The sequence below is a fragment of the Ursus americanus genome, chromosome 34 (genome assembly GCF_024610735.1).
Source record: "Ursus americanus isolate L20-20 chromosome 34, mUrsAme1.1.p, whole genome shotgun sequence".
Taxonomy (NCBI): domain Eukaryota; kingdom Metazoa; phylum Chordata; class Mammalia; order Carnivora; family Ursidae; genus Ursus; species Ursus americanus.
The window spans coordinates 26119792-26408149 of record NC_142160.1 but is presented as its reverse complement, the minus strand read 5'-3'; the positions used below and the strand labels follow the sequence as shown (position 1 = coordinate 26408149).

At 47.5% G+C, this 288358-nt stretch overlaps 1 protein-coding gene and 1 pseudogene across 6 annotated transcripts; one reads left to right on the top strand and one right to left on the bottom strand.

The window, feature by feature from the left end:
- The first annotated feature begins 20984 nt into the window (after window positions 1–20984).
- Window positions 20985–26945, top strand: LOC123781446 (procathepsin L-like; annotated as a pseudogene).
- Window positions 26946–48856: 21911 nt separating this feature from the next.
- On the bottom strand, window positions 48857–225431 carry DAPK1 (death associated protein kinase 1). 6 transcript variants are annotated; one of them, XM_045780877.2, is made up of 26 exons: window positions 225242–225431; window positions 223773–223942; window positions 131558–131779; window positions 103486–103624; window positions 101363–101492; window positions 101134–101182; window positions 101019–101045; window positions 100368–100520; window positions 99955–100000; window positions 98735–98824; window positions 97273–97365; window positions 94707–94826; window positions 93992–94090; window positions 93091–93189; window positions 91732–91830; window positions 90645–90842; window positions 89049–89246; window positions 84160–84258; window positions 78018–78095; window positions 66123–66345; window positions 61104–61292; window positions 59760–59957; window positions 58670–58808; window positions 57363–57483; window positions 54315–54503; window positions 48857–51389 (listed from the first exon to the last, which is right to left on the bottom strand). In XM_045780877.2, exons 2-26 carry the CDS (start codon window positions 223832–223834, stop codon window positions 50157–50159), a joined length of 4293 nt encoding a protein of 1430 aa, XP_045636833.2. In that variant the 5' UTR covers window positions 223835–223942; window positions 225242–225431; the 3' UTR covers window positions 48857–50156. The 6 variants fall into 6 exon arrangements, with proteins under 6 accessions (XP_045636833.2, XP_045636835.2, XP_045636832.2 ...); XM_045780879.2 differs by lacking the exon at window positions 225242–225431 and adding an exon at window positions 225064–225166; XM_045780876.2 differs by lacking the exon at window positions 225242–225431 and adding an exon at window positions 224789–225050.
- Window positions 225432–288358: the final 62927 nt, after the last annotated feature.

The window sequence follows — 288358 nt, the reverse complement described above, 5'->3', positions numbered from 1 at the left end:
CTCTCACTCTGTTAAATAAATAAAACCTTTAAAAAATGTGTATTAAAAAAAATGAGTGTTCCAAAAATTGTATAAAGCCCACAGAGATCTGATGTCCTGGTATATTATTGTCTTGAAGTGTTGTGTGTCACAGAAATAACCAGATCTGTAATCATGGCCCTTTTCAGCCTTTTATCATTTACAGACATTTATACTTTTACTCAGATACTTTCATAAAAGCTTTCTGCCAATGTGCTTCGTCTTCTGTGAGGCTCATGAAAAACATAAGAACAAAACCAGAAGCAAACCTCTTAGCGTAGGTTTATGATAATCCTAAGATCCTGAAACCGAGCTATGTAAAAATACCCAGAACCAGGGGAAAAACTGGATTCAAGCAAACAAGACTTCATAGCATGGGACTGAATGAACCGAGGAGGACTGGTATCATTTTTATGACTCTATGCTCACTAAAAAAAAATGTTTTGTGTTTCCAGATTTAAGGAAACTTCTCTTTTAAGCAGACTGACTTATAGCAATTTGATGCATTATACTGTTGTAAGCAGGATGGAAACGTTTACCTTTCTCCCCACCTGAACCCTCCAAAATTCAGAAACTCAGTGAGTATTCTTATATTTTTCATGGCAATATATTTACTTACATAAGTTCAAAAGAATTTGTTTTCCTTGCAACAGGACACATTGGAAACATTGGTTATATTACCAAGGTTTTGACTGCACTGTCCTATCTGAGAAAGACACGCACAGACTCAGATATGACCAGACAGCTTTAAGCAACTAAGGTTGATTTTATGGGGCCTATAACAGGAATCCTTGAAGATATCAGCCTGGTACCTTGCCGACAGAGTTCCCAGCAGCCTTACTGGGTGAGTAAGGAAGGTCACTTCTTGACGAGTACAGGAACCTCAGGATATCTGGGGAACCGTGAGAAGAGAGGAATTCCCCAAATCCAGAGGTATTGCAGGAGAACTCTGACGACAAGTATTTAGCTTGGCTCCTGGCCTTGAGAGGCTATTAAACGTTCAATATAGAAATTCCTTATGAAAAGTTCCATCAAAGCAGGTTTTAAAGGGCCTCTATGATCAATCACTATTCTTGCTGCACTTACGTAAATAATCAGGCCCAGTTATTTTTTTTTAAACGTTTTATTTATTTATTTGACAGAGATAGAGACAGCTAGCGAGAGAGGGAACACAAGCAGGGGGAGTGGGAGAGGAAGAAGCAGGCTCCCAGCGGAGGAGTCTGATGTGGGGCTCGATCCCATAACGCCGGGATCACGCCCTGAGCCGAAGGCAGACGCTTAACAACTGCGCCACCCAGGCGCCCCCAGGCCCAGTTATTTTTTAAAACTAGACTTATTTTGCAAGTAAATTAATGTTAATTTGAAAATCGTTGGTAAAAATGAGAGTGATTATAGAAAATGTGTTTCGGTAACACGCCTTTGGGGACGGCAGATTCTAGTTCTGTTCATCATAAGCTGAACGAGACTCTGATTTCTACACGTGTCCCTCCGTGCCCGGCAACAGTTCTCCAAACTAATATTTTTAAATTTTGTTTTCACTTTTCAGACTTGGAATCATTTGAGAACAAAAACTGCCCTTTTCCCTGAGGCCTTGCAAACTGAACATAAATGACTTGAGGTACACGTCAGAGAAATCTCCACAACAGCTCACGTACGGACCATCCTCATGCCCGTTGCTCTGTGGGCCACTAAAAACGGTCACCAGAGACATTTGACCTGCAAACCAGGAACATCGGTCAGATGGTGACTGCCCGCTCTCACTCTGAGGATGCTTCCAGACTGACATCCAGAAATCTCGACTGGCTACCCTCAGCCCTCAAAACTGGTTTATAACTTGATCCTATCATTATTTTCCTTTTGTTTCCATAGAAATGCCTCTTATTTATACCTGATTGTTTGAACCACAGGCCTGACTTTGAGAGCACACCCACATCATCAGCTCTTGAAATGAGTTTAATAGAATGAACCGAATCTATTGTCGGGACTAAGAGATGGAATCATCGACCAGTTCAACTTTTAACATGTGAAACTTCAGGGAAGTTTCCGAGGAGGGAACCGTAGGGGCCAATGGCAGGCTACTCCAAGATGGGCCACTCTGACATGAAGACTATTTGGAGTTAAAACGCAATCCAACCCAGCCAATTCAGGGAAACCTCTTTACCTCTCCCTCAACCCCCTAAAAAGAATTTAGACAGAGGACCTGCTCCAGGAAGAGAGCCATCACTGTGGAGAACTGCATTAGGGCGTGAACTAGCTGTGATAGACAGGAGGAAGCTAGCAAGCCGCTTTGATCAGGGTCCTGTCTCTGTCCCATTGTTTCTGAGTGGCCCAGCCAATATTTGTTTACCAAACATTTACTCTTTTTCATTTTCCTGTAAATTGCACTCCTTTCCTCGGAATTTCAAGACCCCCACCTCCTTCTCCTTAGTTCAGGATGATATATGTGCCTCATTTTGCCTGACTCTCTTTGATTTCCATGTCTGTGTGGATTCCTCATACATCCGCTGTAAAATTTGATTTTTTCCTAGTAATCAGTCTTAACCCCCAATTGGATTCTTAATCTGGCTAGAAGGACCTTGGCGGGGACAGGAATTCTTGCCCCCAACAGGAATAACTTTCTCACTGTGGGATTCAGCATCATCAAATTCCATGGCCTGCTACCATTACAATGGTTTTGCCCTCAAGTTAAAAGAATCTCGAGTGTCAGAGTGGTACCTGCCTAACCCGCATCAGTCAGGGTCCAGGTGGGGACATCAATGGACAGGCAGAGTCATGGGCAAAATTCATAAGAATACCCAAGAGAATCATGGAGCAGCCCTGCATACAAAGTGGAGGAAGTGGTGGTGGAGTCTGTGATGGTCTGGCCCTGGGGATCCTGAGGGGAGGTTGGGGAAGTAGTCATTCTCTCCACGAAGTGAGTTCTGTTGACAATGGAAAGGGGCAGAGGGAGGATGCTGGGCAAAGAAAAGCAAAGGACTGCAAGAGTTTTTGTACTTCTTTTTTATGGCTATGCCAGGATGGACAACTATTCAAAAGGATGAGTTCCCACCTGGGCTCCTGAAATGTTGAAGCCATAGTAGGAATAGAATGACCCAAATCTGAAGAACGTAAGGACCACGCAGCTCCCTGCCCCATCCTGGGAAAGGCCAAGGGGGGCATCCAAGGGGGGCTTTGGGGTCTTGAGTACGTGAACTTGGGTGAGGCTGGAACTGTCAGACAAAGTCCCACTGATGAAGGATAGTTGGCAGGCAGGCAGGGACAAGCCCCCCCCCCCACCCCCTGCCCTAAGAGGAAACCATCCTTAAAAGGATTTTACACCACCCTGGAAGGAGCCCTCCACCCTTTCCCATGTGATAGATAGGTGACAGTAATCTGATTGGGTGACAAGCACATGGAGGGTTAATCAGAAAAAACAGCCCACCAACAAGCCCATAAAACCCCCGAGACTTAGAAACTCAACACAGCTTCCCTCCTGCGGCCACAGTGAGACTCAGATGGCACAAGGTCCTGGGAGCCACAAAGACGAGGCTCTTGGGATCTTTGTCTTGGTGTTGCAGGGAAGGGCACTGGGGAGCAGGCTCCTCATCCCCTCTGGGCAGCGCTGCCCTTGATACAAAGCCCGCCCCTGGGCTGCCCTGTGGTGCCTGACGTCTCCATGTGGACAGGAGCGTCCCAGGGCCCGAGGCCTCTGTGGGCTGAGCTGGAGGCCACTGTGGGGGTTCTGCTTGGTTCAGAAATCCGGATTTCCCACCTTGGAAAAGGAATCAGAGCCGTGGGTGGGAATCCGGGCGGACAGTTTGCAGAGCGGGGTAGAATTACAGCTGCAGGATTCCCCGAACTGATGGAATGGATCGTCCCCACCATGTCCTGAGTCCCCGCGGGTCTAACTGAACCCCGAGGGGAGGAAAAATTCCTCTCTACCCTCAAGGTCTTCCAGCTGGACTAAGAACTAAATTGACATGAGACAGATGAACAGGAGAGAAAACCAAAGTTCTCTTCTGTGCGCACCGAGGCCCAGTAATGAGAGGGAGCCTACGGAGGTGACCGAGGGGGCAGTTTTTATACTTTTTAGACAGAGACCCACTGGATCTGGGAGGAATTGACAGGACCAGGAAAACCTAACTCCGGGAGCTTCACTCAGGAAGGAATTCTGCAGAGTGTGGGCTGGGAGGGAATGAGGAGCAAGGAGCAGGGCTGTTCACCCAGCCTTCTGGGCTCGGATTCTCCTGTCTCTGGTGACGAGAGTGTCTCTGTCTCCGGGTCCAGGGAGGCCACCTTCCACAGGGACAGTTCTTTCCTGCTCTCGGGGGACGGGGGGAGGGCCTGAGGGTCTTAGTGTCTCTTGAGCAACTTTATTTATCACAATCAGTATGCCAAAGAGGCAGCTTTCGGGGCAGCCGCCCCTGGCCCCTGCGCCCTCCTGCCGTGCCCTGGACAAGCCACCCCAGAGGGAAGGGCCGGCCTGGTTGCTCCCCCGTAACCGGCCGCTGCTGGCAGCCAGGCTGTACCCAGGGGGACGTGAGGACATCCGCGTCTGAGAGTGGAAGGCCTTCATGAAGAGTGAAACGACAGTTCCAGTCTGGAAGATGGAAACGCCCTGGGGATGGATGGCGGTGACGGTGCCCAGCGCCGTGTGTGCTCGCTGCCCCCGCGCCCTGCAGGGAGACGCGGCTCCAGGGAGCGGTCTCGTGCTAGGCCTCTCTTGCCACAGTTTCTTCAAAAGGAGGTAAAAATCCATAAACCTGAAACCTAGGAATAGCCAGGTGACAGAAAGCTTGCGGAGGAAGGCCCAGGAGTACCCGCTGCGTGTAGAGGCTTCCAGAAAGCACGGAGAGAGGGAAACAATAGATGGCTGCTTGGAAGAATTTGGTATTTGTTATTTCAAAAGAAGAATCTTAAAGGGGCTATCACAGGGAAAGGAGTTCAGAATTTTGTGTGGCTCTTTTCTCTTTTGTATGCTGTCCAGGTTTGTGTCCCAGTTTGGGTCCACGTAGGGAATGGCGCCATAGTCTTGTCAGAGCTCTGGGTTCTCGAGGACGCCATCAGGCCACACCGTGTACTAGGAGTGCGGTTATCTGACTCAGCATCTTCAGACGCTTGCTGAGCACCTGTTGTGGACACCAGCCCCGGGCTCACGACAGGGACACGGAGACAGGTGACCATGCATCCACTCACCGGGCTGGTCACGGGGCTCAGGTCAGCAGCCGCCTGAAGAATCGGCTCCTGGGGGCTATTTCCAGAGACTGCGCTGTGCTTTGGGCGACCTCCTGAGGCGAGGTCAGACTTTATCTTTGCAACCAGAGGTCATGCGCTGCCTTGCGGCTGGAGCCTCTAACCCCTCAGGCCTGGGGCTCAGAAGCTTCCAGACATGGGCCAGGGACGGAGGGCAGGGTGGAGGGAGGGCCAGGGAGGAGCCCCTGAAAGGGGATTTTAAGGGGGCAGTCAGCCCCCTCCCATGGGCTCCCCTGGAAATGTGCGTGTGGCAGAGTGGGAGATGCCCCAGGGGACAGCCGCTAATCTTCCAGAACCCCAGCCTCAGAGACTGGCTGGTGGCAACTATCGTTCACAGGCCCCAGTCTCTGCTCTGAAATGATGAAGAAGACTGGGCGCGGGGAAGACGGGCAGGAAAGAAGTTCCACAAGGATCTACAGCAGAGGTCCCCCGGGATGGGGCTCTGATGTGCCCTCAGCCTCGGGGCTGATGTTTGGTGAGGGGGCCTGGCCGGAGGCCCAAGGCTGTGACTCCAGCCTGTGGGGTTCCTGTCAGGGGCACAGAGCAGGATCTGAATTCAGTTCTTGGTGGATAATGTGCCTCGTGCCCTGAAATCAGAATTTTCCACCTAAGAGATAGTTACAGATGGTTTCCTTCAACCTCACTCTTTGGGGTGTGGAAACAAAGGGTTTAAGAGATTTAGACAAAATCTTTCTATCACATTATTAACAATTCAGGATCAGGCCATCTGCCCACACCTGGGGGCCCGTTATTTTTCTGTGCTAAGTATTTACATGAGAATGTAGTGTGTGTGTACATGTGTGTCACGAGTGTACACGTATATGTGTGTATTGTGGAAGTGTGTATGCATACGTGTGCGTGTGTCTAAGTGCATACGTGTATGTGCGTAAGTGTACGCGTGTCATCTGTGTGCGTGTGCGTGTATGAACAGTGTATGTGTGCCTATGTGTAACTGTCTGTGTGTATATACACAGACGTTGCTGTTGTTGTGTGTATATGTGTGTGTTGTGTATAAATGTGTGTACGTATGTGTGTGTTTCCGGAGATAACGGATTCTCTGGCCCTGAAGACCTGTTCTCTTGGCCCAGAGCCCTGACCTGACCGATGCATGACTGGGACATGACTGTGTTTCCCGCAGAGTGGGGTGAGGACTGTCGTCTCCCTCACAGACAGGGACGCTGCGTCTGTGCTGGAGTCAGCAAACCCAGGGCATTCCGGGCCAGGCCTCACTGGGGCTCGGACAACCCCCTTGGCTTTCGCAGCAATTTGATGCAATGGAAGTTTTATCCCTTTGCCTTTTTTTCTAGACATATTTTAATGTAACTGAAATCATGCAAAATGTACAATTGCATACACTGCTTTTTAAAAAACCTAACACTATGACCACTGACTTTCAATGGTATTAGAAGCTCTTTGGAAACATCAGTGCTAACAGCCCATATTTCAGGGTGTAGCCATGTCCCGATGCCCGTCCCTGTTCCCGACCCTGAGACACTGAAGCGTATTTCCCCATCATGAGTAAAGTTGGCATGAACATTTTTATGCACATTTTCTGTTTTTGTATTTTTGACTGAACATCGAACTCCTTTTTCTTTGGCTTCTGTCACAAGACAATTAAAATGCAAGGAGACAAACCTTTATTGCTGAGCACATCACATGTGTGTTGCTCTGGGTCTGGTTTTCTTTTTTCCTGGAGAAAACATTATTTTATTAGCTGTCGGACCAGTCTGGTAATACTTTATTTACTACAGTTTTCGCTAATAACACAGCTTTGAGAATATCACTATTTGAGCACGAACAGAATGAAAATTCAATCTTTCCACCATCATGAGAGATGAAAATCATGAGTTAATATATAGTTTTTGATAGTTTTGAAAACTTCCCGCTTCAAAGCTCAGCATTGGTAATGCCGTATAATTATTAAAGATTATTTTTAAATCAGGAATGTCTATCCAGTTTTTTTTTAAATTTATAATCTTAACATACAATGTTATGTTGGTTTCAGGTGTGTAACATAGTAATTGGACAACTCTATACGTTATACAGTGTTCACCACCGTAAGCGTACTTCGTCTGTGACCGCACAATGCTATCACAGTATTATCGACTGTATTTCCCATGCTGTCCTTCTGTCCCTGTGATTTATTTATTTTATAACTGGAAGTTTGTCCCCCTCAATCTCCTTCATCTACTTCGCCCATCCCCACACCCCCCTGTTCAGTGGCAACAACTAGTTTGTTTTCTATTTTAGGAGTCTATTCCTGTTTTTTCTTTGTTCTTTTGTTTTGTTTTTGAGATTCCACGTAAACATGAAATCATGCGGTATTTACCTTTCTCTGTCTGACTTAATTTGTCTAGCATAATATCTGTAGGTCCATTGATCTTGTCACAAATGACAAGATCTTACTCCTGTTTATAGCTAAGTAACTAAGATTCCATTGCATATATACACCAAACCATTCATCTATCATTGGACTTTTGGGCTGCTTCCATATCCTGGCGATTGTAAATAATGCTGCAAGACACATAGGGTGCATATAACTTTTCAAATTGGTGTTTTCATTCTCGTTGGGTAAATACTCATGGTGGAATGACTGGATTGTACGGTATTTCTATTTTTAACTTTTTGAGGAACATCCATACTGTTTTCCAGAGTGGTTCCACCAATTTCAATTCCACCCATAATGCTTGAGGGTTCCTTTTCTCCACATCCTCGCCAACACTTGTTTTTTCTTGTCTTTTCGATACTAGCCCTCTTGACAGGTATGAGGTGATATCTCATTGTGGTTTTGATTTGCATTTCCCTGATGAGGAGGGATGTGGAGCATATTTTTATGTGTTTGTTGGCCATCGGTATGTTTTCTTTGCAAAAATGTCTATTCAGGTCCTGTGTCCTTTTTTTATTCTGATTTTTTTGATGTTGCGTTCTATTAGTTCATTATATATTTTGAGTATTAACTCCTTACCAGATATGCAATCTGCAAAGGTCTTCTCCCCATCAGTAGGTTGCCTTTTCATTTTGTTTATGGTTCCCTGAGCTGTGCAAAAGCTTTTTACTTTGGTGTGGTCCCAGCAACTTATTTTTGCTTTTGTTTTTCTTGCCTGAGGAGACATATCCAGAAAATTGTTGCTAAGGCTGATATTCAAGAGATTACTGCCCTTGTGTTCTTTTAGAAGTTTTATGGTTTCACATGTCACGTTTGGGTCTTTCATCTGGAGTGTATTTTTGTATATGGTATAAGAAAATGGTCCAGTTTTGTTCTTCTGCATGTAGCTGTCCAGTTTTCTTGACACAATTTATTGAAGAGACTGTCTTTTCTCCATTGTATATCTTGCCTTCTTTGCCCCACATTAATCGACTGTGTTAGTGTAAATTTATTTCTATGCTTTCTATCTGATTTCACCGATCTATGTGACTATTTTTGTGCCAGTAAAGTATTACTGTCATTACTATACATTTGTAGCGTATCTTGAAATCTGGGATTGTGATGCCTCCGGCTTTGTTCTTTCTCAAGATTGCTTTGGCTATGTAGGGTCTTTTGTGGTTCCATATAAATTTTACAATTGTTTCCTTTAGTTCTGTGAAAAATATCATTGGCATTTTGATAGGGATTGCATGTCCAGATTGCTTTGGGTACTATGAACATTTTAACAATATTAATTCTTCAATGCATGAACATGGTGTACCCTTCCACTAGATTGTGTTGTCTTCAACTTCTTTCATCAGTGTCTTAATAGTTTTCAGAGTACAGGTCTTTCACCTCCTTGGTTAAATTTATTCCTTGATATTTCATTTTCTTTTTTGGTACAATTGTAAGTGGGATTGTTTTCTTAATTTCTTTTCTACTACTTCATTATTAGTGCACAGAAATGTCACAGATTTGTGTATATTAATTTTGTATCCTGTGACTTTACTGAATTTGTTTATTAGTTCCAATAGTTTTTGGGTGGGTTTTCTATATATAGTATCATGTCATTTGCAAATAGTGCAGTTTTATTTCTTCCTTACTGATTTGAATGCCTTCTATTTCTTTTTCTTATCTGATTGCTATGCCTAGGACTGCCAGTACAATGTTGCATAAAGTGGCAAGATTGGACATTTTTGTCTTGTTCCGCATCTTAGAGGAAAATCTTTCAGTACTTAAACATTGAGTGTGATGTTAGCTGTGGGTGTGTCATCTACGGCCTTTACTATGATGGGGTATGTTCCCTCTAAACCTACTTTATTGAGTTTTTTTTTTTTTTTACAAGTACAAGCTGTAGAATTTTGTGACATGTCAAGTTTTTTCATCTACCGACTTACCTTAAATGCTCATTGAGAGGCGCTGGGGGGGCTCAGTCGGTTAAGCATCGGCCTTTGGCTCAGGTCATGATCCCAGGGTCCTGGGATGGAGCCCCACATGGGGCTCCCTGCTCAGTGGGGAGCCTGCTTCTCCCTCTCTCTCTGTCACTCCCCCTGCTTGTGCTCTCCTGCTCTCTCTCTCCAATAAATAAATAAATAAATAAATAAATAAATAAATAAATAAAGTCTTTTAAAAATGCTTATTGAATTAACAAACTCATTAATCAGTTTCTTGTGGTCAATGTTCTTCTTTGTCTGGTTTGAGGGTCTGATTTCTGTGCAGGCTCCCCTCACTGAAGACATTGCCTCACTACGGCTCTGGGCTCTTCTCTGTGTGAGGCTCCCCTGCATCCCAGCTCAGGTTCCCACTTGTCCAACCTCCTCGCATCCCTGCCCCTGGGAGCCCCCTGTCCAGCCTTGCCCACCTTGGCACTAGGAAACTACTGGGGGGCCTTATCAGTCAACACAGGCTGTAAATAGTGAGGACCTCACTAAAAACTCTTTCATGTTGAGAACACTCAGCCCCAGGGAAGACATGCAAAACAGGTTATCTTGTGGAATGTTCTGATTTGTGGCTTTATCTAATTGCTTTCTCCTGGTGGCATTTAATTTATTCCTCCACAAAGCAGAGAAACGTGGAATAAAAGCTTGATTAGATTTTCATTCATCATTTTGGCAAGAACATTATCCTGAAGATAAGAAATAAAAATAAATTTTACTGTCTCTGCCCCCAAAGGCTGTAGCTTAAAGCTGCAATCCAAAGAAAAGCAGCTTTTCATTTTACTGCTGCCTGAATCCTGAGAGTCCTACTGTGTGCCAGTGGTTCCCACACTTTGGGATGTTCATAGAATAGTAAGATTTCTTGAAGAACATGGGGGACTGACACTTTGTTTTGCAAAGTAAGGCCACTTAGAAACAGCAAAAACTGCCCAACACTATCACCAGTCATTACAAAAAAAAAAAATTTAAACAATTTTTTATAATGCCAAAAAAAAATCCCAAAAAGAGGGAAAAAAAAGAAAAAAGGACAGAAAGAAAGTTTAAAAAAAATTAAGAAAGTTTTGAGTCTCAGAACAATGGACATTATTTCAATTGAGTAATTTAATCTTAGAAAAAAATCATCCATTAATCCTTATTTCTCAATTTTTCTAGAGTAATAACTAGTTCATTGTGGGCAATATGGCTTTAAAGTTATTGCTATTTTGATTGTCCAGAAGCATTTGCTGTGTTCTGTGTATAGAATTGGGGGGCAAGCCCCACAGGCCCCTTCCCATGAAATCTTTCTTGGCCCTGTGGATTCCATCCTCTGACACTGTAAAACTCACCCATGTTCCACAGGCAGGGTGTCACTTTGGGAAGCACCGTGATTCTGGCTGCTCTGGAAACATGGTCACAGATCTCAGCGTTAGGAGGAAAGCTGGAGTCACACACATGTGACCATGGTTTTGTCGTGAAACACAGGGGGAAGTGGTCTCTGCTCCAACAGACCCAGGGACAGAGAATGGGAAGAGCAGGTTTTAATTCATACGTGTGCTAACACTTGGACCTGAACTTCCCATCCCTGTCCTGCCTCCAGGTCAATATATAGAAACCCGGATTCCTCGTCCACAGTCACCATGTAAACATGTGTTAACACAGTTATGATGCTGCTTGCGGATTCCTTCGACTCCTGAAAAAGAGCACAAGGAAGACAGATGAGCGTGAGTCGGGGCATCCTAGATGCCCACAGCTTCCCAGGAGTTTCTGGCATTTGGAAAGATACTATGTTTCCCTACAAAGCTTGAATTTCTATTGAAAGCCAGGAGCTCAAGAATCTGATTTTGCAAGTTAAATACTGAACATTTGACTCTTGTATTTTCATTTCTCCTTTACTACTCCTGACCTTCCCAAGGCAATGGATGCTTCTGGATGAATCAAGGGTGGGTTGCATATAAAAAGGTCAATAAAAAATGAACATAAACCCTCCAAAAATATCAACCTCATCATAGTTGAATTTGAGGGGCTGGGAGGAGAGGGGAGTGGGGAATTAGTGTTTCATGGGGACAGAGTTCAGTTTGAGATGAGGAACATTCTGGAGATGAATGGTGGTGACAGTTGCACAGCAATGTGAACGCACTAAATGAAAATGGTTAAAACGGTCAATATTGTTATGTGTAATTTGCCATGGTGAAATGAAATTCAGCTTGCTTGCCAGTGAGCAGATGAGTGTGGGAAGCTGTCTCACCCCTTCCTGGAAAAAGAACAAGTTGGGCAAAATGGCAGTAGGTAGTCTCAGGAGGTCAGTGCTGACCCCTGGGAGACTACTGGGAGAGCAAGGCGTGTCCGGCTCCCTGGCTGTCGTGTGAGTGTGACCAGCTAGCCGGGAGCTTCTGCCACCCGCCTGTCTGGATCATGGGCTCTGAGCCGGCAGGCATGGAGTGGGCTGTGTATCTTATCTGCAGTGGCATATTCCCTGTCTGCCCCCTGCAAACGCTTGTGCACTGTGTGCACTGCCCCAGGGTGCCTGGAGGAGGGGGCTGTGGGGTCATGTTTCACCTGCATTCAACCAAAGCCCTGTGCTCCTGGGGTCGGGCTCTCCTCCCGATCATTGACAGCAAGCCCTGACCGTTCTAGCAACAGTATTTGGCACAGCCTGGATCGGATTTCTGCGCAACTGCTTGGATTCCTCTGAGCTCACCGAGCACTCCACTATGCAATTATGGGGCATCAAATGAGAACAGTTCCCCTTTGCAACAGGAGTGCACAAAACTCGGGTGGAGGGGAGTGGGGCGTAGGGAAGGAGTTCCCCAGCGAGGACGCAGGAACCCGAAGCTGAGCACACATGGCTGATGTGGAAAAAATGTCCTAACCCATTTGAGAGACTGTGGTATTTTCTTTTTTGTGTGTCTCAACCTTCATCCATGTTAGTGGCTGAGTAGGGTTAAAAGTTAAGTGAGTCCCCTGGAACTGAAGGATGAGCCTAAGGAGAAACTGTAAACATCCATTCCCCAGTTTTCAGCAACCCTCTGCATTTCTTTCCAGTTCTGGGACCTAATTAGCCCCTTTCAGATTCAACAATGATTATGACCCTGCCCTTGGGAATAATTATTGTCCACACTGCCCAGAACTACCATATCCCTTTATTCTTCTTAAAATAAGTCTGACTGGGAGCCACCCTGCTGAATCTAGTCTCTTGCATTCTTCAGGGAGCCTCTCCCCATGGCTGTGCAAGGGTCCTGAGGTCTTATGAACAGTCTGTGTTTGTGGCCCTTGGTCATCCCAGAATCTGTGACCTGCTCCCCTCCTTACTAAAGCTGTGCCTGAGAATCTTCCAGAGCCCACCTTCTCTAGACCAGCCTTGCACAGCATGAGTGCTACTGCCCTCAGCTTTTGAGAAACCCTGCCCCTTTCCCAGGGTTGGGACATTCTTCTCCCCTTTTCCTCACACTCCATAGGCAATGGACACTTCATTCCTTGATGACAGCAACCTTATGGGAGGTTTTCAGATTGGACCCTGAGATTAGGAAACCCTATCTTTTCTCTTCAAAGCTTGGCCCTCAGGAACCTTGTGGACTCAGGAATTCAGTTTGCGATATCAAGCGCTGAATGGTAACTCTTTCCTCTTTGCATCTATTTAATTCTGATCTTCTTTAAGACAAGGAAGCCTCTGACTGTAGAGGGAACAAGTCCCTAGAAAAGGAACACAAAGGGGAAAAGAACACTAAGATTTTCATTAAGTATCAGTTCCCTTGTGTCACACATGACACAGGTCAGCAGGTGGCTACAGGACTCCCCTTGGCATCTGAAAGTCTCTCCTCCCTGAGCATCCCCCCAACCCCAGGACCTACCCTAGAAGAAACAAGTCAAGAGTGGTGGAGGGTGGACAGGGCCTTCTGCTGGGGAAGAGGGTGGTGGTTCCTGTAGAGAGAAGAAAGGACCTCCCCAGAAGTCAGTGCACAGTCGCAGATAAGGAAAAGCTTTCCAGAAACGTTTAAATAGACACAGAGGCAGAGGGTAGGGACTGTGCCTGGGGTATTGACCTTGGGGAGGACTTTGGGTGGGCCTGTAGTCCCTTGGACCGCAGTACAAAACATTAACTATTGTCCTGTGCAAGTCTCTTCCATTATCTTCACAGACAGCCAGTCTTCAACCCTGGGTCCAGCCCAACTCTGCAACTCGACGTGCTGCCTTGTCTGGAGTCACAGCTCCTGAGACCAGCTCCTGGCTCCCTGCTTACTGGCTAAGGAAGTTCCCAAACCTCTCTAAGCTTCAGTTCATTCATCAGTAAGATGAGATAAGGGCTATTATGGTGATCAAAGGCCATCAATCAAAGCGTAGTGTTCCTGAGTGAGCCAAAAATCCCAGTTGTCTATTGGTTTTAAGAAGGCACAAGGGAGCAGATTGGGATTTTGGATACTGTCTTTTTTTTTTTCCTCTAATTTTGCTTACCAGAACTTTGTAAAATCTTCATAATGATTAGTTTTTTTTAATTAAAAAGAAAAAGGAGTAACAGAAGAAATTGCTGAAAAACAATGGCCAAGATCCCTCTAAGAATCTTTAAAAACAGCCACTACCAAGTGGTTTCATGAAAGCTCTAATGGGAGGAGACCAGCCAGGGCAACGATGCATTACTGCCCCATCCCCAGGGACACAACATAAGGAACATGTGACATGATTGCTCACGAACCAGGTAACTGTTCCTCATGTTTGCTGGCAAGTCCCATTTGGCTGGACCAATTGGAGAGTGAATCCACTAGAAGTGGAGAAAGTTGTTTTTGACTTGCTCGTTATTTTTCTGAGAACATGCAAGAGAAGAGGGGGAAGAGCACCGGCTTCCCAGCTGGAATGCCCATGAGCAAGGCTCACTAAGGCGAGTCCAGGAGGCAACATTGCATTTTGCCTAAAAATCTCCCCACAGTGCATCACGCACATTTGGGGGTTCAACAATCAAGGAACCGCAGAGCAGAAAGCCATGATGATGGAAGCTGGTTTGGTTCAGAGACTCCAAGGTCACCTTTGTCCTTTACCCTCAACCCACACTGAGCACAGAGCCCCTGTGAGAGCATGTTGGAATGGCTCCAGCTGAGAGTCGTGGCCTTGTGACCCTAATCCTCTGTCCATCTCTGCTGACTGCTATGACCTCAGGTGCTCTTCCCTCACCAAACCTCAAGGGCTTGTCCTGTGTCCTATTATTTCTGGATTGTCTGACAGTTCTAAAATCTTCAATAACATATCTGAAGATAGGATCCCAACAAGGGTGTTTTGATGATAAGGGCCCTCTTAAATTCCAGAACGTCATTAAGAATAATAGTAGCAGCTTCATGCTAGAGATTATATGCTGACCACCATGTAATTTATCCTCTATAATCTTTGCAATACTTTCAGAAGTAATCATATTAAAGCCAAAATGTTACTTCAGCTGAGTACCCAGGCTGGTTAACACAGGACCTAATTGCAGTTTCAACCTACCCCACAAAGGTAATATTAACCTGTCAGCCAGGAAGTTTTCAATCTGGTCCAATGAGTCTGGCACTTGGGTCCTCTGATCGCTCAAAGAGGTGAAGTAGAAACCTTGCTATGTCCCCTAGAAAGAGGCATTGCCAAGAAGAATCTTTTTTTTTTAAGATTTTATTTATTTATTTATTCGACAAAGATAGAGACAGCCAGTGAGAGAGGGAACACAAGCAGGGGGAGTGGGAGAGGAAGAAGCAGGCTCCTAGCAGAAGAGCCTGATGTGGGACTCGATCCCATAACGCCGGGATCACGCCCTGAGCCGAAGGCAGATGCTTAACTGCTGTGCCACCCAGGCGCCCAGGAAGAATCTTTTGCTTTGGCTAATAACGCTCTGGTCTCCACCTTCTTCTATAAAAACCTCCCGTGTTGTACATCTCCTGGCAGCACCTCTCTACCTGCTCCATGGCCCCTGCCTGATTCATGAAACATTTCATAAAGCCACTTAGATCTCCAAATTTACTTGGTTGAATTTTGTTATTTACCAGGACGAAGGATTTCTCTGTCCTTTAAGATCCTTCAAGTTGAACTAAGAATCTAATAGATCCGAGGCAGTTTACAGGAGAAAATCAAATTTAGTTTCCTACGTACAGGGAATCCGTGTAGGCATGAAATTGTAAAGACAGGCAGGCAACACAGGGCTCACAGGACATCCAGAAGGGGATGGGCTGGGGATACAAAGAGGAGGGAGACTGTTAGCAGGCAGGGGAGAGGAGATGTTTGGAAAGCAAAGGTTGTCCTGTTGTGCAGGTTAGTTTCTCAGGTAAGGAGGAATTTGTGAATGCCCTCTTCCTGCTAAGGCAGGCAGGGGAGGGACAGGGAAAGAGTTTTTCCTGAATCAGCTGGGTTTTGGTTGCTTTTAACTCAAAAACAATCTTTATGCCAAAATGGCCCATCTTGGAACACCTGCCCTTGGCCCCTACACAGTTAAAAAATCTACTCCAAAATTTGATCTTTAATCTACTTGTATTAACAATTATGTGCAGTTCACTTACAAAAACTTTATTAAGCATTAGACAAAGTCAATTTTATCTTTAGCTATTATGTTTTTCTTATTGATGATAGAGCTTATAAGAGATAATTTATTTGGCTAGTAAACGCAGGTAGAATAAAAGTCTTTATACTTACCGTTGGTAACTCTAAAGACGTGTTTGTGTTAGTTAAGCCATCAGCCTTAACGTAGCGTTTATATCATATAATTTTCTAGATCATGTGAACTTGAAAAGCACTTGGGTTAGTTTCTCCCTTTTGGAGTTTTAGAATGCCCAATGCTTACAGTCACTCGCCTTCAAACCAACTAAATAGAGGTCTTCCACAAATTAATTTTGGCAATGTCATCCGAAGGTAGAAGCATTTACAACACATCTACAGATGCCCATGACCATACAGAGAGTTGCAGATGTTATAGCTTCTATTGTAAAATTACTGTCATGAATAGGCACAAAACTTCCTAGTTTGGGGGCACCTCCTGGCTCAGTTGGTAGAGCATGTGGCTCTCGATCTCGGGGTTGTTGGTTCCAGCCCCATGATGGGTATAGAGATTACTTAAAAAATAAAAGCTTAAAAAAACCAACTTTTAAGTTTGGATCTGTTTTTATTTCTCTGGTAGATGGAATAACTTAAGGTTATTGGTCTAGAGGGCTAAAGATATTTTTTTTAAAGATTTTATTTATTTATTCGACAGAGATAGAGACAGCCAGCGAGAGGGGACACAGCAGGGGGAGTGGGAGAGGAAGAAGCAGGCTCATAGCGGAGGAGCCTGATATGGGGCTTGATCCCATAACACCAGGATCACACCCTGAGCTGAAGGCAGGCGCTTAACCGCTGTGCCACCCAGGCGCCCCAAGATATTTTTGTTTTTAATATTTGTGGAGAAGACACTTAAAATTTGTATTTCTTGTTGACAAATCAAGTTTTATTTTTTTTAAGATTTTTTATTTATTTGACACAGAGAGAGAGAGAGGGAGAGAGCAAGCATAAGCAGGGGGAGCTGCAGGCAGGGGAGAATCAGGCTCCCCACGGAGCAAGGAGCCCAATGTGGGGCTCAATGCAGACTCTATCCCAGGATGCTGAGATCATGACCTGAGCCACAGGCAGCCGCTTAACCGACTGAGCCACCCAGGCACCCCAGCAAATCAAGTTTTAAGTGCCTTGCCTTCCATGTTTGGTTGGTACGAATAATCTCCCTGGAATTGTGAAGAGATGAGCAACATAAGGGGTTCCTGGGGAAGATGAGCAGAACACTGAATGTTTATATTTTAAAGGCACAGGAAAAAATACAAGCACTTATTAGAAAGACTTTTATAATACTTATAAGCCTATTGAGATAAATAATGGAGGTTTGGGGGTTGGTAAAAAGGATTGGTGTTCTTTGAATTGTTTTTGGAACCACACCTTGTGTGCTGTAAAGGCTAGATTTGTAAAACAAGGACACCGGTTTTTAGTTTATCAAAGAATGGACTTGTTTCTTTAATAATATCAAAGGACTGATGCGCCCATCCACCTGTGAGAAAGTCTTCCTCTGAGTAAATTTTGCTTAACAGAAAAGGCCTAAAAAGTAAAAAAAGAAAGAAAATTAAAAACTAAAAAATTCAATCAGGCTCTGATTATCAGCTTTTCATTTGGCCAAATTTTTTAGTATGAGTCATTAAAATTCTAAAACTATATTGTCAGATCTTAGCCAGGAAAAACAGTAACACTTTATGGCAATATTACACAACATCATGGTCCCAAAAGACATCCTTCAAGAGGGTGTAAACGGTATAACTTTTACAAGAGCAAGAGCGACTCCCAAAGATAGCCCAAGAGAGAGCCGAGGCAGCTGGAAAGCCAAGCCACGTTCTTACGATGTAAAACCAGAGAGACCAGAGGAAATAGTAATTCCAGGACAAAAGGATCCATAACCAATGGGTCTGGACTTGGAAAGGAAGATAATGTGAATTCTTATCTCCCTCTCTCACCTGGGCTCAGGAGGAATCGATTTAAAAATGAGACAATCAAACAAACTCTGGGGACCCTGCCCAGGTTGGAGAAATGTTTTCCTGTGGCCCTCAGTTCAGTCCTTGGTCAAGGATGCCAGGCATCTGGGGAGGATCCCTGTCCCCTCAGGTGGTTTCCTGTGAAAAGGTGAGTGTCTCTGCAGGTGGAAAGGCACGTGAGGTGGGAAAGTAGCAGACGGAGCGCTCCGGGAAGGGACGATGGAGGAGCCCTAGGAGACAAGTCACTCTTACAGTCTTGTGTCTCAGGTAACTCTCTTGTTTTTAATTGTTCAGTAGCCTTTTGTAATGAACCTTTCAATGTGACTATTCTGGAATCTTGAAGCCTTCTGGAGGCTTCTGCATTTGAATTAAAGTAGGCATCCCATTCTGTGTGTTTAGATTGGGAACCCTGACTGGGGTTCTTAAACGAACAATCCTGTCTAACTAGAATGTTCCCCTTAATGGCCACTGTAACTCTAGGTTGTTTTTTAATTATTCTTTTCCATCTTTCTAGATATGCTTACCTTCTGTGATTACAATTCTCAGACTTAAATAAGCACGTGTACAGTAGGTATTGCACTTGACTATATAGCCACCCAGCTAAGGCTTCGGGTTTCTAGGAGCCCGACTCATATTTAGAAGGGAGGGGCCACAGGGTTGGGGACTGGGTGCCAAGTCACAGGGTACCTAGTGGCAGGAAGATTTTCTTGACGCTGGTGGGGGACCTAGTTTCCATGTAACCTGCTCCGTGACCAACTTATCCTGTTATGGGAGACTCCTTGAGGTGGCAGGCCATCTAACAGCCTTTAAATGCTGGAATCGTGCCAGCCAACTTTTGTGGCTTTCTGGCCTCCGAGACCCTGCTAGCAATAGGCTCCATGTACACGAAACCAGACAAACCAGCATGTGCCTTCACGTGGCAGCAGAGCTGCGTCCTGCCCCTGGGAAGGCCCTGTGAGTGCCAACACCCCGTCTGGGGCCCGTGGATTTCTTCCTCACAGCCCTCACAAGGAAGCAGTATGACATGAGCCCTGCTCTGTGCTAATGCCTGACATGTGTTAGCGCATTCAGTCTCACAGAATCCTCTGAGGAAACTCTAATCACTGCCCACGTCCTCCATGAGGAAACTGAGGCTGAGGGCCCTGGGGAGCCTGCCAGGGGGCCCCCAGCCGAGAGCTGCAGAATGCCCCTCCCAGCCCTGCCCTCACTCCCAGCCCCTGCGCGGAATCCCTTGGACACCGCCCTCCCCGAGCGAGCAGAGAAGGGCTGGAGACGAGGTGTGAGCAGGATCACTGGGGGGGTCTCACAGGTGTAGGTCCGGAGAGGGAGCATGACCCACTGTCTAGAAGTGTGGAATCGTGTTTCAAAGGAGAGCAAAACTGTTCAGAGGGCAAATTCATGGTCTTGTGATGAACAATTTTTTTTTTGCTTGAAATACCTGTTTTTCTTAACTTTGTGAAATTAAATCTCAAGAAAAGCACATTGGATACTGAGGAACATAATAATCCATAATGCAGAGAGTAGGGAGGAAGAAGCAATTTCTACATTTCACCTTTCCTTGTTTTATTAAACCCTATTTTTCTGGAAATAAAACATTTCTGTTGGCTTTGAGAAAAGCTTGAGAGGGAGGAAGAATCCCTGTCTAATGGAGAGAGGAAAGGAGAATTACAGGGGCGCCTGGGTGGCGCAGGCATTAAGCATCTGCCTTTGGCTCAGGGCGTGATCCCGGCGTTCTGGGATCGAGCCCCACGTCAGGCTCCTCCGCTATGAGCCTGCCTCTTCCTCTCCCACTCCCCCTGCTTGTGTTCCCTCTCTCGCTGGCTGTCTCTCTCTCTGTCAAATAAATAAAATAAAATCTTTAAAAAAAAAAGGAGAATTGCAGAGCACCATGCCTTCCTCGCACACTCCTCCGTGTGTCCCCCTTCCTTCCAGGAATTTGGGCAAGTGCTGGGGATTGCCAGTCCATTCCAGATTTGCCCAAAACCCAGAGGTAACCCATCCTGAAACAGCGCTAATAAATCTGTGGGCTTGGTTTCCTCCACTTGCCCCCACCTTTACCTGGAATAATCAGGGACCACTAGACTAGATTATGGTGTTCTCAATCCTCAGAGAAATTTTAGCCCATAATTCTAGGACAGAAGGACATGCAGGCTGAGGCCGCAAACGCACTTGGGGCTCCCTGTGACTTCTATTCATGAACCACCTGCCAGCACATGAATTCAGGGTAATTAATTGATGTGGGTCCCCAGAGAAGCTATGGACCTCCCCTCAGCACTGTCCCTGGTCCCCCAGCTTCCCTTCTTCCAGGTCAACTGACTCACTCACCACTTGTCCAGGTGCCTTGTCACCTGCCAGTAGGCCCAGGGTCAGAAGTTCTGCACACAGACAGGGAGAGTCAATCATAGTGTAGGCACACGGGGGGCTGGGGCTGGCCCTGGAAAAACCTTCCATGCAAAGCCTGGGACCCTCACCCAACCTGGGAGACCCGTAGACCTGCACCTGTGACTAGGTCAGTGTAGCTGCAGCTGCCACAGGTGAGGCCAAGGCCGGTCCCGAGAGGCAGAGCCATTCCCCCAAACCAGCTTGGCCACCACCTTTTGGGTCGAGGTTCAGGGCTGGCTGGAAGTGCTGCCCTTGGGCCTGGCCCCATCATACACCCCACCTGCCAGGCTACAAGATGGTGGTGCCACGCGCTCCTGTTCACATGCCCCGGAAGCTGCAGGCGGGATGCAGGGCGGGGAACAAGGCTGCAAGTCCCCTGCACATCCCACACCCTCAGCCTTCCTCCACAGTCCCTGGAGGATAAATTCTATATTTGTATTCCACCTTAGTGGCTCTAACATCACGGAAGAAACAAGGATGGCTCTTTCATACAGTTTGGTTTAATCAGAAACTCATGTGTTTTCTTTTCCTAAGTTTTGTAACATGCATCCTTCTCTCTTCCTGGCTGCCCTTTGCCTGGGAATGGCCTCAGCGGCTTCACGACTCGATCAGAGCTTAGATGCGCACTGGTCCCACTGGAAGGCGGCACACGGGAAACTGTATGACAAGGTTGGTAACATCTGAGCTGTCCAGTGAGCCCCCCGGGGAATGTTTTATGCTGGTGGGAGTTCCCAGCAGAGAGTAGCTTCCTGAGGCTGCTCTGACCAAGGCAGTAAGCAGGGCACCGTGACCGCACATGATGTGGGCATATGTCCTGTGTGGTCGCTGGAGAACAGCTCCCAGAGCACCAGCCCATCCCTGGTCAAGTTTCTCCTCCTCTCTGTGAGCACATCCACTTGGTGCAGGTGAGTTGGCTTTACATAAAAGTAAACGATAGTTTGTTTTTCTGCAGAACAAAGGACAGAGGAGAGCAGTGCGGGAGAAGAATATGAAAATGATTGACCAGCACAATGAGGAATACAGCCAAGGGCAACACAGCTTCATGATGGCAATGAACGCCTTTGGTGACCTGGTGAGTGTGGCGTGGATTACTGAACCTTTGTGCTTCCTCTCCCCGTTACTTTACAAAAAAAATCTCCTGCTTGTCAGCATTCTATTTGCTTTTCTTTGAAGACCAGTGAAGAACTCAGGCAGGTGATGAATGTCTTCAAATGCAGAAGCATGAGGAGGGGAGCGTGATCCAAGCACCTCTCTTTGCTGAGACCCCCTCATCTGTGGACTGGAGGGAGAAAGACTACGTAACCCCTGTGAAGGATCAGGTGAGACAGGATTCAGCAGGTCACCCTCAGGAGTAAAGGTGAAAGGAATCCGTGTCTTTGCTATGGTCGGCTGAGAAACATGTATATGTTCTCTCTGTTTTAAAAAAGTTTTCAGATGTGTGCACTGTTGTCAAATCTTGCTATTGCTTTTGTAGACTGAGAGCTTTTTAATTTGGTTTCAGGGTTTTCGTGGCTTGTGTTGGTTGGGCTTTTCATGCAACGGGTGCCCTTGAAGGACAGATGTTCTGGAAAACTGGCAGACGTTGTTGCACGGAGTGAGCAGAACCTGGTGGACTGCTGTCTGTCTAAAGGCCATGAGGGCTGCCGTGGTGGCCTGATCAACTATGCCTTCCAGTATGGGAAGGACAGCAGAAGCCTGGACTCGGAGCAATCCGATCCGTACCATGCACTGGTCAACGGAGCTCCTTCTCTTATCAAAGTTGAACATTTTCAGGGGAACGACATAACATACTACTCACAGTTTAGATTGTAGTCTTTGTATCTGCAAACTTTGAGAACTGTCATTAAGAGGTATTAGCCTTGCACAGTTCTCTGCTTAGATCATTACCACGTGGCTGTTCCCACATCTACGATACGCGCTGATACGCGGACTGTCCTATATATGGTACCAATGTCTCCAGATGGAAACATTTCTCAGAGACAGGTAGACCAAGAATTTTTTATTTAAATAGAAGCCTGTGAGGGGAGGGGAGTTAAGGCGGCAGAGGAGTAGGGGGACTCTTTTGTCTCATCTCTCGAATACAACTAGTTAGTTATATTATTCTGAAGACCCAAGAACTCAATCGGAGATCTGAGAAGACAAATGATGCAGGTCTACAGGCAGAAAAGCGACCACTGTTTGCAAGGTAGGAGGCTCGGAGACACAGACACGAATCCAGGGTGGTATATATCAGAGAATATGGCGGAGGGGAGGGAGCCGGCTTAAGGAGGCTACCGCAAGGTATTATAAGTAGCAGAGCCCCAAATCGGAACTCAGGAGAGACCCATGTCAAGATGAAGACAGTAGCTAAGGGACCCAACGTTGCCCAAAGGTAGGGTAAGGAGGACTGGACAGTGTGCTCCCCCTTGATGGTAGATGGGGTCATATCTGGCAGCCTGCAGTGGGGGCAGGAGAAGAAAGATAGCTAGTGTACACAGACATTCTAGACACCAGGATCTAGATGAAGACGGAGATAGGGCAATGGCTAGAGGGAAGTCTTGTGATCTGGAAAGATTTTTTCTTATTTCTTTAGGCCAGAGAGTTCCACCTGTTATTAGAAGCCAGTGAAGCCAGTAGGGAAGGAGTGGTTCTCTTCAAGCCCCAGCGCAGAGCCCAGAGGCCACGGAGAGTGTGCTAGGCTGCGTGGGGGCTGCAGGACCACAGCTCAGAGGAAGGACAGCCTCTGGGCAGGGAGAAATCAGCAGGACAGAGCTCTGGTTTCATACACAGAAAATGTGGCCCTTTTGGTGACCGAATGAAGCTGTTTCAAAAGCTTCAATGGTGAAGACTAAAGATTTTAGTAAAAAACCTTCTACTTTTCTGAAGATTTTTAAGAACTCATGCTTTAGAGTTGTGGTTCCCAAACTAGCATGCCTCAGACTCATCTGGAAGCTTTCTGGAGGCCCAGAGTTTCCAACTCCATAGGCCTGGTTGGGGGAGCGGTGGGGGGACGAGTGTTTGTCCTTCTAACAAGGTCCCAGGGGATGCTGATGCTGCTGGTCCACTTTGAGAGTGTGCTCCAGGGCCTGGTTCTCAGAATCCATATGTGGCCAGGAATTAGAAATAAGCCCAATTTATTGAACCCATCCAAGTCAAATAAAAATGTAATTAGTTGCAAAAAAAAGCTATTAGAAACCATGCAAGACTGTGAAAATAAAGAAAAATCATTAGAGGGAACATGACACTTTTAAAGAAGGGTAACGTTTGGTTTTACAGCGAAGTTGCTAGGATATTACTCACAAAGGGCAGACTGGCCCCATATTCCGTGACAATGTTGAGAAGGACATTGATCTGAGCCCTCTTTACATAATCACAGTGTCTCTTCATAATTTTAATGGTATTTCCTTCACCTCCACCACTTTGCAATTCTCTGGAGTTTTCTGCTCAGCAGGGAATCTCCAGGTGATATTTCTGGACTGGCCTTTTAGCCAAAATCCACCGGCGTCTAGAGAGAACAGAGCATCTAATTAAACAGCAGAGGTATCAGTCCTAGAAAACAGAGAGTGGGGAATCGAATGGCTCTGAAGCAGCGAGGCCAACAGTTTGTATTTAACCCTTGCACACTGAGCTCCACGCTCCTTGGAAAGTGTGGAGCCGCAACTTGTCACATTCGTCATAGCTATTTGTCATGGTCTGTGGAGCTGAATCCACCTGGACCTTCTGATTTGAAAAGAGTTGATTGGAGTCTGCCCATTCACCTCCTTCCGAGCTCCTGTCCCATCTGCCGTCCACAGTGATGTTAGGGTCCAGAGCCAGCCCCAGGGTTGTCCGGAATTCTCCCTCATCCCTGAAGGCTTTGCTGTGAAGTCAGAACCCCAGATGAAGGTCGGGGAAAGAATGAAGAATGCCTCCTCTCCTCCCCCCGACCCCAACTCAGCTCCTCACAGCTGAGCCTAGAAGTTTGCTACTCGTTTTTTCCAAATCAATCAGATTTGATTCACTTTCCTTTTAGAGCACAGATCATTTCTGTCGCAGGGCTAAATTTCACACATGCGGGTGGGGGGCAGCCTGCTTCTGAGCCCTCTGTCCTGGTCTGTGCACTCTGGGTGAGGGGCTGGGGGGAGACGCGGTGACATGCAGAGCCCGTGCCCCTCTGGCTGGGGCAGCCACTCTCTCCCCCAACCAGCCTCAGGCAGCAACGTGACCCCAGTGTGGCCAGAGTCTCAATTTCAAACAAGAAGCCAAATATCCAACCATGTGGGGGAAAACTATTGAGTTTTGAATGTTGGCAGCCAATCCAATTTTCTTCCCCCCTCCCCCCCACACATGATATCTCTGAGCCCCGGGTTACTTCTCTCTGAAGTGGGTTATGACACAACCTCACAACATTGTAAGAATCCGGTGAGATGATACGTGTGCAGGACCCGAACCCTGGTCAGCCGCCTCCGCAGGAGACCCACTGCGTCTCTGTGCTGACTGCTGCTGGGGCGGCTCCTTTGGTCCAGAGCAGACGTCCTCCTGACAGAACCTTCTGTCACTGACCAAGTCTCTCTAAGCAAGGGCTGTAGTTCACTGCTACACACCGTCTCAGGTGTGGATAATCCCGCCCCCCACCCAGGCATGTTTTATCAAGAATCTGCTTCCAGAATCTTCAAGTTGGGGGAAATTGACCAGAAGGAAGATGAATGGAGACAAAACTTCTGAAGGGGGGTGAGGGTTGAGCGGCAAATAACATTTCTCCCTCCCGGGAGCCATGTGTCACTTGATGTGTGGCTGGTTCAGTATAACTCCTGAGTTCCTGGGGCATAGTCTTCTTCATATTCATGAGGACTTAGAAAAATTCCTATCACAGATCTAAACAGATTTCCTTGTTTCTCTTACTTTGTCAATCTGTCACATACACACGCGCGCGCGCGCGCGCGCGCGCACACACACACACACACACACACACACACACACACACACACACACACACACGTCTTATTCCCCGCCCCCCAGCCCCAGTGGTTCAGACTGGACAGACCTTAAAATACAGCAGGGGAGAGCTGGCTCCCTCTAGCGGGGATACCCTGAACTGCAGGGGAATTTCACTGAATTAGAAACACTGGCCTGGTCCATATGCAGAGGCTGAACCTAATCCTTAAATCTGGAAAACCACGGCCTTCAGAGAAGGTGCAGCCCATCGTACATCTCTAAACTGAGCCAGAATTACAGAAGACAATGGAACACGTGTGCGTGAAAATGCCTTTAGTCGGACGGAGTTCTAAGTGTCATCACTGAGCCCTGGCTGAAGAACCAGGCACGTCATGAATTCCCAGCTGTGTGACACTGGGCAGCCCATGGGTCCCTCAAGGCTTCAGTAAAATGGTGGAGAAAATACCCTATAGGCTGTCGTGTGGATTCAATGAGGCGTCACACATACCATATTTTGTCCTCTTCCTGGCACACTCCAGGGCTCAGTAAGTATTAGCAATATGTGTGAGCAACGCTATGGTCATAAATCCACTTCGGTTATTATTTCTTCCCCAAGGATCAATTCTTCTCCTGTGCTCAGAAAAAATAAGTGGAAAGGGGCATGTTAATCTCAGTCGACTGTCCCCCAACCCAGACAAATGTTTCCCAGACATCCTTCCTCACGGAGAGAGGGATCGCTTAGCAACACGAACTATAATACCATTGTTTTCAACGTGGGGGACAGATATGACAGGATTGTAAAATGAACAGAAGTGAATCTCACCCATAAAATTGAAACTGCTAAGGAAAATCTTTGACACGCGATATCCTTATTTTCCCAAAATGGAATTCTCTCACTCGGGGGGGATTCCGGAGAAACAACATCCCAGATGGCAGAATTTCCTCATGCTCACCGCACGTGGCTCTCCCTGGGGAGGGACAGGCACCCTCAGTTTTGGTTGTGAATTCATACATAACCCTGTCTGCAGAAGGAGGGGGAAAACAGCAAAGTCTCCCTCCCAAAGAGGCTCCATGTGAGTGGGCCGTCCCATCCTGAAACCTCATTTAGGAGCATTCCAAAACCACCAACCAACGCTGAGATGTGCAGGGACGGGGCAGGCGCGGGAACCCAGTTTGCTGCTCCCTGCTCTCAAGGTACTGCGTGTGCCCAGCTTCTTTCCAGCTTCTTTTTTCCAAGAAGAAACGCTAAGGGGAAGGGCCCATCCTGGGGCCAATACTGGATCCTTGCAACCTGGAACCTGCGCTCGTCCAAGCTCGTTGTGTCTCCAAGGGCTGAGTCCACCCCCTCCCCCCGCCCCCAGCTCCCTCAAGGAGAACACGGCACCATTCTGGGATTTGCACATTTGCAATTTGGACCTTTGTGACTGTGACCGTGATTTCAGTGAGGCCCTGTCCTTGCTACTGCTGGGCCATCTGCGAGTGCAGGCCAAGAAGAGGGTGGACACAGGGCCCACAGCTGGGCTGACTACACCGAAAGTCACCACGGCATCAGGATCCGGTCAACAGGAGCCAAGCAACCAACACAAAGCCACCAGTCACCCTAGACCTTGACACGAGACGCACAAAAGCAAGCACCGAGCGGAGAGCCGGGGGCCGGGGTGCAGGTGCCTACCTGCCGGCTTGGACGCCAGCGGCGAGGGCGGGAACCGGGTAGGGTTGGTGGAGGAGAGTCTGGGCCGGCGTCTCCTGCAGAAGCTTCTCAGCAGCCCACACTTGAAAGATGCCACCAGCGTGGTCTTCCCAGAGCCCAAAGGGCTGAACAGCTTCACTTGGATTCTGAATCGCAGGGTCTGCGTGGGTCACAGCTGCTGGAGGAGGCGTGTTCGCTGCGTATCCTGAACGCAGATGAAAGAGGGCGTGTTCCTCGCAGGGAGAGAGCAGGCCCTGAGCAAGCTGCCGATGCTCGTTCTCATGTTCGGGATCCTGGCTGCTTCCTTCCTGCTCTCCAATTCTTCATGCCTTTTTTTTTTTTTTTTTGGCGGTATAATTGACATAGAACATTATGTTAGTTTCAGGCACGCAGTGTAATGATTCCGTATTTGTATATATTGTGAAATGATCCCCTGGTAAGTGTAGTTCACGTCTGTCACCACACATACGACAAACTCTTCTTCTTTTGTGATAAGACCTTTTAAGGTCGATGCTCTGCAACCTTCAAACACACGGTACCGTATCATTAACAGTCGTCCCCACGCTGTACATCACATCTCCAGGATTGATTTGTTTTGTTTCTGGAAGTTTGTACCCAGGTCTGAGATTGTTATCCATGTTGCAGATATGTCCCATTGAATCAAAAAATAATTCATATGGGGGCGCCTGGGTGGCTCAGTGGGTTAAGTGTCTGCCTTCGGCTCGGGTCATGATCCCAGGGTCCTGGGATCAAGCTCTGCCTCAGGCTCCCTGCTCAGTGGAGAGTCTGCTTCTCCCCCTCCCTCTGCTGCTCCCCCTGCTTGTGCTCTCTCTCTGTCAAATAAGTGAGAAATAAAATCTTTTTAAAAATTCATATGAAGTGCACATATCATTAAATTCCCCATTTTAAACATTTCAAAGTGGACCGAAGCTCCGAGGCCTTACTACATGTACGATGCATGCACCCAGCCCTGCTCTGCGGTTCCAGAGCACTTCCATCCCCTAAGGAAGTTCCACAGCCATCAGCAGTCACACCCCTCCCTGCCAGCCCCTGACAACCCCCAGTCTGCTCTCCGTCGCCAAGGATGTGCCCATGCCCACAGCATTTGGTGCACAGGAATGGGGTGGAGAAACTCCCATGAGGCCATCAATTTAAAAGGGAAACAGGGTCAGCCTGTGAGAGCAGCCATGGGGCACCAGCTCCTCTGTGTGGAGGGGTCTGGTTCCCTCACGACTCCATGATGGTACCGGATGCCCAGAAACAGGGCCTCACCAGATACCAACACAAATGCTGTGACAGGGCCGGGGGGCCGATAGCCTTCCCACTGTCCTCCCTCTCGGCCCTGTAGGGAGAAGCAGGAGAATTCACAGACTCACACGCTCACTCATCAGCAGACATTCTGGAGCAGCCCATGGGCTAAACACAGTGCAGGGAACAAGAAGGTCTAGATCCGGGCAGACCCATGTCCTGGGGAGACACAGACGTGTGAACACTGACACTGAACATAACAAGAGCTCTCGGGACGGTGCGGGCAGGTGCTCTGTGCAGCCAGAGATCCCCCCGCAAGGCTGCATAGGGACGCATCGCTGCCGTGGCCCCTGGCTCCATCCGGCCCCACAGGCAGCCTCGTTATCCACCCCCAGCTTACTCCCAGCTCCAGAACAGGGGCCCCTTGGAGCTGTGGGGTTTCCTTCCCTGACACAGGATGGTCCCACTGCTCTAACCTATTGACTTCCACGCATCCAGGGGACCCCTCCTGCTCGGATCTCTCCAGGAACATTCCTCCCCAGGAGGCTCTGGCCCAGGTGGGGTTCCCCATTGTGCCCCCGCCAGACTGTAGAGTGATGTGGGACACTCTTCCCTCCCAACTGGGAGCCAACTTGAGGGGAGGGACGGTGTCCCCAGCACCTGGCAGGGAGGTGCTCAGTAAAGAAGTGCACTAGAAATGACAGGACTCGGGGGACCCCACAGGAGCCTCTTAGAGGGAACTGCCTGCTCTTAGTCTCCTGTGACCTCAGGCCTGGCGGACACTGCGTCCACTTCTAAACCCTGGGACGGGGGATTTGCTGCTGCTCTCTCCCCGCGCAGCCACTGTGGCTTCCTGCACTGACCACCCAGCAAGCTCACCTGTAGACAGCTCTGCTGAAACTCCCTGCCCTCCCCTTGTTTCTGTGTGGGACGCTGACCCTCCTTCTCCACGCGGCAACACTGCCCCCTAGCGGGTATGCTGGAAATGGGTAGCAGCTTTCTCCACCCATGGGGCATGTGCCCCTGTGTTCACACAATGTCCCAGCACTTGGAATCTCCTGGGGCTGCCTGTTTTCTGTCTGCTGAGCATTTATACAGGAGAAAAACTGTATGATTATCTGATTATTTGAGCTTGGGACAACGCATATTACAGAGAACTCAGCAGGTTTGGGGGAAAATATGGTTTAATACATACTCGTATTTACAAAAGCTAACTTTTTTATAAATTGGAAAAATTTATATGTATGTATATATATATATATATAGCTTTACTGAGCTCTGTCCCTTACTTTGGAAAGTCATGTCACCACGTTCCTGCCATGTTTGAGTCGCTATCCCAGCAACCAGTGTGATAAGGGGGCCCTAGGCAAGCTTCCTACCTACACCACAGCTGAGACCGGTGACATTCAAACAGACCAGTGAATTCCCCTCACGCCTTTCCTGCTGTACCCTACCTGATCTCCAATAAGATCCCATGACAGGAGTCCTCCCTGCTTTCCCCGCTTGGATGGAATCCCACCCTGTGAGCACCACTCTCTGAGCCTGTGAGGGTAAGAAACTCCGTGTGCGCCTCCCCTCGGCCGGCTCCTGGGGCCGCACCTGGCTGAGCAGCTCAGAGAAGAAGGCAAAGCAGTGGGTCCGGCAAAAAGCGGGCACCTTGGTGTTTCCTTTTAGCAATTTGCATCCACGGACCCACCTGCTCCTGACTCCACATCTCCACTTGTCCTTGCTGGGGTCCAAGCCGAGCTGATGGTATTTCCACTTCCTCTCTACCGAAGTCCCCTCCCAGGCAGTGCCAGGTCTCCAGGGCAGGGTGGCCACGGGGACATCTCCATGGAAAGTAAGCTTTCTGTCCCTGCTACCCAGAAGTCAAGCAGAAAGACAAGGACCCTCTCTACTCTGGATCCCTGCAGACAAAGGGCACATCTCACTATAGTACGAGGTTTCCTGAGGCAAATGCAGGGATCACTGGCCTGAGTTAGAAATCCCCAGGGTCCCTGGGGAGCTGCAGGGGGTTGGGGGGCTCAGTTCCTTATCAGAGACACAGTTTGTACCTTATCAGGAGGGGCTGTGTTCATCTCAGGACCAGTTACAAGCTCACCTGTCATTCCCCTAGTAATAACCGTCCTTAAGGAACCTGGTTTGTCCAAGAAAACACTGCTCTACTGGACATACCATTCAGCTCTTATGATGTCCTCAGGTCTGGGTGATCATAAAACACACACACACACACACACACATTCTCACCTTCCCAATGGGACAAAGGGAATCAGGGGCGAGAAGGAACTCCAGGCTAAAGGGGTAAAGGGGCTGCCATCCATCCACCCTCCCTCCTGCCCCTCTTCGCAGGGCCTCCCCACGTCCTCTGGGCTACCCTTCCTCTCCATCAGGAGCTGCTGGCCCAGCCTGGGGCAGACTCATCCACCCTTCCCCTTGTCTTTGGGAAGATAAGCGTGGAAAAGTCTCTCTCCATCAAGATGGACAGATCTGCCATAATGTTGAAGGCAAGAAAGCAAAACATGAGTATTCTTCATCGGAGGAGACCTAACCTGGTCCTGCAGGATGATCCCTCCTCCTGCTCACTGAGAGCCTCCAAGAATCTGAACACAGCCAATTTTGAAGCATGGGCGGCGTGTTTTCTCTCATTACCACTAGGTGGCGGCACAGGGACCGGTGGGGGCCCAGACCAGTGTCTGGGGAAGGGGCTGCCAGCAACCTGAGTGGGGTTTGATGCAGAGAAGGTCTGAGGAGGACAGTGAGTGGCTCCTGGCTTGCTCTGAAGGCGGTAGAATACCGATTTCTTAGGAGGGAGCACAGAAGTCCATCTGGGGTCTCTATCTACCAGGAGTTCCAAGAGCACCTGTGCCCTGGCTGGCCACAAAGCCCCACTGGTCAGACCCTCCTAGCAGTGAGGAGCTGGGACCATGGTGTTTCCTAAATTCCACCTCCTGCACTGAACCATCCTCCTGTGTGTCCCCTGCTCCCCAGGGAGGCCGGTGTGGCTGGCTGCAGAGTGAGGCCTGGAGAGTCCATGGCTGTGGGGCTCTTGCAGGCGGGGCTGCGGGCTTAGGAAGAGGACAGGAAAGCGGTAGTGAACCTGAGGAATCAGAATTCTAAACCAGTCCAGCCTTCCAGGGGGTCAGAAAGTGTATTTGTGTAAGTGGAGGCAGGATATGTACTATTTCCCTGTTTACTCCCTTTAATCTTGTACTTCTAAGTATTTACCCAGAGATGGGGGCCTCCGTTTGCCTCCTGCCCACCGCTCACAAAGTAACTGAGCCTGCACAGCCCGTCCAAGTGCTGTCAGATTTCACCTGGCCGCCAAGACCACCTTCGCCCTGGTCTCTCTGGGCAGTCAGAGGCAAAGTCGCAAAACAGGGGTCAGATCTTGCTCCCACCTGCCGAACACAGCTGGGCCAAACCCAGTCTCCTGACTTGGGTGTACAAAGCCCCTACCTCTCTGATCAGATCCCCTCAGGCACCGTTCTCCCCCAGACCACCGTGCGCAAGCCCTGGTGCCAGCCCCCATCAACCCTCCTTTTGGTTTGTTCCCTGGGACACACCCAACTCTCCAGTGCCCCAGGCTCTTTGCACTCACTATTCTGTCTTCCCAGCTCCCCCCCTGGCTGCATCTTCTCTTCTTTCTTATCCTTCACAAGTTGGTTTAAATGTCACCATTGGAGGGGCACCTGGGTGGTTCAGTCAGTTAAGCCTTCAACTCTTGATTTCATAAGATCAAACCCCATGTCTGGCTCTATGCTCAGCAGGGAGTCTGCTTGGGATTCTCTCTCTCCCTCTCCCTCTGCCCCTCCCCCCATGCTCATGTGTGTACTCCCTCGCTCACTCGCCCTTTCTTGCTCTAAAATAAATAAATCTTAAAAAAAATAAAATAAAAATAAATGTCACCATTGAAAAGGTGTCCCCTGAGTAGTCACTGGAAAGTAGTCCCCACCCCCGTTTCTCTCATTTCACCCTGTTTGAATCCCTGCACTTCCACTAGGGGCAGCAAAACAGTCTGTAAAGATACTGCTGGTCTCTATTGTGACTGCCATATACCCAGAAACCAGTCATAGACAGTAGTAAATGAAAGGGGTCATGTGTTCCAAAAAAGCTTTATTTATAAAAACAAGCTGTGGGCCAGCTTTGGCTTTTGTAGGCCATTGTCTGCCAATCCCTGATTTACCCTATCAGGTGTTTTTCCTATTTGGTTATAGCCTGAGTCTCACCTCTTTTGTTCACTGTGGTCTTTCCTGTGCCTGGAACAATTCTTGCCATATTGTAGACACACTGTACTTAAGGGAATATTATTTAGTAACTGCATTCGTCTTTGAAGCCTTGGTGAGTCTCGGTTTCTACTTTCCCTTTTTTTTCTTCAGTGCTTTTTGTCACCGGCAATTTAGCTCCACTTCCTCATTAGCAAAGGTGTCCACAGATGACAGGGAAGACCTTCAGCTCTGGGAAAGCCCGGCTAGAGCGCGGAGGGCTTACGCTGCTTTCCCCACCTGGCAGGATGCTCGGAGACTCAGCACAGGAGCAGCAACACGCAAACGCAGCTTCTTTGGGCTGAATTTTCAATTTGGGGCAAACTCTACACTTTGTCCTATTTTCCAAATATTCCTGGGCACCTTTCTTCACTGTGCTGCCTTAGGCTTAGAAAAAGCAAGTACTTTAATATCAGCTTACAAACAATCTGATTAGGAGGATAATCAAACAAAATAAAAATAAGCTAACATCCTACTCCCCCTCCCCAGCTAGGATGCTAAGGTCAGAGCAGAGGGGACCTGCAGTGAGAGTAAACACAGATGCAGAGGCGAAATCTCCCTGCGCCCCCTCCCCGCCGTCCTAACAAGCACCCCTCCTTTTCCTGGGGAAGCACAGTTCTTGGGCCGGTGTGGACAGCTGCACTGGGCCTGCTCCGTGGTGGGGTGAGCCAGGCAGAGTTGGAGGGGCTGCTCCTTGTTGTAAGAAGGCGGCTCCTACCACCCAAGCTGAGCCCCATGGGGCTCCCCCACACCCCAGAGCAATGTGTGCTGGTTACCCAGCTCGCTGGGGGTAAAAACAAAAACAAAAACCCACCCACCCCGATTTGCAGTGCCTGCTGACTCCTGTGGTGTAAATACTGCCGCCAGGGCTGATTTTGGGGCCAAAACCCAGGAACACTCCCACTGAAGGGTGAGTAATTTATTTTCTTTCCTGGGAGACGTTTCTCCCTTGGATAAAGTCTCCTTTTAATAAGCAACAAACCCGGCACCTGTTCGCTGGTTAAAGGCGAACAGCCTGGCCGCCGGTCTTCAGTCCCAGGGCACAGGCTTCTGGACAAAGGTTTGGTCAATCCCCCTTCCTCAAAAGAAGGGAATGTTGGCCCAGCCCTACCCAGTTCTGCCTTCTGTTCATTGCCATCTCTGAACTGGCTTTCTCCCACCTCAGGGACTTTGCCTACAGTAGGGCCCTTCCAACCCCCAGTGATCAGTGCGCCCTTCTAATCAGGGATTCATTTCAGGATTTTGAATCACTTTTTATTCTCAGCAATTCCTTCTCTAAGCACCTGGGAATATCATGTGTTCAACGGTTCCGAAAGTGGTCCCGCCGACTTTGTCGTCTGGGGGAAGGTGTTGCCTGTGTAGATATAAGACTTTCTCTCTTCAAGTGTCTCTCATGAGAACTCAGTTTAGGAAGAACAACCTTTCCCTCATTTTTGGCTGCACGGTAAGACATATGTTTTTCTGTTAGGTACAATTTAGGTTCAGTCACAGCCAGGAATTAAAACCCAAATTATCGGCAAGCAGGGTAAGAGCTATCTCTTTACGGGACAAGTTGGAGGCAGCCCGGTGTCTCCTGGGCGTTTACTCTCCTTGGAATTCTTTGGGCATTCAGGCGGGAATTACAACCCCCCGGCCAACTGCTCGATTGGTTGCATTAGTGGCTGGGGCTTTAATGGGTCATAGAGTTGAGACTTTCTTGTGACAACAACAAAGACTATGGAACTATGATGATGGCAGTCTCAGGGCCTGCACCCCTCAACAGGGCCACACTTGCAAATGAGACATCAGGTATACGGACAGAAAAAGTGCTCAAGGGGTCAGGTGAGGACACGTAATTGAAACTGGCTTATAATTAGCCTGACTGATCAGGCACCATTAGGCTGGGATGCAAGTGAATTTCTGTGACCAAACACCGAGAGCTCAATCAAGAGAGCTCTGAAGAATGAGGCCATTAAAAAGGATTCCTTACTTTGTTTAAGGTTCATCCAGGGAGCACACAACAGGATTGTTTAATCCAGTGCTCTGAACCTGACCTTTGGTCACCACTGGTGACCTTGGGGTTTCCATGACACATAAAAGGATGGAGACCGGCCCTGGGGGTCACACCCCAGGGAAGCTTCATCCATAAGCAGCACACACGTTCCATTAAGAGACCTCAGCTGTTTCGCCGGCATTCTTAGCCTTCTAAAAGAATATCAGAGTTTAAACTGTTGACCTTGTTAAACCCATCATGATTAGGCCAGACTTTTTGGGAAATCCAGAGGAGACCAGGGGGATCAGGTGACCGGAGCAGGTAAGGATGGCTGCTCCTGCTGGCCTGATCACTTCCTCAACCCAAGACGTTAGGCCGTCCTCTCACCTTGGGTAGGCAAGCTAAGGGGCGCCTTGGCTTTCAAGAGAGAGCTGCTATGCAGGGACACATTCACAGTCCCCTCTCTGTAACAGGTCCAGGGTGACACTCCTACCGGGATCGAGAGATGGGAAACACACCATCCTCCGCAGGGACTCCTCTGGAATGCATCCTGAAAGCCTGGGAAAGGTTTGATCCACAGACGCTTAAAAGGAAATGCATGAATTTTTTCTGTTCCCAGGCCTGGCCTCAATGTTGCCTGGAGCATGGTGAAATTTGGCCCCCAGGGGGAAGTATTAAATATAATACTATCTTACTGTTAAAAGAGAGGGTAAATGAGCAGAAGTTCCTCGCGTGAAGCCTTTTTTTGTTCTGGGAGAGCAGACAGATTTATGGAAGACCTATAAATTGGGCCCCACTCTCCTGGCCTCCATAAATGACCAAGAAAAGCAAATACCTAGTAACTCAGTCCCTGAGGTTCCTTCCCCGGTGTACCACCCTCTAAGCCTTCTTGCCCTCCTTACTCCGGGATGCTGGGGACCAAAATCTCCCCGATGAAAAAAGCTGCGCTCGTTATGTCCATTAACTGACGTGCCTAGTGAATTCGGCCCAATTAAGGTACATGTGCCATTCTCTGTCCAAGATTTTAAACAGATTAAAAGGGATTTAGGGAAATTTGCCCATAACCCTGACCAATATATTGAAGGCTTTCAAAATTTGACTCAAATGTTTGAATTAGACTGGAAAGATGAATGTCGATTTTTACAGAAAAGCAAGCTGCCCTACAGGCTGCTGGCCCCCTCGGGGATGAACCCATGTATGGGGAGGAACACAAGTAGGTGAAGAGACTTGCCCAACTAGTAAACAGGCGGTTTCTAGAACACCCCATGACTATGATCATTCCTTGGGAATCTGGAAACAAAAGGCATGTGTTTTAGAAGGTTTGGGCTAGAGCGAAGCCTTTAAACTATTCCAAGATGGCCCGTGTAGTTCAGGGGCCCTTCGAGCCCTCTTCTACCTTCTGAGACTGAGAGAGGCTCTGATACAACATACCTCTCTGGTCCCGGATACTCCAGAGGGAGAAATAATATTAAAACCTAAGTTTGTAACTCAATGGGCTCCTAATATTTGGAGGAAATTGCAAAAGATGGCCATCGGTCTGGACAGCTCCCTAGATGGCCTCCCGAAGACTTGCTAATTCCATCTTCTTTAATAGAGATCCACAGCAGGCCCAGGAAAAGGAAAGGAGACAACAAGAGAAAGCTGTTTTTCTCGTGGCGGCCCTAAAAGGACAAGTCCTCCAGTCAACCTGAGGAACCCAGGTGCCTGTTACAAATGTGGGCAAATCGGGCACTTCAAACGAGAATGCCCCAAATGCCCCCACGGCCCTGTGCTATCTGCAAAGGAGAACACAGGAAGAGCGGCTGTCCTCATGTCCCTGAGACCCCCAGTGATCCTGCTCACACCTCGCCTCCAGCCCTTCTCTGCTTGCTCGGGGAGGGCGGTGTCCAAGGGATTCCGCGCAGGGGCTGGGAGTGAGGGCAGGGCTGGGAGGGGCATTCTGCAGCTCTCGGCTGGGGGCCCCCTGGCAGGCTCCCCAGGGCCCTCAGCCTCAGTTTCCTCATGGAGGACGTGGGCAGTGATTAGAGTTTCCTCAGAGGATTCTGTGAGACTGAATGCGCTAACACATGTCAGGCATTAGCACAGAGCAGGGCTCATGTCATACTGCTTCCTTGTGAGGGCTGTGAGGAAGAAATCCACGGGCCCCAGACGGGGTGTTGGCACTCACAGGGCCTTCCCAGGGGCAGGACGCAGCTCTGCTGCCACGTGAAGGCACATGCTGGTTTGTCTGGTTTCGTGTACATGGAGCCTATTGCTAGCAGGGTCTCGGAGGCCAGAAAGCCACAAAAGTTGGCTGGCACGATTCCAGCATTTAAAGGCTGTTAGATGGCCTGCCACCTCAAGGAGTCTCCCATAACAGGATAAGTTGGTCACGGAGCAGGTTACATGGAAACTAGGTCCCCCACCAGCGTCAAGAAAATCTTCCTGCCACTAGGTACCCTGTGACTTGGCACCCAGTCCCCAACCCTGTGGCCCCTCCCTTCTAAATATGAGTCGGGCTCCTAGAAACCCGAAGCCTTAGCTGGGTGGCTATATAGTCAAGTGCAATACCTACTGTACACGTGCTTATTTAAGTCTGAGAATTGTAATCACAGAAGGTAAGCATATCTAGAAAGATGGAAAAGAATAATTAAAAAACAACCTAGAGTTACAGTGGCCATTAAGGGGAACATTCTAGTTAGACAGGATTGTTCGTTTAAGAACCCCAGTCAGGGTTCCCAATCTAAACACACAGAATGGGATGCCTACTTTATTTATTTTTTTTTTTTTTAAAGATTTTTATTTATTTATTCGACAGACAGAGAGACAGCCAGCGAGAGAGGGAACACAAGCAGGGGGAGTGGGAGAGGAAGCAGCAGGCTCACAGCAGAGGAGCCTGATGTGGGGCTCGATCCCACAACGCCGGGATCACGCCCTGAGCCGAAGGCAGACGCTTAACCGCTGTGCCACCCAGGCGCCCCGGATGCCTACTTTAATTCAAATGCAGAAGCCTCCAGAAGGCTTCAAGATTCCAGAATAGTCACATTGAAAGGTTCATTACAAAAGGCTACTGAACAATTAAAAACAAGAGAGTTACCTGAGACACAAGACTGTAAGAGTGACTTGTCTCCTAGGGCTCCTCCATCGTCCCTTCCCGGAGCGCTCCGTCTGCTACTTTCCCACCTCACGTGCCTTTCCACCTGCAGAGACACTCACCTTTTCACAGGAAACCACCTGAGGGGACAGGGGATCCTCCCCAGATGCCTGGCATCCTTGACCAAGGACTGAACTGAGGGCCACAGGAAAACATTTCTCCAACCTGGGCAGGGTCCCCAGAGTTTGTTTGATTGTCTCATTTTTAAATCAATTCCTCCTGAGCCCAGGTGAGAGAGGGAGATAAGAATTCACATTATCCCTTCCTTTCCAAGTCCAGACCCATTGGTTATGGATCCTTTTGTCCTGGAATTACTATTTCCTCTGGTCTCTCTGGTTTTACATCGTAAGAACGTGGCTTGGCTTTCCAGCTGCCTTGGCTCTCTCTTGGGCTATCTTTGGGAGTCGCTCTAGGTCTTGTAAAAGTTGCACCGTTTACACCCTCTAGGAATTCCAGGTGGCAGGAAGCACTGAGCATTCTAAAACTCCAATAGGTAGAATTGAATTCAAGTGCTTTTCAAGTTCATGTGATCTAAGAAATTATTTGATACTAAAAGTGCTTGAAGGTTGATGGCTTAATTAACCCAAGCTTGCCCTTAGAGTTATCAACAGCCAGTATAAAGACTTTTATTCTATGTGAGATGACTAGCCAAATAAATTTGTTATTTCTTATAAAATCTATCATCAACTATAAAAACATAATAGCTTAGGATAAGGACTGACTTTGTCTAGTGCTTAATAACCCTTTTGTAAACAATCTACACATCATTGCTTAAGACAGGTAGATTAAGTAGCAGATTTGGGGGTAAATTTTTTAAATAGTGCAGGGGCCAAGGACAAGCTGCCCCAAGATGGGCCACATTGGTGTAGAAGTTATTTTTGAGATAAAGCAATCAAAACCCAGCAGATTCAGGAAAAACTCTTTCCCTGTCCCTCCCCTGCCTGCCTTAGCAGGAAGAGATCATTCACAGATTCCTCCTTACCTGAGAAACTAACGTGCACGACAGGGCAACCTTTGTTTTCCAAACATCTCCTCTCTCCTGCCTGCGAATGGTCTCCCACCTCTTTGTATCGTCAGCCCTGACCCCTCTCCCTTGGGATCCCCAGCCCATCCTCCTCTGAATGTCCTATGAGCCCTGTGTTGCTTGCCCGTCCTTAGAAGCCCAGGCCTATGGGCATTCCCTATATGTAGGAAACCAAATTTTATTTTCTCCTGTAAATCTGCCTCAGATTAGATTCTTAGCTCAACTTGAAGGATCTTAAAGAACAGAGGAGGGCACCTGGGTAGCCCAGTCAGTTAAGCATCTGACTCTTGATTTTGGCTCAGGTCATGATCTCAGGGTCCTGGGATTGAGACCCAGGTTAGGCTCCCCACTCAGTGGAGAGTCTGCTTGTCTTCCTCTCCCTCTGCCCCTCCCCATGTTCACGCTCAAGCTCTCTCTCTCTCAAATAAATAAATAAATAAATAAATAAATCTTAAAAAAAAAAAAAAAGAAATGTTTAGAACAGAAGAAATTCTTCCTCCTGGTAAATAACAAAATCCAACCAAGTAAGTTTGGTGATCTAAGTGGCTTTATGAAATTCTCCATGAATCAGGCAGGGCCCATCAGGCAGGTAGAGAGTTGCTCCCAGGAGTTGTACAAAATGGAAGGTTTTTCTAGAAGAAGGTGGTAGCCAAAGGGTTATTAACAAAGGAAAAGGATTGTTTCTGGCAATGCGTCTTTCTGGGGGAGAAGCAAGGTGGCTTATCTAGCACACTACCTCGCCTCCTTGGGGGGGATGGAGAGAGCCCAAGGGGCAGACTCACTGGACTAGACTGAAAACTTCCTGGCTCACGGGTTAAAAATACACCCGTGGGGAGGCGGAAACTGCGCTTGGGACCTGTCTTAGGCACCAGATTGGGAACTCAGTCAAAGTGAGAAAATTTGAGGCTTCTTTAAAAAACACAGTAGTTTCCCTCAGTCTTTTTGATGACTTAAAACCTTTTAAGTTTTACTAACTTAACTAATGAGTTAATTTACATTCTTTAAAAATCTAGATCATTTCCAAATAAGACAAAATACTAGAATATTAATTACTAAACATAGGTGTATCTACTTTTGGCTTCTTTTTACAGAGAAACTAAAAATATTTGGAAAAGTTCATGTTACATTAAGAAAATTTTAAAAAGCACACGCCTCCAGAAAATTTTAAATATTCCCTAAGTTTGCAAATTCGAAAATGTTGAGATGATAGATTGATCACCACTGTTTGCTGCTTAGTTTTCATTAGAAGTCAAGGTTTCTAAAGGTAAAAATTCTAATTAATATAAGTAATTAAGACTACTAAAAATGATAAGAGAAATATCCTCATCCGCCAAGAAAACTGATATGTTTTCAGAAAAAAAAAAAGACACGAGAAATAGAGATACACTTTTCTGTTAAGAAAAAAAAAGTAATTTTGTCCTAAAATAAGTATGGTTGGAAGAGAAAACATTAAACAAAATCAGAATGTGGAACAATTAGAGGTAGGTAAAAAAAATTTTTTTTAATGTGTGATCAAGCTGGCTAAGTTAAAATAAATTTAGTAAAAAGTAAATGTAAATATGAAATTAATCTGTTGCATTGCAATTCAGTTTTCTCTCTGTTAAAAAGACAAAGATTTCTTGGCCTTTAGTCTGAGATTGTCTAAGTTTCATAAAGATCTGTGATCCTGGTCTGGGAAGTGCTTTACAGCCTCGTTTGGATGGAAATATTCCAAAAGATTTGTTACAGTAAATAGGCCGATTTAATATACAAATTACACGGGAAATATTGTGAAATAATACTAAGCTATTCTATTATATCTGTCAGATTGTGTCACTTGTAGACAAAGTCAATTTTGCTTCTGGGAAAATGCCCCTTCATTGCCAGATGTTAGCCATCTGATGTCCTCGTGACATACCCACAGTCAGCTTTTGGAAAAAACCTTAATTTGGACAAAAAATGGACAAAGAAGTAAATTCAATAAACAGTCAGGCTGTTGGAAGCCCAAGACAGCCGCTTGGCTCTTTCTGGCTCCCTGACAAGCCCCTTTCTTCGGCTGTTTGCCTTCCTTCAGCCTCCAAGAACGTCGACCCTGACTCAAATTAGAAACAGACATAGGCGTAGGGACTTCTAGGAAAGTGTAACACCTGCCACGGGACTTCATTGAACCGCCGCCACTTAGGATGTGTGATCCGTATTTTTCTTGGTCTTGTACGCTCATTTCCAGAGGGGTTAGAGCCTGTCCTTGTCACAAGGCTGATGCTTTCCCGGTAACCAAATAAATTATTAAAATGTGTTTCCCACTTGGGGTGCACGTTCCACTCTCTCCAGGGATCAAGGCACCCGCTTTACTGGACGAGTCCTAGGAGCCTTCACAAGAACCCTACCAATGTCTCAGAATCCTGTCCGGACACACCTTCTGCTGACCCTTGCTGTCTCGGGCTGGGGACCAGCTGCTGTCAGTCTAATGTCTGATGCTCACACCCGTCATCAACAGGGGAAAGAAGCCTTCGTAGATTTGAAGTCAAAGGACCCGGCAGTCACTGTCAGAGTAGGTGACAGAGTGTTGTAAAGGCCTCCCGCCTTGAACGGGACCTTACGAAGTACTCCTGACTCGGACACTATTGTGGAACTCAAGGATGCTGGAGACATCTGAGTCAGGCCCCCCGGGAAGAGAAGGGGAGACACAGAGGGTCCCCTGCTTCCGCCCAGGACAGCGGAGCACTTCACACTGTCACTGAACCTAAACAAGCCCTCTGTGCTGCTTTCCTTGCCTTGGCTCTGCTCTTGGCCTTGAAGGATGGGGTCCTCTTCCTGAGTCTCCCAGGCCATGGCTAGGGGAAGGGGGGTAACCTCTTTTATCCCAAGCTAGAGAAAAATCTAACTGCACCAGAACTTTGCACAAGCAAAATGCAACATCTCATTGGTTGTCTCCCCTGACCTTGTATCATGAGTTAACGAGGACCCACCGGGTGGCTCGCCCCATCAGGATTCATGCCTTTTGGCCCATCCCCATTTCCCAGGTTAGGGATTGATGTGAACGAGGCCAAGATCAAAAACTTGCCTTTAATATTATTACAAAATCTGCTGCTGAAGCTATAGCTGGAAAAGGGAAGGGAAAACTGTACCCTTGTTGTCTTCCAGATGGATTAAGAATTACATTTATAGAAGACAGATTAGCAGGAGAAAAAAAACGTAAGTTTTATTACCTGCGCTCAGAAGCCAATTATTAAATAAGGACGGGGCAACACTGTGGATGAATCTCACCGACATTATGTCGAGTGAAAGAGCAAGACACACAAAAGAGTGCCTGCAGTGTGACTCCACTGATACGAATGAATAAACAGGCACCAGTGATGTGGTGAAAGAGATCCGAGCAGTGCTTGGCTCCGAAGGTGCGGTGGGTGCGCTTTGCCTGGATTGAAATTTTCTGTGCTGAGTTTGGTGTATTTCACACATGTGAATAGATTTGTCAAGACTCATCTATGTGTGAGGTATAAACATTCTACTTCAATCGAAAGTGTACCACCAGGAAAAGAAGATGGAACCTAGATTCTCCCATATGGAAAATCTTTGGGAACATTTCTCATAATTCCGTTTTCTGCTCTGGAAATAAAATTAATATATCCTCTCCCTCTCTCACACGTATTTGGGGAAATATATTGGATGAGGTATATTACTTCCCTTTGAGAGATGAACAATGAATATGGTGCATTAGCTTATCAGAGAGGAGATTTCCAAAACAAATAGCTGCAGGAAAGTACTGGTTGGTGATTCTTCTGCTCTTCATGCGTCCTTTCCCTGGAGAAGAAGTCAGAACATATAGAACACAGTTCGATATGATATTTGAATTTGTGCTCCTATAACTTTGGGGTGTTCTGTGATAGATGACCTACAAGTTGGGGGGCAGAAAAGCAAAACAGAGGTCTTGACCATGAAATCCTGAAGTGCCAGGAAGGTGTGGTGTCAGTGGCCCAAATCCCCGTGACCACACCCTTCTCGCTCCACCTGCTGCCCCAGGAACCCCTTCCATTGTCTTTGGCCTTTTGGGCCAGAAATGAGACGGGGACCAAAAGCGAGGAGAACCTCCAGAGTAGGACGTGTTCCTGGGATTCAGGGGAATTGAGGGACACAGGTTTTCTTTCTTTCTTTTTTAAATTTATTTATTTGAGAGAAAGACAGAGAAAGCACAAGCAGGGAGTGGGGCAGAGGCAGAGGGAGAGGGGTGAGCAGACTCCCCACTGAGCTCCATCCCAGGACCCTGGGATCATGACCTGAGTCAAAGTCAGACACTTAACTGACTGAGCCACCCCAGTGCCCCAGGAGGGTTTCTATAATTGGAGAAATCCTGTCACACTCTTCTGACTGGAGTAAAAGACAAGAAGCTAATACTGTGGAGGGGCACCTGGGTGGCTCAGTCGTTAAGCATCTGCCTTTGCCTCAGGTCATGATCCCAGGGTCCTGGGATCGAGCCCCACATCAGGCTCCTCCGCTGGGAGCCTGCTTTTTCCTCTCCCACTCCCCCTGCTTGTGTTCCCTCTCTCCCTGGCTGTCTCTCTCTCTGTCAAATAAATAAAAAAAATCTTAAAAAAAAAAGAAGCTAATACTGTGGAACTTTCTGGTCTCTAATCTCTGGTTTCTCATTCCTACCTCCCTCTATGCCTTATTAATTGCTTCCCTCGCCTGGAAGATTGTCCCTGTTTAGTACTTACTTACTGGCTATTGATACCAACATTGGCCTGGGTTCTAGCTTTGAAGGGTGCAGGGTTTGGAGGTGCTCCTTTGAACAGCTCAGATTTTCCATTGGGGGCTTTGACCTTGCCTGGTCCATCAGGATCTCCTTAATGGGGAGTCTGAGAGAAATACTGATGCTTCCTCCTTTCCCAGCACAGAGAGGCAGAGAGAGGAGAGGGAGGCAGAGGCAGCATGCCTGTAGTGCCGGCCTGGCTGAAGAGGCCAGGAAGCTGGACTCTGGCCCTCCAGCTGCCGGAACACACTCCTCAGCCATCATGGTGGCACATGACCCTGTTACTCATGGAGGAATAGGAAAAGGAGCCTTGGGGATGTTGGCTGCAGAGCTGGAAGAACTGGGTGCCCCACCCTGTGGGTCTGAATTGGTCACTAGGCTGGGCCTTGGTGAGAGTGGCTGTCACAGCCTCTGGCACCAGGTGAGGCACCAGGGACATGTTACTAGGCCCTGGCTACAAACACCTGCTGTGAGCTGTGAGCTCTTCTGCCACCTGCCACCTGGCAATGTCAGCCCTTTGGTGCTTGTCAGCATTGACTGAAGAGCTCAATGACGCAGTGGGCATAGTGGGACCTGGGCTGAACCTGAGGGCAAGAATCAAGGACATCATCCAAACCCGGAGCTTGAAGAAATGGAGCTCCCTCTGACCGACCAGACAGACTCCTCCACGTGCTGGGGCTCTCGCCTGTGGGGGTTCCTCCTGCTTCTCCCACCTCCTCCCACTAAGGCAGTCGTGTTGACATACTTTATTTCTTACCACCTTGGCCTTGCCTGCTTTGGATAAGATGGCCAACTCTTGGGGGAGCTGCTGTAAACTCCTAGCAACAGCGCAGCCCTGGAGCGCTGAGCTCACGTGAACAGTAATGTTGATCACTTCCTCCTCTACTAGAATCATCCTGTTGACTGAACAGCCCCTTGGAGGCTTCTGGTTGGTAAGTGTTCCCGCTAGAGTCAGTGATGAGAAGGCTTTCCTTACTTAGGTACAGGAACGGAAACCCACCCCGCCAGCCTAAATTTGCCGAGAACAGTCACTAGGACACTCACCACACCATCATGTCCCATCGTGTCCCTTCAGGTACCTTCACATATGGCCCCATTTCCACAGGATCCCTACCCTCATTTGTTGGAGAATTTGTTGGAGAATATTCAGCAAAGGTTGAAATGGGTAAAACATTTGCCTGAAATGCCTCTGAGCTTCAGGACCATCCAACGCCACTCTGGGGTTCTCTTCGTGGGGGAGCGGGTGGAGTGAGGGGCAGAAATGAATCCCGTCCTTCTCACTTGATTAATAACAGCTTGGACCTGTGGGAGGAAGGTCAAGTCCTCTCTCTGGTGACATGGGGTCTGAGGGACAGGCCCTGCTGCTCCCTCTTGCCTGGGGGTGGGGCCTTCTCCTCACACTGACACAGCCCTGAAGGGCCACTGCTGAGCCTTCCCACAGCCACCAGCCTCCTCCATCTGACCATCTCATTTACCCTCCCTAGTGTTTCAGCAGTTCTGTCCTGAGTGGGTAATAGAAAGATTCAAAAACCTTTCCAGAAACTGATCACTGATTCATGGACGACAATGAATTTTTCACTATTAAAGAGACCTTCAGAGAGGCACCTGGTGGCTCAGTGGGTTATGCGTCTGACTCTTGATTTCAGCTCAGGTCATGATCTCAGGGTCATGAGACAGAGCCTGGCGTAGGGCTCCGTGCTGGGGGTGGAGCTTGTTTATGATTCTCCCCCCCAACCCCTTTTGCTCTCTCTCTTTCTAAAAAATAAATAAAAGAAAAAAGACTTAGTATCTCCTTTTCATGAGTATGTTCAAAGGATACCAAGTGGCTTTGCTGTTTCCCAGAGGACGTCTTCCACAGCAAAGTGCTTCTGGGAGAGGAGAAGCAGTCTGACTTCCGACCTCTGCTCAGTGTGGCCACAGTGTCCCAGAGAAAATGTACCGGAAGCACAGAGGACAAAGGCGAGTGGTGGGCAGAGGACAGGAGGGAGCTGTTGGGAAGGGCGTTGTCCAGAAAACCTTTCTAAACTGAAAAGAAAGGACAAGATCAAAGAGAAAAGTTCACGTACCACTGGTGGTTGAGGCTTGTCACAACGTCTCTGAAAAAAACAAGTGGTTTTAGTTTTCTGTAGGAGAAGCAATGCTGGCCATATTTTTCAAAGACTTTGCTATTTGAGGCAAGAGATTTCCCATTTGAGGCTAGAGTATGTTTTCACCTTCTGAAAGCTGTTTGGACATGTTTACTTCTAAATATAGATTTTCCACATTTATAACGACTTGAGCTCATTGATCTAGCATGTACAGATATTAAAAAAAGGAAATAAGAAATTGTACAAAAGTTTCGACGTGGACTGTTTCTTCAGGGCAAGGACGATTTCTATGTCTGCAGCAGGGGTCACGGGGTTGGCTGGACTCCTCAAGGCCACGGGAAACTGGCCCTGATATTTGAAGGACCTATCAAACAATGACCCGCCATTCCACCATATGCCCTGTTCCTTAGGTGTGGACGAGAGACAGCATCCATTCATTCAACAAATACTTATTTAGGACCCATCATAGATCAGGTGAGCGGTGGACACGATGGTTGCTGGGCAAAGGCAGACACGAATCCAATGAACAAATGTGTAGTAATGGAGGCCACTAATTTTGGAACTGAACGGTTTCATGGTTCAAAGCTTGATCCTGGGGGCGCCTGGGTGGCTCAGTTGTTAAGCGTCTGCCTTCGGCTCAGGGCGTGATCCCGGGGTCCTGGGATCGAGCCCCACATTGGGCTCCTCCGCTGGAAGCCTGCTTCTTCCTCTCCCACTCCCCCTGCTTGTGTTCCCTCTCTCGCTGGCTGCCTCTCTCTGTCAAATAAATAAATAAATAAAATCTTAAAAAAAAACAAAACAAAAAAAAAAAAAACAAAAAAACTTGATCCTGTCCAGGGCATGGCAGGAGGGCGCAGGGGCCAAGGGCGGCTGCCCCAAAAGCTGCCTCTTTGGCATACTGATTGTGATAAATAAAGTTGCTCAAGAGACACTAAGACCCTCAGGCCCTCCCACCGTCCCCCGAGAGCAGGAAAGAACTGTCCCTGTGGAAGGTGGCCTCCCTGGACCCGGAGACAGAGACACTCTCGTCACCAGAGACGGGAGAATCCGAGCCCAGAAGGCTGGGTGAACAGCCCTGCTCCTTGCTCCTCATTCCCTCCCAGCCCACACTCTGCAGAATTCCTTCCTGAGTGAAGCTCCCGGAGTTAGGTTTTCCTGGTCCTGTCAATTCCTCCCAGATCCAGTGGGTCTCTGTCTAAAAAGTATAAAAACTGCCCCCTCGGTCATCTCCGTAGGCTCCCTCTCATTACTGGGCCTCGGTGCGCACAGAAGAGAACTTTGGTTTTCTCTCCTGTTCATCTGTCTCATGTCAATTTAGTTCTTAGTCCAGCTGGAAGACCTTGAGGGTAGAGAGGAATTTTTCCTCCCCTTGGGGTTCAGTTAGACCCGCGGGGACTCAGGACATGGTGGGGACGATCCATTCCATCAGTTCGGGGAATCCTGCAGCTGTAATTCTACCCCGCTCTGCAAACTGTCCGCCCGGATTCCCACCCACGGCTCTGATTCCTTTTCCAAGGTGGGGAATCCGGATTTCTGAACCAAGCAGAACCCCCACAGTGGCCTCCAGCTCAGCCCACAGAGGCCTCGGGCCCTGGGACGCTCCTGTCCACATGGAGACGTCAGGCACCACAGGGCAGCCCAGGGGCGGGCTTTGTACCAAGGGCAGCACTGCCCAGAGGGGATGAGGAGCCTGTTCCCCAGTGCCCTTCCCTGCAACACCAAGACAAAGATCCCAAGAGGCTTGTCTTTGTGGCTCCCAGGACCTTGCACCATCTGAGTCTCACTGTGGCCGCAGGAGGGGAGCTGTGTTCTGGTTTCTTCCCTCCTGCAAGAGGTGGGGCTGGCTGCCCCTGGTGGACTTTGCCAGACACTTCCTTCCTCATCTGAGTTCATGCTCTTGAGACCCCATAACCCCCCTGTGATGCCCCCCATGGCCTTTACCAGGATGGGGCAGGGAGCTCTGTGGTCCTTAAGCAATTCAGATTTGGGTTGTAATGATTCCCATTATGGCTTCAACATTTCAGGAGCCCAGGTGGCCCACATCCTTCGGAACATGTGCCCATCCCAGCACTTGCATCAAAGACAAGTATAGACTCTTGCGGTCCTTCGCTTTTCTTTGCCCAGCATCCTCCCTCCGCCCCTTTACCCTGTGAACAGAACATCCTTCTTGGGAAGAACGGCTCCTTTCTCAACCTCAACCCAGGCTCCCCGGGGCCAGACCATCACAGACTCCACCTCCCTGCCCTCCATGTTCCGTGCAGGGCTGTTCCGGAGCCCATGCGGGACCAGATCCTTCTCTGGGATTTACATATAGAGGCTGCCAGAGACCAACCCTCTGGGTCCCAGCGTCCTTGTGCCGCATCCCTCCCCGTGACGCTCTCTTTGAAGCAGGAGAGAGCGAAGTGACCATCAGGACGGAGGTGACACAAGACAACAGTGTCCCCTCTTGTGAGGCGACCACAGCTTCAATCTCAGTGCTGTTTTTTCCAGCATGTCTCCATGTAGCTTTGATTTTGTTTCATTTATATTTCTTTTTCTCATTGTAACATAGATCATGTTTATTGTGGGCAATTTGGGGAAAACAGAAGTGGACTGTATTCCCAGCCCCACAGAGAAAATCGTTACCATTTTAGTCTTTTCCTTCAAATCTTTTTTCTTTCGTTTAAAACTGTCTTGAGATTTTACTGAAGGCAGGGTTTTTTTAAAAAATATATTTTATTTATTCATTTTTAATATATTTTATTTATTTATATTTATTTATTCATTTGACAGAGAGAGATGGAGAGCACAAGCAGAGGGAGGGGCAGAAGGAGAGAAAGAAGCAGGCTGATCCCTGAGCATTGATCCCAGGCCCGGGAGATCATGACTGGAGCAGAAGGCAGATGCTTAACCATCTGAGCCACCCAGGTGCCCCCTAAATGCAGGTTTTGTCACTTAGCGCTACCATGCAGGTCAAGCTGGCATTTCCAGCCCGGGCCGTGGGCTCTGTGCGGAAGGAAGGGCAGGAGCATGCGTCTTCAATGGTAGGTTTTTCTCACTCCTGCGGGCCGTTCCCCAAATGTCTGTACAGAGAAAGCTCCCTGTGTGCCCGCGCCGGGACTCCAGGATTCTGTGTGTGTTTGGGTCACACAAGGACAACGGAAGGGGCTTCCTTCTTCAAGTGAGAACAAATGTGGAAACCATCTGGGCTCTTCGCATTTCCCTGTACCCTTCCCACTTTTAGTAATAACACCCCTCCCCCAAATAAGCTGGGTGTTTCCATACCCGGGTTCAGGTTCATGGACTTTCTGGACTTCAGTGTGGTCTGTCCTGCTCTGTGGGTGCTGCTGGGTGAAAACGAAACAGAGATAAAGGATCCCTTTTGAATGAAAGACCAACAATCGAATGCAACAAGCAATAGTTTATTTATATTAAAAAAAGGGAAAAGAAAAAAGAGAACAGAAAAGAAAACCCAACATCTTTTTACTACATTGTATAGATTAAGTAAAAATACTTGTATTCATATATATGTATATACATACCGCATATATATATATATATATACACACATATACACACGTGTAATGTAACATTTAAATTACATGCTCCTCAGGACAGAAGAATTAGGACACGTTCCCTCATATCAACTTAAAACTCTATCACAATTTAAAATCACTGCGAGGAAACTGGCTTCCTTTATCTTGGTGGACTTCAAGTATACCGACTTATGGAACCAGGATCTACATGGGAAAATCACCTGCTATGCACCAATGACAACGGACTGCCACAAATCATGGGTCAGGGGTCTTCCGAGTTCCCCACAGGCCTTCTTCACCTGCAGCTGCGGCACCTTCTACCTGAGATGCGCAAGAACGATGCAGGGGGACCGTCCGCAGGTGCCACGGGGACGAGCACGTTGACGTTTAAACAAGAGCAACAAAGACACGTCTTTCCATGAAAACAACACTGGCCATAAAATGACTCTAGAAGAGGATTCCTTCCTCCCCTTTCCTTGCCAAGTGAAACACAGAAATTACTGGGGAAAAAAAACTCAGGGTAAAGCACGTCTGGCTTTGATCAGCAGACAGCAAGGGACAGAGAGGGAGCGTGTCCGTCGCGACAGCTCCTGGCTGACCTGGATGGTCTCAGACACACCCCCTTCTGCAAAGGCACTCACATGTTGTCTGTTCATCAGTCAGACAGTGGGATTCCATCCATGGGAGTCTTTCCTACAAATATCATAGAGAGAGGTTAAGGACATGGTCTAACAAGGAAAAGAGTATAAGAAATACACATTTTGGATAAATGTGTGCTTTTTTTTTTCTTTAAAGGACAATCCATACAGTAGTTTAAAAAATTTCATTGAAAGTTAGGAATTCCAGTAAAATTATCAGCAAGAAGCAAGGTGCTGGAGGATGGGAGATGGATCCAGAACACAGAGAAGAGGGACGCTAGTTTCTCAAATGGCCAAAGGACAGGGTATGCATGGTCTGCTCTGAAACTAGAAAGACCATTCACATACAGTGGAGTGTGTGAGCGGGAGGGAGGTAGTGGCAGAGAAATTGGTAAAGCAGGAGGGAGGGTGGCGTCCTTCAGTATGTGGGCGCGGGGAGGGATGCACCCGGAATTTCCAATGGGAAAGAGGGGCCGCGTCCCCCGTTCTGCAGTCCAAGGAGACCCTGCCCAAGCCAAAGGCTGCCCTCACCGGGACACGACGGAGCTAATGGAATTATAAGATGTGCCGCTGTTGCAGCTTGAGTCATAGGCCTCCTGGCCATTGCCGTCGAGGTTGATCTTGAACACAGAGGACGCCTTCAGGAGAAAGTCTGCCGCGTCCCGACGCCCCAGCTCCCGCAGTTTGGACATGAGGATGCCCACCGTGCTCTCGGGGTAGGAGGCCCATTCCCGGAGCAGAGCGTGGACCGGGCTTGGGAGGAACTCCTTGGGAGCCCCGTTATTGGTGTTGTACTTTGCCACAAGGTCGGGGAGACCCAAGTTCATGGCGAGAAGGCACCAGTCCTTCCCCATGGGATCGGGTGGGTCCAGGAGACGACATAGTTTCCTCCGGGTCAGGAGGTTCAGATCCGAGGCATGGATGTCCATGCCCAGGCTGGCCTGCGAGTACACGTCGTGGCAGCCGAAGCACATGATGCTGCTGAAGCTCTCCTTGTAGCCCCCCATGGTGTTCGTCAGCGAGGTCTCCTTCAGGGTCTGTGCCCGGAAGAAGTCCCGCGGCTGGTAGATCATGACGGGCTCGTGGTGCTCCCGCAGCTGCTGGGGGCTCAGGTAATGCTTCACCGTCAGCAACCCCGGGAGCGTGGTGGCCATGACGTTCTCCATGGTGCTGCACACGGAGTCCAGCAGGAGGCAGCACTTTATTTTCTCCGTCTCCAGCCCTCGCACCTGCACCTCGATGCCCTGGCCGTGGTTGACCAGAAGCACCAGCAGCTCGGCCCCACGGTTGGCAATCTTGCAGCCGTTCACCCACAGGCGGATGTCCGCGTCCCCCTCGGCGCTCTGCTGGTGGATCCAACGGCAGAGGTTCACCTGGACTTTGTGAAAGATGCCGCACGGGAAGGGGGTGAGGTACTCCACGGGGACGATGCGCACGCCACCGTACACCCTCCCCTCGTCCTCCTCGTCCGTCCAGGAGCGGTGGAGGTTGTCCGTCTTGATCAGGGCAGGGATGTCCACCATGGTCCCGCTGCTCAGGTCCCGGGCGCAGATGTCCATGGCATCCAGGATCTGCAGCAGCTCCTCCACGTCACTGTCGGGCACCAGGCGCTGGACGTCCTCCACGGTGTAGCGGCCCCGGTAGTGGTGCAGGGCCCGTGGCGTCTCCACGGAGAGCAGCTTCCCCAGGACGTTGGTGCAGAGCCAGCGGGGGTCCAGGAGCAACACGTCCTGGACGGTTTCACTCTGCATGATGTTGATCTGCCAGGAGGGACAACAGGAGGTCACACATGGGGACCGAGACGGCCAGACGCGCCAGCTGTTCAGAGCGCTAGATGACCCGAGCAATGATAAAATCTCTGCACATGTTGCAAAAACTGACCCAGGGCATCCACGTGGACGGATCTTGGAAGTCCAACACTGACCTGAAACACCAGCTGGAGAAGGTTACGGGAGACACTGAAAAGCCTACCTTTGACCATTAAAAAAAAAAAAAGGTCAACGTAATGAACGAAAGACAAAAAAGAGAGAGAAATGGCAGCCAAACGCAAGGAGTAAGGTTTGACTGGGTACCACATCCCCAAATAAACACACAAATGAATAAAAACAGCTACGAAAGAAATGACTGGGACAAGCGGCAAACACTCAAACGAGGACTACTTAGTCACTCGTAGTATTACATCATTGCTGTGTTGCTAGAACATAATTATATTGTGGTAACGTGCGGGACTCCATCCTTAGCCCTCTGTCTTGTTCACATCCGCTCGCTGACGCCCTCAGCTACGTGGGCCGGGGACTCTTGCAGAGTAATATACCAACCTGAGAAGCACCCACCACGGCCTGGAGGGGGGGAAGCTTGCTTTGGTCCTTCATGAATTTGTCAAAGAACAAAGTCTCTCCCCTTCCTGACACACACGTGTTGCCATGGGACCCAGTTCAATGTTAGATGTCAGTGAGGGGCATGCGGACCCTTTGCTCTCACTGCCCTTCCGTGCATCCCCTCGCTCCATAAGATCTGTAGACAACCGTCCAGGCTTTGTGGAGAACAGCAGCATGGCTGGGTCGTTGCCCGCCCCATCTCCCCTGCTTGTAGGCTGTCCCCCAAAAACTGTGTAAACGACAAGGAGACGCCTGCTTCGTGTTTTGGTCTCAGTTTGGGGCTACTTTACTGTCCCTCCACCCTGTACCAGTGGGAGAATACCCCATGGCTTAGGAGCTAGAGGTTATATTATTTAGGGGTGAAATGTCATATCTGCAAAATAAATAAGCAAATAAATAGAAGAGAGAGAAAAACCAATGGAGCAAAATGTAAACACTTGGTTAAGTGTGAAGCAGATGGTGACTTTGAGCTATTCTTACCACTTCTCTGAAGGCTTCACATTTTTCAAAAAAGATTCCAACTGTTATATTATTCCATCATGTAAAAGTTTAACACACACAGAAGAAAAGGTCTGGAAAGTTTTGCCCGTAGGAAAAGTGATGCTGGGGAGGAGGAGGGAGGAACGAGGCTGCGGGGGACCTGGAGTGTTACCTATTACCTGTATTTCTTTAAAAAGCAAAAGTCTGCAAGAAAGAAACGTGACCACACGCAGAGGCAGCTGTGGTCTGGGCGCAGCGCTCCCCTCCTCTCCTCCCTCCACACTCCAGGCCAGTCCTGCACATTCTGCGGACCCACGGGGGGTTCCCTTCTCACACGGAGGCTGAGGCTCCTGACTGTTGGTACCAGGACTCCTGTCTAGTCCACACTCCAGCTACAGCTTTGAGACCCCCTCTGCCTACGAGTCTGTTCCAACCAATCCTCAGATTGACAATTCCAGGAGGGCAGAGCACATCTATTCCTTGATAAGGCATATGGGGGATGGGGGACACCATCTGCAGATCAGCCCTGGGACACTGCTGTCCCCTAAGGGTCAGGGAAGACAGACGGAGACACTGGCCACACCGGAGAAGACTAAGGGGACAGACGGCTTTGTGCAGTGAGGGGTCCCGGAGCAGAAACCGGCATCAGGACAACAGGTGACATGTGCCTAAGAGCTTCCTCACCAGCGGCAGTAACAGCACCGGGGGAGGGGCTGGTGGCCGAGCAGAGTGGCAGATTCCCCTTCCTTACCCCTACCATCAGATCCTCACTTACTCACTTACTCAAGGGCAAGGAGGGGTGTGATGCAGAATAAAGTGGATTATATCCTTGCTCTAGAAATTGCTGGTCAAATACCAGAAGGCAAGAAAATACTGGGCCAATGGAATGAGTTTATTATTATGGTTAATCTTAGCTTGGATTCCAGTCCTTGGATTCAATCACTTTCAAGTGCAGCTGGAGCGGCCTGTAGATTACCGGTAGTGCAGCGGAGTTCAGTGGCTCCCGCTCTCACTGCTTGACGCGCTAGCTTTCAGGGTCACTGGATTCAGTGGTAATGTCAAGCCCCCCTGATCCACACAAACTGGCCTCGAGTCAGGGGGACACCGGGACTGGACAGGAAGCTCCTGGGGTCTAAAATTCTCAGAACTGCCTTTGGGTTTTCATGTTCAGAATTGCTCTTCGTGGCCCAGCCTAGCCTAACTGTCCCCTGATGTCCCCAGATGGAGAAGAGCGAAGGCTATGTCCCCTCTCTGGGGACAGGCAGAGGAGGCAACTAGAACAGCATTCCCAAGCTGCACCCTGATGCTGAATGCCACACACGCCAGGGCAAAGATCCCCATTTCTCAGTCATTTCTGGGGACACTGTATGTTGGGTCGTAGTGTCTCCGGACATCTTCTCGTCACTGCCTTTTCTCGGTCATCTGTGCGCCCCAAGGTCTGTCTGGAGCAGATAACAGCCCATGCCGAGCAGAATCCAGAGGCTGCAGGAATCACAGCTGAGCACCAGGTGCCCCGGGAGGAGAGAAGAGAGGCCCAGCCGCCCGGTGCAGCAGGAACTGTGCTCCCTAACTCCCACGAGCTGGAAAACGAACAAATCTGAACACAACCACAGGACAGCATTCGGGGGCGGGGGGGCGCTGAGGGAGCCAAGAACCGCAGGTCAGAAAATCACCTGCGCCTCTGCGTGACAGCCCCATGTCTGGATAGGTTATGGGTGGTCGGGTAGTTCCCACTCCGCCTCTCCAGGCTCAAAGCACCCTGGGAGAGGGGACAGACACACGCCCCTGGAGCCCCTCCCACACCCCCGCCAGGGCTCCAGCCCCCACCTCGCCAGCACTGTGGAGCTGCTGGGCGATGTGCCTGAGGTCTCCCTCTCTGGCCAGCGGGTTCAGCTGGTCTTGCACGTCATACACGAACTGCTGCAGTGACATGAGCTGGTTGGGCCCGTTGAGCTTCCTCCACGAAGGCAGCGTGGAGATGATTTTCTCACACAGGTGCGTCATTGGAGGGCACACCTAGAACACGCAGGGCAGGACGGGTCAACCTGTGGCCGAGGAGAAGCCCAGGTGGAGAGGACGGTGCTCTTTTCCACACCGTTGCAAGAAACACTCGGGAGGAAGTTAGTGCTTTTTTGGGGGGCCTGCTGGGTTAGTTTTTTTTTTTAAAGTGTTGCCTCTCCCGGGAAACCCATTTACAAGCGTAAAATGGTACGGATGCTTTCATTTCTATTGCTACCGGTTAAACAATGGTTTTGAAATAGGGACTGAATCATAGGGCTCCTCTAACCCTGAATGCTGTGTGTTCCCTCCCTCCCCTGGAGCCACTCTTTCAGCTGGAAGATGGTCACATTACGAGAAAGGGAGAGGAAAAGATGAACTGCCGTCATTAGCAATATTACAGTGGGTTTTTATCAGTAAATTAGGTATTCGTGGGACTGTTGTGGACGTACAATTTAAATTAGACTGATTCTTGGCAATGGGCTTGGAATAGATTTCTTTCTTAAATTATTTCCAAACATTGTATTTGAGCATAGTTGACACACAATGTTATGTGAGTTTCAGGGGTGCGACAGGGACTGGACGAGTCCATGGTTATGCTAGGCTCACCACAAGTGTAACTACTACTGTCACCACACACTGTTACAACACTATTGATTATATTCCCTGTGCTGTGTCTTCTATTCCTGTGACTGATTCCTTCCAAAGCTGGGAAGTTGTATCTCCCACCCCCCTTTCACCCACTTTGCCCATCCCCCCACTCCCCTTGAAATAGGTTTTTAATCTTTAAATTTGATTCGATAAATCATCTATGTGACAGACTCAGATAATCCGCACACCAGCCTAATTAAAAACAACCCCAGCCATACACTGCCCTGCATCATTAATCAGGCAGTCCCTTCCCGAATCCTGCCTTTATCTCGGCTAAATTCCACTCCCTATTCGTAAAATAAAGTTCCCAGGCAAAAAGGCAGTCTGTTTGAAGGGTTCCAACTGCTCGGCTGGGGAATGTGAAGCAGACTCTCTCACCACACCCCCATTCAAAATGCTTCGGGGACTCTCTAGAGCCCGGAGCAGAGGCCCTAATGCCATCCGGTGGGGAGGTGCTGGGGTCCTTCACAGACCACACTCCCCGACTGCTGCCCACTGGTTTCTGTAACCGGGTTCCTCTGAGCACCTCCCCCACCCCCTCGCCAGACTACTCCCCACTCACTGACTGTGCTTTCCTGGGACCCCCATCAGAAGGCAAGCACTGGCCTTCAGGAGAGTCCAGAGTTTTCCTGAAGATTCATACAACATATCTGGAACTGGAGCCTGGTGTCGTGAATGAGGGCGTGTCCCAGCAGGGAAGCAGGAACCTCTAACTGGAGGGGCCACCCACCCGCCACCAGGGGAGGGACAGACACACGCTTCCTCATTCACACGCAGGCTCGGGCAGCAAGAACTTTCCAGGGAGCATTCTGCCCTTGGGATGTTTACCCTTTTGCAGCAGCTCGGGAGAACTTCTCGAATATTAAAGAGTAGCAACTTTTTACAGGTCAGAGGCACTGAGAATATTTTTTCCAGTCTATTTCACCTTTTAACTTTGTTCATGATATTTGCCAGGAAAGAAATTTTAGTTTTTAAGTTGTCAAATAGGTATACTTTCTTTGAAAACTCCTAGGGTTCTCTATATTGCCTAAAAGGTTTTCAGAAGCAGTACCAAGTTATTTTAAAAACACATTCAAGGTATTGCGGGTTTTTTTCTCCTACTTTTTCTTTTTTACATTTAATAGTTTTAATCCACCTCGAATTTATTTCTGGGATTCGCAGTGAGTAGAATTCAATCTCATTTCATTCTAGACTAATTGCCAGTTGTGTCAGATCATGGATGAAATCACATTTTCCCCAAAATTGCAATAACACCTTTGTTTTCTACTAAATTTCTGTAGATGTTGTGATTTACTTATACACTCGCTTATTGCACTTATTGATTTTTTTGATTTTGGATTTATTAATTACACAGCCTTTATAATATGTTTTATTTATTCTTCCATTGAAATTTCAAGATAAAAAACCCAACCCAATTGTCTCATTCCCATAAGATGTATGCTAGAACTGTACTAACTGTACTAAGAGGAGCCCTTCTTTCTTTTTAAATTTATTTATTTATAGAGGCGCCTAGGTGGCTCAGTGGGTTAAGCAACCGACTTCGGCTCAGGTCATGGGTCCTGGACCAAGCCCGGCATCAGGGTCCCTGCTCAGTGGGGAGCATGCTTCTGCCCCTCCCCCCACTCACGGAAGTGTGCGAGTGCGCTCTCTCTCTCTCTCTCTCTCTCGGTCTTAAATAAATAAATTAATAAAATCTTTTAAAAAATAAACTTATTGTAGAGAGAGAGAAAGAGAGGGTGGGGGGAGGGACAGAGGGAGAGAATCCTCAAGTGGACTCCGGGCTGAGCGTGGAGCTCGATGTGGGGCTAGATCTCACGACCCACGAGATCAAGACCTGAGCCAAAACCTAGTTCAGACACTTAACTGACTGAGCCATGCAGATGCCCCTCTGCATTTTCTAAATGTTTCACAATAAGTCACTTCTGGGTAGCTTTTGTGATTTGTAAAAGGCCCTGTTACTCATAGACCAGCCACTAAAACTGTCAGAATCCCATCGACACTAAGCGGCCCCCATGCCCGTAACCCCCCTCATCTCCAGGCCACCTCCTTGTTCTCACACCCTTCCTTCCTCCTCCCAGAGCAATGGGACACAGACACAACCACGCAGCTGCCTCGTCCCAGGGTCCCTGCGGACTGAACTTAACCACGCGGACAGCACGAAAGGCCGGCTCCGGGGTGACTGGATGTGTGGGCAAAGACGGGCCTGCGGCCTCCCAGCTCACTCACCGAGACAATCTGGCTCCGGATGTCTTGCAGGTGACTTCGAAGGACCTTCATGTCCTTAGAGCCCGAAGCGCCGGCATCCAGAACAAACAGCTTGTTTGAAATGTGAAGATCGTTCCCAAACCTAAGGGAAGAGGACGGGCCTCCTCAGGGTGCTGCCGTCCCACCAGGTGTCCCCACAGACGGCAGGCTCCTGCTGGCCTGAAAAGCTGGTCTGAAGCCAGAAAGTTCCTGTGAACTGGCAAAGGCAGCGGAGGGGCAGGGGGCGGCTCCCATCCCACAAAACGGCAGGAACACAGTATGGGAAGATTTCAGGTCCCCTGACGCAGGACGGGTGGGGCCTGTGCCCCCTCCTTGCAAGCGAGGAGGGCAGAGACCACTGCAGGGTGATGGCGTAAGAGCAGACCATGGGCCGGAGAGCCATATGTTAGATAGAAAATATTAGTATGAGCCCTCTTTTTCCCATCAGGAAACCACAGGAAGTGTCTACAGTCAATCCACCGAGAAGTCACATTTCCAGCAGATTATACGGAGCTGTAGCTTCGAAGGTTTTTTGACAGACACTGCGTAAAAATACGTATTCCTACACTGTGACCTGCGCACGTCCACAATGATCAACGCATGTGCCAAGAAAGTCATGCCGGTATTTCCCCCTCCAGCCTCTCCCACTTTCCAGACCAGGTCAGGACCCCAAGGGACTGTCACGAGCCACGAGTGAGCGGCAACCTCGACATTGAGCAGTGCCGCTCAGGGGCACGAAGACAATCATCAGACTCGAGGCTAAAGCAACAAAAAGAACCAAGAGTCTACATCAGCCACGGTGACAACAGTTGGCGACACCGCGCTACACGACGGACATTGGGTAAGGGCTGAACTTAAACATTTCTAGGGGAGAAACATTCTCACCAAAAAATAAAAAAAGAAACGAGGAGAAAAGAGAGAGAGAGATGAAAGGTGTGGGTGCGCTAGCCAGCTAGATGGGGATGGCGGACGTCAGGTCTCCACGACGCGGGCTTAAGTCTCTGATGAGGTTATTTGTCAACTAGATTTCCCTCCAGAAAGTGGAACATCAGTGCTTGAAACCCCTAACAGACGCTCCCCCGGGGCTGTGGTCCCGGGAGGTGAGGAAAGCAGTGCAGAGTCTGTTGTTTTTTATCCCGTGCTCTTTACTTCTGCTGGATCTATTTTCAATGTTTTGATAAAAATAAAAACTATACCACAAAAGGCAGCCAAGCAAAGGAGGCCTCTGATCCCTTCCTCTGGTGTCCGTGAGCTCTGTGGGATGGCCCTGGCACCAGCGACGCCCTCACCTGTTCCTGATCTCCTTGAGCAAGGACGTGTCCTTGTCATATCCGAACTCGCCTCCAGCCGGCCGAGGCACGTTCATGATGTCGGCGTGGGTGGCCACCAGAACGACGTGCAGTGGGTTCTTCAGCTTGCCGCCGAAGGCTGGGGGCAGAAAGCGGGCGTTTCATAGGGGGGTCCTCCTTCCTGGCTGCCTCCCATCCCTGGGTGAGGGGGGCCGTGCTGGCCTCTGGATGTGCAACCTGCCCACCATGCGGGCTCACCCCGAGAAGGCTCAGGCCTGGCCAACATCGGGATGAGCCTGCTTTCTGGGCTCACACCACAGAACTCGAGGGAGCTTCTCCGCTCTGCCTCCTCCCTGCTTGCACGGTGAGGGGCAACCGAACTCTGAGCAGGCGCACCCTTTACAAGACAGAGAAAGCCCTCTGAACACAGCAGCACCCCAGACGGCGGAGAGAACCGCCTGCCGTGCACGCAGACAGCCTGTCCTTAGGGGAGTGTTTAGGAAGAACACACCGAAAAGAATGAGAAGGAAGACGGCAGAGTGGAGGTACCCTGAGGAGGTTAGGTCCAATGATTTGATTATTCTATGAATTTCAAAGGAAAAAATGGAGAGCCCATTGTCTACCATGGAAGGCTGCTCCTTTTTGTTTTGTACAAAGGAACAAAAGTGTATTCCGTAATGTTTTCTTCTCTAGGAATAAAGTTAAGATGATACGTTCACTCGATATGGTCCCTTCCGTTCTTGCTGGAACTATAGAATGAGGGAGGGCTCGCTCTGCCTGTATTTCACGTACCACAGGCAGAGGCACAGAGGCCATCAAAGGACAAATTCCACTTCCACCCAACAAAAGGGACCACAGCGCTAACGTGTGGGGAGAGCACGAGACATGGTTCTCAAGGGGTTGCTCAGACTTGGAAAACATGATCATGTAATAACTCCCTGTGGACTAAGGGAGCAGCTGAGGTTCAGGAACCATCCAGAGTGGGAATCTTATCACAGGAGGGAGAGACCAGGGGAGCCTCACTGTTGGGCCCGAGCCATAGACCCGCCCAGCGGGAAGGGTGCTCACGCACCGGGGCGCGCTAGCTTACCGATGGGTTCTTCAACTGGCACAAGAGACTTCAGGAAATTCAGCCAGAAGATCACTTGGTTCAACTGGATCTCGTAGGGTTCTTCCAGACTGAAAACGATGACGTGGATGGACGTGGGATCGTTTGCAGCAAAGTAGTCGTAACAGCAGAAATACACAGGATTTCCAGAGAATTCCCACACGCTGAAATCACCGACTCCTACAGAGAGAAGAAAGATTACTATCTGAAACACCACCAGCAAACGCCAATCACAGATCTTCTCAGCGGTTTAGGGAGAGCCAAGGGAAAGAGTGATGTCCACCTGTTTATCTGTGCCTCTTCAAGACACAGACATTCCCCCCTTCCCCACAGGGATGATTCCTCACAAGGAAGGAGTCGGAGCCACCTGCTGACGTCGGGTTCCCCATCAACAAACTCACAGTGTGAGAACGAATGTGGTAAGATTCCATATCGTCAAATAAGCATCAATTCTTTTTGGAACATGACGGGGTATCCAATGCTGGATGTAAAAGTCACTAAGATATGTAACTGAATGTAGGTTCAAGAACGACTACATTCCCCTTCCGCAGGTGAGTAAGCGACCTGCTCAGCCAGGTCAGAAGTGAGCAGGCTGTGTGCACAGGTGAGAGATGCAACAGTTGATTGGCAGTTCCGCGTCTGAAGGCGGTGGAAGGCACTGTGAGGACGAGGGGTCCATAAACTCACCCAGAGCGGGGGGCAGTGGAAGGGTCAAGCAGGGTAGAAGGCTGTGTGCCCTAGTGTTGGGGGCAGTTGCTCTCTCGTACCTGAGCGGTGGGTACAGAGGGTTTTCTTGGAAGTGTCTTAGTTCCTAAGGCACCTGGAACCTCCCAGTGACCATCCAGACACGTAGGCACCCCCAGGCCTACAAGGCCAATCCCAGCAGGACGGTGACCACCCAAGCACTGGCCTCTGGGGCAACCAGGCAGGACCACTTATGTCGTAGGATTTCAAGCTCCCTTTCCCTAATTCTTCCCCTTGTGCTTATTTGGGCCTGAAATTCTGAGTCAACAGTTACTTTGAAAGATCCAAGGGCTCTTCTGCAGCCTCCTCTTGGAGCACAGGCACCCCTGGGGACAGGACTCCAAGGTCTGGCAGCTGAGACCTCAGTGTGAAGGCTTCCGGAGCACAGGCATAGCTCCTCCAGCAGGGGGAGCCCTGGGAGCCGGACTCGGGGCAGGGAAGGGGCTGGGGAGGAGCCAGGTGAGCAAGGGGTGCTGAGGACAGGCTGCTCCTCTCCCTAAGCTACATGCCACCTGGGCTCCGGGATCTCGGAGGACACTCCGCTTTTAAGAAAGGAAAACACCGGCGCGTGGGCCACTGTACCGTTCAGATAAGCATTCTGGATGTCGATGGCCTTGGTGGACTGGTCGTCGGCTGTGCAGTGCGGGTGCTGGGGCGGGGCCACCAACACCTCCAGGGTCCCTCGGGTGAGGCCCGGCTCGAACATCATGCTGCGGCTCCTCACGCTCACGTGCTCGCAGCCCGGGTACAGGTTGCTGATGCTCACGGACACTGCAGGTGGACGGGACGCGGTGAGACCAGGGCGGCCTGCGCGCCTGCTCCCCTCCCGCCCGGCCCAGCCTCGTCCCTTCCCGGGACACTCCCGTCCCCACCCCCTGCTGCTTCGGGCTGGGCGCCGTGGGCCCCCCACGTGTGCTCTGTGCTGTGGGTCGGGGACGTTGCCTTGAGTCTTCCTGCCTGCTGCACCTCGCACAGCCCTTTCCTGCACTGCTCGGTGCCCTAGAGGCGGACCCCAGGGACTGCATCTCCCGGGCGCCCCTGCTGCTTGGCTTCTGGTTGGGGTCAGCCAACAGGAGGCACTGGACAGGCTGCGGGGAGAAGGCCCAGCTGCCTCCTCCCCCCTCACTCCCTGCTGCTTCCCTGACACCAGCTGTGTGTCTGTGACTCTAGACCCCCTAGAGGCTTCACCCCCCGCCCCCCCCGCCCCCCCCCCTCCCCCGGCTCCAGCTGTCTCAGGAACAGGGTATCTTCCTCTGTCTTTCCGCCCGGGGGAAGGAATGGCTTCCTTCTGTCCCAGGCCCTGGATGCTTCAGTGTCTGTGGGATGTTCCCCTGACTTTTGCCCACGACACTGTCCTTCCGTTACTGTCCCCACCGGGATGCTGACTGATGCAGATGAAGCCGTCCCAATCTGGTCCATGAGATTGGGTCAGGATGACTGCAAAACAAGTCTACACAGTAGCAGGCCAGGCTTGTCCAGGGAGAGCGGACAGGATTTGATAAATGACAGGCATTCCTGAACCCACTGAGCCCTCATTCCGACAGAGTTTGTATACAGTATCATGAAAGTAATGATGTCACAGGGAGACTCCAAATCCTAGAGGGGAAACATGAACTTTTGCTAAGTGCTGACCCCTAGTGGTGGAAAGCGGCAGGCCCGCTGGAGGAGGGGCCTCTGTGCCTGAGCAGGAGACACTGCCTCCCCTGGGCCGCTCTCTGGGGACAGCAGGCAGCCCCCCCTGCAGCGCTCCTCCTGGACACCCGCTGCCCCCCTGCTCTGGGTGTGTCCGTCCTGCTGCAGCTCCACAAGGCGACAGCCACGCCACTCTGCGGACCACGGAGCGAGTATGTGCGTGGCGGCCAGACAAGCCTTGTGGGGACGACCCCACGGGCCCTGAGGGTCTGCACACGGAGGCAGCGGCATCCACACGTCCCCCGCTCCTGTGTCCTGCCTGCTGGCCCGGCACTTCCCCTCCTGCATTTTCAGGAGATGACGGCGCAAAGGGCCAGGTGTCTAAGGCGAACCCACCGCCTGCTGTCTGGTGATACCACTGTGCCACGGGGACATCTGTCCCGGGGAAAGGCAACAGGCCTGGCCATTCTCGCAGGGCTCCGGTGGACCAGAGCTGTGGCCTGGGAGGGAGCAGAGCACGGGCCCCCAGGCACAGCAGAGCCTCTCTGCAATGACAGAGCTGCTGTGTCCATAACCAGACCCCCTTCCCTGGAGGCCACAGCCACCCCATCCGACCCACACCCCTCCACCAACCCCATCCCCCCGGGAGGCTCTCATGGCCCCTCACACGTGCACCATGGTCTGTTTTCTCAGGACTGTCTTAATACTGCTCCGTGGGCATCAGGGTGGCCAGTGAGCTGGCTGCTCTAGGCCTGGCAGGCTCCGGGCTCCACGCGCTGCTGCCCCAGCCGGGCCCCCTTAGCCCAGGGCGTGCTTGCCTCTCGCTGAACAGGAGGGAGCATGCTATGCAGACGCAGCTCCCAGCTCTCCCCAGCCTCAGGGCGATTACGTTGAACTGCAGCTGGGAGACCGCCGGGCTCTGGGCCTCAGATCTGGGACTGAACTCCACCTCTGGCATAGATGGGGGTACCTGAGCCCAGGGTCACACACTCCAGTGCACCGCTGAAAGGTCACTTCTGTCACAGGGCAGAATTTCACACATGGGGGTGGGCAGCCTGCTTCTGAGCCCCCTGTCCTGGTCTAGGGAACTCCGGGTGGGGGGCTGGGGGGAGAGGGGGTGACATGCAGAGCCCGTGCCCCTCTGTCTGGGGCAGCCACCCTCCTCCCCACTAACCAGCCTCAGGCAGCAACGTGACCCCAGTGTAGCTGAAGTTGCCAATTTTCCACAAGAGACCCAATATCCAGCTTTTCAGTGGAACCTTCTGAGGTGTGAATGTTGGCTGCTAATCCTATTTCCTCCCCGCCCCCGCTCCCACCACAACACTCACAACACACAGCGCGGCAGTCACCCGGGTCATGGGTTTCAGCCTCAGCCTGAGGCAGACACGTTATGTCTCTGAGCCCCGGGTTACTTCTCTCTGCGGCGGGTTATGACACAGCCTCACAACTCATGAGAATCCAGTGAGATGACACGTGTGCAGGACCCAAACCCAGCTCAGCACAGAGCATGTCAGCCACACACACACTGCTTTCCACGCTTCCTGGCTTCTAGGTCTTACTGTGGTTTCTCCGGAGAGCACCCACTTTGCCAGCTGGACATCTTTTGGGTGTCTTCTTGGCCTTCTCTTGTGTCTTTCCAGCATTTGTCACTTTCTTCAGTCTCGCAAATCCCTGAGGGGACTTCCTTTCACACAAGTGACCACGGAGAGCAGAGCTGTGCCTCCCGAGAGAACAAGGCCATCTGCTCCCAGGAGAAGGGAGTACAGTTTGAGGGGTTCCTCCCTTCAGCTCCTTCTGGTAGCAAAGCCAGCGTCCTCGGGGATGCTGGGAAATCAGGAAGATTCTGGAATGGACTCACGTGGGACACCAGAGAGAGCAGCTTACTTCCTACCGGTCCCGTCAGGGAAGCCGGGCCCTACTCACCTGTTATCTTGACAGAGGTTTGAGGGTTCAGCCTGGAGACGCAGCTCTGAACCAAGGGAGGTTGAGAAAACAGGAGAAGCACCGTCCCCAGGAGACCCGCTCCGTCTCTGTGCTGACTGTAGCTGGGGCGGCTTCTTTGGTTCAGAGTGGACATCATCCTGACAGAATCTTCTAGCACTGAGCCCCATGACCAAGTCTCCATAAGCGCTGTCTGAGGGACTCCGCTACACTGATGACCCTGGCTGATAAAACGGCCTTCCTGAGCCACATTTTATTAAGAACCTACTTCCAGATTCTTCCAGATGTGGAAGATGAATGGAGACATTACTTCTGAGGGGTGAAGGCTGAGCAGGAGACAGAATCTGTCTGTGGCTGGTTCAGTTTAGCTCCTGGGCTCCTGGGGCATAATCTTCACACCCAGTGAGGACTTACAGAAATTCCAGATCAGAGATCTAAATAGATCTCTTTGTCTCTGTCTCTCTCCCCCTTTACCTCTGTCTCTCACACACAGACTAGAAACACTGGACTGGCCCCCACACAGAGGCTGAAGGTCATGATGAAGTCTGGAAGACTACTGGCTTCAGAGAAGGTGAAAGCCATCTTGCATCTCCAAACTGAGCCAAAACTACGGACGACAATGGAAAATGTGTGCCTGAAAATACCCTTACTGCAGAGGGAGTTGTAAGCATCGTCACTAAGCACTAGCTTAGGAGTCAGACTCGTGAACTCTCAGCTGGGTGATGACGGGCAGCCCCCCCGCCCCCTCTAGGCTCCAGGAAAATGCTGGAGAGACGCCCTGTAGGCTGTTGTGTGGATTCAGCGAGTGTCGCGTGTACCACATTTTGTGCCGTTCCTGCGCTCCGAGAGTACTCACACTACGTGTCAGCAACACAGTATTCAGACTAATCACAAATCCACTGTGGTTCTTACATCTTCCCCCGGTGTCACGTCCACTGCCGTTCAGAGAAAAGAAGTTGAAAAGGGCACATGACTCTCAGTCAAGAGTCCCTCAGCGCCGAAGAATGCTCCCCAGACAGCCTCCCTCAGGGAGAGAGGGATAACATGGAAACGAAACTTTAAAATCATGTTCGCCATGTGGGGAACTGATAGGACACCTTGTAATATCATGTAGAGGAAATGGATCCTTGCTCAAAATTGAGACTGAGGAAACTCGTTGGAGGGTTATAGTCTTATTGTTGCAAAATGTACTTCCCTCACTCAGGGGGACTTGGGAGGAACAACATTCCAGATGGCACAATTCCTAGTGTTCTTCGTGGTGCTTCTCCCCAGGGTGGGGGGAGGCGGGAAAGGACAGGCACGCTGGAGGTCTGGACGGAATCCACCCACAACCGTGTCTAAGATGACGCGGAAGACAGCAGAGCTCGCCTCCCAGTCAGGCTCCACGTGACGAACCCACCATGATATCATTAGGGAGCCTTTCAACATCACCAGCCAACGCTAAGACGCACAGAGATGGAATCGAATTCTGTTGCTATGATCTCGTGCTACGAATGCCCAGCTTTCCAAAAAGTAAGCCTAAGGGGGAGAGCCCATCCTGGGGCCAATATTCCATGTGTATAGTCTGGAACCTGTATCTGTCCATGTGAGTTTTGTCTTCAAGGGCGAGTACCCTGGTCTGTGACTGTTACCCACACAGCAGATATGTTTTATTCTGTCCCACTGTATCTAAAATAAATTCATATAAAGTGCACATAACATGAAATTCACCAAATTAACCATTTTAGAGTAGAACACGACACCATTCTGGGATTTGCGCATTTGCAATTTGGACCTTTGTGTCTGTGACCGTGATTTCGGTGAGGCCCTGGCCTTGCTATTGTTGGGCCATCTGCGATGCAGGCCAAGAAGGGGGTCACGGGGCCCAGACCAGGGCTAGACCACCCCTAAAACCAACAAGACAGTGAGATCAGGTCACCACAGGCCAGGTAACCAACACACAGCCACCACTCACACTAGATCTTGACACCAGACAGCACAAAAGCAAGCACCGAGCGGAGAGCCGGGGGCCGGGGTGCAGGTGCCTACCTGCCGGCTTGGATGCCAGCGGCGAGGGCGGGAACCGGGTGGAGTTGGTAGAGGAGAGTCTGGGCCGGCGTCTCCTGAAGAAGCTTCTCAGCAGCCCACACTTGAGAGATTCCACCAGCGTGGTCTTCCCAGAGCCCGAGTGGCCAAACAGCTTCAGTTTGATTCTGGATTGCAGGGTCTGCGTGGGTCGCAGCTGCTGGATGAAGAGTCCCCGGTGAGCGTCCTAAACACGGAGGAAAAGGGCTGAATTAGTCACAGTAAAGAGAAGGCTCCGAGCAAACTGCCGATGCGGATTCTCATGGTTTGGCACTCTCGCCGGGTCCTTCTTGATCTGAGATTTCTCTGTGATGAGAAGTTTTAAGAGCTACTGTCTTAGGAACTATTAAATATGCAATACAGTGTTATTGACTGTGGTCCTGTCGTGTACATCCTGGCACTTGTTTTGTAACTGGAAGTCTGAACCCTGGTCCTCGATTCTTACCCATGGTGCTGATGAGTTTTGTTCTATCCCGTTGTATCTACAAAAGAAATTCATGTAAAGTACAAGTAACATACAATTCCCTGTTTCAGCCGTTTTAACGAGGACTGATGCTCCAGGCGTTACTACGTGTACAATGTGTGTGCCTGGCCCGGCTCTCTGGTTCCACAGTGTTTCCATCACCTACGGAAGCCCCAAGGCCATCCGCAGTCACTGCTCCCTTCCCCACCCAGCCCCTGGAACCAAAATTCAGCTCTCTGTGGCCACGCATGTGCGTAGGTCCGTGGCATTTTGGTGCGCGAGGAAGGGTGGAGTAACTCCTGTGAAGCCGTCGATTTAAAAGGGAACCTGGGGTGGCCTGTCAGACGGGCCAGGGACACCTGCTCCTCTGCATGGAGGGGTCTGGTTCCCTCCCGACACCGTGATGGTACTGGATGCTGAGAAGGAGGGCATCATGAGTACAAACACAAATGCTGGGACAGGGCCGGGGGGCCGATAGCCTTCCCGCTGTCCTCCCTCTCAGCCCTGCAGGGAGAAGCAGGAGAATTCACAGACTCACACACTCGCTCATCAGCAGACATTCTGGAGCAGCCCATGGGCTAAACACAGTGCAGGGAACAAGAAGGTCTAGACCCGGGCAGATCCATGTCCTGGGGAGACACAGACGTGTGAACACTGACACCAAACATAACAAGAGCGCTCGAGACGGTGCGGGCAGGTGCTCTGTGCAGCCAGAGATCCCCCCGCGAGGCTGCATAGGGATGCATCACTCCCGTGGCCCCTGGCTCCATCCGGCCCCACAGGCAGCCTCGTTATCCACCCCCAGCTTACTCCCAGCTCCAGAACAGGGGCCCCTTGGAGCTGTGGGGTGCAGCTGCGGGGGGATTCCTTTCCTGACCCAGGATGGTCCCACTGCTCTAACCTATTGACTTGCATGCATCCAGGGGACCCCTCCTGCTGGGATCTCTCCAGGAACATTCCTCCCCAGGAGGCTCTGGCCCAGGTGGGGTTCCCCATTGTGCCCCTGTCAGACTGTAGGGTGATGTGGGACACTCTTCCCTCCCGACCGGGAACCAACTTGAGGGGAGGGACAGTGTCCCCAGCACCTGGCAGGGAGGTGCTCAGTAAAGAAGTGCACTAGAAATGACAGGACTCGGGGGACCCCACAGGAGCCTCTCAGAGGGAACTGCCTGCTCTTAGTCTCCTGTGACCTCAGGTCTGGCGGACACTGCATCCACTTCCAACCCCAGGAGGGGGGATTTGCTGCTGCTCTCTCCCCGCACAGCCACTGTGGCTTCCTGCACTGACCACCCAGCAAGCTCACCTGTAGACAGCTCTGCTGAAGGCTCCCTGCCCTCCCCCATTTCTGTGTGGGACCCTGACTCTCCTTCTCCACGTGGCAACACTGCCCCCTAGCGGGCATGCTGGAAATGGGCGGCTACAGCTTCAGCTCAGGATGTTGGGGGTGCTCCTGGATGTGGGTGCTGTGTGTTCAAACAGGTTCACAGAGTGTCCTGCACGGTAATGATTCCTGGGTCCACCTGACCTCTGAGTGTCTGCTGAGCACTTATATAAGAGAAAAAACTTGTTTATGATTATGTGACCTTAGGACTTAAGGGCATGTTTTGGAGAGTATGGTTTAACAGTTACTGAGATTTCCAAGAATGCAGACAATCGATAAACTCGTAAAAATATTTACATATAATCTTTCATGAGCTCCTACCCTCACTTCTGCAAATCAGGTCAGCAGGCGGCCCCAGTGGCCGCACGCCATCCCAGACTCCAGGACGCATGGGCGTCTGTGGGCACTGCCTACGTGACTGTGGATGGGTCCCCATATCTGCCAATTTCACTACGCACCCTCATGCCCTGGGCCCCGGTACTGACACACTGAAACACGTATTATTTCACTATAGATATTTCCTTTGATGTCTTTGTTCTGTTACAGGGAGGGCGTCCCATTCACTAAAACCACCTCTGCAGGGACTTGTCTCCTGTGAACTTCATTCGGGTGAGGAAAGGGGGCATGGGCAAGGGTGTGTGGCCGGTGTTGCTGGGTGGGCTGGGGTCACAAACCGCACCCCACGCAGTGCTCTGTAAAGCATGAGGTTGTCCTTATTCCGGTTTCTCCTTGAACCTCAAATCTCGGTAGGTTCAGACACAAAGTGCTGCCGGGGAGGGAGAGAGCTGGATCTTGCCAGCAATTGCCCTGGATTCTGACCCAGGTCAGCGCAGAGGCTGGAGATGGTCTGTTCTGACAGTTACTCATGCTGCCGACCAGGCTGGAAGAATTGGGGCACTCGCTGGATTTCTCCTCGATGCCGGATACTACTGCAGATAAGCCCTCGACCCCCTGAAGCACATCTGCCTCCCCTCACTCTAAGTCAACCCTCAAGGCCAGCCCTTCCTCTCCCTTCCCTTTAAATCAGGCCCGGCTCCCACCTCCCCTGCACGGGAAGGGTCTGAGCTACAGTCACCCCATCCTGTGAGCATCACCGTCCACGAGTCTCGCCGAGTAGATCACAACATTCGCCACCTATTTGGTGACGACACAACTTACTAACACACCAGTTCTTTGTGTGAAGCCAGTGTCTCCTTCTCCTGGGACAAGGGAAAGGCAGAAAACCTGCTTCTGCCTGTAATCAAACTGCTGGGTCCTGGGTGCACTGTGCCATTTTAATTGGCTCATGGCCCTTTTCTGCCCTTATGCCTTGTGGATCTTGGCACCTTGACTTTGGCCACCACATCTGTCCTGTGTGCAGGACTGAGGGTATGTTTGTCCCCTCTGCCTGAGCTCCTCAGGCCCTTGCACTCTGAGGAGACTAGAGGCATGGTAACCATGGGGCATTGCTGCTGCCCCAGCACGCTTCCAGAAGCTTCTCCGACCCACGGCTGGCGTGTTCCTGGCAGCTGGGGGGCTTCGTGTCTATGCCTTGCTCAGCGCTGCCCTTGCCTGAGTATAATTCACTCCTTTGAATTCCACGCAGGGTAGTGGGGGCCAGAAGCTGCTGACAATGTGCTTGCCTGACTCCTGGGCCAGCCCCAGGACAGAGGCAGGTGGGGACAAAGACTCTTTTTGTCCTAACTCTAGTCGAAGTGCTTTGTGTCAAGGCTCTGAACTTGGGCCTTGTCCTTGGCCAAGTTAGTTCCATTTTAGCAAGAATCCTGCCTGGTCAGTTTAGTAAAAACTCTGCTCCTTCCTATGTAATGAAATTTCTCATCCCTCCCTGATATGTGGTCCCCTGCCTGGCCTGCCTTTGGCAAGAATCCTGTTGAGTAGCTGTATCGTGACCTTTAACACTCTTATTTTCCTGCTGCCTCCACATCCCCACAAATAGGCTTTGAGCAGTGGCCCAGGCATATCAGGGTGATAAGGTAAGCCATGTCTTTACCCCCAAATTTAACCCAGTGACACTCAAATGCTAATGACATTCCTTTTATACCCCACCGTGATCCCCCATAAAGGCCCTTGCTGGTGGTCCTCTCCGCTTCCCCTGCGTAGATGAGCCCCCACCCTGCTGGCCTTGCCTGGGACTGACTCATCCACCCTTCATCTTGTCTTTGGGAAGATAAGCGTGGAAACAGTTCTTCCCATCAAGATGGACAGATCTCAGATCTGCCATAAGGCAAGACAGCAGAACAGGAGTCTTCTCCTCTCTAAGGAGACCTGACCTGGTCCTGCAGGATGATCCCTCTTCCTGCTCACAGACAGCCTTGGAGAATCTGAACACAGCTGATTTTGATTTAGAAGTACAAAGAAGGGGGCGCCTGGGGGGCACAGCGGTTAAGCGTCTGCCTTCGGCTCAGGGCGTGATCCCGGCGTTATGGGATCGAGCCCCACATCGGGCTCCTCCGCTATGAGCCTGCTTCTTCCTCTCCCACTCCCCCTGCTTGTGTTCCCCCTTTCGCTGGCTGTCTCTATCTCTGTCAGATAAATAAATAAAATCTTAAAAAAAAAAAAAAAAAAGAAGAAGTACAAAGAAGGTCCTGAAATCTCTCCCAGACTGCTGATGGGCAGCGCATTTTCTCCCATCACCACTAGGTGGCGGCACAGGGACCCGTGGGGGCCCAGACCAGTGTCTGGGGAAAGGGGCTGCCAGCAACCTGACTGGGGTTTTGATGCAGAGAAGGTCTGAGGAGGATAGTGAGTGGGTCCTGGCTTGCTCTGAAGGCGGTAGAATACCGATTTCTTAGGAGGGAGCACACAAGTCCATCTGGGATCTCCATCTACCAGGAGTTCCAAGAGCACCTGCGCCCCGGTTGGCCACAAAGCACCACCTGATCAGACTCTCCCAGCAGTGATACCTGGGGAATGAGGAGCTGGGACCATGGTGTTTCCTAAATTCTGGCTCCTGCCTCTAAATAGTCTCCTGTGTATATCCATCCACCCCCCCCCCTCCCAGACCCTCCCAGCCAGCCCCAGGCAGGTAGGTGTGGCTGGCTGCAGAGGTGAGGCCTGGAGAGTCCATGGCTGTGGGCCTCCTGCAGGCAGGGCTGCCAGGCTCAGGAAATGGGAAAGCGGCAGAGAACCTGAGGAATGCAAATTCTAAACCAGTCCCGCCTTCCAGGGGGTCGGAAAGTGTATTTGTGTAAGTCGGAGGTAGAACATAGCTTCCCTATTTGTTTGCTTTACCTTTATACTTTAAATATTTACCCAGGGATGGGAGCCTCCGTTTGCATCCTGCCCACCACTCACAAAGTAACAAGCCTGGACAGCCCGTCCGAATGATGTCAGATTTCACCTGGCTGCCAAGACCACCTTCGACCTGGTCTCTCTGGGCAGTCAGAAGCAAAGTCCCCAAATCAGAGTCAGGTCTTGCTCCCTCCTACCTGCTGAACACAGCTGGACCAAACCCAGTCTCCTGACCTAGGTTTGACAAGCCGCCTACCTCTCTGATTGGGGCAGGGTTCTCCCCAAGAGCCCCTTGCTCAAGCCTCAGTGCCAGACTCCTCCCCCCTCCTTTTGGTCTGGTTCCTGAGACACACCCAGTTCTCTACTGCCCCAGGCCCTTTGCACTCACTATTCCCTCTGCTTTCCCCCAGCGCCCCCTCTGGCTGCCTCCCTCTCCAATATTTCCTGTGTTGGTTTAAATGTCACCAGCAGAGAGGTGTCCCCTGAGCAGTGGATGGAAAGTAACCCACCTCCCTTCTCTTATTTCACCCTGTTTTCATCCCTGCACATATAGCAGGGGCAGCAATCCTCTATGAAGGGCCAGGTGATCTCTCCTGTATCCAGAAATCAGCGATAGACAGTAGGAAATCAAGGGGTATGGCTGTGTTCCAATAAAGCTTTATTTACAAAAACAGATGGTGGGCTGACTATGGCTCCCAGGCCATTGTCTGCCAACCCCTGACTTACCCCATCTGGCATTTTTCTTATTTGTTTCTAGCCTGAATCTTGCCTCTTGTTCACTGTGGTCTCTCCTGTGCGTAGAACGGTTCTTAGCATATCTAGACACTGTGAATCTTTTTTAAATGAATATTATTTGGTAACTGCATTGCTCTTTGACACCCTGGTGAATCCTGGTTTCTAGTTAACTTTCTTCCTGCACCTTTGCCCCTGGCAATTTAGCTTCATGTTCTCATCCGCAAACAGGACTGAACATCAGCGGATTGACAGGGAAGACCATGGGCAATCTGGCAAAGCCAGATAAGAGCAAGCTGAGGTGATGTGGCTTCCCCTGCAGTCAGACCCAGCAAGAGAGGAGCCGCAACTCTTAATTATGCAAATGTAGCTTACCTGTGCTGAATTTTAAATTCTGGACAAACTCTTCCTTCTATTTCCCAAAGTATTCTTAGGCACCTTTCTCCACTGTCTCATCTTAGGCGTAAGAAAAGCAACTATTTTAATATCAGCTTATGGAAATCTATTTGGAAGGACAATCAAGCCCCCAATGTCAGGAGACTGAGCAATGTGGTGGGCTCCTCGGGACAGCACCAGGGGCTCCCGCACACCCCTGCCCCCACTCACTTCGCGGGGAACTGGGGGAACGTACCTCGCCCAGCTCAGACCTGCCCCGTGTTCCTCCCGCCCCCACAAGCTCTGGCCTCGGCCACCCTCACCCCCACCCTGCCCAGACGCACTGGGGGCAAGGTCTCCTCTCCCCAGGGTCAGGCCCCTGGCGCTAAGGACCCAGGGAGTCTCTCACTCTGCTCCGGCCAGTGCTCTGCTGCCCCCTGCAGGCCAACAAGATGACTGTGGTTGTGTTTCTGGAACAGGGAGTCCCATGGCTTCCTTAGGGGACCTTCTTAGACTTGTCAACTGATTCGAGGTGCAGACAAGGGGGCGTTTCTGTTGCTAATCAGGCCCACCTGGAAGCCTATGGAATGGCAAGGCAAGGTAAGGCCACCCCTGGCTGTGCAGACACAGACTTCTCCCCAGGAATGTGTTCAGGATCCATATGAGGGGGTCTTATGGAGGGCGGCTCCCCCCAGGGCATGTCAGGAAATGCATAGAGGTGATTTTTTTTATTTCACAATGAATGGGGGAGGGAAGGCTATGATATGAGCTGCTTGGAGGGTCCACAAGGCCTGCAAGGACAGGAAGTCCCCCCACCCCAAAATGCCCACCCCACCCTGGAGAGAAACAGGGGGAACATCCAGGAGGAAATGAATGGGAAGGAAATGGGGACAAGAGGCTCCTAAGTAGAAACTGCCCTCTTCCCTTCCCTTCTGTGTCTTTACCGGTTGTGATTACGCTCCTCGGCCACGTGACGTCAGTTACAACTGAAACAGGTCTACTGCCTTGCCTTCTCTGCGGGGAGTGCCTGCCCCTGGGACCACCTACCACGAGTCCTTGCTGACCATTCCCCAGGGTCGCTCCTGCGACAACTCAGTACTTTCAGGAACCAGATGCCTGTACTGCGTGTCCCCAAGCCACAAGCAGCTGCTTATTGGGAGATTCATTTATGTAAAAAAAAAAAAAAAAAAAAAAAAAAAAGATGTGGTTAGAGGGACACCTGGGTGGCTCAGTCGGTTGAGCGTCTGCCTTCAGCCCAGGTCATGATCCCAGGGTCCTGGAATCGAGCCCCACATCAGGCTCCCTGCTCCACAGAGAACCTGCTTCTCCCGCTGCCTGCCTCTCTCCCTGCTTGTGCGCGCTAACCCCCCCCCCCCCGCAAATAAATAAATAAAATCTTAAAAAAAAAAAAAGAATGTGGTTAGAAACACATGGCAGCCAACTCCTCCCTCTCTGGCTCATCAGGAAGCTGGGGTCTAGAGCCCCCTGAGGGAACGACTGAGGCAAACAACCTCTCGAGTCGCATTGACCACGGAGTCCAGGAGATTCTCCTGAACGAGCAGGCCCTGGTGACCCCGGGAAGGAGATCGGAGCTCACCACACAGCAAGTGAGCTCAACACGGGGGAAGGACCCCCTCCCCAAGGCTGGGAGGAATCAGCACGGACGCCCAGAGCCCACTGAGGGCACAGGAAGCGGACATTTCTATTTCAGGCCTGAATGTGGGCGCTGAGCTAATGAGCTCTGCTCAGCCTCAGTGAGCCCGTCTTTCCTTCAGGAACAGCTCCATGTCCGGGATGTCCTAAAATGACCTCCAGGACTGAAGGACGGCTGTCCTGCCACAGCTGCCGGGGGCCTTGTAGACACACCCACATCTGCTCCTGGGCGCTGGACCACAGGACGGGCCATCACAGGGAAATCTTTATGTCTCCCTGGGGACTCAGGGAGGGGTCTGCAGGACAGCAACAAGAGCCAACACGTGGTGCTTACTGTGTGCAGACGCTGTTCTAAAGGCGTCATTTACATTGCCGCCATACCACAGGGGAGCACAATAATTACACCATTTGAGGAACAGGAAACTGAGGCACAGAGCTGCTAGAAGGTAGCAGTGCTGGGATTTGAGCCGGAGCCGTCTGACGCCCGAGTCTGGGCCCTCGGTCACCACTTTAGATTTTGCCTCTGTGCATTCAGGGCACCAACAGGAACGATGTCCTTTGCTCACAGGAATTAAAATGATTTTTCTTTGCCTTGACCTCTCCTTAGAGAACAATCCCAGGATAATGGTAAAATACTAGACATTGGAATATTCTCTATCCCATCCTTCTTTTAGCAGTCTAGGCACCAAAACACAGGGGTGCCAATCGGTGAGACAGAATAAAGGAACCTGAAACTGGGACAGTGCAAGAGCCTGCCTATCCCGATGTAAAGATTCTAGGCTGGAGAACAGCTAGCCAGCTCCCCTGGGCGCAGGGGGTCAGCATTAGCACCACACAAGCTTCTCTGTGTTTATACTTCCAATTACAAAAGCAATGTAAGCACAGGGCAGGGAATCTGGGAGCAGATTAAGGGAGAAAGCACTTTAACCCCACCAGTCTGATCCCACCTCGGCCGTCACATCAGGGCTTGTCCTTCCTGTCCTCTGTCTGGGCTTTACTGACTGTTTCAGACCCATCATTGCAATGACCTGGCTTTGCACCCAGCCTGGCAATCCACTTTTAAATAAAAGCATGGACCTTTCCTAAAGGGGAGACGGGCAGTTAAACACAGCACAGCCCAAGGGAAAGCTGTGTCACTCTGCCCGAGGATGATGTCTCCCTGGTGACCCCCCAGCCGAGTGCGGCTCATGGTCTGCCATTGATTTCTGCTTAAAAACGAGTGGCCGCCCCTTCCCGGGGTCCGGGCTCTGTGCGAAGTCTATAAGAGGGTAAGCAGCACTCCAAGCCGAGAAAGATCTGCCAGACGCCTCACTGTGAGAAGCATGCTGGCTGGGACTGTTGAGCCCACACACAGCAGGGGCGACGCTGGCACTCAGATTCGGGTGGTGGCGCCCGGAGTGGGGTGTGGGTCCCAGTCGTCCTCTGTGGAATGGGGGGAACCCGAGAATCCCTGACCCAGCACGTGTATGCACTTGTAAGGTGTTCGGCCTAATGGAATCTCTCCCTCCCCCAGTGGGCTGTAAGAGAGAGATCTGATAAGTAACAGGAAAAGTGCATCCTCATCGAGCCACGGGGGAGGCCAGACTCCACGTCAGGTTCTTTTCCCTGTAGATGGCCACTGTCACTAGTAACTGACTTAAAACTGCCCTTGTCTTGCGACCGCTTGCCTGTAAATGTAAGCCTCTATGGGGGTGCCTGGGTGGCTCCGTCGGTTAAACGTCCAACCCCTGATTTTGGCTCAGGTCATGATCCCAGGATCATGAGATCGAGCGCCCCCATCAGACTCCACAGTCAGCAGGGAGTCTGCTTCTCTCCTCTCGCTGCCCCTCCCCCTGCTCACGTGAGCATTCTCTCTCTCTCTCTCTCTCTCTCTTTCAAATCAATAACTAAATAAAATAAACATAAGTCTCTGCCCTCAAATGCAGGGCACCTGGCTATCAAATCCACCCAAAGTCAAAGGCTGCAAACACTTGAGCCAAGGTGGCCTGTTGCCGTGTTGCACACTGCTCCATTCTTCCATGTGCTGGCAGACATACTGCTTCAAGTTAAGAGAAATTTAAAGATTAGGAGACTTTATGTGAAAGTTCCTTGTTGATTTGCTGACAGTGACTCTCAGGCTCCACCCCCTTCGTAAGCAAAAACACTTTCCCTTGTTTGTCTTGCCCAAACTCTCCCCCACAGTGAGACAGTGGGCGGCGGTGCAGGTGGGAGAACAAGTCCACAGCTAACGCACGCATTCCCTGCAAGAACGCGTATGGCGAGGGACATTTTTTCCCAGACTGTTCTCCTCCTGGAATTTCCAGAAGGAAAGGCACAATGAATCCCTGCAGTGGCCTGGGACATCTCTCTTCCCAGTACCTTTGTAGCCAGTTCACGGACTCCAAGTCACAAAGGTGTCAAGATGCGTTATCTCCCAGCTCAACTCCAGGCACTGGGAAAGCTAACTACTCCCACCCGTGTCCCCTCCCCAACCACAGCCAGACCCTGGGACCCCTAGGAAAATTCAGACTCTCAGTAGCTGTGGAGGGTAAGAGGGGATCCCCCTCCCAGGGCACTTTGCAGTTTATGTGGCGGGACTTCTGGGGGATACCTGGAGCTTATTTTGGATAATACGTTTCCATTGAGCACTGAAATTGGGCTGTTTTTTCATCTCTTGAAAGTTTGTTTTCAAAAAATTGTTACATGATTACAGTTGGCCCTTGAACAACACAGGCATTATGAGTGCTGAACCCCCACACGGTTGAAAATCCAGATGTATCTTTGACTCCCCCAAAACTTAATTACTAACAAGCTACTGTTTGACCAGAAGCCTTCCCGGGACCATAAACAGGTGATTAACATGCATTTTGTATGTTTATATGGACTACACACTGTATTCTTACAATAAGGTAAGTTAGAGAAAAGGAAATGTTAGTAAGAAAATCAGAAGGAAGGGACCATAGATTTGCATAGAGGCAGACCTGCACAGTTCGAACCTGTGTTGTTCAAGGGTCACCTACATTATATGGAACTAGGAAAAAATGCAGTCCTGTTTAATGCAAGAAGTTAGGACTAGACAATTCTCTACTGTGCGGGGCTGTCCTGTGCCCTGCAAGGTCCTGAGCGCTTCTCTCTCTGGTCTCTGCAAGGATCGCCTTCCCCAGTCCGTGACAACTCAAAGTGTCTTCAGACACTGCCAAATGTTCCCTGGGTGGTGCCAAAATCCCAAAACACCACTGTTACTACTTTCTTTTTATGCACGTTTTAAAAACACAGGAGGGATTATAATGGGCGTACATATCATTTATCTTCTGCTTTGAAGCCCTGGAATATCCTAAGCATTAAACTCTTCCTGCTAAAACCTCTTCAAAAACATTTTAGTGGTCAAAAACAGTACTATCCTATAGCTGTACAGCAATTTGCTAGACATTACTGTTGGTCATCAGACATTTCTGATTTTTATTACTGTATTATAAATAATACTCAATGAACATCTGTTAGCATAAAACACTATTTCCTGCATTTCTTTCATTTCTTTAGGATAGAGTCCTAGGCAAGAGTTCCTACCTTAAAGGGTGTGAGTCTTTTGAAGACTCTTGACACACACTGCTGTGATGTGGGCTGGAAAGACACCCCTGCATTTGCTTATATTTGCCCTGTTTCCTTAAACCTTAGAGCAACAGTGTGTCCTAACCCCGAGCATATCATGTGATGTCCTGGAGCTCACATTCAGAAGGAAAGAAGCAGTCAGCTTTCTCATTTCCGGTCTACTTTATGGGAACAGTTATTACAGAAGGGGCGGGAGGAGGGAAACCAGGCACAGAAACTGTAAGGAGGCCAAATGATGTCCGAGTCCAAACACAGAAGAAGAAACTGACAGGTGTCTGATACATTGACGGTAACTGTGTGCAAACCACAGGACAGGGAGCGATGCCTTTCCTACAGCCTGTGTGTCCAAAACCTCATTTTGTTCATCTCATTGTTTACAAAGAAAAAGAATTTTTCACATAAAAACAATTTCAGACTGATAAGCAGAATTTCTCACCTTTCGGAGTCTTGCAAGCAGACCTGCTACGTGTTCGTGCTGTTCTGATTTAGCAAGCTCTTCTGCTGTCTTCCCGTCCTGTTGGAGAGAAAGGATTAGTGTCTTTCTTTCACAGGACAGCTGTCTGTCTATACACGAGTTCTGCTGCCAGAGGCAGAAGCAAGTGTTAACAGGCCTTAGAAATGACAAAAGTGGACAGAGTCTCCTGGGTTCTTTCTCCTTCTGTACAGTCCTTATTTCATTTCCTTATTGGTTGTCCAGGGAAGGAAGACGAGAATTAGAAAAAATTGTGCACCAGTGTCTTGAAGTCCGTCGGTGAGATGTCTCAGACCCACAGGCTTTCATCACACTCCGCACCTCGTTGGCGGGCGGATTACCCCAAATGCTGACCCCTTTCCCATAAAGCAGACAATGGAGACTTTCATAGATGCCAAATGCCACTGAGTGCCAGCTAATGTCTTAAGTTCCTTCCAGGACAAACCTGAGCGCTCATACAGGATGCTAGGTACTGGTAATTATTGTGCATTTCAAAGAAAAGCCTTAGTTTCACAGACAATTTTGATCTATAGATTTTCAGTGAACGTAAGAGGAGGAAATCAGAGTTCACAGCACCTTTTAATGAGAGAATTTTCCTAAGGCTGCAGTTGCACAGCGAGCAAATTCACTTCCCTTTCTGGGCCCGCGATAAGCAGGACCCTGGCTAACAGGCATCGCGCGCTTCCTAACATCGCACGCCTGGTCCAGTTGTCCATGTTTCGCACGCAGGAACCCTGGAGTCCCTCGGGAGAGGCGGGAACTCTGGCTGTTCATGGGCCACCGAGGAGGACACAGAGGCTTAGGGACTGTTCTGCTACAGTTTTAAAGTCATGACAGATTTGAAGTAGAAAAGGCGAGAAGCAATAAAAGCAAATAAAAGCAATCTCTTTTCAACAAGAGTAAGAAGGATTTGGGCCCATCTCTCTCTCACTCGGGGTTTACCAGTCCCAGTTGGAGCTCCGTTCCCGCGGAAGCTCAGAGAGGCCCGAGTCTGACTAACAGCACATCTCCCCAGCACATCTCCCAACTTCTCAGCTCAAGTCATCCTCCGAGCCATGCTTAGGGTTTCACGAGACCAGCGTTTCTCAGCCTCAGCACTGCTGACATTTTGGACCAGACAATTCTCTGCTGTGCGGGGCTGTCCTGTGCCCTGCAGGGTCCTGAGCGCTTCTCTCTCTGGTCTCTGCAAGGATCGCCTTCCCCAGTCCGTGACAACTCAAAGTGTCTTCAGACACTGCCAAATGTTCCCTGGGTGGTGCCAAATCACCCCAGTTGAGAACCACTGCCTTAGGCTGAAGCTGGAAGCTCACGTGAATGCGGGGAGGAGGCTTTATAGCCCCACTGCCCATCGCTCTCCCCTAGGGTCCCCAGAGGTCTCCAGTGGGCAGGGAAGGGCTTCTTGCTTTGAAGTGAATCAGGGATCTTGTCAAGACACCACACCCCAACCAGGGATTCCTGCCAAACTGCCTAGATCTTTACTGACCTGACAAGAGAAGGCCTCAGGTTAGCGGTACCCAAACTTCACTGCACACTGGAACCCTGGGGTCTTTAAGAACCCCCTGCTGGCTGCACGCGCCCACTCCCTTCTGCACACTCTTCTTCCCTCAGCCTGGTGGTGACAAGGACACAGCAGTTGTAAGCGCTCCCAGTGATTCCGACGTGCAGCCAGGTGTGAGGACCACTGTCCTAGTTGGGAGAAATCTGAGCCCTGACTAAAGTTGTCTGTCTTCTGGTGTCTTTTGGCCATAGCATTTCTCTCAGAGGCCCGGGATCGGCACGTTACACAGGCAGAGGACCTTCAGTGACAAAGGTTACTGTCCATCACGGAGCCTCCGCAGTGACAAGAATAACCACCAACAATCAAATATCCTACAGTTATGGAGCACTTTACAGTTTGCAAAATTTTGCCCTAAGAGACACTGTTCAGGCTCCCAAAAGAAAGGCCCGCCAGTGTGGTGGAAAGTTTGACCTTTGGAATCAGAAGGACAAGGTTTACGTCCTGAATCTGCTCCTTGCCAGCTGTGCAGTCACTGGCCCGTCTGGAACCTGGGCTTCTTCATCTGCAAGGCAGAAACGGCCCTGAGTGCAAAGGTCCTGAGGCAGCAGGATAACTGTCATGTTTGAAGAGTTTCAAAGAAGCTCATATGGCTCATGTAGTTCTGGGGGTGGGGGTGGGGTGGTCAAAGGGAGGAGATGGAGCAAAAGATGGGGGTCAGGGAGGCAATGTGAGGGGCCAATCTTTAAGGGAACCCCCATCATAAGGACTTCTAACTTGATGGAGGGTCTGAGCAGAGGAGGGACATTCTGAGTTATATTTCAATGGAGTCACACAAGCCGCTGCCTGAGGAACAGTCTGGGCAGGTGAGGGTAGAAGCAAGGAAACCAGTTAGGAGACTGGGACAGATTGCACATGATCATGGCCAAGGGCTCACAGCCTCATGGGGGATCAGCAGTCAGTTCTAACAGAGCAAGAAAGGGGAACAGCAAATCATAACTGCTAGAGGGGGCTGAAAAAGAGAAGGCTGTCCGGGGTTCCAGTTGAATACTGAAAGATGAGAAGGAGCTAGTGTTCCAGAATCTTCCTGCACCTCATGTCATCTGTGACTATGTGCCTGCGAGCCTGCTATTAGGCGTTGAAAGTCTCTCACACTAAAGGAAGGAGCTCGTTATGTCTTATGGCAGGGGTGTGTGTGCGGCAGGCACTCTGCAGGGGAGGGAGGGAGTAGAAACAGAGGAGATTCCAGAGGGAAAGAAGAGCATATGCCAGTTTGGTGAGCTGGGAACAAGCGAAGGGCTTCCCAGGACCTGCAAAGAAGTCTGTTCTGCCAGGTACAGCTGAGGGGGAACAGGGTGAAGGGTGAGGCTGGGCACAGAGGGTGCCAGGCAGCAGAAGTTGGAGTTGATCGGCTTTTCCAGAACCACAGATGTGGTGATGGAATGGAACCATCTGGAAGGCCATGGCTACAATCAAGGGACCAGATCCGAGGCTGAGCTGGTCCTGGGAGAAACACACACTGGAGTCCTTAACCAGGTAGAGGCCAGAGCGCTATGAGACCAAGAAGAATCCGGGACATGACCCCCAAGAGGATGCAGGGGAGCAGAGGCAAGCAGAGCTTCCCCGTCCCTGGACCCAGCGACCTGACACCTGCTGCAGCCCTCTGCAATGGTCAGGCGCTTACAGAGAAGGGTGGGCCGAGGGTGAGGATGAACGTGGAGGTCGGGCTCTCTGAAGTTGGTGCCCACCAGAAAGCAGGCGAGGGGGCGCTCCTGGGCAAGTGGGGCTGCAGCCAAGGACGTGGGCCTGAGGCCGGGGCAATGGCAGGCCAGGGTGGTCAGAGGGCAAGGGGCAGAGGGCAGGAGGACACTGGGATGGACATGGGGCTGGAGGAGGCGAGCAGAGGCAGGAGCAAGTGGGGTTTTCTTACCCAAGGCGGGAGAGAGGGGCAGAAGTGCAAGTCCTGGAGAGACAGCTAATGCACCAGGATTCAGAAAAGCTGCTGCCACTTAGGAGGACAATGAAGACCGGCGGGGGCATGGTTACCCCAAAAGTCAGAGCGGGCTTACACTGCGCGGAAGGAGACGCAGTGACTGAGTCAGGCCCCAGGGGTTCTTGGGGCGACCTCGAAAGTTCTACTTCTTGACCTTGAGTGGGTTATAAAGGTGCGGATCTTAACAGTAATTCAGCAAGCTTTACTTTTGTTCATGGGCTTTGTACCAAAAAAAAAAAATCTGTGTTTTATCTTACAATAAAAAAAGTTTTGAAGGCAAGAGCTACCATGAGGTTACTGGCAGAGAGCACAGCGTTCAGGAGGGGCTGTGGGGGGTGGGGTGGGGAGGAAGCGGGGGAGGGGGCGGGAGCCCAGGAAAAAGAGGGCAGGGCATTCAGAGGCTTTCCCAGGTAACTGGGGCTGAGACCAGAATGGGACAGCAAGCGACCGCTAGGGGGCGCCGCAGGGTCGCGGGCTGGGGTTAAGGACGCGGCACTCAGCCAGCTCAGGAGGCAGGGACAGCAGCGGAGCCAAGGGGCGGGCACTCTTAGCAGGCGGCCCCTCCCCACCCGTGGCTACTCGGTGCTTGAAACGTGGCCCCGGTAAGATGCCTGTGGGTGTAATACACGCACCGGATTTCCAAGACAGTACAAACCGAAGAATGGGAAATATCTCAATAGCTTTAAAATACTGACTGCAGGTCGAAATGATAACATTTGGCATGTTTTGTGCTGAACAAAATATATTCCTGAAATTAATTTCTTCAGTTTCTTTTCCTTTCTGGATGCGGCTTCTCGAACATTTAGAATGGCACATGCTGCACGCGTGATGGCTGTGTTGGCGATGTCAGCACGCAGCAGGGTGTCTACTTCCCCCCTTCCGCCCCCCCTTACACTGGAAGTTCCCCGAGGGAGGGGGCTCATCCGTCCAGGCCCCACTGTGTTCCTGGGTCTTAGCCGTGCTGGTACACAGTATGTGCCTAGTATTTGGGGACTGAAGACACAAGTGAGGCCCGGGAGTGGACTCCCAGGTGCCAGGGAGGCACAGTCGTAAGCAGAGGGTGAGCACGGAGATACAGGTGAGGGTGGGCTGCAGGGGAAGGCCCCTGGCGGGAAGCAAGGAAACGGCTGCTGTGGGCAAAGACAAAGGGAGAGGACCCAGGGCTCACAGAGGCCGTGGGGTGGCACCAACCACCCAGCAGAGGCCAGGGCCATACGTTCTACTGCCCCAACCTGACTGTGGCATTTGGCGGACTCAGCATCTGGTATCTTCAGAGCCGTCCTTGACAGTTTATTTTTTATGAAGCAACATTTTTGACTAAAAAAAAACCCTTTTCCTCATAAAAATGCATATAAATACTGCACTGTGGAGTAACTGAATTGAATGCCAAGGCATGGCTGGGCAGGGTTTGATAATGGCACATCAGGCCTAGAAGCCCATGCATGGCCATGTGGGGTGTTGTGATGGGCAGGGAGGTGCCCTAAGAAAGGGACATTCCCATCTGGAAAACTGGCATTCCTGGGCCTGCAGAAAAGCCCAGCTCAGGGCTCAACACTACAGAGAACGGGCCCACTACTCGCGGGGACAGAAGACATCAAAGGAACATCAGTGCCTTCAGAGAGGCAATGTCCTCCACCAGGGGTCACCAAACGTTTTCTGCAAAGGACCAGAGAGTAGATACTTGGGGCTCTGTAGGCCAAAGGGTCTCTGTTGCAACCTCTCAACTCCACCCTTATAGTATGAAAGTGGCCATAAATATGTAAATAATAAGCACGGCTGGGTCTCAATAAAACTTTATTTACAGAAACAGGCAGCGGGCTGGATTTGGCCTGTGGCCCATAGTTTGCCAACCCCTGCATGCCTCTCCAGGAAATGAGGCCTTCCAGCCTTAAGGCCCTGATTTTCCCACAATTGGCTGCCATATTTTAAAACTCCAGCGGATCTCCTTAGGCAAACACTTTATGTCAGCAGAGCGCTAGAGAGTTTCAGGGATCTCCCACATAGCAGAGTGAGAGACTCAACCCACCATGAGGCCAGAAGCAAGTCAAATGACAATATTGCACTGTAGCAGTAAAATGACAACCTTATCTCCTTAGTCTCTGTATTCTTCCTCTTTGGTATTTCACGAAATGTAAATCAAAGGGCCTTTCCCGCAGGGTGTGGACTGGGGAATGGGGAGGCGAGGGGAACTGAAGCATCTCCTGCAAAATCATTAGGCCGGCCTAAGAGTCAAGCCAGAGTTTTTAAACAAGAGAAAACAGCTCTCCTAAGGGGTTCCCCACCCCAGCCCCACCCGGAGGCATCTCCAGAGCCGGGTAGGGGAAGGGGAGCATCGGGAAAAGGAAAACACACATAGCTAACCGCACACGCCAAGGCGCTGCCGTGGACCACGGGACACAGCGCGGGCCCTGAAACGCGCAGGGGATGCGGCACAGCAAGCTGTCACCCCGACTCCGCGTGGGCACCTGTTTCTGTAACCACAGCGTAGGAGCAAAGCTTAACAGCAGCTTGTCTGCTGGAGACGCAGTTGCCAAGCAATACCTTTCCCCTCCAGCCCTTGCGGCCTGAGACGTTTTCTATCGCGTTCTATGGCTTTCTCCTGCCAGAAGGTGACTCACCGAGGTCAGGGCCTCCACGTTGGCGCCCGCCAGACAGAGGTAGCGGACCACATCCAGAATCCCGTTGTTGGCTGCGAGGTGCAGAGGCGTTCGGCCGTACTGGAAAACACAAAAAACCCAAAGAGAGTCCTTCTCACGATCGTTGCTGAGGACAGCCCTGCTGGGAGTCTACACCATGGGCCAGCGCTGAGTGAGGGATCTGGGATCCCCCCGAAGACACAGGAGGTGTGGCTCCCTTCTCCAGAAACTCGCCCTCTCCTGAGGGAGGCAAGCCCAGCAGAACGGGGGAAGAGAGTAACTTGGAAATGAAACTCTAGAGGATGAAAGAGTAGGAGGCTTATTATAACTAAATCAAGTCTCCTGCTGTGCTGGCAGAAATGAGGCCTGAGTCAGGGCTCTTACAAAGGGTCCCAAAGTTCCAGAAAGATCTACACCACGGTTCAAATATAGACACTGCAAGGGATAAAGGGATGGAAAGTCACTCCCTGCAACAAGGCCATGCCCACCATGCTCCCTATTGTTTACGCCTGTGGTTCCCAAACTGTGTGCCCAGGCACCTCAGGGTGCTGCAGTGAATTCATGGGGTACTGAGGAATATTTTACATTTTTGATGGAACCAGCAGGTTCAGACATGAAGTGAGCTCACTAGCTCCAGGCAGTTCATTAGATCTCAGCATTAGATCTCACTGCCTTCCTTTCAATGACATCATGTTAGCACAATGGGTGTTTGGAGGTTAATGCGCCAAGAGACCAGTATCTTGAGGACATCAGGGTAGAACAGGAAGTAAGAGTGGCAGTGTCCAACCTGAGTTCAAGGTCTGAGGGGTTGTGAGGGGCCCGGCAATCACACAATGGTACACCATTGTGGTTTACGGAAGAATGAAATAAAAATATCCATTTTCTTTCCATTTATGTGGATGATTTTTCCCATGACATAAATTCTTACTAGGTTGTTTGGACCAAACCACTTAACAAACAGAACGGTTAGGTATTTCTTTTGCTCTGGGGGAACCACAAAAAAAGTTCTGAGACACTAGGACAAGGGAGGCTGAAGCAGTTCAGGTTATCAGGTGTTAGGCCGTTTATTTGCAATTGTAAGCTTTTGTTCTGAAGTTAACACAGCTGATTTAGAATGTGCCAAGGACAGGGCCGGGTGGGGTGGAAAACAGAAGTGCTCCTTTCCTTCTGTCCCCTCCCCCAGGTTCCCTCCTCAGAGCACGTCCTGATGATCCCCTTTGGTGTCTTTCCTTCCGAGCTTTTAGCTCTGAATCCATAAAAGGAAACAAATAATCTGAAAACCCAGGACATCATCATTCTCCACTTTATTCGTTCACCTAACAATACATGGCGGGACACTTTGCCATGCGCGTCACTAAGTCTATTATGTTCTTTCAGATACCTGAGTAATACGCAATGTGTGGCTATGTCATAATTCACTCCGCCAGCCCTCGGAGGACGGACACTTATGGTGGTTCCATTCCTTGCCCTTATAAATAATGCTGCAATGTGCATACACGTCTATGTTTTGTTTACTGCCATCTAGAGTGCTTTAGAAAGCAGATACGAAGCTTCCAAATACCCAAGAAATGAAGTGAGAAAGGAAAGTCGGGGTTGTAAAGATGTGATGAAGTGTCTGGATTTATGTGGAAGGGAGAGAAGCTTGGCAATGGGAGGCACTGCTTTATGGAAGGGAAGAAGGACAACAAACAAAAAGACAAAAAGGACTAGGAAGCTGACGCTTTTGAAGGCTCCAACCTTTGACAGAACCAAACCCAAATTTCTAAGCGTTGGAGTCAAGGTCTTGCACCATCTGGACCCAAGATCCCCTCCCACCTGCATTTTCTCTCTGCGCCCCACTGTCTGCCTCCCTCAATACCTACACCCCGTCTCAGTGGCCGGTGCATCCAGACAGTCGTCCCCAAACATACACAAATACTTCCCTCTTCTTCATCCAGCAAAGCCCCAGATGCCTCTGAAAAGCCCTCCCAGTTTCTCTCCTGTGCCGAGGTCCGCACTGCCGTACACCTGTGCTGCTTTCCCAGCAGGGACTGCAACAGGAGACGCGGCTGGAGCGAAAAGCAGCCCGTGGGCAAGGACCCTTCCCTCTGCTGGCCACAAGCCCCTCAGACCGCACCGGGCACAGCGTCGCCGGAAAGGCGTCAGTACACAATTGACCGGCACGGCATTCTCACTCACGCACTTGGATATGTGCATGTGCGTGTGGGTGCGTGTGCACACATCCATGTGTGCATGGGTGTGTGCGTGTGTGCCCATCCGCACATGCGAGTGTGTGCATGTGTGTGTGTGCACATCCACGTGTGCGTGTATCTGCATCTGTGTGTTTGCATGTGTGCATATCTGTTAAGGTGCGTCTTTCTGTGTGTTTGTGTGGGTGCATGTGTCTGTGCTGGTCTGGGTGCATTTGTGCACATATGTGTGCATCTGTGTGTGTGTGCACGTGTGTGTGTACGTGTGTGTGTGTGTATGAGCACAACATGCTTTCTATCTTCGCTGATAAGGAAGAGCCATCCCCGAGGAAGAAGGGTTAGGGTCCGTAGGCTCTGTGCCACCCAGCTCTGTGCTCCCTGTGCTTCCCAGCACAGCCCATTTTCACAGCCACTCTCCTGATTTTCCCACGGGACGAGTGAAGACTGAGAAATATCTATTTCACTCTCATGAGTCAAAGATAGTGACAAATTGCTGTCACATACTGAGGACAGGGGTGGGATCTGAATGGCCACTTTCATCTCCGGGCAAACTGAATCCAGGTGAGGAAAAGGCTGGACACACCACGAGAAAAGAGTGACCGTCTGCCTGTGGGACAGGGGCCGCCATGTGCCAGTGTCCATTTGGACAGCGGCTTACACGGCAGAGGCCAAGGAGAGCCACATGCACTTTCTGAGCGAACAACTCCTTCCTCTTACGAATTCCCATCATTCAAACTCCTCTAGAGCTCCATCGTTTTCCTAAAACAAAAAACTAGAAAAGGAAGAAAAAACCAAAGATGTCCCCCGTCCTCTGAAGGAGGCGTGAGACGCACCACATCACGGTGTGCTGAACCCCTGGGCACCGACGGCAGCCTGGGGAGCCCGTGTGCGGTCCAAGCGCGCAGAGTGGCTGCCGCACAATCATCCACTTCCAGGAGGCTCACACCCTGCAGCTTCAGCCGAGCTCAAGCCAACGACCAAATCACCCACTGAACGCCCTCTCTGAGCTGCTGTGTTGCCGTACGCGGTACAAACAAGTCTACGCGGGCACGTCTGAACGACCATCGCAGCATCAAAAAGGGAGAGGCTTTCCCATTCAATACGCCACCTGTTTTTAAACATGAAAGTCTAGGATTATCTTGCTGGGTATTTTATTTTTTCCAAGATTTATTTATTTATTTGAGAGAGCAAGGGAGAGAGGGCACGGGTGTGAGAGCAGGGGGAGGGGCAGAGAGAGAGGGAGAGAATCTTCAAGCAGACTCCCCACTGAGCACAGGGCCCACAGCAGCCCCTGAGATCATGACCTGAGCCAAAATCCACAGTCGGCCATTTAACTGACTGAGCCCCCCAGCACCCCGCCTGCGGGGTATTTTCAAGAGCATATTTAGCAAATGCACTGTTTGCACCCATTCCCTTCTTTAACTGAGTGCAAAGAACCCTGAGTCCCCTGCTCTGCTTGCTCTGCTCCTCCACCTTCCCCAGGAGACAGCTCATCTCAGAGGCTGTGCTCACAGCAGCCAGCTGTGCATGCTATGGCCAAAGGAATTCAAGTAAGTGTCACAATGTTCCTCGAAGCCACTTTTTATTTGTTTAAAGACTCCTGGAAGGAAAGTCGAGGTCTTGATGCTGCTTAATATTACATTTGGCTTTCCCTTTAAGCCACTTATCTAACGGACTTGGCAGGATCAGAACGGATAACAAAGAAAGCAACCAGCACAGCAGCTAATGGCTAAGACCTACGATATTGTGCTTTCAAATTTCCAGAATGCGAAGACTGCCAATTTCAATTTTCATTAGAATTAATCACGTAATAGGCGAGAGGAATAATTTTTGTAGGAGTGTAATTTTCCCACTGCTTCAGATATTAATTCTCTTACTTCAAACAAATCATAATAAAATTCTGTGGCATCATGTCTGCCACTTATAAACAAACACTTCCTACATTCAAAAATTTAATTCTACTTGGACTTTCTTTTTAACACAATCACAAAAGAATAGTGTTTGCCTTTCATACAGTGACATGGCTGAAACCGCAGGAACACCCAACTCTTCTGTCTTATTTGGTAATGAAAAGCTAGATGGCGTTCAGGGAAAAGGGAAGGTGTTAGCTAACTTCTAGAAGTCAACATCTGGGGTTTTTGGAGCATGTAATTGTTTATTTCCATTTCTTTATTTGCCAGATGATAGCATTCCATTGGTCTTACCAAATTAATTTAGCACAAAAAAGGCTTGTGAATGCCTGACCATAAAACTCTAGAAGCTAAGAACAGAAATCTGGATCTCGGATTCTCAATGAGGTGTTTTCCTGAAGACTTAGTGCTCCAGAAAGATGCTCTCATTTGACCGATGTTCTGGGATTCCTCTCCAAGAGGTCACACACACACACACACACACACACACTCCCCCTTTCTCTCTCTCCCTCTCTCGATGTTCGTAAGTGACAACCTGGCTAGGTAGGAAGTACTCGTTAATGTAATAATTTTCTGTTACTTCATGAAGTTATTCAAAAGCCAAATGTAAAATACGACACTACTAAGTAGAGAGCCTGTAAGACCGAACAGGTCCCCATGAGTAACACAGACATCGAACAATGATGAGACGCAAAGAGAAGCTTGGCCCAAACCCACAGGCAGGTGGATGGACACACGTGCTGGCCCCTGCAGAGATCCCCACCGGCGTTACCTTGTTAGAGATATCCAAATTGCAGCTGGCTTCACAGAGGGCCACCACGATAGGCACGTTGCCATCTTTGCAGGCCACATGGAGGGGGGTGTTGCCGTGCCTGTCTTGGAAGTCGACAGAACATCCCTGGCTGATGAGAGTCTGGATGACCTCCATCTGACACCGTCTCACGGCAAGATGAAGAGCAATGTGTCCATCCTGCAAGAAGCACCGAGGGCCGTGAGGTCTTTCCCTTAGGCACGCGGGGCTGGCCGCTGGCCTTTCCAGCCGCTGCCGGGCCAAGATGAATTGGTAACGGCGTTGCTGGTGCAAAGCCTGACAGAGGATTACAACACAGACTTTACTCCTGGCGGGTGGGGGACAGGCTTCGTGCACCCCACTCTGAATAACCACAAACTAAACTGACCAACAGCCTGACTGAAACTACTTTTAAAAACACTTGCTCAGCAGTCTTAACTAACTTCCTAAGCAGAAAGCCTATTCTTTTATCTCACCCTGGGAGACATTGAGAAAACCATGGGAAGTGATGTGCTCAAGGACTGTCGCATATATTGGTGGCAAATACAACCTGCTGAACCCAGGCATCCCCCAAAAGACCGGGCTTAGAACTCCCTCCACTCGTTACGGAGTCCCTGGCGAACAGACATGTTGTCCTGAGTTGGGGAGAGAGTATGGGGACATCGGTGTGGGGACTCCGGGATGTGACAACCACTAAAGGTCTTCAGCCATTACGAAATGTCTCCTGGGGGCAAGCTTGCTCCCAACTGAGAACCACCTCTCCGTACTAAGAAGATACTCCACCATCGGCAGTTACTAACTTAACCACAGCATTCCAAACCTGACTACATAGAGTAATATCATAGCCTCATGTATGTACAAACTCACAATAAGAACAGATTACGCTGCATCTGCATCATTAATAAAGGAACACCGTGTCCAGAATGGCAATGATCAGACAAATAAGGGCGGTTTTCATCTTTTTACAAAAGCTGGTGATGAAAGTAAATAAACCACCTCTTTCTTTATCTACGAAGTAAGAGTGAGTTGCCAATTATGGGGCGCCTGGGTAGCGCAGTCGTTAAAGCGTCTGCCTTCGGCTCAGGGCATGATCCCGGCGTACCGGGATCGAGTCCCACATCGGGCTCCTCCGCTATGAGCCTGCTTCTTCCTCTCCCACTCCCCCTGCTGTGTTCCCTCTCTCGCTGGCTGTCTCTGTCACATAAATAAATAAAATCTTTAAAAAAAATAATAATAATAAAAAAAAAAAAGAGTGAGTTGCCAATTTTAGTCCTAACTGAAGATTGTCTCAGGCTCAGGGATCATCACTGTAACCTGCTCCAAAGCAGAAAAAGGTTAAACATAAAACAGACACCTGAGTCACGTGACCATAAAGTGTTACATGCCACAAATGAATATTAATTACTAAACAGAATCTAGAAAAGGCCGCAGAATTTCTGAAACAGAGAAGACAAAGGATCATTGTAATTTGCTACATTTGAGTTTCTTATTTTAGGTAAATCAATGGAGGAGGCTTGTGGTCCCACCAGCCCCCCAGATCACTTGCTGGGGAGTATGATACGTCTACCCCCAAAGCACCTTGTCGGAGGCATTCAGGTCGGCTCCGTGTTCAGACAGACACTCCACGATGTCGTGGTAGCCTCTGGCAGAGGCTGTCAGGAGGGGTGTCTCTTCTTCTCGGTTCTTAATGTTCACATTGCAGCCGGCTTCGCAAAGGGCTTTGGCCACAGAGTAGTAGCCGTGCCAGGCAGCGCAGTGCAGGGGGGTTTCTTCTTCCTGGCCAAAGAGACACACGCATAGAGGAGACGGACACAACGATAGGCAAGTACGCGCACGCTGCGTTCCAACCATCAAAGAGCTCGTGGCCACTGGAGCAAAATATTCATCTGAAACAACAGACGCGGGTCTGACATCTCTCCTTCGTGAGTTTTCTTGCCTTCCACACTTGGTGTTGGACAGATGCAGTTTTCCCTGCAGGTTACTAACTGACTTTCCGGAGCCCCCTGGAACCGTCGGCTCGGCTGCTCTGAACCAGGGAGCCCCGGTGCGGGTGGGTTTACAGCCTCTTTCTCGTGAAAGTGCTTGTTTACCTCATCTGTAGGAGAGCGCTTCTCCGAGCAAGCATTCCTGCAACAGTCATAACCCCTCCAGGAGGCTGCCACATAACATACAGAGGAGTCACATACTTTACTGTTGCAGGGGCAAAGAGGTGCCGCGATAATCAGGCTGTAACAGGTCAAGGGCAGGGCTGGCCGCCAAGTCTATAGGACTGCGAGGCCTCTATGTTCACCAGCATCATCAGACACATATGCCTGCCTACGAGAGGCTATTACATTGTAGTGCTCACGGCATGACTCTGGAACCAGACCGTGTGGGTTTGAGCCCCGGCTCCTCCACTTAGGAGCTGTGTGAGCTGGGGCAAGTCACTGAACCTCTCTGTGCCTCAGTCTTCTCTTCTATAAAATGAGGATGATAATTCTGGCAACCCACTCATAGGGTTGTCCAGAGGAGTAAAGGAATGAATGATGAATGTGAGTGTTTCTGTTCGAGTCTCTGCCCTCTGAAATCGAAGCAGAAAACCCAAAGGACCCAACCGTATCGATGGCCATGTGGACATCCATGCGGCAAGCAAGCAAATGGAAGGACATCGACTACCGCGACCCACCTTGTCCTGGAAATTGGGGTTAGAGCCAAAGCTGCACAACAGTTGTACCACGTCGGCGTGGCCGTAGCGAGCTGCCACGTGAAGGGCTGTCTCTCCAGACTGCGAAAGAAATGGCCAAATTCAGCAGACTGTGGAAACTGAATGCGCAGGACTGGAGGCCAGATCCCAGGCGCGCCGGGCTCCATGGCTTCCCCTTTGGGGCCCCCACCACCTCAGCCCAGATGCCCCTTTGGTGATTGGGCCCAGGACCCTGGGGTACGACGTGTCCCACATAGCTAGTGTTAAACCCACACACACAGCTCCTCCTGCTTGTCACAAAACTTCCTACGTAAGAACGCTTTCCTCGTCTGTGATGGCGGTTCTCAATCCCCTCTATATACTGACGCGCGTAGCCATGTGATTGTTTTTTTAAAACACAAAACTCCTTTTTTAATATTATGCTATTTAAACAGTTTTATTTATGAGCAAGTCTCTGATTTTATTGTCTACGTTTAGAAAGTTATTTCTTATGTTCTCAGAGATTCTAAAAAAGTCACTATCAGCCCACAGTTGCATTCTGTGGATTTGTAATACATGCAATTTCCTTAGGATATTTTACTTATGTCTGCCCAAAACTTGTGAGTATAAACGGATTTAAAACAAAACAAGATACTCATTGCTACCTGACCAAAAACTGCCATAATATGTGTGTGTGTGTCTTTGACGTGAATATCATCCCTTAGATATAAAGCAGTGCACAGTCCATACAACTGTATGTGGCAGTCCTGACTGAACATGACAAATCAGTCTACAAGTATTAGGAGCCGAGAGGGGTTGCACAGTAGAATGCATAATGGACGAGGAAGTAAGAATCTTAGGTAGTTTTCCAGCCCTGCCAATTAAGTCACGTGACTACTGTGTGAACCAAATGAAACAACAAGATATACGAAAGTTAGGTTATCTTGCTAAATCAATAATTTTTATACATGCTTTACATGTAGTCTCATGAATCCTTCCAGTGCCCGTGCTTGTAAGGTCTGCCCTGGCAGCTATTTCAGAGAAGAGGAGAAGGGAAAAGAGATGTACACGTGGTAATTCAATAAGAGAATCAGGACTCGGATCTGTTTCTGGCTGTCTCTCTAGCAGAACCTTGAGTTTCCATGTTCTGGGGAAGATAATTCACTGCTTGCATATTATGCCAACTACCTGGCAGATTTTGGTATTAGACCAAGCCAGCAGCAGAAAGAAACTTCTCAAATTCTCTGCAGGAAGATTTGGTCGTGAACCCTTTTGCTTTGGGTCCTGATGCATATGGCAGGTCAACGCTCATATGCAGCCTCTTACCGTTTCCCACGGTCCTAAGAAAAGAAGTGGCCTTACCTTGTCTTTAACATCCAAAGGGCATTTGTTCTCATTGAGAAATTTCAGGGTGTCTACATGGCCATGCCGAGAGGCCCAGTAGATGGCATTGGATCCGCCCTGTATAAAAACCAAGTCACATTTCCAGATCCAAATGCATGTATCACTCAGACTCACGCTATTTCCCTTCCTACGTGACAGCGACTTCAAAAGAACAACGTCCAAGGGGAATAAACTCCCGTTTTATTTTTTAGTTTTTCCAAAAAGACCAAGGTTATGTCAGATGTTGACATTCTGGGAAGCTCTCTGTCCTATCTTTGCAACTTTCTTGATAAATCTAGAATTGTTTCAAAATGTTGTTTTTCTTAAAACCCTTATTTCAATCTCTGGTTAGAACTTTGCCTGTGCTCAAGGATCAGATCCAGTCGATTTATAGTTTTGTTGAAAATCTACAGAAGCTGATGGCAGGTCCACTCTAATGACTATTGGCTGTTAAGCAATTGTGTCTATCCTTCCAGTGTGACCTATCCCTCAAAGCATATGTATCGTCCTTACTTTGTTGCCCTAATAAACACGGAGGCAAATGTATTTCTGAAGAGATTAATTAGATAATGAAAATTTTGCCAAATGTGACATGTAATAACCCTGCTGAGTAAAAGTAACTAGTCAGGACTGAATCCGGGGTAGCACAAGGAAAGGCAGGTTGGTGCCCAGCAACAGAGCCAAGAGGAAGGGGAGTGGCTGCCTCTCCTTTATACCACAGGTCAGACGGGACCGGCCTGTTAGGCAGTTCATCTTCCTTTGCAGGAAACGGAGAAATGAAGTCAGGGGCCCACATTATTCTTCTCTGTTACCTCTAAGATAGGGAGACGGTTGGAAATACTTGAAAGCTAATTCAGTGGCAATAAAACAGAATTCTGACCTTATCCTGGACATCGATTCTTGAGCCTCTTTTAATGAGCAACTGTAGGATTTGAATATTCCCACAGCCAGCAGCGATCAGTAACGGAGGTGTCCCATGCTGCAAGAGGCAAGGAAGAAAACTTTGTTCAAGTTTGGTAGGAAAGGAAAGCAGCTATCACTGCTGTTCCACACCACACAGCTTCCTATGTCTCAACAGACACACAACTACGCCTGCATCACAGGAATGGGGACAGCCAGGAGAACACACAGCCCTTCTCTGCTGGATTCATAATCAACGGATCAGCACATCGACGGTGTCGTGATTAGAGGTGCGCGAGTGGCATGGAGAAAGGCCCTCAGTGCCCGCCATCTCATTTCTTTCTTTTTTTTTTTTATTTGAAGAGAGAGACAGCGAGAGAGGGAACACAAGCAGGGGGAGTGGGAGAGGAAGAAGCAGGCTTTTAGTGGAGGAGTCTGATGTGGGGCTCGAACCCAGAACACTGGGACCACGCCCCGAGCTGAAGGCAGATGCTTAACCACTGCGCTACCCAGTCGCCCCAGCCATCTCATTTCTAACTCGATTCACTCTCAACACAGAAGTGATTCCCCACAGGACAGCGTTTGAAACAGCCAGGGGGAATGGAGAAGTAGAGGAGATCCTTTCCACCTTGGACTTGGAGAGATACAGACACAGAGACTCCCCAGCCCACTCCCCCCGTAGAACAGCATCAGACCTTGTTGGGCTGGTTAACGTCATAGTTGGACAATGAGCCCAGGAGGTGCTGCAGGCCTGGGACGTTGTCATCGTTGATGGCGTGGATGATGGCTTTCATCACAAAGGAGTCTTCCTCATCCTTGAGAGGGACCGTGAAGAGGGAAGAGGAGTTAGCTTGCTGGCCACGATCCTTTTATCAACATAAGAGAAATCAATGCTCATCGGTCCAGAGAAGCATTCAGAGGAAAGTAAGCCACTTCTTCCCCAAATCCACTTGGTCACGAAGGGAAGCAGGAGGTTACTCTTTGCTCCTGCCATGTTGGCAACTAACACCACCTTCTGTTTACCTGTGTCTTCATGTCACTTGCATTATAACCCACACAGCAAACAGCTTTCAAGACTCAGACGTAGAAAAATGGCTGATAACCAACTACCCTCTGTGTTTATCTTAGAAATCTTTCAAAATAGATAGTCCCAAAACCACTGTAGAAAATAGCAGGCATAACTCAGACTCTTAAAAACCGTAGAACCAAGGAAATGATACCTTTGATTTCTACCGTATTTTTTTTTTAAGATTTTAGTTTATTTTTAAGTAGGCTCTACCCCCAACGTGGGGCTTGAACTCCCAACCCCAAGATCAAGAGTCATACGCTCTACCAGCTGAGCCAGCCAGGTGCCCCTGAATTCTATAGTCTTAATTTGTAATTCATCCAATCATACAAGTGTTCTGTTCTAATCACTGGAATTTCCTCCTTCTCTAGATGTAGAACAACATGGCATTCTCTGAAACCTGGTCACAACTAACGTGCAACACAGATAGATGATAGATAGACAGATAAAGATATAGATACACATTTAAAAGACCCTAGCGAGGGAGAAGTATGAAAATAAAGGCCAGAAAAGGGAAAACAGATGCATTTCTCACTAAGAAGAGAAATAACTAGAGAACGTTGAACAACAATTTAGTTAAATCTTTGCCACTTTGTCAAAGTTTTCTTATAATGATAAGATATTTACCAAATATGGCACATTAAAACTAAGGAATAAGCCCAAAAACTCCCAAACAAAATCTCTGGACTCACAGGGGTACATGGCTTCTAATGTTTCAAATCTGGAAACGCTATCTACAGAGGCCGACTCTGCTTGTGGGGCAGAATGGAGTAGAAGCATTTCTCTGGGCTCTGCTTTCTCTTCTCTATGGATCTAATTCCAAACAAACTTCAGGAGGGTTTTAATAATATTCGTACAGAGCCCATGTTCAGAATGCCACTGGTTTTGCTTTTCCATCACAATTCAAGTTGATGATTAAGAGACATTTGCATGAAAGTACAGTCAAGAGAAATGGGGTGAATGGGAGGAAGAAGCAGATTGTGGTAACCATGATTAGCAGGACATCAGGACGATGAAAGAACCTGAGTTGTGGGAGGGGTCAGCCCACCCGGAGCCCCCACACACCCCAAAGCCCTCTCCTACCCTAAACTTCGCATTACGACACTTAGACTTTCCCTTAGGTGATTATTCAAGATGATTTTGATTTATAACATTTAATTGTTCTCATCTTACTTAGATTAATAGTTTTTGTCTTGTCTCTGGTTCCACTGTTACCCTCCAACAATTCCCAAACCCAAACTTTCTCCTCCACCTCCTCTTTTTCCGACCTTGCTTCTCTCCCACTCTTGCTTTCTTCCTAACATTTTCTATCTCTTTCTACTCTGCAAGGCTACACCTGGAGCCTCAGCGAAGCAACTAGCGTCAGGAGGAAAAGAAGAGCTGGTGTCTGCTGATGTGTGATCCTGCCCGGGGAGTCCCCGGAGCCGCTCAGGAAACACTCACTATGTAGTCATGGGAGCAGGCTGGTTCCCACAGAACCACCCTTTCTGCCTTCTCTGGAGCTCCCTTTACCTCCAGGGCTCCCAAAGCCCTGTTGTCTGTCAGGGGAGAGTCTTAGTGAATTCAGATGTGTCCAGTCATATCTGAAGAGTTAATCTGTGATTAGGTTTCAGTGGGGATTAAGGGAAAAAAATTATGGACTTGTTCTCAAGGGCATTACACAGTCAATATAATGTCAACAGAGGAAGTGGGTTTGGCCTTCTGGTCTACCACGAACTCCCTCAGCAAGCCCCACAGTATTTGCCCTGATTTTTGGGTGTGTGTGTGTGTGTGTGTGTGTGTGTGTGTGTGTGTGTTGGCAGGAGGAGTGTGTGCCTCTTTTGTACTATCACGACCCAGTATTTTCCAAGGTCAGTGGCAATAGAGGACTCTCATTTTATTCATGAAAATTAGAATAAACTTTCCTCTTCTGCTGGCCAGTCACTCATCAAAGTGTGAGTGTGGGGGGGGGTAGTGTTAGAGGTAGTGGGTGGGAGTGGGTATAGCGCCAATCCAAACAAAGAGAAAAAAAGGACAAAAGAATCAACAGAGTACATCAAATCAGCCACCCAACTCCCTCCCTCGAGCGGAGGAAGAACAGGCCTGACGCTTCTGTGACTTCAGGTTTTCTGGGTTGTTGAACAATCAAACAACCTGAACATGTGAAATACACGGGGCTAAGAAAGAACCGCACAAAGGCAAACAGGTTCGCTTACCAGAGTATCATCGCTTCTGGCAACACTCATGTTACTCCTGGACAAGAACGACCTGGATAATCTTTGGCACAGTGATATCAAGCGAACGGATTGCTTTAAAAAAAGAAAAAGGGCAAAAAAAAAAAAAAAAAAAAAAAAAAGCAGGGGGAGAGGAAGAAAGAGAGCTTATATAAGGATACTTAAATTAGTGCAAATGGCAAAGTCTTTGAGCTAGCATTCACTGCTGACAGCATGTTCTTCAGGGGTGGGAGGTCTTCTAAGCAGGTTGGATTAGATTTGCATCAAGAAATCAAAACAACAGGAGAGAGATTCTCCTTCCACATTCCGTTACTAATTCTGCAATCGCACAGCCTGCATCCCTTCTCTTAATAGATTCTTCTCCACTTTTCGAGCAGTGGGATCTTACCCTAACAAACCCCTTGCACATCCCCACTCAGAGAAGCATGGTATGTAAGGGTCTTGTCCTATGTCCTTGTGCCCAGGTAAGCTAGTAATAGTAGTAATGTGACTATCAAAATTCATATAGTTGTTGGAAACACAGAGTGGGGAACTCCTTAGCCTGTAGGACAAACACCCCTGCATTTACTCTCAAAGGCAAAAGCAACAATAAATAACGTGTGTGTGTGTGTGTGTGTGTGTGTGTGTGTGAGAAAAAGAGGGAAAAAAGAGAGAAACTTATGCAGTTCTCTCTACATTTTAAGCCTATTCTCAGGGCTTCCTTCAGACCAAGTGTTAAGTCTTAAGTAACCTAGTGCTGTGGCCCTCCTCAGCCCTATCACGTCACCCCGAACTTGATGGGTGTGAAAATGAGGTACATTTCTGGCCCAGTGCTCAGAGACATGGCAGGTACCTGTTTCCTCTGGGCTTCACATGGCCCTGGGCCTAGGAAGACATCCTGTCACCTTGTTAACCTGGAATTTTTATTTGTTCAAGGTTGACTGGAATGCCTCTTAGGGCCATGCCCCACACAGCCCCTGCAGAGGCCGTCCACACTGAAAAAGTACAAGCGACCACAAATGCTCATGGCCCCACCCCACGCCTAGCCCCACCATTCACAGACTGGCTGGATTTAGAGAGCCATTTACACAAGTTCTGCTATAAATGCAATCCCATGCTGCTTACCACAAAGAACAGATTTGTTTAAAATGTGGCTTGTTGTATTTAGGAAAAGACTGCACTATAATTTTGCTGTGCCGATTTAAAAATCTGCCTTGGGAATGGTTTTGATTCTTTAAAAAAATGCAAAATTACATATGAAAGCATGAGTTAAAGAGGACTGAAGTAATATTTTTGCTTTATCTTTTGAAAATAGCATAACGGCACAGAAGACTATAGAGTAAATTTAAACAGACAAAAAAAGGACGCGTTTTTGTTTGGCCAGTATCGGAAGAGATGAGACTGGCCAGAGGCAGTGCCGCAGAGGAAAGAAATTAGTTAATCCTTCCCTGTCAAACACTCTTACTTTCCACTTCTTCCGGGCTGCGAACTTCTTGAACTTCTCCATGTTGACTGCCGACGCCTTTCTGCTAAGTGCTTGTTGGGTATCTTTAGGCTAAAATCAAAGTCCAAAAAGCAAATTTAGAGCACTCAAACGATGGAAATGTGTTCCATGACAACTTCTGGAAACCTCTAACTATTTGGGTTGCGTACACACTCACCTTACTAAAATAACTCAAGTTGGGATAATACACAGAGCTAGGGATCGACTCTCTGGAGGCCAACTCTTGTGGCTGAGGGTTTGATAAAATCCATAAAGACTGGATCTTGGGAAAAGTTGAAGAGTTGAGCTTGGACCAGGCTGAATATCTGGGTCCACACGGAGGGTTTGGGAATGGCGAGATTCATGGTGCGGTCATGTGAACTTAATATTATCAAGTAATAGAGAGCGGGCAGGGGACTCACTGGTCAGCAAATCCGGACTGTCTGACAGCATTAGAATCCCTTGTACCACATCTTTTTTAGGAAGCCATTAGTTCCACTAGCAAGAGAAGGAGACACCATTGCCTCCTCAGGGAGCCCAGGCAACTGCTAGGAGTTCACACAGCAGAACTTTCTGGATGCCCTAAACCTACTTCTCCAATGCAAGTTGTTACATTGCAATCCCCTTACCAGTTGCATGATTTTATTCTGTAACTGCCATATTCCCTACCCTTAGTCCTTTCTGCTCTAGCCGGAGCAACTTCAGTTCTTTAACCCAAATGCCAATAGGTGTCTCAGGGAATACAGATATGCCAGGGGCGGCCACATGCTCTGGCACAAAGACAGCTGTGCAGGGTTTGGATGACCTTATGGAATGAGGGCCCAGTATTGGTAGATCTTTAGATTTTACAACAGACACGGGAAATCCAGAGTTGATATGATACTTATGCTGGAAATCAATTCCAAAAAATTCAAAATATTCTCTGGGCCACCATCCCATAGGTCAAACCAAATATGGCTGTTGAGTAGACTTGACCTTCAACTCCCTGTTCGGAATCCTGCATTGTGACAGCTTACTCTTCTCCACCTCCATGATCATTAGGACATTCCCATCTGTCAGCCATCTTCAAATATGGCGCCGATATCAAAACCAATACTCCAGACGTGATCTGTGTTGAGACCCCAGAGTAACTAGTAATACCCTAGGGCAAATGCATTCCAGAATGCCCTGTAACACCAACCCAATCACAATAGGCAACTTACCTTGATCCAGGGATGCTGCAAACTATCTTGAATTGTCATTCTCTTCCTTTGTAGGGGGAGGGGAAAGAAAAAAAATGCTGTGACCATAGAAGCAAACACTAAGGTTGTTTCCATGCCGGCTGGGCCTACTAAGCAGATGCTCTGGAAAATGCAGTTCAGGGCCTGCTTCATGGAAGAAAGCCGGAAAGAACATTGGTCTTTCTGTGACCATTCTACTGTGCCTGCAGGGACTGACTGAGCAGGTCCAAAGGGCCCTGCCTGCATTTTCCAAAGCTGTTCCACACGGCATGCTTTCCTTTGCCACGCAGAACCAACCAGGCTCTCGTAAACGTGGCCGCACGCACAGCACAGGTGCCAGCCCTGGTCCAGCTGAAGCCACGGCCGGGTACCCTTCAGGAATAACGGACACTCACTTTGGATCCTTGACGAGGAGTCTTCTTATGAAATCTTTGGCTAGGGCACTGGTATTACTGAAGTATTCTTCCTCAAATTCGTAGTTGACGGCCGATACGTTTGCTAACGTTTCTTGCTTAGTGTCTCCGAGAAATGGGGAGGCCCCACTTAGGCTGTTAATAAAATGGGGTGCAGAACATGAATAATTACCTCTTGGGTCGTCATGCCATTCCTATAATAGCTGATAAGGGAAGTGAAGTATTAGGTTATAATCTGGTGCTTGGGCAGTTAGTTCAGAATCCAATTACATTTTATAGGGCATTTAATTGTCATGCACAAAAGCTCCAGCTTAATGCCTAGGATGCATTTAAAAAGTCGATTTGGAACAGCATCTAGTGTTAAAAAAAACACCCCTTTCCTATGTTCTCAGCAGTGATGGACAGCCACGCTGGCTTTCCGCAATCATGCTGCACTTTCTGATGACTCATTGCGAATTAGAAGAAAATGTTTAATTAGCATAAACTAAACGTGTTCTGGGGGTGTAAAATGAATATGTTTACATAAAAAGCATGCATAAACTGAAGAGATCAACATGACACATAGATGGTTAATAAGACATATGGTCTCAAAGAAAGAGGAAGAGAATATGAGACATGGATTTTGGTACTTACAGAATATAGGTTATTACCCCAATACTCCTAGACACAGAAACAAAAACAGAAGCAAATGTCAGAAGAATTGAAAAGTAAATCAGAAAGATGACAGCATCAAGGGCATGCTCCTTACCACATATCTGCCTCGAGACCAAGAGGTTCATAGTTGACTATCTCAGGAGCTAGGAGGAAACAAACACGTGTTTCGTTTTTGAAAGAAAGTGAATCAACAGATTCTATTGTCAGGTATAAACCAGAAATATGCACCAGGGCAACAGATGATGTTACAACAGGGGACATTTTGCCAGCAAAATTCATTTTATTTATGAGAAATAAAGGAGCCCAGGAGCGAAAAAACTTACCAACAAACTCTGGTGTCCCAAATATGTTTTTGAATTCATTTCCAAAGTCAATTTTATGGGCCAACCCAAAATCAATGATCTTGATCCGAGGTTTTGGGACATTTCTATCCAAAAGCATTATGTTTTCGGGCTTAAAAAAAGAGAGAGAAATAGTACTCAAAACAGCGTATTCGCATAACCAAAAGGTGGAAACAATGCAATGTCCATCAACTGATCAGTGGATAATATGTGTGTGTGTGTGTGTGTGTGTGTGTGTGTGTGTGTGTGTATGAATATTATTCAGCCTTAGAAAGGAAGCAAATTCTGACACATGCTACAACATGATGTACCTTGGAAATATTCTGCTAACTGAAGTAAGTCAGACCACAGAGGACAAATACTCTATGATTCCACTTATCAGAAGGACCTGGAATAGGGCAAATCCACTGAGAGAAAGTAGGGATGTGGCTGCTAGCCGCTGCGGGAGGAGGGATGAGGAGCTGGGGTTTAATGGGTACAGAGTTTCAGTTTGGGAAGATCAGTCGGTTCTAGAGATGGATGGTGGCGATGGTTGGACAACAGTGTGCACATACTTAATGCCACTGAACTGAACACTTAGAAATGGTTAAAATGGTCATTTTTATGCTAGGTTCACTTTACCACAATAAAAAAAAAACACTGATATATTATGCTGAAGACGAAGTGGCAGAATTATTCGTCTCCTCCCCTGAAAAAACCACCAAAACCGGAGGACGAAAGGGTCGTTGCAAGAGAACGCCAGGAAAAAGGAATGTCTTGGTTTAGCTTCTCCCAGGAGCAGACCCGTGAGAAGGATTCAGGTGCAAGTGGCTTATGTGGGAGGGGGCCGCAGGGAATACTTGGTAGGGGACGGGGAGATAGGAAGCAGGAGGAAGGAAAGCCATATACAGTGTCTTGTCAAGGTGGGGGTGACTGGAGGGCAATCCCTTTGGGGGACGACAGGAGGAGTAGAACTGAGTTTTCCAACTGAAGCACGAGGGAGTCAGGGTATTTACCCACCATCTCCCCATCCTCCCTTGCTAGGAGCGGCTTCTGTGGGCATTTACCCTGGAACCTGCAGCTCCCGGGGCCAGAAACCAGGTGGCAGGCGGAGAGCCACAAGAGTGTGCAACAGCAGTGTTCGGGGTGTGTGTTAGAGAGTGTTGGCGGGATCCGGATGGGGCCTTGACAGCTCTGCGACAATAAATATGGAGAAAGTCCTCCCTCCTCTGCCGTCTCGTCCTAGCTCCGATGATCTGAATCATTCACTTGGCCATCTTTGTGATCACTTCTCAATGCCTTGGACTGTACCTTGAATCTTACATTCTGTTGCTCGTGTATACGCCTTCCCTTCCTCAAGAGACTGTAACTTCTCTGACAGTTACAAGAGTGACATGCCTTTTTATCTCCCACAGTGGTTTGCCTCCAAGCAGGCAAAGGCCCCAATTAGCCAATCTCAGAGTTTGTGTTGATCAACTGCCAGTGACAGAGTCGGGCCTTTGCCTCAAGAGGGAGAGGAGAGATCAAGACATCTTCCTCCCAGGGGCGCCTGGGTGGCACAGCGGTTAAGCGTCTGCCTTCGGCTCAGGGCGTGATCCCGGCGTTATGGGATCGAGCCCCACATCAGGCTCCTCCGCTATGAGTCTGCTTCTTCCTCTCCCACTCCCCCTGTTTGTGTTCCCTCTCTCGCTGGCTGTCTCTATCTCTGTCGAATAAATAAATAAAATCTTAAAAAAAAAAAAGACATCTTCCTCCTTACATGCCCGGCAGCTATAGGGGTCGGCAACTGGGCAGCCAGGGGCCACTCTAGGCTGAAAACACCCCATAAGCAACAGCAGCCCCCCGCTGCTTAGAGATCCGGCTGGAAAAACCCTTTGATTCTTCCCCAAGGACTCCTGAATGTCATCATTCATCTTCAGCCTCTATCCCACAGAAGGGTAGAATCCTTGAGTAGGTATGCACGACATACCTGCTGATTTATCTTCCTAATTCCATCTTTTACACCCACACAGGATTAAAAAAAAAAAAAGTATGTCTTTCAGATGCCTCAATTTTTCTTAACAACCAACCAACCAATGCTGTGATTTGCATAACCTTCTTTCAGGTTCACACTCAGCAAAACATACCTTAAGATCAAAATGGGCAATCTGAAGGGAGTGCAGGTAGTAAACACCATTCAGAATTTGTTTGAGAAACTCGGTTGCTTCCTCTTCAGTCAGAGATTCCTTTTCAGCCAAGAAGTCAAACAGCTCGCCACCTGCAACTCTGAAAACCAGGAAGCAGAGGTTACTGGGGACAGTTCGGTTTCCTACCAATCTGTTCTCTTATGTAGACGACTGGCGTGCTCAAATGTCAGGCAAGAGAACAGCAAGCTGAGACTGCGAAGCGAGGATCAGAATTCTCCCCGTTTCTCACCCCTGGATGGGAATTCGGCCTCCAGGTACATTTGTGCTGGAAAGCACCTGGGTACCATGCTTCTCATGTGCTGGCTGGGTTCACAGGTGCGGGCAGGGAGCAGAGATGTGATGGGGGGAGAAACGTATCTTCAAAACATCTTACTTACACATACGTACAGGTGAAGTCTTAACTCACTGATTTAAAAACAAAACGATAAGCCAACTTTGTGCAGAATTTATAGAACATATCTTCCTCGTGCAATCAGAGAATGCCTGGAAAGTTCATAATCTGTATGCTAATCAATGCTTTTAAGCCCCAAATCACAATATATGGCCTACAAGGATTTTCTTATTGTTGTTTTGTATCTGTTTACATAAATACTTGTATGTTTATAAAACAGTCCTATTCAATAATGAATTTAACAAATACCTTCACTAATAAAAATAAACATATGCTAATTTGAAATGCACGAGGGATTTATGTGTAGGGATTTATGACTCGGTCTCCCTGGCCAGACTGTAAATCCCTGATGGGCAGAGGTCAGCCCCCGGCTGTGCCCCGGTCCTCACATTGTGCCAGCCACACAGCAAGAGCTCAAAACCTTGTTATAGCCAGTGGGTAAACGAACAAACTCAAACTCCCCGAAGAAATCCACGGCAGTAATTAACGGCAAATAACAGGGAACTTTTAATAAGAGTTTTTATAAGTTCATCTTTTCTCAAGTTTAACCATACATTCACAACATAATAATTAACGGCAATTATGCGCATAAATGCTGTGTTCATTATCTTTCTTTCAGCAAGACAGCTCCATAAACATACCTACCACTCCCGCATCCAGAAAAGAAAACTGGTGCTTATGAGATTCAACTCTACTGACATAAAAGCCGACGTCTTAAAGAAAAGGGTCAGATCCTGCCCCTTCATCCTCTAAGTTGTTGCTTTTCCTAGCCTGGCCCCAGGTCCACTAGCATCAGGACTGCTTGGGGTCTTTCAAAAATGGAAATTCTGGACCTCCGTTCCAGCCTGCTGCCTGAGTTTCCGAGAACGGGAACGGAGAAACGCAGAATATCTAACCAGCGCCCCAGGGGAGTCTTAGCACGCTAAAAAGTGAGGACCATTTTCCAAAGTTTTCATTGCATTCTCCTGATGCACGGCCTTCCTCTGATATTTAACATCTGGCTGTTTATCCAGAAGGCGAGGTGACTCCTGGACCCCGAGCAGACCCCAGAGCCCGAGCCAGCCAGGAAGGCCAGGAGCCCCACCCGGACAGCAGAGGCCTGCAGGAGGCACCGACACTCCTGAGGTAGGGGCCTCCCCTGCCTGCGCCCCCGGCCTTGCTGCCCTCTCCTCTCCATGGAGCCCTTGGCTACGAACTCCACACTGGGTGCCCACCACTCCTCACTTTTCTGTCTTCTTATTCCTCTTAAAACCAACAAAACAGGGAGAGGGATTCCTTCAACTCTAGGGGGGTGGAAAAGGAGGGACCACTTATGCCTCTAGACACACGGGAAGTTTTCCGACAGTGAGAAGTGGCTGGGGGTTGGATGCCTGGAGACGGGGTGAACCCGTTAGTACCCCAAATCGCGGTGCAAGGTGAGGGCCTAGGTCTTTCCTAGAAACCCCGCTGCCACTCCAGGCCAGTCTTTTGTTCCTTTTCTCTCAGGCAGCTTTCCCCACCTCACATCTGACCTGAGCTTCCTTTGGGACCTGAGCTTCCTTTGGGTCAGTGAAGAGCAACCATTTCATTCTCCTGAGGGCTCTAGGCTCTGTGAGACAGGACAGTAGGGGGTGAAGAGACCCCAGTTCAAATCCTGTCCCATGACCCCACCTCGCTGAGCCTGGGATTCCTCTTCTGTAAAATAAGAAACAACCGCATACCACAGAGTTGTTCTGAGGGGCCAGGGCATGTAGAGCCCCTTGGCGCTCAATAAATACTGTTTTTCTTCTCCTCTGGCTTCAAACTAAAAGCCTTTCACAGTGGCAGTGATGTACTGGTCCATAGTCAACAACGGGCTCTCTGGGGTTGGGGGCGGGGACGAGGCCCAGTCCAGTCCATTCCCGAGGTGTCCTATTCCTCTCATGGCCATATCAAGCCACCCTCGGGATGATGGTGACCATGGGGCCGGGAAGCACGAGGAGCTCTGTGACCGAGGCGAGCCAGCTACGGGGCCCACTGAAGCAGTCCGTATTTTCCAAGGATGTGTCCTGCCACAGGCTCTTCGGAGCTGTGATGGTGCCTCTGTGGCTCCCACCTTGACTCTCAGCAGATCCTGAGGCCGCTCTGACCAATAAGACACGGCAGAGTGACTCTGCCGGCCTCGGTGTGGGTCTCCGTAGGCCCGTGGCTACCACACACTGAAGCCCTCACGAAGCAGTGTGATGATCCCCAAACCGCCATGTGGTATGAAGAAACCCCGGAAGACGGGACGCCCCATAAAGACAGAAAGAGGCCAAGGTGCATTAGGCAAGGAGGAAATCTTGGGAGTAGATCCTTTAGTCCAGCCGACGCCATGGAAGTCAGACTCCATCTGAGTCCTTCTAGAATTCCTGACTCACAAAATGTTCTGCTGGGCCCGCTGGGGCTGACACTGAGCTGCAAGCCAACACAGCCTGCTCCTTCCCCTCTGTTCCATGTCTTGATCCTAAGGGCAGTTCTTAATAAACATCCTGTACACTCTTCTCCATCTCAAAGTTTGCTTCCCGGGGAACCTACCTTGCCTCCCACCAGATTTGGGGTAGTTTGCTGCACAGCAATAGTGACCAGAACACTATCTTGAACTGGGTCTGTTTACCTGGTTCAGCCAACAGAAACCAGGTTTGCTTTTCTCTGGGCCTGGTCACCCCCTGCCCCGTTCAGTATTGCTGTCTTCAGCAACTCGACTCCCGCAGTGCTTCCTGACCACATTAGTGAGAACCAGGAACAACTCTGGGGCCCACAGAGTGAAGGAGAGTGAGGGACCAGCCTGCAAAGTGGTGGTGCCTGACCAAGACTGAGAGGAAGGAGGCATGAGTCATGTCTGATTTCTCCGTCACCCTTCTGCAGGCACTGGTCAATCTCATGGTCTTCGTGGTAAGGTCCATGCTGTGGCTCATCCAGGGAATCATTCAGCTGGACTTCAGCAGTGTTGGGAGGGCCCCCACCTCACTGCGCCTGGACCCATCACTGGTTTCCTGCTGCCTTGAAGGCCATGACACATATATACATTCTCCTTCACACCAGGACAGGAAGGCAGATGTTCTAGCCATCCATTTTATTTTATTTTTTTATTATAATAATATTTTTTATTATATTATGCTAGTCACCATACAGTACATCCCTGGTTTCTGATGTAAAGCTCGATGATTCATTAGTTGTGTATAACACCCAGTGCACCATGCAATACGTGCCCTCCTTACTACCCATCACCAGCCTATCCCATTCCCCCACCCCCCTCCCCTCTGAGGCCCTCAGTTTGTTACCCAGAGTCCATAGTCTATCCATCCATTTTAAATATAACTTAGCAATATTTAGTCATTAATCGAGGTAATCAACACTAAATGACTTCAGCTAAGGTTTGGGGACACAATAAGCATTATTGGCTATTTTACCTCATTTTCTCCCCAAATCTCAGAGGGTTGAAAGTGACCAGAGGATTTTTTTTCCATATCCATGCTCAGAACCAGAACGCAAATGCTTACGATGTTGTTGGCGAACAGCGGGGTAATGTTAATAAGATCAGCCAAAACCATGATATTTCCACTCTTTGTTTCAAATTTTACATTTTGCTTAGGAGAAGGAAGATTGATGGGGAGAGAGAGGTGAGCAATCTGTGCAGCAAAATGAGAAAGCCAGTCTAACCTCCATTATTAGGTCTTTGACTCAGAGTGTTTGAAATTATAGCATTATCATGGAAATTGTGTGAAATGCATGCTAATAAGCATTGCTGTGTTCACCAAGAAAGCTGGAAAATAGGAAGGTTCCCTCTCCTCCCCATGCCTTCCTCTACTGCCGATGCCTCCCCTAAAAGGTAGCTGTCATGGAATGTAGTGAGGACACGTGAGAATTTTAAAAACAAAGGGGGCCTTCAGAGTGACATAGAGAAATCATTACAGAATTCCAATTTCTAACTTATAACACTACTCAGGGTTCCTGGCTTTTGCTAGGAATTGTCCGAGGTGTCTCCTGGACTAGATCTGGTCATAAGCTAAACTGCAGGGGACTCTTGGCTACAAGCTAAGTACACCCGATGAGTTATTTCAAGGCATATGCTATGATTCATCAGTGTTGGGCTCGTTTCCCCATTTGGTGAATGGGGGGCCACTGGAGCAACTGAGGGCACACTCTCAGGGTCCTGGCCTGCTATGACACGGGCCCTGGGAGGTGGCATGGTAAGAGGGCTGGAGGGGCTTCAGCACGCAGGACCCCAACCCTGGCTCTGGCCCTAGGCTGTGGGTGGCGTGGAGGAAAGTATGGAGCTCCCAGCACTTCTCTGGGCCTCAACTTTGCCATCTGTAAAATGAGAGGGTTGAACAACTGGGCCAAGTGACTCTCTAACCTTCCTGTGCATCATAACTGGGGGAATTTGGTAAAAATAGAATTTCCTAGAACCTACTTCCTGAGGTTCTGACTCAGCAGGTGGGGCCCCAGAATCTGCAGTTGAACAAGTCACTCCAGTGATCCTGGTGCCAATGGACCGCACTCAGAGAAGCAGCTCTCTCAGACCCGGCCGCCTCTGACAACTTAAGATCCTGCGAGCCAGTGTGGGGGTACGGCAGGGCTACCGCTGTGCTCACACCATCCTTGCCTTTCCCGCCCGGGCACACAGCTCATCTGCACCTCCCAGCGCTCTTGAGGCCACAGCCTGTTCTAGCCAGTGGAATGTGGACCAAAATGCTGACTGCCACTTTCAGGTCTGGCCCCCGTCATATCCCGTACTATCCTCCGCGCACTCTCTCCCCTCCCCCTTTGGCTACCTGAACACCAATGACCCAGCAGAGGACCTCGAGGGGGACCAGAGGTAGCAGAGATATTAAGAAGAAAGAATATGGATCCCTGAGTCACTGCCTGGAGGACAGCCACCCAACCTGTAACATTCACATTGGACTCTGAGGGAGAGAGAAATCCTATTATGTTAAGCCACCGAGATTTTGCAATTTTGTTCCATCTGCTCTAAATACAAATCTACTTAATCAGAAGTAAGAATACAATGTATTTTTAAAATTAAAATGAAAGGAAAACAACCAATGCAGAGCACACAGTACGCTAAACATGATAATCATTTTCTTATGTCCTACGGTTTCTATGGATCAGGAACCCGGGAAGGCTTGGCTGGGTAGCACTGGCTTAGGGTCTGTCACAGGGGTGGCAAGCAGACAGGAGCAGCAGCTGGGACTACAGAGATGCTGGACCGCCTTGGGGGGGCTGTCTGGGCACCTCGCTCCATGTGAACTCACGGCCCCATGCGGCCTCTCCATTTGGGCTAGTCTGGGCTTCCTCACAGCATGGCGGACTCAAGACAAGGAGACCGCTGACACGGAAGTTCCGGGCTCCAGGACCAGTGTCCTAGCAACATAATGGAAGCTGTCTCAGCAGTCACGCAGCACTAAAAGCAAGTCCACAGCTCCTCCAGATTCAAGAGGATGGGGTTTAGTACTCTTCTCTTGATGGGGTAGCTTCAAGGCTCTCGACAATACGTAGGACAGGAGAGGATGCTGCAATCATCTTTGGAAAATGTAATGTCACATTATCTATGACTGACGAACTGAAATGCTCGATCTTACTTCACTGAAATGTACATTTTACAGGGCTGAGGTACAGTAGTTATATCAATTTGTTAGGATCACACCAACAAACAGGTGGCTCAAATTAACAGAAATTTTTTGGGGCACCTGGGTGGCTCAGTTGGTTAAGTGACAGACTCATGATTTCAGCTCAGGTCGTAACCTCATGGGTTGTGGGATCGAGCCCCTCGACAGGCTCCCCACTCAGCAGGAAGTCTGCTTGGGAGTCTCTCCCTCTCTCCCTCTGTCCCTCCCCCCACTGTTCTCTCTCTCTCTCAAATAAATAAATCTTACAAAAAAAAAAGAAATTTCTCGTCTCAAGTTTCTTTGGCTCCAAGTCCAAAAACAAGGTGTCAACAGCACTGTGTTCTCTCTGAACTGTCTAGAGGGATCTTCCTTGCTTCTCCTAGCTCTTAGCGGTGTGCTGGCAACCTCTGGTGTCCTTGGCTGGAGATGCACCACTCCAGGCCTCTGCCCTCACATGGCCGTCTCTCTGCGCATGTCTGTGTCTGTGCCTCAATTTCCCCTCTTATAAGGACACCAGCCCGACCGGATGAGTGCCCACCCTAGCGGCTTCATTGTTCCTTGACGACATCCATGAAGGCTCTATTTTCAAAGAAGGTCATATTCTGAGGTGCTGGGGGTTGGGACTTCAACATCTCTCTTTTTTTTTCGGGAGGGGGGTACAATCTGACCCCTAATGGACAGCAGCCCACGGGCTGCAAGCAAAATGTTACAGGATGGCTAGAGCCAGTGAGACTCAGCGCAAGTAATTAGAATCCCCTGATGTTTCCCCTTAGCCTCGCTTTCACGTTCCCCTAGGAAGGCAGGATTCCTTCACACACTGTTAGAAAAACTTTCAAATCCAAGTCCGGCAAATGTGGGGGGAGAAATGCATATCTGGTCCTGTCCCGAATAATTCCCCCAACACTGTGCGATGTGATGAGACTCTCATAGCAGATGTGACATCAAGGTTGAGGGCAAGTGCCCAGCCACTTCCCGGCTCTGCCTGGGGATAAAAATCAGAGCTCCGAGCTCTACTGTCTTCACTACTTGCAGAATGTTCTTTCTTGTTAATCTAGGGAGAGCCCTGGAGGGTTTCCACACTCTGACCTCTCACCTTCCGACTGAAATCCCCTGAGTAACTAAGGACTTTGGGGAATGCAGAAGTGAAGCTGGGGATCCGACAGCAAGGTGAATACAATACCCTCCTTCTGGATTTTGTGAAATGGGTGTGAATTCAAGACCTGTGGTACACTGGGGGCCTGGGAACATCATTCTCTGCTTATTTACTGGGTTGCACCTTATAAATAGCAACAAAGAGTTCCTAATCTTCACACCTCCTCTGAATTAGCCCTGCCTCCTTTGACTCCAAAACATAAGCTGTATCTGAAAATACATTTTCTGTTTTCACCTCAAATTCAAGTTCAAGAAACAACTTAAAAGGAGTTCTGGGGACTCTCCCAGAACAGCATGGCTGGCACTCAAAATTCATGGGGGGGAGGGTGATCTTTCAGTTTACCCAGAGAGGCGGAGCAGGAGGCAGGGAGGAGCCTTCTGAGGGTTTCTGGAATGAAATCCCTATGGGAAGAACTTCACTCACACTGTAAATGGCGTTGGAGGCAGGCACTCTGGGTCAGTCTGGGCTCTGTGACTTCAGATAGGTTAAGTGACTTTCAGAGGCAGTTTCTCTGTCTATAAAATGGGGATGATAATACCTACCGTTCATTATCACTACTGGGGACGAAGATGAAAGGAGACAAATATGACTGAGGATATGAGTCAGCAAGTGTATGACTACGCCAGCCAGTTGTCCCTGGCCTTCACTGCACTTAGTCGCAGGTGTCTGGTGAGGAAAACCCGTGAGCTACTCGCTGGGTCTCTTGTCCAGATGCCAGCTTATGGGGTGAGATTCTGATGTGGCAGTGAGGCTATTCACTGTGGTTAAAAAGCAGGTTTCCCTGAAATGAGGAGACAGTCCCTGAGACCACGAACCTGGGGAAGAGGGGGGCTCTTAGACATTTAAGTTGGAAGGTGGGCCTTGTCTCTGTTTCCTTAGGTCTGGACACAGAGGAACCTAGATGGGCCTGAGGGCAGCCAGGGGGCACGGGAGAAAGTGCGTGCTGAGGGGGGAGGCGGGCGCAGGCAAGCAGGAAGAAATGCTGGCAGTCCCAACCAAACACCGTCCACTCACTGTGACCATTTCTCTCCTGCCAAATAAAGACCTCTCTGACATGGTCCCATGCAACAGGAGATTCAGGACAAAGTGGTTTCTTGTTCAGTCAAGAGCGTAAAGGGAATACCAAGGCCTGTGTGGAGGTGAGAGAGGTGATGAGGGACAGTCCTCCAGGGAAGTTCAGTCTCAGGGGCCAAAGTGACCCCCACACCCAGACACTCCCCTGTCCTGCCATGCAGCCCCCAGATGGCCACCCTAGCAGGTCTGTGCTTACTCAGGGAGCTGGCACATTCTCTCACAGAAGCCACTCCATTTGGGCAGAACAGAACTTTAACTTGGTCTCTCTCTCTCTCTTTTTAAGATTTATTTGTTTGAGGGAGGAAGAGAGAGAGAGAGTGTGAGCGCCGTGAGGGGGGAGAGACAGAGGCGGAGGGAGAGAGAGAGGCTCGAGTAGGCTCTACGCTGAGTGCGGAGCCTGATGGAGGGCTCGGTCTCACGACCCTGAGATCATGACCTGAGGCAAAACTGAGAGTGGGACACTCAACCGACTGAGCCACCCAGGCGCCCCTTCGACTTGGTCTTTTAAAAATATTATTGAAGAAATACAAGAATATATTCTCCTAAAGAAAAATTAAAACAGCCATATATAAAACTGAAGTCCCTTCTGACTCTTCCCCTCCTCCCCAGTCCGGGCCCTCTCCCCCTCCCCCTCCTCCAAAGTGTACAGGCTGAGTAGCCCTCCACCACTTTCTCTGTATGTTTCGTGAACTACACAGCACTACGTTTTAAGAACACAAATGGTATCAGACTATACATTCCGCCAGCTGCTATCTCACTTTGGCAATGCTCGTCGGTACGGAGCTCTTGCGTTCTCCTTCTTCGCTGCTGCCCGACAGCCATAGGATGTCCAGACCCGTGCTTTCTTAGCCATTCCCTGGCTGATGGCCTTTATGTTGTTTCTAATTTTTCACGTCACAAACTACGAGGCCATGATTTTTTTTTTTTTAGATTTTATTTATTTATTTGACAGAGATAGAGACAGCCAGCGAGAGAGGGAACACAAGCAGGGGGAGTGGGAGAGGAAGAAGCAGGCTCATAGTGGAGGAGCCTGATGTGGGGCTCGATCCCACAATGCCGGGATCACGCCCTGAGCCGAAGGCAGACGCTTAACCGCTGTGCCACCCAGGCGCCCCTCGAGGCCATGATTTTTGTGTGCGTAGTTGCCTCCTCAAGATATGAGAGTTTTTCTAGACCCTCAGATGTATAGCTGATTTGGAATTTCTAGGTCATTGGATATGCTTGTTTTTATTTTTTTTAAAGATTTTATTTATTTGAGACAGAGTGCAGAGCGAGAGAGAGAGAGAGAAAGCAGAGGGAGGGGCAGAGGGAGAAGCAGACTCCCACTGAGCAGGGAGCCCGACTAGGGGCTCGATCCCAGGACCCTGGGATCATGACCTGAGCTGAAGGCAGATGCTTAACCGACTGAGCCAGCCAGGCCCCGGGATATGTCTGTGTTTAGCCTCAGTTCGTAGCAGGTGAACGTGCTGTGGCTTCACAACCTCGTGTGTTTCATAGCATTACTTTGGGCCAATCCATTGGACGACATTAATGACTCAGTGTCCTACCCTACGTGTCCCTGCTCGCAGCGAGACAGCTGCTCTTTCAGATCGAAAGACGGCTCAATTTCCACGTTTATCAGCCTTTTGTATCTGCGTGAGTGTAAGCTGTCCACACACTCTGCCCATTTTCCTACTGGACTGTCAATTGTTTTTTAATCTTATTCAATTGGCAAGTGTTCCATCGTCGTCTCGACTCTACACCTTGATCTCTTCTAGATTCCCAATGTTTTCTCCCCATCTGTCATTTGTCTTCTAACTTCGCTGCTTTAGAAAAGTTTAAAATTCTGATGCAGTCAAACTTGTCACTTTTTGTAGAAATCAAGATTTTCGAAACCAAATGGGTGGACAATGAAATAGCAGGTGGAGCTTAGCAGCTGGGGAGCCGGGGCAAGTCCTCATCTTTCCGAGTTTGCAGATTTTAGCAAGCGCTGCCTGTGAGCTCAGAGAGGCAGGTGGAATTTCAAAGGCTGTTCCAGCACTTTCGTTCCTCCCCAAACCCGCGTGTGTCCCTAGACTGGGAGTTACCTGCAGGGCAGCGTGACATGCTGCCGATCTCCTGAACCTGTCGCAGTGGTAAACGGGGGCTCCAAGAGCCTCTTCGGTGCCTCTCTTCCCCACTCTGCCTGGAGTGACATCATGCTGGAACTGGACACTGGCCGTGGTGGGATTTGGACCGTAGCAATAGACAAACATTACAAATCAGGGCTTCCCTTGCCTGGAGAGCCGGCTGTCACACATTCTTTTCCAGCTCACCACATTCTTTTCCAGCTCACCACGGACCTATAGCTTCCTAGGCACGGCCACCTGCCTGCATAACCTTCAGCTGTGAGCTGCAACTCCTCACGGACGACTCTAGCCAGGAAAGTCCTTCTTCCGTAGACCTGAAATCTAGTTCTGGTAACACAGGTCCCGATCCTGTCTTTTAGAACAGGAGTCAATGAACTTTTTTGTCAAAGGCTTTGTGGACTGTTTGGTCCCTGCTGCAACTTTTCGACTCTGCTACATAGTCTTCTTGCTTTTTTCTTCAACCATTTAAAAACATAGAGCTTCCCCCCCGCCCGCCCCCCAGAGCTGTGCATAAATAGGCAGCAGGCTTTGGCTCACCAGCTGCAGCTCGCCAAGCCCCGCTCAGGAACAACAGGGTCACAGAACACAAGGCACTCTGACCCACACGTCATCGTTCCCAAATCTAAAGACGGGTCTTTGCTTTTCAAGCCTAGGATTCTGCCGGGCTTGCTCCTCAAGCCAATTCCAAATCCAAGTGAAGTGATTTAGGAATGTTTCTAGAATGTGCTTTTTACTGGGTGTCTGCAGATGTGGTGAGGCTGATATACAGGCCTAGGTCATGGCAGGAAAAGGTACAGAAATCTGGACTGAGGTCAGTCAGGCGCTCAGGCCAACTCAGGAGCGTCACAGAATCCCTAAGAAGGGGAACCTACCCACGTGCTTGCTGTGGCACTCAGGGCAAGGCACTTCACCTTCCTGGGCCTCTGGCAGAATAAAATGACTACGAATTCTTACACGATCCATGGAGAGCTGGTCTCTTCCTCCTCACCTCGAGCCTGAGCCGCTCTGTGTCCGCCTGACCGACAGAAGATGAGAGAAGTGATGCCGCGTCCGTCTTAAGACGCCGACAGCCTGCATTTCCTGTTTGGACCACCTGGCCGAGGAACCCAGCTGCCCTGCTGTGGGTGACCCCGAGCTGCACTGGGAGTGGTGCGCACAGAGCAGAGCCAGCACCCCTGACCGGACGCCCGGCCCACGGTCAGCACCACCTGCCGCTCAGGCGAGGGAGACACCCTGGAAGGGGACACCCAGCCCCACGCAGCAGCCCCGCAGCAGCTCCAGGGAGCAGAGATGAGCTGGCACAGTCAACCCGCGCCCACACCGCAGAGCCACGATGTAAACAAATAACGGCCGTCATTTCGAGTCGTGAAGCTTTGCGGTGGTTGGTTATAAAGCAAAAGACACCCCGAATGGAGCCTTCAGAACCCTACCTCCTTGGGCTTCGGGGAGGACTGAATGACATGCCATTTAGAATGTACTCAGCTCAACACAGGGCACATAAAATGTTCTCCACGAATGGCAATTATTCAGAAAAAACACAGCTGCTTGAGTTCCCTTCCAGGTATAGGGGAAATGGTTCACCTCCTTATCCGACAGGTTCTGCTTCTCAGGCCAAGCTTCCTGAAGAGGCTGATGCTTCTCGGGGCTTCTTCATTAAACGAGATGAAATGAAAAGCACGTAGCACAGAGCACGGCATATAGTAGTTGCTGGGGAAACGTCAAAACTCCTTCTACTTCGATGTCCAGAAACCTCCACAGAAGCGCTAACTTGTCTCAAACCTCCACTCCCGACCCGCCTCCAGTCCACCATGTAACCACTCCATCTGGGTGGCTCTGTCTGATCCTCAAACTCTCCAGAAGCTAATTTTATTTCAGTTCCTTTGTATCTGCCAAGATGGGGGCCTCCACAATTCAAGGGGGACAGACGGCTGTCATTGGCAAGAAAGCCTGAAATGGTATTGAATAATAAACGGAGAGAGGGTCTATATGGTTTTGGGGATGTATGCTTTCTGTGTGAGGGAACAAACCCATGACTTCTGCCAGTGTCGGGCGGGAAAAGGAAGGTTCCAATCTTGTAGAAAGACCCACATTTGGAAATAAGTTGGGATCTCCAAGGTCCCTTGCTTCAAAAATCTGGTCTTCTATCCTCATGAGGGGCTGATCTGTGAAGCTGGATCAAAGCATGGCCTCCATGGGAAAATGCACATTTGAAAGCAATCACTTTCATTCATTAATGAAAGAGCAGAATCACGACTATTTGTTTTACTGCCCAAGACAGAAGCAGAACCCTGGGCTGGTAACGAAAAAAAGCATCATGATTTATCAATACCAGCAGGCAGGAGCAGACCGCATTTCCCAGCTGGGAAGAAGGGGCCGGTGGCCGTGGCCACCGCTGAATGACAGCTGTGCTCCGGTCCGAGTGCTCCCTGATACAGGACTACGCACCCCCTCGCTTAAATGACAGCATGCTCAAATCCAAGGCCACGGTGTGCTGAGGCCGATTTTCAAACAGGAGGCTGCGGGTTTCAGCTAGACGAGCTACTAAAACAAACAAAACAACCCCCCCCCCCGAAAAAACCCACTTTTTTTTTAAATTGAAGAAGCTTTATGAGGAATATAGTGAAGCATTTATAAAACAAGCCAACAAACCAAAAACAATTCTGTTTCTCTTCCTCTTTCAGGGGACAGGATCGACTTGCCCCCTGCCCACGGACTAGATCAAAAGGACTGCACCCCGGGAAAACATGCTATTGGTTCAGAGACGCGGGTGGTTAGAGCCAGCTCCCTGGAGAAGAAAACGCTGATGGTTGTTTTCTGGGTGACCAGCCAATGGGGTGACACGTCACACCCACGGGATGTCTCACGTAGGTGGTCATCACTCCTACGGCAAATTCCCGTTTGTCACAGCTCCCTCCCCAGTACTCCCCCCAACTCTGAGCACTTGCTTGTTTTCTCATTCCCTACGTGCAGTTTTGTTTCCATCCTGGATAGAGAGAATGGGAAAGAGGAACGGATGGAGGAGGGAGCATAAAAATATGCCACAGTGATAAAATCAGTCTAGAGCTTCCAGAAAACTTCTAGAAACAAAGACAACGGAGTCCATCAGTTCAGGAAGGGAAAGAGGAGAAAAGTGGAAGACCACAGGCATGAAAACCTTTGTAGAAAATGGCTCAATGTGCTTCCCAAATAATTCCATGAGACCAAAGCACGCCCTTGAAGAGAGAGAACAATGTGCGAGAAAGGGCGGTGTTGGGAGCCCTGTGTGGCACTTGCAGAATTTCAGGTTTCTGGGTTAGAGTGATGAGGAGGGGACCTGGAGACACTCAGGCTTCCGTTCTGATGGGAGTGGTGGGGAAGAAGAAAGGGAGGGTAAAGCAGGAGAGTCAGCAGTACCCACGCCTGGTGAAATTATAAGCAAATTCAGATGGGAAAAAGCAGGTGCTGGCATGCCGGAGAGGGAACGCAGGGTCAGAGCAGATCTTTATACGAGTGCAGGGAATGCAGTGGGGATTTAGAACCTGAAGCATGAGGCCCATCCCCCACTGGCCAACATCCTAAGGACTGCAGACAGTCATGGGCCCTACATTTCAAGAGAGATGTGGATCCTGGAGAACATTCGGGAAATGCCACACCAGCAATGAAGGTGATATGCACAAGGCTGGCTGTAAACACCGTCCAGTCCTTGGGACGTTAGGGTGGCCAAGAGATGCAGGAATGCTGGGCATATCTGGCCCCAGAGAGGGAGGAATCCCTGGCTGGGCTGGGTCAGGCAGGGAGCCCATGAGACAGGCCACGCATGGCCTTCTGGGTATGGCATCCCAGAGTTCAATGGCTGAGCCTGCCGACCTGGGTACCACAAATGGGGTACAAGCGTGCAGAGGTGTGGGGGCCCCAGCCCTCTGGTGTCTGGATGGAGCCCAGGGGTGCCTGGCTGAACCTTAAGGGTGGCCATCTCCAGCCACAAAGACCCTCAACCATTTACCCCCATGCTCCGAACAAATGGCCACGGGCAAGCACACCGACATGACACGACAAGGGATGAGAAGCGCTGCCGTGGGCAAGACGGTGGGGACGTGGGTGGGAGAGAAAGGGCTGAGAGAGAAACCAGCTCTACTTCCAACCGGTCCACACAGATGTCTTGAAGTAAAGTACTCACATAAAGGGAAATAAACTCAACAGCGTACACCCAGCCTCTTTTTACTTGAATGGCTTCAATCCAAGCTTTGAAGACCCAGAGAAATAACGAGGCCAATCAAAATGGGGGCAAACGGAAAAGCCGGGGCAGCCAGACATCTCTTCAGCCCGGGCCACTAAAACAGGTGCTGGAACAAAAGGCCAGTGGGAAGTAAACCAAGCCGGCGCAGCCAAAGATGGAGGTTTATTCCAAAATCAGTCAGTCCCGCCTAGTTGAAAACAAGGGACGGCTATTATCTAGGGAAGCACAGGGACCCAGCTCTCCTCCTACTCCTTGACAGGGTTTATTCTCCCTGACAATCCAGCCCAAAGGCCTCAGATGAAAGCTGCTAATTGTTAACGACGTGGAAAGCCCAGAATGATAGACCACTGGCCCATCAGAGCGGATACACCTGCCAATCTGAAGGACGGCGTGCCCGTCCTTGAGCCACCTCCCAAGACATGGAAAGCTGTGACGGAAAATGGGCTTAAAGCAGAGTGGTCCTTCCTTTGAGTCCCAGGATGGACTTGAGGAGCTGGCAGAGTTGGAAGAGGAAGAGGAGGGAAAGGTGAAAGAGAGGACATTCACTCAGCAGGTAGAGAAGCTGTCAGACCACCTCCCGCCTCAGTTTCCCTCCAGGAGCACTAAAGAGTCTAGCCACTGGCAGAAGCCAGGCATCGGGGCAGAGGAGGGCACAGAGCTGACTGCCTCCTACTGAACACCTTGGGGAAGGGGGGGGAGCCCGAAACCCTGCTCTGTTGGAAAAGGAAGCAGAGAGCAGAGAGCCACCCCCACCCGAGGCCTCTAAGAAAGATGCAGATGAGATCTGGATCTCTTTCAACAGCACAGTCAGCCTGGGGCCATGCCAGGGTTTGAGCAAGGTTGGCTCTATAAGGAATGCTATGCTGGGCAACGGTGACTTCTGATTGTCCGAAGAGCTCACGTCCTCTCTTCTCTTTCTTTCTTTTCCTTTTGCATAAATGTTGATTGAGTCCCTGCCATGTGATGGGCATTATGATACCAGATGCCAGTGACAATCGCTGCTTTAATTCTAACTGCCCACTTCTGATTGTCACTGATGTCCAGCATCATAATGCCAGGCACGTCGTAGGTTCCTGTCCCTCAGAATCCCACCGGCTACCCTTCCAGTCTACTCCTTCTTCATCCCAGGCACCCAGCTCGCAAAGATGGCCCAGCCCTCTCAGGCCCAACGTGGAAATCGGGTAGGGCGACACACTGCTCTGTTCTCAGGAGAGAGGCTACTATCAGCAGATCACAAATGATGCAGAACTTTCAGCTCATTCCCTCTTGTCATCCCCACTGTCCTTATTCTAGAAAGGCCCCCACTGCTGTTCATCAGGATCTCCCTGCTGGTCTCCTTGACTGAATGCAGCTTCAACCACCCTTACCGGGCATGGACTGTGTGTTAGTACTCATGCCGTCTTCTAGAGAGAGGCAGACAGAGGCAGAAAGACAAATACGTTAAAGGCTGGCACATCCCCTGAAAAGCTCACAGTCCCTTGCAGGAGAAATACACATAAACATTTAAAATATGGTATGGAAGTGCTACCATCAACACACTTCTAAAAGCTGATGAAAACACACATTAGGGAAACAATTAAATCTAACTGGGGTAGGTGGGTTAGGCAAAGAGAGAGAGGACGATGTGTGAGCTGGGCTTTGAGAGATGAGTAGGAGTTCTCCAGGTGGGGAAGGTTTGGGATGTCAGGCAGAGGTGAAACATAAACGATAGACTGGGGGTAAGAACATGGAATAATCTAGTAAAGGTAAGAGCTTCTCTGTGGGTTGAGCATCAGGGACAGAGGTGAGAGGCGTGGAGAAATGGTTGGGTATAAGGAGGAGGCGGGACATGGATTCACACATCCTACACCATTCTATGGATCATGGCCTCATTCTATGGGAGGTAAGGAGCCATCAGAGATGTTTTCTAAAGTTTTATTGAGCCATAACTCACATACTATGCAACTGACTCTCTGAGAGTGTACAATTCAGTGGTTTTTAGTGTATTCGCAGAGCTGTGCAACTATCACCACAATCTAATTTTAGAAATATTCATCATCTCAAAAGAAACCTTGTGCCCATTAGTAGCCGCTCCCATTCCCCGTCACCACTACCCCGTCTGCTCTCGGCAACCACTCATTTAGTTTGTGTCTCTACAGATCTGCCTATTCTGGACATTTCCTATCAATCCAGTCATACGATAGACGGGTCTTTTGAGACTGGCTTCTTTCGCTTAGCATAACATTTCCAGGGTTCATCCATGGTGTAGCGAGTATTTGTACCTTATTCTTTTTTATGGCCAAATAACAGTCCATTGTATGGACAGACCACGTTGTGTTTATCCATTCATCAGCTGATAGACACTGGGTTGCTTCCACTTTTTGGCTGCCGTATTCTACGTCTTATTCCTTACGCTCTCGGAAACTTAGTCAACAGTAAGTTTCCTGAAGCCCGAGCAAGTAGATCAGCAACTCATGAATAAAAGCATCTACGTCAGGGGCGCCTGGGTGGCACAGCGGTTAAGCGTCTGCCTTCGGCTCAGGGCGTGATCCCGGCGTTCTGGGATCGAGCCCCACATCAGGCTCTTCCGCTATGAGCCTGCTTCTTCCTCTCCCACTCCCCCTGCTTGTGTTCCCTCTCTCGCTGGCTGTCTCTCTCTCTGTCAAATAAATAAATAAAATCTTTAAAAAAAAAATCTACGTCAGGGGTCAACTGGCTCTTGAGAGCCCCGTGACCCTTGCCTTACACCATGATGTTCTTCTTGCTCTGTTTGGACTCTCCCACATTTATTGGACCACAGTCTTAGAGGCTGTGCGTGCCAGAGGAAGCCGTGGTCTTGCCCTCAAAAAAACATATTGGGGGGGGCAAATATGCGCATGCAGCTATAATACCAAAAGCTGCCACACGGCCATCCCGCCTCCCAGACTTCCATCACCCCCCAGCTACACTAGACCATGTTCTGCCCTCTTCCGGCATCGCGGAAAGGCTATGAAATGAGGGGCAAGAACAACATGGCTGCCGGAGAAGCAGCCCTGGAGAAACAGAAAGGTCCACCGAGTCCAGGTTAGCGTCCAAAAGCTACAACGTCACTGCTTGGAAATTGAGGAGGAGCAAATATAGCTCCACTGAAAACTGAGAATCACTGCCCAGGGGTAACGGTCAGGGCGACTGGCTGGGCCCTAGATGAGGAGGACAGTGAGTGGGGCAGGCTTGGAGAGCCCTCGTGCTCCCAGGGGATCTTCTTTATGTCCTTCACCTCCCCCACAGCCTCCAAAGATGACGGCATTTAAAAGATGGGCAATGGGCCTTGTAGACTAAGTCCTACAGGGGCCTGGCAGAATTTTAGGACTCAGACAAAAAATATTTCCTCCCCAAAAAGCTACTGTCTGAGAATGAGAATCCCCCACGCCTGCATCTGGACAGAACGGACCCAGTTTCCCGAATCTGCAGGGTGGTGACGATAATCTGGGGCTGCACCCAAGGATGAAATGAGGTAACGCCAGGCAGGGGTCCCACCGCAGCTAACCCAATGAGTCAAGTGAAGTGCAGCTTCCCTCTCTTCTCCAAGAAAAGCCTCTCTCGTCCTTCACCTACATCCTCTTTCTCCAGACGGTTGGCGAAGATCCACACCAAACTGGAAGGACCTTAGAAGAAGTGAACATCCTACCCTACGTTTCCAAAACGATCAACGCTACTTGAACTTCCCCATCTAAATATTGGGGGGAAAACCCACGACACTTCTGTCACCAAGGGAAGTCCAGATCCGGGAGCCCATGTCTCACGTCTAACTTGGTCCACACAGCAGTATTCGGGTCACACTGTGGCCACACGTGGGAACCGCGTTGGTTCACAGCCTGGAGAGGAAACTGGCATTTGAGGATGGCACGTGCAAATACCGACTGCCACGCCACCGGAGCCCTGCGGTCCCTTGTCTTCAGTACAGGACTCTGACTGCATTAAAAACAAGTTCCACCCACGGAAAGAAAAGGAGTCGCTAAACATCAGACGGTCAGGTAACATTCAGTTACTTAAAAATGTAAGTTAGCAGGAAAAAGCAAATACCAGGTTGTTTTAGAAGTATTTCCCTTTGTTTTTAAGCAACATTTTGCAATGACATGAGGCAGAAAGGAGGCTCTAAGAGGCGCAAGGATGATCAGGAGTGGTTGCTACTGACCTGCCCCAGACACTGGCCGAAGAAGGGACTGCCACCCAGGTCCTGGAGTCGGGATGCTCTCCCTTTTGGGGATGAGATCCCCCAGGCTCCTGTCTCCAAGCTGAACCTGACTACCATCCCAGAATTCTGAGCGCAGTGTGTCTAGATGTGGGTGCCACACAACTAGCATGGAGGAAAGCCAGGTGGAAGGTTTGGGCTGAGCCTGGAGCACCAAAATGGCAGCCCTTGGCCTGGGAGGAACCTGTCTCTGGATGCAGAGAGGAAGCCAAGCAGCACAAGGAGCCTGTGACCCGTCCCTGGGATGGCCCAAGCCACACAGAGAAGAAACCAGACCAGCAGGAAGCGGGAATGGGATGAGAGAGGTGATCGGAATGTCTGAGGGGCCAGTTAAGCCACAATCCCACAGGATGTCCCCTGTTCCATCCTCTCAAAGTGCTGGTTAGCGGAGTGGGCGACCGAGACAGGAAGAATAATAAGATTTCATTCCGTGGCTCCCAAGAGGAAGGGTGGACAGTTCCCAGGGATGTGGATTACCCCGGAGTGTCATAAAGTAGTCTGTGGTCCCTGGGGAGGGGTCCAGGGACCTGTCGGCAGAGCTGCAGACGTCCGTAAGGCTGACAGGAGGCGGTGCTACCCATTCACCAGACCACAGCCACTATAGGTCTTTCTTGGAGGTACGCAAAGATTGCAAATACCAATTAACTCACGTATACGGCACAGAGAACACCAAGCCAGATGCTCAGCGAACGAATATGTGATAAAAACAACAGATCTTGGGGCGCCTGGGTGGCACAGCGGTTAAGCGTCTGCCTTCGGCTCAGGGCGTGATCCCAGCGTTATGGGATCGAGCCCCACATCAGGCTCCTCCACTAGGAGCCTGCTTCTTCCTCTCCCACTCCCCCTGCTTGTGTTCCCTCTCTCGCTGGCTGTCTCTATCTCTGTCGAATAAATAAATAAAATCTAAAAAAAAAAAAAAAAAACCAGATCTTTCAGCTCAGATGCCACCGGACGTTTTTATAATTTCCATTTTCCCAAATTTTCTAAGACCTTCCAGCAACCAAATACCCCACTTACATGAGCAAAAATGCCCACTGAGTAAACACTAAGGGAACACTTTTCAACCGCACTGGCAAGAAGAGAGAGTGTGGGGGGAGACGTACGTGCAGGGTTTTGTTTCTCAAGAGAGCGCCTGAATGGGAAAAAACCTATTTTATGTGATCCCGTTCTGTTGGGAAAGGTAAGGCTGCGGCCAAATGCACTTTGGTTCTCCGCTCTTGCTTATTAGCAGCTCTCTGAGGAGAAAGGTGCCAAAACACAATCCAGCACAGTTCTTGAAATTACCTCTCCGAATAAAACCCAAAGTTCAAAAAGTCAGAAGAGCTGGTGCGAGCTCAGAGAAGAGGGAACAAATGTAGCCGGGGTAGAAAGGGGAAAAAAAAAAAAAAAAGCACTGAAGAAATCTGAGTGTGCTTTTGTGTCTTGTGAGGACCCGGAGAGGAGTGGAACCAAGAGCAGCGGAGGGGGATAGGACGGGGCGGGGGCTGGCCAGCCCCCCAGCATCAGAGACACCTCACTTATCAGCATTACACTTCCGTACAACTGCATTCTGCGTCATACAACTTTGCCCCTTTTAAGGTAAGGAGACCATGGCTCCAATCACTGCATTTTCTTTTTGAAGAGCTCTTGTCATTCTAGACCTGTGGAGGTCAGTGTGGCATGAGTTCATCCGCATACACCGTGCGGACCTATGACCAAAAAAATTCATCTCGGCTTGGCCACGACAGAAAGAGGGAGCCAACTTAACAAGGATCCTGCCTAAAGTGACCTGAGATGGCACAAATGTTTGAATATAACTCAGCGGTCGTTTGCAATGAGCAAACTGAATTCCAGCAATTATTAACCTGGCCAAAGTCAAAAAGTCAGCTAGTAAGGGGAGTTGTTATTTCCAAGGCATAGACTTTCGCTTTTGCAGGATGAAAAAGTTCTAGAGATCTGCACAACAGTGTGCAAACTACTAACGTTACTGCGCAGTGGAAAGTGGTTCAGAGGGTCAATTTCACGTGTTTCTTACCCAATAAAGAAAATAAATAATCTACATTTCTACGTTTAAAAAAATATTAGTAACAGGGGCGCCTGGGTGGCACAGCGGTTAAGCATCTGCCTTCGGCTCAGGGCGTGATCCCGGCGTTCTGGGATCGAGCCCCACATCAGGCTCCTCCGCTATGAGCCTGCTTCTTCCTCTCCCACTCCCCCTGCTTGTGTTCCCTCCCTCGCTGGCTGTCTCTATCTCTGTCAAATAAATAAATAAAATATTTTTAAAAAAATATTAGTAACAGAATGCATTATTCATTCCGCGCCTGCACTTGGGTGCAACCACAGCGCACTAATGAAACTGAATCTCCCATCAGGAAAAGAGAGAGCAAGCGAGCACGCAAGCTTGCGGAGAAAAGGCTACTCTGAGTTCAAGACCTGCTCTAAGTTCCAAGCAGAACAAATACGGAGAAAAATGTAAGACTGGAAAATACCCACACTGGGTCGAATTCCCCATCACAGCCCATGGCGCCACTACTTACCTGGCCCTGAGATCATTTTTACTTTATAAATCTTTACACGGTCACTTTCAGATAGGTGATTCAAAGCTACGGGGAGGGCTATCCCAAAGCAGGTGGGGATGCGGTGATGTCTGCTCCTGCCTTAAGACCCTTGCCACCTCTTCTGCCCAGGCCTGCAGCCGAGAGCGAGATTCACGCATCACGTGGTGGCCCCATCGCCAGACGGAGCCGCCACGCTCAGGTGTTCTGTTCCAGTTTTGACCTGCTGGCAGAACTTTAGACTCACATGTGAGTGGCTCCCCATCTAGGAAGTGCAGTTTTCTACTCGACTAGCACTTCTGTGTTCGTTTGCCAGGGCTGCCTTAACAAGGTGCACATACCGAGGGGCTGAAAACCACAGACACTGATGGCCTCGCAGGGGTGTGGAGGCCGGAAGTCCACAACCAAGGCGTCTTGTTTCCTCCTGAGGGCTCTGAGGGAGACGCGGCGCCATGCCTCTCTCCTCGTAGCTTATGGACACATCATGCCAGGCCCCCTTCTTCCCATGGCCTTCTCCCCGTGTCTCGGTCCTCACACACCTCCTCCTTACAATGTTTCCAGCCATAGTGGAGGAGGGGCCCACCTTACTCCAAAATGACCTCGTCCTAACGAAATCCGTCTGCACAGATCCTGTTTCCAAATAAGGTCACATTTTGAGGTACTGGGAATTAGGATTTCAACACATCTTACCGGGAGGCCCACAAGTCAACCATAACAGCTGCTCAGAAGGTGACCACCAGACCAGCAGCAGCCGGGAATTTGTTTAAAATGCCAATGCTTGGGTCCCCCTCAGACCCACTGAGTCAGAAACTCTAGAAGTGCAGCCACATACTGTTCACTTCCACAGCCTTCCAGGAGATCCTGATGCCTGCTGACGTGTGAGAGCCACCGTGTTAAACCACACTATACATTAAACACAAACAAAACAAAACAAAACCATTTTCCACGCCAAGTGTGCGTCTTGCCCTTCTGGGCTGTCTCCGACGGTGTTCATCACGCATTGCTTCCCCCACGGCAGTGATCAATTAATACTCACTGCTATAATAGAACAGACTGGAGTCTCAGGTCTCTGCAGCTGTGGCCTTCAGATAGGTTTTAGTTTTTCTGTTTAATGAATACCGTGAACTGCCAACATCGAAAGCCTAGATTACAGACTTTTCTTGGAAAAAATTACAAGATTTGACAACACTAAATCCAAAATTCCATATGACAGCAGTCAACCGACTGGTCCGACGTGAAGCACTGGGATTCTGGCTGAGCCACAGTCCTCACTGCTCCCCGATGCCTCCCCAACCCTGAGGCTTCATACAGACCACACTTGCTCACTTACATCACCCCTCTGGCCCCTTCGGCCGTTGGGCTTGAACCACGTCTGGAGAGAGGAGAGCTAGAGACAAAAATGCATCACAACCTACACCCTAAAATACGTGGTTGTTTCTACACAGCAAGTTTTAGAACAAAATTCTAGAAGCCGGTGGCTCTGATTAGCACTGACTTTAAGTTCTGAGAGCTTAGCTTCCCTTTCTATGAGGTAACAGAGTTAAGAAAGGAGTCAAGTACTGGGGTGCCTGGGTGGCACAGCGGTTAAGCATCTGCCTTCGGCTCAGGGCGTGATCCCGGCATTATGGGATCGAGCCCCACATCAGGCTCTTCTGCTATGAGCCTGCTTCTTCCTCTCCCACTCCCCCTGCTTGTGTTCCCTCTCTCGCTGGCTGTCTCTGTCAAATAAATAAATAAAATCTTAAAAAAAAAAAAAAAGAAATGAGTCAAGTACTGACCTCAAAGTTTCGTAGTGGCTTGCCCACGGGACAATGTGCAGGTGAGTGACAGCACAGCCAGAGGAGAGTTCCAGACTGGCATGGCTTCGTAGGGAACAATGGGGTGCGGAAGACACGTAACCGTGATCAGACATCACACATGCCTCCTTTGTGCGTGTGCTGTGCTGAGCCAAAAAGCAGGTCAGCCACAAAAAAACGTTGCTTTCCCAGCAGAACAAGTTCGGGGGCTGGGGGACTATATTCTTTAAAGCTACTTTCAAGGTTTACAAAATTCTTAAAGGGCAGATCCTCGGCTAGGATTTGACAACTGTGCCCTTGACACAGACACCAAGTCGTTTCTTCACAAACGACAGAAAAGATGCCATTTCCGTACCCCGCCCAGGTCACAGGAGGCAGCTGGCAAGACAGGAAGCAGAGCGGTGGTTTGGGGTCTCTTCAGCTCAGCTGTAAGGACGGGCCGGGAGTCTGGAGGTGGCAACTACACATACAAGTGCCATCAGGCACAAGTCTCAAGGAGGGAACGCGTTTCATCAGAAAGCCTGAAGGAAGCTCTTCTTACCACGGACAAATACAGCCACTGAAAGATTACTGAACCCAGGGATTCAGACACGTGGCCACTAGTCCATCATAGGGCTATTTTCTCACAAATTCTTCAAATTTGATTCTCTCCTGAACCACCACTATGCCTCAACATTCTTTTTTTTTTTTTAAAGATTTTATTTTATTTATTTGACAGAGAGAGAGAAACAGCCAGCGAGAGAGGGAACACAAGCATGGGGAGTGGGAGAGGAAGAAGCAGGCTCCCAGCAGAGGAGCCCGATGTGGGGCTCGACCCCAGAACGCCGGGATCAGGCCCTGAGCCGAAGGCAGATGCTTAACGACCAAGCCACCCAGGCGCCCCCTGCCTCAACATTCTTAAGAAAGAAAAGAGGAGATGGAATGTGTCACTGATGGTTAATCTTCCCTTAAAGCTAATAGAACTTAGAATGATAATTTCTTCCAAGACAAAGATGACTGAGGTCTCTCCTAGGCAGACCCAATATTTTGAATTGTCTATTAAAAATTAAAATACCTCTTCGTGGCAAAGTAAATACACACAAAGGGGACAGGCTTGTGCTGTCTAAATAAGCGTATACTTTCCCCTAACTGCATTAGTCAGGGGTCTCCAGAGAAACAGAATCAATAGGAGGTACGTGTACATACGTGGAGAGAGCAGGGATTCATTCTAAGGAATTGGCTCACATAATCATGGAAGCTGACAAGTGTCCAGATCTGCAGGGTGAGTGGGCTGAACCCGGCTAGAGACCAAGGAGAGCCAAATGGTCCAGTGCGGTCCTAAGGCAGGAAAAAACCAATGTCCTAGGTTCCAAGGCCATCAGATAAGAGGAAATGCCTCTTATTATGGGTAAGGTTCCATTTTGTGCTGCTGGGGCCCTCAACTGATTAGATGAGGCCCACCCACCCTGGGGAAGGGGGATCTGTTTTACTCAGTCTACTGATTCAAACGTTAATCTCATTCAGAAACACCCTCAGAGACACAGCCCGGAATAATGTTGGATCAAACATCCCCACTGACACAGAAAGGTCACCATCACAACCGCCCACATGCCCGGTAGGTGAAGACAGGGACAATCTGCTCACGGGGGTGCTGGAAGCTGTGAAGAGCAGATACTCAGGGAGGAGAAAGATGCAGCTGACCCCATGGGGAAGGGACGTCTTTTCGGGCCTCTTCTGTTCTTTTCATCTAACGGCCATTCTCGGTGGGCTCGCTCAACCTTTAGTCAAGGTCACCGCGCAATGCACGATGAAGGCTGTGCGCCACTGTGCACCTCCTTGAACCGCTACATCCTAGAGCGGACACTGTCGAATACTGACACTTCCAAGTGCTGGTGGGGCCACTGGCCCTCCCAGCCTTTGCTGGAGGGACTTCTATCCATGCAGCCACTCAGCAAACTGCTCAGCAGTTTCTCCTAAAATTAACCATGCAGCTATGCACTCATGGGAATTTATCCCAAATAAATGAAATCTTGGGGCGCCTGGGTGGCTCACTGGTTCAGCCTCCGACTCTTGGTTCTGGCTCAGGTCATGATCTCAGGGTCGTGGGATTGAGCCCCGTGGCGGGCTCTGTGCTCAGCGGGGACTCTGTTTCAGATTCTCTCTTCCTCCCCCTCTCCCTCCTGCTCTTGCTCTCTCTCTCTCTCTCAAATAAATAAAAATCTTAAAAAAAAAAATGAAAACTTAAGATCATACAAAAGCCTGTAAGTGAATGTTTATAGCAGCTTTATTCATGATCACCAAATACTAGAAACAACCCAAATGTCCTTCAGGGGGTAAGTGGTCAAACACGCATCCCTGCAGCAGAATCCCACTCAGCAATAAAAAGGAGCAAAACACGCGTGTCTGAATCTCAAAAGTAATATGCTGAGTGAAAGCAGCCAGTCACAAAAGGCTGAACATTGTACCGCTCTATTTATAGGGCATTTTTAAAAATGTTTTTTTATTATATTATTTCACAGTACATCCCTGGTTTCCGATGTAAAGCTCGATGATTCATCAGTTGCGTATCACACCCAGTGCACCATGCAATACATGCCCTCCTTACTACCCATCACCGGTCTATCCCATTTCCCCACCCCCCTCCCCTCTGAAGCCCTCAGTTTGTTTCTCATAGTCCATAGTCTCTCATGCTTCATTCCCCCTCTGATTACCCCCCTTTCTTTATCCCTTTCTTCCCCTACCGATCTTCCTACTTCTTATGTTCCATAGATGAGAGAAATCATATGATAGTTGTCTTTCTCTGCTTGACTTATTTCACTTAGCATTATCTCCTCCAGTGCCGTCCATGTTGCAGCAAATGTTGAGAACTCGTTCTCTCTGATAGCTGAGTAATAGTCCATCGTATATATGGACCACAGTATAAGGCATTTTTAAGACAGAACAGCTTAGCGGCTGCGAGGAGGCAGGGGCGGAAGGTGGTGTGAGTATAAAGGAATGAGACAGGGAGCTGGGGGGAACGGGACTGTTCTGAACCCTCCCTCCTCCAGCATCAGATTAATTATATGATATTTTTTAAAAATTGTAAAAATCAAGTAGTTAAAAAAAAGTAATTGTATGTCACCCAATCGATGCACAGAATAAATGGACCTTAGGGGAAATTTCTATGGGCTGCGCCCAGGCATCAGCAGCGGAGTCCAGACATGCATGGGCAGGGGGGAGCCAGAAGGGCTGGAAGGCACAGGCATCACCATACAGCTCGGGGTATAAAGAGGATAAGCGACATTCCTGAGTCACTGGGCACAACCCAGTAAGTCTCTGAAAAGACAAAACAGCTGTGATCTGTAACGTTTCTTCCCACGAATTTTGTATTCATGGCCTCTTATAACAGCCATAAGAAAGGAAATGCAGGCTTATGGACGGTAAAGGATTGGCCCGGATTTTGATCTCAGTTCTGTCTGGTTCGCGAGTTGTCACATAAAGCAAGGATTACACTGCGACACGTCTCTTTCCTGTGCTGCACCCCAGCAAGCCCCTTAATCCCCTGTGCTCTTAAAGCCCTGCTCTTCCGTAAAGCAGGGGTTCTCAATGGGGAGAAGGGGGGTGTTTTGCCCCCAGAGGACACGTGGCCTTGTCTGGAGGCTGTTTTGGTTGTCCCAGCCCGTGGGCAGGGCGTCACCAGCACCTAGTGGGTAGAAGCCAGAGCCCTGCTAAAGACCACACAGCCCCCAGGATGGCCCCTGGACAAAGAATCACCCAGCCCCCAAAGTCTCTAGGGCACAGAGGCGGAGACCTTCTGGTTTAAAGGGAGGAAGGACACATGTCCACGAATCAGACACTATGCCAGGTATTGTCAGATTCTTAACTCACTCATTTCCTCGAGACCCTGCGGGGGTAGCTCTTATTAATCCCAATTTATAATTAAGCAAGTTGTTGCTCAGACTCATAGAAAAAGTACCCCCCCCCGTGACAGATGAGAAGCTGCTGGCACCCCCAATCCCCTGTTGCTCCCGGGGCTAGGCTGAGCCCTCCATAAACCCCCCTTCACTTCCTTCCATCCCCTCTGGTCTCAAAAATCCCCTCCTAACCCTAAGGGATGTGCAAACACGGGGAGCTGTTTGGCTGGCAGAAGAGCAGATCTGAATTCTGGAGGCCCCAGGAAATGAGCAGGGCCTATGAACACTTAAGAACCACCCGGGACTGGTGTGTCACCTCGGCCTCTTCTGCTCCATCCGTGCTTCCTGCCCTCGAGGCACTGATGCCTCCCCTCCGTCCCAATAGCCCAGAGGCATTCCCAGCCAGGTGCCCCTGGGCGCTTCCTCCCCTCCCCCGGCCGCTGGCCTCTTCTGGAGGGGTGGGGCACTCAGGCCAGGGGACCGGGGACAGAGACGCATCACAGAACAACACGCTACAGTCCGTTGCCCACGACCACATCCGACAGGCAGGGCCTGCCGGAGAAAACAAGCGAAAGGCTTTAAAAACAAGGCCTATAATCACCCCTGAGTGATGCTGGTTCAGTTTTACCCTCTCATGTAATTAGTGTTGACAGTTCCAACAGCTGAGAATGGAGGTGGGGGGTTAAGATGGAAGGAGGAAGAAGAGAAGGAGAAAAACCGAGGAAGGCATAGGGACAGAGAGAGGAGAAAAGGAACACAAGCTTAAAGTTGATCAGACGGCTCAGGAATCAGATGACGTCATGACAAAGGAAGAGGAGCCCCAAGATTTGGGGACCTTCTTCCAAGTCGGGGGGACTACATTCATGGAAGCCGCTCCTTAGCATCATTCTAGATAAGCACAGATGGGTCTTGGGGCAGGCAGCACACGGCTGTTCTCGAATTTGGCAAAGCGGAGTTCATTCCTGACAAGGCTCGGGGCTGACCCCAACCGCCCTGACCCCCAGCCGGTGCCTCCCCGGCCCCGCCACAGCCACACGGACAGCACTCACAGTTCTAAAATCAGGATGACGTCTGTCTTGTTCTCGTAAACTTCATGCAGGGTGATGACATTGGGGTGCTGGATCTCCTTCAGGATGCTGACCTCCCGCTCGATGTCCTCGCGGCTCACGCCCCGCCGGCTGGATTTCGTCCTCCTTTTCTTGATAAACTTGGCGGCATACTGTAGACCAGTGCTCTTCTCCCGGCATTTCTTCACCACTGCAAACTGCCCACTGCAGACAGAAGATGAGAGGTTACAGGTCGTTTGCACATTTCTCTATTGCTCACTACAAAACCCAGCTTTTGAGCATGGACGTGGCAAGGATGTGGCATGGCATGAGCAAGGAGGGGCCGTGGGATGGTGAGTACGAAAGTCCACGGTGTGGGAAGGTAACAAATTAAGCAGGGTTCTTTCTTATTACGTTTCTGTTTCATTAAACCTGTTTCTTTATGAATAATGTTGCAAGCGGTACAGATTCTGGTTTTGAAGAATATTTTATTGACTGGGGAATGATGCCTCCATTTCCATGCTTCCTTCCTCCCTCCCATGTCAGACTCTGGGGTAGCAGGAAGGCCTGCTGACAAGCCTTTCTCCTGGATGTCCAGGGAAAACAGGGGATCAAGATGAGCGAACTGATAGAAACATATATACAGCTCTGCTCTCAAGGACCTATTTCTAGCACCAATATTTATCGATTGAAACAACCAGAATATAAAAAAAAAGCTATGTATTTTGTCCACACCTCGGGGATTGATTAGCCATATACACTTGACATTTGTTGGTGGCTTCTGCAGCCTCACCTCCTTCTCTCCTTTCTAGGGGCCCTGCAGGTCTGAGGAAGCTGACTGCACCCCCACTGATAGATATACACTGTGTGGCCCTAGGCTAAGCCAATCGGGGTACTGTATCTTCCTGGCTCCAGGGACAGGCACTTGACCAAAATAAGACCTTTTGGAGAATGCAGAGACAAAGACATTTTCTGAGACTCTTCTTTCTCTGGAGGTGAACACTTAACTACGTGATCCCAGTTGCTGCTTCCAGCCATCTTGGGACCAGGAGGAGGTCCACTCTTGGTTTAAAGCCAACCATTGCAGAGGCAGAGCCAGGAGAAGAAGAGAAACCAGGTTTGTGGTAACACTGTGAAATGGCTGGATCAACCCTAGCCTGAAAGCCATCTGGCCTTTGGATTTTTCAGCAACAGAAGCCAATAACTTCCCTTTACGGCTACAGCCAGTTTGATTTGGGCTTTCAATTTCTTGCAGAGGAAAGCACCCCATATCCTGTGCCACGGCATGTAACCGGAGCCTCCTACCTACGTATAAAAGAATATAATAACAGAACCTAACACAAAATAATAAAATAAATAGGTAAGAAGGGGAAGTCTTGAAAAGTAAGTAAGCTACCCTGGAAGTAAGTGAGACACAATACAAAGAACCTTTCCTGTATCAACGCTGGCACCCTGTTTCTTCCCCAGAGCCCAAAGTAGGTTGGATCCACCCATCACAGGATCTGTATATTTCTTCGCAGATGCTGGAGAACTGCTATATAGAGAATTATCACAGTTATTTTTAACTAGCTTTATTCTCACATGAAGACAAAAGGGGAGAGAAAATCAAATGAACAGTAACATTTCAATGTGAAAGAATGGATACTTTAATACATTACTCACTTACTTTAGCAGCAGGGGTCAGTGAAAAAAAAAACACATAGTAAAGGATTATTTTTTTAGCACTGCCAAATTTTTGCAGGACAGGTTAAGGCTCTCTGTCCCTCTGCAGCAGAATAGCAGCGAGGCTGAGAGAAATCACACCAGAATGCTAGCATCAACGGCCTGTAAACTCACGACCTTAAAGCGCCATGGGATCTGTTATGACTTTATTACGACATTTTCCGTTTTTCTGAAGAGCAAAGAATTGGGCTTTTTGTCTCTTGGAGGGTGGAGGTGGGAAGCAGAGATGCGGCTGGTGGGGGAGGAAAACAGCCTGACTACAGAATAAAGTCAGCTACTCCTTCGGAGTCCAGTGAAGTGGGGCTTATGGTACCCCTTCTCACAAAGAGGGTATCACATCCCAGCTGAGGGCTCCCCAGGGTCCCAGGATGCACGGTGTGGCAGGGCACTGGTCCAACCCAGGACCTCCGACCCACACACAACCCATGCTTCCAGGGGCTGGGCCCATGCACGCCTCTCACGCAGGCACTGTGACTTTTCTCAGGGGCCGTAAAGCTTCCAGGCAGACTCGGGTCTGAATCACGTTGCTTTGAACAACAAAACCAAAAAGCCAGAAGAGAGGCGAAGAACGTAAATGCAAGCCGAAATTCGAAGACTATCCCAAACTGTTTTTCCCGCCAAATGTTCCATGTTGACCTTTCCCCTTTTAATTATGGGAAGGCGAAATCATCAAGGGCCACCTACCCTAGCGGCTGGGCCAAGGGGAGGCACTGCAAGCCTGTGCATCAAGGCCAGGAGTGTGTGCGTAGGCCCAAGCGGACCACATTGCCCACATCTGCAGCCAAACATCTGGAATCCACTCCTTCACCAGGCAGTCGATCTCACTCACACTTCCGGGTCCCCACGAAGGGAAAGCAGGCAGGGATCACGGCCTGCGGGTGGGATGGGACACCCTCCCCGGCCCAGGAGAAGGTGTGATTCTAACCCCCACAGCTGTGGCTAGTGTCCCGACTAACCTTGGCTGCACATGGTCTAGACGGTGTAGGCTCATTTCAAGGACCACTTTTCTAGACCCATCTCAATGCTACCTCTTTAAAGACACCTCTCCTGACATCTTTCCTATTTATCTGACTACCCAACATCTGCAGTGAACCGAAGGCAGACTCCTCGGAGAAGAGATTCTTTTCTAAACACAGTAATTTGCTTCGTGAGGCCTAATTTGAGCTGGACTGGTGGTTAATTGCTGCGCCCACCCTTTCCTTCCTGAGCAGCTGGCCCTTGGCCCCCCAGCTCCCTCATAACCACTTTGCTGGGCCAGTTCCTCTTCCCCGATCCCCCTCCCCCAATAATAACAACTGAAAAAAAAAAAACCAATTTGCGTAGGCTTTTTTGGGCAAGAGCTTCTATACATCATGGGATCCTAGAGAAACAATCCAATACAGCTGCCAAGGTGAGCTCTGGGCAGGGAGGAAAGTAAATGCACACAGAGAAGCCAAGGCCAGCTCTGCCTTGGGGCGGGGGCTGCACACATGGGGGGGCCGCTTGAGCTCCAGCCTCCCTCCTGTTGCAAACACCGGAGGCTCCTCAGCAACGAGCACCCGCCCCCCCTGGACAGCGGCAGTGACAGTCCACGGGTGGGGGAACGCAGCTTCGTCCCTGGAAAACAGAGACTCACTATATACCAGCACATGTAAAGTGACAACACATAATCCAGGAGCCGTATCTGCAAATTCTTCCTCCTCGCTGAAATGTACTCGTAACTTCACAATTGGCACTGGCAGTGTGGTCACGGTCGTTTGAGGATCCGAGTCACCCCATGTGCACGTGCCCAGCTGAGGCAGGCCAAGGCGACACTGCCTTCTAAGCCAGCTTCCGTAGAGTAAACAAATGTCCTTTCAATAGTCTGTCTAGTGCCAGGCTTTTTTCGTTTTTGCTTTTTGTTGGTGATTTCACTATTTAAAATAGCCCCCAAAGTGTGCAGTCCAGTGCTCATAAGCACAGCGGCTGTGATGGACTTGTGGGGAAAACGTGTCACGGACAGATAAGCTTGTCTGGGCAGGGATATCAGTGCTGTCGGCCGTGAGTCCAACGTCAAGGAATCAACGACGTGTATGACATAAGACCCTTTAAACAGGAACACACAGGAGACAAGGTTATGCACGGATCTGATGACGGAAACGTTATGACCAGAGGCTCACAGAAACTTAATCCTGTATTTTCTCTAGAACTAATGGTCCACTATTTGCTAATTTAGTGTTTGCGGTAAAGTCATCGAACATAACTACACCACAAATAATGAGAATCGATTGTATGTTGTTTGTTAAAAATGTACTCACGTTTTCCGTCACCTAATAACTGACGGAGCAGTTTGTTGGACTAGGTACAGCCAGCCCGATTCATTTTGACACAAAAGCTTTCAGTTAAATGTCATCAACACGTATTAACCACGAATGGCTAGATCCATACAAAGCCAATGAGATACATCCCATTTTAAAGAGTTTTATAGTAAAAAATTTTTTGATTCAAAAATAATCATAAATTTTATCAACAAAAGAAAACTTGGGATAAAAGGAGCAGAACTTCATAAAGAACCACCTGCCATCTAACGTCTTTGTCCAACTCACTGATGTATCTAATTGGATCACCTTGCAGTCAATGAACTGTAACCAGAATTCTATACAAGGAGGTTTACACATATTACCTTGTTTATTATCACAGCCCTATGAGGTTCACATCAGCATCAACTCTTCCATCAATGAAAAAAAAAAACAAGCCTTAGAGAGATTTTTTCCTCTGGTTGCCTCAAATCTTTCCTGCAAGTAAGTTCCACACTTGAGAAGTGAATCCCAGGGGCATTTGCCTCCAACGCTCTATTCACTGAACCCCGCTGCTGTCCCGGGCTTGTGTCCATTTTGTTTGAAATATAAGCCACCCCCCTGTGAAGTTACAGACGGGTCTAGAAATCATTCCAGGAAGAAGCTTTGCGAGGGGGAGGCACAGAGAGGAGGGCTGTGGTTGAATGCAGTTGGGCAGCGCTGCCTTCTCCTCCCCCCTGAAGACTCAGGGAGTGTTTTCAGTAATTAAAACCATTGTGTCACCACGTTCTGAAGTGCTCTGCAGTAAAGAGTTCGTCATGTTTGCGTGTGAGCTTCAGAAGCATACACTAACAATTAGAAAGACGCAAAAGATTCTCAAGGTCAGCTCACAAGGATGGCACGCACGCGTCTGTGAAGCTCGTGGGCTTTCACAGGTCCATTATATTTCATAACGCGTTACAAGTAAAGCTGCTGAACCCTGTTTAATCCAGTCGGGTTTTATTCTCAAATTCACTTATTTGTGGGAGTTTTGCTCACTTGGGGAAAGATGGGATGAATGTACAGAGGTGTTGCTTTCAGAAGGGAGGAAGAGCAATCCGGCTGAACGATGTGGGGTATGTTTGTGCTGGTACCTAACCTAGGGACTAACATGTCCATCGCTGACCTTGATTTAGACACCACGTTGGAACAAGCTCCCACCCGGGCAGGTGGGTGCCAATTCAAAACAAAGGGGCTAAAACAGCATACCATTTTTTCATTGATTTTAAATATGTCTCTTCCCAGCACATATAAGTTAAAAAATTATTTATGGTAACTATTTATTATTATGAATTCCCTCTATTAATGCTGGAAACAGATTTGGCTTCAATCAAATGATCAGCTCCATCTCTCCCTTCCTCCCAAGGCTTTGCAATAAGGTTTCTAATTAAAGCAAAATAATTTCTACTTTTGAATTCATGTATCAACCCCCGGCACAATGTGAGGACCATTTATTTTTCTTGCAAGAGTGTCAGTGGCTTGAATCCTGCCTGAACACTGGAATTACAGGTCTTAAATAAGAGATGAGGTGACAGAAATGATTTTTCAAGGATGAGTTCACATTGATGGCAGGGGGAAAAGACCCCAAAGGGTTTAGACTAATGCGACAGTCAAACACGTAACACCATAGCATGGGAAGGGCCATAAAAAGGACACGGCCACTGTGAGGCTCCAGGGGAGAGCATGAGGTTGGGCTGTGTCCTGAAGTTTGAGCGCCAGCCGGGAGGTGAAGAAAGTGTGTGGAGGAACAGGGTCCGGGACGAGACAGTGGGAGCCAAGCTGGAGAGGCATGAGAGAGACTGTCCGTACCTCTGAGAGAAGAGGGAGTGGTGGAGAAGTGTGACGGCAGCCCACAAACAGGGCCCTGCCCAGTACAGAGCAATGCCAATCCCAACATCATCTGAGCCTCAGTTTCCCCATCTGTGTGAGGGTGATGCCAACACGAAATGAGGCCATGCATGTGAGCCGGCATCTCTAAGCACATCGAGCTCATGTAAAGGATGAAAATTAACAAGCTATCTCAGTTTGATAGTTCTCAAGAAAGCCCAGAGGACAGTGTTTCAGTGGCTGAAAAGCAGCACCAAACTTCTTCTTGGCATATTTCTAAGCAACAACTGTGAAATCTCAGCATTAAGTTTCTACACTTTTTCCCCCCATTAGGACTCAACCATTTTGGATGCAACCTATTTGATTTGTCCCCTTTGCTCCTCAAAAGACCTTATGGCTTGGGGCACCTGGGTGGCGCAGTCGTTAAGCGTCTGCCTTCGGCTCAGGGCGTGATCCCGGTGTTCTGGGATCGAGCCCCACATCAGGCTCCTCCGCTGGGAGCCTGCTTCTTCCTCTCCCACTCCCCCTGGTTGTGTTCCCTCTCTTGCAGGCTGTCTCTCTCTCTGTGTCAAATAAATAAATAAAAATAAAATCTTACAAAAGAAAAAAAAAAGACCTTACGGCTTTACTTAGATGCTGAAGTTTTAGTCCACAGCTAAGTGAGGGGAAGCAAACCGTCCTTTGCAAAGATGGCGTCAGTCACGTCTTCCAGCTCACATGCTCTCCCACCGTGTGACCTCATCTCTCCCATCATGAGATGGACTCTCATTCTGGTCTCCTGGAATCTGAGCCTTGTTTAACCAACAGAATGTGGCAAAAGTGATTCCAGGACTTCTGCCTGGTTCTTGGGGCACACATTCTTGGGCGTCCCTCCTGGAACCCCACCACCACCCTGGGAGAAGCCCAAGAATGTGGAAGTGTTCCCATCCGCAGCTCCCTCCAAGCCGACAGCAGCTGGAACAGGTTGGCCAGGTGAGTGGACATTAACGTCTGGCCCATCAGGTCTTCAGATGGCTCCAGCCCCAGCCAACAGCACACTGCCACCTCGCGAGAGACCCCAAGCAGGAACGCTCGGGCGACCCACGGAAGCATGAGAGAGCACAGCAACCTGCTGCTTTGTGCCTGCCCACTTTGGCGTGATTTGTTAGCGGCAGCGGACAGGTGGAACAGCCACGAAAATACTGGGGATGATGGGTCTGACCCACGACCTGGGAAGCTGTATAGGGGAAGGATTCGATACCGAGGCTGAGAGGCCAGCAGGTGACCAGGGGCACACCCCAGCATGACGGGAGGGCATGGGAAGGAGCAAGAATGCCCAGGCCATCTTGAAGGCAGCCCCCCACCCCCAACCCGGGCCCACACCCGCATGTGGGGCTCATGTTTCTGGTTCTTCGCGCTTCGTCTTAGCCGCAGTTCCCTATCTTTCAAGGAAAGCTCTGCACCAGCGAGGAGGGCTGCGTCAGAACCAAACACCAACGACAAGCTCCAGAGGCTCTCGCTGCAATGCCTTCCCAGATCCCCGACTGGGCTGTGCGTGCCCTCGGCTCCAGTTCACCTCCTCCAGTCTCCGCGGGGATGCAGGTCCCCACCCCGAAACACAATACCCCCTGGCCCAACAAGCCTCTGTGAACACGCTGCTACCTAATCCTTGCTCTGACCGGTCCACACGCCCAGGGTGTTCCCACGGGAGAGCCCCGAGGAGGAAGCACTTCACCCCGCCCCGTGGAAGCCTCCCCGTCCATCCTCATCCAGCAGTGCACGGAACTCAGCAGACGGTGAAGCCCACCCCGTCTGGGGACTGGGAACTGCAGCACCAAGTTCAATTCCCTTGGAAGGCTTCCGTGGTTCAGCCCACACTCTGAACTGCCTCTCTCTGCGCTGGGAGAAGCTACACGCGACAGGACAAAACACTTGTTACAAAAACATCAAAGCCAGTGATCGTGATGATGGTTAAAAACACACAACGCCTCAAAAATTATTTTAAACTGCTACCAAGGCTCCGTCAAAATGGCACATGATCGGGGCACCCAGGTGGCTCAGTCGGTTAAGCATCCCACTCTTGATTGCAGCTCAGGTCATGATCTCAGGGGCCTAAGATCGAGCCCTGCATCGGGCTCTGCGCTGGGCGTGGAGCCTACTTAGGATTCTCTGTCCCCTGCCCCTCCCCCCCCAAATAAAAATAAATAATTTTTAAAAATGGCACCTGATCTGAAGAAGAAGGGTTCCCCCACCAGTAAGAAAGCAGCGCAGGTTGCCAGGGTAGGGACGGGGAGAGGCAGGGTTTACCAAGGGCGTAAACACCAGCCTGTCACCCCAGGAACCAGAACAACACACGGAGTCAGGAGTGAGAGGCCAAAGGAGACGTGCTGCCCAAGGGCGTCTGGGAGATGCTGGGGCAGTGCACTGGGTGGCAGAGCTGAGCAGAGAGCGGGTCCCTTGGGGAGAGCAGCCTCCTGGAGGACAGAACCACACAGAGAAATCCACGCCCAGGAGAAGAGGGCAAAAGCCAGGACCCAAGGCAAGGGTGGGCAAGGATCTGGCACCCAGCACAAGTGCGGTGCTGCCAGTGAGTCAAAGAAACCAAATACACAGAGTATCGGGCAGCTCGGGCAGCCTCATTATAATTAAGGAATCAGCAACCCCAGCAAGGGAGGACTCAGAAATAAGGAAGATTAGAAAGGTAGCAGTGCGTGCCTTTGCTCACTCCGCTTGTCCCTGGGATAGCTCTTTGGGCGGAAAGGTCTGAGATCCACCTGGAAGTGCATTTCCCAAATAAGCAGATGCTGCTGGAGAAAGGGTGTTGTGGTCAAGCAAGTTTAGGGAAAACCGTGTAAAGAGAGTCACAAAGGTCTCTGTACGCAGGACTCAGCAGAGCGGGGACAGCACTGAGCGTTTCAGAGGGTTTGGGTTGTTAACCACAAAACCTTTTCTTGATTTTTTTTTTTTTTGCTTGTTTTTTGTCATGGAGCATTTTGAAATTTTGAAATCCAGTTATTTTTAGGAAAGTCTGCTTTATTCTTCTCTCCCAGTTAAATTCTTCAGAGCTGGGACTAGACTCTGTATGCGCAGTTTCCCTTTAATTTTCAACCCAGAGCTACATTTTGAGGTTACTGCCCAAGGCACAACCCCTCGGGGTGCGGCCAGGTGGAGCTGGGTGCAGAGCTGGCATTGGGAGGGTTCAGACCCTTTGGGACTCTGGTCCATTAGAAGGGTGGGGACCAACTGAGTCAGGCCAGGGAGAGGAAGCCTCCTGCTGCTTTTGGAGCGCTCCTCTGCTGCTTTCTGGCTACTGGTCTGGCTGCTTAGAGGAGACCGGCAAACGCACAATGTGTCTTAGTCCTGATACAAGCCCAGCACCACTTGAGCCTAAGTTTTCTTTTCTTTCGGATGGTCAGCTGCGTTGGGTATTGTGCATAGGAACTGAGAGCTGGCAGGGTAGGTGTGGAGAGAGGAGGTCCCAGGGCAGAGTGCAGTACTATTTGCTGGTCAGTTCACAGGGGAACTCCTGCTGCCTTGGCCCATGACAGCCACCACTGAAAGCGTGTGGCAATGAGGGGAAGGAGCCTGGACCCTGCAAACCCCTTAGAGCGAGTCCTCAGCAGCCACCCAGGCACTTGACTTAAATGGGCCTAGAAGCAGCACTGCCATCTTGTTCTGGGGGGGGGGGGGCGGGGGCAGCTCCTTTGGTTACTGTCACTTGTGGCCATACCTAATTTTGCCTGATTCAGATGTGGTCTGTGACTTTAGGAATTTACAACCCACAGGGCTTAACAGGACATTTCCATGTAACCCACCCGCGAGTACATATGATGGACGGAGGTGTGCAGAGCGAGTGGGGGTCCCGCATTAGCTGAGGGCTGGGGGCAACTCCACCCACTCCACTGGCACCACCTGGGCTACCGAACTCAGGGCTGGGCACAGAACACATGCTTGGTGTCTGGTTTTTGTTTTTAAAGCCAAAGGGAAAGGAAAAAAGAAAACAAGTATTGGAAAAGTATCACTTGACACAATCTAAAGAGGACGACCTTCAACAGACAAAACAACAATACTCCAAATATTTTCTCCAAATACAGCAAGTCCCACGTTGGAACCGGGACTGCCCTTCGAGTCCAGTATTATGGACAGCACAAAGCCCTTGTAAGGAAGGGTGTCACACCAGGTTCAGCCCTCCCATTTAACCAACGGTGACCACAACAGGACTACAGGTCTGGGCTTCCTGCCCCAGACTGTGTCCGAGACATGGGGTGGGAGGGGGGGTTGGGTTGCTCAGCTGAGACTCAGACGGGTAAGTCGCTTGCTCACTCATTCCAACTTCAGCACGCCTTGGGCCAATCCCATCATGTGATCAGCCTGACTTTGTCATATCCCCTTTCAGCTTCTGGGCTAAAGTTAACTGGGTCATAAGGTACGATCTGTCCTCCAGCAAGCTGCTCTCGGGGGGAAAAGAGCTAAAAAAGAGAGCAGGAGGTCCCTGTAACTTCATGGGGCAGGGAAGACAAACGAGCGGAGCTGAAGTCCCTTATCCCATGACGAAAAAAGAAAGATTCGTTCAAAGTGCGGAGACTCAAGATGGGGAAAACTAGCCAAAGGTAACAAGAAAGGTAAAGTTCAGTCTAGTCTAATGGGCACACGTCGTAATTGTGCAAATACACTGAGTTGCATAGATTCAATGAAGCCTCTAGAAACGGTGATAATCCTCCCTGATATGTACTCTGCCCGTTTCTGGAGCATGAGAGGCGCTTCACGAAGATGCCTGGATGTTTGCACATCTCCCTTCTCGGCTCAGGTAGAAACACTATTTGCCTGTGTGTTTTCATGGGCAGGTTTGGTATATGTGCTTTCGAGGTAAGCATGTCATGGGCAGGTTCGGGACCCTCTGCCATGCTTTGTCCCTGGAAGAATTAGCTCCACCTTATCCCAAGAAGCCAGGTCTATACCGAAGGGTTTGGACTTGAGTGCCTTTGGAAGAAATTCAAATATGCTCGGTGTGATGTGGCTTCCAGCACATTCTGATGACCGATGCGAGTGGGAGACACTGTACACAGGCCCGTCTGGCTCTGGAGACTAAATACAACCGAGGGGAGAGGCTTCTTCACAGTTCTTCTTCCCAGGGCTTGCAAGAGTCACAGGCCCACGTCTCAACAAGGCAGCCAGTGGTGTCTGGCCATCAGCCCGGCTGGGAGGAATCCTTTTCGTGGCGCTCTTGGCCAAGTCCTTTCCCGGGATGCCTACAGATCCACCACCTTGGCTCCAAACCAGGTGGGGACTCACCTCACAGAGAAAGTGTGGGGAGAGGAGAAAACAGGCAGAGGACCGAGGGGGTCACCTCAGGCCAGGCAAGGAGAGGCTGGCAGGGAAAGTCACTGCTGGAGTTACCTGAAGAAAGAGACACGCAGATAAAACTGAAAGATGATAAGTTAAAGAGAAACCCAAGCTCCCGGGAAGTCTGAGTCTTCCCTCGGTGGAAGCAGAAGTCCCTGGAAGCCTGCCACATGGGCTGACCTCACCCCTGTGATCGGACCTGAGCAAGCTCGCAGATTATCATCAGAGGCGGGGGAGGGCTGTGCATTCCTCAGCCGGGAGACGGAGCACACAGACGACGTGACTTCTCCCTGGACGTGGGACCTCTGAGGAGCACGAGGCACCAGCAGGTCTTGGGTCAAACTCTAGAGAAAATGAAAAGCACCTCACGGGGTGAAAGCGAGACCTCCGGAAGCAGGGATTGCACACCCAACCACCTTTTGCGGGATGTCACTCCCTAAGAGAATGTGGAATCTGAACTCAGGGGGAGTCGGAGGGATCGGCCACAGAGAGCTTCAGAAACTGTCTGATAGGAAACAGCCTCCTGGAGGGCAGGGGAGGGAGGCACCGCGTGAGAGAAGGGGCGCCGACCTCTACAAAGGCCCCTGTCAAGGTGTGGTGGGAAGCCCTTCTGCTTGTGGGTGCCCGCTTCCTCAGCTGCAGCGTGGGGGGCTGGGGAGCCCTGCACCCCTCACCACACGGATGGCCTCTGACTTCGCAGAGCTGCGTGAGGCCACCAAAAGGCCTCCCCCGAGGGCCTGCATGGTCCTGCCACTCGGATCAAGAGCCTGTGCCTTTCTGCACTCACATGGAAACAGCCAGGCCAGGCAGGCCACCCCGTTCAGATCCACCACAACTTGCCCACAGGCAATGAGGCCCACAGGAAACCAGGGCTACAGGCCTGGGGCAGCCAAGAACTGAACACACACTCGTGATGGCCCGAGGCAGGCGCACGACCTCAGGCGGCTTGTTTAGGCTTTCCATTCTAGGTACTGACTTCCAGGGCTTCTAGATAACTCCAGAAGTGAGGGCTGCTGGTCCGCAGTAGAGTTAGGTGGCTTCACGGTGACGGTGAACACTGGGAGGGAGGCTAAAAAGCTGTAAGAGGCCAACACATGGCATTTGCGGCTTGTTTTCCACTGAGCAAGCGACTGGCACAGCAATAGAGCCTGTGTTTCCAGCTACTTTACAATATAAGAGGTACACTACTAGTTACTCTGTTCAGAACCACAAAGAAGTAACACTAGAAGAATGGGCTCACCAAATGTGAGTTTTAATCCCCTTCGTAACACTCTACCAATAGATTAGCTTTAAAAAAATTGTTCCTATCATGCCTGTACATAGAATTCTTTCCGAAAATTAACACCCAGGAGTCTAATACGGTGTATTCAGTAACATTTTTAAATTAATACAGTTGACCCTTGAACAATACGGGTTAGGGCAGCGACCCCCCCCTCCCGGCCCCCGTGGAGTTGAAAATCTAAGTATTAACTTTGACTCCCCAAAAACTTAACTACCAATAGTTGACCTACTGTTGACCAGGCCTCACCGATAACATACACAGTCGAATCACACATTTTGGGGATATCATGTGTATTACATACTGTATTCTTATAATAAAGTCAGCTAGAAAAAAGAAATGGTGTTAAGAAAATCATCAGGAAGAGAAAATATAGTTAAGGTACTGCACTGTACTTATTGGAGGAAAAACTGTACTTATTGGAGGAAAAATAAACCCATGCATAATTGGACCCACACAGTTCAAATCCGTGTTGTGTAAGGGTCAGCTGTACCTGTTGACTCCATGACCTTATGGGTCACCTTAAAACTATATGCTGACTACCCATCTATTTAAATGTTTCCATTGACCCTCTACCCTTGGAAGAAAAACTGCTCCAATAATTAGAAATGCCCCAAAAGAGGTCTCATCATTTGCTTTAAGAATACTCTAGCTCTGAGAAGTCCACGTGCATCCACTTTCCTCCGTCATTTATTTACTGGGCTCCGGGCATGTGCTCAGTCCCAACGGGCCCCTGGCAGTTGCCTACCTGCCTCAGAAGCTTGTCAAGGGGACAGTGTATTTGATCTTGCACATTCATTTGAAAAGCAAAGGTATATTACAGTCCTCATACGGGCTACTGACACGTAAGGGAGTTCTCCCGGTCTCCTTGGAGCTAAGGTCTCCTTGGGCCTAAGTGTTTTACGTAAGCAGATGCCTTAGGCCATAACTTTAGGTAAGTGAGCACGACCTAAATATTTTTTAAATAAGAACTGTCGATAGCATTAAGCAATCATAGGCCCTTGAGAGGTCAATGCAATCTGCAAACCCCATGAGGTCAGATTCCTAAAGAATGGAAAACAGGAAGGCAAGGCTCACGATCTTCTAGGAATACAACAGAAGAGCACAAATTATTCAGGAAGCCCGAATGAACTAAGATCTGAGAAAGAAAGAAAAAATCAACACGTTAACAGAAGATGGACGGAAAAGGGCTAAGAGTGGATGGTATCATAGTAGGAAATAAATGACTTCTTTTGAGCTTCCATTTTTTCACATGTGAGGTCCATGATCTTTACTTAGGAAAGGGTTGGGAAAACTTTGGTAAGGTGGGACTAACTGAAGTTTGAGTAAATAACAGGGATAATGAAAGGTTGCCTGGCTGGGCATTTAACAGAAATTCCAGTCCGCAGGTCTGAGAATGTCAAACCTCAGGGTGGCCGAAGCAATCTCAAATCCTTGCTGGCAATCTTGGACCAATGTTACGGAACGACGCTATATCGATGTTCAAAAGAAGACCAAGCCAGCTCGGTCTCTAAGATCAATTAGCTTGCTATTAGTCTCCAGCAAAAACTGAGAATCAATTATTGATCAGATGAATTCAAAACAGCACAATCAGCAAGACCATTCTCCCCGCCTCCCACTGGGTTGTAAGACGAGCAGGAATAGGAATGATAGAGACAAGGAAAATGTTTTGATTTCGGCAAGGCCTGTGACATAATTTTTCATGATATTTTTGTCGATGAAATGGTGATTCACCATGCGGCAAGCTAGAGAGCTCTTGAGTTCTGCATTGTCCTAGTAAGACGTTTCTCAGTATATCAGATGAGGGCAGACTTACTGTACTTTTTAAGAACTAGTCTAAGAGCAATGGTTATATTCACTGATAGAACCTAGGATCTAAAGGATCCCAACTGAATAAGAAAATCCATAAGAAAGAAAAACACAAATCCCTATATTTATGTTCAAAGAAATTAACCTCACATGACAACAGCTCATACAGAAAACACCGGATAGGTCTAGCTGATCACAAATGGCACAAGCCACGTCACTGCCAACACCACGGATGTGGCACCAGCAGATTTAAAGGGTGCAATGCTCCTGCACTCAGTCTGAGTCTGGGCCCCAGGCTGGGCACTTGCCCTTGCTAAGAAAGATGCTTTCGGTGTAGGTGGCAGTCAGGGGGTGGGGGCAGGGCTACAAGGAGGTTTGGCTTCTAGGCAGGAGAACTGTCACTATCTGAAAGGTTGTCAAGAGGAATTAGGCCATCAGCCCGGAGTGAGTGGAAGGTGGGACAACGGTCTCTTAGATCCCTTCTAATCTTAAGATGGTCTGCTTCTATGGGCTGCAAAAATCGAGGCTCTGCTGTACTGTTCTCACTTAACTAAAACAAAACATATGGCTGAGTACAGTTGAAATCCTATGACCGAATTTCTTCCCTATGCATTTTCTAAATCTCTACTATCCTCAAGATCTCCCCAGATTGAAACGCAAAGTATTGAAACTCAAAGTATATTTCCATTAGCTGCTCTAGGCTTTTTTTAGAAATATATTTTATGCACATGTGCCTTAAGATTAACTTTGTAAAGTGACAAGAGAGTACCCGCAACCTGAGCAGAAATGTATCTTGGGGAGGATAGAGTGCTAGGCCCCAAGATAACTGACCCCTGGGCCATCTAGCCGTGGGAATGCTAATCTAATCCTTCAGTGCCTCTTCTGAGACTCAATGTGGTCATTTAGGAAATTAAAAAGAAATTGAGATCAATAATGCTTACTTTACAGGACTGCTCTAAGACTCAAAAGTGGTAAAAGATGTAATTGTGTCTTATATACTCCATACTATCAAACAAATATAACATCAATATTTGGAAGTATTTAAGTGATATCACAGCTGGGAATAAAACCGCCATGTTTATGTCCAAAGACTCCTAATGGGTTCAGGTCAGTCTCTAATATGAAAGCAGGAAGGAAAGAATTCTTCTTCTTCTTCTTCTCTTCTTCTTCTTTTTTTAGAAAGAGACAGAGAGAAAGAAAGAACACAAGTGGGGGGAGGGACGGAGGGAGACAGAATCTTAAGCAGGTTCCACACCCAGCATGGAGCCCTACATGGGGTTCAATCTCACAACCCTGAGATCATGACCTGAGCTGAAATCAAGAGTCAACACTTAACCGACGGAACCACCCAGGCACCCCAGGAAAGGATTCTTTGAAACAGGATTTAGAAACATCCAATTCAAGTCTTCCCAAACTCAAAATTAAATATCTAGACAGATTAAATTAATCTTCTGCATGACATTATGACTCATAAACTCTACAGAAAGAGGGCCTGGGTTTGAATTCTGACTTCTTCACGTAAGAGCTGTGTGATCTTGGGCAACCTCTCAACCTCTCTATAGCTCGGGTTTCTCATCAGCACACTGAGCATAACAACTGCACCCACATTAAAGAGTTGTTATAGGGATTAAATGAATTATACATGTCAAACTCTTTCAATACTGCCTGACTCATAATATGGACCAAATGCTTGCTACTGCTATTAGAATTATTATTATTGCATATGATTGCTTAAAACCATCTACATCTCCCAGGCACATGTCAAGACATGTATATTGTCCTATTAGAGAAAATAAGAGAAGGAAAAACCTATCAAGTTCTTCCCCACCCTGTTCTGGAAAAGCCTTCTTGAGCACAGGCTGCTGAGTGCACCTTCCGTGAAGGCTGCTGGTTTCAGAACACCTTAGCACAAGGGTATGGTGTTAACTGCTTGGACTTACAAAATACTGAACTATTCAGGGTAAAGAGAAGGGAAGTATGAGAACAAAAATGGCAGATTTCCACATCCTGGGTCCTTAATTGATATTGCGAGGTCTTTCTGGCCTAACAGCCTCAGGAGTGAGAGGATGGTCACATTCTATGAGGCGATCTCACCCCAAGACAAGTATGGGCTGTTGGTCCATCTCTTGGACAGCCATGGAGCAAAAAGTCTAACTGAGGTCATCTGAGGCTGTCGCTAACTCAAGTTTGCACGTGTTCCAAGAAGGCTCAAATTTCTCCAGTTAACTTTGCAACTTTGATCACTCAAGCCCAACATTCATCACGCATAAGAAAAATAAGATTAGCATTCTCCAGAAATGCTCCTTGTTGGAAAACGAAGGGTTAAAAGGAAAATTTTAAATATGCAAAGAAAGTAGAGAATGATCTAATCTTGTTTTTTCTTCCATTATTATCGTGTGTATGTGTGTGTGTGCGTGTGTGTATTTAATTCCAGTATAGTTAACATGCAGTTAAATATTAGTTTCAGGTGTACAATGTAGTGATTCAACAATTCCATATATCACCCTGTGCTCGCCTAAATGCACTCCTTAACCCCCATCACCTATTTCACCCATCCCCCTCAACCCACCTCCCTTCTGGTGGGCCTGTTTGTTCTCTATTGTAAAGAGTCTATTTTTTGGTTTGTCTCTTTTTATTTTTTCCCTTTGTTAGCTTGTTTTGTTTCTTAAATTCCATATATGAGTGAAATCATATGGTATTTGTCTTTCTCTGACTGACTTATTTCACTTAGCATTATACTCCCAAGCTTCATCCCTGTTATTGCAAATGACGACATTTCATTCTTTTTTATGGCTGAGTAATATTCCATTGTGTGTGTATACATATATATATACACATGTGTGTATATATATATATATATACACATGTGTGTGTGTATATATATATATATATATATATATATATATATATATGTATATATACACCACTTCTTTATCCATTCATCTATCAATCGACACTTGGGCTGCTTCCATAATTTGGCGATTGTAAATAATGCTACAATATTATATATTGTATAATATATTCTGGATATATTCTTTTGAATTAGTATTTTCCAAAATATATAAGTAATTTATACAACTCAACACACAAAAAACCCCAAATAATCCAGTTCTTCCATTTTATCAGAGTAAATGTGAAACACTACCATCCATCTGCAACGAAGGCAAGGAAACATGGAGGAAAGCTCCACGCCCCCAGCTAGCTTTGAAACTGTCCACATGTGCCTGACAACGATGAGTCAGGCAATGTGAGCAGCTACTAGAACAACCCACATTTCCTAAATCGACACCTTTCGCTCTGCCTACAAATCCGTGGAACTCACACGATGAGGACGAGGAGGGAGCTCTGACCCTGCTAGGACGCACACCTTCCCACCCTCTTCCGCCAGCAAATGTTTGCTGTAGGGATAGACGAATTGATTTGTTCAGCCTTGGAATTCCAAATTTCTCTAGTTAATTTTTGATTCATTGGCCCAATGACTAAAAAGAATATTAATGGGATGTTTTCCATCTCTAGACCCACAGAATTTGCTAAAGACATATGTAAGCAAGCTGAAGAAGGTGACTTTTAGGGTGCCGAATTAACTCTAGAAATGTTGAGTGACATGTCACTCTACAGCTGGTTCAGAAGGGTTCATGTTAGTGGTTCAGGGTAAAGCAAACAGAATTGAACTTTGCACTGGTTCCAAACACACGTACTTAAACAGAATAAAATTTCAGGTAGGGAAAGCTTAGAACACTTACAATCTGACCATATTAAAGTCAATTCAATTTCTGTTAATCTATTTAAGTACTAGTGTCAGTTATTTGTTCAGAGATGTGGCCAGTAATTTTCGGCTACAGGAAGTGAATTATAAGTATGTAATCTTCATAATCAGGACATACACGCACACTTAAGCTTTAAGCAACGGACATTTATAAACTAAAACAATGACTTCTTTAGAACAGAGCTGGCCAAAAGCGATACAGTGCAAGCCACAAATGTACACGGCCATGTGCGATTTTCAATTTTTGAGTAGCCACATTAAGTAAAAAGAAACAGGTAAAATGAACTTTTAGAATGTATTTTATTTATCCCAACATACCAAACTATTATAATGTCAACATATAGTCAATAATTAAAAATGCTGATGCCGTATTTTACTAATTTTGGGGGCGGAGGGTGGCACTTAAACCCCAGTGGGTGTGTTATACACACATCACATCTCAGTTTGGATGAGCCATATTTCAAGTACTTGACACCCACAAGCGGCTCATGGCTGTTGTGACAAACGGCACAGCTTCACGCTAATTTTATAGCTATAATATAAAACTGGGACCTAGCTTGATTATTTTATTTACAGAAGGAAAGGGGAAAAGATAGTTGTGAAGTCACTGGAAGGTGAACCATTGCTACTCTGGCACATTAATCACTGGAAGAAGAAAGATACTAGGGCTGACCTTATTAAAAGAATAAAGAGACCAAATGTCTCTCGGAAACCCAGACTGTGTATTCTAGATATTTTTATCTTAAAAATATATGATTACACTTTCAACTCTTCAGTTCTATGCACTAAAATGGTTTTCCTTTTAAACGCATTCCGCTGTATGGAGCAGGGAAGTCAATCGGACAACCCACATGCTCTAACCAGTGGTTATGTACTTGAAGGCATTTACCAAATCTCCTTTCAGCTTCTCTAGCAAATTCTTGTCACTATAACCACCGGTTCGTGTAGACGAGCTTATGACTCCAAGAAGGATTTCTAGGCAGCAAAGATTTCTATGCAGATTTCAAAGCGGTATTCTACAGGAGGCTACAATGTATCCTGCCCCACGGAGAATACAGGTTACAATTCAGCTGATTTTAAAAGTTTGATCCCATTTGGTAAATTGATAGTCAAGGTGGATCTTATTTATTTCACAGTCACCCCTGCTCCTCTACAGAAAGGAGAGCAATGCTAGATAGCGAAAGTAATGGCTGGACTGGAAGTTTCCCATGAGACCAAAGAGTGGTCACAGAAGAAGGGGTGGACAAGTCAGGGGAGCAGGTGCTATGGGAATGGCCATCAGCAATCATAATTTTGATTTTCAGGTGATGTGGAGCAGAGGAAAATGAGGGGGCCCAAAACTAAGGGGCAAGGTAATGGTTACATCATCTGCAAGGAAGTAAAAATTGGTGACAAGAGGGCGGGGGGGGGAGGGCGGGGGGAGGTGAAAGAGAAGTCTGCATGCCCAGATTTTCCCAGCTCACAGACTTCTGCCCTCCCTCTGCACCACATTTCTGAAATACAGGGCTGATTCATTTCTACCTGGCTGGTGAGACATCACGGTACTGATGTCCATTATTTCTCCGTGTTGGTGAAAGTCATGGGAATTAACAAACCTATCAGGCGGGACGCATAGGCACCTGTGCTTGGAGCACCCAGTGCTCCAGCCCAATGGCAAGTTTCAGTATGCTGGGTGGGGTACCACAGGGCTCTCTGCCTGAGTCTGGGTAACTGCTACCTGCACCTATTTATTCTTTCACTTAATGAGCATTTCGTGAGCGCTGTCTCTATGTCAGACACAGTATGGTGTTTGGGTTTTGTTTTGTTTTGTTTCTTAAAATAGCTCCTAAAATGTCTTAAAATATCCAAAATATCACCAAACGGGGGCATCTGTAACAATGAAATGTTATTCTTCCCTCTCCGGGCTGAGAATCACCATCTCTAGGAGTCTTTCTCCCTATTTACCATTCTTTTGCTTCCGTCCTTCTCCCTATTAAATAACAAAGGTGAGCGTCATGCCATTTTTAAAAGCGGCCAACTGTACCCACCACTGACTTGGAGAAGACAGGTCCCATGATTCCGGGGATCAGCTACTTCTTGACAGAGTGAGAACATTCCGTGCCGCGGCCGCTGTGGTTCTCACCAACAAGAACCCTTCTAGCACAGAGACCCCATTAGAAGTGGGGGCGGTTACAAGTGTGACCGTGGTAGGGAGAAAATCTTCATGGTCAAGAACATGGCAGCAGCAACACAAATGGAGTGCTCAACGATGTTCTGGCCACTGCTGGCCACAGTTCTTAGGATTCTCCCCCTGTACTGAAGAGCAGTGAAGACTGTCATGGGATGTCAACCATTACTGGGCTCAAAAGGCTGGATGCTATAGTCCCAGAGCCTCTAATGATGATGGCTCCTTCTTTACTGGGGTTTTTGGGACACATCCAACTTTTAAACTCACCCCACCTTGTTATGGACTGAACTCTGCCGTCCACCACCCCAAATTCATGTATGGAAGCCCTGACCCTCAGTGTGATGGCTATTGAGGTGGGGCCTCTGGGCCTCTGGGCCTCAGATGTGGTCATGACCGTGGAGGCCTCATGCTGGGATCCGTGGCCCTGCTAGGGAAGACACCAGAGAGCTTGTTGTCTCTCTGTCTCTGTCTCTGTCTCTGTCTCTCTCTCTCTTCTCCCTCTCCCTCCCCCTTTCTCTCTCTGCCATGTGAGGACACAGCAGGAAGGTGGCCATCTGTAATCCAGGACCACCCTGCACCCCGATCTCAGACTCTCAGCCTCCAGAGCTGTGAGAAAACACACTGCTGTCGTTTCAGCCCCGTCCATAGTGTTTTGTTACGGCAGCCCGAGCTGACTCATACACACCTCCCACCTCCCTTGGCTTTCAATCATTTGGTACAATCAGAAAGGCTGCCAGGATGCTAGCAATACCTCCACTATTTCTTTATGCACACGGACTGCAGATTCTACCAGATCCTCCAGCTCGTTAACAGGGGCACCGGAGAAGGATGTACCCGGTACGGGGCCACATGCCAGCAGGGCACAAAGCCCATCTTTGTGGAAAACATAAAGTTAATGATTTTAAGTGGTACAGCTTTTGAAGGCCTCCTAGATTTGTTTGCTTTTAGGTGCAGTTATGTTTTGTAGAGTACCAGACTCAACGTGAGCCCCCGTCCAAATTAAATTTCGGTCAAAATTTCTTTTTACGGTATGCCCAGGAGTTTCAAATTAACGAAAATGAGAGGGAACAAATGCTGAAAAATACACATGACCTCCAGGCACATGATCGACTCCAGGTGAAGGACGTGAGATGAATGGCTGGCTTGTTCCCTTGGCGCAGACCCTCTCCCCACCGGTGAAGTGTCTCCAAGTCTCCAGGCTGGTTCGGGCAGGCCGGTTTTTAAGACTGGCTCTGTTTTGCAGGCTGGTCATGTGAGCACATTGCTTCTGACCCACAACAGCTTATTTTCCACATGGCCGAAGGGAACTGGAGCAGTTCAGGAAAAGAATCCAGTTCTAATTTACATGCCAACCTAGCCACAAATACACGCAGAAAACATGGGCCTCGCAACTGAAATGGGCTTACACACCTCCAGAAACACAGGCTCTAGAGTCAGCATTCGTTATTACTGATAATGATAACCGTGCAATTTTATATCCATTTTGATTTCAGGATATTGTTGTAAGTAAAATTAACTATGTTCTTTAAAAAGTCACAGCATCGTGCCATCATCATGGCTCCTGCTCAAGTGGCCTGAGTCTATCTGCCTACAGACGCGAGAGCTCTGAGGGTGCTAATGACGGCGCCAGAAGGCAAATCCCAGCCAGACCACCACTCATGGCTATTCCCAGCTCCTCCCTTTGGATGGAAAAAGGGAAACAAAGGCATAATAAAAGTATGCAATTTGAAGACTACAGCTTGTGTCCAAGCACTAAGCAGTATGTCCGTGCATCTCCGAAAGCTGCGTGTTTATGAAGGCTAGTCTGGACAGCAGTGAAAACCAGCCCATACGCCACAGTGCTACATGATGAGTCTGAAAGAAGTGGAGAGAAACAACGAGGATAAGTTACCTGATTTTTATCTAACTGGGGCAGGCGCTCCGTCTGCGTCGACTCTGGACCTAGGGGAGTAGTGTAGAGGTCCCACAGAGCTCCGTGTCATCTACGTTGTAGAGCGGAGACCACATCCACGTTGTATGAAGGCCACACACCGAAATCCTGATCAAGTGTTCGTATTAAATGTCCTCACGGGCTGTTCGAACCACACTCCCAGCCCTGCTTCTCCTTAAAACTTCAGAAAACCTCTTTAGAAGTTTAACCTCTCAGTCCTAGCTGGGAGAGCCATCTGATCACTACTGAGATGTCGTGGAGAGTCACAACAGAGGAAGTCTTAGATCAGGAGCGGATATCAATCCTTGTGGTCACACTTACACTAGCCCTGGATACAACCTTGTACACAGTAAGTGCTCAATAATATTTGATGAACTGAACTCTGGAGTTCATAGCAGCTCTGTCCACAATAGCTAAATCGTGGAAGGAGCCGAGATGCCCTTCAACAGATGACTGGATTAAGAAGTTGTGGTCCATATATACAATGGAATATTACTCAGCTATCAGAAAGAACGAGTTCTCAACATTTGCTGCAACATGGACGGCACTGGAGGAGATAATGCTAAGTGAAATAAGTCAAGCAGAGAAAGACAACTATCATATGGTTTCTCTCATCTATGGAACATAAGAACTAGGAAGATCGGTAGGGGAAGAAAGGGATAAAGAAAGGGGGGTAATCAGAAGGGGGAATGAAGCCTGAGAGACTATGGACTCTGAGAAACAAACTGAGGGCTTCAGAGGGGAGGGGAGTGGGGGAATGGGATAGGCTGGTGATGGGTAGTAAGGAGGGCACGTATTGCATGGTGCACTGGGTGTTATACGCAACTAATGAATCATCGAACTTTACATCAAAAACCAGGGATGTACTATATGGTGACTAACATAATATAATAAAAAAATAATTAGAAAAAAAAAAGAAATTCCTCCAAAGGTAAACGGATAAAGGACAGAATTCATGACTGTGTATATATTATGGAGATCTCATTTTCTAAACCTAAACTAGGGCATGTAGTCTAAAAACCAAATTATACTTACGAGGACAAAGTATTTGAGATTGCTTCTGCACTAGACCCCCCACCCCAGATAGTTTCCTCTTGCCATCTCTGCAAAGTCCCTTTTGCTATGCAAGGTCACTAGTCACGGGTTCCAGGCCTTATTAGGAGGAGGACATCACCGAGGGCCATTATCTACGCCTACCACAGCCCTCAAACGAACTAACCATAATCACAGACCTTCTTATTTATTTACTTTTAAAATTAGGAACTAAAAGGAGTTATCTAGAAGGAAAAGCAGACGGGACCTTATAACCATGAGGTTCTTACCCCCAGGCAAAGGTTTTCCCTGCCTGTCTCCTCAATAGCTAATGTCTGCTACAACCGCTGTCTTTGAACAGATAAGGGCTTATTATTGGCTAATTCTGTATTTGTTGGTCATCTTGTCCAGTTTAAATGAAAAAAACAAAACAAAGACCTCTACTTATACCAGTGAGTCCACACCAGGTCACCTCTGGTTTCTGGATACTTAGCACACACTCACATACACAGGCATTATCACTATGCTCTAGAAAACCATGGACCAACACAGCTGCTTTCCAGTTGCAGGTGTTCAATAAAATTTTATTGGAAGGATGGATGGATGGACAGACACACTCAGGAGCCACAGGGATAAAGGTAAGCCCATCAGTTCATTCCTATAGCATTAGTTTGTTGATTTCCCCAAACTGAAGAAGTGGAAACACTTTTGCAAAGAAATAGAAGAAATGTGTAAAGATGTGGCCTTGACCCTGGAGAAGAAGGGTTCAATCCTTCTTGTTGCCCCCGTCCCTCCCCAATTCCCCCACCTCTCAAATAATGCCCAATTTCTTGGATGTCACCAACAGCGGGGCCTCTGATGTTATTCTCCCTAGACCCCAGGTGCTCTCAGCTAAGGCCTGAATCCAGGCTGGCAAGCAGGCATCTACACTTTCAAAGGTAGGGCACACAGGAGAGGAAGATGCCCGAAGAAGCCTCATGGATTAGAACAATGACACTTTTCCACGGCCTTCCTGCAGGAAGCTTTCCTAGGAGAAACCCAAACCTGAAGACACGTTATCTTGGCTGCATCAATATGGCTTAACCGCTGTGACAAGTGGGGATGGCTGCAAAATGTTAAATGTGGACAGTGGGAATGTTCTCAACCGCTTCCTCTACCAGATTAAGGTACATTTAGTTCGAAACGAAAGCACAATGACAAGTCATTTGGTGTTTCAATCAAATATCATTTGTCAAGGAAGGCCAAGGAAAGAGATTCTCTATTTTAGTTGGGGGTCCAAAAAGACTTCCTCGCTTGATGCACTGAAAAGTTCACTTGAGTGTGCGTGTATGTGTGTGTCTGTGTGAGTGTGTTGGGTGGGGTGCAGTACCACTTCGATAATAGATGACATACACCTTGGGATCTAAGATAATTTAGCCTTGACTGTGATGCTATGTGTGCCCTTGCCACAATATCTCAGAGCATTTAGTAAGGGTCTCTTGAAGGTGTTGTCCCAAACGTCTTCCTGGTGAGCACTGATGTGCACGGCATAGGAACGGGTTAGAAGTACAAAGGTATTAAAGATGAAACCCAGACACAATGAAGACGGAGTTACAAGAGAGCAGAGCTGAAATCCCAAGATAAGATGAAAATCCCCAAACCAGAGCTGTCAGATATGAAAACATAAACATGATCCCAAAAGGATAAATGAAAGAAAGATAAAGACACGTAGGTTTAGAAATCCCAACGCTGGGGCGCCTGGGTGGTACAGCTGGTTACACGTCCAACTCTTGGTTTCAGCTCAAGTTGTGATCTCAGGGTCCTGAGATCGAGCTCCACATCGGGCTCCACACTCAGTGTAGAGTCTGCTCAAGACTCTCTTTCCTCTGCTCCTCCCTCCCCCCACCCCAAAATAAATAAATAAATCTTTTTTTTTTTTTAAGATTTTTATTTATTTATTCGACAGAGACAGAGACAGCCAGCGAGAGACGGAACACAAGCAGGGGGAGTGGGAGAGGAAGAAGCAGGCTCATAGCGGAGGAGCCTGATGTGGGGCTCGATCCCACAACACCGGGATCACGCCCTGAGCCGAAGGCAGACGCTCAACCGCTGTGCCACCCAGGTGCCCCTAAATAAATAAATCTTAAAAAAAAAAAAAAAGAAAAAAGAAATCCCACGCCCAGAAACCCCAAGAGAATAAGGACACCACCACTTGGCTCAGCAAAATGATACACTGTATTTGTTTGTTTGTTAAGATAATAATCAATGTCAACAACAGTACAGGGGAACAGGCAGCTCCCAGAGCAGGAGCGAAAAGGGTAGGGTTCTTCCGGAAACAAACGGAGCGCAGTGTCACAAGAACCTCGGAAACATTTATAACTTTCTCTCCCTGATCCTACTTCCGGGAATCTATCCTAAGGAAAGAATCAGCAAAACGAGGATTTATTTACAAAGGTATCTGAACTTTGGGGACAGACAACTGGAAAATGACTGAGCCAATGACGACAAACCCACACGGTGTGAGCTGATGCGCGCTTTGAAAATGGAGTTCAAGGAATATCGTGCGAAATTATCATAATAGAATGTGGGGTAGAAAAGCAAGATGTGCAACTATCATTGTGATCCTAATTTTATATTAGCAATGACATATAAGTAGGAGATGAGGCTACCATAGCAAAGTGTTACCGTTTCACAGATCTTTGGAGGAACAGGATTACGGGAGATTTCTATTTTCTCCTTCAAAGTTACGGAGGTTTTTTTCAAACTTTTTACATTTAAAATTAGAAGACCCCCAGCTAAGAGTACCTACCAGAGCGCCATAGGAATGAGGCAAAGGCAGTAGAACTTTTCTATGGCCTGTGGATAGCACCTCGCCTCATCCCCAGGAGCCCCTCTGAGCTCAAGTCACAAGAGAATCCTTCCCCTATTTCCAACACCCCACCCCAAAGACCAGATGAAGAAGGAGAGAAAAGGAGGAGGCAGGGGAAGAAGGCAGGAGAAAGACAAAACAAGACAGAAACACTTAAAGCAGAATGTTTCAATCCTGGGTGCACTGGGAATCACCCATGGAAATTTTTTAAGAATCTCCAATCCTGGGCTCTATCCACGACTTGCTGAATTAAGTGTCTCTGGGAGCAGGGCCCTGAGGTTAGTATTTTAAAATGCTCTCCGGGGAAATCAAAGGTCTAAGAAATTTCCAGATGTAGATGTGGTGATTTTCAAATGTTAGTATGCATTCAAATCATCCAGAAGCCTAGTTAAAACACAAATCACGGGCTCTGCACCTAGTTCCGATCACTCAGTCTGTAAGGGGCCTGAAATATTTGCATTTGTAACAGGGCCCCAGGTAATGATGCTACTGCTTTGACCATGCTTTGAGAACTAGGATTTGCTCTGGTGACCTTGAGTTCCACAACAGGTTCTCAGATAAATTTCAGTGACAAACCAGGTTATTATTTCTGCCCCCAAACACTGACTTCTTTACCAAACATGGCAAAGGGAAAATCAAGACAGAGAAAGGAAATGCCCGTTCTTTGAGCAGCTGCAGTGAACCAGGAGTTCAATGAAATCCTTCGCGTCTTCTAGAGCTCATTCCCTGCTTTTGTGAGGACGGCATAGCCATTTCTATCGTAGGAAAATGACAAGTGGTATCTAGAGTAATGGTAACTTGCCAGGGACAGGCAGCTCATAAGGGGTGGAGGCCGAGAAGCGACCATCCAAGGCTTGTCAAACATCCAAGTCCTGGCTTTTTCCTTCTGAGAACAGACACTCACTGGACTAAGAAAAAACCTTTCCTCTAGGCGAACGTCACGCTGCCTAAAAAGACAGCACTTAAATAATATGGGGAAAACGTCGGAGCAGATATGAGATTATTACAGTTTTTATTGCTATTATTATTATTATCATCATTATTACAATTCTTAGTGCAGGGAAAGAAGCAAGCATTCAGTACAGGAAAAGATTTGCTCACCCTGGCTTTATCACAAATTCGAACATAGTTTCATTGCCTCTGGCCGGTGTGCGTCTATGTACGTGAAGAATGAACCCTTCAAAATCCAGTTGGGTTTAAAATACACTGAACACTAACACGGAAGAGGATTACACTAAAACAGACACCCCGAGCGAGTTACAAAAGGCAAAGCACCCAACCGTGGAAAGCTGCTGTATACATGTGAGATCTGGCTACTTTGATTTCAGGACTTAACTGTATTCACAGCCTCCCTCCCGAAGCATGGCCGGGGCCGCCTCCACACCCCCCGGGTACACATCCTACCCCCACCTTCTGTTCTGCCCTAGATCTCACTTGCCAGGGGAGCTCCTCGATGCCTGTGAACGTGAGGGTTGTTTTCTTCAAGTATGGGATGATTGGGTGGAAGAAAATTCTTCTTCTTCCACCTCTCTTGGCACATTCTATGCTAAAAGGAGAACTCCGTGTTCACTATTAGGCAAAAAACAAAAGGGGGGGCGGGTTGGGGTGGGGGAGGTGATAACCTTCAGCCCACTTAGGAGTCTTCACCTGTACTGAAGTTATTCTAGGTATTTTCTAGGAACAAGATGGAACATTTTAGAAAAAACACAGAATAGCCCTGTCAGCACCACACCAGCTCTAGAAATCTATTCCACTACCATGTTCAAATAATACAGATGCCATTCCTCCAACTGCTCCTTTGTAACCCCTTGAAGACTGACATGCCCGGTACCTCCAGCTCGAGGCTTTCTTTTTACAAAATAAGGATCTCAGGGGCGCCTGGGGGGGGCTCAGTCGTTAAGCGTCTGCCTTTGGCTCAGGGCGTGATCCCAGAGTCCTGGGATCGAGCCCTGCATCAGGCTCCCTGCTCTGCTGGGAGCCTGCTACTTCCTCTCCCACTCCCCCTGCTGTGTTCCCTCTCTCGCTGGCTGTCTCTCTCCGTCAAATAAATAAATAAAATCTTAAAAAAAAAAAAAAAAAAGGATCTCAGCACCCGAACACTCCTGAAGATTCCAAGGCTTCATCATGTCCCAGAAAGCCCTCAATGCTGACTCAGAACCAACTATCCTTTCAGTGCCGAGAGGTTTGGTCCATTTTTCTATTCTCGCCGTGGCTGTTCATCTCTTTGCCTGGCTCAAAACACACGTACAAACGTTCCCAGCAAGCTGGAGGTGGTACCAAGGGAACAGCCATGAATCTATGAGTCTTTCCTTCGACCTTTAAGCTTTGAATATAGACAGCAATTTTCTCCTTCTTTCTGCAATCCACATCAGCCCTAATTAATTAAATTATTAAACCATAATTAGTTGAGTGCAGTCTGTAAGGGGACAGCTCTGGCTCTCTTGGAAGAATGCTTAAGAGATCCACCATGACCCCAAACCTCCTGTGGCATATAAAGTTGCATGGAAGCATCAGTCTGAAACATTTGGACTTAATTCAAATGTTACCTGGGTTTGAAAATGACCGGAAGACCCAGGTGAGGCAGGGACAGTTGCGTATCACACATTTGATCATTCCTTTGTCTTGAATCTAGAATTACTCATTTTTAGCTGTGAATCTGGCCACCTGATACAAAGACGACATTTTCTAGGCTTTCTTATGGCCACGTAACCACCTTGCTGTGGCCATGTAACTATGTTCCTGACAACAGGATGCAAGCAAAAGTACTGTGCACAACAATCAAGGAATATCCTTATGAAAGGGCCTGCCCTTCTTCCTCTCTTCTTTCTGAGTAGAACGAAGATGTGATGGCTGGAGCACAAGCAGCTACATTAAACCATGAAGTGAAAATCATATTATCGGGATGGCAGAGTGACATTGTAAACGGAGGCAAAGTCCTTAATATCACAGACCTGCCATGCCAGCTTGGGACCCCTCTACGTGATGTAGAAATAAACCCCTACTTTCTTTAAGCTATTATTATCTTGGGTTTTCTGTCACGAGCAGCCAAAACAAATATTAAGAAAAATCCAGTCATGAAAATACTTCTAAAGAAACCTTCAAAACCTCAAATGGCCAGGGGACAACTTGGGTTGGAATCACAGAGATTAGGGACATGAAATGAATCCTGTGGGACCATTCCTTACAGCTTGTTGAGATCCTGGACACTTGGAAGGACTGGAACTATATAGAGGTGACCACAGAAGGTGTGAGTCCTGCAGCCACAGGGCACTGAGACGAAGTGCTGGCTAAGGTTGGGAGCACTTCTGGAAGCCTGAGCCTTCCTGGTCAGGGATGGGCAACAACAGTGCAGCTGGGTCGGAAGGAGTCCCCAGCTGTGCTGCCCATCTCTGCAAACACAGCAGGCCTCCTTCCGAGCCACATATGCCTACCCCAGACTCACCCCACCTTCGCCCTCTCTGCCCCTTTCTCCCCACAGCCGTGTGCTCGGGGAGAAACGTGCAGCAGGTGATGGACCTGCCAGGGAAGAAGACCAGCTCAGGTTATCCAGCAGGAAGGGGGCGCTCATTCTTCCCAGGCAGCCAGGGTGGTCTGTCAGCTGTCACAGACTCGGGGAGGAGGAAAGACATGAACTTGCGTGCACCTCTCAGCACGTGATGCCAGCCACAGGTAGTGTGAGGAAAGAGCGAGTTCCCAGCCCCGGCGCGGGGGGATGGGTTCTCACTGTGTGATCTTGTAGAGATCACAGATGCTCTCACATGCTCTCGGGGCCCCCACTGTGCTGACTGTTTTATAAGAGCGAGGCTGGTGTCTTAAGAATTAGCATCTTGAAGGTGGGAGGGAAGATGCGCGTTGCAGAATCCTTCCAGGCGATTCCAATGATCTGCCAGGTTTGGCAACTCTGACTTAGAAACTTGCCACGCAGTGTGTTCTGTGGACCTGCAGCACCACACGGACTCGAAATGCAGACTCCCAGCCCCGTTCGGGCTGACGGAATCAGACTCCGCGTGTTAACAAGATCCCGGGTGATTCACGTGCACAGCGAACCTGGCTTAGGTCTGTGACGTCATGAGCTGACGAATATATTTAGTCATTGTCCTGGGACCCAATGTAAGTACTTGCTTTCCATTTTGCTTCATTTTAAAAATAAAATCCACTTATTGTGAGATCATAAGTCATAATGTGCATAAAGGCCATGGCATGAAGGGTATGAATGGCCAATCAATTCTAGCTTTGCTTTTGTTACCACTGTTATTATTAGCTGCCATATTCATCAGCCTCTATTTTTCCAAAACTCAAGAGAACCACTGGGGGAGTAAGAATTTCAAATTCTGAATCAAGTCTTCTTACTTGAGACATTTTATTTCCAACCCCTAGCAAGCCCACATTCTTCCCAGTGAACAAAAAACACTTGAAATCTTGTCTTGACGGATACCCCAAAGGCAAACGAAAACACAGTGGCCTAGGATTTGAGGTCATCAACCACTGCACTGAATCAAGCCAACGGCAAAGTCAACTCGTCGGCCACTTTCAGGAGAAAAGAGGCTTCTGACCTCGACATCACCGTTCAAGGAGATAGAATGACATCACATTCATGTGACAGAAAAATCAAGGGACTGCCCTTATCTACGTGAAGCACTGAATGCTCCCCTAATTCTCACCCTGGCACATACCCAATCGCCTGCAGATATGGAACCGTGGGTAAATGCTTTTTGAAGGGGTTTAACCAAAGCTGAGCTGCGGGAAAGCAGATGGGCACCCACAGGACACAGCCCTCAATCTGTGTCCCTGGGGCTCTGCAGAGAGGCAGATTGGGTGGGGGAAACCCAACTCCCTCTTTTCCCTTTCCAATCTCCTCCTCCTGCTTCACACCTGATCTTTGTCTTGGGGTGGGGGGGCAGGGGGCTAGGGCCTGGACTCTCGGTCTCTTCCGAGTAAGCCAAGCCCCACTTCGCCACGTTCCTCTCATCTGTAAGTGCCAGGGAGAAACGAGTCCATGGATTACAATTTCAAACACCAGCAACAGTTCAGATATTTGCTCCTGGGTTCCCAGCAATGCTGCCTTTATAAGAGACTGAAAGAGGGTGAGCCGAAGCCTGGGGTCTCCCATCCTGTCCCAGGTAATAGCTTTTGTTCCCAGGGCACAATTAAGTCACTGTTTGCTTTGTGTGTGTGTGTGTGTGTGTGTGTGTGTGTACCCAATGCACAATACCTTCCATTCTCCGGGACTAAAGAAAACAGGCGTTGGCATGAGGTGTCCACATTTTCCTTAATGAAATGAACAGCCCAACCCGAAATTCAAGTGCTAAACTTTCAACAGCAAACAAAAGGCTCGTGTTCCAGCCCCGTCCCCTGAAACCAAGTGACTTTTCTATCAGCCTCGAAACCTGAGTGTTGACTTACTTATTCTTCTGTTATCAGCACGTTTAGGGGTCATGTAAGCAAGGAAAACAAATTGAGCATATGTCTCTCTGGATGGGGAAAAAAAAAAATCACTGAGACTCATATCCAAGACCCTATGTGCTCCAGAATGGTTTCTCTCCCTGGCCTGGCCCCAGGATCCGGAGAATCAGGCATTTCGGACACTAGAACAAGAGATTCAGTCTTTGGAATCAAATGTCCTAAGTGGCTGCCATGAATGGTGACTGTTTCCCATCGAGAAACACGTGGGAGGCAATGTGTTCCACGAGCTTTTCAATCCCCAATCCGAAGCCCTTAGCTTGTAGGTGCGGGAACCACAGCCCCGCAGAGTAAAACCTATTATTTATACCCTGCGCAACTGGCTGTTGACTTGCATAACAAAATAATAACAAGGATGGAAAAGAGCATGGCCCAACTAAAGGACGGGATTATTGGCATTAAAGCAGAGTGTTTGACAACATATAAAAAGACACACGTGGTAGATTTAAATCAAAGCCACTTCTGAGATGTAAGAAAATCGGTTCCCCAAACATAAGTTTTCTCTCCTTTTCTAACCACCAACTTGTAGTATTTCTCAGTGTTAATAATTAGACAAGGCTGGAATCAGGAGGGAGGGTTCTCATACACAGAGAGGTCTGCACAGTCAGAATAAAGTCTGCCTCCTGCAAACACAGGAGGGCAATGAGGTCAGGAGTCCACACGGCCTTGGGTGATTTGAGCCGCAGTGTTTACACCTGCTCCTTCCTGGACGGCAACTCACAAAAATTCTTCTCTTATCACAAAATAGCAACAACAATAACAAATTTTAGCAAGTGACTCAGTGAGGTAAGGACCGTCACGAAAAGTACGACGCAAACCTTCAAGATTAGGGGTAAAAAAGGCAGATGCAGGAAAAACAGACCGCTTTTATTTTCTAAGTTTTCCTAACTCATTAAGACCCAGAAACACAAACATTCTCTCGCGGGAACTGAAAGCATGACTTTCAGAGGTCTCCAAGTTGTATTTTATGGTGATTTCTTTAAGCCAAAAAGAATAATTACAACGCGACTTACCATACTGGTCAAAGTTGTCCGGAGTCTTAAAAAGAACAAAGCAAAGGAATAAATAGCTCTCAGTCTTGTGTTTACAGCTATTTGGCACCATGTCTGAAAAGGACCATTCAGGGCAGGAAGCAAGGCCACAAGGTCAGTGGGCTGGAAAACCTCTCCCAGGGAAAGCCTCCGTTTAACCAGAAAGCCGCTGCCATGCACCCCGCCTGACGGACCCCACTTCCTCAGCAGGAAGGAACTAGGGCACCACAGCCTTTGTACCTTAATCGACATCTGTTTCAGGAACTCTAGTTTCCCCTCAAGTATTTGCCCAAAGAAGAACACTAAAGAATTTCTATCTATCGGTTGTCGATGGCACAGATGAGTGTTTGCAGATGGGCACCCGCTCCAGCGAGTACGAAAAGCCACTCAGGACCTAAGCTCACGATCATCTGGGGCAAGGCTGGAGGTGGAGCCTTTAAAAATACAGATTCTGGGGCTTCCCTCAGGGGCTGATTCCATGGGCCCAGCACTGGGCATTTTCACAAGCTTGCCAGGTGCTCTGATCTGGAGTAGAGGTTCTCCACCTGAGAATGCAGGTGCCCAGGCAGTCCTGGGACCAATTAAATCCTAGTCTCTGAGGCTGGTCCCAGGGAGCAGTGGCTTTTAAAGCTCCCAGTAGATTCCCCCCGAAGCCCTGGCTGAGAACCACAGAGGCTAACACAAACTCGCACTGTTTATGCAAAACAAGGATGGCCTAAATGTGGTCTCCCCATCAAGGGGAGCTCCCTCTCCTCAAATGTGTTTCTAGTCACTTCTGCTAGGCTGACACCTCCCTTCGGTAGCTGATGTGTGTTCCTATGAAGACTCCTTTCTCGGTATGATGCCTGCTCATCGTCAGCCCACAGCCGCAGCCCAGGATCAGAAGGAGCGCCTTCCCGTGGAGAGCTCCTCCTTCACACGCAGGGCAGAGACCGGGAACAAAGCTCAGTGAAAAAGTGCACCTGTTCTGTGACAACCCCAAAGTATAAACTAGGGCTCAGACAGCTCTTTTTCCCCCTTCCCAAGGAATTTGAGAAAATGGTTTTTAAACGAGTTCTGCGCATGACCCGAAGTACATTTCGAGAGCCCCCCCACTTCCCCCATATCCTGGCAGGCTGCCACCTTCGGGGTTCAGTCCCGGGAGCAGACAAGTTGCGGGAAGCATGGTTTAGCTGCAGGGCACCACCATGCACACTGCGCCTCGTTTTCCCACTTTCCTTAGCCAAGATTCACTGAAGCCAGGAGACCAGAGCAGGCACATGAAGGTGCCACGCTTGAGAAAACATCTCCCCCGTGGACTGGATTCATTAGAAATTAATTTGCTTCAAAAAACTCTTTGAAAATGCGAGTAATCCTCAAAAGAGGCTGAGCCTCATTCACCAGGGACTGTTACTTTAACCCACTGACCAAACTGCAGGGTTATGTGGATGATTTTTGTTTTGAGCCACAGTGTTTTGAAAAGAACTAAATCCACTCTCAACATTTTAAAACCTAATTCTCTGCATTGCCTAGACTTGGAAGAGCTGGCGGAATAATCACATGGTACAAAATGGCTGCCCCTCTGGATGGCTCTGTGCTCTCCAGCTGGATGCGGGCCTCACTGTTCCCTATTGCCTTATATCTAATCTACTTTACTACAGGCATCTGAGTTGGCAAACTCTTCCTTCATCAGTGACCCTAACAGGGCAGAACTGGCGATGGCATCTGTAATCACATGTTTGGTCTTCTCTTCATTAGCCATGAGACCTTGGAATGGCCGCTGTTTCCTCCTGGGATGGCGCCTCCATTTCTTTAGCATTACTATTCTATTTGAACAGTGATGGCTTCTCGGGGTGTTTACGAGTATTAAAGGAACTAAATGTGAATATGAAAGTGTTTGGAAACTATAAAGCAGTATGCATACGTAAATGACAGTTGTTCAATCTATTCAAGGCCGCCATTTTGAAAACGTGAGTCATGCCTGGGCGGGGACACCATGAGGGCGGTCCCAGTGGAGTGGGTCATGGATTAATGAGAAGGCAACCTGGGGACTCCAGGTGGTAGCCCCACGAAAGCAGAGATTGTAACCCCATGCGTAGAAGAATGCAAATCTGCTGAGCATACCAAGCTCACCAGTGGAAATCAAGAGGATGCCCACTCTTGAGCCCAAACAAAGAAACTAGTTTGGGAGGCTGCAAAATGCATTCTCACAACCAAGCCTCCTAGTTCCCTCCTTACTTCCCGACTGACCCAGCATCTCCGATCCAGCAAGGTCTCCTGAACCACACCTGGTCTTTGCCCAAAAGGAAGAAAGAGAAGCAAGGAAAGACACAGAAGAGCTGAGAAGCTAGTCCCTTAGTCCTTCCCCTCCCCCAAGCAGACCTTATCTTTCTCTATATTATCAGTTTAGTAGGTTATTTGCATTTTGGCAGGATTTCCCCTTTCCAGGGCCTATCCACCGAGTCTGGAGGAGACAGCAGATGGCCTGCTACACAGCTAATTTGAGTACATATTCAAGACAATAATCAGCTACAGATTGACTTGGCACCGGCAACCGCTGGAGGAGATACCAGGCATTTCTAAAGTCCGCCACATCCCTTCCACTTTGCCTTCACCTGCTTTGCCAATACAAAGAGTGTATCTTAATCTCATAATAATTTGTTTTGGAAGAAACTCTGTAGTCCATCTGTACCTTCGGATAAACTGGGCACTTCTTCTTTGCATTGGTAAACTGTCATTAACCAGCTTTCCTGCTATTTTGCTTTTTAACCAGTCACCCAAGGGTCCAGGTATCAGCTCACACTCTTTCCATACAAGACCACAAGGATCTGTCCCAGGAAGGATGCTGGTACCCTACTGACACCCTCTGTGTGCCAGGATGACTTTTCTCTATTCAGCTGTCCCCTGCTGTTTGCAAATAAGAAATCAGGTTGGGGGTGCCTGGCTGGCTCAGTCGGTAGAGCATACGACTCTTAATCTCAGAGTTTTGAGTTGGAGCCCCACAACGGGTGTAGAAATTTCCTTAAAAAAATAAAATCTTCAGGAAAAAAAAAAAAAAGAAGAAAATCAGGTTGGCCTGATATGACCACTCCCTCGTGTTCCCTGCTGTCCTCTCATCCTTCTAAGTCCCCAGCCAGTGTATCTATCCATCCCATCCTCGTTCTTCTTGTTCAGAACATAGGTCTAAAAAACTGTTTTGTTTTTGTATTTATATGTCTCACCATCAGCCAGGTATCATCTAGCTAATTCTGCAGTGAACAATACTTATATAATTGATGCTCCCCACTTTATTTTTGGTAGACCTTTATTTAGAGTATTCCTTTCCCCCGAAATATTTATCTCCTTCTACCATCTCTGTCCAGTTGGAGCACCTTTAAAATGATCAGGTTCCCTTTAGTCATCATATTCTGTACTGTGTGGCCATGGGTACGGCTGTCAAGGCTCATCCCTATTAGTCTTCTCCAACAGCCACCGAGGACCTATGTTACCACTGATCGTCTTTCTCGGGCGTATGACTTATCTTCCGTGGCCTCGCTACTCTAAGTGTGGACTGTGGGAATTTGTCAGACACGCAGAGTCTCAGGACTCTCAGATTCTCCAGATGTACTAAATCAAACCCCGCATTTGACAAAATCCCAGGAGATTCGTGTGCACATTCATAAAGTTTGAGAAGCACTGCTGAATGGTCTCCATTTATACCCGGGACTTGACAGCCACGTCCCAACACCCAGAGCAGTGCTCACCCTCACATAGTAGTTACCCCCCACCCCTTATCACCCACCAGACCCCCATGCCCGCTGTGTGCCAGGATCTGAGGAGGGGCCCAAGAATCAGCGAAGGACCAGAAACAGTCTCCTCCCCTAGGAGGATAGCATCTGATGGGAGATACTAACCTGTCAACAACCACAGGGCCATGGAGAAAGTGCCAATAATGGAGATGTGTCTCGAGGGCCTTGGAGAATCAGGAGAGGCACCTGGGTCTCAAAGAGAGGAAGAAGTTCCAAGAAAGGACATTCTAGACTGAAGGAATAACACGTGCAAGAAGATGCCAAGGATCATGACATACTGGGGAATGGTAAGAAGGTCTGTATGGCCATCGTGGTCAATCACTGGGCACAAAACCACTCAACTCAGTGGCCCAAATAAAAACTGTGACTGGCTCCCAGTCCTGTGGGTTGCAGCACGGGCTGGCCTCAGCTGGGCAGGTCACCCACACCTCGTGGTGCTGGTTGGGCTCATCCACGGGTCTGCAGTCCAGGGGGACTGACTGGTGGTGCGTGCTGGCTGTCAGCTGGGCCTCACACTCCACAGGTGTCTCCTTCCCCAGGGAGGCTACTCAGATCATCTTTACGTGGTGGTGAAGAGTTCCAAGAGAGCAACGCCTAGCCTTAGGAGTCATACAACATCCCTTCTGCAGGACTCGGCTGATCAGAGCAAGTCACAGGCCCGCCTGGATTCAAGGGGTGCGGAAGAACAGTGGAGCCAAACTGCTAAGGGGTAGGGCACGGGGAGGCATGGTTCCTTGGGGACCATGCCTATTACAATCCACCCGAGTGGAAAGATATATGATTAGCGCCTGTGTTCACACTTTATCTGTGAGCCCCTTAAATTCAGAAGCATTCAAGGAGCTTCAAGTCCTGTTTGCCTTTGTACCCCCAATGGCGATTCCCATGGTTCTTTCTAGTGGGTGCTTAATAAACTCGAGGATTAATTAAATTCTCACTAATGCACATACTCATAAACTTAGGAATTGGAGCTTACCAAGAAAGACTGCTCAAAGCAACCGTTCATAAAGAATAAAAAGTCTCTTTTGCTTATAGAAAATGTCCAGAAGACTGAGAAAAAGAACATGACCATTTCACAAAGAGCGTCTGGCCTGAAATTCACCAGGAACAAGTCTCCAGGCGGACTGCTCCCCTCCTTCCGACCTTCACTCCAAATCCCATCATTTGTCAGGAAGGACATAAAAAAGTTTAAGAGGTCAGCGTCCGCTTTAGGTTCCATAAAAAAGCAGAGCAAGTCATCATGCCCAGGCAGAATCCTCTTTAAATCACTCTTTAAGCTTAATATAGAGCAAATTGTCTTTGCTCCACGCCAGGAGCAGGCCGCTGTTTCAATCTGTCTTCCTAATTTGGGCGGCTGACAAGCTATCATTTTAGGAGTTAGACTTGGCAAGATTTATCTCCTTCTGGACACTGTGCTTGAGATTAAGTGAAATAATATGGTAAGAGGTTATATGGGCAATCTCAACTTTCTTCAGGTGTAAATAATGTAGGTTCATGGGTTAGCAACCGACCCAGTTCCTGACCCTTCTGCTGTAAAAATAGAACTCTTTACAAAAATAACTACCATGGCCATGCTATCCATCACTATTCAGAGTCCTTTCTACCAGCACATGGCAGGAGGGCTCCTCCATGTTCTTCAAGTGATGGGAGGCCATGTGACTCCTTTCGGTCAATGAAATGGGAGCTGAAGTACCTGTGTTGGTTCCCAATTTAAGCTTCAAGAGCTAGTGCTCAATGTGCCACAAGGTCTCCCTTCACCAACACGACTGAGATTTTCCCGAGGGTAAACGCTCCATTAGCTGTGGTCCTCGAGTCAGAACATGTGAGACAGAGCCTCCAACGAGCTCACTTTAGCCACGGGCGTTGTTCGTCACACAGTGGCATGACTTTGCCCACCCTAGGTTACTATAACTACGATGGACATGTAACTATCTTTAACTGCTATATTTTAGAAAGGGATGGGTCATTTTAAGCAAGATGGCTCCGGTCTTTAGAGTAGTTTAAATGGTAGGAACTACTCTACTCCTCATTTCCCTCTGGCCGGTCACTCCTACTTCTCTCTTCTTGCTTGCCTTGAGGTTAGGAAACTGCTTTCTTTCCCTTCCTTGCAAGAAAGCCGCAGAAGTTATTAGGGTAAGGGAAAGAGCTTGGGGCATATCAAGTTTCTTCCCTACAACAGGACCTTTGCCTTGACTCCTTTGATAGCCATCCCCAAGTCTGGATCATGGGACCAGAGGACACTGATGTTGCCCACTGAGGCCATCTCATTCATAATCTTGACCCTAACAGGCAAAGGGTAGGCCGCTTGCCTAGAGTAAGTAGCAAACCCGGGGTCTAAAACCCAGGCTGTTTTCCTGGGCCAGATCCTGGAGACGAGCCCGTCCCCCACCACTAGCGTGTGCATGGTGTGCAACCCCAGTTCCTGCCTGCCTTCTTCCTCCCCCGGAATCTGAACTTGGCCTTTTCTGCCTCTGCACAGCTGGTCTGTGGGCTCCCGGGCCTGAGTCTCCCCAGGAGATTTCTTTCCGCTGGTCCTATAGCTACATCTCTCCAAAGGCCAGCTCCTGGATGGCTAACGCCTCTGCTTCCAGCCACTCAGAAACAAGCTGTGATTGGATTCTCCAGCGCTCCCACTGAACACTCAGGGGCTCAAGCCAACCACCCAGCTCCTGTTTCACTCCCATAAGGAGCCAGGACTTCCTACAGTCCCAAGAAGCCCTGCTCTCCTTCCTTCACAGACCCACACTGAAGCGTCCAGAAGGATTGAGTTACACATCTGCTCCAACCCTGGGTATCTGTGCGATCGCAGGCTCTGCAAACCAGCTCCAGTAACTCTCCCCCATCCTTTCTCATGAAGGCCTGAGCACCATGAATGAGCGTCTTTATTAAACTGCAGTTTGATGAACTATCATCTGAAAGAGACTTCTTCAAGGGGCCAACCCTTTCTTCCCCTTTCGCATTATAAAACCCATTTAAATGGGAGAATTTTAAAACAGACCCAGGCAGAGGAGTCCTCGCAGGCCGCGACTTTATCCCACACTTCTCCATGACCAGACACAAAGAAACGGAGACCTCACAGAGATACAACACACCCCGTTCCTCTATCTTTGGACGAAGTTAGAGCTCGCACTCACAAAGGGAAGCTGGCACGCTCCAGCAAAAGCAAAGCGATCAGATGCCTCTAAGTATCAAGGTCAAGCCATTTGAAAGGGGCCTGTGCCCCAAATTCTTGGAACCATCACCGAAACCCCAAGAGGCTGGATGGTGAAGACCACCAGGAGAATGTGGAGCTGCTGGCCGCCTGCCCAGGGCTCCCCTCCTCCTGACTTCCTATCAGAATCAACCTGCATTCCAGGCAGCAAGGTGCTGCTTCTCCCACGCTCTGGGGCTGGGGTCAGGGTGCGTGGTGTCACAGTCTGGCTGATGAGAAGCGAACACAGCCCCAGTGGCACTTCCAGGAAAGCCCTTTAAGGGGGCCGATGAAGTAAGTTTGCACCGTCCTTGCCCTTCACACTTCTCTTCCTCTTGCCTAAACCAGGGGCACAGTGGATGGAGCTCCAGTGGCCACTGGAACCTCACAGATGCCAGTGACCCCTAAGGCCAGCAGCGCAGAAACCCAGGACGAGCCTGAGTCTCCAATGGCACCGAGAGACTGCCATGTCACACTGCCTCCCCATTCTCATAGAGAGAAAACCTTAACTTGACTCAACTGCTACTACCTAACACTGAAACGCTACCCAAGTGCAACGTCTATCCGACCTACCGTCCAAACAGGGGCATCTCCTAGGCAGGCCTGGGGAATTCCTTTTTTCTAAGGAAAGTCAATGACCCAAAGAACTTAAAAGTCAATGGGCAGTTTCATTAAACTAAAAACCCACTCTGAGTAAACATATTGGGTACACTTTGGGGTGATGATGGGAGAAAGCATATAGGCTTAGCTTTTGTGGCTCTTAAAATACGAAATAAGCACAAACTGCTCATCATCAAATAAAATAATTATCTCGATATTTTAATTACATATTATATTTGGGGGAAAATGGGAGGAAAAGGAGGAAACGGTAGAAGGGTACCCATATGTCCACCAATGTGTGAATGGATAAAGGAAATGCGGTGCATACATATAATGGAATATTAGTCAGCCTTAAAAAAGGCCATCTAGGCCACCAAAGTGGACAGCACAGAACATTTCCACAGTCACAGAAAGCTCCACAGCATAGGATGGGTGCGGACTCTACTCTATTCACTATACTATGATGAAAAGAAGCTTTCCCGGAGCAGCGGGAATCTGGGGAGTTCTAATAAGGACATATGACCTCCCTCTGGCCTCCGTTTCCTCTTTTGTAAAATAAGGATAGCATTAGCACCTAAGTGGAGTAAATGAGATCATACTTGCAGGGCACACATGTCTGGCCCACAATAAGGGCTCAATGTATATTCACTATTATTCTGGGGAGAGGGAAGGGGGTGCAACTGGTGTATACACGCACACAAACTCACGTGCACTTGTGACTACTTACAGAGAGAGAACACCAAACACTTACTTGTACCATCATCCACCCTCCCCACCCCCAGGATGTGCTGAAGAAGGACGGCACCTCCAGGGAGCCCACCAGGCACAGTGACCTGGCTCGGGGTGGGCCCGCCTCCCTTCTCCCACCTGCCTGTCAGGAATAGGAACCACGTGTGGGAACCCACAGGGGTGGGTGAAGCCCAGAACAGGCTCTGAGTGAGCCCCCTCATGGCTCCAGCGGGCCCGTCAGTGAGTCAAGTGGGGGAGTCACAGAAGGAAAGAACTGCCCGTGTCAACAGAAATCTTCAGGATCCCAGCCTTTCCCCAGGAGGGCTCTGCAGGAAGAGACGGCAGAAGCCCAGGGACCAGCTAGGACCAGGAATTGTTCATCTCTGTCAGGAGATGCTTATGTGCAAAGGCCGTCCTGCACCTTGCTTATCTAAGATCCGCTACATACATGTGCGTGTGTGTGCAGACATATATACATGTATGTGTGTGCGACGTTCATGCGTGTGAGCACACTGGTCAGTGTATTCGTGTGCGGACGTGTACACGTGTATGTGTGTGTGTGACGTTCATGCGTGTGAGCACACTGGTCAGTGTATTCGCGTGCGGACGTGTACACGTGTATGTGTGTGTGACGTTCATGCGTGTGAGCACACTGGTCAGTGTACTCGCGTGCGGACGTGTACACGTGTATGTGTGTGTGTGACGTTCATGCGTGTGAGCACACTGGTCAGTGTATTCGTGTGCGGACGTGTACACGTGTATCTGTGTGTGTGACGTTCATGCGTGTGAGACACTGGTCAGTGTATTCGTGTGCGGACATGCACACGTCTGTTTGGGCATACAGAGCATATTCAAGAGATTCCAAGATCCTTTATACATTTAAGGTTTTTTGTGATTTATTAAAATATATCTCTTAATTTCTTTTCTTAGGCTAACTTTATTTGTATCTCCCATGGGTCTGTGGGTTTACCCTCGAGTTGTGCTGCTTGATGGGCTGTTTGTGACAGAAGGGCATGACCCACTTTGTTTCAGGTCTTCCTGGGACGCTTCAGGGAAGGTACTGACAGGCTGAGACCCAATGAGCAGAGAGGACACCAGCCATCAGACTCCGGGACCATGACAGATCGCCAGCCTCCTGCACTAGGCCTCCAAGGGCCGGGCTCTGCGATCAGCAGACGCGGGAGGGCCAACTACCAGTTACCACGCTGGGCTCGTCCTCACAATTCTGTTAAAATTTAAATGAAAAATTGATGATAGCCAGGAAAACGAAGGAAGGAAAACACTCAAAGGATTGCTAGCTGACTTTTCCAAGACACACTTGGCTAAAAGATTAGGTATTCTTAAAAACCCAATACATTTTTCTGTTAATAGATTATTTCACAAGGAGTAATGATTCAAATGTAATAAGTAGTGGATTCTGTAGGAAAGAGAAAAAAATCTAATGACTTTGTCCCCAACATCACTTGTCGATAAGAACTATGGACATTCAATGTTCCTTAAATTTATAATTTCCTAATCTGCATGAGATCACAAAAGAGGATTCTTTGAGCCACAGAAAGAAAACTGTAATTTTCTTCATGAGAAAAAGGCTCTGCATTCAGAAGGACGAGGAGGTGGCCCGTGGAGTGAGTAGGGAGCAGGGGGGGCAGGGAAGGGCAACGATTCTCCCCTGGCTCAGTCGTGGTAGAAAAGGCAGATCCCAGGTTTCCGGACTCTTCTCAGAGGAGTTCTGCTTTCCTCAGAGGTCTGCCTGGCGGATGTGAGGCTGCCAGGTAACGATCTCTTGGAATAAAGGGCTCTGGGACCAGAGAGGGTTTGAATACCAGGTCTCACAGAGCCAGACCCCGAGCTGGAGAAGCCACACCGCTGAGGAAGGCACCGCCCCTCCCCCGCCACAAAGCAGCTGGTGGGGCGGAGAGTGGGGACAGAGACCAGGGCTTGCCTTCCTCTTTTTTACCCCTGAGGGGATGTAAGCAGCTAAAGGCCAGAGGTCATCCATCCACCCCCTCCACCAGGCTCGGGGAAGCGCTTCTGGCCTCCACCCCGCCCCGCCAACAGGGCTGGTCCTGACAGAAGGGGCCTGCGACGAAGCCCAGAAGCCCACGGGTGGTACCAGTGTGACTCAGCCCTCCCACACGCCACCAGGCGGGGGCAAGTCCTCTGCATTCCTCGTCCTCTGCTGAGAGCAATGACAGGGAAAGGCCACTCTGCCACCTCTTGAAGTAAAAACTTGAGCAGGCAAACCCTCCTTCCGAGGGGCTGGGCTGGGGAGCCGCACAGGCCTGGGGGGAGTCCTCCCCTCCGTGTTCTAGGTGGCCTTGGGCGAATGGCTTCACTCCTCCGGGCCCAGGGCTCCCCTCTGAGACAAGGCAGCTGAGGCGGCTTCACAGGGTCTCGGCAGGCCTTACCCTGCCCGCGACATCTGCCACACCACACACGAGCACCAGGGGGTCAGCCCCAGGGCTGGCAGGCCGACCAGGGCACGGCACAGCTCCACCGGCACCCCGTGCCTACAGCCCCTGAGGGGAGCACGAGAAGCTCCGAGTCCGGTCACCTTTCCTGAGGGAAGCCTGAGCAAGCGCTTCACCTCTCCGTGCCTCAGTTTCTCGCCCATAAAAACAACACCATACCTCACCTCCAGGGCTCTTGTAAGGATTAAATGAGGTAACACATGGAAAAGCACTTAGCACAGGGCCCGACCCACACAGGCGCTCGACCAAGGCAGTCGGTGCTGATGAAATAAACGTCTACCCCGGGTTGCCTTCTCCTGTTTGAGGGTCCTGCATCCAAAACACGATGAGTCCGCGTGACTAAGATAAATGCAAATACACAGCCCCTCCTCTGCTCTTCTGCAGACATGATGATGACCACGTGTGCTCTTCTTCCTTCATAATACCTCATTTTCTTTGTCTTTTTAAGAATAAAGCACTATCTCCCACAGTGGAGCACGCTGACTCCATTCCTTTAAGTAATCGTTTCCCCATGCACCTGCTGAACTGCACTGATACGGAACTCGCCCACCTTGCAGTAGCCAGCAATTGTTTAATAGTGTGCTTTTGCAGGATTGCATATTTGTGCTTAACAGTAAATGTTAAGGTCCTGCTAGTTCTTGGTTTTTTAAGTGTGGGGTTTAATTTTTTTTTTGAAGATATTATTTATTTATCTGAGAGAGAGAGAGAGACAGAGAAAGAGCACAAGCAGGGGGAGTGGCAGGCAGAGGGAGAGCCCAACGCAGGGCTCGAGCCCAGGACCTTGAGATCATGACCTGTAATCGTCTTTACTGGTTTTTGTTTCTTGTGCTACTAATATTTCCTGAGGAACAGCACCAGATGACCCCCGGGTGTCATTCCCATGTTCTCCCTGTGTCTATGAGAGAGAACACAGGGGACAAGAGGAAGGACAGATCCATTGCTTTAGAAGGTTAAGACCAGGCCTAGCTGTGACCTAACGGCTTCCTGACGGAATATCTCCCCAGAATGTTTGCCGTATTACGGAAATGCTCTAATGGGACGGCTAAGATCAGGAACCGTGTCTTCTGGGACCGTGAGGTTCAGAAATAAGGAACTTGCTTTGCTGAGAAAAGGGGATGTTATGTAAACCGCTCAAGTCCCTCAAAGTCATCATAGTGAGGCTGCCTGAGCACACGGCTCACCCCACCCACTCCACTGGGGGGGGGAGCTGAACAGTCTGGGGAGACACAGTCATAACCTCGCTTCAGGTTGTCCCAGAGAACTTGTCACCAGCTGAGCTTCCCCTTAAAGACCTCCTGGAGAACCAGCTGAAGCCGAGAGCAGAAGTCTCCTGCTCTAGGTGTCCTGCGGGGGGGGGGGGGGGGGAGGCAGGAAGCCAGGGCAGGACCCACGACCTCCATTCCTCCCAGACTAGTCAACAGGCCCCGCATGGTCCATGGGCTTTGCGAGCTTGGGCCCCGGTGGCCATGGAGACCAGCGGAGTCCCTGGAGGCCCCCCCTGAGGACCACCTGGGACTTTCCTGAAGAGGGTACTAAGTCACATGGCGGCGGGGGGGGGGGGGGCTTAGCATACAGAGGCGGTAGGTTGGGCCCCCCACTGTCCTGCTGGGTCAGAGGGAGCGGTCTGCCTCAGTCACTTCTGCCTAGAGGGGAAGGGTTTTTTTCCTTTAAATTAAATTTTCTACATGAAGTGAAGATGCCCTTTTTTTTTGGTATTACATTTTCTTTCTACAGTTTCTTCCAGTATTTCACAATCGTTTAAATTAATGATCGCTATTGAGCTAAAAAAAATGCCTTGAGGCATTGCAAAAAATGGGAGTAATAATTTAAAAACCGGCAGTCAGCAACAAGAACGCTTCAAAGCCTCAGAGCAGCTGCATTCGAGAATAACTTCCTTTGACTTCCCTGCACTTGTTGGAGAGATGACTGACGGCAAAACCAAGCACGAGATCGCAGTGAATCAGGAGCTCTTTATGAACGGAGCTCAGATGGAAATAAGCATGTTGCTTACATTGTGCGCCCTGGCACGGGGTTTCTGACCTGGGGGGGTCTGTGCGTCGCCTGAGACTGTGGGCTCTGTGTTTGAGTATCTGAGGCCAGTCTTCTGAGAAGGGGGTATAGAGCTCTACGCTATTCTTAAAGGTGTCCCCCAAATTGTTAAGTTTAGAGTTCACTTAACGTATAGCTAAGTTTCCCAACCCAAACCTTTTATTCCGTTGAACATGACAAAACTCGGTGGAAGGCACACGCTGGGGGCGTTTTCCTGTCCCCCCCCCCCGCCCTTTCCACCCATGGGCCGCATGACTCATCCCCTCCTCCTCATCTATGGAGCTTTAGAAAAAATAAATAAATATCGAGCCCCGTGTGTACCAGACATAGTGCTCTCGGTTGGGGATGCAAGGACACATGAGACAGGGTCCCTGTTCGTAAGGAGCTCAGAGTCAGAGGGAAGAAAAGGCCACATAAGTGGATAACCTGCCATGTGTCATAATTACTGAGAGGCATATGGACAGAATGCTGGGGGAGGTCAGAGACTGCTGCGTAGACATCAAACAGTCCCAGTCCTCCAACCCTCCCCCGCCCCCGTCACAGACAAAAAGTCAAGAAAGAAGGTACTTGAAGAGTCTGATGAGAGGGGTCTTGCTTGGCTTAGCTGACTGGCTGGAACTTCAATATCAACGTCAAGAACAAGATGCAGACGTCTTCTCAAGAGTGGTCTTAAATTCAGAGGCAGGGAGTGGAATGGCCGTTACCACCACAATGCACGACGCTGTGAACGAACTTAACAGCACCGAACTGTAGACTTACAAGTGGTCAAAGTGATCGATTTTATGGAATGTACATCTTACCACAAATTTTTAAAAAGTTATCTTGATTTTTCTGAATGTTTTTGGCAAAATAGATGTTATTGGAGCCCAGATCTGCTACGGTACCGGGGGAAATGCGTGCTGGGCGAAAAGTTTCACAAACCCTGATGCTACACAAGGTTCTTCCTCTATTTGCCAGACAGAGGTGTCCCTGCCACTACCCAGCCAACACACTCGTCTCCCCTCTCTTCTGTGGGATGGCAGCAGGGCTGGGAAGAAAGCCCCGGGAGCCCCAGACCACAGGTGCGCTGTTCCAGAAAGCTTCATCGAACCCACTCCCCACAACTCAGGAGCGGCCACGAACCTCAGGATCTCCTGCCCGCTGCCTGGGCTCCCTGCCGGTCCCGGAGGGTGTCACGTTTCCATGATTAGCAGCCTGAAAAGTGAGCCACCGGGTGGGGGGGGCTTGGACAGAAGCGTTACACGCCCTCTCGGTCGGCCCAGAACTTGATCACGGTTGTCACAGAGACCCCCGCCCCGAGGCCCCGGGCTTACTGGCAGCTGAGATTACCCGGAGCGCAGTTCATCCAGAGTCACCTGCGGATCGCAGTCCCACAGAGGCACCTGAAACCCCACATCGGCCTCAGGCTCGCGTGTCTACCCACAGCGCACCCCCCCCCCGGGATAGGACAACACCTGCTGATGCTTATCTTCGAGATCCTCCATCGGGGTCCTGCAGCTACGCCTCTGGTTTTGTTACAGCTTCTCTGTGCCCACGTTTCAGGGCCTGAGCTGCCCTGAAGGAGTTCCTGGCGCTGATCGCTTTTCCCTGGCAGGTGCAGGGGGTATCCTGCTGAGCCAGCCCCCAAGGGTGCCCAGGGTTCCTCGTGCCCCTTTTCCCCAGAGCTCTGGGGGATGGTGGCTGCATCCCTTCCTTCGTCAGCTGTCACCGCAGCCCTGGGAACCAGAACAATCTCCCCAACTCCCTTCATCTTTGCTGTCCCAGGTAACAGGCCCTCAGCCACTGGGTTTTTAAGGATTTCATCACAGGGAGACCACTAGGTCCTGGCTTCGAACCTAAATAAAGTCTTGGAGACTCTGCACAGCTTTAAGAAGTAGGATCTGTGGTTTGTAATTGCCGCTCTTGACTGGACTCTGCCCAGCAGTGCTCGAGGCTGCTGCCCACGGCAGGTGGGGGACGCCCCCCCCCCCTCGCCGGGCTCCTCTGGCCTGGGAAGGAACGCCCAGCCACATCTACCCCAGGGTAAGCCCCCACCCCTGGGGCCAGCTCCTCTGGCTTCCATGTGGGTGGGGGACCTTCTCGCTTAGGCTCCCCAAGAGTTCCACCTTTGTATTTGCCTTCCTGAATACTGCTGCACCGGATGCTGGGACAGCTCGCCCTTGCTCCTGGTCCCAGATCTCTGAGACGACACAGGGGTTCAGACTCTCCTCTGCTGGTCTGGAAGTCTGGAGCCCCTGCTGGCCCAGGCTTCTCCTCTGGCCCTGCCCCCTCGTGGGTCCTGGGAAACCGCGCCCCCTCTCCCCCGCCGCCAGTTATTCTCTGCTCATCTCTGAGCTCTGCTCTGCTCAGCTCCAGGTGAAGCTGGGCATCTTCAGCCTCCCTCAGGTTCTGCTTACTTCACACCCCAGCTCAGGTCCCTGGTCACCGTCACACCTAGCCCATTTTGTCTCTCCTTTCCCCGGCTTGAAGCACTCTCCCTTCCCTGAATCTTCCATTTCAGAGGTGAGAAATAGCTTCAGTTCACAGCTCAGTGCCCCTGCTGTCCTGGCATTCACACCAGCCCCTCCTCAGGGTCTCAGGGGACGGAACACATGCGCCATCCCCCACCCTATCCCACACCCCTGCTTAGTCCTAAAGCAAGCCCTGCTTCAGTCCAAAAGAAACTCAAATGCATTTAGGTTCATTTACGGGAAGGACAAAGAAGGTCATTGTGGCACACTTCCCCCCAACTCCAAACCCCGGATGCTTTATCTACCTGCTGCTTTATTTACCCGGCAAAATTAACCCTCACTAAATACGATGCATATCAGCCACCGGCCCACCAAGTCTATTGAATCTTCCTTACCATCGGTCAAGTAGAAACTTCTTTCATTTTCTCTTTGTCTTCACAGCAAATATTCAAGGACTACTGTGGAGATGACCAACTGATAGGACCTGACATGCTGTGAATTCTCCATCTCTTGGTTGTAGTTACAGAAAAATATACATGTTTTGAGCTATTTTCTTAGTGATTAGTCTAATAATCTTCATTCCACACATGTAGAAATAGAAGCCCAGAAATTCAGCACTGAATCTCAGGAGGTGACAGCTGGAAGGGGATGAGCCAGCCATTCCACACCTAGGTATGTATCTAAGAGAAACAAAAGCATGTATCCACTAAAAGGCTTGTTCTGGAATGCTCCTAGCAGCTTTATTCACAATAGCCAAAACGAGTGTCCACCAATAAGATAACAACTAAACAAACTTGTAGTTTATGGACATGTGAAAAGAATGAAAGAATGAAACTGGATCACCTTTTAACACCAGACACAAAAATAAACTCAAAATGGACTAAAGACCTAAATGTGAGACCTGAAACCACAAAAATTCTAGAAGAGAATACCGGGAATAATCTCTCAGACATTGGCGATAGCAATATTTTCCTAGATGTTTCCTAAGACAAGGGAAACAAAAGCAAAAATAAACTATCGGGACTACATCAAAATAAAAAGCTTTTGCACTGCAAAGGAAACCATCAACAAAACAAAAAGACAACCTACTGAATGGGAGAAGATATTTGCAAGTGATAAATTCAGTAAGGCGTTAATATATGAAATATATAAAGAATGTATGCAACTCGACACCAAAAAAACGCAATTAAAAATGGGCAGAGAATCTGGATAGATATTTTTTGCAAAGAAGACAGATGGCCAACGGATACATGAAAAGACGCTCAACATCACTTATCAGCAAGGAAATGCAAATCAAAACCACGATACGATATCACCTTACACCTGTTAGAATGGCTAAAATAAAAAAGGCAAGAAATAACAAGTGTTGGCAAGGATGTGGAGAAAAAGAAACCCTCATGCACTGCTGGTGGGAACGGTAAAGGGGTGCAGCCAATTGAAAAAATGAAATAAACAAAAAGCGAAATCAGACCCATATATACTAAGAACAAATGGATAGTTGCCAAACGGGAGGAGATGGTGGGGGTTGAGCAAAATGGGCGAAGGGGAGAGGGAGGTACAGGCTTCCAGCTACGGAGTGAAGAATTCATGGCCATAAAAGGCACAGCCTAAGGATCACAGTCAAGGATAAGGTAACAGACATGTATGGGGACAGATGGTAGTGACACTCGGGGTGAGCATAGCATAATGTATAAACTTGTCAAATCACTGTTGTACACTTGAAACTACTGTCACATTGCGTGTCAGTGACACTCAAAAAATTTTTAAATTTTTAAAAAGCATAAAAATTAAAATAAAAAACAAACTGTTCCCTTACACAATGAGAAACTACGCAGCAATAAGAAACAAATTATGGACACAGGCGCCCACCAAGACAAATCTCAAACTCATTTGTTGGTGTTCTGGGTTGAATTTTGTTCCCCCAAATTCCTATGCTTGAGTCCTAACCCGCAGCACCTCAGAGTGTGACCTCATTTGGAAATGAGGTCGTTGCAGATGTAATTAGTTTAGATGAGGTCACACTGTACCAAGGTGGGCCCTAATCCAGTATGATTGGTGTCCTTATAAAAAGAGGAGATTTGGACACAGAGACACGTGCACAGGGAGAACGCCTCGGGGGGGACTGAAGGTACGCATCACAAGCCAAGGAGCCACCAGAAGGTGGAGGAGAGGTCTGAAATACAGCCTTCCCTAGTGCCTTCAGAGCAGCATGGCCTTGCCTGTGCCTTGACCTTGGACTTCCACCCCCCAGCACTGTGGGACAACAAATTTCTGCTCCTAAAGCCTTCCATTCAGGTACTTTGTTACGGCAGGCCCAGCAAAGTCACCCAGTTGGCAACAGAGGTCCCCCACAAAACAGGACATTCTCTATGATTTCACTTGCATCGAGTTCTAGAACAGGTTAAACAAAAGTACTGTGAAAAAAACCCAGAACAGTGGTTTCCTTTGGAGCAGGGGATGGGAATGCCTAAGGAGCAGGAGGGAATTTTCTGGGGGCAAAATGAATATTCTGTGATTCTCTGGACCGGGGTTTGGGTTACACAGGGGATGCATTTGTCAAAGCGCATTGACAGGTGCACCAAGGATTCACGTATTTCATTATGTGTAAAATGTACTCCACATAAAAAGAACCATACCGAACTCCAGGGGACGATACGCTCACTGAAGTGTTAATGCGTGAGGTGGACTGATACCACAATTTACTCTGAATGCATTAAAATCAAAGATGGTGTGATAACACGGCTGGATGCATGAACAGATACGAGATAAAGTAAATACAGTCAAACGTTCATTCTGGAACCTCGGTCATGTATCCACGGGAACTCATGATACATGCTTTTTTTTTTTCTTTTTCAATTTCTGTCTATAGTTAACAATCTTCCAAATAAAGTGTGGAAAAGTTACCGGGCCCACAGCCTGATCTCTTTCAGGGCTCCACTGATGGTATGATCGCACGATGTTGCCAGCAAAGGGTCTAAAAGCCAAGTTAATAAAAGGTGTTCCAAGAGGAAACTGAACTCTGGGAGGAAGGGAACAGTACTTTATGCTGAAACATTCACTGTTCAGGACGAGAAACATTTTCCCACTCTAACCTACTGGTAAAACTAAAGTTCTGGGAAATGCTTCTCTAAAGCCAGAAGATGGTATGGGAAGTACAGAGAACTGTTTCTTCGTTTCAGAGGTGTCTATTCTTAAGTATCCTGAGGACAGCCCAAACCAAGCACCCACATACAGATTGAATTTACACCAGGTGGTGAGCCCCTAAGTCCATTCTTTACAACCTTGAAAGGACAGCAGCCCCTCAAAGCAGAACCAGACTCCGAAACACAGGGGAAGGCTCGGGAGGCTGAGAAGCCCAGAGCACGCCCACCAAGCGGAGAATCAGCACCGCGCTCCCCAGGCCGATACAGGGAACACTGGCTGAGAAATGGTTTCACACAAGAAAACCCGTACACGAATGAGAACAGTGCCATGCCTTCCTTTAAGCAAGGGACTTCTGAATACACAACTCTGGTTGTTGCAAAATCAAAGAAACAATTCCAGCACTTTAGTATTCACTTCCCAAAAAAAGGATGTAAATCAATTCAACTTGTCAATAACCAAATGTCTCTGACTGAGAACGTCATCAAGCTTATATTTTTGCAGCATGGACACAGGAAAAAGAAAAAATGTCCCCAAAATGGTGAGAGAGAAAACAAAAAGCAAGAACCCTCTCACCCATTCCCTCTGAAAAAAATCCATGGGGAGAAAATGATCATTCCTGTATCACAGATGACGATACTGAGGGTCAGAGAGGCTCACAGGCCTTCTTGCTTCGGCCCCTGTGAGAAAAAAAAAAGTTGGCGTTTAGGAAAGAAGTTAGCCCCTCAAAGCCAAGGGAGGCTCAAAAGAGGTGATGGTAAAGCACGTCTGTTGCCAAGCTGCCTGGGCGTGATTCCTGACTGACCAGCTGTGTGACCTTGGGCAAGTGACCTCCCCTGTGCTCCATTAAGGTTTTCTATAGAAAGTATAATGACAGCTCTTATCTGATGGAGCCCCAGTGAAGTGCTTAGAAGAATGTCTGGCGGACTGTTTCTACACCTGCGCTGTCCACAGCGTGGCCACCAGCCACGGGTGGCTACTGAAATTTAACTTTATGTGAGCCAAACTTGAAAATTTGGTTCCTCGGTCTCACTAGTTACATTTTAAATCCTCAAGAGCCACACGTGGCCCGTGGCTAGCGGATTGCACGGTGCAGCCTGAGAACATTCCCATCATCACCGAAAGTTCCACCGGACAGTGTTCATCTAGGGAAGGAAATGAACCTGTTCCCGAGGAAGCAGCCAGGGGATCATGGGTAAAAGGTGTGTTAGCACGCCAGTGTGGGTCTTGGCTTTATCAACATCAACCTCCTCCTCGTTGTCGTCGTTGTCAGGTGTTTAATACCCGCTGTGAAGTTTTTACTTATAAAAGGAAAGTGGAATGCAGATTGCTCCAGTCAGCGCCCGGTCCTCTGTTAAAAGGAAGGGCAGGAAAACAAAGAGACGAGGTGGGAGGGAGAATGGGCAGGAAAAAGGAAAGGGAGGTGCAGAGACAGAGGATGTCAGAAGAGAGAGGGGACATGCATTTTGTCATCCAAAGTCAACACGTTGTCTGTAGTACTCATGCCTTTTTAATTTTATGTTCTGATGCTTTGGCCTCTGGGGCCTTGCTCCTGGAAGCTCCTAGAGATAAACACCTCAGTGGCCAGTGTACCTTTCCCATGCAAAACCCCAACCCAGAGCTCAAACCCCTCCCCTCCTCTACCAGGCTCTCACCCCTGGGGCCACTATTCCTCCGTCTCAATCACCCCAGGGCCAGGCACCAGACAACTCAGGACCTTCCCTCTGGTCCTGAGCCTTCAGAAACGATTCAAACCAGCCCACCCTGCATCCGTTCACCGTGCTTGCTCACTCCTCCCTTCCTGCAGTAACCGCAGGAGGCTCTTGCCCACATTTTCCCCTCACCCCCTCTGCCTCCTGACCCACCCCAGGAGGACCAGGTGCTTCCGGGCTTCTCAGGAACAGTGAGTGACAAACTCTTTTTTCAAGGGCAGTCATCTCCCACCTGTTGGGCTCACTGTACCTGAAGAAAAATAAAATCTGTATTTTATAAATGTTTCCTTGATCACACCCAGTCTCACCATAGGAAATCTCAAATTGATTTACCTGAAAATCGATTTCCCAGCCAAGAAGCTGGATGATTATTTGACTGTGTTGGGAGAGGTACTGAGGAGATGTAAGTACCACAAAACAAAAGCAGAAAACAAAACCCCTCTTCTTTCACACTTTCTGGGAATGCACCGGAATGGTCCCTCTTAGGGACCATGTGGAATCAGAATGAGCTAAACAGCCTCGCCTCCCGGCTGAACTGCCTGGCCCAAGGTCCCCTTCACAGGCAGAGGCAAAGCTAGGATTTGAACTTAAACCATTCTGACTGATGTCTATCGGGCATATTTTTTTCAGCCCACTCCACATCCATCTAAAATTCAAAGAAACTAATAAGTGACTTAGATTCTTGCTTGTGGTCTCCAGTAGTACCTGTATTTTAATTAAATCAGCCATTAAGATCTCTTCATTCCAAGTGATGTTATTCATAAACAGTTCAGCTGTTGCTTCAGGAACCATTTTTAAAGTTAAAGCACTTCCTAAGGCCTCAGCAGGGAGGCAAGGGAGGCAGGGAGGCCAGGCTACTGGAGGCCTCTGATTTTCTGAAGAAGAGGTGTTGGGCATGTTAGCAGTTGTCCTGAGCTCCCCGGCTCCTCAGGAGTGCTGTCCCTGCATGCAAAGTATGGAGGCAGCTGATACCATCTTTCAGAGAGGAAGGCAGATTGCAAAAGCAAGCGATGGGACGCTGAAAATAACCTCGAGTGTGCGGGGACACCACCCACAGTGTGGGAGGCTCAGGAATGGGCTGCAAAGGGGCATGAAGTCATTTCTCTGGAGAAGGCAGAGCTGCATTGCCAGTTCCTCTGGGGTGGGGGGAGGCGCAAATTAAAATCATCTTTCAACTTCATTCCATTGAAAAATGCCTTTCTTCCTGCATTTTGAATACTGGTGGGGAAATGCGCTTCGCGTCAACCTTAAACTCTCATCTAAAAGTTATCATTATCCTGAGTTGGTAGAACATGAGATGCTTGATCTCAGAGTTGCGAGTTCAAGCCCCACGTTGGGTGCAGGTTACTTCAAAATAAAATCTTTGAAAAAATCAAAAAAATAAAAGTTACCATTATCCAGTCCTCCCGCCTTCCCTGTTTGAGGCAATACATACATAATCCATCTATCCCGGGAGAGCTTGGAGGACAGTGCTATCCGTGGGGACCACCCAAGTCCTGCCATTAAAAATAAAGGCTACGGTCACTAAAAACACTTACTTGCAAAAGGTGCAGGTTGTGTTTTGGAAGGAACATTAGACAAATTTTCTTTTCTTTTCTTTTTTTTTTTAAGATTTTATTTATTTATTTGACAGAGATAGAGACAGCCAGCGAGAGAGGGAACACAGGCAGGGGGAGTGGGAGAGGAAGAAGCAGGCTCATAGCGGAGGAGCCTGATGTGGGGCTCGATCCCATAACGCCGGGATCACGCCCTGAGCCCAAGGCAGACGCTCAACCGCTGTGCCACCCAGACGCCCCTAATTTTCTGAAATGTGTATACGTGTGTACGTGGATACACACATACACGTACACACGCATGTATCTCAAGTACCATATACTCTTGAATATGATGGCACTTAAAATTCCTCCCTGCTCAAGCATGCAATATTTAACAATGAAAATGTGGTGAGCTCACTGGTTTATCTGCATTGTCAAAAAGCATTTACTAACCCAAAATCATCAGAGAAATTCATTGAAATAATGAGGCTACGGGTGATTTCTCCTCTTTTTCCAAAATGTGGATAATGAATTATGTTACTTCTGTATTTTTTCCGAAGCTAATAAATTTATATACTTAATCATGCATATTCCTCTTCTGAAACGTTACCTTAAATGATTTTATGGACAGAATCCTTGCCTCCGGAGGGATTATGTATTTACAACTCCTATCTCCATTATCTCCACACGACCTAATTTTTAAATATGGCAGATCGCTAATTAAGATCGCATGAAGTCTTCCAAGTTCTCGGTCCTTAAACCTATAGCACAATGGTATAATAAATAAAACCCAAACACACAAGACTATCATGCACTTAATCTGGGTATTTTAAAAAATGAGGCTTTTGCATTTTTCCCAAGTTTGCAATCAGCTCACAATCTCGTCTACCAAGCAATGCAATACTTAATTTAGCAACTTCAGAAAAACCCCAGATAAGGACAAATGATGAAACTGCAGAAAGTTCTATGAAATGAACGGATAATCCTTGGTTGACTGCGTTGTTTTTATAAACTATGTCAGAATCCACTTATCTGCTGCCGTAAAATTTTTATTAATAACAGCGCGTTTTTAAAAAACTGGGTACTAAATGATTAACTGTCATACTTAGCTGGTGAGCAATGGAAATTGTGCAAACTGATCTGTAGGTGAGGAGCACTGAGAAAGACTCAACCATATGCCCACTGAGAAGGCCACCAAAATTTTAATTTATTTTTTCGTAAAGGCTTTCTCTCCCTGCCCCCACTTCAGAGATAAGACATGTTCCTTAACAGACCAGTTGTTCCAGAAAAACAGAACTGGACAGCCAAGCAGTACATATTTTGTACATAAATGTGAAATCTTAAATAGTACTTTTTTTTTTTTTTTTTTAATATTTTATTTATTTATTTGACAGAGACAGCCAGCGAGAGAGGGAACACAAGCAGGGGGAGTGGGAGAGGAAGAAGCAGGCTCATAGCGGAGGAGCCTGATGTGGGGCTCGATCCCATAACGCCGGGATCACGCCCTGAGCTGAAGGCAGACGCTTAACCGCTGTGCCACCCAGGCGCCCCTTAAATAGTACTTTTTAAACCTCTTTCATGGGGGCACCTGGGTGGCTCAGTGGGTTAAGCATCTGCCTTTGGCTCAGGTCATGATCCCAGGGTCCTGAGATCAAGTCCCACATCGGGCTCCTTGCTCGGCAGGGAGCCTGCTTCTCTCTTATCCTGCAGCTCCGCTTGTGCGTTCTCTCTCTCTAATAATTAAAACCTTTAAAAAAACAAACCTCTTTTATGTTAACATTCCCTAACTTGTTCTCCACAACCTATGCCATATTTTAAATATTTAATTATGAAAAGAATTCTTACAAAATGTCTATGTCTACTGTAGAAGCAATAAGCATTTATTTTCCAATTTGTCACCCCTTCGGTCGGTCACATGAAGATATTTACTAACAATGAACCAAGTCACTTGAACATCTATTCATGACCCTGAGGATATTCCGTGTACTTCAGTGATGCTGGGGTGGGGAGAACAAGGGAGTGCGCACCCCGCATGGAGAGGCTTCCCCGGGACTCTGCAGCTAGGCAGCCCTGCACAAGGACAAGGGTGTTCGTCTTGGCATCAGACGGACTTGGGTTTCACCTCTCACTGGCCATCTCGCTTTAGGCGACTTGGCCTCAGTCACAGCGTCTTCATCCTTAAAATGGGAAAGAGCCTTCTTATCCCACAGGGTTTGCGGAGGCTTCAACAAATCAGTGACAAGCCAACCAACAGAGTAAGTGTTTGACAAATACTGATTTGTCTTACGAAAGAGAGAACGGACATGGCTAGGAAAACCCAGCTGGAAACCCTACAGCATGGGGTGGCTCTCAGGACGTGATTACACGCACACTGCTTGCACTTTCCTGCAGGACTGTTGACTCAGTTAGCAATGGTGGGTGGAGCACAGAGCCAGGGACCAGGATGTCAGGCACTCCGCGGCTCAGGGCCCAGCTTTATCCCTTGTTCCCTGTGTGACCACTGACAAATCCCTTCATCTCACCAAGCCTCTGTTTGCTCATCTGTAAAATGGGCAGAACTGGCTAGACCCTTTAGGATTGTTGTAATGACACGTGAATTAACCCATAGAAAGCACTGCCAAACACGAACACTGCCTGGCTTGCCTTACGTGTTCAGGAAATGTTACCTATTATTACTAATAAGTAATTTCCAAGCCTTACAGAACACAGTATTAATTTTTCATTGTTAGCCCATGATTAAAGTGAGCTAAACCATTATGAGGTCCTTTAGTTGCAGATTAGTGTGAAACTTTGCTGTCCAATCCTGTAAGCCATTTTCCTGTAAGCCCCTGACTCACGCATCACAGCTGAGGGCTTATAATCAATGCTGTGGTCCTTAAGTTTGGGGCCCTAAATCTGCTGATTTCTGTTTCTTCAAAAATTCATACTATTAAATAATTTAAACTTAATTTAAATATCAACGCAACTGTATATTTAAATAAAATTTAATACTAAAATTCCGTAGGGCTATCAGTACTATTTTAAAGAAGAGCAAAGACACTCAGACCTGAGACACAAAGGGCAGCAGAAAACTACAAAATCTAATTGTAACAAACAGGAAAAACATAAATATATATGGGCTGCACGGATACATGATAGATACATAAGAGAAAAATGAGCCAATCACGGTAGTACCAGGAATGGCCACCTGTCGATCCGTAGTACGTAACAGTGGTTCACGAAATAACGAATCACAAAGAACACCTTTTGAGACGTAACACACAGACAGTAGTTCACCAAAGTGTCTCCTGGAGAGGTTCTAACTCTTCTCACTTCTACTTTCAATTTGAAAATAAATCTCACATTTCCTCTTCTGCATTTCTTCAATGGTTAACCTCAGTGTTTTGAGGAACTTTTCTGCAAGTCCTATGTTTCTTCTGGTAGGAAGCAGTCTGTTCTGATGCCTTACAATGTCTTTCTCCATCATTCTCTGAGTGTGGGAAGAAGACGCGCTTTGACTCGAGCTGGACGGAACTACACAGGATAAGATAAAAGCACTCACCAGCAACTGCGGATCAAGGCATCACCGGAGTGACCGGTATTCAGCGTGGAGGAAAGCGGTGTTCTGTTTGAACGCTTGATTTTGTCTTTTCTAAAAACAGTTTCCATAATTTATACATAATAAATATTATTCCTTTTAGAAAATCTGGAGTATTTTAATTAAAATATGATAAAGTACGCGAAGGCTCCTGCAAAGACTTTCAAATTACTCTCATTTCTGAATAAGGTTTAAGGTGGGTATGGAAAATGGAAACAGATTTTTGCGTCCAAACGAATCTGGCTCAAGAGAAAATAGTTCAATGAGAGGGCCTTTCATTAACTCAACAATTATTTTTATCTCAAGTACATATCAGCCCTAGGGATTAAAATTGTTTAAGACACAGGTTCCCCTCAAGGGTCAATGTCGGGGAAGGACAGGTAAGTGAGTATCTGTATTGGGGTATAATGTGTGTAATAACAGAATTATTGACAGAGGTCTCACTGCATCTATTATCAGCTCGCATTACTTGTCTAGTTAAACTGATTTAACGGCAGTCAGGGATAGGTTACACTTAGCTTTCACCAGCACACATAATCTATATATTTTACACTATGCATCTATGCATCTTTTTTTTTTTTAAAGATTTTATTTATTTATTTGACAGAGATAGAGACAGCCAGCGAGAGAGGGAACACAAGCAGGGGGAGTGGGAGAGGAAGAAGCAGGCTCCCAGCGGAGGAGCCTGATGTGGGGCTCGATCCCATAATGCCAGGATCACGCCCTGAGCCGAAGGCAGACGCTTAACCGCTGTGCCACCCAGGCGCCCCTGCATCTATGCATCTTAAAACTATGTAAATCTATATTTCTTAAACATCAGTAACCATCCTAAGAGAAGTCTCCTCACTTTTGGAAGATGTAATGTTAGCTAACACACAAAGAATCGTCATAAAATGCGTCCAAATAGGTATACGCGCCAACTTGGGTTTGGCCCCTTCTCAGAGTCCAAAAGCATTATCTAGCAAGTACAGAGATCTGTCAGAGCTAAAGACTTAAAAACACCTACTTTTAAAAACAGAGTTAAAATTAATTAAAAAAACAAAGCCAACAGTTTATAAATTGTTGTTTTATAATTTAAGTTTTTAATATTGCACATACCGTTCAATTCTCAATTAACCAGATGGAGGTTTTGTTTTTTTAATCTCTCGCAATTTCTTTTTCGTTACGTGGCCAACTGCTGTAGAACCAGCCAGCAACAAAACAGCTGGGCAGAGAGTCACACTTGCTTAAATACTGGGTCTCTCTTTATTTCAGTATTTTAATAGAATTCTGCTTAAATTTTTGTTCTAACAGCAGGTCTCCAACACGTGATATATTGAGGCTTTCAGTGGACTTCAGATAAAGGCCTTTTAAAGTGAGGAAATAATACAATCTCAAGGTGAATGGAAACAAATTCGTCTTTATACATACAACATGAAGCCCAGATCTGCAAATTAAACCAACGTGCCCACCGCCACCCACACACCTACACACAGTCAGACATCTACATATGTGATTGGGAAATTGACCGATATTTTCACTGATTGCTTTGAGTAGTGGGGTTTTCTTTTCTTTTCTTTTTCTTCTTTTCCTTCCTCCCTTCTTTCCTTCCTTCCTTCCTTCCTTCCTTCCTTTTTTTCAATGAGCATGTATTACTTTTATAATGAGGGGGGAAAAAAACTCTTCCTTTAAAAAATATGTACTCCGAGAGAGCAGATTCTTAAGTCATTCCTTAGTGTCATTATTTGGCTCAATTATTAGCACCCCATACTTCCGCGGGCAATTAACATCTTAAATTGCCTCTAAAAAAAGTCCACAGCTATAGTCTTGGTGAATTTATTCAAACAATGACACTGAGATTGTAGCTTTAGCTTTAATTAGAATCCCTTTGACCTTAAAGTAAAAATGGGAAGATACTGACTTCTTCAAGCCATCTGCGGAATCACAAAGCGTCCTAGAGCAGTAAAGCAACTGTAACTCCTGTGGGATTGTGGATGAAAGCTGGCCGCCACTACCTTTGTGAATGAGTGCTCGGTTCAGCGCTTCTGAACCCCCTGGGTGGTCCTTGGGCTCTGCTATCTGATTTTATAGTTTTCAAGGGCTGATTTTACGAGGATACTCCTTCCTTGGCCTCAGAACCAATCTGGTCCTCACCGAGATTTTCTTCTAACTTTACAGCTGCACATTTCATACCATCTGCTGCTTCCAGAAAAACCTCCATTAAGAGCAGAGAGTGAGAAATGCCTCTTTTGTGGCATCTTCCACTGCTCCTTCCGAAAACATGTGAACATACACACACCATATATATCACATACTACACACACACACACACACACACGGACCCCATTCTACCTACACACACATACACCACGTTCCCCACAAGCACAAGCACACGCCCTATATATCACCTACTCTGCACACACACAACACACGTACCCCACACATCACATCCTACCTAAGCTGCATTCCACACAGACATGTGCAGTCCCCTTGTGCATTACATGCACCCCACACACAGGAGACACCCGCAATAGCACACCCGGAAACATCCCCTGGGCACCAAACCTGTCAAGACGAGTGAGCTAAGACAGGGTGCTGATGTAATATTTAAATAAGGCTTCCAAAACATGTTAAAACCTCATTTCTCCAATATCAAGTTTTTCAAAGTTAAAATTAGTTTAAAGCAACCATATTGTCCAGATAATAAAACTAACACTGCTACTCCCTTACGAAACTATACAACGATCAGGTTAATTAAAATTCTTTCCTATCCTTGGATTTTGAAAAAATTTATTGCTATTGTGCCTATTCAATACCATTCAGAATTTAAATAAGAATAAAATATTCAAAGAGGATATCATTTGCCCTAAAGCCAAATGGCTCAGAAAGAGTAGCTATAAATGCAATAATTTGCAAAATGAACTGAATATTGCATTATACTAATTTCATCCAAAGCTGACAAGGACAGGGAGCGATGGGAAGGTAGAGTGATAGGAAAAATCAGGTATTGATTATTTTTTTACAACTTCCACATGACCTGCATTTTTTTTTAACTAATTAAGCTGTCAGAATCATAGGCTCTTGGTTTTCAAAATCAGTACAGACATACAAAAGCTTTAATTATTTAGCATTTCTCTAGAGCAAAGAATCTGTATTATTCAACAACCTTTGGGTCACACTCATTCATACCGTGAGTATCTTAAAAACAACTTTACTTGTAGGCGTGTGCTATGATTTACATCTCCTGGGGCTCATCTTTTTTTTTTTTTTTAAGATTTTATTTATTTATTTGACAGGATAGAGACAGCCAGCGAGAGAGGGAACACAAGCAGGGGGAGTGGGAGAGGAAGAAGCAGGCTCATAGCGGAGGAGCCTGATGCAGGGCTCGATCCCATAACACTGGATCATGCCCTGAGCCGAAGGCAGACGCTTAACGACTGAGCCACCCAGGCGCCCCTCCTGGGGCTCATCTTGATAACACCCTTGCAGGAGAGCCAAAGCCGGCGCTCTCTGCACGCCGGGGTTCCCAGAACCAACCAAAAGGGGTTCGTTGACTTAAAACCCAGTGAGCCCTGCAGTCTTCTCCACACCAGTGTCTGCCATTGGGGTCACTTTGGTGAGCTGCCTGAGCACCTGGGGATTGATCTGAGCAGTAACCTAACCTAGAGACAATGAGGAATGTAAGTTAAAACCCATGCGGTGACTACAGTTGATAACACTGTATGGATAACTCACTTTATCTAAGAGTAGAACTTGCATGGTCTCACCAAAAAATAAAAGAAAATAAAAAAAGTGTGTGTGTGTAGTGATGAATGGAATGAACTAGGTGAGAGAAATCCTTTCACAGTGTATGTGTATGGCAAATCATCACAAGGTACAGTTTAAATATTTTACAATGTTGGCAACTGTACTTCAGTTAAGCTTAAAAATACACACCCACACCCTGACTCACTTGGGAGGGGAGAGAGGCTAAGGGCTCGCATAAATGACTTTATTTAAAAGAACAAACAAGTATCATTTTGCTTCTTACTCCCAAGATAAAATATCCACTGTGGAAACTTGAGAAAACTGATGAGTAAAAGGGAAACAAAGATCACCAAGCTGTAATTTTCTGCCAAAAGATAACCACCACGGACCTCTGGGTAATATTTGTCTAATCCTATCTTTTTCCCTTTACATACAAACATATTAAGTTGCCTTAGCTGTGTGCCTTAGGCAAAGGGTATTTACTATACCGTCATCTATTTTATTAAAAATGAGTAATAGCGGCACCTGAGGGGCTCGGTCAGTGAAGCGTCTGTCTTCGGCTCAGGTCCTTATCCCAGGGTCCTGAAATCAAGCCCCGCCCGGTGCTACCTGCTCGGCGTAGAGCCTGCTTCTCCCTCTCCCTCTGCCTCTCTCCCCTGCTGTGCTCCCTTTCACTCTCAAATCAATAAAATCTTTTAAATAAATAAAAATAATAAATAATTTTATAAAGAATTGTGGGGAAAGTTTATGGATCTGGAAATACTCTAAGATATCTAGGATTATGTTCCTATGATATAAAGAGAAATAAAACTCTAAAGGACTATATATTTAAATGAACTAGAACAGAATCTACTACCTATCCCAGAGGGAAAAAAAAATCAGATCTGTAGCCAGTGTCATATTTAAAGAACATTATATATGTCACATCAAAGGGGACCTTCACACATGAGAACTCAAGTTAGGCGCAACTGAACGCTGTGAGTTATTCTGAGTGCCTGTAATTTATAATATAAAACGCTGATCCCATGTAAGTTTCAAATGTACAGGTTTTTTTTTTTTTAACCACACTCAAAATTTAGCAGGGCTTAGAATTTTTATGTAACTCCATACCAAAAACAGATTACTTTCATATAAAATACTTGAACTGAAAATGAAATCAGTCTTAATGTCAGTGATGCAGCAAGTTCACAAGCCTCTCTGTGCTGATTTCCTGCTTGAAGCTGCTGAGGGAACAATGATGCAGGGTCAAGTAAGCCTAGGAAAGGGGGGCTAATGGCAATGCAGTTCATAAGCCGTGGTGACCATAGAACAGGGGCCATTATAATAAAGCCCAGGCAGCAGCAGGATTTGCCTGGGGCTAGAAACACCCAGAGAACACACACACAAAACGGCACGGTCTCTGTGTCATCTATTATCCATTTACATCACGCAGTTTCCACAAGCTAAGAACTGATGAATAGTTTTTATTTATTTTTCTTGTGCGTATGTGAGAACATTTAGGTCCCACCTTAGCAAATGTCAATTATACAATACAGTGTTATCAACTCTAGTCACCAGGAGATACGTTAGATCCTCAGACCTCACTTCTCTTACAGCATAAAGCTTGTACCCTTTTACCAACCTCTCCCCATTTCCCCCACCCCACCCCCAGGTCCTGGGAGACACTTTTCTATTCTCTGTTTCTATGAATTTAACTTCTTTTTTCTTTTTTTCTTATTTTTTTTTTAGATTCCACATATAAGTGATACCATGCAGTTTTTGTCTGTGTCTGGTTTATTTCAGCATTAAAGCCCTCGAGTTTCCATGTTGTTGCAAATGTCAAGATTTCCTTCTTTCTCGTGGCAGAGTAATATTCATGCAAGTACGTATTTTACTCATTCATGTACATAAACAATGAAGGTTTGAACTGCATGGGTCCACTTATATGAGGATTTTTTTCAGTAAGTAACAGTTCAGTACTGCAAATACATTTTCTCTTCCTTATGATTTTAACATTTCTTTTCTCCAGCTTTTTTAAATTTTTCTTTATTATAAGAATACATTATATAATGCATATAGCACACCAAATATGTGTTAATCAATTGTTCATGTTATCAGTAAGGCTTCCCAGGCAACAGGAGGCTATTAATAGTTAAGTTTTGGGGGAATCAAAAGTTATATGGAAATTTCTTTTTTTTAAAGATTTACATATATATTTAAGATTTTATTTATTTGAGGGAGCGTGAGGGAGAGAGATCACAAGCAGGGTGAAGGGCAGAGGGAGAAGCGACTCCCTGCTGAACAGGGAGCCTGATACGGGGCTCGATCCCGTCATGACCTGAGCCGAAGGCAGACGCTTAACCAACTGAGCCACCCAGGTGCCCCTATTTATATATATTTTTAGAAGACTTATTTATTTTAGAGAGAAAGAGAGCACGCGAGCAGGAGGGGCAGAGGGAGAGAGAGAGAATTTCAAGCAGACTCCACCCTGAGTGCAGAGCCTGACACAGGGCTGATCTCATGACCCTGAGATCATGATCTGAACTGAAACCAAGAGTCAGACACTTAACCCACTGAGCCACCCAGGCACCACTTACGTGGAAATTTCTGACGACATGAGAGGTCAGTGCCCCTCCCCACTGTGTTGTTCAAGGGTCAACTATACAGACCACTTTTTTATTCATTCATCCAACAACTTAGGTTGTTCCATACCTTGGCTACTGTGAATGGTGCTGCAATGAACATGGGGGTGCATATATCTCTTCGATATCCTATTTTCATTTCCTTTGGATACATACCCAGAGGTGGGATTGCTGGATCACATGGCAGTCCTATTTTTAATTTTTTGAGGAACCTCCGTCCCGTTTTTTTTTTTTTTAAGATTTTATTTATTTATTCGACAGAGATAGAGACAGCCAGCGAGAGAGGGAACGCAAGCAGGGGGAGTGGGAGAGGAAGAAGCAGGCTCCCAGCGGAGGAGCCTGATGTGAGGCTCGATCCCATAATGCCGGGATCACGCCCTGAGCCGAAGGCAGACGCTTAACCACTGTGCCACCCAGGCGCCCCTCCATACCGTTTTCTAGTGGCTACACCGATTTACATTTCCAGCAACAGTGCACAAGAGTTCCCTTCTTGCCACATCCTTGCCAACACTTGTGAGCTCTTATCTTTCTGATAATAGTCATTGTAACAGGTGTGAGGTGATATTTCATTGGGGTTTTGATTTGCATTCCCTGATGATGAGTGATGTTGGGCACCGTTTCATGTACCTGTCGGCCATCTGTATGTCTTCTCTAAAAACACGTCTATTCAGTTCTTCTGCCCATTTTTTAATCAGATTGTTTTCTGCTAGTGAGTTATAAGAGTTCTTTACATATTTTGGGTATCGGCTACATGATCTGTAAATATTCCCTCTCATTCCTTACATTGCCTTTTCTTTTTTTGTGTGATGTAGTCCTACTTATTTATTTTTGCTTTTGGTGTCAAATTTAAAAAATCACAGGGGCGCCTGGGTGGCACAGCGGTTAAGCATCTGCCTTCAGCTCAGGGCGTGATCCCGGTGTTACGGGATCGAGCCCCACATCAGGCTCCTCCGCTATGAGCCTGCTTCTTCCTCTCCCACTCCCCCTGCTTGTGTTCCCTCTCTCGCTGGCTGTCTCTATCTCTGTTGAATAAATAAATAAAATCTTTTAAAAAAAAATTTAAAAACTCACAGCCAAGATCAATGTCAAGACATTTACCACCTATGTTTTCTTCTGGATGTTTTAGGTCTCAGGTCTTACTTTCAAGTCTTTAATTCCCTTTGAGTTGATTTTCGTGCTTGGTGTAAGCATTCCCTTGCATGTGGCAGTTCAGTTTTCCCAGCATCATTTATTGAAGACACTGTCCTTTCCCTATTGCCTCATTTGTTGAAAATGGACCATAAATGGGAGGGTTTATTTCTGGGTTCCCTATGCTGTTCCACTGATCTGTGTAAGTGTTGTTCTGCCAGCACCATGCTGTTGTGACTACGATAGTTTTGCAGTATGGTTTGAAATCAGGAGGTATTTTTACTTACTCTTTAATCTTCCAAATAACCTGCCTTCTTAAGCTTTCTTTCTGACTACATGAGAGGTCAGTGTCCCTAACTACTGTGTTATTCTAGGGTCAACTATATATACCACACCAAATGTATTTGTGTATACACAATGTATATTTTGTATACACAAATACATTTGTGCAAGTTGAATCAATGATACAAGATAAATCAAGAACAGGGGTGCCTGGGTGGCTCAGCGGTTAAGCGTCTGCCTTCGGCTCAGGGCGTGATCCCGGCGTTCTGGGATCGAGCCCATATCAGGCTCCTCCGCTATGAGCCTGCTTCTTCCTCTCCCACTCCCCCTGCTTGTATTCCCTCTTTCACTGGCTGTCTCTATCTCTGTCAAATAAATAAATAAAATCTAAAAAAAAAAAAAAAAGAAGAAGATAAATCAAGAACAGAACACACATTTAAAATAAGGGTATCCAACAGGAAAATATTTAACTTGTCCACAACAGTACCCACTGACAAGAGCAGAGAGTATATGCCTGAAGTGCCTTCTGCTGATTCTTGGGTCAGAAATGGAATCAAAGCTAAGGCATCCTACCAATCACTCAAAATAAACCCAATGGAAAGTAAACATTTACCGAGTATCTGCACGGGGATCAGCACTGTTTAAGGGCCTTGGAAGATCCAATGAAATGTCTGTTTAAAAGGAGAGAGCAGGCCCAAAATGGAGTCTCTCATGCCAAGCCCCACTATTAACAAACCAAGACTTAAAACCTAAGTTAACTGCATATTCATCTCTTTGGGAATGTGATCTTTAACCTGTCAACGTGGAACTAGTTGGTCAGCACTGGGGAGATACTCCACCCCAGAGACCCTTCTATTCCCCGTAAGAGGATGACCTTGCCAGAAACAGTGATTGTTTGCTAATAATTTCTTGTGTCCACCCCCTTCCACTTCTACAGCTCAGCAGAGCTCCTTTCTATTGCTAGATGGGATGTTGCCCAATTGGCAAATTGTTGAATAAAGCCAATGTGGTCTTCAGATTTACAACATGGTACCCTTGCCTACAGGAACAAGAATTCAGGGCTGGGGTGGGGGGGTAGGGGGTGGAAGTGCAGCAAAAACTGTCAATTTAAAAACTTCCAAAAACAAAAAACTTCCAGGCCAAACTAGCGGGGCAGCACTGCAGTCTTGAAACACAACAGCCAAGCAAGCCGTCCGCATTCCGGCCGCGTGTGGCAAGCAGCAGGCTGCACACCGACAGATACACAGGACCCAGTGCCCGTGGCCTATTTTTCCCCCAAAATTCAAAGCAGGTTGCAAAATTAAAAAAAAACATTCTCTTAAGAAATTGGGATGATAACGCCCATGGGATCTTAGTGAGGGCCAGGACTACCTATGAAAAATGCTTGAAACATAGTAAAGCACCATGCAAACGTGCGTTTCAATAGGCCTCAGGGACAGGGACTCTCAGAACAGCTGGAAGAAAATGACGAACACAATGGGTCAACTAAGGATACAGCGTTCCTGTCATTAAAGCACTCTCTGATCAGCACTGGTTCCTCACTGACCCTTTAGGTGACAGGCTGCCTAATGGATTTCAAACATTTTTCCCAGGGATCACATTCACACAGAGGCCACTCTTCCTGCCCCTCCGCCGCCCTCCCAGGACACTCTCCTGTGCGGACCCAAATAGGTTCAGGGAGCCACAGCACCAGGGCCCCGAGCTCAAGCTTCTCTCGAGGATTCACCAGCAAAGGGCAAGAGACTCAAGGATGGCCTGGTGAAGCCACACAGCCTGGCCAGAAACGGGGCGCACAGAGGCAGGCCTGGGGCACCTTTAATTTCCCAACACTGCCCCGGGGCGGGTGTGTCCCAGCAGCTGCTCCCGAATCTGCTCTCCCAACACTCCACTGCTTTATGGACAGCTTTCTTCGTTTATTTAATATAAAGACACACACACACACTCCCATATACATACCTCTATGTACACACAGACACATATGTATACACACACTGATGCAAAATTTTACAATGTGCACATGCATACATATGGACACACATGTATATATTTTTAAACCCAGGCTTTAATTACATTGTATTTTTCTCTTAACGCTTCCCTCTTACCCCATTCAGGGAGTACAGATACTCCAGACCCTTTGGGCTATGCCTAATCAACGTGCAAATAAAAGTAACCCGTAGTTCACATGCAATAGCATCCACCACTGATCTTGAAATGCATCAGAAATGAGCTGGAAAGACGGATAAAACAAACACGTGGTAGATAAAACAAAGCAAAACGTCAGCAATTGTAGAACGTAAGCGGTGGGCATAGGGTTTTCACTGAAAAGTTCTTCTCAACTATCAACTTCTCCGTATATTTGAAAAATTTCAGAACACGTTAGACGAAAAGAAGAAGAGGGTGGTCAAGGAGACATGAGATCTTTTTTTTTTTCTGTGAAAGCATCAGAAATTACAGATGTCTGGCTATGTATATTCAAGAGTTTAGACATTCTTTCATTGACTAGCATTTTTGGATTCTTAGGGGGGGGTGACACGGGCTACCAAAGTAAAAATCGTTACATTATACTATGAACGGAATTAATTTAACATTTACAAATTCGGCATAGGATAATGGCACAGCACGCCTCGCCCAGTGATATAAACCACGGATTGGCAAACTTTTCCTGTAAAGGGTAGAAATGAAACACTTTCACCTTTCAGGACTCCAGGTCTCTGGTCACAGCTGCTCAGCTCTGCTCCTATAATGTGAACGAAGCCAGAGACCAACCCTAAAATGGGCGTGGCTATGTTCCAATAAAACTTTATTTACAGAAACTGAAATCTGAATCTCACGGAATTTTTACATGTCACAAAATATTCCTGCTCTTTTGATTTTTTCCCAATCACTGAAAAACATGAAAACCATTCTGAGCGCATGGGCTGTACAAAAAAGGCCATGGGCCAGACTTGGCCTGAGAGGCCCACTTTGTGACCCCTGATGTCAACACCGGTCCTTGGCCCTGTCTGACACCAGTGAATCACAGGACATTTGCTTCCAACAGGAGAGGATCAAAGGTGTCATGAATCACAATTTGGCCAGAAAGGGAGCAAGCCTCCGCCGGCTCTAAAGCCTGTTTAGGGACGCGCTGGTGATGATGACAGTGCCTCGCCAAAGGAAAACCAAGAGCCACCCTGGAAACTCCCAGCATTACCCATAAGAGCTCTGGGGTACAAATGCCCACCCCGGGGGCACACAGGAGGAAAAGTGCATCAGTAAGACAGTCTGCGGGGATCTCTCTGAGCGGACAGCCACCTCTCAGACACCCAGCTCTTCCGACGTCCCACAGTGTCTGACGTGCCTGTGTGCCATAGGGAACAAGACAGAGCTGAACTTCCAAGCAACGAGGCTTTCAAATTATTTGCCATATACAGTCCCTGCATGGAATCCGGAGGGGTTTCCTGCCCTCTGCTGCGAGGGGTGTCTTTCTGAGCATTCTGCTGAAGGGACAGGCTTCTGCATCTGTCTCTTCTGGTCGTGGGTCACTCCTCAGAGGAGGTCTGCGCTGGTCTGAAGCACAGAGGGGAACGGCGCTCACCCCAGCCTTCCTGCCCATCACAGACAAAGACCGTCTCACCTCATGACTCTTCCTCGTGCAAGATTTCCCCAATCACAAAATAATCCATACTCAATGAAGAAAACGCAGGAAAGCCCGCAGAAAAAAATCAGCCCTGTTTTCAAACGTTGTTTCTTCTTTGAATGACAGGCCAGAGGCTGGTGGCACGGGGAGTGAACTCCAGCCCCGCTACTTACTAGCAGTGGGCTGAGGGGCACAGCCTTCCACTCTGAGGGGACCCTCAGAGGGATGCTCGTAAGCAAGCCCAGATCCATCGTAGGATAGAAATGCAAGCACACTGAGCCTAACCAACTGCATGCAACACGAAAAGATCAGACCATTTTCTCCCTGAATTTTGTTTTGACAAAGTCTCTCTCTCTTTCCCTTTTCCTCTCCTCCCTACCCCCTACTCTTCCCATAAATGCACCCCCCCCACTCTGTTTGTCTCCCTCTGTTTCTGGCTCTCCTACCTCCCTCACTCTCCTTTGTCTTCAAAAGAGAGGGATGGAAGGATGGATGGATGGATGGATAGATAGTTTAAAACATATCTATGGCTCTACTTCACTTTCTGAAGGCTAAGCATTTCTTAAATTCATTACTCTCTATTTTTAAAAGGCCTGATGCTAATCCTTGGCTCACAGCTGCTCCAAGCCCCCTGGGGAAGGAAATTACTTAAAAACCTCCTTTGAAAGGGAGACCTGCATGAATATGAAGAGGTCACTGGTCTGGCCCCAATGACTACTTTGTTCCAGGGATGCTGACCTTTAAAAGGGCCCCTGGGGGATTTCCTTGGATGTCTGTTCCCACCTGCCACAAGAAGGTTTCCCTCTGCACATCCTTTCCACATGGCACCACCCAAACCCAGCTGACATAAAGGGAAATTGGCTCATTCAGTCTGTTCCCAAAACGTCAGAATTCATATGAAGGTTCATTGAAAAATTAAATAGCATGTTTATCTTTTTAAAGAGCCAAATTACTATTCCTCAGACAGAAGAGAATTATTCTAGAATGTTCCAAGAAGCACAGTGGATGAAAGAACTTTTCATCCATTAATTATTAAAACTAAAATGCAGTGCACGCAGCTGAGCTGAATACAGACTTTCTCTTCCAATTTCAAAATGGGTCCAGAAAAACAGACATTATTTGCCCCTCAGAGGGACTGAGGTTGGTAATGTGCTTCATATCAATTGTTCAAACTTGAAATCAACTTGCACATTTAAAATCAAGCTACTTTGTGAAGGACTCGAACGCATAAACTGATGCTATGCCCTGGGCTGGCAACACAGTGTCTCTGAGGCTGATGTCCAAAGTTACAAGAGCTCTTCACGCTGCCTCTGGACTTCTGACACTGCCTGAAAGTGACAACTTCACATGTTCAGCTTACTTCTCACATTCTGGAAATGCTGTGTTGCTCTGGTGTAAGTTGTGCTAAAGGTAATAATCACAACAGAACATGAGAAAAACCATACAGGTTCTTCCTGGGACAAAGAGGAGGGGCAAGATTGGGCTGGGCTTGTTCATTCTTAATACCAGACAATAGCGGGGAGGGGGGCTTCCAAATTAAGAACAGCACTGCAGTAAGAAGTGAAGCAGATTCTCTGATGTAATGTCCACAGATGTCTAAGGCAGTTCCCTTGATCTTTGCTTTGCAGATGAGGAAGTTAGGGAGCCATCAGATACTCCCTCACTCCAACATTTCTCACGAAACCCTAGATTTAAAGGGCCAGAGGTGATCTGCAGCAGAAGACCCGATCCCAGCAGGACAGAGCGAGCCTGACCTGCTCTGAGGGCCAGGCGACCAAGAGCTCTCCTCCTGGGCTCTCCTGGGCCAGCCTGAGCCCGATGGGGCTGGAGGCTTCTCTGCTCTAGCTGGGCCTGCAGGAAAAGGGATGGAGGCTTCAGCCCACGTGCTGTGAAAGCTCCGTCTCCTCCAACGCAACCTGAGCCTTCCCTCCAGCTTTGCGGTCAAGAAATGAAGGCAAACGAATAACCCAAGAACTCCGCTACACGTCCCCTCACGCACGCGTGCATTCACTCCGTAACTTTCTAGGGAGCATCTCCTGTGCGTCAGGCCCTGTTCCAGACACCTGGGGTAGAACAGACAAAGGTCTCTGATGAGACAGTCGCACCATAAATGATGCCCCTAACTTTTTAAAAGACAAGGTAGTTAGCTTTTGTTAGTAGTACGTTAAGAAGTGCCAAGTGCTGGGGAAAAGGAGGGCGGGAAATGGGGTATGATGCGGAGTGAGAGCTGATTTTTAGAAGGCAGTGAAGTTTGCCTTCACTGAGAAAGTGACACTTGAGCAAAGGCTGAAAGAGGTGAGGGTTGGCGGGTAGCTCTCTGTGCGAAGAGCACACCAGGAAGAAGGAACAGACGAAGCAGTCTGACAATAGGCTTCCAACTGGACAAAGCGTGCGGACCTTAGGCATGCTGAAGTTGTCGAAAATCCGACGAACTTGGGTGAGCGTTTAAACGAGGATGTGACACTGTACACGGTATCAGAGCTACCAGCACGCTCTGGGCAAACACGGCTTGATGAATCCATGTACAGAATTCAAACTCTCTCCGTCTACAGGTGCACGAAAATAATGCGGGGACGTATCGGCGCTATGCGGGAACTTCTGGAATCTGACTTTCCATTCCCAAGTCATTAGAAATGTCGTGGCAAAGGAGGATTAATGATTTCTGCAGTCTGGCTGGCCAATGATCACTTGCCGTTAAGATCTTGGCCAAAAGATCCCATCCCGTTCTCAGGTTTTCTCCTGGCCTCCCATGCGTGCTTCAAAGGAGAAGTATTTCAAGCGTCACTTGCAAGACAAGGAGGATATGAAATAACCACCTGAGGGAAGTCCCACTCACGCCGCCAGCAACGGCTCGGAAGGAAGCTCTGTTTGATGGCACAGCCACTAGGTGTGTGTTTTGATATATTTGCTAATGGAAGACGGCATTGCACCTATAAAATGGGCTTTTCAAGTCTTTGGGGATCTTTTCTCAGATCGCCTTCCTTACAGGCCTGGATTCTGAGAAGTTTCCCCCAAGCTCACCTCGGCGGAAGCACGCACATCTGTACTTGCGAGGCTGGCTTAGCCAGCGAAGGCTTGTCCCGCAACTGAGCACGAACCCCCCAAGACGCCGGGTGAGCAGTGAGGGCAGCTCAGCATTCCCGAGGTACGAGCTGTTGTTTCTGGACTCAGACGCAGCAGATGCAAAGAGCAGCCATGTGCTGGGATCTGAGAGGGTGAGACCAGCGTCAGAGACCCAAGAGGCCCATCCCTTCCAAGGCCCTCATCCTAACTGAAGTACGCACAGCGCTGAAGACGACACTGTCATGGTCAAAATCTATGTTTCCTCAATGCCACTCTTGGGATGTTTCCAGCCACTGGGAGACAGAGGGTCGCTCGAAATGATACAACCTGTCAGTGAAGTATGCAGACACCAGTTCTCTCCGGAGCGTGCAGCCGGATACCAGGCTTTGCTACGGAATTCTGTTTCTATCAGCTAAATAATTACAGACAACCAACAACATCCTTGGCCCTCCTCCCTTCAGGTGTCCGCTTCCCCAGCCTGCCCGAGACGGATGTCCTCAGGGGGTTCTTCCTAGACTCTCCTCCTTGGCCCCATGGTGAAGAGCCTTCCCCTGTTCTAAAGGAAAGAAACCGTGTCCAACTATCCTCCAACCGTCTTTGAAGTAGAAAACAGCATATGGAGATGGTTTCGTTTGGGTTCCGAGTTTTCAGGGAAATGCTTTTAGAACATTTCTAATTGGCCTCCACATCAAAGGACGTATGTCACTCACGAGAGACAGCGGTAGAGAATAATGGAGGATGGCTGAGGTGGTGAGGTGTCAACCAGACTGGGGCACGGTGACACCACTACTACCACCATCATCTTGAAGGACCATTCAGGGCACAATCATGGAGGGTGTCTTGGGGGATGCCACCCAAAAAACTCTGCCCCGAAGAAAGATACCAAACATAATTGGTTAGCAAGACAGCGATTCTCTAGAAAGCTTCCCACCCACTAACAGATGGAAATAGAAAAAAATACTAATAATATACTGGAAAACCCGGAATGTCCTGCAGTTGCTGAATGGATAAACGATGGCCTATTCAGCCAACAGAATGCTGCTCAATGAGAAAAGGGATGAACTGTTATCTCCGCAACACAGATGAACCTCAAACGCATTACGCGAGCCAGACTTACAGGCACGGATGCTATGTACGACTCCATTCCTACATCATTCTCAAAAAGGAGACTGACTATGGAAACGGAAGATTGATGGGTGATTGCCAGACGCTGGGGGAGGCAGGGTGCTAGCTACAAATGGCATAAGAGAATTGGGGAGATAAGGGAACCGCTGTAAATTCTGACTGCGCTAGAGGTCACATGACAACATGCATTTTAAAACTCTTAGAACGGCACCATAGCAAGTATAGCGTCAGTGCATGCAAATTATACCTGGAAAAAAAGGCAAAAGAAAAAAATCTAGTAATCACCAAAAAAAGCAAAACTCAACAAAGAATTTAAATATTTAATGTTTCCAGGTAAATCTCATTTTAATATTTCAAAACAAACGCACATCTCTCTGTACAGCTATGACTCGACTGACTGGTCATGTCCTTTGGAACAACTGACTTCTCACCCCATGATGACAGCAACAGGGACAGGGAATTAAGCTCCTCAAACATTCAAGCTTCCAGGGATGCCAGGCGGTGGGCAGAGAGCTGGGGAATGAGCAAAGCAGCCCCAGTATCAGACCTTGGAGAGCTCTTTGGGGGGGGGGGGAATGAAAACACAGAAAAGGAGGTAGACCAGAAGTTCCCAACCTAGACACAGCTGTCTTGACAAAAGAACTATTCCTACTTTATTTTGGAACTTGGCATTTTGTCATTCATTAATTCAACTCATTTCTGAGGTAAGCACAGTGAAAAATAGAGTGCAGAAAGTCCTAGAACTCCCCGCCCACACAGAAAGACATATTCCTCCACCCCAATTGCTTCCATAGGGCCACCCACAGGCTACCATGGGATAAAAGGGGACCCCCAGGGAAACCACAGGACATACCAGTCACACTGTTCGGGATGTGAATAGATTGTAACTGGTGTCCCCTGGAATTCGTGGACAAGGTGCTTCTATCAGGTAACCCACCCCTGCTTCACCTCAGGCTTCTGAGAAAGATGCAGGTTCGAGGCTTCCCAACCTTTCCTACCCCACCCCATAGAACACACAGAAATGATGTCTCTGTTGCCTGCCACCTGCGATAACCAGCCTGGGGGCTCTGATGCCCCAGCCCCACCAGCTACCCTGAGGGTGAGGGGCTCAGCAGTCCAGCACACCCGGAATGCAGGGGTGCTCCTTGAAGCTCGTCTCGAGGAGCCTGGGAGGACAGATCCAGGAGGGTACTTGTTAGCACAGCAAGAGACTCAGCAAGCTGGGTTCTAGGGTTAGGGCACCTCTGGCCTATTTGGACCCTTTGGGTGAATGACAAACAGGTGCCCCCTCTTCCAGGCAGAAGCCCCTGAGCATCACCTGATGCCCGCCCCTTCCTAGCGTCCTTTAGAGCCTCTGGCAGGACACGAAGTGCTCGTCCTTGCCCGAGAGACGGGAAGTTCTGTCCTGCGTGCTGCACAGATCCTATCCAACTGTGTCAGCAGGGATACAAATAGACTGTCTTTCAGCAAGTTCAGACGAAGTACTGACGAGCGTGTCTGTGATTCTATTTGAGGTTAGCAAACATAAACACCCGGGAGCTTGAATTTTCCTAGAATGAGATTTCTCCAATCTAGGTCAGGCTTATTTCTGAAGCCCCCCACAATTCACATTGACTACTCAAGATGGCTTCTTGGCTGTTTCCTTACAGCTACTGAGGTGCCAGACACCACCTCCCCCCCCCCCAAAATGAATCCAGTTTGTTCTCAAACCATGTTTGATGACCAAGTGGCCATCAAAGGGCTCACTATCTGGAAAACATATATTTGGAACCAAACCTCATCCTTTACACCCAAATGAGCTCCAGATGGATCATCTATTTAAATTTAAGTAACACACCACAGAACTACTACAAGAAACCATAGAGACTATTTAATAAACTCAAAGTGGGAAAGGACATTCTAACTGCGAAACAAAACCCACAAAAGATGTGAAAAAAAGCAATTTGATAAATTTGGCATGTTAAAACAACATCTGTTTGAGATGATGACAAGAGTTCTGGAGCTGGGTAGCGTGATGGCTGCACAACCAATGTGAATGTACTTAATAATCTACACACTTGGAAATGGTCAAAATGGAAAATGTTGTTTCACAGAATTTTACCAAAGTACAAAAATGTATCCATGGGAGGAAAAACACTAGAAACGAAGTCATAAGACAGATGAGAGCCTAGAAAAAAGACGTACAAATCATGTCCTAGACATAAAGCTATTTTTTTGAGTTGGGGAGAGGGGCACAGGGAGAGGGAGAGAGAGAATCTTAAGCAGGCTCCATGCCCAGCACACAGCCCAATGCAGGGCTCGATCTCACAACCCTGAGATCCCAACCTGAGCTGAAATCAAGAGTCGGACGTTTGGGGCGCGTGGGTGGCTCAGTCGTTAAGTGTCTGCCTTCGGCCCAGGCCTGATCCCGGCGTTCTGGGATCGAGCCCCACATCAGACTCCTCCGCTGGGAGCCTGCTTCTTCCTCTCCCACTCCCCCTGCTGTGTTCCCTCTCTCGCTGGCTGTCTCTCTGTCAAATAAATTAATTAAAAAAAAAAAAGAGTCGGACGTTTAACCAACTGAGCCACCCAGGCACCAATGAAAGCTATTTTTCATATATAAAGGGCCTCTATAAATTAATAGAAGTCTACAGACCTATCAAAAAATGAGCAAATAGTATGAATTGAAAGTTCACAGCAAACAATTTTTAAACACATGAAAAGCAGCTTACACTCCTTCATATTCAAAAATTAATGAAACCATACTCAACAAATGGCAAGAACCCAATAGTTGTGGGAGATAGTAGGGAAATCGGCTCTCGATTGTGGGTAGCACGGTGGTTAAAAAGAACCACCTGGCAACATCTACGAGAATGACAAGGGCTTGGAGCCTTCGACCCAGCAATTCCACTTTCAGAAACTTATCCTACAGATAAGTATAACATTTTACACAAAGGTATTCATTGCAGCATTATATGTAATACAAAAATTGGAAAAGAACCCTAAAAGTTCATAGACTGGGAGAGTTAAACAAATTATGGTAAACCCCCAGAACAGAAAGAGGCACTCCTTTTTGTACAGTAACAGAACCATTTTTGAGATATGTTATAAAGAGAAAAAAACAAAGTACAGAACAAAGCAAACAGCATGATACATTTCAGTAAAAAACATGAAAATATTTATATGTTTATTGACTTAAATGTGCAGAGACTGTATCTGGATGGATCCCAAGAAGCTGAGCTGCTGGTGCCTGGAAGACAGAGAGACGGACACTACCTCTCCCTGTCCACCCTCTTTGATTTCCGTGCCATGTGAATATACCAACTATTCCAGAAGACATTAAGGGATTGAACTCTCTTGTTCCCCATAACCGGTCATCCTCCACTGGCTACTGATGACTAAGGGAAGTCACCACTCTGCTAGATGAAACGGCCTTCCCTTTCCTAGAAGATGGGGAAGAAAAATGTCAGGTTTCGTGAGCTGAGAGAAAGGGACACAGAAGGAGATGCTGTCCTCTCCCCTCCTGTTAGCATCACACTGCTCCAGTGCCGACATCCCACCAGAGGGCAGGACTCTGTCAGCCCGTTCCGACCACGGACACGCTGTTTCTGGACCCCCTTCTTTCCTGAGTTTCCTCATCGCCCATCAAGGACAATGGGGTACAAATGGAGTCTCATGAACTGGCTCCCTGTCCCAGCTTCAAAACCTCACTCACTCAAGCCACCAATACTTTCTGAGTTTCCAACCAGACATTCAGCACCATCCTGGGGACTGAGTGAGACAGGCAAGCACCTCCTTCTCGGATTTTAACAATGGAATAGGGGAAGTGTTCCAGCCTGCCTGTGCCAGCTCACGAGAGCTCCCTGTTCATTCTGCAGGAATCTGGAGAGCTGCTGGTTAAACACAGCCACTGTTATAATAATATAGAATCAAACAAAGTCCCAATCCCTGCGATGACACCGAAAGCTAAAAAGATAACATGACTGCAGTTGGCAGTGAAGTTGAAAAACGGCTGAGTTTAATGAATATAATTTGTACAAGGATGAGAGAGTCCAACAGGAGATCGCATGTCAAATTTAATGGTGATAAATTTATCGGGAAAGGGATTAGCAGACAGGGATGCAACTCCATTTAGCAAAACACTGTGGACCATAGGTCAGCCAACGCAAAAATCAAGGGAAGTATCCCGCGAGATTCAACTGGCTATGTGGAATTTACAATGCACTATGCATATTTTATTACTTATAAATGCGCGTTATACGTCCTTGATCAGTCGAATTTATAACAAGTGCATACATTTGTACACATATTACACGCACACACATGTATGCCTATACACACATGCCCGTATTTCAACTACCACTGAACTGAACTCTGCTGCCTTCAGCTCTGTTTCCCAATCTGTAAAAGCAGCATAAAAAAACACTACCCACCTACCTTCAAGGGTCGAGAAGAAACAAGACGTTCGATTCCAGTTGTTACCAATATCCTGACTCTTCCCACCCCGCAGTGGCTGATTTTAAAATACCCGCTCTCCACCACTTCCCCCTTGTCGTGGGGCTTTCGAGCACCTGTCTTCTTGCCTGCGATCTCTTTGTCACCAAAGAGGAAGTGCAGCCCTGGGAACAAGAGCTGTACCCCACTGAAAACTGTCTCTAGCTGGTCCCAGGGGTCAGCCAGGGGTCATCCGCAGGTGCTTTCAGAGCCCCAGCCCTGGCAGGGGAAACGTGTGCGGCCAATGCCTGTTTTCCCATCAACCCTTTACACGATCCCACCAGAGCTGCCGTCTCTTCTCTCTGGGTGGAATTCCAAGCACTTCCCGTAGAACTAATTTTAAACCATAATTGAACCCTATCCTTTCAGAACACATGACACACCTTTCTACACGTACTAGAATCAATTCACATCTACCGAGGAAGAAGTCGATTCTAGGTTAAGACTTCCTTTTTCCTTTGTGAAGCCCCAATTTTCAAGCATTATCAAAAAGAGAGCAAATCTGACAGAACTGACAGCAGGGCAACTGCAGATTGCAAGCAGGTTTAACAGCAAGTCCCTTCGGTTTCCACTCGGAAACTGCAAATATTCCAGGGCACACAGCTGTGCTGGAGAGGCTCTGTCCCCGTGCGCTGCGTTGTCCGAGAATCACACTCGCTGTGACCTGGGATAGATCGGTACCTGGTACGCATTGCCTTCACTTCCTACCTCCCCTTCTGTCACTGAAATGGGGTCAACCCTGTTTTATTCCCACTAGACTCCCCTCCCGCGCCCATGCTTTCACATTTTTAAATATAGAGAACCCTGAGAATATGTTATGGCCAAAAGCACCAGCAGAGTCTGGGGACATCATCACTGCGCGACAGTAGAAAAGACACAGTTGCTCTGTCCACATCTTCCCCTGCAGAGCGTGGTGTGATATGGGGACATTACGAGGCTGTCACCTCTCAGTGTTATCCCAAGGATGAAAACACACGATGCATTTTAGGGACCTTTTGAGCGATTATTGGTCCACCATCCAAACTCAGAAACTATGGCTACGGTCAGTCCTTCAATGCAGAATTTTGTGCTTATGACCAGTTAAGGGAATTGATCACCACACAACAGGTATTTCTGGAACATCTTCTTGCAAGATGCTGGGAACAAAAGAATCGTGACATCTTGAAGGGCTTCCAGTCCAGGGAAGATACACACACACACACACACACACACACACACACACACACACAGATGGCCAACAATGCAATGGTGGGGAGTCTAAGTGTTGTATGAATGTGCCAAAGAGGAAATGGCCCACAGGTTTACAAGGGGAGGGCATGGCTTTGAAGTGGGGTGGTCAGGATGACCCCTGGCGGAAAGAGCATATAAACCCAGCATCCAGCGGAGCGAGGAGGGTCCTGCATGTTGACAAGGCAGGTTCCGATCACCTGCGCTACAGAGCGGAACAGTAACATACAAACCCAGCATCGGTTCACCATTGTCACCGATGGATGTCCCCTCCCTGATTCTTCTCCATCGCCTCCACCGGTCCAGCTCCAGCCCGCACCCCCAATGCGTTCTTTACTCTTCTCTAAGCGGCCAGGCGGCCGCCCCCATAAATGGCATCACTGTGTCTCCCCGCAGGTGGGTGGCTAACAGGAGGCACTGGCAAGAGGTTGGAGGGAAGGACAGAGAAGTCGGGGTGTTTCTTCCCTAAAATGGTGTGTGCCGGTAGCTCTCTTGGGGGCTCCAGCTCAGCCTCGGCAGGCGTCAGATCCCCAGACCGCTGTGTACCTGGCCATCCCACAACCTTCGCCCGAACCCTTGGGAGTGGGCTCGTTTCCTGCCAGCACCCTGACTGACACATTTCCCTTTTCCACAACACCCCCAAACCGGGGGCCTTCCACACCCTCCCCCACTGGGCAGCTTCCCCAGCTGACTTCCACACAAGTGCCCCATCCCCAGGGAGCTGGGAGCCTGGGAAGAGCACTCGTCACACCTCCTGTTGGGGTGGGGGGCAGACCTGCACTTCGACCTTTCAAAGCCCCTGCTAGGAGGAAGGGATCCGAGGCAGTAACTCAGCCATATGGGCCCCCCACAGTCACACAGCATGCTATACCATCCGCTCTGCTAGACAGGCAGGAACCAGGGGCTGATAGAAATGAAAAGTGAATAAAAAGTAGGAGTTCTCTAGCTTTGACTTAAAATTAGCAATCAGTATATTGAAAGAAAAAAAAAGAAGAAGACAACACCTATTAAGCAGGTTAAAAACAGTCCTCAAGACAGGAGCAGCATGCCACCCTTGGGAGACAGCAGGGTGGATGGAGGTCAGGCAGCAGTGGGAGCCTGGTTGTCCCCAGCAGCCTGGTCAGCAAGGAGCGGCACAGCAGAAACCAAGACGTTAGCCACGGGGGGCTCCCATGCCCAGGGGAGGGACATCTGGAAGTCTGACCAGCAGCCTCTCTAGGTCTTCCTCACTGTCAGGCCCATGCCAGGCCTCTGGGACAGTACGTCAGACACCACCTGCCCCAGACCGCCTGCTCACAGCACCTGGCCACCCGCTCTATTCATTCCCCAGCTCTGGACACCAATTTCAATAGCTTCCTTCAAGGGTGTTTTCTTTGCCCGTCGGGTGCGGGATCCTGCCTGCCTACTACCAGCTCCAACCCTTAGGCCCGCTGGTCAACACTTCCCTGCCTTGATCCTGGAGCCCAGTCATTCTCAATGGGCAGTGGGGAGGGGGTGCCCCTCAACAGCCATGTAGCAATGTTTGCAGACATTTTGGGTTGTCGCAACTTGGGGGACAGAGGGCGCTACTGGCATCCAGTGGGTGGAGGCCAGGGGGGGCTGCTAAACATCCCCCAGTGTACCAGACGGCACCCACCACAAAGACGTATCCCACCCACGTGGTCACTGGCGCCACAGCTGAGAAATGCCTGGTATAGAAGGAACAAAGGACACCTGCACTGAACGTATTAGAGGAGCGGGCACTATGCTGAGTGTTTTCAAGGTCTTTAACCCTGGGCAACCCGCCGTCGCCTCTGCCATTTTATACACATTATCCAAGGCCGATGTCTTTCTGAACCTCAGTTTTCTGACCTGTAAAATGTGGACGACAATATCTACCCTCCAATCCCCGGTCTAGATGGTTCCTAGTAAATCTCTGTTTCCTTGTCTCCTGCTTCATGCCTGATTTCCACTTGCTTCCAGGGAATATATGGGTAGACACACACACACACATAGCCGCTCAGGCACCCACCTGCCTACATCTTTACATCCCCACAAGAATCTGAACACATGAACGAAAAGAATCAATGACCCCTCTAGGTCAGAATGACCTTTCCCTGCCCGAACTCCAAAAGCAGGCTTCCGTACTTGATTTCTCTCACTTCTTACTTGGGCTTTCTGTTATCGTTGGCTGTGTAAAGTCTGTCTACTCTGCATGATTAGAAACTTGTTGAGATAAAGGGTCCTGCCAAACGCCTCAGCAAGTCATTCACATGTCCAGCCAACCCTGCAGGAAGGAATAAATGACAAACAGATAGTACGGCTCACGTGATAGTTCTGTTTAACGGTCTACGTACATTACCTGTTTATACTTTACCTATGTCACTCCCTGATATTTCACCTGAACTCACCTTCTAGACCCAGCTTCCAAGTATTTTCCTTTTCAAATTCGTGAGCATCTAATGTCACTTTTATAAACTAAAGTTATCCACTCAATGGGCCTGAAGAATAAGGAAGCATCCTTTAAAAGTGGCCTCTTGGGCAGCAGCCATGTTCCCTGCACAAACGAGACCCCGGCCCAGGGGAACAAGGACGGGCACTCCAGTGTGTAAGTGGGCATTCACTCCCAGCAGCTGGCAGAGTCTCCTGGCCATTAAGCGAGTCCTAACAATTCAGTCTTTCAGCCACCAACCTAATAGGCTTTTCTTGGCACGGGCAACTTGGGCTTGGCCAAGCACTCATTTTCACATCTTCAATCAGTACGTGTCAGAGCTGAATGGAGGCTCGATCTGCCATAGGTCTTGTGTTCTGCGGCAAGCTCGTCTTGCTCAGGAACTCGGGGGGCCCACACTCTCATTTCAGACCTCTTGTACCATAAAGATCTATAACACAAAGCAGTGGTTTGTGTCTCTGATCAAATTCCTGGGGTCTTATCTGGCTGCTTAGCACAAGTTTTAACTTAAAAAGCAGTGAGAAAAATGAAAGAGGCTTTTCAGGAACTCCAGGACAGCATGTGAAAGCTGAATTTGCGTGCTGACATGTCCCGGGTTCCCGATGATGCCAGGAGGGCTATCCCCCGGAGTGTCTCTGAGCAGCTGACGTGGCTGTCTTGCCGCTTTCGTCACCCTGGCTTCCCTGGACACATCTCTTTCCATCTTAACAGAACCTCCTTAATGGAAGCTTCCCCCTCCCTCTTCCCATGGCGTCTGGATGGACTTTCTTTCTTTCTTTTTTTTTTTTTTTAAGGATTTTATTTATTTATTTGAGAGACAGAGCACGAGCAGGAGGAGGAAGAGGGGCAGAGGGAAAAGCAGGTTCCCCCCTGAGCCTGATGCGGGACTCGATCTCACGACCCTGAGATCATGACCTGAGCCAAAGGCAGATGCTTAACCGACTGAGCCGCCCAGGCGCCCCTGGGTGGACTTTCAAGATGGCATCTTATCCCCAGCAGCCCACTTCTGAATGCATAGCTAAACTCCTAATTCGTTTCTCAGGAACTTGAAGAACCATCTACCACAGCATGAAGCAGACTCGCTGACGGAGCCCAGGACATAGCCCGAGTCCTGGGTCAGCGCCCACCAGCATGGGGCAGGCACGCCTGTAAGGACGGATCAGATGAACAAAGTCGAATTTGGTAGAATGACCCACCGTGCAGGCTGAGCCAAAGGTAGAGGAGAATGGAGAAGAGAAGGCGGAAGGATGAACTAAGGCGTGAGCCCTCACCCCCACCCTGCTGCTGGGTGTCCAGGCCAGAACCTGAGCAGGGAAAGGAGGAATGAATGGAGACAAGGTAGGGTTCTGTCACAGAGATTCAGAAGCATGTTATACAGTCCCCTTCTCCCTCGGTCCCTCTCACGCTCTCCATCTTGTTAACCAGCTCCCACTTCTCAAGCATCTACTATGTGCCTGGTACCAGGCCAAGCACTTCACCCATATTATCTACAACCTCACAACGAACTTACGAGACAGGTATGATTACTATCCCCATTTAACGGATGAAAAAACCGAGTCCAATGAGTTTCCCAAGGTAGCAGCTGGTGCATTGTGGAATCACAGATTTGGGTCCAAAGCTCTGAACCATATTCTAATTTCTGCATATGTCCCTTCATAAGGCAAATGAACAAGACCTACTGTGCGCTGAGCCTAATCCCACCCAATGGAAAAGACACAAAAATCCATGTGCTCTACTCTCAGAAAACGTACAATCTATAGGGAGAGCCAAGAATCACATGCAGAAGCCAACTGCGGAAGGACACAGAGTGGCCACTTCTTCACTCCAAGCTGTTAAGGAACATAAAAAAGAAGAAAGACAGCCTTCCTGGTGGAATCGCCGGGGACGTGCTCTGGAGAAGACTGTGGGCTGACAACGGCCAGGTCGTTTCCTATTGCCCCTATCTCTCCAGGTGATAACTTCTCTCTAATGCAGATAATTTTTCAAAATTCTCTTCATCAAAGAGAAAACATTGCTTCTGAAGATGAGCCCTACACAGGGTGGTCCCTATTAATTCGCCCTATTCAGAAAACAGGACATACTCATTCAACGCCAGAACCACATTTGGCAAAGCCCAGGGACTTTGTGCTTCCCCAAACATCACCCCTAGGTTTCCCTTGCCTGTGCGCTGCTGTATTTGCCGAGCCCTCCGCCTCTGTGCCAAGGGAGGGGTGGGGAGAGCACAGACTGATAAAACTTTATCCTGGAAAATATTCCACTTGTACTCATTCACTTCCTCTCCCATCAACTGAATCAGCGGCCTGCAGCTCTACGTGAGGGAAAATAGAGGAAGGTCCTTAGAGCCAGCCCTCATCAGTTCTAGAAGGGAAAACGGTAAATATCCCCCAGCTATCCCGAAGCTTGGTTGAATTACGGTGCAAAGAAATGCCAAGAACAGAGCCCCAAGCAGTCACTTTGTAGGCTCACAGCCAGATGGGATGACAGGTGAGGAATCCACTTCGTTCCAGCGGCACAATGTGGAAAAAGTGACATTCGGGAGGAAAAGGAGCAGACGTGCCTGCAGTCAGCCCGGCCTTGCCCTGAGCCCCCAGGTGCAGAGTGGCGTCAGCAAGCCGGGAAAGGGGCTACTCATCCCGTGCAGTGGGGAAGGAAGCCAACCCGTGATTATCAGGCGTCAGAAGAGCTCCTGAGGGCAAACTCGGCGGAAGTTTCTGGCTTCACGAAGAGCAGCTCACTTGCTGATTGTAGATACTCTGAGTGGCGAAGACGACGTTTCGAGAGCCGGCTTTGGATAGCTGCCCCAGGTGCACAGGAGACCCCTGGCAGGCTCTGCTTGCAATTATGCTGATCTGTATACCAATAAAATGGTCTTGGTGAGGTAGCAGGTGACCTCTTAGCTTTTTTGGTTTGGGTTTTGCTTACCAGTTTCTCCAGACAGCTCCTCTGTGTATCGTGTTCAACTCAGCATCTCAGACCTCAGCAGTTGGCGGGTGAAAGTCTGTTCTCGACAGCATCCGGCCACCTGCAGTGGCCCTGGCTTCGTGGGTTGCTGTTGCTGTTTGTAAAGCGAAGCAGCTTGTAGCTCCCGGCCTATTAAAAACTACGCTCGAAAGGTTGCGGCCTTTTTCATCACTTTCCCAGAGACATGCACACTGCTCACCCAGAAACCACAGATACCACCCCCCCCCCCAAAACGGAGCTCCGCACAGGGGAGGTAAAGTAACTTCTCAAAGGAGGGTGGGAAGCTGAGGCCTCCGTCCGCTCCAAGTACTGATTTCTTCGGTCCCAAGCCACTCCCTCTCTGTCCCAACAGATCCCTCGGTCGCTGTTCCTTGTCTCACCCAAGTCCCACCTCCTGTCCGCATACACAGCCTGGTCCCAGGCAGACGTGCCACTCAGAGAAGAGCTGATGCTTTTCATGACAGAACGAAAAAAGGGGCATTGATTATTTTCCTTACATGTCTTTTTCAACTGGAAAATTCTACCCTCAAGGGCCTCAACCATGAACATGGAAGATGGAAGTGAAGTCTCAAAACTCCCGACTTAAGTTACAAAGGAAAAGTGTGCGTGGTTTCAAAGGCAGGAAACGCCGAGCTGCAGAAAGAACTATTGAACAATGGGGAAGAATGGGAATTAGCTCCTTCCTTGCAGGTGAACGCTTACAATATCCACTGTACTTGAGATAAACCAGCCTCGTTCATCACATCAGATCTAAATAAGAACAATGAGGTAGTTTTGACAGAAAATGTGTCCCAAAAGAGAGGCCACACTCAGAGCCAAATTTCCCAGCTGAAAACCACCGGGCTTATGAATATAAGCACATGAATATAAACTTTTCAAACACCAGAGATCAGCAGTTTCCAGCAGTCATTTGCTCAAACATCATGTTCCTCATTCAAAGTTGAACGTGTTTATAAAGGGAAAAAAAAATCAACGACATTCCCCCACCTCCTCTCCTGACATCTCTGAACATACATTAGGATGCTGAATAAAATTCCTCCAGCTCACACTGGAGATGTCATAGGACAGAGCGGGGAGCCCCACGGTCATTTCTCGGGGGGAGGCGACATTATACTTAAGGGACCACAGAGTGATCTGTAAGCCACACTAGCTTCTAATGTCACCTACAAAAGAGAGAGGCGATAAACAGGAGTCACCAAGGATCACGCCAGTCGACCCACTGCCAGAGACGAGTGACTTAGCACAGGACTGTTTTTCTTTTGTTTTGTTTTGCTTTGCTTTGGACTGCGATTGAAAATAAGACACAAACCATTTTAGGTTTTAGACTCTGTAAAAACCCTCTTGGCACATTAAACCTGGAGAGGGGTATAGCACTTTTTGGTTTACCTATGAAAGATTTATTATTCAGACCCAGTTGTTTTAATCCCATTTATTTAGATATTGTAGAAAAACCGAACGGCAATTTTTTTTTCCACCTCCCGCTCCTCACTGCACATTTAAAGGAATTCATTTAGAATGTTAACAAAGTGATAAATTGGATTTACTATAAATAATTGTACTGTCATATCATCTCTTTCAAGGCTGAGAGATGAGGCTTTCTCTTGTGATAATTCACCTCCAAAAACCAAAGCAAAACAATTAAGTATTGCCTTCCACATGAAGTCTCAGGCAATCACACAGCAGCCCTACACCAGACAGACCAGTGTCGCTTCATGAAACGAGAAACTGTTTGATATTCAGGGGATGGTCCACCGGGCAGGGCCATGACTCTTACACCTTACGTTACTCAAAGGTTAAATAATAATGAAAGTGCTCTGTGAACTTTCTAAAAAGCTGAACCATTAACTTTGGGAGTTGGGTGAAACTATGCCACACGCTAACATCATTCGTGGGGCACAAGGGAAAAGGAAAGAAGTTTCCGTGTGCAGGAAAGTGCCCAGGGGAGTTCTGGGCTCAGAGGAAGCCTCTGGCTGGGGGCAGAATAAAACCTTCAGTGAAGTTGGCCCCCAGCTGTTCTAACCACCGTCTCCAAGGCAGATATTAAAAATTGGCATTAGCTGGCTGTCCAAATCACCACTCTCAAACATCTTGCCAAATCCTAACTAGTGTAAAGAATGTTCGAAGCAGGCCTGGCCAGGGTTCAGGGCCCACCTCTTGCTACCTACCAACCAGCTGCTTGAGACACCGGACTCGTCTAAGCCCCGACAGGATGAAGTGAGAAGGGAGGACCCACGGATCACTCCAGCTTCTTCCAGATCCCGGTGCCGAGGGGTCTTTGGGCTGCCCCTCCCCAAGGCAAGCCCCTCCTTTCCACCAGTAAGCAGCTTCTTTGTCTCTCGCTCAGTAATAAGTTTCTACTAAAATCATGTTTTATTGCATTTAGACAAAATGCCTGGTTAGCTAGGTACACACAGCAGCTGGCGAGAATTAAGGGTGAAAGTTCAGAACACATTTCCCTGCAGGAAGATGGGGGTATTCGAAGAGGTCAGACAGTGTAATTGACCTTGTAGCTCACAGGGCTTAGGCCTTGCGCCCCCCACACCACCTCCAAGGATATCCAGCCACACACGTCTGTGCCTCTGCACCCAGATGCCCTCCCCACCTCCACTCCACCTGGGAGGAAGTGGTCTTTGCCTTTCAGGGGCCACGACTTTGCCAGGAGGTGGGAGGACATGTGGACACTAACACCTCTCCTGATAAAACCCCCATATATAATTACTGAAATTAATCCGAGCGTCCATCTCTGTAAGCCTACCATGAGTTTTCCATGGCTTTGTAGAGGCAGACGATGTTATGGGGCCTTAGGTTCCCAAGTGGCTCGGTAAGATACGGGCTTGGGGTAACAGGGCATAGGGGCATCAGAGAGTCAGCTTCGAGGCTTCTGGGCTCCCCATCAATAAAACCTCAACCCCCTATGTTTCTAAATCATGTCTGCCTGGGTGGTCCGGAGATGCCTCCCAGGGCTGGCAAGCAAGCATCCAGCCAAACTGCCACTCACCACCATCACCGTGCCCTCCCTTCACAGCCTGGAAGACCATTATTAGACCTTCCTAAAATGCATGCAACTCAAACATCACTGAATGCAGGACACAGTCGGTGATGCCGTAACAGTGTCGTACAGCGGGTGACGGAGGGCAGCCGCACCTGCGAGCATTACCGTAACACACAGAGCTGTCAATCACTATGTTGTACACCTGAAATTAACGTAACATTGGGTGTCAGCTATACTTTCATAAAATCAAGTCGCTGGACACTACCTCTCATACATATATTTGAACCTTATCTCTCTTAAAACTTTGCAGCCTCTCTTATCAGAGGAAACATAGGAGGGTACATGGAAGCAGAAAAGTAAATAAGAAAATCCCATTCAGCGCCGTCCTACGGGATTATCTCACTCGCCAACCAGGCAGGCCTGCGATTCGCCCTTCCAAAGGGAAAACAGGCCAAGAAGTCTTTCCTCCTGCCATTCACACAGGATTGCTGTAATTCTTAGGACCCACCCTGAAGTCCCCAGTAAACCAAACGAAACACATGCGCTGACTCTTGGAGTCTAGGACAAAGCCTTACTTATTTCAAATGCCTACGGATTGTATGCTAGAATGAGAAAGTTTTAAATTTGAATTATTAAGCGTCTAACCACCACCCAAACCGATGTAAATTATCTCATGCTCCACTTTGGTTTGTTTAAACTGGTCTTGTGCTTGGACATTTTGGCTGGTGGGCATATTTCTGTCCAATCACAGAGAACACAAACACTTTTTACTCTCATGAGCTGCAGCCCTTAACATCCTAAGCTCAAATCCACCGGGGCCATCACTTAGTGAGGGCCATACGTATGTACGTGTGTGTGTGTGTGCGTGTGGGCGTGCACGTTCACGGTGCTTTACAAATATCAATCCAGTCATCCGATCAGCAAGCATTTATTGAGCCCCTACTGACACGTATCTAAGTTGGCTTTAGAGATACGAACTGATGAGCAAGTCCAAGGTCACGACCCTGTGACAACCTGCGAGGAAAGCAGGTAAGCAAATAAACAATGACTCTACAATGTGGTAAACAGACGGGGACAACAGGTTGTTAAAACTAATACCTGAGGCAGTGACGGCGTGTCAGGTGTTTACAGCCACGGTCTCTCGTTCCCACAACGCCCTATAAAGGTAGGTGTCTCCCCACTTTCCCAACGCATGTACTGAGGCTGTCTCACACCACACATTGCCTCTCTATCAGCATCAGCACCCGCATCATCACTTAGGTCTTAAGTCCCCATTCTGGTCCCCATACCGCACCTGCCGACCTGCATTATCTTGTCCAGGCTCTGCTCGAGCTTGCGCCTGCTGTTACGGCACACTGCATATGCCCGGGGGAGAAAAGACCACGGAGCTCACCAGAAGGAAAGCTCAAGCGGGCGACAAGAAGCCCACAAGAATACTGAATACAACACAAAGCAAGGACACGGCGTGGCACGACGCAGTCTGCAGTCAGTCGTGTACCAACAGAGCAGAGTGCTTCGAGAATGCAAGTCTGAAGGGAGAAATCATTGTGGAGGCAATTTCTTCAGGAGGTAGGGCCTGGGTCTTAAGATCATGTGAGGTCAGACAGCGGGAGAGGAAAAAAGCCCAGTTCCCCAGGAAAGTGGTGCTCAGAGAGCTGTCCAGAAGGCTCATCGGTGAGGCTGAACCACCGCCAGCCATGTTAAGGGGAGCCTGATGGTGGGACAAGCCAGCCTGCAGCCTCCCAAGGGGCAGCTGATGAGAGTGGCTAAGGCACCCAGGTATAATGGCAGATGGAGAAATCTGCATTCATAAGCACTCCTCGCAGAAATCACTCCATGGGACGGAAGCAGTACTTGGTTTCACCTCCTGGGACCAAGAGTGAGGCCCCAGGAGTCAACACAAAAGGTCACCAACCGGGGCGGGAGGGCTGCTCACTACAGGAGTTCTTTTTCCTCCAAGCACATGCTTGAGTTCAGAGCTGCTTTATTCGGACTCACAGTGGGGAGGCCAAGGGCAACATCAGTGTGCCTCCCCCAAGCATGACTTCTCCCAGAAGGCCTCCCTTCCCAAAATTGGTAAACAGATACCTGAACGAAAATTGACTTGCAGGCCAAGTTATTAGCCTGCCGGGAACACCCACATGCCTGCAGATAATACCTGCACTGGTGTCACTCCTCACTGCTGATTTAAATAGCTTGACATGTGTTAGATCATGTGATTTTCACAACACCCATGACATAAGCACTAAGCCTCTTACTTTTTTTTTTAGTTTTTCTTTATTCATTTATTTAAGTAATCTTTACATCCAACATGAGGCCCAAACTCATGACCCCAAGAACAAGAGTCGCATGCTCTTTTGACTGAGCCAGCCAAGCACCCCTAAGCCCCTCACTTTAAAAATGAGGACCTTGAGGGTCAGAGAGGGGGAGGGACTTATTCGAGGTGATCAGCACGCTGCAGAGCCCCATTCTGAACCAGGATCTCTGTCCAGTGGTCTGTCTGCCGGATCACTATTGCACCAATCAGAATACTTTTCAAAGGTCTTTACTGCGACAGAGAGCTTTTTAGCAGTCCTTGGCAGTACACACAGACACACACTAACACACACACAGACACACAGACACACACACACACGCTCCTACATACGTACTCTCTTGGTTTTCCTAAAAGTAAAGTCATAATAGCAGTGATACTGAGCGCACCCATCTTCGCTCCGCTGGCTATGGCCTTGGTTCTCAGCAAAGGCACACGTTAGAAGAGTAGCTCTTACTGAGATGACTCCTAGAGACACGCAGGTCAGGTGTTGAATGTATATGCTGGTCTGCACATAACTCACTGCTCGGAGGGCCCTGCCTTTGCGCTCAGTATCTGCCCATTTCCATTTCTGTGACACGTGAAGCAGCCTCTTTCAAAAGTTTCCTTCATATGTATCTTCGGTCAGGACTTGTTTTCAGGAAGTGGCTGTTTCCAAGCCAGACGTGAAAATCACAGGGCTTGGAAAAAAAACTTCTCCCTCAAATCAACCATTTTCCCCATTTTTAGGCCAAGCAAAAGCAGCTCTATCAGATGGATGGACATACAGACTTCGCTTAAAACAAACCCCAACTCCCACTTGCTCAGAGCCCTTCTCTCAAATGCATTGGTGACCCAAATTCAATCAGCCCATCAACGAGGTATCAATTAGTCTGGCACGGTGGGAAGAAAGTTCTACACAGAAACGGAGACTGAGACAAAAATCAAAGCTAAATGTAGTGAGAACTGAGCAAGCCACCTCCCAGCTCGGAGGCGGAGGACCTGTCATCCCGCCCACGAAGTCAAGATTGAGAACTCCCCCACCTCAGGGAGGCTTCATTTTTTTTTTCTCATAACACATAATTCTACCAAAAGACCTTACTGAAAACAAGGTCACATACCTAATCCATAAAGCAATCGGCTCACCTCATTTTAATTACCCTTCTTTCTAAGAGAATTTATATAATCGGGTCACACTACACAAATGGATTTAAAATATATTTTTTCACCTTTTTTTCCCAGCAGGGAAACTCAAAGGAAAACTCCATATACCACTCGTCTTGCTGAAAACCACAGGACAAAGTGATTTAATTCTAGTTAAACCAAGTACTTCAACCACATACCCTTAAACCTTAATCTTAAACATATCCGTGAAATATGATTTTTGAGAGCTTTCCTTCTTCCTTATTCCTTCAGTAAATCTCCAATATATCATAAGCCCTTCCTAAGTGCAGGCTCTCAGTGATGTCCTGAGTTGATACTAAACACATACAGAAATACTCTGTTACAGTAACCTTTTAAAAATGGCTTTTATTCCCCACTCTTACTTGAACTTGTAAAAAAATTTTGTTAAGCTCCACACTGGAAATCCCCATTAGGTAACGCAGGGTGTGGGTGTTTTTGAATTTCCTTCTAATAAAAAGAAAAGCTTAGGATCAGACATCAGGTAAGTATGGAAAATACATATTTTGATACAAGTGCAAGTAAATACACACTTTGTTTCAAGATCCTTTACTCAATACAAATCCACGAAAATCAAATTCTTACATTGAATCTACATTTAGGTGTGAAAACTGGGTTTTGTGCTTACTTAGACCAGAGCTCAACACATCCTGTCAAATACCCAGTCAAGGGGAAACTGAGCCAGCCCTGAGACGCCTCAAAATAATCATTCTTTGTTCACCTAGAAACTGAACGACTTTGCACTCAAGAGTCACAGCTCCCACAGCAATGGAAGTATGCTCTGAATCCAGATAGCCATATTAGACTCTCGATCATTTATTTGTTAAAAATTTAACATTGTAAATGAAACCAAAGCAACCACTAACACCAACTGGGTAATTAAATCCCTGGTTGGAGGAAGTTTCAAAATCCAAACCCAACACCAACATCTGGCAAGTCGCCATATGTGATCTACCAATACTTGCTCATGTTACTCTGAAAATTCAGAAAGACAGGAAGTATTAAGATTTTAAAAGCCTACTAATGAGTTTGTACTCTGTTTAAATCACATATAAGACCTAACACCAGATGCAAATACATCTTAGCTTTTGCCTCATCTCGGAACGGAATTACTGCGAACAATTAAACCTGTTCCTGTCCAGGGGTCTTGATCAATACCCTTTGCAACATAATCTAACACTGAAATTGCCTCTCCATCAGAGCCCCTTGGATCGGTGGTTTATTTCCGGACCCCAGCCCGCGCTGGGTTAGTAACTCTTTTCTCTATCATTTGCACATCTCTTGGAAGGGAGAGGGAGCCGCCTGATTCAAACTGCATTTGTTTACCGCCCACTGCCCCCAATATTATGCATTCCCACAACCCGGTAGCATGCGCTTCCGGCACCCCGCGTACCTGCCAAGTTCCTCGCCGGTGTCGTAGTAATCATCCACGTTTTCCTGCCTGAACACAGTCATGATAAACTGTCACGCCTCACCAAAGCCCAGCGCACTTCAGCTCCGCTTCCCACACCATCACCACCGCTCCTGCGCCTCCTTGGGCCCCTCATGCATCAGTCTCCAGTCCTTTAAAATAATAGCAATAATAATAATAAAATGACAACCCGAAAAGGAAGGAGACGTCCCCAGCTAAGAGCGGCTCGCCGAGGACCACCTCTCCCCAGCTGCCCCTCCCCGCCGGGTGGAGAGGAGCACCCTTTGTTAAACCCGCGCCAGGGACGTCCCCAGCCCCGCATCGCCCGCGCGCGCGTGGGGCCGGGCACAACCGCACCCCAAGGTCCGCGTCCCCGAAAGCACGGCGCTCCGCGCGGATCAGAACCGGCTCCGGAAGTGACTGGCCTCCCCGCCTCCCCTTTCTCCACACACACGCCCACCCAGCTCCCCACCTCCGGGGGCGCCGCGGAAGAATGAAGCCCTCGCCCGGGCGGAACGCGCCTCGCTGGAAGCATCCCCCTCCAGCCTGCGGCGGCACGGCGGCCCCCGCGCTACCTCTCGGCTCCCGCACTCCCCGGCCACCGCGGCCATCCCCTCCCCTCCCTCGAGCCAGGCAGTCCCCAGAGGCACATTCCTGGCGACTCCCGCTCCGTTACCCAGCCGACCCGGCGTACGGCCGCCCGGGGGAGCAGGGGAGGAAAGGGAGCGGCCGAGGGAGGCGCGGCCACCCGCTCCCGGTCTCCGCGCCCCGACACAAAGCGCCCGGCCCGCCCCGCGCCACCTGTTCCCACCCGGCCCGCGGGGCAGGGGTAGCCTCCTGGCTGCGACCCCACTTCTCCCCGCAGTCCCGCCGCCCCCGTCTCGGCCTTCCTGGTTGCCCTGGGCGCTGCCCGGGCAAACCGCACCGCGCCGCCGCCGCGAAAGCAAAAGCAGGCGGCGGGGCCCAGGAGGAGCCGGGGAGCGCGCGCGGCCACTCACCCGGGCTCCCGGGAGCTGCCCGGGTCCCTCCGGAGCTGTCGGAGGCCGACCGTGGGCGGCAGCGCCGGAGACGGAGCGGGGCGGCGGCAGGAGTGCGGGGAGGGGGCGAATGGGGGGCGCGGATCCCACGCGTCCGCCCTGGCGTCGGCTCGGTCGGGCGCTCCCCCTCCGGCTCGGGAGCAGCCCCTCGGCTCCTCGCCGCCTCCCTGACGGAGGGCGGCCGGCAGGCGGCCAATGGGGACCCCGCGGGCGGGCTGGCGGCACGGCCCACCCACCTCCGAGCTGCCCAGCCTGGCGGGCGCTGCGGGTTCTGCGCAGCGCTGACTGCTCCTCCCCGCTCCGCGCTCCGGGCTCGCTGGCGCGCTCTACCGCGCACACCCCCGCACACACCCACTCACCCACCCCCACCCTGGAGCCGAGGGAGCGCAGCCGCGCGCGTCGTGGGCGCCCCACCTGTGCACGCCGCTCGGCTGCCCCGTTCGGCCGTGTTCCAGAGAAATGCGATTCCTTCGTCCGGCAAATGTGTACCGAGCTCCCGGCGTGTGCCAGGCACGGTGCTCGGCACCGGGAACTCAGAGACCAAAATGGATTTTTAAAAATCCCTGCCCTCGTGAAACTTACACTCTAGTGGAGAAGATAGAAAAGAAATACGTAAGCAAATGAATAAGACCAGTTTAGAAGAAATCAGTTCTATGGAGACAGTAACACAGGAGAACGGGATAGAGAAGGGCAGGGAGGGAGTGGGTCGCATTACTTGCCTTTCCTCTCCGGAATAGGTGTTTTGAGCTGAGATCTGAATGATAAGAAGGTATGCAAACAGAGAAGGAAAGATTGAGGTCTCAGAGGACCAATGAGCAACAGAAAGGAAGTGTTTATGTGGCTTTTCAATACGGTATTGGCTATTGATGACTTGAAACATGGCTCGTCCCAAATGAAGTGTTCAAGAAGTGTGAAATGCACATCGGATTCCAAGACTTGGTAAAGAAATAAGAATGAAAAGTATCTCGTGAATATTTTTGTAATAACTACATGTTCAGATGATAGTATTTTGGATATACTGAGTTAAATAAAATCTATTATTAAAATTAATTTCACCTTTTACTTTTAAAAATGCAGCTACTAGAAAATATACCACCACCTTTGGGGCAAAGGAGGAGTGTGCTAGTCTACACAGAGACCTCCTATCTCCCGGAGACTCCTCATCCACTCTTTCTTCTTCTTACCCCATGCTCCCACCAACACTTTGGGTCTGGGAAACAGAAAGGATGGTTTCCCTTAGGGACTCCTGGGGATCCCCAAACAGAAAAGCACCTACAGGGAAATCTACCTTACTGCCGAGCATTGTAGGCACTATGTGAGCCCTCTGAGATTTCAGAGTTATATCACTGTTCAAATAACCCAGATTTTCTAAAATGAGGTTTAGACTCTCTTTGGGTCAACAGAAGTTTCAACTGTAGAAATGTTGGCCTACTAGCAAAAAAAAAGAAAAAAAAAAGAAAAAAAAATGCCCCTCAGACCTTATATCAGACTGTCCTCTTTTTTTTTTTTTTTTAAGATTTTACTTATTTTATTTTAGGAAGGGAGGCACGCATGCAAGAGCAGGGGAAGGGCGGGGGGGGGGGGGAATCTCTTGCAGACTCATTGTTGAGCAGGAACCCAAGGTGTGGCTCAATCTCACCACCCTGAGATTACGACCTGAGCCAAAACCAGGAGTGGGATGCTTAACCCACTGAGCCACCCAGGGCCCCCAGACCATCGGCTTTTAACATTTCATTTAGTGACCCACAGGAAGGGCAAATGTTCATGATGATAGAAGTAAGGGAAGGTTCCAAATCAGGAGAGGGTACCAACCTAAGTGGTGGGTTTGAGAGTTAATACCAAAGGATCTCAAGAGGTGAGAAATATAGTCAAAAAATAACAACAAAAAAGTGATTCATCTGGGGGAAATGCAAATGAATACATCTGTTGGGGGGAAAATTTTTAAACACAGATGTTTGGGAGAAACTTGGAAAGTGCTCATGGACGACTGCTTTCTGGGTAATCTTTTTCCTGCAAAATAAATGTAAGTGTGTTTTCCAAGGCAATGAGGATTAGCTCTGTTTGGGGGCTAACATGTCTTGCCTACCATGTTCCGCATGCTAATCACATGAGATTTTCCGGGATCCTGGGGAGTGCATGGAGGTGGGACCTCCAATATTGGTGGAACCATTTAAGGGCTGAATGACCTTGGATGTGTTCCTTACACTCCGAGCTTTGTGTCTGCGTTAATTTAGGCAAGCACTTTAGAGAAGAAAAATGTGGTAGTTAAAAAAACATGGCCAAAAATTCAATCAAGAAGTGGAGTCTAATTTTTCTCCCCATGACCGTGAGCTGGCCCTAATGCTTTGCTTCTCAGAAAATGTGACGGAAATGACACAGCAAAATGTCCTTCCAAGGCTAGGTCATAAGGCATTACAAGCTTCTGCCTCACCCTCCTCTTTGTAACTAGCTCTGGCTCTCTCTTTCTCGCTCTACTCTCTCACTCCCTCTGTTCCTGCTGGAAGCCTTCAGCTGCCATGGTTACCCTGGGGCTGCCATGTGGAGAGACCATGCGGAGAGACCACAGAAAGAAAGAAGCCCAAGGAAGCCAGCTGTTCCAGCCCCACCCCCACCGCCAGCAACTTGTGTTTTCGCAGCGCGGGCTCTGGGAGCAGAATCAATGATTGTTACTGTTTTAAGTCATTATTTTGGGGTGGTTTGTTACACAGCAATAGATAACTTATCAGAGAGTTAGAAAGAAAATAAGAAAAGCCTTAATGTATACGAGATGCCAGGTAGACTAAATTATTCTCTCGCTTCATCTTCAAAGAACTCTGTACATCAGCCGTCTCCACTTTTTTTTCCCCATTTCATACTTAATCTTAGTGTCAGTTTCATCACCTGCAAAAAAGGGACGATAACAGACCCTTGAACATTCCTCAGATTTGCTGGGAGAATATAGAGAGACATCACATGAAATAGGGCTTTGTATAAAAGACATCAGGGTGTTGTATATTTTCTGTCATGTTCCGACCAAGAAGGGCTCTAGGAAGCATCTCTCAGATAGGAGGCAGCAATGCAGTAATCCTCAAATAATGAGATTTAAGCTGGAAAGGACTTCTATGAAAATAGTTATTATGAATATGGACAATGGATTATGATAGTCATGGCGAAACAGCATTTGAAACAGACTCAGATATAGAATTTGGGACATTATTTCATATCTGTATTAGGGTAAAAAAACTGCGGCTATAAAGCCCAACAAAACTTACAGTTCTAACAAATTAAAAGTTCATTTCTTGCTCTCAGCACAGAGGTTTGTAGGAGGTAGAAAGGTAGACAGAAGGCTCTGTCCCCCATAATCATTCAGGGAGCCAAGTTTCTGCTCTCTGATGGATCCATGTTCCCTCAGTGCGTGTGACTTCTTTGTTGATTCTTCCCTTCTATTGGCTGATAAGAGAAGAGAGAATCCAGAGAGGACTACACTGGAAGCTTATTTATGAGATCGGGTTTGAAGTCTAAGGCCTAACCATTTGGGGGCAAGATATTCTAAGAGCTATCAGAGTGGACCACATTAACTCAGTTCATCTTTCAATTACTTTTTAATAAAAAGACTTTGGTTTTTATCAAGGGCTTTTTTATTTTATTTATTTATTTTTTTTTAAGATTTTATTTATTTATGTGACAGAGAGACAGCCAGCGAGAGAGGGAACACAAGCAAGGGGAGTGGGAGAGGAAGAAGCAGGCTCCCAGCGGAGGAGCCCGATGTGGGGCTCGATCCCGGAACGCCGGGATCACGCCCTGAGCCGAAGGCAGACGCTTAACGACTGAGCCACCCAGGCGCCCCAAGGGCTGTTTTAAAATATTAATTCCAGTATAGTTAACATACAGTGTTATGTAAGTTTCAGATGTACAGGGGCTTATATTTTAATTTTGGAGTTTTTTAAAAGATTTTATTTATTTATTTGCCAGAGAGAGAGCGACAGCAAGAGAAAGAGAGAGGGTACAAGCTGGGGGAGCAGCAGGCAGAAGGAGAAGGAGGCCCCCTCCTGAGCAAGGAGCTGGATGCGGGACTCGATCCCAGGAGTCTGGAATCATGACCTAAGCCAAAGGCAGACACTTAACTGACTGAGCCACCCAGGCGTCCCTTAAGTTTTTTTAAAAAGATTTATTTATTTGGGAGAGAGAGCGCACACGCCTGAGCAGGAGCAGAGGAAGGGGCAGAGGGAGAGGGAGAGAATCTCAAGTAGACTCAATGCCCAGCACAGAGCCCTATGTGGGGCACAATCCCACAACCCTGGGATCAGGACTGGAGCCAAAACCAAGAGTCTGACGCTCAACCAACTGAGCCACGAAGGCACCCCCAAGGGGCTCATGTTTTTAAACAGCCCTGTGAAAAATGTTTCTGCACCTGTGGCTTCCCTTGGAGGGATTGCCCATTATGCAGCCAAGCATCTCTTATGCAGGAAGTCACATGACTGGATCCAATCCTTCCCAGTACTGAGCACTAAGATAACTCATCTCTCTTGAACAAATGATGTTTCTTTTTTGTGAGACAATGAAAATCATAAAGCTCATTCTGTTTTCCACTCTCCCTGGATTCCAAAAAGCAGGTGGCAAGCTCAGAAAGTATAGTCCTCTAAGTAATATCCAATTCACCATGTTCTCGGAATCAATCAATAAGCATGTGTTATCTAGTATATATTAGATAGTGAGAATGCAGAGATGAAAGAAACATTCTCTATCCTCAAGTAACTCAGTCTAATGAGGGAGCCCGATGAACAAAGAAGACAGTTCCATCACGGTGTGATTGTGCTGGATATAATCCATTCACTTCTCTACAGAGCCAGTCTCGACCTTTCTTCAACCTTACAGGTCGGAAGGCTGGGCTGTGAGATTATTTTAACTCATGTCCTTGTCCTCTGCCCGCTGGTTGGTCTGGCCAGTGGGGAACCCTGGTATGAAGTCAAATAGAAGGGAGGAGAATGAAGCCAGGAGAGTTACTCTCCTGTTTTCCTTGTAGAAAGGTTGCCTTCATCACTGTCTAACAAAGGTCACTGCTCTTCATCAGATAACCTCTTCCACATGATTTTCTCTGTCCAGGCTGTTGGTAACCACTCTCTTACCTTGTCTGTTTGGACCTAGAGTTGGAGCCAGATCAACTGTTACTAAGCTGGGTTCCTATCCTATCCCTTATGATCCCCTGCACCTCTCCCACACCTCTTTGAATCATCCTAATTAGAGTGTGGCATCTCCTTCCTCTGGGACCTTGATTGCTAGTGTAATGAGAGCGGAATCTCAGACTGCTGTGAAAACACGAAGCGAGGGCACTTGATTCAGATAAAGGCCAAGGGTGGAGGGTGATGATGGGGTGAGCCTGGGGTTTTAGGGAAATTTCCTAGAGGAGCTGACATCCTAATAAAACATGAAAAAAAGATTAAGAGTCAGCAGAATAAAATGGTGGGTGATGTGTGACTGGGTTGGCGGGCACTAAGGGTGGGAGAGAAGGGCATCTAGACAGAAGAAAATAGTGAGGATAAAATCACAGATGTGAGGTAGATGATGGATCATTCAGCTCTAAACAATAGAGCTCAGGCAGTGAAATGGCAAAAAGTAAGAGCAGAGGGAGGAAGGGTCTTTCTCACCATGCCCAGGACTTAGATAAGAGCGGAGAGGTAAACCAGCGTAGATTTGGGCAGCCTTGTCCATTAGACTTGTCCATTACGCCATTAATTTGGCATATGCTCAGAGATGGTGGATGGAAAAAAACAACGAGATACTTTAAGGAGGTAGAAATCGCAGGACTTTGTACTTGAGGAAAAGGACAGAGTCAGGGCGATATCCAAGCTTTTGGTTAAGTGATTAGGTAGATATTACTGCCATGTAGGCTGAAATACAGGTGGACAAGTTGTTTGGGGAAGAGAAGACGAGGTCAGTCTTGGAGATACAAAGTTTGAGGTGCCGTGGGCGTCTAGATGATATCCAGGTGAGATGGGGGTCGGGGGATAGACAGGGCGATTCTGGCGTAACACCAGGGAGGCCAGGGAATGAAGTAGATGAGGCCACCTAGGAACAGGACGCAGGACTAGAAAGAGCTCTCTGGCAAACTCTTGGGAACAGAAACTATTTACCCAAGCAAATACAGAGGGGTAAGTATGCCTGGTCAGTAGCTGTAGATTGCCAACTAACCAGCTAACTAACTAGCTAGCTAACTAACTAACGAACTAACTAACTAGCAGCTGTGGGTTTTACTCGTGTTTCTTGGGGCCAGAGCGGGCACCACCAGTGGGTAGTGAATTAAGACCTCGTGAATCCTGAGTGTCTTACACGCCTGTGTGTAAATCGTGAATATTTGCTGTCTTCTTGGTCTAATAGGTTACTAACTTCCTTATCTATGCTAATACATCTTATGAATTTCATCCATCTCATTTATTTTCTTGTTTTCTATTGTAGAGTTGAATATGTACAAACAAAATACCAAATGCAGGTTACACACATCCTTCTGAACTGTGAGTTATTCAAAGCACCTTTCTGACCCCTTTTCCCACCATTGCTCCAGACTCACTTTTTTTGTAGTGCATGGGTATAAAGATTAGGGCTTCACGTTTGCCTCCCTGGCCCTCTGAGCTGGAGTACATGACGTCAGACTAAGAGCCCATGGCATGGATTTTGCCTACTTCTCTACCCCTACTTCCCCTCTGACTCAGCTTCTTTCCAGTTTTCATTTATTGTACCCTGGGGTATTGAATGCTTCTCTGACCCCCATCAAATCCTTCGTGAAGACAAGTAGGGTGTAAATAAACACACAAATCACTGACCAGGATCTGAAAGGCCACAGGACATTATAAACATCTGTGGCTACAAAGTTTACTCTTGCCCATAGCCTGAGTTCTTTTGTGCCTGGCCCAATTTCTTTAAGGTTCTGACAGGACCCAAGACAAAGATTGGTAACCCTTGACAGCGCTTGTCAAACTCATGGCCTGGAATGTCAGTCAGGTCCCTAACTCAAGGGACACAGGCCTGCCTCTACACTGCATACACTTCGCTCTCTTGATGATTATATGCAAATGTGGAATTTGTGGGACAATGTACCCTTCTCTCCCCACAGGAGTTACCCACTGGTGGGTTTTTAGTGCAGTCAACTACCAGATTCTACATTTCCCTATGACAATGTGTGGCCATAATTGGAAAGAAGAGTAGAACATTCAAAGGAGTTTCTCCTTTGTCAAACAAATTCAAAACAAGACTTAAAAAAAAAAAATCATCCAGAAAGAAACACTCAAGATTATTCATCCATTAGAACTGGATGTACCAATCATGACTGCAGTTAAAATCTGAACTTCTAGCCACATTGAGTCAGTGAATGTAGTTATACTTATTTTCTATTGCTTCTAATTTTTTTCCCTCTGCTGGTGACTAATAAAGCATCAGACTTAATACCATTGATTTCTATTTCTTTTTCCTTTCAGCAAAAATTATGGTAAAAAACATCTTCAGTCAGTATCAACATCTATCTTTTGGGGGGCAGATAGGTATTAAATATTATAGGAGATTCAATATCAATGAAAACCTCTGGGTTTCTTGGCATGGTTTCATGAAATACAAGTCCCATTACTCAAGTCAGTGAAATGATTTACAGCCTTATTCATAGCAGTTTGGTAAGATTTATAGAAACATCGCTTTTTTAAAAGGACAAACTTGCCATAAATCTTTCCAGAAGGTTCTGTCAGTGTGAAGATTTGCAAATAGAGCAATAATCCTTGACCCGTTCAATGCTGTATTCTCCCACCAAGAACTTAAAATTTACACACCTATAAAATCGGTGTTTTCTGCTTGTATGGACTTAGTGAGTCTAAATTTACTCTTTAAAAAAAGAACTATGTACGAATAATAGGTGTAATTTAATTTGCTGCTTAAGTATTTCTGTAATTTTCTCTCAATTTTAAGAAATTTTGAGATGACGTTTTCTGAGAAAATACCCCTCAAGAACACTACACTGGGTTTATAACATCGTAGAAATCCAGGATTACTTTTCATAGTCTAATGCTCATCATTAACTTGATTATTGCATGATAAGAATAAAGGTAAGACAAACCCAGGGAGTGATGATTTAGAAGGAGCCACATTTTGCATTTCTTTAGAATTCTCTTAAGGAGAGGATCTACTTGGGTTTTCTGTTATTTCCGGCTGGTTTCCTAGAAGAAATCCCTAAATGGAACTTTCCAACCACAATCAATAAAAATAGTCCCTCACCAGGGTTACCCAAAAAAGCCACAATAGTTGAAAATGCATTTCCCATCTCTCTTGCACAAGCCCACCCTATTCCCTCCAGTCTACCTCACCTTCTTAAGGTTTAAAAAACATAGATCCCCCATCCTATCCTAACTTTTTGCATAGGTGATTAATTTTTCAAATATTAACTAAATAGATTCTTCCATATATTAAAAAAATTACATTTCAGTGGACTTAAATACATCTTAAGTGACTTTAGCGTGTCTTTTTTTTTTTTTAAGATTTTATTTATTTATTTGACAGAGAGACAGCCAGAGAGAGAGGGAACACAGCAGGGGAGTGGGAGAGGAAGAAGCAGGCTCCCAGCGGAGGAGCCCGATATGGGACTCGATCCCAGAACGCCAGGATCACGCCCTGAGTCGAAGGCAGATGCTTAACGACTGCGCCACCCAGGCGCCCCTTTAGCATGTCTTTTAAATGGTTTTTGGTTAGGTACTTGATTACAAGCAGCATTTATATAACCTTTTTAAATACTTGTAGGCTCTGGGTTGCCTGGGTGGTTCAGTCAGTCAAGCATCAGGCCGTGATCTCATGGGCTGTGAGATCGAGTCCCGTGTGGGGCTCCGTGCTGAGCTTGGTATTCTCTCTCTCCCTCTGCCCCTTCCCCCACTGGCACACGAGTGCTGTCTCTCTCTCTCTCTCTCTCTCTCTTAAATAAATAAATCTTTATATAATAAAGTAAAATACTTGTAGGTCCCTCTAGTGTTAGAAGTCCATGTTTTATGTCTTTCAGAATATCTCGAAAAGCTAATACTAAAAAAGCATGGTACTAGGCACGTGGTAGCACACAGTGAATATTTTCTCCTGGATTGATTGCCTTGTAGTGTAATTAATTAGCTACAATAATCTTCTGATATGCAGACAGTGTTTGCTTTTAACCAAAATGCATTCAGGGAACGGAAGCATCCTGCAGCCCAGGATAAAACAGCGCTTTTCCATGGGAAGAGCGGGATAATTGGAGGTTGTCCTCCTGACCAAGGGTTTGGCATGAAATAAATTGTGGCAGTAAACAAAACTATGTCATAAAAGCCAAGACTCAGCAACTATAACTCCGAAAATACAAAACAGTAAAATTCTGCTCCAAGCCTAATAAAATGGGCCTGAATGCACTGCGCAGGTCTACCAGCACTCCGTTGGAATAGGCAGGTGTATATGTGTGTGCGTGTGTGTATACAATATCACACAAACTGTTCTGTTACAGTAACATACATTCTAGATAAAATTGTAGGTGAGTAAAATAAGCATCAGTTCATCACTAATAATCGTGTGGAAGGGGCAGTAAGAGTCTGGAAGGACTTTTGAGGGGTTATTGGCAAGAGGCAGTTTTCCAATATCTGTCTGAGAAGGTTTGAGCTGATTCCCGCTTCTCTCTTAGAGAAGTTCCTAGGGTGCCTGGGTGTCTCAGTCGGCTCAGTGGCCGACTCTTAATTTCAGCTCAGGTCATGATCTCAGGGTTTTGGGATCAAGCCCCGCATCTGACTCCATGCTCGACAGGGAGTCTGCTTGAGGATTCTCTCTCCCTCTCCCTCTACCCCTCCCCCCACTCGACCGTTCCCTCTGTCTCTCTCTTTCTCTCTCTCTAAAATAAATAAATAAATCTTTTTTTTTTAAGTTCCTTAAAGCAACAAGAATCTTCGTAATTCATCAGTGCTGCTTCAAAGGATGGTATGAGGCACTCAACACATGTTATTTGTTGACACTCAGGGTTGCTGCACAGAGTTTTTTTTTTTAAGGATCTCAGATTTAACCAAAAGTATCTCCCTTCACTGTTTGCTGCTTCCACCGTTAACTTGCAAGTGCTTTTTATTATGACATATAGGAAAAGTTCCCAAAAAGAATACACAACAGCTTTTCCCAGTTTATTGGAAAACTTCGAACTCACGGTAGTTTTATGTATTCTCAGAGTGGCCAAGCAAGGGTTACACCAAAATCCAACCAACTTAAGCTGTTCCCTCGGTCTCTAACAGAAGTCAGACAGTGAAGGCCAAAGGGCATTTGAACCTGGTAGCATATGGAATAAGGAACCGCAAAACTCTCTAGCAGTGAGCTTCTAGAAACACGAATAACATATAACAAACATCATTTAAATGCACACCTGCACCCAAAAGAAAGGAGGGAAGACACAACCAAAGAAAAAATTACGAAGATATAAGTGGATCTTGACAGCACTAGGGATGGTGTCAGCTTCAGCAATATAAGGCATTGCATTTTTAATACCCAAGTGAGACAGGGGATGAGACTTTTGGCAATTCTGGATAAAACACTTTCCAAGAGATCAAACCTTCAGTAAGAGATGGACAAAAAATTCACCATTTACACGGGCCAATGACAAAAGGCTAGTCTGTCATAAAGTGCATGAGAATTCGTAACCTCGGGCCTCCTTCTCAAATGGAATTGAGTATAAAATGCATACTTCGTGTTCGTCCAAAGTCACCTATACCAGGAAACTGGTCCTGTACTGGTCCACTCCTCGGGCTGGACTTACCCTCGTCCCACGCCACGGAGAATACTAAACCCACTGTTGTCAAGATGGCCTCACAACTGAAAACCGTAAAACCCTCAAGAACCCAAAGCAGCAAAACTCCAAATCATCAGATTTAATAAATAACAGGGATAGCTTCCTTCCTGAGAACTTCAGATAACCAGACGATGAAATAGAGGCCTGTAAAACAAGAATATTTAAAATGATTCATGACATTAACAAAGGAATCAAACTTAAACATGACCTACCACTCAGTCAGTAGGGCGTACAACTCTTGATCTCAGGGTCGTGAGTACAAGCCCCACTTTGGGCCCAGAGCGTACTTTAAAAAAAAAAAAGATCGGAGACAAATGTTTAAAAGGGTTGGCAGGTGACAGGCGGTATGGAATGCAAGGACTTCAACACAAGGAGAGATGAAACATGGGGGCTGCGTGTCTTATGTGTGTTTGACTAAGTTGGATTTTTCTCCGTTCGCAGAGTTCAGTCCCATTTCTTTAATGTGTCTTATTTCAAGGTAAGAATTGGGTGGACGTGTCGCAATCTGTAAGGAGAAACCACAAATTTGTATGGTTAAAAAGGAGACCAGAAATTCTTACCAAATTTGTTAGTGATTGTAAATTCCTATTGGAACCCTCTCTATGCCTTTGAACAGTTTCGACATTTTTGCAACCAGAAGGCATTTTTCTTTCGTCATTTAAAAAACGTATATTTGGCCACATTTGAATAGGTTGAACTTTAGGCTTCTATTTTTTTTCCTCTCAAGATCAGTTGTGACATTGTCCCAATCTGTTCATCAGTCCTTCTGAGGGTTTCAGGATGTAGATAAGGAGGCTTCTGTAAGATAGAACTTTGTAGAACCAGCATCAGACTACAGTTGAGCAGATCTGGGTTCTACCACTCACTGACCGTTCAAACGGCCATATAATAACTCTCGATGCCAATTTTTCCTTTTTTCTTGGTTTTGTTCTGTTTTAAACAAAGCTTTGCACTAGACAGGTAAAGTAGCAAGAAAAAAAAGGGGGTGTGGAACAGATTCCACTCGGCACTGCTTGCCTGACTGGATTGCATTTTTAAAAAAATAGACTGTATTTTTTAGAGCATTTCCAGGTTCATAGCAACATGGCGGCAAAGCTACAGAGATTTCCTCTTTACCCCCGTCCTCACCACACGCGCCTATTATCACCATCCTTTACCCCCGTCCTCACCACACGCCCTATCATCACCATCCTTCACCAGAGTGGAGTACATTTGTTACAGTCAATGAATCTGCATTGATACATCCTTGTCACCCAAAATCCATAGTTTGCATTAGGGTTCTTTCTTTCCATACGCTCTATGGACCGGGACCAATTTATGACCTGTATCCACCATTGTAATATCATACAAATAGTTTCACTGCCCTAAAAATCCTCTGTGCTTCTCCTATTCACCTTCCCCCCCTCACAGCCTCTGGCAACCCCTGATCAGCTTACTGTCTCCACAGATTTGCCTTTTCTAGAATGTCATATAGTTGGAATCCTACAGTATGCCGCCTTTTCAGATTGGCATTTTCTCTTGGTAATATGCACTTAAGTTTCCTTGACATCTCTTCATAGTTTCCTAATTCATTCGCTTTTAGAGCTGAATAATATTCTACTGTCTGGATATACAACAGCTTATTTATCCGTTCATCTACTGAGGCTCATTTGGTTTCTTCCTCGTTCTGGCAACTACGAAAAAAGCTGCTATAAACATCTACGTGCAGATATCTGTGTGGAGATAAGTTTTCAACAAATACCACAGAGTACGGTTGCTCAATTGCATTTGGTTTTGCAAGAAACTGTCCTCTGAACGGGCTGCACCCTTTCGCAGTCCCACCAGCAATGAACAGGAATTCCTATCCCTCCCTCATCACCAGTGTTCGATGCTGTCGGTGTTCTGGGTCTGGGCCATTCTGATAGGTGTGTGGTGCCGTCTTGTTGTTTAGTTTGAATTTCCCTGATGCCATACCATGTGGAGCATGTTTTCCTATGTTCCCTTGCCATCCGTATGTCTTCTTCGGTGCAGTGTCTGTGAAGGTCTTCGGCCCATTTTAAAAATTGGATTGTTTGCTTGTCTTTGTCGTGGATTAGTATTTCCCAATCTGTGTCCCGTGGAGTTCAGTTCCTTGACACGTCTATTCGGTGAGAAAGAACATTCCATGGTCAGGTGAGCTTGGGGAATTCTAAAGTAAACAGACCTAAACAGTTTCTCTTCAGCACGAGTTCTCAGACCTTTAATACCCTAACGTGTGGGGTGTGCTCTGAGTCAGGAATTTGGTAAGTCAGGTCTCTCTGAGTGATCAGACCCCCATTTTCGCTCAGGAACTTGAGACATCGAGGAACACCAGATGTTGGCAAATTACTTATTATATCATTCGGTTCCATTGTTTTGTGTGTAGCCATACGGAGACATTTTTATTTACGTGCTCTTTCTAAGTCAATTTAGGTGGATGTAAATATAGGTTATGCCACTCTATCAAAATTATGACTGTACATACCAGAGTATTCCCAAATTTGGAAACATTCTGTTAAGAATATTAACCATCCCTTAGGTCCGGCTCATGTCTGCTTATGTCCATGAAACTTCGCCTGATGTTGAAGGTCTCCATTGATCTCTCTCTAAGCTGCTTTGACCCTTTAGTTTTATCTATGCGATTTACCTCCAAATGTGTTCCCTTGATAGTCTCCTTCCTTCCTTCCTTCCTTCCTTCCTTCCTTCCTTCCTTCCTTCCTTCCTTCCTTCCTTCCCTCCTTCCTTCCCTCCTTCCCTTCCCTTCCCTACCCTTCCCTTCCTTTCCCTTCCCTTCCCTTCCTTCCCCTTTTGATTAAATACGTGTTAATTGAAAGCATCACGGTTCCATTTATTTCCCAAGTGGATCGCAGTAGTGTCAAATTACATCAGCTAGCTTCTTACACACGTTGCAAACCATGGAGACACACCAATGCACAGGTGTTCCCAAGGCACGAACTTTACAACACCTTCAAATTATGCCTCACGGCCTTCTTTGCCAATGACCGATAGGCTGGACACCAGCCAAAACAGCAGAGAAAAATTGATTTAATGATGGCTACATGCATTGTATTTGGACAGTGGAATAAACCATTTTGAACTATGATTGCCCAAGACGAACTCCTGCAGCACTGCAAACGTTGACTGTATCGTGGCCTGCCCTCTGAGTGTTCGGGGATGTCCAATAGCAAGAGCCGGGCAGATTTCTCGGTGTTCCCATTACAATACGGATCTAACAAACCAGATATTTGTCAACAATCTGTCATCAGGGAAACCCAGGCCTTTCTCTCTCCTAGCTAGCAGGAACTGTGAGCTCTGTACGAATGAGTAACCTAGATACGGGAGCCGCCAAAATACCTAAATTGGAAATGATTCACATGATTGGAAAAAGCTCAATAATTGCTGTTATCAGGGATAATCGCTGTTCAAAGGAATCATAAAATGTACTAAACCTCATTGAATTATACTCTGAAAACAAGTGAATGTCAAATATGCTGTTAAAAAAAAAAAAGGAATCGCACCATTTTATCCACAGTGGTATTGAGAGTATTGCTGTGACGTGACAGACCACACCGTCCTGCACTCAATTTAGAGCACGAGCATCTTCTCAGCATCTGCTAGACAGGGCCGAATTCGTCGCCAGAGAACGGACAGAATTAACACCCTCATCAATTGTTACTATAATGGTTTTTTGTTTTGTTTTGTTCTGTTTTTAAAGATTTTATTTATTTATTTGACAGAGAGAGAGATGGCCAGTGAGACCGGGAACACAAGCAGGGGCAGTGGGAGAGGAAGAAGCAGGCTCATAGCAGAGGAGCCTGATGTGGGGCTCGATCCCAGGACTCCAGGATCACGCCCTGAGCCGAAGGCAGATGCTTAACCGCCGTGCCACCCAGGCGCCCCATACAATGGTTTTGTTTAAAGTAATTGTTCACGATTTTATGTTGAAGGACAGTTTCAAGTATAATGGCATGCAAGATACATTTTTAAAGAAAGCTTTCATCATCTTATTGAAAACACGATGTGTTTATCCTGGAGCAAGGCCATTAATTAAGTACCTACAAATAGATAGCAAGGTGCTGCTGGGCAAGGACATTCCTCGATAGTTAGAAGCGTGAAATACCTGAATAAAGCATTTGTTAATTGGCATGGAAGGGTTGCGTTTCTCCTGTTAAGATAATAAGGATGTGAACCTCAAAGACCCGCTTATTTTTTTTTCTTTTTTAAAGATTTTATTTATTTATTTGACAGAGAGAGACACAGCGAGAGAGGGAACACAAGCACGGGGAGTGGGAGAGGGCGAAGCAGGCTCCCTGCTGAGCAGGGAGCCCCATGCGGGGCTCGATCCCAGGACCCTGGGATCACGACCTGAGCTGAAGGCAGACCCTTAACGACTGAGCCACCCAGGCGCCCCTCAAAGACCCACTTGTGGGCAGCTAGCAATGGAAGTTTCCCATCAGTCCCTCAAGTTGTGTGTAGATGATTTTCCAACATCTTGCCTTCCCTGCAGGTGTTCAAACCAGTCTACAGCAATGGGGATGTGGCCCACCCCCCTTTTTTTAAATAGGCAACCCTAAGAATTGCCTTTTACTTTATGCTTTGACCCCACAGCAAGAGGACAGGAGTAGGCATTCAGTTTCTGTTCTAACACCACTTCTTGCAAGTCAACATTTGATCAGCAGTTATGACTGCTGAGGTCTTATCTTTCCCTATCTTGTGTTTTCTCCCACAAAATGCTTATTTCAGTCCTGTAGCCTGGACATGAAGGGAGACATCAGAGGGTTGTCGTGAGTGCCTGACGGTGCTGTGGCCAGTGGGGTTAATGGTGACATGACCTTGTCATCTTCACAGTTTGGGTGAGTCTCCAAAGAGTGGTGATGCCATTTAACATTGTGAAGGAAAGAGGGATGAAGAGAGGAAAGTCGACTAGAGGCGATTTCCTGGACAAGAAGGGTCACTTGGCCAAGGAGATCGACGGTGTCTCAGCCACCACGAGAACCACATGCTCCGGGGTGTTGCTCATACCTCTGGAGGCCTGAGAGAGGCAGTGAGGAGCGAGGGTGCATTCTGATCAGCTTTGATACACGCATTTATCACATTCGTTCACTGTGGTTTTTTGTATAAACATTTTAGGGGCAGAACTAACTAGCAAAATGGGGTCTCTCTCACACATAGAATTTTGTAAGATACAAAATACCCTGCATATGTCAAGTATTATCAATTAATTATTTTTCCACCCCCCCTAGATTTCTCCCGCCTTCTTGATCTCCTTAAAGCTGGGAGACTGATGTACCCCCCTCCCATCCCCACTCACACCCCCACCCCCACCAGGCTCACCGCACTCTACACCCAATGTGTCAGAAATCACCTTGCACCCCTGGATTTAGCTGCATCCCCCAAACTGTGAGTCTGTGGCCCAGATAGTCCTACCAGGCTCCTAGGGACTTCCGTGGGTTTCCTTATTACCAAGCTGGCCTAGGAGAGAAGACAGCAGGGCTGGGGACCCATGCCACACCTCTAGCACTCACGTAGCCCCCAGTTGGCTCCGTCACCGGCCCGAGTCTAGTGTGCGCTCTGTTGTAAAGCCCGGATTCATTTTCCAGGGCTCAGGCACCCTGCACCCCACCCCCATCGCTTCTCTTGAGATGGAAGGTGTTGGGACAGCAGCCCTGATGCCCTTTCCTCCTCCTGTAAAGTCCTGCTCCCAGGCAAGGAGCATGTTGATAACCCTGGGATGGTGCTGTGATGCACCCCTCAGTGGCTCCCTTCCAGGACTGAAGGACTGCCCTTCCCAGCCGCTGGACGTGCTCCTGGCAGAAAACCTTTAGCTGTCAGCCCACTGGGGGACTTTCCTCGGCTACAGAGAGCCTCCTGGCCTTAGCTGGGGTAGCCTGCATTCAGGGACCACTGCAGGTGGGCTACGAAGGCCCATTTCATTTGCAGGAGCTTGGGACAACCCTAAACGTGTCACCGCAGTTTCAGATGTCCCGGTGGGGTTGTCTATGGCCTCCGTTCATCTTCTCCCCCTGCCAATCCTATCTGCTGCCCCTCTCTTCCTCAGATGTTGATCTCAAGAGCACCACTCACTGAGCTCCTGCAGGCCAAGCCCTTCAGCTCAGGGTCCGGGGGAATGCCACCTGCCCCACACCGTATACCCGGGGGCCTCCGTGACTTCTGTTAAGGACCACCCTCACTTCTCTGGCCCCATGCCTTCCAAGCCACCCGGATTCTCCGGCAAGACTCTGGCCACCTTCTTTCTGAGTATTTCCCAACATGGGACTCGGTTTCACAGCTTGACTTTTGTGGAAGAAGGTAAGTTTACTGAGGTTTCATGTGAAAGCTCAGAGAAGCTTCCCCCCTCTCCTCCGCCCGCACGAAAGCACAAATGATAATATTTCCTCTGCCGGAGAGACCTTGATGCTGTATTACAGTTATTTCCTCTCTGTTATTTTGCCCCAGTTTTCTTCCAGTTGTGCTTAGAACCCTCTGACTTTTCTGGAGCGACAAGACGACCCGGCTCTGTCGACTTTAAACCGCTTCTGCTCAGCCCGCCTGCTCTGGTTAATAAAGTATATTCCGGAGCTTAGGAGATACAAAATAAAATGCCATATGGAGAGACAGAATAAAATAGATTGCATAACAGCAAAACGGCACTGACCACAATTTTATCTTTCCTGTAATGATCCAAAAAGCACCGTGAGATCTTGAAGAATTTAAGAGCGTCTTGTATAGACGTTCCAGTGAACAAAGATGTGGAGGTCCTGAGTTACCCCTGCTCTAAAGCCGCGTAGAAAGTGGACGTCTGGGGCGCCTGGGTGGCACAGCGGTTAAGCGTCTGCCTTCGGCTCAGGGCATGATCCCGGCGTTCTGGGATCGAGTCCCACATCAGGCTCCTCTGCTGGGAGCCTGCTTCTTCTTCTCCCACTCCCCCTGCTTGTGTTCCCTCTCTCGCTGGCTGTCTCTATCTCTGTCAAATATAAATAAATCTTTAAAAAAAAAAAAGAAAGTGGACGTCTGCTGCATTGCTGCTCTTGTTTCTGGGTTATACTTGAGCTGCGAGGGACAGAGAGACATTGGTTACCTGGATAAATGGTTCTAGTTTTAGCAAAAAGAGCGGTGAATCTGGGTAAGCCACTCCCCCCTGAGGCTTCTGTTGTTGCTTTGGTAAAAAGAGGGAGTGCAGTGGGGTGCTGCTAGGGACCCAAATTCGTGTCCCCTCTCCAGATTCATATGTTGAACCCTAAAGTCTGGTGTGGTGGTACTGGGAGGAGCCGGGGCCGTGAGTGGGATCCGTGCCCTTATACAAGGTTCGAGAAAGCTCCTCTGTTCTGCCACGTGAGGACACAGTGAGAAGTCGGCACTCTGAGACCCGCCAGAGGTTTCTCACAGGAACCCCACCACGCTGGCACCCTGACCTTGGACTTCCAGCCTCCTGAACCAGGAAAAATAAATTCCTGTTGCTTATAAGCCCCCCAGTCTTAGTATTTTGTTCGAGCAGGCTGAACGGACTACGGCAGGTGTCAGGCTCTGTTTCTACGTTTTCTCATCAAGTTTGCTACATTCGAGAAATATCTGTTTGGGTCCATAAGGTCTGGAGGTTTGGGTAAAAGATCCCTTCAGTCTATACCTCATTACATCATTTTTTTAGGGGTAGATTCACTGCCTCCTTTTGGCTGGCAGCTCCCCTGAATGACGGACAAGGCCACCTGCTTGATGACAGTATCTCCCTTTAGAATATTTGCGTTTATTTGTTCTGCCTCTGTAGAATGTTGTTTGAACTCCCAGGAAGGAAGAGTAAAACCAAAAAATAAAACCTTCTCATTTTTAGTGGGAATTGTTCACATCGTTATGACCACAGATGGTCTCTGCAGTTTTGAATCTCAGCCCCATCGTTGTGTAAACATGAGCAGGATAGGGGAGTCCTCTGTACCTCAGATTTCTCCTTCGACAAAGGACAAACAGGGACAACTATTAGCATCTAACAGAGTTAATGGGAGTCTTAAAGGTACGGATGGCCCCTAGTCAGGCTGAGTAAATGTAGCGTTTATTTTTATTATTTGATCAGTGATGTCATGATCGCCACATAAAATTATGTGGGCTTGGATGATTGCTATTATAGAGATATAATTAAAGTGAAAAATAATATTTACAATTACAGGGCATCATGTCGTCTTAGACAATAGCTCAACTTGTATCCTCTCTCTCATGTTATTGTTACAATCACAGGAAGAGGAGAGACTGGGCATTGACTCTGGTATAAAGGTCTAAAGAAAGAATAACAATCGAACAGCTAACAATTTCTGAGCTCAAAACTCATTCCTCAGCAAAAATAGAACAGTACAGATTTCTCACATACTCTACGTTCTGACGAGGGGAAAAAAATAACTCACAGAGGGAAAAGGATAAAATAGTGTGGGAGGGTTTCAAAGTGGGCTAGGAAAGAAAAGTCTTCTGGCTGCTCCTTTGAAGTTCGATTGAAATGAGTCTATTCCCTACCCAAGAAATGAAGGCACGATTTGCAGGGTATGTTTAAGTTTTGCTAAAAATATGTAGCTAAGAGGAAGCCAAGGAAATATTTTCATTTAAGGGAAGCCAACTTTGCTGTTGTTTTCTGTGTGGGTGCAAAGTGCTGTGTTTTTATTCTTGCCAATCAATAACCAAAATTCAGTTTCCACACACATTCCATGAAAAGAAATCCCTCTGGTCTTTGGGGACGTTAATGTCGAAAGCAGCAGGATCTCGGAGGAGAAACCTATCTTTCTCTAGTTGAGGTACGCACGCATTTTTCTGATGGACAACCGAGAAGTTGCTTCCGATGTTCTCCCAACGCTTTTTCTCCCTTGAATGGAAGCCCTTTTTGTAGGTCACTGTTGAACATAAACTAGACCCCTTGACACATTCTCCTTTGTCCAGCGGGAGCTGAGGAGGGTGGTAGGCAGTGTGCAGGGCGATCAGAGCACAAGGTCACAATCAGATGAACCGACTTCCAACCCACTGCCAGGCGGTACTCCAGGCCCTGTAAAATGGGGCTTGATGATCCATATGTGTTTGTTAAAAAGAAAGAAAGAAGAAAGAAAGAAGAAAGAGAGAAAGAAGGAAGGAAGGAAGGAAGGAAGGAAGGAAGGAAGGAAGGAAGGAAGGAAAGAAGGAAGGAAAAAAGAAAGAAAGAAAGAAAGAAAGAAAGAAAGAAAGAAAGAAAGAAAGAAAGAAAGAAGAAAGAAAGAAAGAAAGAGAGGAAGCAAGAAAGACGTGCCTGGGGGATCTATTTCTTTTTGTCATATTTTTATTAGAGTATCTAGTTTTGTTTTTAAACTTGTGGTGGCCCAATTATATGCAGGACTCTAAGATTATCTGTGCATGCCTCTCTCTCTCTCCATCATCTATCTAAATTAAATAGCCTAATTATTTATAACCTAAACGCTTAATTAAATAAGCTCAATGATTATATCACCTTCGTTCCCGAGAGAAAGGGAATACCAGAATCTCAGACTGGGGCGAGGGCCTTGAATGCAGAACTCCAGCAGTGACCCATCCAGGGGGTGGCTTGGCCCGACCCGAGTAAATCACGGTCGTGACTGAAATGGACGGTTCCTCAGGACACATGGATACATTTCTGTGGTATCGAGTCGCGGTGAAGTTACCGTCACAACTGGGGACCACTTTGAGGGCAACGCCCCCTGGAACAGAACAGCAGCAACCATTCCTGGTTTGATTGTGTTTACTACTTCCGGCTTCTTTGCCTTGCTTCACTGCGCTTAATGAAATTAGGCTGGAGCCTCTCCCGATTCATTTCAAATTAGAACCAGACTGAATGAACCTCCCCAGACGGAACCACTGTGGTCTGGTGTCTGTGAAATGACTTAATATGAAGTGAAGTTCTATTTTCTGAAACTGGAAATCTGAGATGCTTGATTCGAACCTCCAGCTGCCACCAGGTCAGTCCCGTGTGTGTGTGTGTGTGTGTGTGTGTGTGTGTGTGTGTGTGTGTGTGTATTTTGGGCAAGTCAAAGGCAAGGGCCGGCCACATCCCCGGGTGCGTTTGCACCCTAATGGAGAAACCAAAGAAAGAAAATCTGCATAGGGTGAACTAACAGGAGATGAGGGGTAGAACCATGACCCTGGTGACAGAGGAGCTGAGGCCACCTTTCATCAGTGTGGGCAAATCTTAAGCCACACCTGGCTCCTTGCTGGAAGCCTCTTCCCCATGTCCCCTACGTGCCTCTAGCATAGGGTGGGAGAGTGGGAAATGGGGTCAGCAAGGAAGGAGCTGGCAAATAATCCCAAAGGTGCTTTCCTGACCACCTTGAGGGATGTGTAGACCTGTGTGATGATGGTGCCAATGTTAATTATTAGATGCTGGAAGGAAAGGCTTGCTTAGAAAAGAGCTGTCATTGGCTATCGCTGGCTATGGCCCTGCCCCCTTGGCCATAGCACATGCCCCCTACTAGCACTGACATCTCTTTGCCAACAGGCTTTGTCCGTCGGCCCCACACGGTGGCACAGAGGCCTGGGATTCACACATCCAGCCCTCCCAGCAGACTGCAACTAAAGACCACTGGGAAATGGTGTACAAATACCCTGACTCTCTCACTTAGGTGGGGGAGATCAGTCTGTGCCACAAATCCTGTATTGTTCCCTCAAATTCCCCCACAGGACCGAGCTGCAGTTGCCCACAGGGGTAACTCGCTCAAGAACACACCCTATTTTGCCCCCCACCCTTCGCACTTCTTCACTCCCCTCTTGGTGCTTTGGAGATCCCTTCCCAAACACATCACTTACCTTGAATTCTTGTCTTAGGGACTGCTTCTGGGGGAATCCAAACCAAAATTACATCTATTCTCCAGAAGTTTCTCATTGTCTATGGAATTGCACTGTGTATGCCTGGTGTGCCGTATGTCTGGGTTCACGCATTCATTCATTGAATCATTCTCTCGTTCAGAAAAATGTTAACGGAGTGCCTATTTCATGCAAAATCACCGAGCTCCATGCGAGAAAGACAGCAGAGAACAGACATAGGTCCTGTCCCCAAGGGCAGCCTATCTTCTAGAAATCTCAAGTGAGCCACATGTGTAATTTCAGTTTCCTAATAGCCACACTGAAAATAGAAATAAAAAAGAAAGGAACCCAACGCAGCCAAAATACCATGACTTCGCAATCCAGCGTCCCTTTTACACTGGCAGCACCTCTCAGCGTGAACCAGCCACGGCTTCAAGTGTTCCACAGCCGCACGTGGGTAGGGGCTCCCCCCACAGAGAAGAGCAGCTCCTGAAGCCTATAGTCTGGTGAGTAGGAGGGACGAGCAGGTCACCTAAGAGGTAATCACACAATAGGAGATTGTTGGTCCCCTAAACCGATGGTTCTCCAGGTTGGTGTATACCTGAAGTGCCTAGAAAGTTAGTGAAGAACCCAAGTCCAAGGCTCATAGGAGCTGGCCAGGGACTGGGCATGTTCCCCAGGTCCCCCAGCTGGTCCGGATACACAGCAAAGTCCAACAACCCTGCCCTACCTTACCCCACACCTGGTCTTCTTATCCCAGTTTTTCATGTGAGTGTAGGGGATGAAAAATAATTCTCCCCCCACCCTTCTAGGTTCTTGGCTGATTACTGCCCCCCATAATAAATAGGTTAATGACAGAAAAACAAACAGAAGTTTATTAACATGTATACCTCACGTATACATGGGGGAGACCCAGGAAAGCTGAGTAACTCTCCCCCAAATGGCCCAAACCACCACCTTCAATACCATCTTTTTTTTTTTTTTAAGATTTTATTTATTTATTCGACAGGATAGAGACAGCCAGCGAGAGAGGGAACACAAACAGGGGGAGTGGGAGAGGAAGAAGCAGGCTCATAGTGGAGGAACCTGATGTGGGGCTCGATCCCATAACGCCGGGATCATGCCCTGAGCCGAAGGCAGACGCTTAACCGCTGTGCCACCCAGGCGCCCCTTCAATACCATCTTTGGTTAAAGACAAAAGAAAGGTGTTGGGAGTGGGCAGGAGGGGAGCTGGTTATGGGAAAAGCATAGTAAGAGGGCTCAAGGTTGTTATGCAGATGACAGGGTTGCTTTGTCCATTGATAAAAGTTTCTTACGACTTACGGTTAGCCAGCTCTTCCTGGTGCAGAGAGGGAGTCACCCCTACAAATGCAGATTAAAAAAAATATGTATATATATATAAATGTCCCTTAGTGAAAGGTAACTTCTAACCTGTTTTCAAAGCTTCTGCTGTGTCTGCACTTTCCCAAGATAATCCTTTTACCAGAGATGCATATGCATAATTTGGGGTGGTAAAGTGTGCTACCCTTCGCAAGACCATTGTTCTAAACTTTTTTATACCTTGGATACACCTAGGGATTCTTACAAATACTGATGCCTGGGTCTCATTCCAGAAATTCTAATAATTTAGTGGTAGAGAGTGAGTCCTGTCTATCAAGTCATTAAAAGTCTTCCCAGGTGATTGTAATGTGCCGTCAGGTCCAAGATCCACAGACCTACACTGAGGTAACGAAACAGCACATACTTCAGATGTCCAGTTTTGTAAAATATACGATCTATATGAATGTACGTATGTCTACCAGGAAGAATCTTGAAGGACACGGACAAATACGCCATCCCAGGAGATGCAAGTAGTGAACACGAAGATACTCTTTTTGCTTGTGCCTATTTCTGAATTTTGAGTACTTAGTGTGCATGGCATTTGAAAAGCAAGCTAATAAAACAAAACCCGATTAAAGAAAAGAATGTCAGAGTTGGCTCTAGATTGGTTCGGAGGGTTTTTTTTCTGCTTTTGGTTTTCAACCAAGTATGTCTCCTCTGCTCTTTGGAAATGTTTTCCTCAATGTTTAACTTGGTCTTGAATTAAATGGTGGGTTGAGTATTTCCTGTCTTTGCCCCCAGAAGTCTGGTCCCAGCAGCCCCATAGAAACCCACTGCGGGGAGCGGCAGGGGCAGGGGGAGCAGAGAAAACAAGAAGCTGGTGCTACCAGTGAGCAGGCTTTCCACGACGGGGGTCAGATATGAGGGTGTGCCTTCCTACCCTCCTTCTGGAACCCTCTGGCCAAGTGGGCCCTGTGCTTGAGGCCCTGAGACCTTAGCACCTGGGAATTTGCATGATGCTTTTTGGCTGGGTTGGCCTATCAGTGATGAAAAGAAAAGGAACCCTGAAATGTCAGGCCTTGGCTTCAGGCATAAACCAGCTTGCATTTAAATTAAATATTGAATGAATTTAAGGCTATAAACATTGATCTCCTCTGAGAACAGTTGCATTTATGTCTGAGTGGTCAAATTCAGCGGTGCTAAATTTTGTGTGTTTGCAGAGATAATCCCTTCATTATTTTGAGCGTGAGCTGGGCGGGTTCGAGCGGGTTCGAGCGGGTTCGAGCGGGTTCGAGCGGGCCCGGCCGCACATCATCAGAAGGGAGCCTGGCCTTCTCCTTCAGCGGCTGCGACATGTGCTCAGAGCTCGGTCCATTTGTGGAAACCCCGGAAGGCATTTTTTAAGTTCACTCTGAAAATTGAAATAAAATTAAGCTTAAACTGTTGCTAACTTTTTAGGAGTTGTCTAAACAGTGATTTGATCTGCTCTGACAACTGTGACTAATTTCAGCCAAAAGACAAAATTAAGCAAAAGGGAAGGGGTGACATTTTCATTGTCTGGTTCTTGGGTCTTTCTTGGTTTGCACATTCAAATATTTACGTGTGTTGCTTTGCATTTCTTTCCCGATGAACTTGACCCGAATCAAGAGACCCTCCTAGAGTAGTCGGAAGCTACATGTCTTTTGGCATCATGGAAATTGGTTTTATTTTCCACAAACAGGCTTTTGCTTTGCAATATAAAACGACAAGGGAAATGCAGGTAGTTGAGATCCCTACTTGAGCCTGTTAGAAGATGAAGACTTCTCCAGACCAATCTGAAGAGCAGAGGGTGGGTCGTTAAGAGGTGATTTGCATAAGCTTTGAATGGCTCTGGGTCTGATTTTTGTATTGGAGAGGTGAGGCAGATTCTGGTGTGCCTAGGGGAGAGATAGGGGTATGGGGAGGGTGTCTGGCACCTGCCAGGCCTCTACCTTGCTGGCCCTGTGGAGTCGTTGGTAAGAGAGTCAGCTCCCTTCAGCTCCTGGTGATAAACTGTGACCCAGAGTCTGTGATGCTTTCTCCCCAGTCTTCAGAGAACATGTCACCAGACTCTCCAGGGAGTTTCGGCACACTAGGCAGCATCCAGAGACAGCCTGAGAACAGACTCCGACCTTCCTCCGGTTGATGCTAAGGGTAGAGGCAAGGGTCTCTGAGGCCAAAAAGCATCAGAGGAGAGACCGGGCAGAGGGGAAGAATGTGAAGGTGGTCCTCCTTGGGGGGTGCTGAGGGGTCAGGTTTGGGAGCCCAGAAGAGACACCAGCCAGAGACCCTCAAATGTAGCCTTTGACTCTCTTCCATGCTCTACGAACAGGTCAAGAATTGGAGAAATGTGGACTTTCTCCATTAATATGACTCCATGTATACTCATCTCTTGTATTCAAGACAACCAGACTGGAATCCCTTGGATTCAGAAATGGTGACTGACACTAGCAATGGAAATGCCTCCTTAGCCAGATAGGTCCCTCAGTGGGGCAGCTCGGTGGTGAGAGACTACGCATCCTGGTAAGTCTTTGGTTCCTAGAAACATTCTTAGAAGTCTTGCATTGGAGCATAACAATAAACAAGCAATGTTTGGATTTTCACGGAGGAAATGCCCTTGGCCAGCAGTCATCCACAGGAATTCTTCAGAAACGCATGTGATGCCCGAAGAGGTGTTGTTTTGGGAATACCTTGTAATTAGTTCCAAACTCTTACCAAACTGCAGCACAGCCTGTAATTTCTGTGTAAACTCAGCTCACTGAGTCATGCCATGTCTTTCTTTGTTCAAGATTTATCATACAACGAAAAAAATCTTCTTTTGCTCTACGAAATAGGCAGTCACCTGAACTTGCCGGATTTGGCATCTGAACTTTGTGCAGTGGGGTTGGCATGTGGGGCGGGGGCACCAAGAGACCCAGAAAAGGAGAAATCTGAGCTCCTCCCTCCCTCACTGCATGACCGCGACCGGAAGCAAACACCGTTGCCTTTCCTGGCTTATAAAATAAGGGGCTAAATCCAGGTTCCTATCCAAAGATACTGGTTGAGTAACAGATTCGTGCAGGCATTTCCACAATCCTTCCCCAACCCAATCATTATTTCATTGTAGGGCCATCTGATTTCTAAGGACCGTTCCAGTCCCAGCTGCCTTCTGTGCCTGGGAACTGAGGTTTCAAAAATTCTGTAAGAAACTTACTTGGTGTGTGACAAAAATACACACCTCTATTGTGTTCTGATTTCAGCTTGCCAATTATAAATATTCATACAACACAGAAATTTAGAGAAGTCGCTTGAAAGCATCTGTCTCAGCAATAACCACAATCCACACTTTGATGTACCATCATCGAGACCTGTTTCTGGGGAGACTCACACACATTTATTCTTCCTAGGGTGTGTTCAGAAGTTTTCCTAATCCCCACTTTTTTTTTTTCACCATATGTTATGTAGCTATCTTTTCATGTCAGTATGAAAACTTTTCGTATCAGGAAATACAGATCTCCATCATCACTTTCAATGGTTTCAGAGCACTTCATTACGTGGTTAAATCGTGATGGATAGAACTATTCCCTATTGAGAGGCGTTGAGGTTGACTCCATTTATTGTATGAAACAAAGCTGAGGATCATTGCATATGTTTTTGTGAACATAGATCCCTATTTCTCCATTTTTTCCCCTTTTTTAGATAAATTCCTGAATGTGGAAATCCTAACTCAAAAGATATTCAGAAAGTCTGTATCAATTTACATTCTTATCACGGTGTACAAGAATGTCCATTTCTCCAATAAACTCCAGCTATGTTGGCAGCTATCATCTTTTAAAATTTTTACCGGTTGCCAGACAGATGACACATTTTTAAATTTTTACTTCTTTGACTGCTAGCAAGGTGAAACATCCTTTTATGTGTTTATTGAGCATTTTACTATTTTCTTTGGTAAATTGCCTATCTATATGTTTCCCCTGTTTTTCTCTTGGAACACATTTTCTTATTGCTTTGTTAAGACTCTTTCTATATTAAAGATAACCTATAAATTCTAATACAGACCATATACCTTTGTTCTCAAATTACTCTCATTTTAAGTTAAGGCTCCCTTCACCTGTTGACATATCATTTACAAAATGAAAATTTCAGAAGATGGGAAGAGAACATAGCTGTACGGAGAAGGACAAACCTTATTTTATATGGTAAATTAATTTATTTTCAAATTTCACTTTTTTCCTGTCACTTCACACTCACTCTCCATACACAACCCTTTCCTAACCACCCCCCCAAACTCCCACTTGAGCTCCCCAAAAGTGAGGCTCTTAAGGTACTCCGAGATTAGAGGATTTGAAGGAGAAGTGGGTGTTGACAGCATGTTATTGAAACTTGAAAGAAAGCCAGTGTGATATAATTTCGCATTGGGAGCTCATCACTATGGCAACAAAGAACAAATTTTGAAAAATACGGTGCTATATAACAGAATTAGGGGAGAAAAAATTGATTAGGATCAAAAGACTCTTTGTCTTTTGTTTTAGTCTCAACTCGCTTATTGCCGGCATCAAATCTGTGCTTGAACACCCAAGAAACATATTTCTGCTCTCAAAAACGAACACATTTTAATTATGTTTACATAGTATAAAGCCACAAAAAGGAAAAGCTTTTGGTAATATTGCTTTTGTTTGTGATGATAGTGACAACATCTCTTTGGAGTCTTTTATTTGAGAAGAAATAATATAATTTGCAATATACGCATAGCTTAGAATTCTTTCTTTTTTTCACTTAATATTTCCATCCATCTATTCATTCATCCAACAAATATTTACTGAGCCACTGTGCTAGGAATTGGGAATACGATATTGAGCAAACTCTGACTTGGTCTCTATTCTCACGGAGCTTTCTTTCTTTCTTTCTTTCTTTCTTTCTTTCTTTCTTTCTTTTTCTTTTTTAAGATTTCATTTATTTATTTGACCAAGAGAGAGAAAGTGCCCAAGCAGGGGGAGAGGCAGAGGGAGAAGCAGGCTCCTTGCTGAGCTTGATCCCAGGATCATGACCTGAGCCAAACACAGAGGCTTAACCACTTGAGCCACCCAGGTGTCCCTGGAGCTTACCCTCTACAGGAGGTATTGTTCCATGTCCTTAAATATTCTTCAAAAGATGGATTCCACAGTACCTAATATTCCAGTGTATGTATACATAATAATAGAATTGTCATACTATAGCTTGACAATTAGACTGATTTTAATTTTGTGTTACGTTAGATGATTAAGTGATGAGCATACCTGTGTTTCTGGTTGTTTCCTTAGGATTGTTAGAAAGAGAATTACTAACTTGAAATACCTAAACTTCTTTCTTTTAAAAAAACAGAACTTGAAAAATGATCAAAATCACACAGCCTTTCCTGTGAAAAGATCATCTTACTAATAACGGTATTTCTAGAAATACAGAATGGATGGGATAGGGCAACACATTCTTTTATTGTATTAGTGTCTCCTAAAGGAGGTGTGAAGTGGTGAATTTTGCTTTAGAAACCAAACCCAGGTTTAATAAAGTGTCAAAAATCAATACTACTCAATGAATACAAGCTTTGTAGAGAAGGTCAGCTTCTGATCAGAAAGCAAAATCCACACATGACGGTTATGTTTCGGGGGAAAATAGGGTCCAGTTTTGAAGTTAATTTGCTTCTTCAGGAGTTCAGTCCCAAAGGTGAACAGATAAATTAAGAGTGTCAGAGTTGACAGTCTAAGAAATCAGTTAGGAGTCAACTGCATTTTTGGTCTATCATCACGGAGGACCATAATGATTCTCTGTGACCAGTGATGGCTTCTTGCCATCCCATTTTTATTTCATGAACCTCTCATGACGCCATTTCCAAGAATATAGAGTATTCATACAGAATGCATTTTATTTGCTCAAAAGACACGTCAATTACATTTTACAAATCATCAGACCCACCAACTTGTATCCTACAAAACCAACGTTATAAATACTGCTTCCTTTCATTTGATTCCAAACATATCTGCTCGTGCAAGTATATCTCAATTAACCCCACTTCTCCCTGAGGATAAAATGAGGAAAAAAATGTTGAGTCTGGGAGGCTAGTCTTGGTTCTGAATATGCGGACCTCAGGCAGGTCACTATGTCCTTCTGTGTCTGAGTTTCCGCAGCCATAAATCAAGGAGGCGGGAGTCCACGATCAACCATATGTCTGGCCGTCCTTCTTCTCCTTCTCGTCTTCCCGGCATACCCCTCCACTCCCACACGTGATTATCACAATTTGCTTTTTACCATTTGTTGCTTTGTAAAAGATGTTGAGAATCCAATCTGCACGTGTGCTATTAATGAATGTTGCCCATTCAGATCTGAAGGCTAAGCTCCCTGCAGAAAGGGTACGACCCCTCCTCCTGATTCTCCTCTTCTCCTCTTCCCAGTCTTCCTTCTCGTTCTGCTCCTTGCCCTTGACCTCTTCCTTCTCCCCTGCTTCTCTTCACAGGGCTGTCTGTCCCCACCATGGTTCGCTGTGATTTAGTTCAGCGTCAGGTGCCTACAGGGGAACAGAGCACAACAACCTAAGTAGGTCATTTCATTTCTTTGGGCTTTGATTTTCCTCTTTTCTCCCTCTTCAGCCTAAACTCCCACAACATCCCCTTACACACACACACACACACACACACACACACACACAGTGTACCAACTAAAACCAATCCCTTTGTCATCTCTGACATACGGCTTATGTGTTTCTTCCTTCAGACTGGAGCCCGTGCCCCTTCCCAGGGGTGGCCTCCAGTCCTTCTTCACCTCTTGCCATCCATGGTCACAGGCGCAGTTCAGCGGGCATCCCTAGGGTGTCATTTTGGGTACTCCTGCAGGTTAAGGTGGCATTGTGATTTCAAACACCCACAATCCGCTGGCTTTCTTTCTCCTCCTAACTCTAGCTTCAAAAGCACATCAGCGATACATGAAAATAGCAAACTATTAAATATAAAAATAAATAATAAAGGCATGCCCAGACAAGACAAAGACCTCTCTAGATCTGAACACAGGACAGATACATAAAGCAGTGAGCAGGGCTCAACTCCAGGCCAGCTGATCTGTGGGTGTGAGAGAACAGTTTAACGTCAGTGGAGTAATTGCAACCAAAATACCCCATGAAAAGTGAATCAGGCACAATGCCTACAACTGGGGAATTCTGTCAAATCCCTGGCCTACAAACAGAGGCTGAAGGATGCACGGATACTGTCTGGAAGGGCAGTGTTTATAAAGTTACGTGCCTTAGTGGCAGGAGGAAGCAGACTCAGCCTCACTTGAGGAAGGGGTCCAACTGTTTGTGGGAGGCTCGGCCAATGCCTCTACAATATCCTCACTATCTCTTAATGCAGAAGCCCTGGGATTCTCTGACAAGATCTGGCTCTCCCTGGAAGCATAGAGGTGGCTTATGGAAGAGAGGTTAACCCAGAAAGAAGAAAAGACAAATACAATAAAAAAAAATCCTACTCCCCAGTTGGGGAGTTGAAGGCACATGAAGAAAGTGGACACTAAAATAGAGGGAATAAGTTCAACAATTGGAATTTGCTCCCAAAGAAATGAAAATAATGGACCAATCTGAAAAGGACCTTAAAGCAAGTAGGTCTAAAATTAAAAGACAGAGGCAGGAAAGGCATTTATTTACACCTTGCAATAACTAGGAAAGGAAGTGTCATTTTGTTCTTTTGTGAATTAAGGATCTGAGGCTTAGATGAAAAACTAGCTCAGTGTGCCACAGCCAGGCAGTAGGAGAGCCAGGGGCCCCACTCAGAGCTGGCTCCAATGCCAAGCACTCAGGCATTACTATTATCCATGCCTGTGTCTATAGGGCAAAAAAGCTTTGCATTTTCAGACTATCTGGAAATACACAGGGCACTTCTTTAAAAATTATTTGTGTGTGCATAGATTTGGCCCCTCTCGTATGCGGGACTAGAAAACAAGAATTCCATTGAATTCCACTTCAATAAATATTTATCGAACATCTAACTAGCTTCCAGCTAGGTGCTATGAGAGTGGGTGGCGATGGGAGGGACAGCGGGAGAAGGGGGGAGAACCACTAAAATTTGCAGTCTCACTGGGGGAAGGACTTGGATCTGTGCACCAGGTTTCTGGAAACATTCGGCAAGATGTGCTTGTGTAAGAAAATGAATGGCGCAACCAGTAAGACAGTCCAGATGTCAGAGAAAGCAGTGGCCGTTGGAGGTGTTCCAGTAGGGTAGGGAAGCACACACATGATTTGGATAGGGTGTTCTCAAGTAAAGAACTCCAAGGAACAGGACTAACTTGCCCAAGAGAAAAAGGCAGGGGAAACAGAGCCATCTGGGGGGGGGAGAGCAAGAAAGGTACCAGGTTAGGGATTAGACAGAAGAGAGTCCACTGAGAAGGTGCAAGAATGCGTTTACATAGACGAAAGTCAGACCAGATCCCACCTCTGCTTCCCTTAGAGAGGGTCATTCCTTCCCGCAAATCCTGCTGTTGAGTGAAAAACAATGAAGTGAAAAAAATTTCCATTAGTTTTAATAGGAAAAATTCGAGTGTGTTTGAGAACAATGCCAAGGTGCCCAATGTGCACCGATAGAAAATCATTTCAATTGAACAATGATACTTTCATGTAGGTTTTAAAGAATAATTTCAAGATTATTAATACAGTTTGTACATGGAGCTCGAAAGGTTTATGGTCCCTCAAAAGGAAGAAAAGGTGATGGCTCATGGTGGTTGATGGAGGAGAGGCACCAGAAAGTTTTCCCTGGAATGCTGCAATGCACATTCTTCCTTCTGCCCCACTTTCTACACCCACTTTTCAACCTATTTGGGGCCCATGACTATCCTGCATAAAACCAACCATCAACAAAACAAAAAGGCAAGCTATTGGATGGGAAAACATATTTGCAAATGATACATTTGATAAGGGGTTAATATCCAAAATAGATAAAGAACTGGTACAACTCAACACCCAAAAAACCAAATAACCCAATTTAAAAATGGGCAGAGGACCCGAATAGACACTTTTCCAAAGAAGACATACAGACGGCCAACAGACACATGAAAAGATGTTCAACATCACTCATCAGGGAAATGCAAATCAAAACCACAATGAGATATCATTTTATATCTGTCAGAGTGGCTAAAATAAAAAAACAGAAGAAATAACAAGTGTTGGTGAGGATGTGGAGAAGAAGGAACACTTGTGCACTACCAGTGGGAATACAGACTGGTGCAGGCACTGTGCGAAACAATATGGGGCTTCTTCAAAAGGTTAAAAATAAAATTACTATATGATCCAGTAATTCTACTGCTGGCTATTTACCCAAAGAAAATGAAAGCAGTAATTTAAAAAGATACATGCATCTCTATGTTTTTTGCAGCATTATTTCCAACAGCCAAGATATGGAAGCAACTTAAGTGTCCCTCCACAGATGAATAGATAAAGTAAAATATTACTCAGCCATAAAAAAGAGTGAAAGCTTGCCATTTGCAACAATATAGGTAGATCCAGATGGTATAAGACTAAGTGAAATAAGTCAGAGAAACACAAATACCGTAAGATTTCACTCATATGTGGAATTGAAGAAACAAAACAAACAAAGAAAAAAAAGAGAGATCGGCAATCCCTGGCACCCAAAACCAGACTGTTAAATTCAGAGGACAAACAGGTGGTTGCCAGAAGGGATGTAGGTTGGGGGGGAGGTGATAAAGGGGATTAAAGGTATGCCTATCTCTGGGAACCCTGAGCATGCACAGAATCATTGAATCATTACATTGTACACCGGAAACTAATATAACACTATGTTAATTACACTTCAGTTAAAAAAACTGCACAAGAAAACAAAATGACAACTGAGACAAACGTCTCTCGGGCAAAAGGAAGACCCGATGAAAGTGCTGTGAAGAGACAGGGTCTGCACACCACGGGTGGAGGAGGGCAGGAGATACCACTTCTTCATCCTTGTCGTCTGACATAGCCACCCAAAGCAGAACGTCTTGAGGGCACCCAAAAGCGAAGCACAATCCTTGATCATTCCACCTGTGAGTCTCTGGGTAAACTCACAAATACGCCTTGGATCGAGCCGTAACGTGGAGCGAATTTGTTAGGAAATAGAGGAATTCCTTGTTTGGAAAGTGAACCTTTTCAAGAGCCTTTACTATGATGAAAGGTCTTTAGGGAGCACTCCTTAGCCCCCCCCCCAAGAGGTGGGTCTGTACTTGGGAGGGAGCAAGCAAGCCGGAGGGTTCCGGGGAGGTCACTCGGCTCCCCCTCTCGGAGACAGATGCCAGTAGCTAGAACCACCGTGCTTCCTCCTGCGTGCAAATAATCTCCCGTGGTACCTGAACGTAAACGGGGCAGCAGCCTCAGTCCTTAGTGCACCGTGCTTGTCTGTGTCTGTCAACACGTAAGGAATGGGAGGTTTGGGTTGCAGGCTGTGATGTACCAAGTATTCTTAATACTTGAGATCTTACGCAAAGCGTTTATTACTTCTTCGGCAAATACCTTCCGGGGCCCTACCCACCCCTATCAAAACAACGTAACAAAATTACCAAGACCAATTCACTTGTTATAACAAGAGCTGTTTGTTTTATTTTCCGGTTTGATATGTCAACTAAGACAAATATTGACTTCACTGTTCAACTTGATACCTCCAGCATATAGATTACTAACTTCCTAATGACAGAGCGTCTGCTTTGAGTGGCCATTATGAATTATATCTGGGTAACTGAAGGGACAGGTCCATTAATAATAATTAACATTTTCCATCTCGCTTTGATTTAAACAGCATTCTGCTCACCAGAGACGTCTTTAAAATGAGGAAAGAGAAATCTCCAAATACAAGGCTGCTTGTTGGAAGTGTTCCAAATCAATGTGGCTTTATTTTGTTAAAAAAAAAAAAAAGGATAAAAAAGAAAAGGAAGCAAACAAAAAACCCAGCACAGGGAACGAGGAAGTCCTGACACATTCTGTTCTCATTCGCTATTCCGAGGTGATCCCACTCAACCACCTATTTTAAGGTGAACATTCTGACTGAGTGTCTTTTTCCAAAGGTGCTCATAAGCCCCACATGCGTCCTCAAGAAGGAGGAATCCAAGAAAATACAAACACAGGAGGGAAATTCCAAGTTACTACCATGACTAAAGGAAATAGCTAAGCTAGTTATTCATCTTTAGGAATCAATGTTTTCTTTTGGGTCATTTTCAGTGTCTCTCTGCCCTCCAGTTTCCCCAATGCAGAAATAACCAGGTCAAACCCTGTGCAGTCTTTACAAAAGCGATTGCTCAGAAGGAAAGGGCCATTAATTCTGCAGGTCCTATCTCTAATTTCGGCTGAATTCTTTTCCTTTCATCTCCATCACAATGTGAGGTTGAACTTTATGTTCGCTGCTGAATCAAATAATATTTACTGACGCCTGACTCCTCTATTAAGTCATTAGTCAGGTCTTTGTTATTTTATGGTCGATAATAGGGATGATGATAATAATTAGTTATGTAGGAGTGATGCATGAAACTTAAGACATCACAGGTCATCCTTCCTGCTGAGATATTAAATAGCTCTCAGGATTTATCTAAATTAAAGCTAATTTAGTCTGAAATAACTATGGACAGTGGGACAGCTACATCAAAGGTATTTGTGTCCTCCTACAAATTATAGCTCTCAGACCTAGGATCCCTTGAGATTTACATATTTTTCAACCTTAATATAGAACACGTATTTGGCCCAATTTATATTCAGCCAGATTCTGATTGAAGAATTCTTAATAATTAATGCATAAAAGCCAAGACCACACATGTATATTAATGGAGAGACAATTATGTTAATGGCTAAATAACATTCTTTACACATTTTAATTATGCATTTTATTGGCAGCTTGCTTTTAGAAGGGGCCTTCTCCATACAGGGCTGAACTTGTTATCCCCATTTAACAGAATAAGGAGCAGAAGGCTCGTGGGGCAGGTGGCGTGCTCAAGATCACAGAAGCAAAGTGAGGGGTGGCATCCACAGCCCCTGAGCTCGAGCTGTTTGCTTCGGCCTGTGTGGCTGTGGTCTGTTGCCTAGGAACACGGTGCTGTACCTCCTTCCCCAAAAGCACGAGCTTGCCGCTACCAGCACAGAGGTTGTAGTGGGAACTGAAATGCTTGTTAAATCAGTTCTTTGAATTCTGTCAAGATTTGAAAAAAGAAGTTCCCCCAGGGACTCATTTAGTGTTGCTTTTCTCTTGGAGTTCCCCCTTCTGTGCTGTCTGTTTTTAAGAGGTGATCTCCGTCCCTTGAGGCTGAAAGGAATCTATTGCTCCCAGGAAGAAACAATAAGGAAAGAATTTGGGGAACAACAAGAATGATAGCTGATAGTAATTGGTTGTTTCCTAAATGCTGATGCTGTTTTCAAAACTTTATTTGTAAATGGTGATATCAGAGTTTGAAACTAGGACCCTGGCACCAACGCCCGACCATCAGGCTCGTGACACTACCATGGGACAGCAGAAGGGCAGCAAGCGTGAGCTCCAGGGTCAGCCTCCACGGCTAGTCCTGGCTGTCGTCTTCATTACTTTGGGCATCTTAAGCTAACATTCTGGTCTTTCTTCGGTGCAGATCAGGGAGAGTTACTTCATTCACCTTTAGTATGTCAGTCGGGGGGGTCAAATAACAAAATGCTCGTCAGGCACCTAGCGCCACGCCTGGCATAGAGCCGGTGCTCCATAGGTGTGAGCTGCCAGCACTTTCCTCTTTGTTCTTAACCAGGAAGGATATTGACAAGGGAAAACCGACATACAGAGTACGGCAGCCTTTCCGAACTGGGAGGGATCTTTCCGTTCTCTGTTCAACCCCATCATTTTCCGAAGAAGAAACTGAGATGGGCAGCACTGAGCCATTCATCCAAGTCCCCCCAGCTAGACGATGCCAAAGACAATACCAGCCAACGGAGTCAGGCCTTCAGGAGTGGGAGGGGGAGTGTGAGCATGAGGTTGGGTGCAGAAATGCAAGGCTAGATTCAGACAGGCTTGGAGAGCCAGAGCAGGGACCTGGGCATTTGTGTTTGGGTGGTGGTGGGGGAGTGTTTTCTGGGAAGCTGACGAGGGGCCACGGCTGCAGAAGTGTAAAGAAAGACCACGTTGGGCATGCGGACCCTTGTTTATGCATACAGCTGATGGACAATGAAGAATGCAAATGGAGCCCAGCCGTGGAAACAGGACTGTCAAGTGCTCCAGAGCGAGGGCCTTTCATGGTGCCAGAGATGGGGACATTGGGGAGGATGAGGAGTGCAGAACCCCGGCTACTCGAGGGACAAGTGCAGCTGCCACCCTGTCCATTTTCAGGGACATCTGCTCCTTGTGTAGATCGCACTCTCCCTGGACCCTGCTGGCTGCTAGGTCAGCGGCTGGGTGCTCATTATGAACGTTTGAGAAGACTGACAACTATTAGCAGCTCTGAATACTCAACCTCCGAGTGTCTCAGACATTTTCCTAACTGCGTCTTATGGGATGTGACCTCGAGAAAGAACCCGAAACACATGTAAAATAACAAGACACATTTTCCAAAATACGGTTTTAACTTCAAGAGCTTCATTTAGAGAATTTACTTCCAGCTCTGAGCTTTTGAAGAGCGTAAGTCCGCTCTAATGCATGACCATGCCAACTTTTTCTTGCTGACTATTGTGCAGGGTTTGTGTGACAAGGAGGTGGGAGGCAACTCCCTCGGCGAGGATGCTGGGCTGGCCAGGCGCTCATGCAAAGCTGCGTTAGCGGTGGAGATGGGGTGAAGAACAGCCGGCGACACCTGGGATGAGCGTCAGAAGCTCCAGGTGACAATGGAGGGGGGATGACCAGTGACGTGGGAAGTGCTGGAAAGGGGTGGGTGGCCGGCTGGCGTGAGCCTGTCCTGCACCACCGTTGGCTATGCCACAAGTAAGAGGCCATGGGATGCTTTTACGTTCCACTTGATGGAAGTTTTAAATTCTTTTTTTATACATTAAGACTTTGAGAGCCTTTCCTGAAAATGCCCTCTTTGGGCATAGGACTGCGGTCCAGATTCTCTTCCAGGATTCAGTTACATGCATGTAACTGAAAATGCCAATATGCAACTTAACAGACCAGAGGTTTGTTTCTCCCTTATGTAAGAAGGTTCTGGAGGTAGCCAGGCTCCATCATTCATTCCTTCTGCTCCTCCATTTCAGCAAGCAGCCTCCATACTCAGATAATTTCAGGGCTCCACATGCCATCTAAGCTTCAGCCCCTAGATCTGAGTTCAGTGCGGTCTCAAGAAGGAGAAGGGGCTGGTTGGAAAGGGTACTCCTCTAGCTGAGTCAGTCCCCTAGTGAAGGAGCATGGGAGCACCCTTCAATAATTCCATATACACCTCACTGGCCACCTCTAGTGGCAAGAAGTCTGAGAAATGTAGTCTTTAGGTTATAATGCAATTCCTCTAGTGAGGAGGAAGGGGAAAGGGATATCGCATGGGCAGCTGGTGCTCTTGGCCACACACCACCCACACCCCCGTTACAGGGTTCCATTCCTGCCTTTCCTTACCCTATATCAAAGCTTTCCTGACCTGTCTCTGATTCCCAGCTCTTTTTCCAGACTTTTTTTTTTTTTTTTTTTGGCTAACATGTTAGCGGGTGGTAGGGCTTAGTATAAAAGGCTTACTTCTGGAAGAAACTATTAATGACAGAATGTCAGCTAACTGTGGTGATCTGAAGATGGGAGGAGAAGAGAAATTTCGAGGTCAATATACTTTACGCATAGAGCCCCACACGATGTATGTCACCTCCTCTCCCAAGTCTGGGGGACTTACTTGCCTCTTTCTCCCTTCTTGTGATTTTCAGATCTGGGTGAAACAGTGCCTGTTCTCCTCCAGCCTCTGGCCACTCCGATTTCCAAGTCAGAGCATTTTACCTCTGACTGTGGCTTGAGGATCAAAATATCCTTCTGTTCAAATGCATCTGGGCTCCCTCGCCATCCATGAGGTTATATCATCATCACAAGTATTTTTAAAAAGCATCCCAGCTCATACGGGGAGGCATTCAATGTTGAAAACTACGGCTTTTGGGCATTTCTGATTAATATGTGTTTTTTTTAATGCTTCAATCTCATCTTTAAAATAACCAAGTAGGACATAGTTTTAAGAATGCTACCATTCCAACTCCTATTAACCCAACCAGAGAAGCAGTCCCTGCTGGAAGACGGAATACTGGAATATACGGAATTCCAATGGTGCTTGAATCACAGAGTTCTGTCATCGAGGAGTCTCTGCTCTGAGAATGGGGAGATCTGTCTGAGTTGCTGGAAAGGGGTGTGCCCTTTGTTGAATTAGACTTTTCGTTGAACCCTTCTTCTAAATTGGGTGGCTACCCTGATTTTACAATTTACTGTGGCGAACATCTGTTACCTGTGTCTGGGACTCTCTCTTCCTTTGGGACGTATTTCTCATTCTGATCCGTGTGGTTCTGATAAGGCCGCCATCGGAAGAGCCCGTTACCATGTCCACCTGAGACTTGGCACATCCCATCAAGCTGGGTCAGTTAGACTCTGTCATAAATTTGAATCATTAGTAAGTATGGTTGGAAGAGAACCTTCCAGAGAGAGTCTACACATTCCTGAAACTGAGGAACTGAGGTTCCTGAAACTTGCTCTTCCTACTTTCTCCGAAGTTTCGTTGTTATGAAGTTCTTTTGATTTCATGGTACCATGTACGCTCTCAATAAACTTTTCTTTTCTTCTTTTCTTTTCTTTTCTCTCTCTCTTTTTTTTTTTTTTTGAGAAAGATTGAGTGTGTGCAAGTTGGGGGAAGAGGAAAGGGGGAGAGAGAGAGAGAGAGAGAGAGAGAGAAAGGAAGAGAGCACGAGAGGGGAGAGGGAGAAGCAGGATATCATGACCTGAACTGAAGACAGACGCCCAACCGACTGAGTCACTCAGGTGCCCCAGGAGAGAAAGAATCTGAAGCAGGATCAGAGCCTGACATAGGGCTTGGTCTCACGACGCTGAGATCATAACCTGAGCCAAAATCAAGAGTCAGATGCTTAACTGACTGAACCACCCAGCTCCCCTCAATAAACTCTTTTCTTTAAAGGTTTATTTATTTGACAGAGAGAGAGAGCTCGGGCGGGAAGAGGGGCAGAGAGAGAGGGATAAGCACATTCTGCACTGAGTGCAGAGCTGGATATGGGGCTCGATCCCAGGACCCTGAGATCATGACCTGAGCTGAAACTAAGAGTTGACGCTTAACCGACTGAGCCACCCGGATGCCCCTCAATAAACTTTTTTTTTAAGTTGAGTTATCCAGAATTGATTTTTGTTATTTGTGTCCAAAGAACCCTAAATCATACGAACATTGACAAGAGAAAGAATGGTTAGCAGGATCTAGATTCCCAAGGAAATGTGATTTATTAGAATTAGCTATTGAATCTAAATGGGGGAAAATATGGTGAAATTCCCATTTATGTGCCAAAACACATAGAAGCAGGTTATGGCCTGGTAAACTGCTAGTCTAATTTTCACCTGTGCTCTGGTAGGAAACACTGTACCACTGAGGGAGTAGCTCTTAGGAACTAGGTAGCTAAGGCTGGAAATCAGTTTAAAGCGAATGACAAACACTGGGAGCCTCTCCTAACACCATTGGATGTTTTAGCAGCTGTATCGAACTTTGAAACAAACATAGAACTCGGATTTTTTATGAGATTGTGGTTGAAACCCATTATTGTGTGGTTAAAACTGGCAGTTTAAAAATAACGTATAATCGAAGAGAAAATATCAAAGTACATTATATATCATTGCGGTAGGAAATGTTTCATGTAATTTATGATTCAATTGTATGCATAAGTAAATTCATTTGTGATATAAAATTTACTTTTTAATGTAGTTTATGTCCAAAATGTTTGGAAAAAACACTATTTATAGCTTGTCTTTGTTTTATAGATGTGGAGTTAAAATAACTGAAAGAAATCCACAGCTTGACTTTGCAGGTTGCTAAGTTATGCAGCAGTTTAAATCACAATCTGGCTAGGTCTCCAAAATGAAGGCTTTGACCAGGAACCTCGGGGATCAGAATGGGATATATGGCAAGATTTGATGGGCTTTTCAGATGCTTACAACTGTCTAAACTGCTGTCTGCAGATGAGGAAGCCCTATCCCCCATATAGAAGAAAGAATATTTTTCCGTGTGCCCCATGTACTGTTGGTGATCTACAGATAATCAGAATTTAAATACAATAGGGTCAGAAAGATGAAGGGCAAAATTCAGATGTCCTGAACTTGAAAGGATATCTGAATTTGTATCATTAAAAGTCTGGAGAAATTTTTTGGTGAAATCAATTTTAAGCATATTTTACAGGGATGGGACTCAAATTATTTATATGGGTATATTTATATTTATATGGGTATATTTGGGTATATTTACTAGACATTCAGCATAAACTGGGTTAGGTCGAGCTAACCAGGTATGGTGCTGCCACTTTTCTGGGTTACCTTACATAATTTTGGATTAAATTTTGGCTCATGCTAAATGACACAGAAAGACCAGTAAGTTTTTATTATAATGCAGGAGTAATAATTTCAAGAATTACTAAACAGGGGCATCTGGATGGCTCAGTCAGTTGAACAGCTGACTCTTGGTTTTGGCTGAGGTCATGATCTCATGGGTGGTGGGATCCAGCCCTGTGTCAGGCTCCGCACTCATCATGGAGTCTTCTTGGGAATCCCTCTTCCTTTCCCTCCTCTCTGCCCCTCCCCCTGCTCTCTCTCTCTCTCTCTCTCTCTCTCTCTTAAATAAATAAATAAATCTTTAAAGAAAAGAATTATTAAACAGATGCTGAACTGAATCTATCATGTTTGCCTTACCTGCCCACTTACTATAATAACCAAGAAGACTCTCCCTTTACTCTTGCCATGAAGACATGTTGATGAAAGAAGTACCACAATATTTAAAAAGAGCTTTACAATTTGTTCCTAAGAGATCAGGAATGTTGATGGAAAATGCTGTTATTGAAATGGGCTCCTTGATCTCAGTTTGAAAAAAGCCCAGAGTAACTGAGACTCAATGGCAGCAGAAACAAAGTGATATAATCATTTCATTATGCAGCAGGGCAAACATGGTGTGAAGGATATAAGAGATTATCAGACATGCATAAATACTGGCCGTGGTTTTTAAATTATGGGGTCCTCAGGAATGAAATCAATAGGTAGCCCATGGACAGAAGAGAAGAGAAATTTAGCTCAAATTGTTATATTAGAAAAGAAGACTTGAGACGCTTGGGTGGCTCAGTGGGTTAAGCATCTGCCTTTGACTCAGGTCATGATCCCAGGGTCCTGGGATCGAGTCCTACAACACTCCTTGTTCAGTGGGGAGCCCACTTCTCCCTCTGACTGCCACTCCCCTGGCTCATGCTCTCGTGTGCTCTCTCTCTCTGACAAATAAATTAAAAATCCTTTTTAAAAAAGAAGTGATAGATATGTTAAAAGAAAAAAAAGAAAAAGCAAAGACTTATCCAACTTCACAATGTGAGACAGTTAAAAAATCTAGAAGTCTTGAATAAAGGGGAAGCTGAGTACCATGGGTGAAAGTCAGGGCGCTAGTACTACTTGTGTCTAACAAGTTCCTTCTGGCATCCCCTCAAAGGAACCATGGCTATTTTATTGGGAACACTGTTATATACCAAGATTAAATAAATTCTCATTGATATTGAATGACATGGTAGTTTGCTGATCAGAGTAATTGGCCAAATCTACTGAATAGTAAATGGGTAGCCAAATTCTATTTCTTGGAGAAATTCAGAGATTATGATATAATCACACATTTGAATATGAATGGCTAATGTTTTTTTATCGCATTCTGATGCATTTTTCAGTTTGGCAAATTAAAAACAAAAAACAAAAACAAAAAGAGTCTGATCCTGTATAATAATAGTAAATTATAAAGGTAACTAGGTGGTTATTTCCATTGTGGATGCTCATTCACATGGAGTTTTATTACCGGAGCAAATTAATAAGTTTATGAAGATCTTTTACTTGATGGACAAGTATTCATCTATTTCAATAAATGGAGAATGAACTATCTTGCTTTCACCTGACAGGGTCAGCAATACACATGTGCCGGCTTGCCTCAGAAATCTGTCAACTCTGACTCTATACTACGATCATATCTGTCACGATTGTAACCAGATCACCGTTCTACAGTAGATCACTACTGCCTGCGCTGATGGGCCTTGGATGTCACGCTGATGGGCCTTGGAGAGCAGGAAGTAGCAGGTTCTCTGGTTGCTCTGGAAAGACACACGAATCAAACATATGACAGAATAAATTATATATCATTTCTGGAGCTCCAGTGGTCTGGGGAATATCAGGTTGTTATTTTTTTCAATAGGAAATACATGTAACTTAATATCATGTCTCCTACCACCCAAAAGAGGCAGGGTACATAATGAAACTTATTGGATATTGGGTGTCCTATTTGGGCCAGTTTACCATGTGGTCCCCAAAGCTGTCGGGTTTGTATGGAGCCCAGAATAATATATGACTTGCCATAAGCCTGCACCCATTTTTCCCTTTTGGCTCAGAACATTCAACGGTTCTTAAAGTATCAGTGGCAGAGCCCAGATTCTCCATTGAGAAACAGCTCCTGACTTGCTACTGTGCTTTGATCTAAATGACCTGGATACTATCTGACTCATCCCGCCATGAAGTCAGGCCTGCAGTCATCAAGCATAAGAACCCATTATAGGAGTGGCCTGAGTAGTCACTGGAGGCATAACTAGGTTGCGTGGCCATGTGGTTCACACTCTCATTGTGCCTACTCTTGCCACTCATCTGTCCTTCCTTCAGCCCACACTTGTAACCACATGGGATGGTCCTGTGACTGAAGATTCTTAAAAAACCCAACGTGATCCTTTTCACAGATGTTCCTTCCCAAATTGCCGGCCTCCACCAGAAGTGGACAATTAGAGCATTCCAACTAAGGGTAGTAAGAAAGGGAAATCTTCCCAGGGGTCAGAATTTTTAACAGTGTATCTCTTTGTCCACTTTCCTGGAGAGGAGGATTATTTGAAGTAATAAGGGTCTATTCCAATTTCTACATGGTGATTCTGGCCAGATGATCCACAGTTTGGAAAGAGAAAGATTAGATTTGGACAAGGAGGTCTAGAGAAGGCACAACCTTCTCGGAATGGGCCCAAAATGTGAGAATCTTTATGTCTCGTTTGGATGGTTGGGGAGAACTTAGGGAAGTGCCCTGAGCTTCCCTGCATATAGGATAAAGAGCGCCCTCAATTGAGAAGCCCATAGGAGACACTCAAACTCAGGGAAGGGCATGGAGGTGGAAGCAATATCAGTGAAGATGCCGTGGATGTAAGGAGCTGCCGAAAGTCTCAGGAGAGAACAAAAGAGGGAGAATTTGCATTGTAGGGCACAGTATAATGTAGGAGACTCTATCTAGGCTTCACAGGGGACTTATATTACATTCTGGATTTTGACCAAAGCTAGTGGAGAGGCAAGACTTGGTGGGCTTATTTATCTGAGGGAGTACTGAATCAGATAAAACTAGCAGAAAAGGGTTACTTAATAACTAGGACTGCAACTGGAGAAGGGGACTCTGGCCTCTACAGAAGGACTCAGGGATGGTCACAACTGATGGTTAGGGCTCCAGGGAGGGACTCCAGGCTTCAGACTGACATACCCAATATCCATTTTCTCCTTTTTTCTTATTAACATAACTCAGCTTTTGCTCAGAATGGCATGTGACCCTGTCCCAAATCATCTGATTTTTCGAGCTCCCTAGTGAAAGCCATGGGATATAAATCTGAAAATCCACTGATAGGGTTTCTTAGAAGCCATTCTTTTCCTGATAAAAAGAAAGACTCCAAAGGCATGCACTTTTTACCCATTAACTGTCCCCCTTTCTCCTGCCTAAACACAATCATGATGTCATCTTGTGACTATAAAGGATGAATAGTTCATGCAAAGGATGGTGGAAGAGAAAGGGGGATCCTAATAGGTCTTCAGTGATTTTCCCAATTCACTACTCTGCTCTAGACTTCCCACCTCCAGACTTCTTATTTAGTGAGAAAAATAAACCCCTTGTGTGCTTAAAACACCATAGTCAAGCGTTAGGTCCATGCAGCCCAATGCAATCTTAACTGACAAAAGCTCTGGGGGTGGGGGGGAAGGTAGGCACACGGATAGAAGCTTGAAGGATTGGAATCTTTCCTCCAAATGTTAAACCAATTTTCCTTCTGAGTGTTTCATCATTGAACCTGGAACAAGATGAGAATGTGATATTAGAGCATAGAGGAATTGGAATTTGATGCGATATGTGCTTATTTTTATGCAATCAGTATAACACATAATTAAATGATAGCAAAGCTTCTGGGCTGCAAGCAGCCTGGAATCAGGTGTATCTATATGTTTGTGTATGTTCCGGACTCTGTGTACATGAGAATCCCCCCAGGCAGATGTATAGTATGGAGAAGCAGAAGAGAACCAATGGACAGAACTACACATGCCCAGTATTTCCAGCTAAGTCACCTCACCTCCTCGGGGGCAAAGTCATTAAGAGTCAGAGCGACACCTGTATTATGCTTTGCAGCAAGGAGAAACATTGAGTTCTGCTGCATTCCCTCTTAGACTTTCTAGAACTCTGCCAAATCCTTACTTATGACTTGGCCAACATGTTATAGACCTAAGCTCCCTCGGGGCCCAAGGCTTACTCCATTCATCATGTTTATGAATGATAAAATGTATGTGAGTCATTAAATATGCAGAGCTTGGCACATGGGAAATGTTCAATGTAGTAAGACAGCGTCATTATTTTTCTGTTGTTATTATTAGTAAAGTACAGGAGGCAGTTTGGCAAATTTAGAAAGACGTGATCCAGAGACCTGGGATGTAATCCTGGTTCTGCTAGCAGCTAGCTAAGCAGTTTGGACAAGTCTTCTCTGCGGGCCTTGCTTTTTCATTGGTGGAGGATTTGATCATTCGTGTGCCATGGACACTTTCAGGAGTCACTGTTGACATGGGTGACGATGTCAAGTATATTCCCTGGAGTTGTAACATGTGGAAGGCCTGCAGTTGCTAACTTCCCACAGTGGAGGAGCCCAGGATGATTTGGGGTGTTCTTGGTTCAGAGTCAATGTTGTTTGATGGACCCTCCCACAGTCAAGGTGCAATCAATACAGTCAATGGTATGTGTTTAAAATCAGTGATGAAATCCCCATTGGGAGTTAGCCAGCTCTGCTGTAATAAGCTTTATGCTCGTGAGAGTGTCCTATTTGTCAAGTGGGAAGCAGCAAATATAAATGCAAGAGGGAAGCAGAATGCCTACGCATGTCTGAAGTTCTACTCTCTACGGGGAATAGCCAGTCAGGCTGACCAACTAGAGTCCTGAACTCTGAGCTTTGAGGACCACCCCCTGCCCCGGGATACTTTCTGGCAGGCTAAAGGACCATTGAAGGAGATTGGATGGAAAGAGAAGGACCAACCGACGCGGAGAATAACTTGAGGCTCTCATATATAGGTATCCCCCACTTTCTGCAAGTTCACACTATGCCACTTGGCTTTTAGGGACGACCTACACTAGTGCCTGATTTTGCTAACCAAAAGAAATCCAAAGAGGAGTTTTGCTTTTACAAAGAAAGGCAAAAGTTGAAGACAGTGTTCAGTGTTTGTTTTGTGGCGAGCCGTAGTAGAGGCAGTGTCCCCCGAGTAGCCCCGAGAATGGCCCCGCGAAGCATCTTCTCCAGGAACCACACTCAACACTCAGCCCCCAGCCATCAGAGCTTCGAATTTGTCAGTGAGCATCTGTGCTTTACCTTGATTCTTTTATTTTTTTTGTGCAGCCATTAGCAAGATGTGCCTTAGGGTATCAGAAAAGTCTAAGAGAGGTTATTTTTGGGGACTGTGAATGCTCAAAATTTTTTCCACATAAATCAATGGTAATTGCTTCTTTGCTTTTGACTTACGAAGGGTTTCATTACCCCCCCTGACGCTCCACGCCATCTTGCTTATTGTCTTCTTGTGACATCCTCGCTTTCCTCTGGATCTTCACTCCATGTTTGGTCGCTTAGATACAATATTTTAGGAGTGCTATGAAGCTTAGAAGGATGGAGAGCAAACTGATTTACTAGTGTTGTTGGGAGAATACACAATCCAGGTAGGGTTTTAAAAGACTAATGGCCCATGTTTGGCCATGTAACAAAAGTTGTGATTGGAAGAAGAGTTTTTAAAAAAAAAAAATGCCTAAACATCCCACCCCTCATGAAGGTCCCATTCTTTGAGGCGTTCTGATGCTCTCATGTTCGTGGCAGCTGTTCACGTGGATGTCTCTAATTGTGCAGGGACGCGGTGATATGTTGCAGGGAGACATTATTTTTTTAAGTTTTTCTTTAAATTCCAGTTAGTTAACATGCAGGGTAATATTTGTTTCAGGCGTGCAATATAGTGAGTCAACACTTCCATGCCGGCCCCGGAGTTCATCACAAGGGCCCTCCTTCACCCCTGTCACCTATTCTCCGCACCCCCCCACCCCACCCCCTACTAGTAACCTGCAGTTTGTGCTCTAGAGCTAAGAGTCTGTTACTTGGTTTGCCGTTCTCTCTCTCCTTTTCTTTGTTTGCTTGTTTGTTTTGTTTCTTAAATTCCACATATAAGTGAAATCATATGGTAATTTGGCTTTCTCTGAATGACTTATTTTGCTTAACGTAATACTCCCTAGCTCCATCCAAGCTGTTGCGAACGGCAAGATTTCATTCTTTGTTATCCCTGAGCAATATTCCATTGTATATATATATATATATATATATACCACATCTTCTTTATCCATTCATCAGTTGATGAACACTTGCTCTGTTTCCATAATTTAGCTATTACGGACGCTGCTATAAACATAGGGGTGCATGTATCCCTTTGAATTAGTATATTTCTATTCTTTGCGTAAATATCTAGTAGTGCAATTGCTGAATCATAGGGCAGTTCTATTTTTAACTTTTTGAGGAACCTCCATACTGTTTTCCAGAGTGGCTGTGCCAGTTTGCATTCGCACCCACAGTGCAAGAGGGGTCCCCTTTCTCTGCATCCTTGCCCACATCTTTAAAATAAAATGGAATACAGTTTGGTTTTGATAAATATTTAACTACTGGTTCTCCAAAAAAAAAAAAAAAAAAACCTAATTTACCGCATCTGCCCATATCCGTGCTGTAAATACTCTCACTGCAGCCAGTTTCAAGCTACCGCAATGCCGTCCCTGAGCATACATACGTCATGAGAACTGGCACGAGTTACTCTGTTGCAGCTCTGAGAGAGTTCTAGAACTTACTGTTTAAAGTAGGAGAATTTCAGACATCTGCCAATAATCCTGCAAAATCCAAATCCCAAAAGGATTAGGTCAAAGGGTAGAGTGTTCAGGAAACAAAACCAAACCCAAGTGGGTCCAGTTTCACTCACTCACAGATATGATTAACTTGAGCTTCTGAAGAAACGAAAGAGGGAGAACGCACAATCTTCCAGCAAAGTCTCTGGAACATAATAAGTGCCAAATTATTACTTACAAAACCTCAGTTATATTCGAGTACTGACTGTATGTATTCTTATTTAGTTAAATATTTTAATTGGCTTTATTTAAATTATTCTAAAACACTTATCTTTACTCTAAGCAGCTGTATTTATTAAAGCACTGAGTTGTGACCTGGTCATGTTTTCAAATACACATTTAAACAAATATACAACCTTTATAATGACAAATATTCGCCTGCTAGGACCTCAGATCACTTTGTATACCACCTGTGGTATCTTTACACGTACCCATACCACGCTTTGTGAAACAATGTACCGAAGAAGTGATGGCCATTATTAATATTTATTTGTGGAGCCTGAGTATTGAAAGACTCCCTTTAATAATGCAGGTGGTAAAATTACAGTACTCTATTTAGATGAATCATCAGGAAACTTGGCTCCAAATATCCCGAAAAACCTTTAGGAAAAATCTAGTTGACCTTTCTTTAAAGGTCACCGCTGCTATTCTTCTGAAACGCTGACCACATTTTTTTAGATTTTATTAAAGCACCTGTCTTGTTTGGGGCGGAAGTGGGGGGAAACATTCTGTTTCTCTCGAAACTGTCAGTAAGGTAAGAGCTTCGAGGACGGCCACAGGATCAAATACAGAAGTGTTCCTGAATTTCCTCCCTCGTTCCCAAACATCTGTGGGGGTCACGCGCCATAGGCAGCAAGCAATATTGCAGATTGGAAAATGAGGAGCTCTGTGTTTCAATGTTGAGCCTGCCACCTACTTGCTAGCGATTACTGGGCAACCGCCCAACCTTTGGTTCCCCCATCGTGGAATCAGTTAAAGAAGGAGGCTGTCTCCAACCATGGGGAAGATCAGATTTCAGAAATGGAGAATACTTTGCCCCATCCTCCCTCCTGAGCTTATCGATGGCAAGCAATTATTCACAACAATAACACATGGAGGCTAATTTTCTTTTAATTCATTGATTTTTTTAACCATAGTAGAGAGAGCGCTCCCACTGTAAATCTGGAAGAGATGTTCTACACTCTGGAATTGTTCTTCTTTTTTCTAGTTTCATTAAAATTTTTTAAAAAGATTTATTTACTTGTCTTAGAAAGAGAGAGAGAGTGAACGCGAGAGGGAGGAACAGAGGGAGAGGGAGAGAGAATCCCAAGCTCCATCTCACGACCCTGAGATCATGACCTGAGCTGAAACCAAGAGTCGGACCCTGAATTGACTGCACCACCCAGGCACCCCTCTTTTTCCTGTTTCTACAAGGGTTAGAGCATTCAAATGCAAATCCGAATCAAACCCCAATTTCCTCAGGTGGTTAATTAAATCAGAAGAAGAGTTGCTTCTAATTACCAGCTGTCTCCTGATTGCAGGGTTATCTGTATTCATCCATGACTAGTAAATTCATAATTTATGAGGACCGACACAGCCACTCGCCTTTATAGCCCTCATTTTAAAAAGCTGCTGTCTTTGAGCCAAAGGAAGCCGTACACAGTGTTTACTAATGTTGATATGCCTTGATCAACTGTTCCCCAAGTGAGTGAGTGTGGAGGAGGAAGTAGTTTCTGATTCATGTCTGTTTCTCCTCTGGGCCGATCCACCCCAGCTCCTTTCTCCCAACCACCGGAGAAGCACCAGGCTGGAAGGTACAGGAAAACACCCAGCTGCTGAATCGCAATTCGCTGAAGAAGCTGAGACCGCTTGGTGCATTTTCAGCCTTCTAAATATCAGTCGGTGAGTGACTGGTTCCCTGTTGTCTCATATTTGAGTGCTCGGTGATTCAGGCTTCTAGCTTGGCAACGAGTACTTGAACTTCCAGTTTCTCAAGAGACCAGTCGTGGGAAAGGGCCCATCGGGAAGAGGACTTTTGCCTCTGGCAAGATTTGACCACAAGTTCAGAGCAGGTTATAGTCATGGTTTTGTGAAGGAGGCAGTTTCTGGATCTGAGAGAAGGCCAGCATCAGCAAATTTGAGAAAAAAGGCCAATAATGCCAAAGGCATGACAGAGAAGACGCCCAAGCAAAGTGGAATTAACTTGTAGGCATCTATGATCTAAGAAAAGACATACAGTCTCAAGGATTCTGTCTCAAAATCCTCTTGGAGTGGGAGGAAAATGTAACAGTCTCTGTGATGCACAGGGTTGGTGGTGACCTGGTTAGACTGATGTTACCAACTAGCTTTGCGATATTAGGCACGGCATTGAACTTTTCTGAGTGTCACTTTTCTAAGCAGAAAATGACTTAGACAAAATACTTTCTAAGAAAATACTTTCTAGAAGGTATCTAATAGTTCCAAGATTTTATGGCTTATTTATGTACTTTTGATTCCAGAACCCCACTCATTCTCCTGGGCGGTCGAGTCACATTTCTAAATGGGACTGTAGTTGTGCAGAGATTAATGTATTAAGATTAATGAGATTAAGAGTTTCTAGAGTGTGGTATTTCTTCCCTAAGGCATTTCAGTCCTACTTTTTTATTTTCTCTTCTGGGCTTAGAATCCACTGCCCAAGAATGCCACGGATCATGTCTTAACTCCCTCTTGCTTAGTCTCACCCATGAAAAATGGAAGATGCATGCTGGCATAGGAAGAACATATTAAGCCTTGAAGCCACAAAGACTTAGGGTCAAATTCCAGCTTAACCACTTACTCTCTTGAGTGAGGTTAGATGGTTATTTAAGGTACCTTTTTTCCGTCAAGTGGGGGTAAAATTGTCATGCCATGTGAAATTGTTGAGAGGACTGAATACCCTCCACATCCCAAAGGCATTTCATGAAGGCTTACCTATTCAAAACTCACCTTTCCACCCCATTCTTGGAGAATTCCACAACCACGTACATGATCCATCTTGCATGTCTACCTCTTCCAGTTCCTGAGTTTCTTTTATTTCACCGGAGTTATTGGCTGCCATGCCCAAAACACTTTTCATCATCTATTTCTGTTCCAAGCATTTTTTTTCCCATTTTTTACTTGGTTTCCTTATATTTTATCAGAAGCTTTTAAAACTTTGAGGTCAGATTTATCTATTGCTTTATAATTTTGCATTTTTGTCTTGCACAAGAAGACCTTCCTTCCCAAAGCACACTCTTCCATTTACTCGTTTAACGACTGCTAACAGAGTGTCCACCTTGAGTGTAGACTTGTTGTGGGCCCTGAGCATATTCGTAAGGTAATCTCCTCTGGGCAACATGCAATTTTAGCTGGGGGAGGGAGACAATATCATTTGAGCTAATACTAATTTCAGATTGCCATGAAGGCCTTGCAGGACATAAAGAGTGATATGGTTGACACCACCCGGGAAAGGAGTAAAAGGTTCCCTTGAGATAGTACAGCTGAGACCTAAAAGATGAAGAGGAGTCAATTAGTGTGGCGCCTGTAGGGGGAAAGGTTTGGCAGAGGGAACAGCAAGGACAATAGCTCTAAAGCAAAGAAAATTGTGGTGGCCAGCGGCAGCAAGCGCAGCCTGCAGCAGAGAGAGCTTTGTGAGCAAAGGGAAAGTGTGATGAGATGAGGTCGGTGGGGTAGACGGGCTCAATCAGGTAGCGCCTTGTGAATGCTGAATCGAATTCTAAGACCAGTGGAACACTAGGGAGGGGTTTTAAGTAGATGGAGGCACAAGAGAGCACCTGGCTCCCAAAAGCTGAGAAGGCATCGGCCCTGCCTCATAGGAACTGGGGATAAAGTTCACTTGATGAAAATCATCAAAAAGAGTCAGGAAAATTTTCCAGAATTTTTTTTTTATTTGTCTGGGAGCCCAGACCTAACCCTTTTATTTCAGTACTTACTTTTTGAACCTGGAATAATTACATGAAAGTGTGTTATATTGGGACACCTGCGTGGCTCAGTCATGAAGCGTCTGGCTTCGGCTCAGGGCGTGATCCTGGCGTTCTGGGATCGAGCCTCACATCGGGCTCCTCCACTGGGAGCCTGCTTCTTCCTCTCCCACTCCCCCTGCTTGGGTTCCCTCTCTCGCTGGCTGTCTCTCTCTCTCTGTCAAATTAAAATATAAAATAAAATAAAATAAAATAAAATAAAATAAAATAAAATAAAATAAAATAAAAAAGAAAGCGTGTTATATTATTCCTCTGCTCTCAACAAAGGAACATATTTCAGGTAATACATTAGAGGCTCTGCTCCAGGAAATGCTTTATTTTAAAAGGAAACTGCAGTAATCTTGATGTTTCATGAACTCAGAAGCAAGATCCTTGCAAAAACCACGTGTAAGTGAATACTATTAGTAAGATGCTATGTAGTAAACATAGTTTTATGAGAAGCAGTCTTTGTCCTCCGGAGTCTAAAACTCGCCAGGGAAGACAAGGCACGAGCACGTCTCCAGTACGTGCTTAGGCTCTTCGAAGAGCTAAAAACAGTCTTGTCCTCATTCGGGGAAGAGCTGTCCTTGCGTGCTGGGGTGACCAGGAAAGACTTCCTGATGCAGGCAGTATTTGAGTTGGATCTCAGGGAACTCTACAGTAGATGAACTGGGGGGACAGCAACCTCAGCATAGGAAGAGGGATGCTAGGAAGGCAAGAAAGGTGGGGCGTATTTGGTGTAAGCTGACAGTGAATTGGGATGAAGGCCGAGGCCGATTCAGGGGATTACTGAGAAACATGGCTTAATGGTGGCTGGCGGATGACAGGAGCCCATTGGCAAGGCTGTGGACCCAGATCGGAGCGGTACCCATGAGAAGGTATCTCTGAAACTGAATACTAAATCCCCGATTCTTCTGCGCTTTTTTGGTCTTCTATCCGGCAAACATCGGGTTTCTTTTATCATGTCTGTGCATCTTTCTCCTGAAGGAACTTATGTGCTTTGATCTCCATTGGTCCAGGTCTGCTTCTGTTTTTTCAGCAGACTGTCCTCAGGCTACTGGGGCCACCTTAACCTGTGAAATCAAAGAGCTAGCAGTTCCTGTGGTTTATGTCCCTCCCTAGCCCCTCTGGGGTAGACTGTGAAAGCTCCCTGGTCAGGACCCTGAGACATAACTTACCTTCCAGAATCCCTTGCAGGATCAGACTGAATCTACTCCCTGGGACTTTGCCTGAAACTGTGCCCCTACTTAGCTTCTTCCTCTTCCTCTTCCGTGTCCCCTGTCTCTTAGCCAGGTTCCTTGGAGAAACTTCCTTAATGAATCACTTGGAGGGGCACCTGGGTGGCTGAGTCAGTTAAGCATCTGCCTTTGGCTAAGGTCATGATCCCGGGGTCCTGGGATCGAGCCCTGCGTCGGGCTCCCTGCTCAGCAGAGAGTCTGCTTCTCCCCCTGCTCGTGCTCTCTCTCTCAAATAAATAAATAAAATCTTTAAAAAAAATAAATCACTTGGAAATGAGTTCTTGTCTCTGCGTCCACTTCTGGGGAAACTGTCCTTAGGTGCTGCCGAGGGCTACTTTGATTTCCTGAACTTGTGCGGGACTGATCCGAGGAGAAGGTCCACTGAATATCACTGAGGACCACTGAGGAACAGCTTTAGGAGAATAGTGAGGCAGGGGCCAAATTACAAGAATTAAAAGAGTGGGTAGTGTGGACAATTTGTCATTCTTTCTGGGTGTCCCGTGGTTTTTGAAACCCTTCTGATGTTTGGGTATTTCTGGCCTTTTGCATCTTGCCTCACAAAAGCAGAACCCAGAAACTGAAATTCCCAATCTTTCTCAAAGCTGGGATGCAAGAATGTGACCAGACACACCCAGGTTAAGCATCTGCTCGGAAAAGAACAACTTGCGAAAGAGGCCTATTTGAAGATTCCTTTATTTTTCTTTTGGGTGGGTGGCAGCAGAGGCTTTTTGAAGAGCAGTGGTTGTGAGGTATGGTCCTGACCGGGAAAAAAAAAAAAGTGTCATTGTTGGGGTGGCAGTGCCGGTGGCAAAGTCCCCTGTGGCGCTTAGTAGGGCAGCAGTAACAGCAGCCACAGCAAGGGCCTGTCATCTCATTGGGCCAGTTCTGTGGCCAGGCTTTGGGCACTGTTCCTAGAAATGTAACTTCAGCCACCCTGGGTCTCCAGCCCTCCCACAAATATCCTTCAAATAAATTCCTCTTCTGAATACTTGGAGTCAACTTCGATTGCTTACAAACAGGAACTCTGCCTGGGGGAGTGGAGGATGAGAAATTGTGGCCAGTGTGGACAGCCTTTCCAAGGCTGGAAAGAGGAGAGCAGGAGAGTGGACCAAGGTAGCGTCTAAGGGGGCCTCTCTGATCCTTATCTTGTAGTGTTCAAGTGCTTCTGCCGTCCCCTTCCACGTTGAGTCAGGGCTGATGGGTGGGGCTAATAGGATACAGCAGAAATAATCACGCGTGGCTTCCAAAGCTAGTTCAGTCAGGCATTATAGCTTCGGCATTAGGAGGTCATCACACCTCTAGGGGCAGCCATGGCAGGGAGGAGGACCTTCTTTTCTTGAGACAGGAAGAGGGAGGGAATAAGATTGTCAGAGTCAAGGATGAGCATAAAGGAAAGGGTAGACTGAGAATTTCATCTTCTTGGCAAAGTAAAAGTCAGGCTAGTTCAACTGCAAAGATGAGGGGGTGTGGAGAGAGGGGGTTCTATGCGTTAAGCTTATATTTATTTAGTGCCGATTTTGTGCTGGACATCGTGTTAGCTCCTTTAATCTCATTTAACCATTCTACCAACTCCATGAGCTAGGAACCCTTATTTCTTAATTTTAGAGATGATGAAGCAGAAGCTAGTGGGAGTTCAGGAACTGAGCAGGCGAGCCCTGGTCTGTCGGACACGAGAGGGCAAACTCCTCATGGCTCTCCACACCCCTTGGGTGGTTTACTTAAGAATAACTGCTGTGAGAATTTTTTTTTAAAGATTTTTATTTATTTATTCAACAGAGAGAGAGACAGCCAGCAAGAGAGGGAACACAAGCAGGGGGAGTGGGAGAGGAAGAAGCAGGCTCCCAGTGGAGGAGCCTGATGTGGGGCTCGATCCCAGAACGCCGGGATCGCGCCCTGAGCCGAAGGCAGACGCTTTACGACTGAGCCACCCAGGCGCCCCTGCTGTGAGAAATTTTAAAAGGGAGTCAACGTGAGATAAGCCAAAAGGAAAAGGAAAAGATTTCTTCAGGAAAGTAGAGGATGCTTGACTTTTACAATTTCAACCACAAAAATAGCCACGAAGAGGAAAGACTTTCCCAGCTGTTCAGAGCGGTTTTTGAATATCTCCAAACAGCCAGATATGTCAGGAATCAGAGAGTGGACCCTGTTTTGCACGGCAAAATACAATGAAACTTCAGACTTCTCGCTAAGAAGTTATGCATAGTCCAATTTCCTTTTTGGGAAGACAAGGAGATTACCTTTATTAATATCTAATGCTCTCCATTAAAACAACAGCAGATGACTGCTTCTTTGCTGAAAATTTGGACCTGCGTATCAGCTCTCAGGTTGGAAATTTGATTTATTCCATAAGAGGCCAAAATTAGAAAGTAAAATAAAAAAAAAAAATTATACCTTTCGTGTCAGTTTTTAAACACTGAGCCGGCCAGATATTTTCAGGCCACAGTATAGTTAGAATCATATGATATCAGAGCAGGAACTGACAGGTCAGTAAGATAGGTCAGCTGTCAAACAGGCTCTTGGGTACGTTTAACATGGGATTAAGGAACTATCACAAAAAATGGGGAAGGAATGACGTATTCAGGAAGTGATTGAGGTAAAAGCCAACATCATGCTTCATCAGGAATGAGGTTAGCATAGTCACAATCAGCCCTCCTATGTCACCTTGTCCTGGAAAAATACATAGATGACCTATGCCTTCCTTCGTGGAGGATATTTCTAACCGTAAGCACTGTGTAAGAAATCCCACAATAGAGATTCATAATTTTGGTGATATTCCATCTAAAACGTAAAACACTTATATGACTTTAAATAGTTAAATGGCAATTGGGAAAATGGAGCGTATGATAAGATTGATAAAAGAATTAATGTGAGCCTATATTAACATACGTAATGTTGCAGTAGCACCCCAACAATAAAAAAGATCAAGACCAAGGCATATAGGGGATTCACAAATGAAACCACACTGCTTATCAAAGAAATTCAAATGAAAACAATGCAATAGTAATTGTCATCCAGGAGGCTGGGGAGTTCAAAAGGCTGGTGGGGGTGTGGCCTGCCTGCTGGGGCTCTGGGAATAGTAAACGTCCATATTATGTGCAAATAACCTGTAAAGTTCACACCTTTTGGCCCACCAACTTTACTTCTAGAAAATCTATACAGAAGAATAATCAGGAAGTCAGAAAAGGAGGGACGCCCGGCTGGCTCAGTCGGTAAGGCATGTGACTCTTGATCTCAGGGTCTTGATTTCAAGCCTCACATCGGGTGTGGAGCCTACTTAAAAAAAAAGTCAGAAAAAGTTTTATACATAAGAGTCTTAATCACAAGGTCATTTGTAAGGGTTAAAGAATGCTTAAAATACTCAAGAATATGAGAATATTTCAAGAAAATATGATTGAGTCACCTAAGGATATAAGGTCATTAAAATCATGTTTTTGAAGAATTTTTAGGAATAAGAGAATAATCATGACAAGTGGAAAAAAAAAAAACCAACCCAACAGGCTGCAAACTTTATATACGTTACCCTCCCAGTTGTGTATAAATAAAGAATTCTATTGGAAACAAGATGTACACTGCATGTTAAAGCAAAAAAAAAGGTGGCAAGGGGCACCTGGGTGGCACAGCGGTTAAGCGTCTGCCTTCGGCTCAGGGCGTGATCCCGGCGTTATGGGATCGAGCCCCACATCAGGCTCCTCCGCTGGGAGCCTGCTTCTTCCTCTCCCACTCCCCCTGCTTGTGTTCCCTCTCTCACTGGCTGTCTCTGTCTCTGTCGAATAAATAAATAAAATCTTTAAAAAAAAAAAAGGTGGCAAAATATTATGTGTTTAACACTCAGAGGTAGAAAGTCAGGTGATATTAATTTGCTTTTCCATAATTCTCTAGATTTTCTGTAATGAGCAAATTAGTTTCCTCTTACTAAAACTTGATTTTAAGTAAAACTTTCCATGCTTTCTGAAGATGGGCCATTGACCTTTCTGCAGTCAGTAGGGTTCCAATCTGGGCAGAGAATAAGCCTCTGGTTTCAGCCCCAAAAATAAAGCTTGAAATGGGACGGGGTCCCCAGACATCTCAGCCGCAGGTGGCGATCATTTGTATGAATGCCAAGGAAGCCTCCGCAAGTTCTTCCTCCCACAAACTCAAGACGGTGAGGTGAGAACAGACTCCAATCAAAGGGTCCACCACTGGCTCCGTCTAGTGCTTCTCAGCATTAATGTGCGCGTGAATCCACCGGGGGTGTGGATAAAACAAGAATCGATCTCAGTAAGTCTGGGTAGGGCCTGAGGTTATGCATTTCTAATAACATCCTAGAAAAGGCTGATGCTTCTGGTCCATGGGCCACGCGTTCAGTCCCAAGCTTGGAGTCTCTTCCCTAGAGTCCAGCCCAGCATTCCCTGCTTGCAAACACAAAAGATTTGGAAACAAGTCCAACCAGCAGGCATTAATTACATAAGTATCTGGGAGCCCACATCTGGGGCGCAAGTTCTGGGGTGAGCAGGTCATCAGGACATTAACAAATAATCTCACGGTGCACGTGCACTTCCGTGGGTGTGTGCCACGCGTGTATGTCTGTTGCTACACGGGTATTTGTGTGCATTTGTGGGGAACTTCTTGGAGGAAATTCTCAGGCATTATATTTCCTCTTTCCTGCTGGAGTTGCTTTAGTGATCAAAAGAGCAAACCACCAATCCTTTCCCCTTGTCTTTTTCTTTTTCCCTTTCATAAAACCTCTGGTCTCTGCATGTGTGCTCAGTAATAAGAGAAGCCAAGGCCTCCTGTGGGTCCTAGGAAATGCATTATCTAATCTAAAAATAGACAAGAGCCCATTGTCTCATGCACAAGTAAATCCCATATACTAATCTGGCAGAAAGCGATCTAGCCTTTTAAAAGATTTATTAGCTCCTGATCTTTTCTCTATGCATGACTATTTTTCATCTCATTCTATGATGGATAAATTGAATTAAGCGAGAGCTAAAATAACTTCTTTTTAAAGGTATATAAATCTTTGTTATAGAAACCTTGGGGTTTAGGAGGCCTCGAGGTACTTGCAGTATCAAAGCATTGAGTGAGAAAGAGAAAAGTAACTGTTATTATAGAAACGGATGGTTTCCCAACAGTGGTGTATTGTAAATGTTTAACAACCAGTTCTTTAACAAAACACACACACACACACATGCACACACACATGGAGAGATATTCCCAGGGCTAGGGAAGGGGGAAATGGGAAGTGATTGCTAAGGGATATGGGTTTTTGGGGAATGATGAAAATGTTCTGAAATTGTATGTTTTGATAGTTGCACCAAGCAGTGAATACACTAGAGATCACTGATTTGTACAATTTAAAATGGGAACAACACCACAAGACCCACCTCCCCACAACCTTCCACACCATTTGCCAATTTCCAGGGTGTGAACCACTCCTATAACGGCTGATGCCAAGCCGCCCACACGGCATCACGGAAGGCAGGGGGGAAGGGCACAGGCTCTCCCACAGCACTGGTTCCCAGTGTGGCAATTCGTGTCCTAACCTCCGGGGTTTAGGGGGACGTTCAGGGGTACACAGCTTTCCCTGAACACTAGCTTTTGAATTGTCCTTTCTTGTTTTTCTGCTTCTTTGTTTTTATTATTTCTTCTGTCCTAAAGTGATCAGGATATGGCGAAGAGTCTGAAAATGGGACCCTCAAGTTCAACATGTGTTTTTTATTAAATTAATTAATTATTATATTAATTATATTAATAATATAATTTATATAATTATATATAATATGTAATCATATATAATTATATATAAATGATATAATTAATAAAATAATATAATTAATAATAATTTATTAATCAATTATAATTAATTAATTAAATTAATTAAAAATAAATTGATTTATTAATTTAGATTTTCAGCAACACATGTATTGAGGGTCACCTCACGCTAGGCTCTGTGCTGTATGCCACACAATCTAAGGTGTGTGGACTGACCCCTGCCCATGAGGAGACTACGGTGTGGCCGGCGGTACAAACATAAGCACACCCGTTGTCGAACTCGAGAGTGTGTGCATGCTTTAGGAGAGGAACGTGCACCCTGATTGAGAGAATTATTTTCCTTGGTGGATGGAGAACGGTGGTGGTATCAGTGACTGTCTCCCAGAAGAGGAGATAGCCGACCTGGAATCAGAGAAGGATGTCGTAATTCACAAGAACGGCCCCGGGGGAAAAGCACGGAGGCCCGAGGAGATGAGATGCTTTGGAAATTGGCACTAATGTGCTGTGGCTGGGTCACAGATTCATCAGTGGCTGAGACGAACAGTGACCGGAAAGATGAGCTGATATATTTTTAACACCTTTATGGGCCATCCTAAGGACTTTGCACATTATCCCGCAGTAACTGGGGAGCCATCGAGATTCCTTAAGCAAGGGAGGGACATGCACAGATCAGCAGTATTACGCATGGAAAGTAAGAAGGGTCCATGGGTCGGAAAGAGAGAAGAGAAGAAGCTAGAATCAGGGAGGCCAGACAAGAACATTGTGTTATTCCAGCAAACAGAGATGCATACGAGATGAATAAATCAATGTGTGGGGGTATAGAGCGGAAGGGATGCAGTGGAGAAATCTATCAAAATAACATTCAGGGAGCTGAGAACACAACTAGATGTGCGAGGGCGAGACGGTGGAGTCCGGCTAACGTAGAAGTTTCTTTCCCGGATAACCAGATAAATGGTGCTGCCTATATGATGCCTTACACGTGGTAGGCACTGAGTGAATATTTGCACAATGTTGGAACAAATACCTGGAATATAGAGCAGCAGAGTGTGATGGAAGGCGTTCAGTGTGTCGAGTTCTATCGACTGTGCTTCAGAGCACGGTTACTTAATAGTTATGGGACTTGGAGCCAGTTTCTCTGAGCCTTAGTTTCTTCACCTGTAAAGTGGGTGAATTATTTGACCTTAAAAGGACTTTGGTCAAGACTAGAATTAATACAGCCCCTTAAATTATTGTTTCTTAAAAGAGCAATCATGTAAGTGGCACTAAAAGGTCAAGGGTCTCCAGGCATGGTCCACAGCCCGCTTGTGAAGTAAGCCCCCTTGCCTCCTACTATGTAACTTCCCATGTGATCTTTGAAGCCTCCTTGATAGCAACGGGACTGGGGCGTTCTTTTTGGCTCATAAATGTAGCTTGAATCCAGATTTTGAGAGTTGGTCAGTGCTGGAATTATTTCAGTTGGAGGGATTTAAAAATCTACAACTATTTCTTGGGCTCCTGAAGGGGACTAAAACAAATTTGCTACACAACTTGGGAATAGAAAAAGCAGGGGCTCACGTGTAGTCACTACAAATAATGATTCAGTCCCTGTTTCTTGGTATCTGAAAGCTCCCCAGATACCCAGTGACTTTTGTGTGTGGTTAAAAGCCAGAAGAAGAAAGATTCATCCAGCACAAATCTGATCCGAGGGAGAGCTCTATGTGGTTCCTCGGCTGGTATCCATTGAAGTCTTAAGATCCCTGATGGTCAGGAGCCCAGAATACATCTTATTTGGGAATCCCAGGTACTCGCAAGCTACCTAACAAGGAAAGGCGACCCCCACCGGTTTAGAGTAAAGTTGAAACTGAAGATGTTAAGGGAAGCGCATCAGAAAAGTGGTGAATGCCTTTGAAATGAGCAAAGCAGGTGACCAGATGTCTTCATAGGACACTTTCCCAGATTATCTCTACAGTTTCCTTGTCTTTGAGTGATTTTGAAACTCTCTAAATTATAGATAACTGATAGCAATAAAAATAATTCATGTTCATAGGCATGCAAATTAACCTTGTCTGGTGGAGGGGTAATTGATCCCCTCCCAGCCTCGTGAAAGAAGCAAGTTTTGCATCTGTTAAACCAATCCATTTCAGCACTTTTCAGAACTTACACTTAGGTCTGCTCTTTGGTTTCTCCCTGAGCTGGTTGTAATGTCTTACTGGCTTCCTTATTAGTTAATGAGTTAAATAAAATCTTTAACATGTTTATTTCATATGATGATCATAATTTTACTCTTTAAAAAATGATCAATTATTGGTCCTTACTATTATTTCTTACACACTGAAAAACTCAGGTAAGAGGAAGAGTCCCTCCATTCCTCAGGGCATCATCAGGGTGCTGGTGGGGAATAAACACGGATCCAAAGGAGAGGAAATCTGGTAAGACTCCCTCTGGGGTGCAGTGGCGGTCCAGCTTCTGCTTCCCTGAAGCAAGGGGAGGCCCTCCTCAAGAAGACCTTAGGATGGGTCATCAGATTTCTGGCCCATGGGAGAGTCAGGAGATGTGTTCAGGATGGATGTTACATTGAGGAAGAAAAGGTAAATGAATACTTTTTTTTTTTTTAAGATTTATTTATTCGACAGAGAGAGAGAGCGAGAGAGGGAGCACAAGCATAGGGGAGCTAGGAAGGGAGAAGCAGGGGGTAGATGCGAGGACTACCTTGTGGGGGAAACAGCTGGAGAGGAACAGACATAGTTAATATTGGAGGCTCCAAACAGAAACCATGTAGGAAGTGGGCAAGGGAGCATATGAAGGACGGTGTGTAGTGTTGTACATATAAATTACAAAATGAGGAGGAAGCTGAAGAGTGAACAACAAGCAAAGAACTCCAAAGAAGGAAGGAAAAAAAGGTAAGTAGAATTAATGAAATGGTAAACAAAAAACCCCCATACTTGCAGCGTCTGGGTGGCTCAGTTGGTTAAGCGCCTGCCTTCGGCTCACGTCCTGATCTCAAGGTCGGGATCCAGTCCCGCATTGGGCTCCCTGCTCAGCGGGAAGCCTGCTTGTCCCTCTCCCTCTGCCTGCTGCTTCCCCTGTTTGTGCTGTCTCTCTGTCATAGGTAAATAAAATCTTAAACACACACACACACACTTGATCTTTTTAAAAACACCAAGGAAAAAGGCAAATTTACAGCAAACCCTATCACAGAAAAAGCATATTAGATATGAGAAATTGACATCACTGCGGAAAAGCAGGCAATTAGAACATATATATATATATATATATATATATATATATATATATATATATATATATATATATATAGGAATAGTTTGTACGAGTCAACATATTTGAAAAAAAATGCCTTTCTCGGAAATTAAAATTGTCAAATCCAGATCTATTCCCAATTAAAAACCCAGAAATAAATCTCAAACATGTGTTAAGACCTATATGAGAAAAATTGCAAATCTTTACGGAAAGATACAAAATAGTAGTTATGGGTTGGAGAAATATAGCATGTTCTTAATGTCAAAGCTCACTATTATAAGGATTTTATCATCTGGCAAATTAATCTATAAATTCAGGACATTCCCAATGGGGAGGAGGGAAGACCCCCTCAGCACCCAACTCTGCACCAAAATAAAATATGAGGCTGGAGTAATTTAAAGTGCCATTAGATGCAGAACACAAATTGGACAAGCTGATAAACACTGTTGGGATGCTAGGCTATTTGGAAATAGATAAAATCAGGCCCTTCTTTTATACCAGACATAGACATAACCAGCTAAATCTCAAAAGCAGAACCATCCACGTATCAAAAGGAAAATATTTTTATTTTTTAAAATAATCTTGGGGTTGTGAGAAGGGCTTCCAAAACAAGATACAAAACCCAGAGCCCCAAAGGGAAAGATTTATGGATTTGACTAGGTAGAAAAGAACACGAGTCTTTATGACAAACGTCCCTGGAAAAAGTTAAGACAGCTTGGCAGACAGGAAAAAAATGATCAATAACCAGCCAATATAAAAAGTTCCCCAAAACCAATATAAAAACCCACAAACAAAATAGAGAAGAACAGGGGTGCCTGGGTGGCACAGCGGTTAAGCGTCTGCCTTCGGCTCAGGGCGTGATCCCGGCGTTATGGGATCGAGCCCCACATCAGGCTCTTCCGCTATGACCCTGCTTCTTCCTCCCCCACTCCCCCTGCTTGTGTTCCCTCTCTCGCTGGCTGTCTCTATCTCTGTCGAATAAATAAATAAAATCTTTAAAAAAAAAATAGAGAAGAACAAGAAATTTATGAAAGAAAAATTACAAATGGCCAAAAAAACAAATGAAAAGATGTCTAACGTTGGTAGTAATTAGGGAAGTATGACTTACAGCTGCAGTTTGTAATCTGTGGGCAAGGATTAGAGGAGCAAGCATTCACACTATTGACTGGAATGTAAATTGCACGTCTTGAAGGCCAGATTATCATAATTTAACTCCTTTGATCTAGGGATTCTAAAGCTAGGACTTTGTCTAAAGAAATACTTGCCTATATACGCAAATGCATATGCAAAGATATTCATTGCAGCATTATTTGTAATAAAAATAATTAGGACTAATATAAATGCCCAGCAAGATGGAGTGGAGATAGCAGACATTGATGGGGGAGGGGAAAGGGGCCAATTCATGTTTTACTTCTTCTATCTCTCTTTTGAAAAATCTTTTAAACAAGAATGTACACATATTCAGTTGTTTAGGTTAAAAACAGAAGAAGAAAAAAATGTGAAGAATTACACCAACATATTTAAAAAGTTGTCTCTGGGTGGTGGCATTGCAGAGGCATGATTTTCTAAATTATTCAGATGATCCAGAATAAGCAGATATTAGTTTTATAATTAGGAAAAGGCTGAAAATCAGCCTATAAAACCTTGAGTACCTCATATATTGGCATTTCTGTGAAAAACACTATGAACCACAAAAACACCGGGAGATAAACCCATAGGTAGGCATGGCCGTATCTAGATGGCAGATATATTGGTGGTTTTCTTTTTTCTTCTGTTTTTCCTTCTTTTACAAATTTTCTGTGATGAGCTTTTAAACTTTAAAAACACATATTTTTAAAGAATTCAGTGCATATAAATGATATACTATCGGTGCTGTAAACACGAATGCATATTGTTTCAAATGATTGTTCATAAGTTATTTCTATCTTTTTTACTTTTTAAACTGAAGGTGAAACCATAGGTGACCATGTGTGTATTCTAGGGGTATGATTTAAAGTAAAGCTGTAAGAATTTTTTTGACATATTGCAGGAATTGCCAGGTGTTTGATGCCTGCTCCAAAGAAATCAACAAGGCATCAGGGCTGTTTTCTTACTGTTTAGTGGGGGCTGGCTTCCAGAG

Bases quoted from the DNA above. Each gene is read 5' to 3' on its own strand.
- DAPK1 (XM_045780877.2), bottom strand. From the start codon at position 223,834: ATGACTGTGTTCAGGCAGGAAAACGTGGATGATTACTACGACACCGGC. The intron at 101,493-103,485 runs GTATGTTTTGCT...TCTTTTTTTAAG, and splicing joins TTGCCCATTTTGATCTTAAG to CCCGAAAACATAATGCTTTT. The intron at 94,827-97,272 runs GTAAGCGAACCT...GTCCCTCTCAAG, and splicing joins CCAGAAGCGATGATACTCTG to GATGAGGAAGACTCCTTTGT.